Raw genomic sequence first — 288,358 nt, 5'->3', positions numbered from 1 at the left:
CTTTTTACTTTCCTTCTGGAGAGGGAAATGCTGGAGGAGTGAACGAAGTGAGGAAGGTGGAGGGACTGGTGTGTTCTTTACTCTGAATCCAGTTTTGAGGACTCTGAACTCTAGTCACAGGGCAGATGGCCAAAGCAGATAAAACTGCCAAATACATTTCAGGGAGGGGAGGCGTGGCCAGTCACCTGCCCCTGGGCCAGGGAACAGGAGGCTGGGAAAGGAGCCCTTCTTCTCTCTGCAGGCCACCCAGTTCCCTTCTGGGCCCTGTGAACCATAGGCTTCGGGAGCAGGCAGTGGCTGCCCCCTTGGCAGAAACCCTGACCGCCCAAGGATAGGTGCTGCCAGAGAGGCTCTCTGCAGCTTCGGGAGGGAGGGACATGGAGCAGCGGGCCCCTGGGGAGACAGATGCTTCCCCCCCCCCCCATTCTTCACATCTATGAACATCACGGACTTTGGAGACAGCCACCAAGAAACAGATGGCAGACCTGTGGGGGGAGCTGAGATCCTGCTGTTCTTCACTCCCCCAATATTTAGGGAGGACTAAAGAAAATGCCGTGGCCTATTGTGTCCAGGGGGGCCAGTGTAGTCTTCTCTAAGGAGGTGACATGGCGCCTCAGATGACCTTAAAGGAGGAGCCTGACATGGGGAAAAAGGGCATTTCAGGGGGAGGGAACTGGTCCAAAGTGTTTGAGGAGGGAGCAGGTCAGGCTACTCTGTGTGCCAGAAGCTACGAACTGTCAGCGGGACTGGAACCGAGAGTGTGGGGACGGTGGTGGAGCTGAGAGAGCCAGCAGGGAGCCAGAACCCAGAGGCCTCAGAGAGCATTTGGGTTCTCCTGTCAATGAGATGGGAGCCATTGGAGGGTCTTGAGCAGAAGAATTATGTGGTTTGATGTATGCAGATAAGGCTCTTAAATCAGTAGCCGTTTGAGGTTTTCACATAGCAACCTTTGAGGGAGGTACTATTATTATCCCTGTCCTAAAAGCAGGGAAGCTTCATCTAGAGGATTCAAGTCCCCTCTTGGTCAGCCAGTGAGGAACAGGAGCTGGAATTTAAGCCCAAGCAGAACGAGCCATGCTTTTTATTGCTGCTCGCTCTCCATTGCTGAAAAACTCCTCATCTGCGAGAACCTTTCCTTTTAGCCTCATAGTAGATGGTAAGGTACTCTCCACGCCTGCCAAGAACTTCCTGACCTCCCAGGGATTTACTTCACTCTGTAATCATCCTTCCCACTCGCTGGAACGCCCACCAGTCGGGGCTTTCTAGGGGATGCTAATGCCTCTGGGTTAAGGATCTTATCTCAATTTATTGGGAGACCTCCAGGGATCCAGAGATCTAGTCCCATTAAGCCTGTACATTTATTTAATTAAAAACAAGTCCAAATGCTGAGGCTTGGGAAATTGCCTGCCTGGTAATACAAATCTATAAATCCCACTTCCTGTTGCTTCCAGGCGGACTGTAAATACCCTGAAAATTCAGCTTCACTGGAAATGTTTTGGCCATTCTGCTTCTGGCTCAACGGGTAGCAATAAATAAGAATGAAAAGTGGTGGAAGAAAAATGGGATTAAATTTATTTAAAGCTTAGCATGGCTCCGCTCTGGGAAAGTGGGTAAGGACTTCTGGCTTGTTCCTGTCATGTCTGACTTGGTCCTTTCATTCCTAAACCCAGGCCCTCGAGTTCTGCTTAACCATCTCTTGCCTCTGTGATGACTCACTTTCAGCTCTCTGGGTGATGGGCACAGATGAGTCACCATCATTTCAGGAGCAACGTTGATGGAAAGAACCTCAGCTTTGCTATCTAACTAGGACAGTTACTTACTCCCCGCCCACAGCAAACATTAAGCCCTGCCGAGGGCTGCCCAGGAGGTACTCACCGGGCTAGGGAACAGGATATCTGAGATTGAGGGTATTCTTGGGAACCTGTCATATGAAACTGAAGTCAGGGTCTTGGGGCTGCCTGAATTCTCTTCATAAGGAAAATCTGTGTCCTAAGACGGCCCACCAAGCCAGAGAGAAAGTCCTAGTCCCTGCCCCAGGGCTCTTCCGGGTCCTTCTCCCTGCCCCGCTTCGCACACGCACCAAAAGTGCCAAGTATGAGGAAGTAGAAGTATATAAATTGCCCCCTTTGTTTGTGCTCAGGGCTCAGACCTTTGGAGACCACTCTCCTCTGAGCCCGCCGGCATTAAATAAACCTCCTATCCTGCAAGATCTCCGAATGCTACTTGGTTCTTCCGTCGGGGGATCCAGTCCTGTTTCCATAACACTCTAAAAGGGTAGACTACCATTTAAGGACGGACACATTTCCTAAAGGATACAATCCCTTCCTGGTCATAACAGCTGTAGTGATACAAAGTAATGATTATGGTACACCAAACCCGCCCCAAGATGCTGCGATCTGAAGGCCTTCTGAGCTCGCCTGAAAATCCCTGGGAGATTCATTTGTGAAGTCAGCTCTGAGATAGGCAGACTCTCAGAGCTGTTGGTGATGCTGCCTGGATTGCACATGGGACAGTGTGACTAGATGGCCTACTTTGTGGCCCCAGGGAGGGCGTCTAAGAAGGGGTAAATGAGGCGTAGCTGTGAGCTCCTTACTCTGCTCCAGCAGACACCTGCCTACCCTGTGAACATGACCATCTTCTTTTTAGGCATAACGACCAGCTTATTCTCAACCCCACACCAATCTAGGGCTTTCTTTATGGCTATTCCAAGGTTCCCGGGCTGCTCGATGATGACAAAGCCTCATTGCTTTTAGGTCAGCCTTTAAGTCTCCATCCTGTACACTGATGAGCCTCATTCTAGTTGCTTAGTGTGGCATTCACAGTGCTCACCATTGTGGCCGTAGACTGTAATGGTTTCTGTCATTCTGTTATCATTGCACACGCCCCCCAGACTGTATCCACACGTGCGCTCACAGAGCTTTTCAACAAGCAGAATGAAACCAGACACGTGAATCTTTTCTAGAGTGGGGACATCTAGACCACCACACAAGGTAGAATTGTTTTGTTAACTTCTTGTTTTACCTTCAGTTTAGCTCTATAAAGCAGAATTGTTTTATTTTTTTCCTGGGAATAGTAATGGGAAAGGAACTGATTTTCTCCATGTCATTTGGAATGCGCCTCCTCTATGGTACCCCCCAGGGTTTCACTTCTGGAGATGAACTGCCAAGTCAAAAGAACATTCATTCCTTGCTGCAAGTTGATTCTCTCATGCAACAGATGCTAAGTACCGACTGCGTGCAAGATCCCAGTGAGGCTTTGGAGGATGTAAGAATGCATAGGTTACAGTCTCTGCCCCCCAATAAACAAAGCTAAATTTCTCACTGGTGATTTGGAAAACGATTACATGTGTTTTATATTCAACTCCTAAATAGAGAACTTTAGAAACCCAATCTGAATTGAACCCTTTTGCTACAGATCTGGGGCACCTTTCTGTTGGACTGGCAGTGTCCTTGCAGGGAAGGAAACTATTTTCCATATTTTGTAAACTTATGCAGCATGTAACCCCTTAGGCGGAAGCCATTATAATTAGCTCATGTTACTTAATTATGCCTATTTAACCACAGGAGCAGAGTGGCCAGTGGGCTTGGAGCACCCTCCCAGCAGCCCACAGAGGGCTGGGTGCCACAATAGGGCCATTGTTCTGCCTATTGTTGCCTTTGGCTCCCCCTTGGCCTTGGTACTTAATTGCCTCCCGACTGAGTAGGTCTGAACCTGTTTACTGAGCCTCCTTGGCAAGGGTGTAACCAAATGTCCCCAGGCCTCACCAGCCTGTGGGGGCCAATTAGATCATATTTTCACTCAAATTTTGCTAGCTTATTGCTCCACATGCTAGCCCTCCATGCCTCCTCTTTCTCAAAGTCTCTCTCCTTATTTGGGGTAAGTCTATAGGATATATCAAGTATACTCAGGAAAAAAGTTTGCAGCTCTTGGGGGTACATAGTTTGATGGTCATTTGAAACTACCACTCTGCTGCTGCCCCGAGTGCAAACATGTCTGCACAGGGCCCAAGTCTCTGACTCAGCCCCACCTGGCGCGGGGTGCTGAGCTGCTGGCTGGGGTCTCTGTGAGCTTTTGGGTACTGAGACTGTGCAGAACTCTCCAGTGGCCTGGGGATGCATTCAGTGCACTGGGACTTTGGCACTGCTCAGAGGGAAGTGCTGCAGTGTCACTGTCTTCCAGCACCCCAAAGCTGCCTCTTGGCCCACTTGGCCCATGCGCAGAGATCCCCAGAGCTCTGTGCTCCTCGCCGTTGCTCCTCATGCTGCGAGCACACTTCATTCCTCGCAGAGAAAGGGAAAACACCCTCACCCCACCCTGGGCCATGTTTTATACCCTGAGTCCCAAAGCTGCTCTGCTTGTGCTCAAAGACCCAAAATTCTTTCCTGCAAACAGCACCTCAGCTTCTGGTTCTTGCCTTGCCCCCTGAGGGCTCAAGCCCCACTGGGCACCCTCCTTTTGCCCTTAGTGTCCATCCCCATTCATGCAACTCTTCCTTACTCCTTCAGCTGAAAAACAAGATGATGCAGATCAACCAGGCAAATAAACGCTTGGAAACTATTGGTGGGTCCTGGTCTCACATGTCTGATCTCTGCTTGGGCTTAGCTGGCTCTGCTGCAAGGAAAGCACTGAGCCCCTAACATGCATGTTCCTTTTTTCTGGCATTAGACAGAAAGAAACGTACTGCTTCTTGGCAGCAAGGGCCTTTGATTCCTTTTCTTTAACTTCCTCAGAGTTCCCCACAAGGATCATATGTGATAATGTGGCAAAGTTTATGCTTAAATTGAAACTGGCCATGTCATTGTAATATAAGGTTAAAACTTGTGTACGTAGATGCTCCATTACTGAATGGATATTGGCCATGGCATTTATTATTTATCTAGCCATCCACTCAAAATATATTTAAAAGCACTTACTCTTTGGCAGGTTCTGCCCTAGACATTGGAGATACAGGGTGAGTAAAAGAGAGATAGCCTAGTGGAGAAAGATAAATGCTAAAGAAATTAATTAAAATAATAAATAAGAAAATATCAGACTGTGATAAGTGCTCTGCAGAGAATTGCTTGAGGGCGATATGGTGGGGTGACAAGGAGACTCCTTTAGAGAGGGATACCAAGGAAGGTCTCCCTGATGAGGTGACTGGAAGCTGAGATTAGAACAAAGAAGACCCCACCCATATGAAGATCAGAGGAAAGAGGGTTCCAGGCAGAGCAACAGCACAGTCAAGGAGGCAGGGCGTGTTCTAGGAGCCTTGGTGATGGGAAAAATACAGGATGTCCAGGGAAGGGGAGGGTACTGCCAGATGAGGTCAGTCAGTCACCATGAGTGACCCAGGTGGTAGAGGGCTCACCGAGGTAGGACAGACATTTGGTTTTTGCTTTAAGAAGAATGGGAAGCAATTCAAGTTTGAAACAGGGGAGCCATATAATCTGATTTATGTTCTAAAAAGAGAATATAGGCTATTGTGGGAGGAATGAACTTTAGAGGGGCTAGAGGTAGCAGGGTGATCAGACAGGAGTTTGATGTGGTAGGACAGAAGGGAGAGGATGGTGACCAGGTGACTAGGTCAGAGCCCCGGAGCACAGAGAGATTCAGGGTCTTCGGAAGCAGAGCTGACAGGACTTGGGCTGTTCGGCTGTGGAGAGTGAGGAAAAGATGGGACTCCAGAAGGATTCCTCAACTGGCAAGGGAGGGAACCAAGCCCTTCACCAGCTTGGGATGTGGGTGGCCTCAACTAGGGTGGCTGTCAAAATATCTGGATGGTCATTTATTCTAAGTTTGAAAGGGGAAAGGGACATGAGCACCTCCCTCTCCCTCTCTTCCTTCCTCCTTCACCCCGGGCACCCCCTCTCCCCGTATGTACAGGTACAGGAGAAACATGGAGAAAATCTGCTAGAGGAATCAACTGGTTCCAGATTTAAAAAAAAAAAAAAAAAAAAAAACAGCTTTTGAGAGCAAACCATAACCAATTCCACAGGTTAGAGAGTCAGATAACTTAAAAATAGCCCAAGGCAGGTAGAGTGCATTGAAGTAGCCAATAGTTCTGTTTACCCAATAAAATATCCATGGCAGCAAGAAGGAGAGTTTAGGAGCTGGGCTGGGCACGGGGACTTGTGATAACAGTCTTAACGTTGGAATTTAATTTGTTTTACTTAAAGGTAAATCTGAGTGCCTATTCTTGCAAAGACAGCCAACCCCGTCTATCCTCCAAGGACCTGAAAACCTAGACCTGGAAGGAACATTCTGCTTTGCCAACATTCACTCTGTCCCAGTGTTTGCCGATTTCACAAACACATCTCTATAAAAATATGAAAAACCCCACAAAAGTGTAAATGTATTAAATAAGGACCCTGGGGGAGCTCAAGGAAATTTCAGATCTCTCGATTTTCTCACTGTACTTACTTTTTAATTAAAGACAATAACTGCTTCTTATAGATTCTTACTGACAAATAAAAACACTGATGTCACTCCAGCCTAGGACATGATAATCTTTCCCAGAACGGGGAGTGTCCAGGACTAGATAGTCATGGGGACTTTTTTTTCCGCAATGTCTGAGACTTTCTCTTAATTCTGTCTTAGTCACACATAGTTAGTCATTACCTGGAAGGGCATTAAGAGCTTATCCGTGGCCACCATACATTTTGTGCTGCTTTGTTATACCAGGAAAAATGCAGACGACTGAGTCATTGCCTTCAATTAGTTTTTCATTTTCACCTGGAGCAAAGTTTTTCTATATCCAGACCAGTTTTATTGCTTTCCATGTTATGCTGATCACATACTTTGTGAGATAATTCAGTCTTTTGCTTGAGGATATTAATAATATGTACCGTGAGTAGGAAGTAGCATTATCAAAGTACTCTTAAACAGATGTAAAAATGGAAATACGGCAAGATTTAGGAACTCACATTCAAAGTCTACAGAGATGGGACAGAGAGGAAAGGAGAATGAGACAATAAAAAACCTTGAAATCATGGCAGAGCTTTGTTACCTCTGGAAGAACTACTCTCATATGGTTTTCAAATCTAAAACTTGTTTCATTCAACAGAAATTACACACCTATTATAGACCCAGCCTGACTGTACAGAATAAGTACATTCAAGCAGCTAGTAAATAAAATGTGTTAAGTACTGCTAAAGTGTAGAACACTAGAAACAAGAGCCCTGTCTTCCAGGAACCTTCACCTAATTGGGTAAAAATACACACAGGAACTAAGTTCACGTTCAAGTTCAATGACAAAACATGGTGGAGTGTGAGATAGGCTAAAATGAGAGGTGCCAATGGTCCTCGGATGTCAAAGACATAGAAACAATGCAGCCTAGACGCATCAAGATCCTGACCTCAGCTAAATAATCCTTGAAGGACAAATATGACTTGGATGGGAGATATTAGGACAAAGCACTCCAGGCAGTGGGAACAGTGTGTACAAAGGTACCGCACTGCGAAGGATTAGGTTGTGCATGCAGGAGGAGGGATCCACCCAGGAAAGTGGTTTGGCGGAAACACATTGAAAATAATGTCTACTAACAAATTGTGTCACTTGCTGTGATGGAAACAACATCTGTCTGGTGGCAACAATGCCTCAGTTCACAGAGTCTATGTGCAGTTGTGGAGGAACTTGGTGACAAATAGCCTCTCTTATCTATATTTGCATGAGTCAGGCCGGAGCTAGGAAAATCGATGATAAAACATCTCATTAAAGAAGTGGTAACACTGGGGCCCCTGGGTGGCTCAGTCGTTAAGCATCTGCCTTCCGCTCAGGTCATGATCCCAGGGTCCTGGGATCGAGCCCCGCATCGGGCTCCCTGCTCCTCGGGGAGCCTGCTTCTTCCTCTCCCACTCCCCCTGCTTGTGTTCCTGTTCTCGCTATGTCTCCCTCTATCAAAATAAATAAATAAAACCTTTAAAAAATAAATAAATAAATAAAGAAGTGGTAACACAATTGTTACCACAATTGTAACCACTCACTACCTGTGTGAATTTGCACAAGGTATTTAATTTCTAAAAGCCTCAGTTTCCTCTTTTTAAAATCTGCATAATAATATCACTTCATAAAGATATAAAGATGAAAACAACATGTGCAAAGTTTCTAGAACAGAGACTAGGATTCAAGAAAACACAACTATTTTTCTTTTCGTTAAACCTGCATAGTTATTTATAGTTTGTAAAACATTTTCATAAATTTTACAAAAACCTTTTAAAGTAAATACAATTATTACCAGGTTTGAGAGAGAAAACTGAGGCTAAAAAATATGAAGTCCGGGTCCATGCAATAGTAGGAGACCAGTTTCGATACCGTTTCAATGGTATTTACCCTCTGCTCTAGTTATCTTTTTTAGTGAGACACACAAACGAAAAGAAAACAAATTGTACTTGTGTTTTATATAATGCATAGTGAGCTCTCAATCCATGTGGTTCCCTTTTGAAGGCTAGGTAGCTAGCAAGAGCTCTAGGCAACACTGATAAGTTGGTTCTGTAGCTCTGTGATGTCCCCTCTGGGAGCCATGACACATGGGGCTGTTGAGTACTTGGAATGTGGCTAGTATGAATGGCGAAGTGCTACACGTATAAAATACACACTGGATTTCAGAGACTTAGTGTGGAAAATACATAAAATATCTCATGAATAACATTTAAATTGATCACACAATACAATGAAGATATTTGGGGTATGTTTGGTTAAGAATTTCACCTATTTCTTTTTACTTCTTTCTAATGTGGCTACTAGAAATTTTTCAGTTGCATAAGTGGCTCTTATTTATGGCTTGCATGATATTTCTATTGTCCAGAGCTGCTGTACCTAACCCCCTGCCCTTCCACTGGTATTTCCTGGCCTCTCGGCCCTCCTTCCTCCTCACTAGGACCCTGAGATGCTCCTCTCTGGAGAACAATGATCTGCTCACCTACTTCATGCCAGGGTGTTAAGGATCTTTCTCTCTCCCTGCAGAAAATCTACTTTCAGAAAAAGGTATGGAAAGTGGAAATTAATGCATCTGGGATTGGGAGAGATATTAGAGTGAGGATCATAATTTCAAGTGCCTAGAGGGGTCAGAAGGATAGCATAAAGGAGACCAGGCGTAGGTAGCAATAGGGAGTGGTGGGGACTGTGGTAAACAGAAGTTCACACGCCCGATCCAAAGGGGACAGCCACACCCAGCTCTAGCTAATTGTTGCCATATTTGGATTTGAGCCCAATGCAGCCAGATGTTTTGATTTTTCAAGAGCAACCAGAAATCTACATTCTTACGTGATGTCTTCTGATTTTTAAGGATTTTCAATGACATAAAAACTTCTAACAATTATTATAAAGGGCCTATAAAAATCTGCTTTAGGGCTTTATTTGACCCACTTGGCCTCATTTTCTACCTCTTTATTTACCTATAGATAAGGCCTACCTGGTGAGATGTGTGGCAAACTGGACAGGTAGCGCTTACAATATTGGCTTTGTCTCTTGATATTTGTACAGCCGGAAGAGTCCTCTCTCTTTTATAGATGAGATACTGAGGTCGAGAGAGGACAAGTGGCTTACCCACAGTCACACTGTCACTCACTCAGGATAAGAATGTCAGGTTCCTGATTCTCTAGCCACTGATCCTTTAAAACAACAAACAATGTCCTCTCTCTGCCCCCAAGGTCTGCCTCTAAGAAAGAATCTTGATGAGCTGAAACAACTCTGCCAGGTGTGTAATAAGTCTTAGAGCAGAAGAAGCTGTGCCCATACTAGTCTCTGTTGGCTAGGGGAATAACACCAATGGTTAAGATCCCTTGTGAGTCTCTCGCACATGTCATAGATTTTATTCTACGAGGTTACACACTAATCATTTACCCAGAGTGAACTGAAACCCCCAAACAACCCAGGTGGAGAAAAATAATCACAATGCTGAACACTTCTGCTATTTATGAGCAAGTATACATTCTAGACACCTGAGTCAGGCCCCACAGGGAGAAAAGGTCTTTATTCTGCAATTGACATAGAAAGATTTCCATCAGGGTCATACTTGAAATGTGTGTGCCCTCTCCCCAATTTTTAAGTGTGAATGACCTAACTTGGCCAGTAGAAAAAATGCAGATATGAACTTAGCATTCACACAACCCAGCATTTGTTCTTTCTGGCCTCTCCTTTTATAAATATATTTTATAGCACTTAAGACTTAAGCTGCCTGCTTATGTTATTGATAATGGCTCAAAACAAATATCAGATTCTGAATAATTTCAACCCTTGCTTAAAACCCAGGACTTTCCTGGCTGTGGTAAGAGGACGAAACTTTTTCAAATTACCCAGATGGTGGTAACACTGTAGAGTTAGCTTTTTGGTAATTTATAATACCATGGCTTTTAGGGTTTTCAAGTCTTTCAAGTCTTAAGAGCAATTTCATTTCTACTCTGCTCTTTGTTCCTGTCAACGAAATGAAATTGGAAGAACAAATTTATTGTCCACCTTTTAGAGATGAGGAAACAGAGTCCTAGGGGAACTCCATGACTCAGCTAGATAATGACAGGACCAGGTATCTCTTGGTCCTCATATACATTTCTTTCAATTATAACTGAAGCGGTGAGAATCTAAGAATTCTCTAGCTCCCATTTCCAAGAAGAGTGAAAACCCATTGCAACACGGTATACTATTACCTTGCCTTAGATATTCTGTGGGGAAAAAGGAGGTATAAACCTTCATATTCACCTTGATCTTATCCCCTAGCCTAAGTCAGAAAGATGATTTGTATTTTATACGTGTAGCACTTCGCGAAATGGCAAAGACCAAAGAAAAGTTCAGAGAGAGGAAGAATGGAGGATGAGGGCACTGACCAAGGATGGGACACCAAACGTGAGGTCACCAGATTGAAACCCAGACTTCCAGCTTCCCTTGAGGAATTCAAAGATTCTTTCAACATCTTCAAATGCTTTTCTCAAGCATGGTCACCCAAGGTACATAACAACACCTTTTCTAATTCAATTTATATTTTGTTGTTTGAGACTAGTAATTTAACAGTATTCTTTTCTACAGTTTTTCATCTTGAATTTATGGTATGTCAATTGCATTATTCTTAAATAGCCCAGCCCGAGAAGCTCTCCCTTTCATCATGCAGGTCCTATAAGACAATGTGTTCCAAGTTCCATCGGCTGAATTAAAAATGAGCTGCAAGAACGCAATCTGTCAATTGGAGGTGGTCTATAAGTACAATGACACCACGGGAGTAAGTTGCAGATGTAGGTTATGCATCTTAGAATTGCTTCAAGAAATTGGAAAAGACAACTAGCACACAATATTTTACCAAATTCACCCAAACACTGCACCCCAGGGCCTACATATGTACTGGCCACTGGAAGTTTCTGGGTAAATATTTGTCAAAAGAAGTCTCACATCTTCATGTGGACTAACATACATCTTGTTTGGCTTATGTTTTTGTTTTTTTAACAAATCAAGGAATAAAATATTTATAGATCACCACATGGCCCACAATGAATGTGCTTTGCTGCTTTAAAGAATATATGTACCAAAACCTCTGTACTAAATTATTTGACTGCTCCTGAGCCCTGCGATAGTTCTCACACAAGTAAGCAGTCCTTTACTCACTCCAAAAGTCTCTGTGAAACCCCCATTTTGCCAAGCTCTGCCATAGGACCTGGGGAGAGGAAAGAGGCAGGAGTCCCTGCTCGCATAGAGCTTATGTCCTGAAGATGAGGAGAGAGACAATAAACAATATTTAAAAAGTCAAACATACAGCTCATTAGACAGTTAAAAGTGCTGAGGAATGATGAAAACAAAACAGGGACGGGCGCTAGGAATTGTCAGGAAGGGGGAGTGGCTACAGAAGCCCTCACTGGGGGGTGGCATTTGAGTGAAGACCCAAGGCAGTGAAGGATATGGGAAGTGGAGCACTTAAGGTAGAAAGAACAAGTGCTCAGGGCCTGAGGCAGAAGCACTTCTGACGTGGTCAAGGAAGATGGAGGAGGCCAGTGAGGCTGGCAGATTGAGTGGGGAATAGTAGTTAATGCAGCCCACGAGATAATACCTAATACGGGTCTTATGTGGAGAGAAGGAAGAAAGGCATCTATTCCAAATCTGATATTATCCTCCCAACAGGAAGAAATTACTGTTCAGCTTCCTTCACCTCCACGCAGACCAGCCATCTGGAAAATAAGCCCCCCCCCACCCCCCCAGATCCCAAAGATGGTCATCTCTTTGGCTTGAAATACACTTTTTCTTACTGGTTGTGCACAGCGTAGGCATATATTTGCTTCATCAGCTCTGCTCCATTTCCATCCCCCTGACCCCAGCCGAAGACCCCAGGGTCTCTCCTCTGGGTTACTGGAGAAGCCTTGAGCTCTTGTCCTGCCTGCAGTGTCCATAGCTTGTAACCATCCTGCACACCTGGCCCAGTCACCTCCCTAATACCAAAAGTTCTGAGGGTCCCCTGGGGTCTCTGGGAAAGGCGAGAGAAAGAAGGAGGCGACGGTTGGGGCTCTGGATCCTCATTCCCACTTCAGCCCGACCATCCCTTGTTTACCAGAATGAAATACGATACCTCTATGGAAGATTTCTTTGTGGTCCTCAGACTGGAAAACGACTGACCTAAAACAACAGCTCACATCATATTGTTCTGTCGCACTCTTGCTCCCAAACCTTCGACGCGACTTTGCCAGTAAAATAAAGCCCAAGCTCCCACTATGCCTGGAATAAAGAACCAAGTTCTTACAGTGGCCATAAGGCACAGCCCAGCCTGGCCTCTCGTGGCCTCTCTGACTTCCTTCCCCCGCTCTCTCCTCATCCCACACAGTCCACTCCAGCCACCCCGAGGCTTGCTCCAAAAGCCTCCACGTACACCACCACCTCAGACTTCTGTGCTTTTTCCTCTGCTGGGGACATACTTCTGCATGTTTGCATGGCTGACCCCTCATCTCAGTCAGGACTTGAGTCAGGTTCCTGGTCAAGTGGCATCTCCTTCTAGCACCCTTGGCCACCTCCTCTACAATGGCACCCCATTGACTATTCCCCAACCCTGCTTTATTCTGCATTATTGCTGCCTGCTCTATGATATGTTTGCTTGTTCACTGCTTCTGTCTATGCCGTAGCGATAAGCTCTGTGAGAACAGAAGCTGCGTTTTATCACTGTCCTATCCCTAAGCATTTAGTACAGTGCGGGGCCCGTAGTAGGTGCTCACTAAATATTTCTCGAAGAATGAATGCATGAAGCATGTAGGCATTGCCTTCAAGGCTCCTCACAGGCGTCTGACCAATACTCTCCAGGCTGAACTCTTGACTGTCCCTGCCCTGTCCCCAGGCCCCTCACCAAATGTACTCTTCCCCTGCCCCCAGCCAGTATTGTTTCATTTTTGCTCAAGGGGCCCCTTATGCCTGAGATGCCCTTCCTGTCACCTTCACCTGACATAAGATGCCATTTTCAAGACTCGGTTCAAAAAACATCCTTTTGAGGCTGTTCCCCAGCACCCTGCCTGGCACACGTTTCCCTCCCTGGCCCTCGAGCTCTTGATGCTCTGGTCTTTCCGTGGCGCGACTCCCGCTGCCTGCCTGCCTCCATCGGTGAGCGCGCCGGCACTCCGGGCACGCAGGGCGCGCCGCGTCTCGGACAGCGGCTACGCGGGGAGTATGCGCGCAATAAAAGGTTGATTTCAGAGCTCGGAGAAAGAAAGCCTTCTTGTCCGCCTTACTTGTAGTTTTACTCGGACTGAGCTGCAGTCTGCTTTGTGTCTGGGGGCTGCTAACTTACGGCAATGTAACTTTCGTCTTTCCTGGGAGGTTCCGCCAAGTTCTTCCCAGCCTGGCTTTTTCTGGTGCTTCTATTCTCCCTACCAACACATTTCGTATGTCCCTGTCTTCAAGGCTTATAGCTAGAGAGGCTCCTTGACTTGTATCCAAATTATTTTTTACCCGATCCTACGCCTGCCCTTCCCAAAGTGTGTCCTGGTGACACTGGTCTGGGAGGGACCGTGGGGGAGAGACCTCCGCCTGGATTATGTCAGCATGTCAAATGATCTGTGACGTCCTGCAGTAAAAATACCTGTTTAGCACCATTAAGCCAAAGAATCACATATTTCTTTAACTATGGAACTATTTTTTTCCACAAAGCATCTATGAATACCCTGAAAAGTTAGAATTCTGCAGCACATAATTGTGCAATGTTATCCTGGACGACACAGGTGTGCGAGAGTATTTGTGAGATAAGGAATAAACTGTAGATGGTGTTGTAATTCATGCATGTACAGAAATGGAATACTAATCAGTAGCATAATAACATAGTACAATAACAGTCAGCCTACGTCTATGCTTCTTGCATACCTGGCACTGCTCTAGAATAATTCTCACAAAAGCTCCTATGAGGAAAGCACCATTGCCATCAGTCCCATTTCACAGGTGGGGAAATAAGACACAGAGAAGTTAAGAGACACACTGAATCCACACAGCTGTTAAGGGACAGATGAGGGCTTCAAGCCCTGGGGCCTGTTTCCAGGGACCCTGCTTGAAGCCACCCCACTCTAGTGAGGCATGCCACGTGGGCCTCGTGTAAAGTGGGTTTATAGGAAACTTTTCTAAGAGCAGGAAAGCAGTACTCCTTTTGCACCCACTATGCATCAAGCATGTTATGTACCTTATCTCATTTAAAGTTCTCAGTAACCTTATGAAGCAGGAATTATGATTGACCTCTCCAATCACCCAGTTAATGGGCAATTCACCTCTCCCTGACTTTCTATTCACAATGCTCCTCAAAAATGGCACCAGGACCTAATGCACTCTCCCAACCACTTGTTAGGTCTTCCTAATGGCAGGGCACCTGGGTGGCTCGGGTTAAGCATCTGCCAGTCATGATCTCAGGGTCCTGGGATCGAGCCCCGCATCGGGCTCCCTGCTCAGCAGGGAGTCTGCTTCTCCCTCTCCCTCTGCCCCTCTTCACACCCCACTTGTGCTCTTTCTCTCTCTCTAAAATAAATAACTAAAATCTTAAAAAAAAAGAAAGTCTTCCTTATGGCTACTCCTTCACAGCAATTCCTTCCAGAGGCCTGGGGACAGGCTAAAGGAAAAGACCTCTCCTGGGAATGGGTGGTAAGCTTAGAAAACAGGCTTGGCTATTTGGAGAAAGGCAACAGCACCCACCAGGGGCACACATACCTCCAGGTAGCTTTTCTTTCCTTTTACTAACAAGCCTGTCAGGCCAGAAATAAAAGAATAAAAGGGTCTGTCCACCAATACAAGTGAGAATTGTGGATAATCAAAGACTCAGCGAGAAAGAGGGGAAGGCTGGTACATCTGCACCCTGAGAAAGGGGACCACTTAACACTGAGTCAGGTCTCTCTCGAAGCTTCAGTAGGTATCCTCCTCCACCCCAAATCACACGAATAGGCATTGTAATGGAATGTAGGACCAGGATGAAGTGAGCACCATTTTTCTCTCTCCAAAGGGTAATGGTGGCAGAGTCCATATTAATCAAGCCAAGCCTGAAAGGAAAGTTTCTGCGGGTCTGCATCCTCAGCACCGAGGCTGCTGAAGGACAATGCAACCCAAGTGGCCAGTGCAAAAAATAATTTGTCAGGAGCATGATTCGCCTGGGTGATTGCATCCTTCAGATGAGTCCCTGAAGAGGTTGTGGAACAGGGACGCCTGGGCTGTCCATCACAGCTCTGGACTTCACTCTTGGCTGATGAAACTTCATCAAAATTAGTTGGATATTTTTCAGCCAAGGAAGTGTTAAGTTTGTTGAGATTCTTAGGTAAATAACTAACCAGGAAGATAGAGGAGACACTTGTGAGCAAGAGTAAGATGACTGTGGACCTGGAAGATTCTACCACATGTTGCCAGGTGGGTAGCTCTGATGTCCTTAGCTCTAGAGCCCCACAACTCCTGAGTGAACTTCTCAGGGAAAACCCCTGAGGGGATTCAGTTCCATTTAGGGAGAGATCTGAAGCTGTGGGTGCCTCTTAGCTAAATTAGGCAAGTCCCAACCACAGCTTCCTGAAGTAAAGGAAACCAACGTGGCATGGTGCTGGAGCTCCAGAGAGGAAGCCTAAATGCTTCTGGGTCCGCCACACACGGTTGTGCCTTGCCAAACCCCAGGGGGCAATCTTTAAATCCTATTCACTGTAGATTCGTATACTGATTAAGACCATCTTATGAGAGATGGCAGTCAAATGTTTTAAGGAAAGTTTTTTTTCTTATTCATAAAAAACTTTTCTGTGGGCTCATCCAGTACTGCCTGAACCCTGAGCTGCTCACAGGGGCAAAGATGTCTAATCTGAGCCTTGCCTTCTCTCCTTGCTACTTTGTCCTCGGGGGAGGAGGAAAGGCGTGGTCATGCTCTCACTCAGGGAGAGAGTCCTGGGACTGGAAGGACCTACACCTGGTCAGGGAAGGATCTGGCTTATACGGAGGTTAACAAACCTCCCACAGCCTTCCCTTTGAATCTTTTGGTTTGTTCCCTTTTCACACTGCTTTCTCTTACATTTTTTTCAACCGAGACTTAGAGACATCAGGGTAGCATATTCCTTTAAAAGCCAGTTTAAAATGTGCCACTTCTCAATCCACAGAGCAAAGGCTCTTCCTGCTCACGCCCAGCAGCCCTGCTTCTGGGCCAACGTGTTCAAGGTGCAGTGACAGAACCCAAAGCCAACCTTCCCCTGAAGCTTCTGGGCAGAGGAGAAATCCCCAGGGCTCCTGGAAAGGAAGTGAGGTCATGGTGAGGTCATCCCATCACAGCAGGTGGGGGAGTTCTTGAGGATCCGAACCTTCGGGGGAAGAAAGCTTTTCAACCTTAAGGTTGCCTGTATCCAAAAAAAAACCACCCTGATCATCTCTCTTTCTCCCCCCACCCCCGAGCTTTTGTCTTGTCTTGTGTTTTCCTTCCTTCCTTTCTTCTTTCTTTCTTTCTTTTTCTCTTTCTTTCTTGCTTTCTTGCTTTCTTGCTTTCTTGCTTTCTTTCTTTCTCTTTCTTTCTTTCTCTCTCTCCCTCTCTCTCACTCTTTTTTTTTTTCTCTTGGCACTATGAAACCGGGTGCTCTGGACACCTGGGCACAAATGTTTTATTCCTTCTTGGCTCTGTGCTCGGCCTGGCTGTCCCTGCCCCAGGCCAAGGCAACTGCAGGTGACTCACCGTCTGAGTCTAGTTGCTGCAGATTCTAGGCTGGGTTTGTTTCTTTAGGAAACCTACAGCACTGCCCTGGACTTGCCTTAAGTCAAAGTTTTCTTTAAGATCTGGGACTTTTTCGACCATTATTTCTAGCACTTAGCACAATGCGGGGCACTTAGTAGGCACTCAAAAAATATTTGTGGAATGAACTGAAGAAATAAATGAATGACTGAATGGCGTGTTTTACACAGATTCATGTATGTGATGTGTATCTGTCGGGGTCCTCCAGAGAAACAGAACCAATAAGAGATTTTAGATATAGATAGAGACATATAGACATTTATTTTAAGGAACTGGCTTATACGCTTGTGGGGACTGGCAAACCCCAAATCCACAGGGCAAGCCAGCAGCCTGGAAACTCAGGAGGCAGGAGGTGATACTGCAGCCTTGAGTCAGAATTTCTTCCTCTGCCGGAGGTCTCAGGTTTTGCTCGTAGGGCCTTCAGTGACTGGATGAGGCCCACCCACATTATTAAGAGTAATCGCCTTTATTTAAAGTCAACTGATTGTAGATGATAATCACACCCCCAGAATACCTTCACAGCAACACTTAGATTAATGTTTGATTGCATAACTGGGTGCTAACCAAGCCTAACCAAGTGCCACAGAAAACTAACCATCACCTCTTGTGTCAAGTAACGTCCATGGGAACAATTACCACCACCACCACAGAAAACCTGCCACCAAACAAATACCATGTAATAAAAACCCAGTAAAACCGAGTTAAAAACCTATACCCCAGGTCCGGCTGGGTGCTCGCAGCACCAAAACGCTTAAAACACATGCCCTCAAGGAGACCACTTTCCGGTAGGAGAGAGAGTCTGGTAGACAGATCATCACAAACGACTTTAATACATGCTCTAATCAAGATGTAGATGAAACTTGCTTCCTGCTATTTAGAGTTGGTAACCTCGAAGTGGTCACAACGACTTGGTAACTCGAGAGAAGGTCTGATGTCTGCCAAGCTAATATGACAACCTTAGCTGCCCCGCAGAGAGAGTTTCAAATACCTTAAATAAATGGGCTGTGAAATGGCCACAGGGTCTTAATGCCAGCAAATGTCAAAACACCCAGGGCGATCTGGGTATTTGGGGAAAGGCCTGCCAGGCAGCCATCCTCGTTCTGCTGCCTGCAGCTTTTCCTGAATGCCAATCAGACCCCTCCCCGCCCCAGCCCTGCTCCGCGTTAGAGCTAAAGTCCTCTGAATACGTTCCCCAAGAAACTGATGCCTGGGAGGGCAGGTTAGAGCTGCAGCCCTGTCTGCTGCCTCACCTGGGGTACACGAGGCCCCCGGGCTAACTGCAGCAACAGTTCTATTTCTGGAAGAGCGGGACTGCATTCTGTTTCCCTCCCCTCGGTGTATGAGCAGATGAAAGGCATCTGTTTACTTCAGCAGTGCTCATGGCTTTTATAGCGTGCATCTTCTTTACCCCACCCCACAATATCCGTTGTCAAATTGAAGACTGCGCTCGATAGCTTTAGTTGCCAATGCATGGCTAACACCAAGATGGGCTTGTCTGATGTACCTCTTGTGTCCGGCATAGAAATGTGCAGATCACACAGTGAAGGGCCAGCGCTTCCTTACGCCAGTCCATGTGGTCAAGTCCAACGGCGAGACTCCCAAGTCGAGGCTGCCCTGTGTTAAATCCGCCGCGGAGTCTTGTGGAAGCACAGAAGCAGGACAGCGGCAGATCTCACGGTACAGAAAAAGCAGCAGGGATGCTAAAAGGTCGCGTTAAGATGTCAGTTCCCGGTGGGTCGGAAAAGAATTCAAAGACTCTAACCCGAAGCATCGGAAGAGTCTGGAAGGAAAGTCTCAAACCCTATCATGGTTCTCAGGAGGATGGGATTGGAAGGGGGCACAGCAGAGCCCGCATTTTTTTACTTTGTACACTTCCACATTGCTTCAATTTGATACAAAAGATATATGTTACTTTTGTAATTAGGACATTAAAAGCTAAAATTGCCTTTTTTGTTGTTTTTTAAAGAAAACTGATTGTTTAACCCTAGCACAAGAGCAGCAGTAAAAGCGGGCAACACAAGAGTACCAACCCACTGACCCCGTTGGCAAATACCCTTGACCCCTTGACCCCACCAAACACACACTTTGATCTTGGGTTTCTTGACGTGGATTTTAAAAGCATGACCCATCCGGGGCTGTCCATTCTGAACGGTGCCGGCCTCCGGGGGCCCTGCCTAAGCCTGAGGGACGGCGGGTGGCAGTGGTCACCCAAGTGTGTATTTGCCCACCCAGACCGTGCCTGGGACTGACGCACGGTCTAATTATCATGCCGAGCTGCTGCTGGAGGTGGCTGGAGGGAGTTGGCATCTGCTTTTGCAGAGCACAATTTCTGCAAATAATTAACCACCAGCACTCTTGATTCTCTCTAATTAATGAAGAGGAAGCCTGGAATCTTCAAAGTCCACGGATGTCATGCTGCCATTGTGTCAGGATTGATCTCCTTTGTTCTAAACCAAAGAGCATGCCTCTCCTGCCTCTCTTAATTCTTTATAAATTGAATTTTTCTATTACTAGTTGTGACAGCTTAGTAACATGACTTCAGAAATTCACCCGCAGTTCATGCCAGTATTGGAAGCCTGAATAATAATAATTTTTTAAAAAGAACCATAATGGAACAAGCTTTCTGTCTCTGACCGAGAATTAATCATAGTGAGGAGACACCTACTGAAAGGACGGTCATTAATTAGCTCTAATGGATCTTGCTAGGTGGAATCTGAATTACTGGGAAGCTGCAACCGGGAAAGAGGAGATCCTTCCATTTCTCTGTCCATCTCTACGTGAGGCCGGGATGAAGATGATGGGGCTTTGCTTCCAGAGGGCCAGGGAGTCAGGAGGGAGCCACAGAGGAGTTCAGTTCAGTGGGGAATGCTGATGTGTTAGCCGGGAAGCCTGCCAACTCTGAACATCTTGGAGGAAAAGCAAGGGGAGTGGTTGTTTTCAGTGCAAAAGGTCTATCTCTGTGACCTTGCCTGAACATATAATGAAACCATACAGAATGGATCCTTTTCAAATCGAAGTCAGATCACTCTACCCTAAAGGCTCCAATGGCCCCATTTCTCTAAAGAAAACAAAGCTTATACATCAGTCTACAGGGTCCTACTGATCTGGTCCCTGTTTCCTCTATGACCTCATTTCCTCTATGTTCCTCCTTACCCACTCCATTCTAGGCATACTGGTCTCCTTGATGCTCTCCCAACACTCTACTCAATGCTCCTACCACGGGACCTTTGCACCGGCTATTCTGTCTGTCTCTAGCACCACTTTCCAGATACCTATTTGGCTTCCTTCCCTTCCTCTAAGACTTTACTAAACTGTCGCCAGTTAATGAGGCCAACGTTGACCACCCCATATAAAATGGGCCCTCTTTCCCCCAGCACTCCCCATTCCTCTTACCCTGCTATATTTTTCTCTCTTACCTCCTAACATACCATGTAATTTCCTTATTTATCATGTTTGTTGTTGAATATTTTCTTCCTCCACTTCCTACTAGAATATAAGCTCCACAAGATCAGGGATTGTCATCTGTTTTGCTCATCAATGTATTGCCAGCACCTAGAACTGTGCCAGTTCAATAAATATTTGCACAGTGAATGAATCAGTCATCATACTTCACAGTGTTTGCTGGTATGTGTGAAGACTGCATGTGCCTATCCAAGATGATTGCTCAAACATCTTATAAAGGCTGGGGTATGAGCTGTTCCTTTTTCTTTCTTAAGTGTCTAGATGAAGTCCTGTTATTTCTTCTGGCTGCCAAATGTTAATAATTAAAGCAAACAGTGTGATCAGAGTTAAATATTACTTGAGTTGATTCTTTCTTTCCCAGTGGCTTCTGATAGAAAACAGTAGCGTGGGACTGGCCGAGAATGAGGCTGTTATAAAAGGGGGTTGGCTTTTGTCCCCAGAGTCTGTGTTCTTCCTCTTTAAGTCCATAGGGGGTCCTCTTTAAGACTTTAGAGCTATTGTGCAGCCGAAATCATGATGGGGCGAAATGTGTCCCTGGTGAAATTTTTTTTTTTTAAACACTTTATTTTTTTTTATTTAATTTAATTTATTTATTTGAGAGAGAATGAGAGAGAGCATGGGGGGGGAGGGTCAGAGGGAGAAGCAGACTCCCTGCCGAGCAGGGAGCCCAATGCAGGACTTGATCCTGGGACTCCAGGATCATGACCTGAGCCGAAGGCAGTTGCTTAACCAACTGAGCCACCCAGGCGCCCTCAAAAAAATTTTTTTTTAAATGTTTTATTTATTTATTCATGAGAGTCAGAGAGAGAGAGAGAGAGAGAGAGAGAGAGAGAGAGGCAGAGGCAGAGGGAGAAGCAGGCTCCCCGCCTAGCAGGGAGCCCGATGCGGGACTCGATCCCAGGACCCTGGGATCATGACCTGAGCCGAAGGCAGACGCTTAACCATCTGAGCCACCCAGGCGCCCCAGGCCCCTGGTGAAATTTAACAGTGACCCTACTGAGGGGGAAGCATTCATAGGCACCCAGAGAAGAGGCAGATTTGCTGAGGGTATGGGGCCAGGGCCAGAGCAGAGAGTTTCAGGCAGGGAGTTACAGTGAATTTTACATCTGTGGATTGTTGCCCTATCTATGGATTGTGTCCAAATCCTCTTGCACCCTTCCCACTCACGCTTCCCAATAATGGGGCCATAATAGAGTCCTGCTCTAGATTCTTTCCATTAAAGAATGCCTACTGAGTCTTGCTTGTGTCTGGGACTTACTGGGGATTAGATAAATCTGGAGGAGTTGCAGGGTAGACCAATCAGGGCAATAGGAAGTGGATAGATCCAACCTTCCATGCTCTACTTAATTTGTGCCTCATATCAATCCAGTCCTTCGTTCAGAGGGGCTGATGTCAGAGGAAAATATATGTAAGTTCAGTTAACAAGTCACCTGGTGCTAGGCTAGGTGCTGAGTCATGAAGCGTAGACTGTCGCCCTGATTCTGCAGCTGCTGGGTGAGTGACTTTGGCCATTCAGCATCCTGTACCATGGTTTCCAACTGGGCCTTCTTAATACTTTACAAAATTCTTTCTCATTTATTCCTCTGAATAACCCTGTCTCTTACTTTAGAGATGAAGAAAAAAGGTCCAGAAAGTTCAAGGTACTTTCCAAAGTACTTTGGCACTGTTATTAAGAGGTAGGACTAGAAAAAATAAAAATTAGAACTACCATATGATCCAGCACTCCCACTTCCGGGTATTTATCCAAAGGATATGAAAATAGGATATTGAAGAGCTATCTGCACTCTCATGTTCATTGCAGCACTATTCGCGATAGCTGAGATGTGGAAACAACCTATCGAAAGATGAATGGATAAAGAAGATGTGATATATATATGTATACACACACACACAAACACACACAAGAATACTATTCAGCCACAAGAAAGAGGAAAATCCTGCTATTGGTGAAAACACAGATGGGCATTATGCTAAGTGAGATAAGTCAGACAGAGAAAGGCAAGTACTGCATGGTTATTATTCATATGTGGAATTTTATTTTATTTATTTAATTTAAATTCAATTAATTAACATATATGTATTATTCGTTTCAGAGGTAGAGGTCTGATTCATCAGTGATGATTCATCAGTTTTGTATAATACCCGGTGCTCATTGCATCACGTGCCCTCCTCAATGTCCATCACCCTCCCCTCCAGCAACCCTCTGTTTCCTATGATTAAGAGTCTCTTATGGTTTGTCTCCCTCTCTGATTTTGTCTTGTTTTGTTTTCTCCTCTCTTCTCCCATGATCCTCTGTTTTGTGTCTTAAGTTCCACATATGAGTGAGATCATATGATAATTGGCTTTCTCTGATTAACTTATTTCATTTAGCATAATATACCCTCTAGTTCCATCATATGTGGCATTTTAAAAAACAAAAAATGTCAAACTCATAGAAACAGAGGATAGAAAAGTAGTTGCCGGGGGCTGGAGGGTGTGGGAAATAGGGAGAAGTAGGGAAAAAAAAGAAAGGAAAAAGAACACCCACCCTATGTTCCTCTTGGAGCTATAAATGGAACTCTTCTTATGAGTAAAAAAGCATTTTACCAATCCAAAGGGGATCATTATTAAAGAGGCCTCCCCAATTTAGAGAATGTTCGGCGGTCAGAGCTGAGAACTTGAACTAAGTCTCATGGCAGTAAAAGTATGAACTACTGTGTTTTTTCAATATTCTAAATTCAAATTCCAAGGCTGACATTTAGAGCATCCCTTCAAAGCCAAGTTTGGTACAGTGCTCTGGTTCTAAATAGCAAAATTGACCTTCCCTCTTAGACTCAGATTCTAAATTATTCTGAAGATTCTTCCTCTTAGACTGTTCCCGACAACCAACCTGAAGCAGGAGCCTCCAGGACACTCTTGCTGATTTACAACCGCAATCTCGCTAAAAGGAATGGAAAAAAGCCAGGGCGAGTTTCTGTTAGACAGAATGAGTGGCATGAAATACTAACATCGCGTCAGCTTGGCATACGACTCACTGGCCGACTGTGGGACAGCCCTCCCTTTCTTAGTTTGCCAAAATAGATCACTTGTTAGGAAACTGAGGGAGCCTTGTTCCTCAGCCTCCATCCCCAAAAGATGAAGGGAGAGGGCTGCTGACCACGCTCCTTAGCGTGTGCCTGCTTGTGGTCCCAAACGCCAACACTGGGCCAGCAAGCCTTTCCTTGCGATGTTCCATGTCAGTGGTCTGTCTCTGATGAGCGTCTGTGACTGCTGTATGCAGAGCCCTTCTGTTTCCTGCCTTTATAGAAAGAATAAAGACTGGGCAGGAGGCACGCAGTAAGCTCCAGCTGTCCCTGCTTAAAATACAATGATTAGATGTGAATCGGCCATTTGGGTTTGACAAAACATTATCTAAATGAAGAAGGAGGTCCTTTTCCCTCATTTTATTTTCTCCCAGAAACTTGACTCCATGCTATCAATTGGTCAATCAAATATCTGTTGAAAACTCCCCCTACCTCATCTTACACAAAGCCAAGGGTGCAGCAAGAAGCAAAACCTTACAAGTTATTAAAGACTTAGCTTGGAAAATATGGTGAAAATTTGTTCATCAAGAGTGGAAAATTCAAATGATGACAGGGGCCAGGTGGGCAACATGAATGAATGAGGGCATGAAGCTGTTTCCATGACAGCTTCTTAAGGTATTTTTTTGGACACAGATACGTTTTATTTGTATATTTAATAAACAGGAATATTATTTTCTCCACAAAACCACAGGCTTGTTGGTCTATCTTCAGTTTTTATATTTTTTTTATAGAGACAAAGGTATCTTCTTCAACTCTCCTGTAAGACAACAGTAGGGTTAGTTGCCAATTCAAATGGCAACCAACTGCAGAGTTAAGAAACAACTGGAAATGTTACACGGAAGTGGTGGGCTGTGTCCAGTCGCAGAGCTTGGGGGCTATCACCAGGGAGCAGCTGCTTACTAAGTGCCATGTTGCCTTATTCCTGAGTGAAAATGGGGGCCCAGAATATATCTTCAAATTCCTCTAAAACACCATTCTTCCCTACACAGGTCATGGAGTATGTTGCTATTTTGGTCCCTTAGATTTCTTTAAGTTTGTCTTGTCCTTCTGTTTCCCCCAAGTGCATGGGAGGCTCCCCCTGAAGGCTGAGGTTTCCACCATTTTGTCCACTCACAGGGATAGTCTGAGCTCTTTGTACATGGCTGCTGGGCAATGGTTACTCCATATTGTCATTGGGCTCATCATGACAGAGAGAACACCCTTCACATGGTCTGGATTATGCAGAGTGATGCACCAGTGGGTGAGTTTTGATTCTCAAGGAAAGCTAGAGCGATCTCCAAAGTGACATGTGGGCTTCATTCAGGTAAATCTGAAAAGGTCTCTGTAGTAGATTGCAAAATGGTCATAAATACCTTTCTGGCCTGTGTGCTGGCCTCTTTGCCACTCCTTCCATCAAGAAATCTATTTGACTCTGGGCTTGACTATGTAACTCGCTTTGATCATTGAATATTAGCAAACATAATACAAGTAGAGACTTGAAAAGCATTGGTGCGTTGCGGAGTACCAGCTCCTGCTTCACTGGATCCATGAGAGCACCATAAAAATAAGCTCAACGCCCCAGCGACAGCTTGTTAACCACCAGTCATGTGAGTGAGGCTCATCCTAGACCAACCATCTGGCCTAGATGAGACTGGCAGAAGAACCAACCAGCTGAGCCCAGCCCAAATTTCCCACTCACAGAAATGTGAGCTAATAAGTGATCCTTGTTTGAAAAACCAAAATCATGCCTTGCTCTCCAATCCAGTTGAAGAACAGAGTCTGCCCATTGCCATCAATTTCCTCCATGCTGAGGGTAACTCCACAGAGACATGAGGAAAGTGCCTGTGAGATCATAGAATCTCTATGCAAGGACACCATACCGGTTCACTCCTCCTATGTGCCAAGTCAGCCCTCTGACTGTTTTAATGCCTCCGATAATACCAGTAGCCCTTGAAAGTAGCCGCTTCCATCTTAGGTCAGTTTTGACTCTTAGAAATGCCTTCTTTACATCGATCCAAAGTGTCTCTCCTATGACTTCAACCCAATGGTTCTGGCTACAGCACAAGGTGAGCAGAACAAGTGTATCTCTGTACATGGAAGTTCTTCACATTCTTGAACATAATGATCACACACAACATACCTAAGGATTCTCTGGCTTAAACTTCTCTTGTTCCTTCAACAACCTTTTATAGGACATGATTCCAAATTTCTTGACCATCCTACTTGCATCATTCACTTGGCCCCAGGATGTGTCTCCACGTGGTGCCCCAAACTGAGTACAGCTCTCTGCTGTGGTCTGACTCCAACACAGTAAAATAGGCATGACTCACTTCCTCACTCCAGATGGCACCTGGTTTTTTCATGTGGCCTAGGATCACATTGACTTTTGGAGCAGGCCCTTTGTTGACTAAAACTCATAAGAATTTTCATTCAGACTGTTGTAAAATTATGTCTTTCACACCCGAGAATTAGATTTAGGCCATAGCGCCAATCTTCAAAATTCTTTAGCAGCTTCTATGATTTTAAAATACATTCACAAAATTTTTGAATACTCCTCCCTTCAAGGGGTAAAGCCTAATTCCCCTCCTTGAATAGAGGTGGACCTAGTGACTTGTTTTTAATAAATAGAATAGTGGATGTGATGGTGTGTGACTTTAAAGATTAGGTCCTAAAAGAAACTGTAACTTTCTTCCTTTCTTGGCTTGCTCTTTCTGGGGTAAGTTTGTGCCACATCTTGAGGATGCTCATGCAGCCTATGGACAGGCTTACATGGTGAGAAACCGAAGTCTCCTGCCCACAGCCATGTGATTGAGCCAGATTCGAAGCAGATCCTCTACCCTAGTCAAGGCTTCAGATGACTGCAGCCCTGACCCACATCCTGACTGAAGCTACATGAGAAACCCTGAGCCAGAAACACCCAGCTAAGCTGCTGCTGCATTTGTGACAAGATAATAAATACTTGTTGTTTAAGCCACTCAGTTTTGGTGTGGTTTGCTATGTAGCAAAAGATAACGAATACCTCTTGATTCTGTGGTTGGAGATCTTTCTTACCCACCCATGCTATTCACACAAGGAGTAAGCGTGCCCTTTCTTTGTATATCAAAACCTACAATTGATACAAATTATAGGTATGACAGAGCCCTTGGAGATGCTACTAGAGGCTTCCTTAAGATCATCACTGGTTCTCTACACAGCATCCTTAGATATGGTGCTTTGGTCAGTTCTTAATACACCCTGCTATAAGAGGGAGACAACACCAGACATTGGTGGGAAGACTTGACTGGAACTTTGATGAATTATAAGAATTCAGACGGGCCCAGAGGGATGGCAGGTGTGAGCATATTCAGTGCACACAGACAGATTCCTATATATAGGTCAGATTCAAGGAACAACAGAGAGATAGCCGGACCTCAAGCTCTTGAGGAGAAGGACTATTCTTGTCTTGTTTACTGCCCATGCCTCAGGTCTGGCACATAAAGAAAGGCTCAGTAAACTTTTTTTTTTAATGATAAGATAATGAAAAAATAGAGAGTTTGAAAGACGAAGAGTAAGAGAAGTTTCGATATGGAGGCTAGCCAGAAGAGCTTCATGGTCAAAATACTTTTTTCTAGGAGTCGATTTTTCAGTTAGAGAGGATCAACATCTGCTTGAGCTTTGAGCAGAGCTTAAGCAGGGTTGATACTTGGTGTGACAGGAGGTACAGAGAAGACTGTGTGTCATAAACTGTGACTCCCAAATGCCACTTAAAGTAGGCAGAGATTAGTTCAACCTCAGCAGTCTCTTGAAGAAGTATTTTTCTTGGGGAAAACTCTGTGGGGGGTGGGGGCAGAATGACTCACCTAGAAAGGCAAGAGCCATGCTGGTAATTGATCTTGGAGTCAAGGTTACCAGATTAAGCCTAGATCGAAGCTGAGAATTTGCATGGATGACCAGAGTATAGAGGGATGTGAGTCAGAGAAGCGACAGCCTAGAGGCATACAATATGTATGAACCATGCGTGGTGTCTGTCTCGATTTTAACAGCTCCTTTGTTTCCAAGGTCTTCCAGAATTGGACTGTGCTCATTGGGCAGCACACCCCAGCCCCAGCACATCCTTGCTCCTGACTCTTTTCCTCTGACCTAATTTCCTGGTCCCCAATATTTTTGTAGTTCATCTCTTGGCAAAAGCATCAGCTTTCCTGAAGTTCAGATACAGGTCCTTAGACCACAACTTAGCTGGCAGCCTGGTAAATCAAGTTCTGTTTAGCAAGGGCACAGGAAAAGACAGGACTTAAATTAAAATACACTTTCCTGGATGTGGCTGATTTGTTTGTGAGATTCATATTTTTATTAATACAACAAAATGTATATACTGCTTTAATCTAAGTATGGCTGTAGTTTTGGGAACACACACAAAAATCAATAATATAAGATTCTTACATTAAGAACCTCACAGCCTAGTAAGGGAGAGTCCAAAATCTGTGCTTCTATGGTGCGTGTGTGTGTATGTGTGTGTGTGTGTGTGTGTGTGTGTGTGTGTGTGGTGTGTGTAGTGACACAAGAACTAAGAGTCAATAGTGGCCTATGGAGCATCATAGAGGGAGGGACTAACTGCACACATGTATGTGTGTGAGCTGGATGGGGAGCTTTGGAAGAATGTCAGGGAAAGCTCCATCAAAAAGATAATGCTCAAACTGAATCTTGATGGAATAAGTATAAAAGATCACTCAAGAGATAAGATCACTAGACAGATCTAAAGACATGGGAGAGCATGACGGATTTGAGGGAGGGGGTATATCTATGTGATGAAGGGAGTGATGGAAAGATGGCATGAAGGGAATGATAAGAGATGAACCTGGAAAAGTAGGCAGAATGCCAGTCTAGAAAGTATGAGATTTATCTGGTAGGTGATGGGGAACCAAGGAACAGTTTTAAACAGAAGAGTCATGCATTCCGGGGGAGGCTGGGTGGCTCAGTTAGTTAATCGTCTGCCTTCGGCTCAGGTCATGATCCCAGGGTCCCGGGATCCGCATCATCGGGCTTCCTGCTCAGCAGGAGTCTGCTTCTCCCTCTCCCTCCTTCCCTCCTGCTCGTGCTTGCACACTCTCACATGTGCTCTCTCTCAAATAAATAAATAAAATCTTATATAAAAAAAGAAGAGTTATGCATTCTGATTTGTAATTTTGAAATATAACCAATGGTGGAATGTTGGTGAATTGGGGGCGGGAGATTGGTTGGAAAGTTACTCCAGCAATCTAGGCAAAAGTGGATGAAATGTAATGACAGTGGACATGGAAGAGGAGAGATCTCTAAGGATCTGAATGGACAAGGCCTGGCAGGGATTAGAGGCTGGTGGATTGATGTAGTAGAGCTGTGTGCATCAGTGAGCTTTGTGTTGTTCAACCAAGATCAGTAAAGGTCAGTTTTAATATTATCATTGGTCACACCTGTGACCCCCCTCTGGGGGGTCTGGAAACAGGTAGGATGTTATAAAGGGGAGAAGAGGCCAGTGTATCAAGCAGATTGTGGTTGAGAATGGTTAAGTATAAAAGTGACTGTCAGCAGCATGAAGGACGATCAAGGGCCTTCTTGTGGGAACTTCAACTGAAAATAGCTCCCTGGGCTGGACTGGCAAGCCCGTGCGCTCCAACGAAGCATGGGTGCCATCTCTGTAAGCAGGCTGGGGAGATCCCCAGATGACCTTGGCCTATAGTTAGCTCTCACATCAGCTGTGGCTGGTTTCCAAAGTAGCAGCAACAGCAGCTGACAGCTTTGGAAGTATATTTTCTTCTCTGTAAAGAAAAAGTGCCCATAAGCAGTACATTTCCCAAGAAGCTACTCTTCCTGGTTTGACTAAGGGCTTCTGTGGCAGAAAATATGCAGTGTTTCCATAAGGCTATTTAAAAATTTAATCACTTTTCTCTTGAGGCAAAACACCTTGAACCTCTTGGGTAACTTAGAAGAATCAAAGCGTTACGTTCTATTCTTGGAACATATATCAAAGAAATGCCTGCTTGCGTGCCTTTGTTCATTAGAGAATCTTTTCCTCTTCTGCATATCAATAAAAGTGAATTAGAATATAAGGGTTCAAAAGCAGAGAAGGAATGTAACGCTAACAGATTAGAAGTCAATGCCTACCTTGGGCATCTGACGTTGGAATACAGGAATCTAAGTTTGAGACTCTCCGATAAAAAATCCTTGCAGTCACTCAGTGTTCACATCACAACATCTGGTGGTAAGTGTGCTTTAGTGTATGATAACTGGGGAAAATATTGAGAGATTACAGTAACGTTTTTTGTGTGTAAATGGAGCTTTAGTTCCTGTACTTCATCCAGAAAACACTAGAGGGAGTAAGTCAGATAGAGGAAAAGGCTATCTCTGAATGTACAAGAATGAAGAGACTGACGAGGAAGGCATTTCTGCATTTCCCCAAGGCACAGAATTTTACTTAGGTACACACTAATCTTTATATTGTGACCAAGTGACTTTATGTTTGAAACCCAGGGCTAAAAGACTTTATCTGTGATCTGCTGAGCCTGTTCAGAATCCAAAACAGTAAAGGAAAACCATTACTCTCTGACCAGAATCTGTATTCTGTCCATTTTAGGCATGTTGAGAGCCAATGCGATAGAACTCTGGAGTCTTTAATTTTAGAGGACACATTCTTTGGATGAATAACTTTTCACGGATATTGAATTTTTTTTTTTTTATACAGCACTGGTAGTCATACTTCCAATGCTCAAAGTGAATGGTAATGATACCAGGCATTTTCAGATACTTGTAGGAATAAAATGAGCTTTTTATAAATATCCTAGACTGGCAGCCTTCCCCTCTTCGTTTTTCCCATAGTTCTCATGAATCAGGTCTACATTAAAACATCATTTTACAATCTAGTAACACTGAAGTTAACTGGCCCAATGTCATGCACTTGTCAATGAGAACTGATAATTCTTCTTCTTGTTTAAATTCCCAGTTCTTTAGTTCCTTTGTGACCCCTTGAAAATGCCAAAAAACCTAGTGAAGGCCAGAGTCAAATTGCCTATTTTTAAAAAGAATTAACAATTAATCACTACAACCAGAAACAAGTATCTTAAAAAGCTGCTTCAGACACTATTCAACTGAAGGTTAAAATATTTTCCTGAATGATGAACTAATAATTCCATGAAATACTGCCCTTAAACCATAGCAGATTTTTGAAGTACAGCTGTTAAAAGCGTGTGTGAATTCAAATGTAAGAAACAAGAAACAAGAAAGCATGCTAAATTAATGAGGAACCGCCCTTTTACAAACCGTGGGGTCTGCCTCACCTGGACGTTAATATCCAGAGAATAGAAGTAACGTTATGAGCTTCCTAAGGCAGCGTCTGTCGGAAACGATCAATTACACGGACAAGGAAAACTTTAGTTCCGAAGTTTGGGTTTGCATTTGTTAGTCATGCATTATACTACTTACCTCTCAGGGCAGACCTTTAATTTCAGAAAGTGCTGAGATGCATTACTGCACCCGTTATCAAGTCTTTGGCAGAAATACCATTTATCCTTGTTGTGGTAATGAACAGATTTATAACATTCTGGTGTCACCATTCCTGAAAAAGCACGTTCATTTGAATATTTCTTCCACAAACATAGTGAAATATTTCATGAAGGCACATTGTTGTAGTCTACTATGGAGAGATATTGCTGGTGAACGACAGAATGTCTGGTTGATTTACATGAAACCCCAAGTGCTCGTATGAGAATAGGTTAGGTTTAGATTGACGAGCAAATGTGTAACCAGACTTCTGGCTGACAAATGGCAGAACTATGCCAGCGCATTAGCTGCTCTGGAGAGAGACCAAAAAGTAAGGCGGGGGTGGGGGGGTTGGGGGGGATCAAGTTCATTCCATAAAGGACATTCAAACCTAATGGATGGCAGGGTGGCTGGGACATGAAGCACATATAGATTTTAATACCCCAAAATAGTACCGGGCAAGTTTAGAGTTGAGCTGGCATCCAAACCAATGACCAAACGCCTATCAAATTTTCCTGTATCGTGTGTGTTGTTTATATTTACATTCCTTCAAAAGGATCCTGGTGTTTTCAAGATAAGTCTATTTTATTGGCAGCTCTGGCTTAAAGTCACTAGCCTCTAAAAATGGCTTGTTTGGATAAACTAGAAAATGAAAATAAAAACTGATGAGATTAGTATTAATGATGGTGCCAAACACTAAACGGTCCAGATTGGATTTGATTTGTTCCAGTTGGGCACAGCTGAGAAGAGATATCCATACCGCTTTTGTGAAGAAGGATGAAGTGTTTGGACCACACTCTTCTTCTGAGGCTGAGACCGAAAGTGCAGGGCTTTGGGTCCGCCTTCAAGGAGGTCATATGTTTGTAATGATAGATGCTGCTCACTGAGCTGCGGGGTGTGCCAGGCCCCCCGCTCAGCACTGGAGATGCATTATCTCACTTAATTCTTACCCCCACGCTGTGCGATGGGTTGATGGCCTCGCTTTAGAGATTCGTTGACTTGTCCAAGGTTACACGCTAGTAAGTGACAGAGTTAGGATTTAAACCTCAGTCTGACTCCAGAGCACCTTCCATTGTGCCACATCATTCTTGAATGGCTGATGAGTAGTATGGGTGGAGATCTGGCAGCTTTCAAGCCATGTGGCATTTGAGTGGTATGGAAGCAAGAGCAACAGAGAGCCAGGAGACCGGGTCTGAATCCTGACTCTACTGTTTACTGTATATTTGATCTCAGAACAATTCCTAACGTCTCTGAGCTATCTCCTTGTCTATAAAGAATGTGTGTCTTGTGTATGGTGGATTATTATAAAATTTATAAACAACCTTTCATTTTGAACCTCTATGATACCAAGGAACTTTCAAGGGGCTTTTAATTCCTTTTGCTCATTAAGTAAACTCATATGTGAGGAAACACTTCGATTTGGAATTCAAGAACGGACTAAATTATTCCTTCTCTGCAAAATTCATTTCCTCTGTGGGTTGCCCCAACACTGACTATCTTCTGTTTCCTGGGGGGACCGACCCCACTCTGTGCTGAGCATGGTGCTCTGCTCACAGTGAGCCACAGAGAGACCTGTAGGACATGCTAGAAATACAAAATGGTATTTCATAATATTATCACAAAGAATACCACTGAAGTTGGCAATAAATGTTACTTCCAGTGAGTTAGAGAACCAAATACCCACGTAGTTGCCTATTTTGGATGCTTTATTCTATTTCTGTAAATTAAGGAGGTTTTATGGATTGTTTCCCCCTCCTTATGTATAATTCACTATGATACACTGACAGGTTTTCTCTGAAAACTGCCATCTACCATTAAAGTGTGCCATCCGTTCCTTGTTTGGCTTGTACCCATTCTCCTGTTGGTGAAAATGTATACTTTGGCTTCCCTGCCATGGACATTCATCTCCTGCTGCTCGGCTGCTTGGCTCAGCATTCTTGAGGATCAAATGACATGGGCTGGGCTGTATGTGGGGAGCAACTTTGGAAAATTCCTTTGATGTTGCGCCTTGTGATACTCAATGGCTAAATCCAAGCTCTTGCTATTTGACCAAATGCCAAATGTACTAGTTCCTGAATATCTATGATCTTACAGATAACTGAATGGAAAAATAAGAAGTAACCACTGGGAAAAATATTTCAAAATTATTTTACAAGGTTAATTAAGGTAAAGCTTTGATTAATTGGAAAGTTAGTTGAGCAGAGTGTTAATTAGTTAATTAGGAGCTAAGGTATAGCACTTAAAAAAATCCACTTAATATAACCTGAGTTTCATCTATGTATAAGGTATTAGGAATGCAAAGAGGGTCAAAAGTTCATATAGTCCTTCTGTCCAAAGCAACTTCTGGCTTTCTTATACCCATTACCCATTGAATCCATTTTTTTATTCATTTAAAATTGTAAGAATTTAATCTAAGCATCATCTAAAGCCTGTAATGGTGTACTTAAACATTCCTTTATTTGCTTAAAATTTAGGTTGTTTCCACACATTTTCCATGACAGGAAATGCTGTAAAGAAAATCTTTACACAAAGAGGTTGCCCTTCATGATCATCATCTTTATTATTAAATTTTGTATTTCCTACAACAAACTCTCACATGTGGAATTACTGGATCAAAGAAGACAATTTTATGTACCCATTTAAATATTGCATTTAAATACTCGATGCAATATGCATTACAGTTGCCTTCCATAGGAATTATACCAACATATCTTTGTACTACCATTGTTTGACTGTAAGTTTCTCCCTACTGTCTTGATCATTATTGGGCTTTTGATTGTTTGTTTACATTTTTTCCTTATAAAACAGGCAAAATACTTTTGAATCAAAAAACAAATTTAACACCCATTATCTATTGAATTCACACAATAACCTTGCAAAGTCAACAGTTTACAGACGAATAGGTACTGGGAAAGATTGACTTGCCCAAGTCTGTGCAACTACTATCAGAGCTGGGACTTGATCTTGCTTCTTGAATCCAGGCCCATGCGCTGCACTCTCCCACAGCTAACCCTAAAAACCAGGAGGGTCTAGGCAAATGAGCCTCCAGGGTAAGCCCAGGGAGGCTCCATGGTGGTACGTATAGAGATGGACGTGAGCAGGACTGTCCAAATGGCTTTGTTCCTCTAAAAGTCAAACATTTCCTCAAACTGAGTGAGTTTTTGGTTAATTGACACATGCTGTTGCACCCTCTCACATGCACATTACAAAGATTTTTTCTTTTTAAAGAGGAATGCTATTTAGTAGCGACTGAGTGTCGGAGGGTTTTAAGTAAACTCAGATATACATGAGTAACTTCACTGGAAGTTGTTCATGCATATCTGAAGCAGAATGTGGACTTTTGACTTTAGCCTATTCAACACAAGGAAATTCATAGTTAAAATTCCACTCTCAGCTCTCCAGCCAAGATGGGAATTGCCCTGGCCACAAAACATGACAGACAAGCCTGCCACGCGGCCCAATAATCTGTTGGCATTATAGAGTAGGCAAGCCTCGGTAAACCAAGGCGTCACCTTCATTTTTCGAAAAGCCAAATGGATCAAAGTGGGTGCTTCATTCCTTACAGTGAAAACTCAGGTTTTGCCGGAGTGCACTATATGGAATAAATGGCAAATGCCTCCCAGTTGGAGGGGGTTTGGATGCCCCAGGTATCCGTTTGGAAGGTCGTCATGGAAAAATGACATGGAACCATGTGGCCTTCTTATTCTTTGCAGGGGCGGAAAGAAGGAAAACCTAGTTTGGAGGTCCCCGTCCCGTATGACAGCAATGCCTGCCAGTGTCGGCCCCACTGAGTGTGGCTTGGGCAGAGCAGTTCGTCCTTCCATTCAGCTAGAGATTCTTGAGATTTAGAAGGTCCCCTGTAAACTGAGCAGGAGGCTGGATAATGGAGTTTAACAAAACTCAGAGATAGGCTCACCTTACCTAGATTACAAATCCCGTTAATTGCTGACCGGACTACCATTTAATGGACATTAGGAACAAAACAACAAATCCCCAATACTTATTTCACACGGATACGACTCTGAACGTGGATAGCAGAAAGGATGTCTTGTTAACCTCACCCAACAACTCCGTTTAGATAATTGCAAAGAAGCCTGGATTTTTCAAGCATTCAGATACTTTCCTCTAGAGGCTTCTATAGGGAGATGAAACTGCTTTGGTGCACCCTTCAGTGCTAAGTTGATTTGGATTCACTCTGCTTTAAGGAGAAAAGCTGGACGCAGCAGGATGGATTTGTAGAGATGTAGACAAGTGAATGTCTCTCCAGGTCGCTCATTTTGTAACTAGATTTTAATTTTAATCAGTGAGGAATCCTGAAAAACAATAACAGAAAACAGCTTGGAAGCAGCTTTGATTTCAAAATTTCACAGTGATGTCTCCACTCCACCAAAGTGTTTTCATTGCCTTCTGCCTGAAAGGCCAGGCGATAAATATGCGTATCATCCAGCGCTCTGCCTGGAGCTGGGTTCTTGTTTTGCTGGTGGGCATTCAAGGGAAGACATGCTGAGCTGATTACCAGGGGCATTTTCCCCTGTCTAGTCAAACAGCTATTCTCTCTGACGTGACCAGAGTGTCTTCTGTCACCTCCAAACATTACACACTGTGACAACCTTGATTTCCAAGGCCCATACCCTCTGTGACCTCAGCAATCCACACAAGTTGCCAGCAGAGTTGGACAAGATGGCTGAACCCCTCCCGCCCAGCCCTGGCCAGGAGGTGGAGCTGGGGAGGAGCTGACCCTCATTTTGCCTGTTGTTTTTGGAAGGCTTTCATTTAGGTTTTTACTGCTGGGTGGTCCCTTGGGCCTCCCACCACATTCCAAATATTTCCAAAACTCTCTGAGAGGTAGCTGTTCAACCAAATGAGCGGACTGTCCTAGCTCATGTGGAAAGCTGTAGGCGCTGGCTATCCTGTCACACATTTTTCCTGTTTTCCCCCTTCCTTTTCTTTAAAATGGTTCGAACAAGATAGAATTGTGAATCTGAAGTTCTAAGATTCTGGGTCTGGTGGTGTGTTTTTTTGTTTTTGTTTTTTCCAGCCCCTTATGCTTTAATGCTCAGTGGTCTCCAAGCTTTTTGGATGGTTCACCAGAATTAGTAAAAGATTTTAAGCAGATATTCCCAATATTTATTATTTATTCACAAATATACAGGTACTATTGAACTAATACGTTAGTTTAAAACACACAGAGAGAGAATTTTAAAAGATGAAACAATATTAAGTTCTTTATTTTCTCCCCAGTATAAAAAAAAAAAACTTTTTGCTTTTACTATGCTATTAGTTTCATATGCTCATTTTATATTTACATGTGACTGAGCTGAATATGCTCACTTGAAAAGCTTGGCGATAAGGATTCAAGAGTCTGATTCTAAGTGCAGTTTATTTTAATACTTGGTTTTAGTGACTTCCATGGCTCTGACTTCCATGGCTCAAAACAGTGCTCCAAAGATAATGCAAGAAGCACCCTGTTGTCTGTAATTACTCCATCGTGACTCATGTTTTCAGCCACATACACCAGCTAATGCAAAGGTTCTGTTGAAAGTTTACTAATAAATTTCCATCTTCCTTAGCATCAATCAACTGCTCTTATACTCTAATCAAAAGTGCTTCTTATTGACCAGACCCAGAGAAAGTCAGAAGGCAAGTGAGCCTACCTAGTTGATGCACATTTTTATAGATGGATACATGATAGGTTAGATAGACAGATATGCTTGAAGCTCTCTGAAATGATACATCTGAAAGATTTTTAAATCATTTAGAAAAATCCCACTTCCCAGTTTTAAAAATGTGTACATACCAGAATGTTTTCACAGAGGAAACATTGATTTCAGAAACAAACTTATACAATGGTGGAAACAATTCTAAATGTCCATTTGCCAAGTATTCTCTCCGCAGCATGAATTTTTCAAAGCAGCCACTTTCTTACTCACCGGTACAGTGTCAGCTTTACCTCGGTTACACACAGACTCGGTGTCTTTCTTTTTTGCAAGGCTCACTGCTGGGTTGCATATTCCAACAGCTTCTTGTCACCATAGGAGATTTCGATTTTTTTTTTTTTACAAGTACGGTGGCAGAGGGTCCGTCTCACCCTCACCCAGTGACCCTGTGAACTGCTCTGCTGTGTTTCAGCGAGGTGGGATTACACGTTAGCAACAACTCAGGCAAACTGTGAGGGAGACAAGTGGATGGGTCGAAGTTCCTGCGAGTAAGTCCTGGTGTACGCTAATGGGGTAATTGAAGGGAGTTTAATGAAGGTGGGTAGCAAAGGGAAACCAGCCAGGATGGGGCAGCAAGAACAGGGAGCCCTTACTTCCTTCCCCGCAGCCTGGGCTCCGGGACAGAGCAGTGACCCAAGCCTAGGGAGACAACAGTGTTTTCTAGGAGAGGGAGCGTGGTCTGCACCTGTGATTCTGGCAGAGGGACTGTAATAAGTTTGCTCAGAATGCCCTAACAAAGTAGCGGGACTGGGTGGCTGAAACAACAGAAATGTATTTTCTCACAGTTGTAGAGGCTAAAAGTCCAAGCTCAAGGTGCTGGCAGGGTTGGTTTCTTCTGAAGCTGCTCTCTTGGTTTGTAAATGACCATCTTCTTCCTGTGTCTTTGCATAGCTTTCCCTTTATGCATATATCTGTGTTCAAATTTCCTCTTCTTAGGACGACACCAGTCGCATGGGATTAGGGCGCACCCAATGACCTCATTTTAACTTAATTACCTCTTTAAAAGCCCTGTCTCCAAATACAGCCACATGCTGAGGTACTGGGGACATATAATTCAACATATGAATTATGGGGAGGGGGGCGGAGGGGAGACACAATTCAACCCATGACAGGGACTGTGCCAACCCGTGGCCCACGGGGAGGAAGCCGGGACAATAAACCTCGCAGGATCTTCCCTCCGGCCCACCAGCTCTCTGCAGGGACTTGGCACTGGTCAAACAAAGATAGAAGCCAGGGAGCCTGCTTGATGCTGCCCCCAAAGGTCAGTCTCCTAGGACACAGAGAGTTAAAAAGAGCAAGTTAGAGGAACAAACGGAGAATATCCAGGTCACGAAGAAGTCATTGTGCTGAGCTTAGAAAACAGAAATGTCATTGACCTATAGGGTTATAAATAATTTAACATAGAAGGAAAGAAGTCACGGTCAGATGAGCCAGCGTGTTCAGCTTTGGGGGTAGCACCGAGATGCTAGTTTCAGAGAACTACTGATACTAGGCTTGGCTTTGTGGCAACAGTTTGAATGTCTTGCACAGCACTTGTCCTTGTGAGAATTAGAAAAAGACATCTCCTGTGGGCGGTCAGATGAGAGAAAGGTGGATTCCATGGACTGAGCAGTCCTTTCAATGCATAGTTTTGGGGGGCTCCCTGTTCACCCTCCTCAGCCAAACACACCCTGCCTGACCCTGTGCAGTGACCCTTATCACAGGCTCAGGGTCATGGTCAACACGCCCTCAGTCCCCTTCTCCCAGACCCTCACCACGGACAACTGGAAGGATACACGTTGATTTGTGTCTGCTCTAGTCTTCAAACTGGCAGCCCCTCGAGTTCCACATGGAAAAAATCATTAAGCTATGGCAAAATTCACATTTATCACTGGCCGTTTCATGAAAATCCATTAAGCCCCTTTTGCGGGCAGTTTCTGGCTGATCTGAACTATTTGGTGGATCTCCCACCCAAAGGGAGTAATTAATGTTCTTGTAGACAATTGTTCCTTGTTAGCACCTCTTGGTAACCCCAATTTAAGAGTTTGGGATTATTGGCCAACATGAGATTTGAGTAGAAGTATTGAATTTTACTTATCCATCAGACAGACAGACTGGTGGTTACGGTGAGAACTACTCTGGAGGATCACATTCCCGCAGACGTTGCCGATCTGTATGGTTGTTCTGACAATTTTCTGGCAGGTGGCAGTACAGAGTCCTAAGAACGGTACATACAGAGTTCTAAGACAGGGTACCTCCTCTGTCCCCAGTGGCTATAGAGTTGCTGCTTGGGTAAGTGGCCGGTTGGGTACCCTGTGTATTGAGGGGCTCCACTAGGCTCGGGAGTGGGCTGGGGAAAGGGAAGGACCCAAAGAAGATGAAGACACGGTCCCAACTTCTCCATACAGCAAAGAGGAGGACATACGGGGACCCCTTCAGCTTCAGCATCAGAATAATGTCCTAATGTGCCACATCATCTGCCCTGCCCTCTCAAGTTCTGTCAGTGAATGAGGAGTAGAAGGTCCGAAGAAGAACTCCCACATCCCTCCCAGGTGGTGGCAACATTAGACATTAGCAGGGATTCTGTGGGCTCAAGGTGCCGAGCCTGTGAGAGACCCATGATCCCTGTGGTCAGGCCAGGAGTGGAGGTTACTACTGGGGCTGAGGGGTGGGAGCTGGTGGGACTGGGTAGATGGGGGGTGCGGATGTCGGCCAGGAGCAGCCTGGTGGGTCCCACAACAGCAGTGGGTGTCCACTAGAACAACACCCAAGGCACAGAGCACTAACAACAAACTGTAGCTTGCTTGGCAAAGCCCAGTTCCTTCTCAGTAGAAACAAGGGGAGCTCTTCTCAGTGTTCCCGGTGGGAAGCCATTTATACTAGTTACACCCTTGCCCCAGCACCTTCCCCTGCCTGTGAAGACTGGGCCCCCGCAGCTGTGGCTCCTCACCCTGACTTCTGATCTTTGCCGATACTCACCCTTTGACCCTCGGGGCTCTTACTACTGGTTTTCACATTGGTTTTTGTTTGTTTTTGTCTCTTTTTTTGAAATCTGAAGTAGAGGTATTCTTTGTTATTTCATCTAATCCTAGGGTCTGTGATTACCACTTTGAAAATATTTTGGCATTCTCTCGTAAAACCGAAGCTAGGCATACGCCACGATCCAGCAGGTCCCCTCCTGAGCGTAGACCCTGCAGAAATACAGGCACAGGTGTGCCAAGTGATGGGTATGAGCATTTCCATCATAGCGCATTCGCACTAGCCAAGAATTGGAAAGAGCTCCCATGTCTATTAGAAATAAAATGGACACACTTTGATATGTTGATGCAATGGAAAACCATACCATACCGACATATTACAGCTATGCAAAAACACAGGATGAAATCTGAAAGATATAATATTGAGCGAAAGAAGCAAGACACAACAAAATATTTAATGTCCGATGCCATTTACATAAAGTTCAAATACAGGCAAAAAATCAACTGTGGGTTTTGGGGATGCATATTTGGGTAACAGAATTGTAAAGAAAAGCAAGGCAGGAAGTCCTCTACTGCGTGTGTAGTGTTACTTGTTGAGTGGAAGGAGGGGTTCATGATTGTGAAGAAGCACCGTGGAGGGCGGGGGGCCATGTTTTATTTCTCAACTTGGGTGGAAGTCACAGGGACCCATTTTGCAATGAAACTTTGAGCTGTACGTTTGTGTTTTATGCACTTTTTAAAGCTTCTTTCATAATTTAGAAAAAGTGAAAAAGAAAATTGTTCTTTATTGCCTAATTATTCTCAGGAAGATTAGAGCCTGGGTTGAATCTTGGAGGATAAATAGGAGTTATCCACGTGGAGGAGGATATTCTAGAAGTCAGACAAGAAGGGGCAAAGGTGCAGAGTACAGAACTTTTCTGAGATTTTAAAGATCAAGATAGGGTGTTGCTAGAGGTGGAAATGAGGTCTTAGGGAGCTAGGCATTCAGACGTGGCAGGCTGGTGCAGGGATTTTAAGCAGGGGATGAAATTTCAAGAAGAGCAGGGCTGGCAACAGGGACACAGGCAACGAAGAAGTCATTCGGATAAAGACTGAGGGGTGTCTGACTTGGGAAAGGCAGTCCCTAGCTCCCGGGGGTAGGAACCGTGCAGTGGGGAGCTGGCCATGGGCACCAGATTGCAGCAGGAGGAGGTGTAAGGGGAGGTAAGGGAAAGGAGACAGACGCGTTTGGCAGCCCTGACTGATGCTGCAGAGTGGAGCCAATGGGAGGAAAAACAGATGAGGAGGTCTGGATCCATGAACTCACTATTTCTCCATGACCATAAAAGGTTGTAGTTCTTTTTGGTCCCCAGGACACAAAGGCACTTATTTCGGACTTCAGGATTCACTCATGGGTAATGAGATGGGTCAATGGTAAGGAAGTATTGCCCTGCTCTGTGAGGTTGGACTAGATTCCCTTGGGAGGGCTGGAAAAATTCCTGCGAGTATCAGGAGGCTACCGCACGGGAGTTTCTGCAGGATGTTGGAGTTGTGGCCTCAGAGATGGCAATTCACTGTTGACATCGGAGAAACATCTCTGTTCCCTTAATTCAATGCACACCAGAGCTGGTGGCTGAGAGACCAGTCTGTTCACCAGACCCTCGGGGGACGGCTCTGGAAGGGTGTCATCAGGCAATGGCTTCTATTATCGTCTTTTCTCTCCTGCACTCCAACTATCATACCTGTGTTTTTCTACCAGTCTCCCTTTCTAAGCCTCTCTTTCCTACTCCCTTTTTTTCTCTTCTTCCTGACATCCTCTCATGTCTTTCCTTTATATCTTCTTTCTGGAATTTCCATTTCCACACCATTCCTGCACTTCAGATCCCTGTTTCAAACCACTTTCCATCCCAACAGTGAAAGGTAAGCAGACTTCACGGGGCAAATTTATGGCATCACAAAAGGTCCCCTTCTGTTGGGGGAGCACCTGCCCCATTATGGCAGGGTGACTCCTGACCCTTGACATGCGTTTCCTGTCTTCTTCCGGGCAGAGTTGGAGAACCAACTTCCTCACCACCCCCCAGACTCCCACACGGAGCCTGAGATGGGGGAGCAAGGCTGAGACATTGGTACAACCAAGAGGATGAGGTCAGAGAGGGGGGCTCGTTATACACAGGGGGATTGACCGAATGAGTAAACATATCAAGGATACCAGGAGCCAGCTTTCCTGCTGTCAGAGAAGAGAATTACAAATATGGGAAGGGAAAATAAACCCAGAGGTGTCAGATTGGAAATGGACGTATAAACGTGCAAACATGTTTTTCACTATTTATGGATAATGTGGAAAACACGGATGTAAATGTATGCACGTGCGCATCTGCACCCACGTACACATTCCCTAACCCCGTTCACTGACAGGGCTTGGAAATAGCAGCATATCAATAACAGAGTGCACCTAGTCCCCAAATCTTACCTTCTAATTACCATTCTCCACTAAAAGGAACCAGGACTCTTTGGAGAACTGGTTGAAACCAGAACTGGGACAAGGAAGGTACAAGATGAGCATGGGACATCTCTTGGTACCAGAAAGCAAGGAAATGCTTAAAAAATAATGGGGACATGTCTTAAACACAGAAGCTGGCATGCAGGGGCTCCCACTGACCAAGTGAGGGACAATTTGAGCATCAAAACAATGATTGTAACTGATAGAACCCATTGGACACAGTAGGAAACCCTGAGTCCATACTCATATAAATAAGTAAATGAATAAATTCAAAGTTTGAGGAAGTCCAGGATATTTACGTGGTTCCAAACCATCTCCCCACTGAATACTTATTAACTGCCAAGTGGGAAAGAGTAACTCTACAGCCGAGATGCCAGGCAGAAACCACCTTAATTAAGTGATCAAAGGGAACATCACTGATAATGAGACAAATGGAAATCCTGCACCTCCCAAAGGGATGCAGTGAGGAGCACACAGCTTCTACTTTGGTGATGTTCCTGCCAAAGGTGCACAACCACCTGGAATTGTCCTCAAACAGGTTTACAAGCTGAGGACACTCTGCAAAATGACTGGCCTAGAACCTTCAATTGTGTCAAAGTCATGAAAGTCAAACAGAGACTGAGGAGCTACTTCAGACTGAAGGAAACTAAAGACAGGACCTCTAAATGCAAATCAGGCTAAAGCTTCTTTGTAGTGTACTTGCAACTTTTGTGTTTCAAATAAAAAAAAAAATTAATAAATGAGTAAGATGGCACAACCATTTTGGGGAAAATGGGAATGATATAAGGGGAACACAAAATTCCCACTAATTGAGGAGAAAATACAAAAAAATTTGTGTTTATGGTGGGTCATGCAGGGCTGTGCCTCAACATCCCTGGAGTTCCCTATGTTCTCTCCTCAGCTCTCAGGGGTCTTCTGACAGAAAAGTAGAGAAGCATTATTATTTTTGAGAGTCCTCCGAAAGCTGCAGTATTAGGTAATGGAAAGTGCCATGATTCTCCTTCCCAAGTCACAGGACTTGCCAGAGGACTGAGTACAGCCCAACGACTCGGACCCCTTGCGGCTGCTTCAGGTGAAAGGGAAGAAACCCGACAGTGTGGTGGGGATCACTAGAAGCGCTCAGTAAGCGGTAGGACAACCTGTGGCTTGCATTTCTTTTCCCAGCTGAGGGGCTGAATGTGGAAGTGAAAGGAGCATCTGGAATGTTTGTGCTGTTACAAGATATTCTGAACTTCTCAATCAGAGCAGTGGGCTTGGTGGGAGGAATGAAGTACCTAAGAACATTTGCGAAGAGACTTAACTGAGAACATTTATTACAAGTTTATGGCCTTCCAGAGTCACTTTCACGGAATGGTGCTTCGATATGCTATCCTTGGCTTTCATGGAGAGGCCCTACCTGAAACAGCCTGGGGAAAATGTCGCTGTATTGGCAGAGGAATATGGTGGACACTGCCCAGTGCCTTCTGCAGGAGTCTCTATACAAAGCTAATAGATACTATCTTTTTCCAGAGGATCTGGTAGGCTTTGTTCCCAATAACAAGAGTTATAGATATGTGTACCTTTCTCCTTTTTCACCTTGGCTTCTAGGAAACTCAAAATTATTGAGCTTTGACTACAGGGATGGTGGAGGCCTTTTGGCTTGCAGACTTACATTCTGGGCTCGCCTTCTCTCTTCACTGTTAAACCTCCCAAGCACTGATTTTTAAATGTGTTTTATTGTGTTTCCTATAAATTGCTTCGAACTTTTGTAAATTAAAAGTTTATAAACCAAATAAAGAGACCAAAGGACCACTGGAAGAGTAAAAGTTGAGGGAAACATAAAATGTTCTAAGAACTAAACATTGGGGGAAAAAATTACATAGCAAGAATGAAAGAAGTTCCTTCAGTATTTCTCAAGTAAGAAAATAAGAGGCCAGAGGGCCAGAAACAATATTCATGGTCTCAGTCATATGTCAAACCACAGTGTGTAACAAAACAGATATAATGGGATTCCTGCCTAGACTTAGTAATAAATACAAGAGTTTTCAAGATCTCGTGGGGGTTAGAGGGGGGTCAGAAAACAACACAGGTGTTTGCAAATCCGCAATCTGGCAGGTGTAGAACATCTGACAGAGGGTAAACAAAGTCAAAATGACGCCATTTAAAAAGTATCCTACACCTGGCTGGATTAAACCAAACCGAACCAAAACAATACTTTGTACACATTCCAGTATTTTCAGAGCAGGAGTGACAAAGGAACATCAAGTCTTTGGACATCTGTTCCAAGTCTCATTCTGGCAACAGCAGAGCTACCAAAGACTTCATTTGTCTGCCTGCCAATTCCATCTTTCAGAAGGCACAGGAACTGGTGAGGGAAATGGCTGCTTCGGAGTGAATTCTGATCAGTAAAAACGGAACAAACCGGTTAGTAATGTGGAAATGACAAGAATATCAGGAGAGACTGTTGAGGACGTCTTGGCCCCTCATCGAACCCCCAAAGCTCTTTATTTAGGTCATGCTTTTGTTACTTCTCCTTGCTATATTGTCATTCAGATACTTGTGCCTCCCATAAGAATGTCCCTTGAGGACCGGGACCACTCATGTCATTTTTGTGTCTTCTGATGTCTGCTGCAGTATCTTTTATTTTGCAAAAAATTAAACATGCTGAATTGGAATATAATAAACATGGAGACTTCAGGATGATCTGACAACATTCTCTGTTAAAGCTTTTTTTCCCCCTGATTATAAAATGTTTTCATGGTATAAAACTGGAAAAATTTGGAAAAGTATAAAGGAGCAAATACAAACTTCCCAATATCCTTCCACCCACAGCTAAGCATTTTGGAACACCTTCTCATCTTTTATACTTAAATATTGCTTCCTAATTATGAACACACTATATCTACAGTTCTGTACCTAGCACTTATCATTTATGTTTTTCATGCCATTAAAATGTCTTCTTTTAAAAATGACTAAATAATATTCCATTCCATTCCATATCTTTATTATAATTATTGTGACCAAAAAGTAAACAACATAAGGATTTCAATTTGCTACAAACTTTAAGAACTATGGTGTGTCTGAGAAGTCAAAATGGAAACCATCTCACCTGTAATAGAAGGATAGGGCTGAGCAGGGGAGTTAGGTGAGGCCAGGGCTACTCCTGGGGTTCTAGGCTTTGACCCGAGTCACCTGTCATGCATCGAGAGGGTGAGCTGATGGTGCTGTGTGGAGCCAGAGCAGAATGTTAAAGCTACAAGGAATGTTCAACCCACAGAATCATGGAGCCAGCGGTTTTCCACATTTGAAGAATGATCGACTTCTCATTTTTTTAAAAAAATATTTTATTTTACAAGTGGATAAACATCAAAAGATATTTTTGGGGGGTGTACAGGTCTATGAATTTTAGCACATGTGTTTGTGTAACCACCACAATCAGGATATAGAATAGCTTCATCACCCTCAAAAAACTCCCTTGTGCTGTCCCTTTATAATCACATCCTCCTGTCCTCTTTAATTCCTGGTAATCGCTCTTACGTTCTGTCAATATACTTCTGTGTTTTAAGAATGGGAATGACTGACTTATTCTGCAGCATCTCGGTGGGCAGAACTGAGGCTGACAGGTGGAAATCACAGAGATGCAATTTGACTTCTTCAAGCCAGTTTGAGAGCTGTTCCAAAAAGATATGGGATGCCAGGTGAGGTGGAAAGTGCCTCGTCACTGGAGGTATTCAAGCAGAGAAAGTGGATTCAGGGATACTAGATGGTGGGAGATACCTGCAGTCTCGTTTATGATCCGTATCTTGTGCAAATGAGCAGTGGCAGAACTTAGATCAAATCTCAGCCTCGCAGAGTCACATTTAACATTAAATGAATAACAGCATTAACGTTTGCATGGACTCCAGTGCCACCTGTTTTCAATTCCGAGCAGCCCGGAGACCTGCCATCGCTTTCTTGCTGCTCCCAGTCAGGAGGTCTGGCGAGGCTGCTGGCCTCGTCCCCTGCCCCCAGCTTCCTTGAGCCTTAAAAGTCCCACTTGTTACTTCCCGAGTCTGAGCAGCAACGCCCTTGATGAGGAAGGAGGGGCTGCCAGCATCGGGCAACGGTGGTTCCGCATCCGTTCTTACAATCACCCCCCAACTCGGGACTCCTTGACCTCCAGGCACGTGCCTGCAGCCGCAGTCGCCCTCCAAGGCCCTACGCTGTGCCTGTGCAGGCTGCGTCTCCGCCCCGAGAGCTCGCCGCTCAAGGTGAAGGGCAACGTAACCCTCCCTCTAGCAGCCCAAGCTAAAAGCTCCGGCCCTACCAAGATCCAGAGTGAGACGCTCTGGAGCCCCGGGGCAGGGTTGAAATTCCGATGCTTCTCCGAGCTTGTCCCACATGGAGGGCCGGGCACAGGGCAGTGGCTCTCGGCTGTGCCAAGAACTGCCTGCTGGGACCGGTGGGCGCCCGCCTCCCTCTGGCACGGCCGCGGGTGGGGGCCGAGTTCTGCGAGGATGGAGGGGTGGTTGTCTCATCACATTGCTATTTGAGGGAAGAAAGTGCCCAGCTTTTCTTAAACCCTGAGCTCGGAGTTTCCTCCCTCCTCACCTACTTGCCATCCTTCTGAAGCTGTGTGTATCGGGAGGAGAGGGGCTGGTGACAGGTCCGTGACCTTTACTCCCAGGTCGCTGGATCTTTTCCTTTTTGGCTCTAGTGGAATGAAGAGGTCGGTCAGATCTGAGCCTTGTTTGAGCCCCACGCAGGCTGGGAGGCACTGCCTTTCTACGAGCGAATTTCACACCAGTGTTTGGGAAATTCAAGAAGTGGAATCTGGGCTCCAGTGGGTTTGCCTAGTGTCGCCGGCCAACCTCACCGAGCCAAGGCGGGGGGGGGGGGGGGGGGGGGGGGGGGGGGAGACATGCACGCCAGGGAGCGACTGCCCTCCCTCCCAACACAAAAACCCCACCTCAGGGGCGGGGGCCCCGCCGATCTCAGACAAAGATACAATCCTGGCTCCCGGGAAAGACCTGAGCAGCACACGCCTTCCGCCGGGCATCGCGGTTCCTCTACGCGTGAGCGGTAGCTCTCCCCGAAGCACCACCACCCGGGTGTGCTTGTCGCTCCTGCACAGAAACAGCGCTTTGAAAAAGTGTTCATCAGTTTCCCTGTAAAGGCAGCCACTGGATGTCCCAGGACTCCAGTGACAGAAAGCCTTCCTAAAATACAACAGAAGCAAGACTAACAAAACCGAAGATGCTTGGCAGCCCGGATGGCGCATCTTTCCTGCCTTTGCTCACGGGTCCTATGAAGGAGCGCTGGGACAGTGTGAGGCTGGGACAGGAGACCACCCCGCTTCCTTCCTCAGCAGCCCGTGCGCGTCTCGGTGAGGCCACATTCCCCTCCTGCCCCGACATCCTTCTCTCTCCCGCACGAGTTATCATCAGAGGGCCATGTTTCCTTTTCTCAATGAGCCATTCAGTACCGGGGCTTTCTTGGCCCTGGCCAAGTTACCTGCTCTAAACCCCACTTCTGTCCTTCACAGCCCCCCATGGCCCACACGGCCGGGAGGTGTACAGAAATGGGGGGGGGTTCTTGCCTACTCCTCTCACCACTGTGACAGAGCCCTTGGGTAGCAGAAAAAGAATTCTGTATGACTACACTGTACCACTTAATTCGCCTTGGGTCAAGGACTCAATTTCCTGCACTAAGTGCCTCTCGTAAAGCACATCAGTGTGGCAAAGAGAGGAGCTCTCTCTCCCCCGGGAATGCTGAACCAGAGCCTCCTATGGGAAACAGCCAAACGAGGTCACCGAAGGAGGCTCACGTCATCAAGGCATGGATAAGATCAGCCTGAAATCCTTACCCATGCGCTTGCTTAACATGGCTGGGACCGGTTTTATTCTGTTCTCTTGCTGGTCCGGGACAAATAGCACCGCAGTCAAAGGGGAGCGGTAGGAGAGGGAGGAGCGGGGTCTGGCTCTCTGGCCTCTTGGAACAGACCAAAGGTGGACTTTGGCCCGCATGAAACGGGGTCAGCTGAAGGTTGATGTCTCTGGTTCCTATACACAGATTTAAATAACCAAAGGAGGAGGAGGTAGACAGGTTTTTCCAATTCTTCTCAAGGAAATGTATTCTGAGTACACAGTGAATCTGAAATAATTTTCAACTCACTTTCAAGCCAAACTGCCTGAGCTGAAGAAAGCGATCAGAAATGAAATGCATGAAATTCTGATATACATTTAACCCACTTAAAAGAAACTGACAGGAAAAATAAAATTTCAGATGTTTTTTATTCAAAGGTTTTCAAAAGAAATAAAACAGAAAAAGCTAACAATCTGATCAAATTACAGTTCAAAAATGTCTTTTGGCGTTTAACAACAAGTCCTAGGAAGGAGAACTACAGAGTTATCTTGAACCGGACAAATAAGTTACCACTGGCAAGTCTGTGGCACTAGTAAAACAAAAATAAAAAATTAACTCTCTTGATCATATAGATATCTCTATGAAAATCTTTTTTTTTCAATCTGTACAAAAGGTCTTTCTTCATAAATTAATTTTTTTTATAATTTAATGGCTGTCTACTATGTGATGTTTAACTGATTTTTTTTTTATTTTTTTTTTTTATTTTATGTACAGAGGTTATGTTTCCCAAATCTTACCCAGACGAGTATGGCACTTAGTTCAGACATATCTAGCAGCAGATTTCCCCTCCCCTCTAACCGAGCTATCAAATTTCTGTCTTAACTAATGCAAAAATATCAAGTAGTGAGAGACCCAGGTTTATAAATGTACTAGGTACAAGGAGGGCGCTGCGTTCGGTCTGGACTTTCACAAAGCAGTAATATTCCAGGGAGCATAGAACCAATAATACCACAACTTTAAAAAAGGAAACAAAAACAAAAACAAAACACATTTCTCTTAGGACTATGTAATTTTCACTAGAATCTACACTTCTCAGAGCAGCAAGGACTTTTGAAACTATGAAATGTCACTGACATCTATAATCAAATACAAGCATAAAATTTAAGAACTAAAAAATACTCGAAAGAAATAACTGCTTAGCCCTAGCTCCTGAGCTAGGAGGATTTGGTCTGTGGAAACAGGGAGGGCCAGCAACCTGTCCCAGCACAAAAGAAAACAGACTCTGAGGTAGATAACTGATCACGCACAGTTGACCAGACAAGTACACAGTTTTGGAAGACAACTTAATTTACCATTGCTTTTCAAACGTATGCAATTGTCTTAATAAAAGAGCTTTAATAACAGTGAATTATCTTCTATGTACTAAAGTAGAAATAACTGTGTATTTATGAAATCAGGAATTTCATAGTTTCAAAATTGGTTTCTCTTTACACTTAACACTTGTAGTGATGATGTAAAGTGTGGCACTGCTTGGATCCAAATCTTCCTTCATGCTTTTTTGTTTGTTGGTGTGTGTCCATACATCAATTAAAATTATAAAACCTAAATGCAAAGGTACAAAAAAGGCACATTCTCCTAACCGCAAACTGGTCCGGCAAAAATAAAGAGCACAGAAGATACGATGCTGAGAGAAGTTGGAGCTACTGGTTACTGGCTCTTCGGTCTTTGGTGAAGTTACCTTTAAAAGTGCCAAGTAATTTTGATTTCTCAAATTTATGTAATAGCGAGAGCTAGTAGCCAATCATTTTGCTTCTATTCCTACCTCAGCTTATGTTTGAAGATAAAATCCTTATACTTTTAGCTTTTGCCATTTAGTTGCAATAGCAACGTTTTTTCGGTTTGCCAGATCTCAGGCGTAATTCTCAGTCTAAAGCACTATCATTGTATAAAGGAAGGACAAAACATTCGGTGACTCCCCGCCCCCGCCCCCCACCCCCAGCCCCAACGCTACCTACACTAAATCTAGAACATCGAGTTAGTTTTTTTTTTTCCTGAAAAAAGGCAAAAAAGACTTTACATTGCATCATACAGCAGATATCCTAAATCAGTCAAACTATCGGAGGAAACTGTTGGCGTACAGCCTTACAAACAAGTTACCCTAGTAAAAGTTCCCCAGTCAGAAAATGTGTTTCACACAAAACATTTTTCCCTTCTTGCATTTCACTACCTTACACATTATGTGAAAAATCATTAAAAACACCTACTACATATTTAAAAAAGCCAAAATTTCAGCAACTTTTATTGACTACCTTTTAAAAGCCCTATGCTGCTGTTTTACAAGGCATAACAGACCAGCTCACTTGGTCAAAGCATTCTACATCATTAGTTTGAACTAACTTGTACTGAAACAGCTACAGCATCAAAGGAGTTAAGGCAAATTGGAATTCATAGAAAAGGAGAAGACATTTCACACTACGCTGAAAGAAAAATGGAAAAGCTAAGAAGAGAGACGCGGAGGGCAACACTGAATACAGCGACACTCACACTCGCAAGCACGGAACACCAGGGGGGAAGTTGGACTACTTCAACTTCAGAGCCCATTACATACAGTGGAAGAAAACGCAAATTAAACACGAAACGGACAAAAACCACAAAAATCCGGTCATGCACTTGGATAAGTCTTCATGGTCTTTGTGCATACCCAGAAAATTGAAGTTTTCTTTTTCTTTTCTTTTTTTTCTTACTTTTTTTTTCTTTTTTCTTTTTTTTTTTTTTTTTTTTGCATCGTAACATTTGATAAAAATCTTTTGTTTTGTTTTTGTTTTTTGTTTTTTTTTTTTTACTAAAATAAACCTGTTCGGGGGAACAGCTACTAGATGAATTTAAGGGTTTTATGCACCTTATAGAACTTATAGCAAAAATAGTTTTAGTTGATTTCATTATAAATAACGTTTTCAAGAACCTGTGCAAAACTGTCAATAATTTCCTAAAGCACAATTGATCAGAAAAATCCATGATTGTTCAGCCTTCACACCCTTCTTCATGTAAGAACGCCCTTCTGTACATCTGGAAGAGAAAAACAAAAGATAAATGCTTTTGTGCAGTTGGTATAACACACCACACTATTTTGTAGCCTCCTTCTCGTTTCAGTGGTATGCATGTTTGACAAAGGCAAGATGGTGCTCATCACTGGTGGGAGACCAATAAAGTAGTTAGAACTGAGGGTAGTTTCTATGCCTTGACTCCACCTTGGGACCTGCAGCATACTTTTACCAGAGCAACCAGAGCTCTGGATCGAAGGATACTGACATTAAATTCATAGTCAAGATATTGCTACTCTTGTAATACCAGAAGAAGCAAAATCTTATGCTGTATTTCCTTCAGCTTGTGAGCATGAAAGCAATATAAATTTGGATACATGTATTGTAGGACAAATTTGATACCTGGTGTCCTGATTTGTTACAGATTTTTAGGGTGGGAGGGGTAAGGAGGATGAGAAAGTAACTATACATGTGACCTCAACACAAGGCACTGTTCTTTTTGGATTATCTGCAAATCCACAAGATACTGATTTTAACATTTCAGTAACACTGGATTCTTTGGCCACGATTAAGGTGGTGTGACCAAATCTGAGCTATTCTAAGTACCATTATGATAAAAGAATCATAGACTCTCCTTGAACTGAGCCCTACGGTTACAAAGATGTTTCCCTCATACCTCACAGTTACTTATTAGGTTGAAAGGTATATGGTGAATGGTCATTAGACGTCTCGACGGCCACCTGCTGCTGACCACTCGCTTCCTACAACAAAGCAGAGCAGATGAGACGTGAGCAATGAAATCCCAACTCTGCTCCTCCCATTTGAGTTTCACATCTTAAAATACAAGTGCTCCTTAAAAGTGATTTTCTTAATATTATGTAGGGTTTTCAAGGTTAATGATTTCCCTAAGGAGTTAAGATATCTTACAGACCCAAAGAACCTCCCACCCCAACTTTTAGGAGTTGTCTCTTTATGTCAAGCTACAATTTATCAAACAAATATCTGATCCCTTGGAGCGAGATGTGACTTGGAATTCAGTATGTTCGGATTTTAGAATCTGAAAAATGGTAGGCATATGCCTTTTATCACAGAATATACCCAGTGGGGCCCAGAGCTACACCTCATCACCAAACACATGAGCAGGTCTACACTGAAAGATATAAATATGCACAGTAAGTGGGCTAAGATTTTGTCTTGTATCAGTTCCGGTTGCGTTTTGCCACAGGTCAGGTTTTTGCTAAAGCAGTTATAAAGAGAATTTTTATTTTCAGATTTTACTGTGCGTTTCAGAACTGCAGATAAGGGATTGTGGGTTCTGGTAACTGTGATTGTCAGTAAGTTGATTTAAATCAATCAGCAGAAAACAAAACACAACAAGAATGCACCCAAATAATCCAACCACAGTCCTGGGGCTGTTTCTGCACTTGGAACCTATGGGATCTGCCTAGTGGATAGGATTGATTGGGATGATGAATTTCCTTGGAATTTTTAAAAAAATTTTTTATTTAAATTCAATTTAGTTAACATGTTGTGTATTATTAGTTTTAGGGGTAGAATTTAGTGATTCATCAGTTGCATATAGCACCCAGTGCTCATTACATAGAGTGCCCTCCTTAATGTCCATCACCCAGTTATCCTATCCCCCATCTACCTCCCCTCCAACAACCCTCAGTTTGTTTCCCATAGTTAAGAGTCTCTTATGGTTTGTCTCCCTCTCTGTTTTTTCCCTCCCTTCCCCTATGTTCATCTGTTTTGTTTCCTAAATTCCACATATAAGTAAAATCGTATGGGATCTCTATCTCTCTGCTTTCTGTCCAATCTTAACTCAAGTGTCAGTCTTCTTCCATTATCATCATATCTGCATCTTGCATAACAAGAACTAAGAGTTATTTAGCTATCCGAACAGCCTCTATAAAAAAAGGTATGGTCTGTTCTTCATCCTTGTTCACAATTCTGAAACATCAGTGTTTTCAACTATTTTAATTACAACTGATTTCTTCTTGCAGTTATTATTATTAACATAATCTTTGGTACTCAGGACTGCAAACTCCGCTTTATCCTAATTTGCATGTAAGTATCCCTTTGCAGGAGACAAGACAGATTCTTGAAGGGTATGAAATATGCTACAAGCTTGGAAGATAGTTCTGGGAGTTTTGGGGGTGTGGCTTGGATACTGTTCCACTAATCTGTGTGCAGAGAATTATATTTCAGAGTCGAAAATAACCCTAGCTCTATATGCCCTCTAAACTCAATTCTTTATGCAAACATTTGACTTCTAATTGATTTTTCTTTGAGCCCTATCTAATTCACCCATTTCTGAAACTACTCATTGCCAGAGTGGCCATAGGATGGGCTGCACCAACCTCAACAGGAACCGTCGTGGTCTGCACGTGTGTATACTGCGGCAAATAAGCTCCTTGCATAGCTGATGTCGCAGGCATGTACTGAAAAGAAGAATATGGTCAGGATGGGAAATGATAAGCCATGTAAAAATTCTGAGTGCTTGGGGAGTTTTGAGATGGGATGTCAAGTATTTGGAAATCTCAAAGGAGAAATGTAAACAAGCTACCTCAAAGTTTAATTAATAAGTATGTCATATAGAAAGTAAACTGACTGTTTCTCCTTTTTGAATTCCGCAAACTAAAACTCCCACCTTTCTTTGGATTTCCCAACAAACACACACATGTGTGAAGATTGCTACAGCTTCTCATTCTCAACACTCAGTATCACTGATGTGCTATTTTAGGAGATCTCACCTCAAAGGACGTCATTATTTTCCAGCAGCCCCCTGAACTAGTATCTAGAATTATTTCCATAGGTGGAGACCTACGGAGTAAATGACTTGTTGGATCTTCATCAGGTGACTGCAGAACAGGAAATGCACCCTTGTTTTCCTGATGAGGACAGTTTTCCCCTTCCAAAGGCAGCAGGGCTTCCCTGTTGATCTCAAGGACCTGACTGAGCCATCACAAGGGGCTGCTGCTGGGGTTTTGAATGTAAGAGAGGAAAACATACTTCCCTTTGTTCTTTTCAGCCACCATCGATATGGTCTGAATTAAAAGCCTTCGGCCATCGTACCATCTAAACGTTACGTTGATAGATATCAACCCTGGAAGTTCCTCTGATATAGGCTCAACCTCAATCCCCAGTGGAATCCCCTGGACTCTGGAGAAGTCAATCAATCCTAAGACTGTGATACGGTGCCCCCCACATTCCATAAAAGAAGTGAAGGGAGGAAAAATTCCCTGCCTTTACCACCATGTATCACCTTCTTCTTTTGCTTCCCGACACCAGGTCTGCAGTGTGAACGAATGGCACTAGCTACTAGGGCTACATGTGGTCATGTGTGGTTGCTAGATTCTGGTAAAGGAGAGACACCCAGAGGACAGATACTTAGTTCATCAATTAATCACGTGGAAGGCAATGTGGGGGGTGAGAGGGGCTCGGACATAATCACTGAACATCACAGAGCCTGTAACCGATAGGGAAGACACAGGCTGCATTAATTCACTCTTCTGTTGGCTGAGACACAGGATATTAATTTGCCACCTACTGTTCCGGTGCTGCCTAGTGACAGATGACTCATCTGCTGGGCCAGAGGGCTGATCATAGACGCCGGCTGTAGTGACATGGTGTGCTCCATCGAGGGAGTTAACACGGCCCCCTGGGGAGTCAGGACACAAGCACAGTGTAAGAGAAACTCGAGGACGGAGTGAAGAGTCTGTCATTCCTTTTGCAAAGGAAAACGCCTTAGTTTGTTGAGAAATGTGAAACCAAAAATAACCTCCTCTCAAACTTGCTTATGGTATCATAAACAATTTCCTAAAAGCCTTCTGGATAATGCTTCCTAAAACTTTTTTAAGAGCATTCATTTCACCGAAATCACTGCATTAAACATCCTGCCTTTCCTTTCACTCAAGTGTAAAAAGCAAGCTAGTCCAGCAGGAGGAGCTATAGTCGGAAATGCGAACTGTTTTCAGCTGGCTGGGGTTACAAAAATGCTTTCTTAGTTTTTAAAAAAATAAATGACAGTTGATGTTTGATGCAGCCACAAAACAATAGGCCATATTGAATATTTATAAATACAGTGTCTTGTTTAAAAGTGTTCTGTACAGATAATCATTTGATTCAAGATCAGGCTGTTAGGATCAAGATCACATTCTCCATTCACTGTTTCTCAGAACTTTTCAGCTATAGTTTGGTGCCAAGGGAGAGAAGGAAATTCAGACATGATTAATAATCCGATTTCAGATTCTTTGATTTCATCTGAAAAAAATTCTGGTCATTAAAAATAAAATTAAATATAATTAAACAAAATGGGGTGGGGGGGTGGACAAAAAAAAAAAAAATCACCCACAACCTAGCCTCTCCCTAATATATGGCTGTGACCACCTGGCATGTTTGTAGAGTTGCAACCAGGGTACATAAACAATTTCATATCCTGGGTTTTTGCTTTGAACTTAACATTCTATTATAAATATTTACCTCACTTAGTGCATAGCCATCATTATCATCATTTTTAATGACTGCATAATGGTACATTGATTGCCTAAACTGAAATTTAATTTCTGGATTTTTGCATTTTCTCTAATTTATCCTATATAATATTCTTATGGATTATATCCTTCCTCTCATTTTTGCAATCACCCAATTACCCGAGAGTGCAATTATTCTGACACATCCTATCAATATTAATGCTATGTTTTTGTTATTTTTGCAACTGATCTATCCCTTCCAAACACTGTTGTTTATTGCTAATCAGAACACAACTGAGGTCAGAGACTGGTGTGCAGGCACTTTAATTCTGGTTGCAGGCAGTCTAAACTGGGTGGGGAAAGGGACCAAGTCCTCGGATAGGAACCTTCTGCACACACTACCACTGTCTCCTCAAAGATGTTAAACTGGGATATGTGCTGGCTTTGTCTCTAAAAGTTGCCAAAAAAAAGACAGAGATGCGTGTCAGAAACTGTTTGTTGTTAATGCAGTTCATAGAAAATTTGTTCTTTTTAAATTTTTAGTGTGCATCATCAAAAAGTGTATGGTAACATGGAAATGATTCAGAAGCCCAGAATATGCTGAAGGAATTTCCTGCTTCTTTTTTTCATTCATCTGTAGGAGCTACTGTCCAAGACTGTGCGTATAGAGAAAAATATGTGCGAATGTTTACAGAGACACACACATACGTCATCCGAGAGCTCGTCTCTTGTGTTATCAACTAAACATGTTTTATCTGCTGCTTCAAAGTCATCTCAGCAACTTCCTGTTTAGAACTTGTCCCTAGAGTACTGTTTCATACATATGGTCTTATAGTACATGGTGTCCTCTTTAGGAGCTGTCCTGAGAGAAATTCCTCTCTCATCTTGAGGCCAACAAGGGTGTGCTTCTCCCAAGCAACTGACCTGTTTTTCTCTTATAAGTACCGTGAACTGTTTTTGCTTATCAGAATTCCCATTTTGCCTTAGTTACTAGAAAGCTTAGGGCCAAATTTGTGGCCTTCTCGTGCCAGTCATGCAGGTCATTGTGTTGGGCACTGTTTTTGTGATTTTGTTCTCCACCTTTATTTCTCAACTTTTAAAATGCATGCTTTAAAATTTAACAAACTGGATTTTATCTATCTTTGAAAAACACATCAAATACACTATTAATGCAAAGTGTAACTGAATTAAAAAGTATAATATGTACATAAGTACAACAAATGCTCAAGTCACCAAAGAAATCACATCTACCAAAGAAAGTGTTACTGCTTTAGTATTTATAATTTCCACAGAGAGGTTAAGTAAACTGATAAAAATCTCTAGCTTCCTTTTGAACACTTTATATTTGCATTAAACGGAATACAATTAAAAAATGTGAGCTGTTTCATACCAACTACTGTTAAAAATATAGCAATTTAAAAGCTTTAAAATTTAAAACTTCAATTGAGTGGCCTTCTACAGAATTGGTTTGAAGAAGAAAATGGTACCCTGCTTCAAATATGATATATTTTAAGTTCTTACCACTGCAAATTTGATTTAATGTCAACTACCAATTTAAGACAAGGGTGGGAGGAAGTTTTATAATGAACTTGTACATTCTCATATTCCATCTTTAAATTTCCCAAATCCCATACCATCTTTGGCAAAAGGTTTTAACCCAGAGAATGGTCTTCCAAATGTACACGCAGCCTAGTTGCAAACCACAAAGCCATTAAGTTGAAAAACTTACGGGGTGCTGTAGGATATACGGTTGAGGTTGCATCCAAGAAGGACTTTGCACCTGGAAAAGGGAGGATTTTGAAAGAAACCTTGATTTCCATTGGAATGCTACCTCTTTCTCTAGAGCTCTTTTAATCATGTTAAAATCTACAGAAGGAAAATAAGGAAGCAATACTATCAATGATCAAAAAGATTAAGGCAGTTAGAGTTCTTGGCAAACTGGTCACTCTGAATAGGATGAAATGATTATTTAAAACCAAGTTCCACTTGCCCATTCAAGAAGTATTTACTGAGTACCAGGCATCAAAGAGAAAAAGGCAAATAAGACATGGGCCCCACCCTCAAGATATTTACTAAGAATGGAGATAAACAAGTAAACAACTCAAATAGTGAAAAGTGTGATAATTGAGGTATGAACTAGGCACTTGAGGAATACAGATGAATGAGAATTCCAGCACATCTTATTACAAACTAATCCTTAAAGTATGTGCTTATTTAGAAAGAATAACGAAATTCAACCCCTCTTTGATACCAGGATATTAGGTTTCAGAAATCTTGTCTGACGGCCAACAATTTCTAGTTAGTGTGGAAAATAAAAATCTGAAAATCAGATTTAGGAAATGAAAAACTTTCTTAACTAGATCTTGACATGTACGTCAAAAGGGCACCTGCACAGAAGACCCTCCACCACTGAGGAATAAGACACGAGAGTCAGGTTCCAAGGCAGGAAAGCAAGCTGTGCAGCCCGCCACTCAAGAGAAAAAATATCAGTCCATTTCTTGATGCCCAGAGCTCTCCTGAGACTACATTAATTTTTAAAAAATAAGTTTCAGTCTCTAACTCTTTAACCACAAAACCCTCCTGTATCTTATCCCCTACGGTTAACTTCAGAGGTTCTATAGAAAGGATATGGGGAAAAGTCATGGGGGAAGAATGCATTGTGATTTACCTTGATAGCAGAGCCCCGATACTTGTTTTCTCTGGTTTCCTTTGCCACCTAAGGCAGACCAAAGTTAAGTGCTTCTGCCTTGTTAACATTTCAGTTATCTGGACTGCAGCCTTTCCCCATTGGGGTACTGGTGGTTTCTCGCAGATGCCAATTTCTCAAATCCAATTGTATAAGCATATGGTGCTTTAGTGGAGAAAGGCCCACTCCAACATGAGCGCAAGGCCTTCACTGAATAAATCATGGGGAGGAGAGCAGCTCCCTGGAGACCCCAACTGGGGCCAGATGCTCTCATTTTTTGTATGCTTTCAGTGGTCTTAATAATCTAATAGCTTATTGCATTATGGGGTTAGGGAGCTAGAACACCTAATCCAATTCTTTTTCTTAAGCAGCAAATGAGCTGCTGTCAATTTCTATTCCTCAATTTTCCCTAACTATAAAATGGGAATAATAATCTATGTTCTCTGAATTCTTTACCATTGGTTATCTACCCTCCTTTGGGTCACGGATCCCTTTGAAAACCTGATGAAAGAAATAGAACTTACCCGCCCCCCCCCTCCCCCCCCCCCCCCCCCCCCCCACAGCTAACTGCATACACACAAGCAACATTTTGCAAACAATGTAAGAGACTCTCAGGCTACTTAAAGCTCATCTGCTGACCTTTCCGTGGCCCTGAATTTATGGGGTTAAGAACCTCAGTCACAGCGAGTGTCAGGCAAATGGAATGATTCCACATGTATCTTAGGGACATACAGAATGCCAGGAGAAGAAACGAGGGCTTTGAAATGAAATGTTGTTTCCAGTTAGGTATAGCAAATCTACTATGAATACTGGCCTCTGAATTTTTCTTATGCTATGTAACAATTCTGTGGCCAAAATGCTCATTGCCTGACAGTAAAGAGGGGAAAGAGAGGTGGTGGGGAGACGCACTGACAGCCCCAAGAGCCACAGCGGCCCACATCCAAATTAATCTGCACAATCATCCGCCTGAGAATAAGCTTACGTGTCCCTCTTTCCAGTGATCTACATAAATGGCAGATGTTTCCAAGGTCAGAGAGTTAAAAAAGACTACCTTTCATTAGGGAATTCTTAATTAGGGAAAATGCACCAGGGAAAATAGAGAAATTTTAAGCCCCAAATAATGAGAGAGGCATTAAATGAGTGAATACTGTGGCCGGCAGATTGAAGCACCAGCCCAAGTAACATAAAAGCCTAGAGAGATAAAAGAAAAAAAAAGGGACAACTCAGGGGAAGACAGCGAAAAGACCTGAAAGCGGAGGGAGCTGTGAACACTCCTGCACAACTTCAGCTTTTGTGCGTTTAACCACGAAGCTATCTTATGACTTATTATTCGAAGCTACTTTTAAATTTTCGGACAGCACCACCTTCATGATATTGCTTACGTTGACCAATTCCTTATTTTAAAAAAGTATAATGAATATACTCTCATCAGCCCGCTAGTCCTGCATATCCTGATGACCATGATCACAGCTAACATTTATTGACTGCTAATGATAAGCCAGGAACGGTGCTGAGAGCTCTTCACATAAATAGTCTCATTTAGTTTTTAAAACAAGCCTATGAGAAAGAAACTATTATTATCCCCATTTTAAAGATGAGGAAACTGAGGCTTACAGAAGTAAAATAACAGTTATTAGATATTGTAGTCCCCTAACCCCAGAAATCAGGGCTACAACATCTAATTCAATCGTTTTAAAAACAAGAATACACAAGAGTTTAGTTTAGTCACACAGGATCTCAACAGTCAACAAAAGAGAACTCTATTCCCACATTTCTGTGATTGAACTCTGTTATTATGCTTCTGTGTGGGCCAAGGCAATAGCCCTGTTAGAGGTACTCAGACATAGGAGGAGAGATGTGTACGCGCACACATTGTATACCACTGGGTTTGTTGTATGCGCACACATTGTACACCACTGGGTTCGTGGAGAATGGGAGCTAACCCTGCAATAAAACCAAATCCATCTTATAACAAGGTGCTTAAGGAGATCTTGGTTCCAAGTTGAGAATTTATTTGAACATAAAGCCTCCTCAAAATTACCTGTTTAAACAGGGAGTCGCCTCCTCTTTTTTTGGCCTTAAATCTCACTGCATTGCTCATTTAATGTTACCTGAGAGAGACACGTCTTTATTTATTAGCACGTTTACTTGCTCTTTTCTTAGTTCCTGCTGATGAATAAACAACGGCAACGGTGCACACTTCTTCTGTATTTTACCTAATGTCACTTCCTTTTAAGTTTCAACTTGTGGGACATGTGATGTCCAACAGCAGAGTCCGCTGCGGAGGAAGCATTTGGGTTCATCCCGGTTCTAGAATGCTACAATTTCAAGGACTGACAACTGGTAACCGTTTTCCCTTGTTTTATATTCTCCTATACATAAAAGCAAATCACTCTGTCAAATAAAAAGCAGCTTCTTCTAAAGTGGGTATCCAAGCTGCATAATATTTGACTTAGGTTTCATTATAAATGTTCAAAATTTTAAGACACATAAAAACGTAGCAGCAATTCACGGCCGACAAGCTGTCACACTCTTGAATCCTCAAGGTACAAACCTGGTAGGCAGATACAGGAGACGCAATATAGGGTGTAAGAGAAGTTTGAGTGATCATTCGGTTTGTAGCAATACTGTATGGTGAAGGATAAAATCTAGAACAAACACAAAAGCCTTTATTAAGTCACCCTTTAAAAAAAGAGTAATTCCCAGGACAATGTCTGATATTTTCCACCCTCACATTTTCCCTCAAGCCACCGTGCACTTATCTCAATGACATACCCGTTCTGCACAGCAGCTGTGGCTGGGTCATAAGTAAGCGTCATTCCAGCCTATGGGAAAGCAACAGAAACAGAACCACTTACCCGCAAGGGCACGGTTTAGAAATTCCATCTCTTAGAGTCATGGCAACACAAAATAGAGAAAGTTTAGTAGCATCTGATAAAATTAGAAGTTTCCTTTAGACAAACATAAACTCAATATAAGAATTAAGCTCTATGTCTGCACTGTTCCACTTGGTAGTCATTAGCTACGTGTAGGTATTTAAAATTAAAGGAAAAATGGGAGTCCCTCCAGCACACTGGCTGTATCTCAAGTGCTCAAGTAACCACATGCAGCTCGTGGTTATCATTGGACAGTGCAGACTCTAGAACATTTCCACTGGATGGCACTTCCCTAGACATACTTGAACCAGTATGTTCAGTATGATGTCTTTTTTTTTTTTTTTTTAAGAACCTCATTCAAAAGAATTAGGCGAAAAACTCAACAGCAAATACGCTATTTGTTTTAATAACGTTACTTAGGATAATTTCTGAGTAATTATAAATGTAAGCCTCTAAGAAACCATGACATTAAAAAAAATACAAAACAGTTGTGCATTTCTTATAGCAATTTAAAATGCTCTTTTACTTTACATGCAGCTAACTGGTAAACATAGCTCTACCCACCACCTATGTGTCCATCTGGAGGGTCATTGCTCTCTTAGCACCATATCCATTGGGAAGAGTTTTAAAGTGACATCATCTGGATTATAAGGTCCTATTTCAGAAGCCTGGCAGCCAGGATGTGGCATGGGTAACTATTCACATAGTCTTTCAGCATCATACACCCACACAGAAGTCTCAAGAAGGGACTTACAAGTCTCACCTCTCCTTCTCTATGCCACGGTCTTCCATTAGGGATGTATTTGTTTGGGTTCTGCCTCTTCTTCTGTCCTCCGTCCGCAAACTTACACAATAAAGGTTCTGTAGGAGCTGAACAAATGGGGACAAATAACAAAAAGCAGAGTTATATGTGTATGCAGGACAAAATGTAACTGAATCTCTTTTTCAGTAGGAGCTGTGGCAGCGTATAAGGGAACGGATAGAACACTTCAAAGCAAAGTTTACTCAGACCCTTACAGGATTATCCACTGGTGAAGACGACAGTACAGAAAATACATCAGTTAGTATTTTCGAACAGGAGTGTAATGAACACATTTCAAGAGCTATTCTGAGGAACCAAAGGAATCTTTTGATTCACTTTTGTACTTCCTTTTCTTAAAGATTTATTTTTTCGAGAGAGATAGAGAAAGAGAGCAGGAGCGCGAGCAGGACCTCGGGGATCATGATCCCAGCTGAAGGCAGACGCTTAACTGACGGAGCCACCCAGGCGCCCCTCACTTTTGTACTTCTTTATGTGCAGACACACTTGTTTTTAATTCTACTGATAAATCTCCAAATGTAAATAAGATTGTGTCACCCTTCCCTCCTCCAACTTAAAAATGCTGCCTTAGCTTCCCATCATCATTCTTCAGGGAGGTCTTCACTTACCCCAGGAGAAGACAAATTCCCCTTTATACAGCTCACACTGTATTTAAAAAAAATTTTTTTTTTAATTTTTATTTGTATTTTTATCCATAGCCATGAGAACAACTTGGAGGTGTGGTGATTTGTTTGGTGTCTGTGTCCCCTCTGGCGTGTAAGCTCCACGGGGGCAGTGACATTCGCTTTGTTCGTCACTGTATCCCCAGGGCCAACGTGCCCGGCATGTTGTAGGTGCTCATTGCGTCTTGGTTGAATCAATGAATGAATACAAATAGGCCCCATTTGTTTATCTGTGGAGTACAGCCTTGAAGACAGCTGTTGTAAGAAAGACAAAACACTTGCCCACGCTATTTAAAGTTTTTTCTGTTGCCTTTAATCATCCGTCTTGGGGTTGCTTTACTATATATCCACATCATAAAATGATCTGAAGAACAACTCAAGGAACTTACACAGAAAAGCAAAAGATGCAGAGACTCTCACATAGGGATACATACTCATTAGTTAAAAAGACAAAAAGGTGGGGGGTGGGGGGCGAGGGGGAGGACGTGACGGCACGGTAGTCCACCCATGACTTTTCATTTTCTTTGCTTTTTCATAATGGAAATAGCAGTATATTCCTGAAGGTGGTGCATATTTCTGTGTGTTTCCAGTTAATGTAATAAAGGCAATCACACCTTCCTGTCTGGTTCTCACATTCTGTCCTTTGTCTACTGTATAACTGTGATTACTACTTTCAAATTCTGTTTCAAAGTTAAATAACCAGGAAGAGAAAAATATTACTTGTGGAAAATTTACTCCTTTCTCCTTTGCCTCTGATTATCCTAATTCAGCTCTTATTTTATATCACTATTACCCACCCACTAATGACAGGGTAGAAGCCACAGTGCCTCTCAGCACTTCTCTGCCAAAAAACAAAACACAACAAAAAACCCAACTGTAATTCCTTCTGGGCGAGCCGTCTAGGCTGTTGTTTGGGATGCCTTCCTCCTCTCCCTGGTGCGAACCAGGCCAGAGGGACAGGCTGGAATGTGAGCTCACTTCTGAAAGGCAGCTTGCACTATGGGAACCAAAAGGAGAGCAAAAATGTCAGGTGTCTGGTGAGAATACCAGGGAGTCTTGGCCCAACCTCTGTTTACCTTCTGACTCCCACCACCCCCAGCCCTCAGGTCTTCCTGAACAGGGAACTTCCATTTAAGGCAAATGGGCAGGAAGGAAGATAGACTGGGGCCAAATCCTAGACTGAAGATGAATTACTCTGTCTTTCCAAAAAAAGATACCGACTTTTGGAAATTCCTGCATCCACCAACCATCTCCAAAGGTAAAGTAAATGGATGCAATGAAGCAAGAGGGCTTTCTAACCAGTGATGATGCTTTTAATTCTACAACTGGGCCCTCTGGAAACAGGTGGAAATGAGGGCCAGGAGAACACAACTTTCAGGTAGAGGGGAGGAATAAAGGGCAAACCCGCCTGAGAAGTAGGAGTGTCCTTCTGCCAGGCCTGAGGATGTCTCACCTTGATATCTAAGAACAGAGAACTCAGAGAGAAGCAAGATCTCACTCTTCACGGATCTAAAAGGCCTTATGGTATCAAATATTTTCTCCAGTGACATTTTTAATAATTTTTACTCCCCGTAATCTTGTAGGGCAAGAGAACATAGTAAATTCTGCAGTGCTAGCACTTTGTGGGAGTTCATTTTGAGAAGACAGTTTTATCTAGAGGCATTATAAAGACCAACTTGTAGACTGAAATTTAACATTTTTCAAAAAAGAGTTTATTTGGCACAATGAGTAGCGCAAATGGACCATTTTCCTCCATTAGCATCATTTCTTCCAGAGAAAGAAGGCAACCAGGTTGGACACATTCTGTAAGTTCACTACAGGCTGCAGAAGCAGGGAGCTGTGAAGGAGAGCATTTAGGCAGCAATCCCCAGGAGCACTACAGCTCCACATTCGCTCAAAGGCCACGTGTCCCTGTCTGTGTGAGTGCTGCCAAGACATCACCATTTTTCCTTTTTTTAAAGAAGATTTTATCTTTATTTAATTGAGAGAGAGCATGAGAGAGAGCATGAGAGAGAGAGAGCTTACGAGCAGAGGGGAGAGAGGGAGAGGAAGAAGCAGACTCTCCACTGAGCCGGGAGCTCGATGCAGGACTCCATCCCAGGACCCTGAGACCATGACATGAGCTGAAGGCAGATGCTCAACTGACTGGGCCACCCAGCTACCTGACATTATCATTTTTCTAGACTAGGTTCTGTCAAAAAAAAAAAAAAAAAAAAAAAGGCAATCTCATGAAACAATAAAGCCTGCTAAAAACATATAATGATGAGGTAAACGTTGATGAGGTAAATATCAAGTGAGCAATGACATGTTTGCAAATATATTATTCAAAATGAAACAAATGGAACAGGATGTAGTTGAATCTTTTAAAAACAAATTAGACATGATTTTGTGCTGTCACTAAGATATTTTTCTCCCTCGAAAAGCAAAAAGGTAAGTAGTTAAAACAATTTGATATTGGCAGGTATCCCATATCTTAGGAAAACGAATTTCTTTTTTTAAAGAATTATCACCAGGGGCACCTGGGTGATGCAGTAGGTTAGGCGTCTGATTTGGTTTTGGCTCAGGTTGTGGTCTCAGGGTCCTGGGATTGAATCCTGAGTTGGGATCGGCACACAGCAGGGAGTCTGCTTGGGATTCTTTCTCCCTATGCCCCTCCCAATCATACTCTTTCTCTTTCTAAAGTAAATAAATAAATCTTAAAAAAATAAAAAAGGAATTATAACCAATTGAAATGAGAAATTAAAAAAAAAAAAAGATTTTATTTTATTTATTTGTCAGACAGAGAGAGAGAGAGAGAGCACAAGCAGGGAGAGTGGCAGAGGGAGAGGGAAAAGCAGGCTCCCTACCAAGAAAGGAGCCTGACATGGGACTTGATCCCAGGACCCTGGGATCATGACCTGAGTTAAAGGCAGACGTTTAACCGACTGAGCCACCCAGGCGTTCGGAAATGAGATATTTTTAACATAGTTGTTGGCTCCTTGTTTTAGGGAAATGGGAGTGCCCGGTATTCCATGTGAGGCAAAATAAAATTCTAATAGCTTCTTTTCTCTGTTAAAATTCTCTTTGGTCTATTTAGCAGCTGAAACTTTTGTTGAGTACCTACTATGTGCAAGGTATAGAGTTAAGAACTAGGGATACAACTGTGGATAAAATAGGGTCTTATTTCATAGGAGCTTTTGCAATCTAATCAGGAAGGAGAGTATACGAAATCTCACGAAAACCCATTTAGCTGTTTATGGGACAGAACACTGTTTTGAGAGATGCCTGTTGTTAATAAAAATGCCACCCAAAAGTGAAATACTTCTGATACTGCAAGAGCTGTATTTCTTTTACAGTATACCTGGTATTTCATGTCCCTGGATGACATTATGAGGAACACTTTATCCCTGTAAGTTCTTGATATCTGATTCACTACATGAATTGTACCATGTGTCCCAGGAAAACAACTATGTGAAGATTTCTTTAAGATATTTATGTTACCATTAAGGTGAGCAAGGGTTAGAGGATTTCAGTTAGATTTCTGAATCGAGAGGCGCCTGGGTGGCTTCAGTCGGTTAAGCGTCTGCCTTCGGCTCATGGGATCGAGCCCCACGTTGGGCTCCCTGCTCAGCGGGGACCCTGCTTCTCCCGCTCCCCGTCCCTGCTCATGCTCTTTCTTGCTCTCCCTCTCTCTCAAATGAATAAACAGAACCTTAAAAAAAACCAAAAACAAAACAAATACACCCAGATCTGTGTCATGGCTCACTTATTTTTAAGTATGTGGGAGACTGTTACAAAATGAGTGTTGCTTATTTGATTAACATATCCCGTGGCTTATATCAAACCAGACCAAAAGTGTCCAGAGTTTATGTTTTGAAGCCTAATACACAGATTCCAGGTTGAAGATCGGGAGATGGGTGGGATGTCATTTTGTTCTACACATCAGATCCTTCAGGTGGCCTCCTTGGCTGTTCTTTTTAGAAGGGAGATACTAGCTAAGGAGGACTGACATGCAGAAACAGAAGCACCATGAATACTAGTAATATGACTATGATCAATAGGTAAATTTGGGCGTATTAACTTCAAAAAATTAATATACAACAGTCAACCCTTATCTTCTATATGGTCAATTTTCTAAATTAGCAATTCTTTACCTTATTGTGCAAAACAGTAATTGCTAAGAGTCCCAACAAGTGATTCGTGACTCAAGATATATTCCTGTATTAAAGTGATATAAAATTATATCAAACTACTCATAATCAATTGATTTTGTCAAATATGCAGAGTAGTCTCAGCTGAATTTCCCCTTACTTAATCACCATCTTTTGGGTTTGTAAAGGGTATGCCTCAAATGTCTTGTGAGATCTCTCAAGTCAAATTCTCATTACCCAAGATAGAAAAGTTACTTTCTTGTTCATCAGAAGCAACAGGAACGTTGGTTAAAAAGCTTAACTACTATAGTATAACCTTCAGCAGACAATGCCACAAATGCAAACACTGATCTGAAATTTTCTGGCACCTCCTGAGAGCCATCTAAATTAATGGCATTGTAGGATTCTCCAACATGCCCGCAATAGGGCTTTGTGAGTGGGATGATCTTTTACAAATGCCTGGTTTTGTGGCATTAACAATCCCTTGTAAGGGACTATGAGCTTATATGGGTGATGCCCATGCTGATTCACTTCACATCTCTACCATAAAGTTTGCTTACCTATCTTCTGAAGCTCAAACTCTATAATTATTTAGGCTCAAATGTCTTCCCCCTTGATACCCACACTAAAAGTCACTTCTAGAATGCCTGCTTTGACTAAACACTGTAGCTCATAATTTGACCTCCTGGAAGGCTTCCTCACCATCTAATCAAATGGCTCAGAGGACTAGAGTTCTCTGTAGTTTGTAACCGAGTGGACCTTTTCCTCCCTGTGTTCTAACAGCTGGAGAAATTGCTACTTCCAAACTCCCATTTTTCTAGTTAAGCAGTATTTCTCCTAATCAACATTCTGTAAAACGTGAACTGCCCTCGATAGAAGCTTTTCCATCAGTTGTGGAAAACCAGCCCACTCAGCAACTGTAATTAGCTTTCTTTCTGATAATGTTGCCTACTTTCAAAATTCCTCAACTAGCAACATGCAAGGAGCTATCTGGGGCTCTTCAACGATTTCGACGTAGGGATCCAATACATTTTATCCATTTTTTGTGTGCACGACATCACTTCCTTTTTAGCCTCCTCTTTGTTTCTAGCCAAATCCTGTCCTGTCCAAGCACCAGCTAGAGCTCCAGCTTCTCTCCACAGATGTATGTGCTCTCCTCCTTTCCTGATCCTTATAGAGCGGTTCCATCTCCCACTCAGCTTTCCCTACCAGTAAAATCATGATTTAAATCAGGTTAAATAAAAAACAAAAATATAATCCTTCCCCATCACTCCAACTTAAATATTTTAATGTTCTATATTTGCTGCTTTTCTCAGTCTTTATTTTTCATATTTGCAACGATAGGTCTTTTTCTCCTACCCTTTACATTGTGGACTTTCCCTATCTGGTTATAGAATCATTTTTTTTTTTTTTTTTTTAAAGTGTTACATAAGGTTCTGTTTGGGATTATGTATAGTTTCTTTGTTATTATAACTAACACTGTATGAACATCTGTGTGTATATCTTATTTATCTTTTTAATCCCAGTGCCAACTGCTAAATTGGTGGTCAGACTGTATGGTAATTAGAACACTGGCTCTGGACTAGTCTCCCTGGTTTGAAATTTGGCTTTCCCCTTTATTCCCTTGTGACTCCAGGCGAATTATTCAATGTCTGAGGTTTCATATCTGTGGGATGGGGAAAGTAACTATACTTATTTCAGAGGGTTGTCACAATTAACAAAGTATTTAGAACAGCTGAATGCACATTAGCTATTGTTTCTATACTGGGACAGCAGGAGGAACTCAAATTTTTGATTTATGGTTCTTCCTCTTTGAATTATTAAGATAAATTCTCAGGAGAGGGACTTCTGGTTTATAAAAGTTATAAACATTTTTAGAGACTGGCCTGTTTTTCATGGAATTTTATTTTGTGAGATTTTTAACAAGCTGGCTAGGGTTGCCGCCTTGGCTTCACACACAATGAAGAAATGTTCAAGTTGTAGTTAAGGATGAAGGTGCTGGCAAATGCCTTTGAGAAAACTGTTTCCTAGTACTCTGACATCTCCCACCCAAGGTCCTCATGCTTTAATAAAATTTTACTCTGCCATTTATTGTTCCTCCCTGGCAGAACCCGAGGTGAAAAGGTGTCGAACCAATGCGAGGAACGTGCTGTGGGCTGGCTGTGATCGGCGGGGACAACAACTGTTCAAAGGCAGGCGCAGCACAGGGCTGGCCCGGCACGTCGAGCATCTTAGGTGGAAACACTGGCCCATTTCCAGTTGTGATTCCCTTGTTACTTTTGAAAAACTAGACTTACCCTCCATGCTAGAGACTGAATTTGAGTTTGAGATCTATAGGACAGCCCTCTCCCCACTGGCCACCCGCGAGCGTTCGAGCACTTTTGCTTTCACGGCAGCGACTGCTCCTAAGATGCATGCAGCCCTTGGAGCGTCTGTCTGCACATGACGCACGTTTGGATTCTGCTCTATGTACACACTGGCTAAGGGAGACAGGAACACACTGCAATCCCAAAGGTGGGATCACATCGTCTTAAACATACCAGCAGCATCACACATGTCTTGAAGCGTTTCTTTTATCCTAGAGCTGCCAAATTTTTTTTTTTAACAGAGGAACAGTGCTTAAGACAAACATTCAAAAACAAAATGGACAATAAACACCCTTGAAAGATTTTCAGCCTTTTTGCTAGAGTCAGTTTTTCCTCTAAACATTACCTTTTCTGCCTCCTGGCATAGGACAGTGCTCTAATAATATCACCTATGGACAGAGAGTTACAAAATGTGGGCAAGAGCAGTTTTCAAGCCTTGCTGGGCATATATACCCAGTCTGAAAACTCAGAGTAACACAGAAAACAGATGTAAAACAAGCTGAGGCCTTTGGCCAGAGGTGGCTAGCAGTTAGGCACTTCATTGGAGGGCCTCCATGACGGAGGAAGCTTTAGGCTGTGGCAGAATGGTACCAGCGCAGTACCAAGAATCTAACGACTCACAGATCTGCTGACTAGACACATCTTCTTTTGAAAAATTCTCTGCCCTTAGCACATAGGAACTTATTCAGACTCCATTAATGTCATGGAGAAGTTCAGAAAGATGGGTAATCACACTGTCTCTTGTAACATGAACACACATGTGGACTTTGTCTACGGGTGTGTGTGTGTGTGTGTGTGTGTGTGTGCGTGCGCGCGCACATGCCTGGCCCCTGCCCACCCCCCCAACAGGGAAAAACAGCAGGCACAGGGCAAGCAGCTCTAGCATAGTTCTAGCTAACATGCTGATGTGCATTAATTAGTCTTCCCAGAGACTGTTCTCTCTTTCAGGCAGGTATAGGAAGGGCATTTTCTTAGAAAAAACCATGAATCATGACCATGAGTGACAGTGTTTTTGCCTTGGGCATGTCTCCTAATTTGGACATCTGTTCTAACTAACTAGAACTTCCCATCCCTTGTTAGTGACATTCACTGTGTGGGAAACCACCACCCTACTATTTCTCCATAACAGAATTTTTATCAAGCAGATATTAAGTTGTTTTAAACCTCTATGGAATTCACCTAGATTGTCTTACAACTTAAGTAGCCATTGGTTCTTTTACCCTGAATGGGGACCTTCCAAGCAGATCTGATTTACTGCAAACCAGCTCACACTCAAAAGCAAGATAAAAACCAAGATAAATCCAAAGAAAGGACAATGCTTCCACATTTTCAGGGGGAAAAAAATGAGATTATATGGGAAAAGATAGAAGGAATGGTCTCGTGAGTAATTTTTTTCCCAACATAAACCATTATGTATATTTAAGGAAGATCCTGCTAGAAGATAAAGCCTCTTTGAAAACACGGTAACATCAGGCACAAAAGCACAAGATTTTTAAAAAGCAATTTCAGAAAAGAGACTGCATGAAAAACTGTGATGTGGATTTTCAGAGAGCTCTTACAAACATGTACGACATTATGTACCATTCCCCAGGACAGGGTGGGGTGTGTCTGGCAGGGGAGGACCCAGCCACTTTGCTCTGGTATGAAAAGAGCATGTTGGCAGGAGGGTAGGTGGTCCATGAGAAGTGACAACTCCTGCTTAGCCGTTGGGAGACTTTCTTAAGACTGTTACAAGTGAAGATGAGTTCCCTGTTCAGTTTGTTAATTTTCATAAAGTATCTTTTGGGGAGTTGTATCTAATGTGGGTTTCTCTTCTGTTCTTGGCGCCAACGTCACAGGCAAATTGCCAGTCATGCAAGCATCTGAGCGCCCTGCCGGAAACCATCCTGGACGATTCTGCTTGTGCCAGCTAAACAACGCGCATCGTTGACGAAACCATTCTCTGACTATATTTATGAAATGTTATGTCTGCTTAGCAATGAACCTGCATCATTTAAAGTGGAGGCTCATTCAATTTACCCTGGCCTGCAGTATTTTTGTTTTTCATCTGGTTCTACTGAAAATAATATATACATTTCATTAAGAAACCTATGGTGTGGAGTCGCCCTTCAGGTAATTTGAGAGAGCAGCATCTAATCAGCAGACTGGGAGTTAAAGAAAATTCTCGTATTAGGTGTACAAAAAAAGGGGGGGAAATCCAGATAAGCTGAAGACAGTTTCAAATTCTGCTGTGGTTCCCAAATCCACTTGGGACTTATTTTGGGGGAAAGCTGAGTTCCCTGGAACAGCGTGCTTCTGAGGCCCGCATTATACACTTCAAACCCCTGCCGAAAGGCAGTTCAAACTTGCTTATATGCAAAGAAGTATCCAGAAAAACCCTCAAAATAGCCATGATTATTTTGACGAGCCCTACATGAAAAATGCTCTTGGAAACCACTTGGTAACCTCTGTTGGTTCTAGGGCGAGCACGAGCTTTCTGCACCCAGCACAAAATTAAACATAAAACCCAGCCTCTGCTGCCAAAGAACTTGCAGTCTAGCTGGGGACTAACCATCGACGAAATCATGAAATGTTAGAAAACGGCATAAAATTAAGTTCTGATTCAGAACAAAGAGAATGGCCTGACTGCGTACCCCCAAGCAGAGACTCTCTTGAGGCAGGAGGAATCTGCTTCCTAGAGTCAACACCTGGCACGACGTGGAAGAAACTCTTCTCTCCTAGTTGCAAAGGTACAGAGAATCCTACGATCCTTTACATGGGGTTTGGAAATCAAGGTCTTTTCTCCCTTGAACAGGTATGACCAACAGTCTTTAAACCTACTTCAAAGCAAACAGTTAAATGATACAACCATGAAGTCCTTTGGAGAAAAAAGGAACCTGTTCGACCTCGATCTGTGACACCCTGAGATCTACTTCATTGAGGAAACGGGTAGATCTTATCGCATTTGCGACTGATACAACATCAAAACGACTGCGTGCGGGGATGTTTCTCGTGCTCGAACTTTCCTTGCTGTACATAAAAATGAGCCGAGAAAGTCAGGCGTCACTGGCGGGTGGCCGAGCAGCCCTTCTGAGGGACTAATACTGCGGGGTCCTGACATGGATGACATGGGGAAGTGAGGAGAACACCAGGAGTCAGCTGTGCACACATGTTAACCACAGAAGCCCCCACAGGGTAGGTCTGACAGAAAGTTCCCACGTATTAAATTTCTCTTTTGTCTTTACTTGGTTGGAGGGTAAAAACATCGCTTTCTATTTTCCTTCAACTCAAGTGTTGTTGATGGGAAAATGAAACCAACTCAAAAACCAAAAAGGAAGCTCTTGCACAAGGCTGGGTTCCTTGGAAGAGCGTACTCCCCGGTCTTTGATGATCTAGACTCGTGCCTGCAGGTGGTTCAAGCTCACACGCAGCCCTGCAAATCGTGCGCGCTCAGGTTGTAGCAGTCCAAGGTAGAAGGGTAGACTGTGGTATCGGATGTACTTACTGATAGGTTCTTCTATGCTGTGAGACTCAACTGGGTATAGAGAATGCAAGTAAATCTCTAACCACAACCACCAGCCATCCAGTTAAGGATGAAACTCTGGAACTACCGCAGAATAGATAGTGAACACGAGTTACCCACGCACAGCCTGGCATGCGGGGGAAAACGGAAATGTCTTCTGGTCTGTGGTCGCCACCAGCATGCTAGGTGTGAGCACGTAGCGTTGTCCTGGGGAATAGTGCAGTGAAGTTTATACGAAACCCACAAACATTTATCGCTTAGTACGGTGGATGCACTGTGTTGGGATGAAAACAGCAACATAAGAAAACAGTTTCTGCCTTCAAGGAGCTCCCAGTTTAGTAAAGCGACACGTGTGAACATGTTCAGGGCTGGGATACAGGCGGGTGTCCTCAGGGTGCTGTGCACACAGACCGACTGGACCAGAGGGGGCTCTGCCAGGGGGGAGGCGAGCCTGGAACTGAGTCTTGGAGGGCGAGGACTGGAGAGCCGGCTTAAAGAGAACTGAAGGGCACTAGGTTGGAAACCACAGGAGAGGAACGGAGCAGCACAGTGTGCTTGGAACATATTCATAGCTCAGTCCTGGAGGAGGACGCACAGGAAGGCAGAGAACGGAGGGAGACAGGACTGAAGAAGTTAGGCAAGAGCTCGATCACCTCTGGCCTTCAGTGTCATTCTAGGAGCCTGGGTTTTTTCCGCTATGGGAGGAAGGGGACTTTTAGCAGGAAGGTGATACAGAGGCCTACATTTTATCAAACTCTCTGGCCGCAGTCAGGGAGGGTATCTGGAGGGGAAAGAGTAGCGATCAGGCAGGCAATTACAAGCCTGCCGTAATGGCTTCGGTGAGAGATTCGGGGTTAAGCTAGGCTGTGGTAGGAGGGATGGAGGGGAGATGGTACACTCTAGAAATTATCAAGAGGAAAAATATAAGGACTTGAATGGCTTTGTATGTGAGAGATGATGGATGGAGGGGAAGGGGCAGCCCAGGGTGATTCAGCCCTGACTTGAGTGCCTGGCTGGATACTGGTCCCACTAACTGAGAAAAGGACAACTGGAAGAGGAGCAGGATTAGATGGGAAGGGGGGCTAGTTTCGCTTTGAAGACGATGGTTGTGTGGTGACTGAGACCAGGCAGCCTGAAGCTCAGGGCAAAGCCAGGGTGGGAGAGAACTGTCTCCGAGTTGTATGAATGTACATACTAGTTGAAACCTTGAGAATACATGACATCTATTAGAACTGTGAGCCAGAAGTAGGATTCAGGGAAACAGCAACAATTAAGGAGTAGGTAGAAGAAACAAGCCCACGGACGAGAAGAAATTAACGCAGGACGGAAAGAAAAGAGAGAGACAGGTGAAGCAGAAGTCAAAGGAGGACGTGTTTCAGAGATGGGTAAGGGACAGCAGTATCAAGTACAGCAGACAGCACCAGAGAGGGAAGCCTCCGAATTGGATAATCAGGAGGTTAAGTGTTAGCTGAATGGTGTCCCCACTACCCACCCCCCCACCCCGGCACCCTTCCCAAAAAGAGCCGGAGTCCTAACCCTCAGTAACTCATAATGACAGAAGAGGACCTTATTTACAAATAGCGTCTTTAAAGTTAAAAAGAGGTCATTAGCATGGGCCCTGATTGAATGACTGGTGTCCTTATAAAAAAAAGGGGAAATGTGGACATGGAGATGGAGATGGACATGCGCAGAGGGAAGATGGAGTGAAGAAACACAGGGAGAGGATGCTCACCTACAAGCCAAGGACAGAGGGAGGCCTGCAACAGATTCTCCCTCCATCCTGGCCAACACCTTAATCTTGGACTTTGAGCGTCCAGAACCAAGACAACATATTTCTATCATCTAAGCCACCCAGTTTGGGGTACTTTGTCACAACCGCCTAGCAGACTAATACGGACAGTTTACCATGTGAGACACAAGGAGGAGAAGTCAGGCTGGGGAGGGCTGAGGTGTGAATGGAAGACAGAAATGGGGACTACGCTTTTCAAAGGTTTATGTGAGAAGGGGCCACAGAGGAACACAGTGCTTTAGTTTTAGTTTCAAGATCACAGAAACCTGAATGATCTCAAACACAAATGGATAGATTTTTTCTGGTAAATTATTTGAAATTTAAAATGTGTTGGCATAAAGTAGTTCATAGTTTTGTTCACTGTATTCTGTAATTTTAAAAATGTCTATTGTAGGGCGCCTGGGTGTCTCAGATGGTTAAGCGTCTGCCTTCGGCTCAGGTCATGATCCCAGGGTCCTGGGATCGAGTTCCGCATTGGGCTCCCTGCTCCTTGGGAGCCTGCTTCTCCCTCTGCCTCTCTCTCTCTGTCTCTCATGAATAAATAAATAAATAAATAAATAAATAAATAAAATAAAAATGTCTATTGTAGTCACGGTCACAATTTTTGTTCCTAGTATTCTTTGTGTATTTTCTTGCATTTCTCTACGGTCACAATTTTTGTTCCTAGTATTGTTTATTTGTGTATTTTCTTGCATTTCTCTACTAATCAGTCATGCCAGAGATCTATTATTTTTGAAAATAAAGGTTATTGGTTTTGTTGGGGGAAAAAAAAGAATAAAAGCAAAAGAAATGTGAAATCCTAAGAGAGGGAGGGGATGACTGGCAGAGCAAGGTCCTGATGAGATGTGATCAAGGCCACAGCATTGGGAGCCCTTGTCCTTGAGACTTTAGGAAGGAGGGAGGCAAGAATGGGGTTGGGTGTGGTCTTTCTCCTTGTTGAGAGGAAACAGGAAGTTGATGGGTGTTTCCACCTGGTGACCTCAATTTTATTCATCAAATGAGAAGTGAAGTCATCTGCTTAGAGTTGAGAGGGGGTTAAGGGAGAAGTGGGCAGGCTTCGAGGGGAGACTGCAGCCAGGGAAGGATGAGAAAGCTGTGTGGTGAGGACCAGTGATGGTGAGGGTCTGCTCAAGCTGGAAACAACCTTGACCTTCCTGGATGTAACAGGAGCAGAGAAGGTGGCCTGCTGTAGAATTAATCCAGGTTTAGCATTCTGTGAGGCAGGTGTGACTGAGGGATGGGGTACAAGACAAATGAGGATACCGCTAAAATGGAGACCAGATTTGGTGGGGATGGAAAAGAGGTAAAGAAGGACCCCACTGAAATTTGGATCAGGTTTAGTGGGAGCCAAGAATGAGTGTGATCTGGGAATGAAAAGCTCCCAAGGTGTTGTGTTCTTGGTCATGACAACACAAGGCAGAGTGGTAGGAGGAGGTGGCTACCATGGGGTGGACGGAAGGGCCGTAGGGACTGAGGTCCAGGCTCTGTAAGGGGTGCAGGGTAACACAGGCTGAGATCTTCCACAAGAAAGGCAGGAGCTGTGGTGCAGAGTACCATGCCGCTCAGTGGATAAGACTGCAGGACAGATTTACTGAGGCTGGTGGATGGTGGGGGAGGTGGGTTAGAGGAGGCCTGGGCATCTGAGAAGGAGGGGCTTCTGAATGCCTTACTAGTCAGACCCTCCCTCCCACTGGGATGGCTCCCATTCATATTTAAACACTCAATGTCTGGGAGAAATGCATCTTCAAGTCTTATTTGTAGGACCAAAGAAATAAATTTTAAGAGCTAGATGAGGGGTTTTTGGTTCTCGATACATCAAGTGCTAAAATTTATACATACATCACATAAAAAATTACTGATAAAATTTTAGACAAACAACATACCAGAAACTCCAGGTGGTGTCTTAATGAATTTTCCATTAAAATGACCAATAACGGCTTCACACTTATCTGTTGATTCCATCCTATTCATCCATCAAAATAAAACACATATTTAGAGATCTCTTAGTTTCAGATTTTGTTTTGTGCATGTGAATACATTCTTATAGGTTTATCGGATACAAATGAAACTTAGCAAAAATGTAAATCAGAAAAAGTGGGCTTATCCTATCTTTATCTGCTTTATGTGTACTTCTATAATAAAATGAAAACTTATATCCACAGAGTACATTCTGAATCATATAAGAAATAAATTATATCCAGAGTGTTTAATATCAAGCATATCAAATGTGTAATTTTTTTCTACTTGTTGGAAAACTGACAATCAATACACAATAGCTCTGCTGGTCATGATATGGAATTAAAACAGAAATGCCAGTTCAAAATATGAGTGGATTTACTGCTGCCAGAATATTTTTAAAGATGGCCTTTCCTTTCATATATTCACAAAAGGACAGACTCAAAAGTCATGATGAGAACGAGTGAAAATCACAGGATACTCCTTATACGGTTTTTATATTAACTTTGGGTATAAAGTTAAATTAGTGAAGTCGGTTATGTACTGTCTTTGTCATCCTGGCTTCAGAGGAGTAATTAAAGGATTGAGCCTAACTTTACAATTTATTTTACATCTGCAGGTGGCTAAAAACCTCTGAGAAACATTTCAAGGGAATTACATTATTTTGACTTATTTTTTTTTTTAATGGAAGAAACATTGAATAATCTATTCAAAATGCACCACACTCCTGGACTACCCAGAGAGTTACATCTTGGTTTTAATGGGTAGTAATAGTTTTAAAAAGCAATAGAATTTAATTGGGTTCCATCTTTGGATACAAAACTGAAACTACTTGATCTTCTTTCAGCACCCCCACAGAGGCGATGATTTTTTAGCTGGTGCTGAGCTTTTCATTATTTCCCCTGGATCCTTTTAAACAACGAAGTGTACACTGGAAATGCAAGTTTTGGTGACTTTCCACCTATAGAAATTTTAGTTTTACCTTAAAATTATCTGGCCTAACAGAAAGACCAATCAAACTAAAAGCCAGAAGAACCAAGTACTAGACTTTGCTTCATTACTTGGCAGTCTGGTGACAATGGAAACAGCTCTTCTTTGACTCGATTTTCTTATACATAAAATAGTGAACAATGCTGCCTTTGTCGATTTCACAGGTCTGTGGGAGATGTGATTGTCATCAAATAGGGTGTTGTATATGAAAGTAAAATATGAGCAATTTTTCTTCCAAAATCAAAGTCAACACATAGACATTATCTGTTCCTGCACAGTACTAACAGGTTCCTAAATAATGGAAAATCAGTTTTTATACGTGGGCTTGTAGGTTAGAACTATGTCAAAATTCAAAGCACTTTCTGTTTGAGATTTTTCTTTTAGAAACAAAATTAACCGTTACACTAAAGTATCCTTTCCGGAGAGGAAGGGATAAAAATAAGCTGGAAGAAGTGAGGGCACTTTAGATAGATCTGTGACATTTTGCTTCTTAAAAAAGAAAAAAAAATCTGAAGCAAAATTATAAAATGTTACAATTGGTGTAGCAACTGGTGGTTAGAGAAGTGTCCTATTATTGTCTTACTCTCTGGATGATTGAAATAAGCTAATTCACTGACTTTATTTATGATGAATCAAATTTCCATCAAATGAGAAAAGCCATACTGATTTATTTATGAAATTCAGGAATCTATGACTGTTATTTTTAAGAAGTTACAGGCATCCTGATCAAATTAATCAAAACATTAAGGACACATATTTTCAAAACTAGTGCTCATGTGATAGTTCCTTGCCCTGAGTCACCAAATATTTAGTGTCTTCAGGTTCAAGAATCCTAATGAACTTCCAAAATATCTGAAAAAAAAAAAAAAAATACAAACCAATATTTACACATTTAAATTCATGGTGCAACTGGGCTCCCATAACCCTGGCTTAAATTCTCTCTTCTCGCTCAATTTTTATTTTGCAGGAAACAGGAGAGCTATTGTCACTGACATAGTAAAGACGGAGCAGCATGCTTACCTAGCAAAGCCAACACCACGACTTGTACCACTGGAATCACGTAGTATCCTTGTAGAAATAACTTGTCCAAATGGTTTGAGCATATTTTCAAGTTCTTGCTCATCCATGGACAGTGGCAAATTAGAAATATATAGGTTAGTAGGATCTTGTTCCTGTTGCTAAAACAGAACAGAGAATTGTCCATTAATTTCCAATGGAAGTTGAAATACTGATGTTAACACAACACACCTACTTTGACTGAGCCACTCTCTTGGCTCAGGCCCTTTTAGAGTGCTACCGAGAGCGAGTGTGGGAGCTACAGAACACCCAAGTCACCTTGCACACTTGAAAACAGTGTCAGAAGCTTAGGCAATCTGTGCAGGTCGGACGGGATTCTGCAGAGCCGTTCTCAGCCCATTTGGAAATGCAACTGCAGCCACGCGCCACGGAGCTGGAGAGGGTACCCTCATGGAAGCACACTCTCAGCTGTTTGCAGCGCTCCCAAAATAACCGTCTCCCCTGAGACTATTTTTAGGAGTCCATTTCAGGCACACTATTGCACAGAAGGCTATTACTGTCAATAATTCAATCCAGAGACACACAAGTCATCTCAAGTCCAGTGGGGCTTTGTCCCAGTTCCCCTCTTCTGGACCAAGTCATCTCAAGTCCAGTGGGGCTTTGTCCCAGTTCCCCTCTTCTGCTCCACAGCAGGGTCCTTACTACTTACTTTGGCATTCTGATCACCCATGGGGAAAGGAGAGCCCAGAAATGAACAAAAATCAAGTAAACTCAAAGCCATACATAAAATGATAAACTCTAGGCGGAGCAAACTTTAGAATCAGCATAAAGGTGAACTCAGGAGTCCGTGGGGGAGGGGAGCTTCGCCAAACCCTGGCTACTCAAAGAATGATCCAGGGCCAGCAGTGATGGGATTACCTACAAGCCCCTCCCAGACCTACAGAAGCAGAAGCTGCATTTTAACAGGATTTCCAGGTAATTCATATGCATATAAAAGTTCAAGAAGCAATAATTAGATCATTCCCCACTCACCTTTCCTTGGCTGAGATAGAATCAGCTGAAACCAAAGATATGCAACTGAATTTTCTGAGAACCAGTAACTGCTATGTATATTTAGTAAGAGTATGGTGTTAAATCAGAGAAAAAGCTTATGTGACAACTGGAATATTTTCTGACCAAGTCAAAATTCACTTCTGCAGTGGTGAGATTAGAACAGTCTTAATTAATTTTAAATCAGGCTTTCCTTTGATCCTATTAACCAAATGTATCTTCACATATTGAGCTATGCGGGCTTACGATTTTTCTTCAATAAGCACTATTAGTAAAGTCATTAACTGATGTTTTAGCATTAGGCAACAGAACAGCACGCTCATTATATTTTAGATTTCCAAAATGCACGGAACTTTAAAAATATATGTGGAGCATATGCATATTTGAATTGTACAAAGTCTCTAGTTTCAAATTTATCCTGTTGTTAATTAAACCTGAAATGAAATCTGTCCTTTCATATAATCTGCAAGTAAAAGCGCATATTGACCTTTCATACTATACGTACCTGGTAAGATTTAAAATAACAGTCTGGTATCCTAGGGAATGACAAATGCCTTGGTATTCCCAAGCATTCAAGTTATCAGACCCAGAGGAACTATGGGTAAAAAGTACTGTCCCCATGACCTCCCGCTTCAGATCAGAGGGCAGCAGCTCGTAACCAGGCCAGTCCCAAAGGGGTGCAGCAAAGGCTCCAGGCCCCAGTGTCCCTGAGGTGTCCCTGGTGTGTGGCAGTGGGGATGGACCCGAGAAAAAAATTAAAATTTTCAAATGTTCAATAGTAAGCCGAATACTTAACCTCATTCACCCTTCACAGGCTAAACAAAATGGTAACTATCTTTGCTTTTAGCTAAAATTAGATCAGTTCAATGTAGGATGGCTGATTATCTTATGCTGAACAAAACCTATCTTTATATCTTTAATGTACAAAAATTGGAAAGTGATTTAATAAATACAAAACAGTAACAGATAATGTGTTTGAAAATATAAGGAAAAGCAAAATGGTCTGAGGTATTAAAGCTTTCAAGTGCTTCTGAGGTAGGGTGAGAGGTAAAATCTCTCCTTACCTCCATTTCACTCACTACCTCTGCCAAATTGGCCCGATGAATCGCACAGCTCCTCGATTAGTCACCTCATGTTGGCTCTACCCTCCCAAGTCCCCAAAGATTTCCTGTGGTGCAGAAGACTCTATTTGTTCCTGTGTTAGTCTGGTCCTTCACTGGCCAGTACACATGGAGTCCTCTGTCTCTGAGGGTGGGTGCCGATGAGCCCTGGAGCCTCATACAGTCAAATGATATTTACAGGGCATCTCATACATCCCAGATTCGCATAAAATAACCTTGACTCCAGTCCCGTCCTCCAGCTGCTTACAGTTAAGTAGGGGAGAGAGAAACACATGCAGTAAGTGCTTAGGACAGAGGCGGGTGCAACTCACAATGGGAGGAAGGATGGGGGAGCTTGTCTCGGGAAAGGCAGGGAAGAGTTTTCAGAGGGCATGGCACTAAGCTGAGATTTGAGAAACAAAGAGAAATCATGAGGCTGAAACCAGATTGTGAAAGGGTATCTAAGGAGTTGGATTCTATTCTGCCAGTTCCTGCTGCTAAACTTTTCCACTTCAGCATTGCCAACAGCAAGAAGGACTATGTACACTGAAGAGTCGCCAGGCAATGGCCAAAGTAGCCTTAGCACAGTACAATTTTTTTGGAAGTCTTGTGCTTTATCTTAAAAAAAAAAAAAAAAAGTCACGTAAATTTTGCAATCTACTTCCTAACTCTTTAGATTTGTTTTAATATAGGAACGATGCTTCTGACCTCATACTTCCAAGTAATACTGATAAGTTCAGGGAGAGAAGCCAGGCTTATCCTGTGATTTCATGTACTCTGGTGGGTGAGTGGGGAACAGGAGGAAGGAGGAACTGTCGTCCACCAACTGCAGTTAGAAAGCCATGGTCTGACAAATGAGGGGAGCTTTCGGAGGCATGGAAGCAGGTAAATGGTATCATCAAGCCTATCTTATGAGAAAAATCTCTGAATCACACTTAGTCAGATTCAGAATAAAGCTGGGAACCCCCTAATTAAAAAGCGTTAAAACCCTCCTTGGACAAAGATAAGGCATAAAAAATGTTATGTAAGAAACATATACTGTAAATATTGTGGGGCTTTCTTTTTAAGTTACAATTATAACCACTAAATGACTGATATTTAAGAACGTTCAGAGGAGAATTTGTCATATGTGAAGTATTTTTAAAAAGGTTTAACAATGTAGGTACAAAATACTTTTTAAATCTATGTTTTAGTTGCTTGTATGATTAAAATATTAATAAAATAGTACATTCTTTAAAGTCCTGATTCAACTTGAAAGTTTACGATGAAGAAAAAAATAAGTACTAAAATCAGAATCCAGAAAGAAATTGAGCTCTTAACCCATTCTTTGATAAACAGTGAGCCAAAGTAGACTAAACACGAGTACACATTTCCTATGATTTGAATGCATTTTTTTCAACAGCAACAACTCAGTCAATTAGGGTTTTTCATTTGGGATGACCTTTTAAAGCTAATGTTATTTATTTTTCTCATCAAATGGTCAACTTATCCTGCAAACATCGACCACAAAGTTGTAATAATTAAAAAAGAAAAAGAAAGAAAGGAGAAGAAACTCCAAGCTGGCACATTGGCCACAAAAATATCTAATCCCCAAGTGTCCGTGTCTTCTCATTACCATACATTCATAGTGAATGGAATATATAAGCCTTGTAGTAAGTGGGGGGTGGCTCTCGAATGAGGGTAATTTAGTTTCTTTAAAATCAGTGACAACCATAACTCTGTTTTATTACATACAATGTTATGTCTCAAAAAACAATTATTCTGTAAATTATGGGTGGCCAAACACAAAATGGGGCCAACAGGCCTCTTTATATCCATCCTCAGGCATGGAAAAGGTTCAATGGCTTCTCTAACAAGTAGAAAACTAGCTCCCACATTGGCCGTGAGAGGGATAAATGGCCACTAATGTTCACTTGAGTAGAAAAGCAGGGCTCAGAGGTCCCACGTGGTGTAAAGCACTCAGTCATCATCTGAAAGAAATTAACAAAAACCTCCCTGTGCATGTGGAATGGTTCCTAAAACGCAAGAAAGGGACTTGGCAGGAAGACCAGACATCTGTTTTCTCTTGTACTGAATAGGTTCACCAACCAGCCAATAGCTGCTCACAGGCATGTGAATGCAAACTGCCTGAAGCGCGGTGGACTCCATGTGGAAGGGGGATTAAACTCCTGCTCGTTTGACTGCCTATTTACTGAAAAGAAATGTGCTAGCTTTACCACCAGGCAAATAACATACGACGATCCACTGACTCCCAGCAGGCCTTAAGAGGCACTGCTGAAAGGCCTACAGAAGTCATTTTTAACAGGTATTACCAATGTTGATTTGAGTTTTAAGTCCTTTTAGCTGGATATCTGAGTTTTGCTCTTTTTGTAGATTCTGAGCCTTCTGTTCTAAAAACAAACACATCTGAAAGGAGGCCAAGTTTAATATCAATAGGCATGGACCTGAGCCTTTGGGAAAACCTTTTGGTAAGTTTCCTCAGGGTACTCTTTGGACAGAGCTCAATAAATATAACTTTTGAACATCCCATTCTTAATTCTCAATATCTGCTCAAGCTAGGAAGAAAGTTTTTCTCTCACTGAGTTGGCTTCTTTGGCCATCAACAAAGCAAAGATTTAGTATCTACCCTATGCCAGGTACCAAGAAAGGTACTGAAAGTTTTAAAACATGAATAAGAAACAATCACTGCAGCTGAATGCCCTCCACCTGCAATTTTTCAATTCAATTTTGAGTATCTGTGGAATCCTTTTTCAACCCAGGATAGCCAGTGTGTCAAACAGTATTATATTCTCCTTCACCCAAACCCCAATCCAGCCCCCACCACCCTGATGACTTCCCTAGTAAAATGCCCCTTAATTTTTTCTAATTACATAAGAAAGCAAGCCTTTACTATGTGGCAGGGTGAATTTTCAAAAATTTATGTAGTATCCTGGTTAATTCACTAGCAAAAAGTGGATGGCAATGGGTCCCTTATCACTCAACATGGGAGCCAGACCTAATTCTTTTAAAAACTGTCTCCACAGAAAGTGCATGCCAGGCGCCCCTTTATCTGGATAGCATGAGGGGGTTAAGTCAATTCCAAATCCTCAAATCCATGGTGCCATGGAATAGAACAATGGACCCTCTAGCATTTGAAATATCTTTTGTCACTTTAATGATACAATAAAAAAGAAATCAGGCCCAGGAAACTCAGTCGTTCTACAGAGACCTAAAGAAATTCACCAAGTGCAGGCTGTTGGCACACTGCCAGCCATCTCTGAACCTGTGTACCGTTCCTTCCCTACCGATGATGTAGAAAGGGATCATTTTTCCTAGCCAATTTACAGTCCCAAGTCTCCTAAGGAGGCCTCTGCACGGTGCTCATTATCAATCCACAGGAAAGTGGCATTCAGAGCACACTGCTGACACGTCAGATAGGGCCAGTCTGTGTCCAGTCCGGCGCTGACCGAATGCAGTGTAGAGAGTTCTTCAGAACAGTGGACATTTAATAGACTATGCTGCTTCCTATCACTGGCACTGAGGCGGTGTCTAGGTAAGTGTTCTTAGGGCTGCTTTAAATAAGGCCCCTGCATTTGTAACAGGTCGTTAAAAGAGCCCTCTTTCTAACCTTGTTTCAGCAGAAGCCACAAAACAATGGCTGGCACGCCCACATTCCAGAGTGAGAAACCAGACCACCTAAAGAGAGGTGGCTGAGAACTGGTTTGGGATGCTTAGCTGACCACCCACCTCCGGCTGCCTATGAGAGACTGGAGAGGCTGAGAATGAAAATGTATGTGGAGAGAAACGCTGATGTGTTCTGAGTCTCACCGTGTGGGCTGCTTGCCTATCACTGCCAGGCAAGCAACAGGGGCTTGAACATACCACTCAGGAGGCTTGCACTGTGTCCCGTGGAGCTTGGCGGATACAACGGATCGATGTCTGACTTCAGCCTGAGGAATCTAACAGGTGAAAGGCTGGCTGAAGGGGCCTAGAAGTGTGGGTGGTAAGTACCTACTTCTCCCACAGACAGGTGCCAAACGTAGATCAGAGGTGGGCCATGCAAGTAGAATTGGCCCAGCGTATGTTACATCCTTCCTTTCAAGAAGGCTGCCCTGGAGGGCAAGGAGGTCCCAGCCGAAAGGGGCTGAAGACAGACCCTTAGATTATCAGCAGCTGAGGCATATATTCACTAGTTTCAAGGAACCACAGGAGAAAGATCAATTAGAGGTGGTGGTAGTGATGTAAGAGACCTCTGAAAAATGCCCAAAGCATTCCACAAGGGAAAGCATCACCTCTCTGGCCAGGGAAATCAGCACCAGATTACATCACTGTCAGGTCAAGAAACTCTCCCAGGCCATACATACCCTGTTCCAAGGGGGGAGTGTTAGAAATCACAGCTACCCAAGTTGATAGAAGAGCAAGAAAAACATAAGTTTGGGAAATAGGAAAGAAACTAATCAAGCTCCCATTCCTCTGTAGGCTTATTATGACTGAGAGCAAACCTGAGCTGGAAGATGGGTGAAGCTTCAACGTGATACTTAAAATTTCATCAAAAACAAGGGTGCCTGGGTGGCTCAGTCGGTTAAGCGGCTGACTCTTTTTCAGCTTAGGTCATTATCTCTGGGTCCTGGAATTGAGCCCCACATTGGGCTCCACACTCAGCAGGGAGTCTGCTTGAGATTCTCTAACTCCCTCTGCCCCTCCCCTCCCCCCGCAAGATCAATAAATCTTAAAAAAAAAAACTTCACCAAAAACAAACAAACAAACCTATCAGGATTGGGCATTTAAATTACAGGCATCATACATGTTAACATCAGTAATGTGTTCTTAAAAATGAGACATCCAGGGTGCCTGGGTGGCTCAGTCGCTTAAACGTCTGCCTTCGGCTCAAGTCATGATCCTGGGGTCCTGGGATCGAGTCCCACATCAGGCTCCCTGCTCAGCGGGGAGCCTGCTTCTCCCTCTACCTGCTGCTCCTCCTGCTTGTGCTCTCTCTCTCTCTAATAAATAAAATCTTAAAAAAAAAAAAAAAAAAAAAGACATCCAGCATCCAAATGTTAACCAGGATCCTATTTCACATTATTTCAAATAAGAAAAAACCATAATGTATTACACATTAATCACCACCCCCAATTTCCTAAGATGTAATTAAATACTTATTTTCCTATTTTTCTATAATTTCCTAAAATGTGACCTGTTATGTTATATTGGGATATAAACCTTTAAAACATTGCCTCTTGATCACCAAGTGATCAATATGGTTGTTAGCAGACAACTGCTGTGTAAGCCGTGATTTCTTTCAGCACCAGTGACATCCAAGACACATATCCCTTTTGCTGACTCTCAGCACTTTTCAAAACCTCTGCATGTGATTCTGACATTTTACAAACTTACTTAGAATGTAACTTGAGACTCCCTATACAACATCATCTTTAAAATCCTGTATTGAGGTTGGTGTAAATACATACAGAAACGGCTGAAAATGTGTTGAAAGATAATTACATTCCGTGAAGTTTGGATATGAAAAATCAAGAGGCATTCTACTGAAAAGAAAAAAAAAAATTAATGAGAAAGACCAGAAGTGAAGGGACTTTTTAAGATAATGAGAGTGGCCAGAAAAGTCATGGGACCTGCCCTGAATTGTATCCATGAGAGGAGGAAGCAGGAACTTCACAGAACAGAGGAAATGGAGAAAGTAGAGGGAAAAATAGAGCTGTTTTCTGATTGTGCCTTGAAAGTCCTGCTTATAAAATGGATGGGGACCCACTGTTTACAGAGGCAGGTTAAACATGCTGTAAATCATTATGCAACACAAATACTGCACAGTCACAATTAAATATACTTAAAACCCTCATAATCACGGTCTTCTAACAATGCCACAGGGAATTACTCTATAGTATGGACAGATAATCGGAAAATCGTGGTGCTTAATATTTATAGTTTCTATTTATTTTAACTTCTTACTCTGGAGTTCAAGAAAATCTAAAATATGTACAACTCAATTCAAAGCTTTAAAAATAGTTAAAGACTACTTTAGAAAGGTGATCCCTTTCACTAATTCCTGAAATTATTATTTATGATTTCAAATAAGAAAGAAACCATAATGTATTACACTTTAATCACGGTAAATTCTTTGAGTCAAGGTAAATCTCTGGTGTGGTTCCTATGCATGCGTACTTCAGGAGCCTCAAGGTCTTAGCAGGTAACTTATCTCTTTACCAGAGTCCTTGAACTTCCATAAATTCTCCTTCCTTATGGAAATGTGAATGCTCCTGAGGGAATGATCACATGCTACTACTCAGAAGCAGCAGAAGTAACAAAATTCCTTTGTGCTTCAAGAAGACAGAGAATAAAAATTATTGATCTTTTGTAAAGAATACACAAAATATCAAACTGGTGAGTTTCAGGCTTCAAGGACCACAAATGAAAAAAAAAATGCACCGAATTATATGAGTATCTTCAGAAGTGCGCTATGGGCACTAGGTGTGACATAACCCAAGTTTACATTTGGACAATAGGAAGACTAAGGGCATAAACCCTGCTTCAACAACATTCCTCTTCCAGAATGCTAAAAGTTCATCAGAAACAAGCTTTGAATAAAGCCATTATAGAACCAGTAAAGAGTAGATTCATATCCCATAAATAACCAGTGTCTAAACATGTCTGACTTTTGTACAGATTTGGAATAGCATCTGTAGCTTCCTCTGCCCTAAACTACGACTGAGGATGTGGAGGCCCAGGGCAGGAGTCCAGAAGTAATAAGCAAGGTTAGCTAGGATGGAGGGAGAATGCCAACACTGATGGGCAAAGCGCCATGCCAGGCTTCATGATGAAGCCAGGGGCCAGAGAAGTGACTACTGGCTCTCGACTCACCTTTGCCATTTGAGCTTGAACCCCACTAGCCTTCAGGGCAGACACAGCTTTCTGGGCTGCTGCAGGACTGTCGAAGTCGACAAAACCATAACCTGAAATGCAAAACATACTTACTAATTAAGCCATTATTTTGTGATAATGAAAAGAGCAAAAGATTGACTCTTTGGTTCCCGATGCAGAGGCAGCAGAAACGAAAACCCTGACGTCCTGACAGGCGTCTGGTGTTACCAGCTGCAATGCAGCCTCCTTCTCAGGCTGTCTGCCCCTGTTATCTCTCATGAGCTAGACAGATTTCCCTTCAAAGTCAAAAAACAAACAAACCAAAACAAAACCTAAAAGCCCCAGTTTTCCCTTTTTCTCAGGTGTCTTGCTTCCCGAAAAAAATGACATCGAAGTTAACCAAAGTAAAAAAAAAAGGAAAAAAATCAACTTCAGAGAAATAGCATTTTTAATGATTTGGTGAGAAAGATGGAGCAATCATATGAAACTTAACAAATAACAGAAAAAAATTTATGTTTATTCCACAGACTAAAATTCATTTTTCAAATAAATTAAGTATAACCATGAAATACCCCAAACATAAAATAATCGCAATTTTAGTACCTGATTAAAAATATGATTACTTATTTACTTAAAATACACATGATACCCCTTCAAATAAAGAAAGGAGTAAAAATGCCTCCAGATATCCAAAAGAGCTGCTTCAGCAGTTCATGCCCTAACAGCTAAAAACACAATACAAATAAACAAATAAATAATCTCCTAAAAGAGGCTCCGGTTCAAAGCTTATTTATTCATACCTTCATAAACATTTTTAACAAGCTGGTCAGCTAATCCCTGGCCACACTAAGTCAAAAGCAGGAAACTAGGAGAAAAAAGGTGTCAGGGTAAGGGTAGGGCTGCTACAAAATGAGCATGTGGATGGTACCTAGCAGCAAAAACTAGCAACAAGCAATAAAAGAGGAAAACTATACAAAGAAGAGGACTTAAGCAGCCTAAGAGCATAGGCCATCACTGATTTTTCGCTGTGATCACTCTTAAGTTACTGAGAAAACGTTAAATCATATTTAACACATATTTAACACATTAAAAGATCAGTGTACCAGGTAAAAATACCAACAGAGATTTTATTGGAATTCAAGCCCTATTACTCTAAAATAAACTTTAAATGAATAAGAATATTTTGAAAAACAAAAGCACTGGTTGGAGGCTGCACAGAGGGGCCGTCCTATCACTGATTTCTAGATATTGTAAAGATAGAGTACTTCTGACGGAAAAGTACTAGTGTCCAAACAGACAAACATACCTATCAACAAGGCCAAACACAGAGCTTGGCAAGGGGTCAAAGGTTGGTTTGCAGTATTAGTACCAAAAATACTGTCTGGTAACAAAACAGGTTGTAATGAAACAGAGTAAACTATCAATTATAGAAGCAGATGTTTCAGCAGAGATGCGTTAAAGCTGAAATGAGCAGCAGCTTCCTTCTATTACTTGGAATTGGACTGAAATAAAGTCTAATTTGATTTCAACAGTGGAGAAACAGCCAGGTTGGAAACAAAAAGAGAAGCTGGCTCAGGTAAAAGCAGAGAATGCTGCTCAACGGCCGCATCAGGAATTAGAGTCAACACAGTTTGAGTGTTTTTAGAAACCTGTACATTAATGCTAATATGCAACCCTCTGTGGGGACACACACACACACACACACACACACTCTCACTCTCGTACATACTTCATCATCATATACAACCTCAGCAGGCCATAAATGAATACCCAACTACGATGAAATGATGTCACTCCCACTGATGGATATTTGAGTGTGGTTCCCCCCTCCCACCCACAATTTTGCTGTTGTCAATAAATTACAAAAAACAGAAGATCTCAATTTTGATGTAATTGTGGTTGAACTTGTTACCAGTCAAGTACTATTAGTATTATTTTATCTGTTATTTTTTTATTAGGAAAAATCTATAATGGTTGCATTTTAGTTGTTTACATCCTTTTCTGGCCTTTTCTAACCACATAGCCATTTCAATAACTATTTGCTGGAAACAAATATAACGGGTAGGCATGCAACCATGTGCTCTTTTGTTTTCTTTATTACTTTTCAAGTAAATATAAGAGTATATAAAACTGAGTTACAGGTTCTATGGGTTTCATTACATAAATGGGTATAAAGATATTTTTGAAGGTAGGATTCACAAAGTAATACAGCACCCTTTCACTGGATCCCCAGAAGGACTCTCCTCAGGTCTCAGGACAAGGAATAGTTATGGTACTCCTGCTGGTTGGATTTTCCTCCACATTGTAATGACTAAACCATGGGAATAGCTATGTTTTTTTTATTTTTGCTTTGGCCATTAGGAAACTCAGGCCATTTTTGTAGTAACCTGAGAATTCCTGCTCTTACCCCTATCTTCCCATTAGTCAGCTTTATCCTCACCTATTTTAACTTCGTGTGTGTGTGTGTGGCATTTGAGTGCATGTGTTCTAGTCTTGTATGTAACTCTGTAAGCATTAATAAATGAATCAATCCGTGTCACAGTTGATACTTTGTAAGCTTTTTTTGGTCCTGAATCGCCATATATACCAGTGTTAGAAAGCGTTTAAATACCTTTAGTTGGCTAAAACCTGACAAAAATTGATATGCAGAAGAGCAACTGACTCATAAATTTTCAAACTTAATAACTAAGGTACATGTTATTCAGAGCAATGTTTCTTTCAGTGTAATTTTCTTTCTTGGAGAGAGGCTCCAAAATATGCTTTGTGACAAAAAAAATGTTCTGTGACCTCTAAGGTCTCTAATTTTCAGATATAAAATTCTTTGATATAGTCAACCTCAAAAAATTACTATATAACATGTGAACTTTCCATTTATGTGAATACTCTATAATCTCTTATGCGTTATCTATCTATACGTATCCATCAATTCATCCATTCACCTATGTACCTTCTCAAGTTATCAATGGCTAACATGTTGTCTTTATTATGAGGTACATTGTGTTATTTCTTCTCATTTGTCCTAAAATTACTTTTTTTCAGGAGCTCTCTCATTCTGCTTCCAGGATTTTATAAACCCATTTTGCTCCCTTGGTCCCCTCACTCACTCACCCACCCACCTACCGTAGATTCTGACATCTGTCTATTCCTGAGAGCCTTTGTGAGACAAAGAGCCCTAAAAGGTTCCTATGATTGCCCTCACACAAGGCAGTATCTCCTGAGACTCATTTTAAGAGAAGGTCTCCAGGACATGTGCTGTATGGACAATCAGCTCTGAATTATTCCTTCCCTTATTTTGAAAGCCCCACAAATCTCTCCACTTATCTTTGAACACTTTCCAACCACGAAGGGTTTGTTATTATGATAATATGTCCAATTTTGCATGAGTATATTTTACTTACACCTTTTCTATATCGTGTTGTGCATTTTGTGGAATTTTGGTTCTAGGGAACAGGCTCTCATTGGAGAAGAGTGTACGATAGGTAGGGATTTTCAGAACAGGGGCGTGGGGAAGAACTCAGCTAGGGAGTCCTCTGAGTCCTCTCCCTCACTTAACTGGGGCAGCTTTGCTAATTTTTAGCACACTATCTGCCGTGTAAGATTCTTTTCTGCTGGGGGCGGGGTGGGAGGAAAGAAAGGGTAAAGCCATAAAACCACTTGTCTACAGTGATTTCTCTCTCGGTTTGAAACAAATGTTTGAGATCAGCTTCCTGTTTTATGCCGGCAAGAGTCCATTTTTCTTTATAAAACTGAAAGATTTTTTTTTTCCTGTGTCCCTGCTTTCCCAAATCATTTACAAATATGTGAAATAACACTAACCTTGGCAACTAAATATAAACATTTCAGTCTACAGTTTGACTCTAGTTTAATTCATTTAAAACACTTACTGAGTACCTCTCTACATAAAGCACTGCTTTATTCACTGTCCCAAGGCAAAACTGTCTTCATGTGCCATGTTGCTTAAACAGGGGCTTAGATATTGGCCACAGTTGCTCCTTTAAATTTAGGAGCTTTGAAGAAGACACAAATACAATGAACCACTTCAAGTCTAGATTAAAGGAAATGGCTGGCTTCTAAGGCCAGGCCCTCCCATACGGTTCATTTACATTCTTTGCCTTTCTCAGACGGTGCTAAGCCAAAGCCAAAGCCCCTACTTGAAAAACTGGGGGTCTAATTAATGAGGAGATTTGCCTTCTCTGCCTATTCCTGTCAACCTTATTTCAATTCATGGGGTCAGTAGTTAGACTCAGAGTCAGCTGACTCCATTCTTCCCCTTTCCTAGAGATCACATGCCCATTGTTAAGACGCTGGATCATTAAGTCAGACCCACGGAGCATCAGCACTGCCTACTGTAGATGCCTCCTCTTCCAGCTCAAGGAGCTGGACGAGCTCATCCTAATTACATGGAAAACTGAAGGTCAGTGCATCAAATTAATGCAGCAGCATATTTCAAAGGGGCGTATGACCTCCCCTCCCTATCACAATTTGGTCAGTGAAAATGGTTCTCTCCGCCCCGCTGCCAATATTGTCAACAGGCATTCAGCACAGAACAATCGGGAGTATTGAAACATGTAATTAAGTACTGCTTAAAACTACTCTATTCTAATTAATAGAGCCAATTTGCACAATATGTAATCTTTTCAGTTCTTTAGTACAGTCCAGTGGTCTTCAGCAAGCAGCTCTAATCTCCTCAGGCTCAGAAAGAAAAGCTATTTTCTAACTCTACTTCCCTTTTAAAGTAGGGGCTAAATGCCAACCAGTACCCTGCATGTTAGTTCCATTGGCATCAGATCTGTGATTCTGGCAAAGTGCTAGCGGCTGTGGGGTTTCCAGCCAAAACTCGACCAGGGACAAATGGAAAGGAATATGCTGACATTGTGCAAGACAGGAATTGGGGGACATAGATGACTTGGTTTTTAGTAAAATGGAGGTAGCAGATCAGGTTTACAATTCCATCATTTTCCCAAAGCTAGGATGTAGTAAATTTTCATCCAAGGGAATATACCTTTGCATTTGTTTGTTGTCTTATCCAAAATTGCCTTCGTGGAGACGATTTTCCCATATCTAAAAGATAAAAAGAAAAAAAACAGGAGAAATTAAAATCAAGGAACCCTTAGTAATGTCTAAGTCCAGAGAACACACATACTTTTCAAGCATCTGCAAACTTTAAAGTACAAAATGTCCTATACTCAGGGGACAGAAAATGAGAATTCTAAACTCTAAACTAAAAAAAGGGGACTGGGTAGGCCACCTATTTGAAACTTTGGATTACAGTCTGATGCTGACCTTTGAGGAATCAGGTACTTACCTGACCATCTTGGGACCAAAAAAAGAGGGGGGGGAGGGGAGATGAGCTCCATGAAGTTACTTCTAGCAACACTATGTGAATATAAAGCCAAATGCAAGGCTATAAAATTTACCTAACACTTTGATAACTATTTATATTTACATAAATCTATAAAAATATGTAACTAATATAATATTAACACCTCTTTCAACTCAGTAATACTAGCTACACATATATATGTGCATTGACATGAACAATCAAGAATATAAAATATGAACCAGGGATTTAAGCATTAATTCTATGAGGGTCTGTATAAATGTGTTCGAATTCCTTAAGGTACAACAGATGTTGGGGGAAGAAGGAAAAAAATCCAGAATATTAAGCTTTAACGGGCTGCTACTGAAAATGAAGCGGCAGCATAGCTTAAATCCATGTCCTAATCCTCCACCCTTTCATCGTGTCCACACCACAAGGTAAAAGCACTGCTGTCTGCATTTGTCTTCAAAAAACTAAGAAAAAAGCCTTTGAAAAATAATTCTTAAAAATTATGGGGACTTTGAGAAATGCATATAACTTTCTTCATGGATCTGCGACCTGTGTCCTCATTTATACATGGTCAATTCCCCAACTTTACTTTCCTGTGTATTACTTTTAAAATTTCACGTTTTCTCTAATAATACTTTCTCATGATTGATCTTGAAGACTAAAAAGTCTTAAAAGCTTAGGAAATGAAGCCTCTGTGTAGCATTTTAAAGCATTTTTGAATACCGTAGTTTTCTAGTTTATGCATTGAACAAGCTGAAATATATTTATCCAGAAGAAGCAAATGGCTTGAACCACTTCTTTTCCCCGGTTCATTTTCACTCTGTGTAATCACGTAATCAAATGATTACTAACCAGTAAAGATAATTTAAGGTTCAAATGACAATTACATCCAAGAGGCATAATGCTGCCCAAACACCTTCAATTCCCTGTAGAGATTCTTAGTATTTTCAACATTAACACAGGTCACTATGCTTACCAAAAAAAGGGTAATAATTTTTTAAAAATCTGAAAACCAGAAAAAATAAGTGATTTAAAGACCACCTTTTTAGCAACCATTTCTCTACTAGGTTATTTACATGCTGGATTATTTATCAGCACTCTCTCCTTTGCAAAAGTTTTGGCTGAAGTGCTTTTAGACTGCATTCCAGTCTCATACCTTTCCAAAAGTACGGAAGAAAGTTAGTATGACCTCCATTTAGGATAAGGGGATTGAGAGTCACAGATATTAAGAGACTTTGCTTGAGGTCACAGAGTTCAGAGTATTTTGTAAACCAAACAAGAAAGGAAATTTAGGGAAGGTCAGGGGCTGGCCTTCTACCCTCTGGTCTGGCTCACCCCACTAACGATGGGAGAGAAAGGGAGATGTGGGAAGGAGGAAAAGAGATAAGCCTCCTGGTAGTACTGGCACTCAACCCATGCCATGCTCTCTTCGGGTTTGTGTTCTCTTTGGTCTCTTTGCTACTGTGACATTACTCCTCACCTCCACATCTATGTACCCTACACCTCCTCGGCTCTGACCCTGCTCCCCAGATCGCATCCTACCTTTCTGGGCACTCTTTCCATGCTTCTTCACCCATTCAGCCTCCTATTCTCTCTCCTTAACCAAGTACTCTCCTCTCAACCCTTCCTTTTCCTAGGAAATCCATCCAATGCTACGGTGTTATTTAAAGCATCTTCTCTGTTGGTGCCTGTTTCTCCTTCCTGAGTTGTTTTTTTCTTTTTTTTTAAAGATGTTATTTACTTGAGAGAGAGAGTGCACGAACGAGTGGGGGGAGGGAGAGGGAGAAGCAGGCTCCCTGCTGAGCAGGGAACCCGATGCGGGGCTTGAACCCAGGATCCTGGGATCATAACCTGAGCCGAAGGCAGATGCTTAACCGACTGAGCCACCCAGCCACCCAAAACAACTGAGTTGTTTTTTTTTGTTATCCCCCCAAACTTTAGTTTTTGTCTCTCTTTCAACTTAAATATCTTAGTATGTTAAGATACTTAAATATCTCATTCAATGTCACCTCCTGCCCACTATTTTCTAAATCCCATCCCCAAAGAACCCAAAACACATCTTCACTGTCTTTTTTTCATTCAGTAGCAGTGTCCCCTCTTTTGATCTCCCAGCAGGCTCGAGGTTCTCGAGACACCATCGACTCAGTCATCCTGAGTCCAGGCAGTCAGGAATTCTTCTGAGTTGTTTTTGACATGTTTCTAATATTCACCCTTTCCCTTCACTATGTCTAGACCCAAGCAAAAAATACATAATAGTTCTTGCCTTGCCTCCAGCTTCTGGTGCTTCCAACCTTGTCTGCTGCTTTAATTTACCTTAAACATCACTTTAAAATATGTGTCTCTCATCCCATCATTATCCCATTCTATCCATGTTTGAACTTGAAGAACCTGTTCAAACATTATCTCTTCCATGAAACCATCCCTGATCTCCTCATCCAAATCCATTGTGATTTTATAAGAAACCAAAAAAGGGATTACATTTACTCAGTTCCTACTTATGTTCTAGGCTCTGTGCCAGGGACTTTGTATGCATGATCTTATTTAATCAACTTTGCAACAATCTTATGAGGTAGGTGCTATTATTCCCATTTTTGCAAACGGGAAAACGAAAGCTCATATACATTTTAAGCCTAAAGTCTCTCCTAAAACCCCAAAGCTTAAACAAATTCTGCTTAAATTCTCACTGCAATTTATTCATGAAATAATTTTGAGAAACAATGTTTCCTTTATACACGGAGGGTATGAAAGGAAAGGAACCAAGTGGGAGACCTCTTCTTATCAAGGTATGGGAGTAGATTTACTTTTCAAGCCAAAGTAAAGCTTTTGTTTGTGTTAAACACAAGAAATAAACATGTGGTTCATGGTTGAAAGAGGGATGGGGGGTGTGTGGGAGAAGAGAGATTTCTGAAATTTATCAGTTTTACTTTCTATTGCGGTTTTCACCATGATTTGTGGGTTAAGCCTGAAAGACCGTGACTTCTCAGAAAGGTACTGTCTATGGAGCTATTCCATACTGGCCTCCCTGGCCTCCGGCGGCTCAGGAGGCTGCTTATATGGAGTCACCTGAGGGGTACTGAAGGGTTTACCTCTCGTAAACTATCTTCTTTCTTGGGCTGTCCACTCAGTGACACCTCCCAAAGCACCAGAGGTACCTCATTAAAATGACTGAACTGGAAGATGTCACACTTTCAATCCTCGGCTCTCCGTGGGTGATGCAGTCACCATGTGTGGGAATGGAGTACAGAACAAGTAGTTCTGATCCCGTGAGAAGGGATCTAGAACATGGGCATGAGCCGTCCATCAAATGGCGCCTCAAGGAACAGGAAAAGGCACAGCGGGCTTCAGAGCAGGCACCTTTCCTGCTACTAGTTCTCTTTGCGGCAAGATTTAATAATGTGGGGCAAGGGGTGCGGGGGATTACAGATGATTCACATTTAGTCTGATTCTATTGTTGATCATCAGTGCCTACAAGAGTAACAGACATCTGAGTAAAAATTCATAAAGCAACCAAATATACACCAGCCCTCGTTCCAATATTCAGTTTAGTTTGTTTTAAAAAATCAGTAAGTAACAGGGACATGTTTGGGAGAAGCAGGCCTCTTGACTGAATAGGCCTCTTGAATTCACACTCTGACAATATCAAAGAGAAGACAGCAAGCCACAGAATTTTATGGGGGGGCGCCTGGGTGGCTCAGTCGTTAAGCGTCTGCCTTCGGCTCAGGTCATGATCCCAGGGTCCTGGGATCGAGCCCCACATCGGGCTCCCCGCTCCGCGGGAAGCCTGCTTCTCCCTCTCCCGCTCCCCCTGCTTGTGTTCCCTCTCTCGCTGTGTCTCTCTGTCAAATAAATAAAATCTTTAAAAAAAAAAAAAAAAAAGGCATTTTATGGGAAAAAATGTGAATAGGAAGATTCTTTGGGTTTTCACCAGCTTCAAAGTCACAAGGCTCAGACTGTAGCCCTGGCTACCCAGAATATAATATTCTTTGCTAAAAGCAGATAATCCACTTCAGAGGAAGCAAAAGGATAAAGAGTAATTAAGAGATGTGACTACAGAGTCATTAGAATTTCAAAGGGAGAGGATAACAAATCAAGTCTCCCATTTAAACCTATTGGCCAAAATCAACCTGGCTGATAAAACCTTCTGCTTAGAATCTACCAAAATTTCTTGTTTGTATCACAGCTTTAGTCATTTCTCCCCCATTTCCATTTAGATTTCTTTCATCTGCTGAAATACAAAATCAAAGTAAATTTTAATCTGTCCTTAGTAAATAAAACTTAATTTTCTTCTCTGGCCCCTTCACCTAGTCCCTCCTAAACTCTACCTTTTTATTAATTTACCTTAATTACAAAAGAAATGCATAATTGTAATTAGAAGTCACAGAAAAGTTGAAATATTTTTAAAAAAATTCTTATTTATTTATTTGAGAGTGAGTGAGAGAAAGAAAGAATATGAGTAGGGAGGGGCAGAGGGAGAGGGAGAAGCAGGCTCCCCGAGGAGCAGGGAGCCCAGGGGGGGCTCAATCCCAGGACCCTGGGATCATGACCTGAGCCCAGGCAGACACTTAACCAACTGAGCCACCCAGGCACCCCAAAGTAAGTAGAAATATTAAAATCACCAGAAGTCCCGGATATGAACGTTAAGACACATTGGTGCCTATCCTTAGATTTTGTCCAATGTGCATGTACACATGGAACACACGTGTGTGCGACCTGTGTACGTGTACACACACACACACACACACTCCTGTACTAAGGAACCTGCAGCTTTGGAACATTCCCAGTTATAAGCCCAGGCTCTGGAAAGGGAAGTCCAATCCATCCACGACCAACAGATGGCGACAATGGTTGGTAAGTTATTTTAACATTGGTCATTCTAGTTGTAAATTCATTTAAGGCACCATGGGGTAATTCGCAGTGTTGCTGTTAGTTTTGAAAGATTTTATGAACATTATTAAACCTGAAAAAGCAATGAGTGTGTGGAAAACAAAAATAAGAAAAAGTATATAGTTTTATTATTATAGTAAACAAAAAAAGAGATTTTCCGTTTGACAAAGGGCGGGATATTGCTCATGCGTATAAGGATGACTGGTTTTGTTTGTTTTAATAGCTGAGCTGCCTGTGAAGGACAACTAGGGACTCATGCATCCTTTGAGATTCTGTGCCTGTGCAGAGGACAATCATCAGCAAGAAGGAGGGACAGGCAACTGAAATGATTTCTGAGTATATGGCTATCGGTTCAGCATCAACACTGGACAATATGACTGAGAGAGTTAATGCAGGAGAATAAGAAAAGGAATAGCTTACATCTCTACAGCTCTTACTTTATGCCAGGCACTATTTTAAGTGACTTAAGTCAATTATTTTAATCTTAACCACCACCTTTGGAGTAGGTAAGGTATTATTCCCACTCTGTAGATAGGAAACTGGGGAGCAGAGTTTGGGACCTAGTCAAGTTGCACAGACAGGAAGTGGCAAAAATGGGAGGCAGGAAGTTTGATTTGGACAACCACGCTGACAGCTGCAGAAACTGGTCACCAACCACAGACTGTTCTCCATAGGTTCAAAGCAATTCCAATCTTGAATCTGCACAGCTCCAAATGAGTGAGGGGATGACGGCAGACTCTAACTGCAAAGGTTTCCAGGACAGAGGCTGAGAACATTCAGAAGGGAGTTCCCGGACTTTCTGGGTAGAGACAACACGGGTCTATGTGGAATAAGATGCCCAACAGAGCACATATATATTAGTGGGAAGGAGGCACCACTGGCTTTAAAGCTTAAAAGGAGCAACTCATGTATCTACTGGGTGGGAATGGATTTGGAGACTATAAGCCAAAATTCCTCTTGTTATTTTGGACTTGTTGGGGGAAAAGAAAAAAAATTGTACACACAAACACACCCACACAGAGATGATACGGTGTATGTCCTTTTCCACCTTGCTCTTTTCGATGCTTTATTTTTTCAGTGGCCTACCAGGAAAAGAGGATTTCCTAAAATTTGCTTTAGCTCTCCCAACAATGGGATGAATAGGGGAAGGAAAGTATTGAATTACACTCATTTGGCTAATAAAAAAAGTAGGAGTCACTTGTCCATGTTATTCTCAACCCTCACTACCCTGAATAATTCACCTGGGTTGGTTTTCTTTATTTACTTGGTATAGAAAGCGGTCAGTATTTGAAGATGAGACACAAGACGTGACTTTTTAAAATTAGGCAATTAATACCAAAAAAATTTTGTCAGACTTTACCTGGTTAGCACTGAAGATTTTAAATGTTTCTGTAAGACTCTTCTAAGATATACAAATATTAAAGGTATAGAAAGTTATTCCGCTTTTCATTTCAGCTGTTTTGGCTTAACTCTTAACATTCGTTAGCAGTCCGTCCCTCCCACTTGTGTGGTACAGCTGGGGGTGCCCTTGTGAATACATGATTTCTGATACATGCGACAGAACAGAAAGCTTCATCTAATGCAGCTGAAATTGGAGCCAGGGTCTGAAGGAGGTAAAATGCTTGGCAGGAAAAGCTGCTATAGCCCTGAAGGTTAGGAACAAACCTGGTGCTGAAGATGAACGGAGCACAGGAAAGACAAGGACAGTCGAGCAAGAGACCAGACCAAGAAATCAACCCACAAATATTTACAGCATGTCTCTGGCATGCCCTTCACCATACAAGGCCTACAAAAAAATACACATGATATCATTCTTGTTATCAAAGGAGGGGGGAGGGAGATAATCTTTGGAGGGATGTAAGGAATTTAATATTAAAAAAATAAGAATACTGAGGTCTTATCTGATGAATGCTAAATAAAGGAGGCATAAACACAGGATGAAGGTTAAGTTCACCAGGAAAGACTTCGGGGAAAGCAGAAATTCAGGTGGGCTACAGAGGACAATAAACAGAAGAACCCATCTAATTAGCAACCTGTGTTGGGGGAGTAAAGGAAGCTAAGTTTGAAAAGGTCCGATAGGGCCTTAAGTTCCAGGAAAAGGAGTCAAGGAACAGAATGTGGCTGGAGGTTTTGTAACTGCACAGTAATATGATGAAAGCAAAAGTTTAGTAAGATTAATGAAAATCTTATGGCTAGGATGAGCAGAGAGTGAGGTGCCCCATTTTATTTTACTGTATTTATTCATTTATTTATTTCATTCTTGGTACTCAAGCAATAACAGTCAAGTTCAAGAAATTAAAATGGAGGGATGAGGACAGCCAGGAGATGACTGGAAAGGTTCTCAACGACAGAAGAGTTTGAAGACAGAGGACTTCTTTGAACTAACCTTAAATGCTTAACCTGACATCTGAGAAAAAGAATCCATGGTGTCAGTGCTATGGAAAGCCAATGGCTTACCTCTGTGAATGCAGAAGATGGAGAAAAGGAGCCACCCCAGCTCCCTTTTCTGCACTGTCCTGGAAAGGACGAGGAGTTTCAGCCCCAGTCCCAGACCTAGGGCCTGAGGATGACAGATGATTTAGCAGGAGCTCAAACCATGCTCAAGGAGTCTATCCCTCCACTGGACTGGTTCTCCCACAGCATGTGAGCTGATGGAGAATAAATTAGAGAAGCTTTGGGACAAAGTATCACATTTTTCAAGAGAAAAGAGATGCACCTACATATCTGATTTTTCACAATGCTGGAATTTTAAGATAAACACACTCCTTCAGACTACACATAAAATTGGTAATTTGCACCCAGATTTTGAGATTTGTATCCTCTTCCGACTAAATTTAGAGCCATGCCTGCTAATCTGCCTTTTCAACATTCCTGGGTGGCATAACTAATCTATTATAATTGCTACAAAAGTAACAATTGATGCTATTTATTGCATATATGGCTTGAACTAAATAATTGAGAATGAACATTAAAACTACCTCATTAGAAATGGCTAAAATGCATTTTTGCCATATTCAATGAAAACATTATACCTCTCTTCTAAATAAAAAGCACACTATAAAGCATTTGATTTATTACACAGATTTGCTATTATAGTTTAGTATCAAGTCTATTATGATCTGCAATCAAGGTAAAGTAGCTTTACACTATCTTATGGTCTTTGAAGAACACATAGCACACAAAGAGTCACTTATGTTACCTTATAACAATACTTTTGCCACCAGTCACTGCACCACAGCACTTAGGGATGCATTCACAGATGGCCAGACCCAAACGAGTGCTCCCAAGTAGTAATATGTCAGAGGAAAATAATACTCGCTGAAAATGGAACCCAGAATTTGGCAAGTAAAATGTAGATTATCTATCATAAAAAAGAATCCCTAAAAGTCTCCAACCCTGATTAATGTCTAACTTTTAAAACAAAGGCACCTTGATTACACAAAGTGGTCTTTATTTCTGAATTGAATTTATGAACTGACAAGGAGAGAGCATTTTAAAAGTTTTCTCACTCTCCCACCAAAACCTGTAATATATTTGCTTTGCTTTGACAACTCACCTTCATGTTTACATAGCGCTTCACTTTACTGTATCATAAGGAAGACAATGTTATACTAGAAAGAAGACAGAGTTGCAGACAGAGAGGCCTATGCTCAAGTGCTCCTTTGGCCAATGACCAGCTTTGCGACTCTGGTGTAGCTGTCTGGCCTCAGTATCCCCACTTTACCGTGGCATGATAGCATCTACGCTCACAGGACCCCTGGTAAGGGGCTGGAACGGTGTTCGACACATAACAGATACACAATAATTAATATATGTTATCCTTTTTCTCCCAATCCCCTCCAAATAATGGCACTTCTAATTCTTACCATTTGAGAGCACTAAGCGAGACTACCTTCTTACCGTAATTTCGACATGGTCCTAAGGTTGCAAGTATTGAGAAAATGTAGACCTACCATTTTTATGGTTACTTTTCAGCATGGTTATTTGCATAATGTAACCACTCAATATATACTGGCTGAATAAATGAAATATAAACATGTAACGAATTTTTTTCCCCTCGAAGTGTTTGGTGTGGGGAATGGAGGGAGGTTGGCAGTAGTAGGGAGAAGGGAAATACTGCATTTTGCCTTGGAAAATGAACATGGCCTTGTATTTTATCCCAATTTAGCTTATAAAAACACCAAGGAGGGAACTGAAGCAATTTAACAGTTTAACATGGAAGTAAAAATTAGTACCAGAAAGAAAACTGTAAAATGTTGGGGGGGGGGTGACCCAAAAACCTAATAGTTTTTGTTCCTAGACTGTTTTTCGTGTGTCTCTATAATTTGTTGCTCTTTTAAAAAAATAATCAAAACTAGAAATCTTTGAGACATACACACACACACACAATGTACCAAAGAACTATGTCAGAGTCTATAGAAACTGAGTGCATTAAACACTAACACCGAAAACCATTAGCGACCGCTTCATTCAAAACAAGAACAGCGTGACAGAGAGTAAAAGTAAACATGCTCTCTGAAGCAAAACAGAGTTATCTGAAACTATTAAAACAGAGTGTGCAAATTAGCTAGAAATTTCTTTTGATTCTGACACAAGCTAAAAAGGCAAGAGTCAAATTGGATATTTCCTAGAATGAACACCAGTGCTGGCTTTGATTCAAAACACAGCACCAGTCTATTGATTTCCAAATGCAATCAGTCCATCCTTTTCTAAAGTAATAAATCCTGACTGCCCCATGACCTTGAAAAGCCAGTCTGAAAAACAGACTAAAAAGGAAAATGATATCTCTTTTACTCATTTTAGCTCTAAGAAATCTGGGGATACAATATAAGTGCATCACTAGTTAAAAAAAAAAAAAATTACACTTGGACCATATAAGTAAGAGAACACTAACATAGCCTGCCAGCACAGTTGACGCTTCTAAACTTAGATATTTCATTCAAGGGTCACTTGTGACCATGGTCACGGCTCTAAGAGTGGATCTGATGGAAAAGGCACAATGGTTTCTCCCACACTGGTTTTCCTACTCGTTTGCCTCTGAACAAGACTGTCCTTAGACTCTGCAGATGAAGATAAGCAATCATTCCAGAGACAGAGTAGTATGGCTCTGAAAGTTTATAACCTTAAAATTTAAGAAAACCAGAGAGGAATCCTTGGTCTGTGAAAGAATGGAACTAAAGAGAACTTCAGTATCAGTTTCACAAAATTACCACATCCCAAATGAAGGTAATATACCTCACTCTCAAGACCGCTGGAATTCACTGCATTTTCCAGAAGATGTTCTTTCTTCATTCTCCTTTGCAAGTAAGGGGGCTGTGAATGAAGACTGGGACTGTTTACATGACTTAGTAAGAATTTTCCAGTCTTGGTTGCTTTGAGAAATCTTGCACAATAGGAGAGGTGCTAATGGAAAGGGAAAATGTTACTCAGATTCTCTAAAAGAACAAAAAACTAGACTCAAGAAATGAAGGCTAATGCTGATCTGAAGCAAAATTCCAGAGTGGATTAGTAAACAGAAGGTTAGAGAGACTTGTGAAAAGAACAAGTACCAGAGTAAAGTCCTTAAGAGTAAGTCATGCACATTCAAGCTTTTTTCTTTCTCTTTTGGGGGGTACTAAGGAAGACAGGGCTACTTGGGAATGGAACAAAGTATATTTTGATTTGAGCTAAATAAAAACCATTATTTGCTCATGGACTAGATGAGGACATCTGGGAAGAGAAATTCAGTTTGGATGAGTGGGTAACTGGTTAAACAAGTGTCTGAGCTGACGTCTGTTGGTCAGTGATCACAGCATGGAGGGAAGGCTCTAGAGTTGTGCCACAGAGCTCTGTTCTTGGCAGCCCTTTTTCGGTAAACAACTGCATACATCAGGTGACTGATAGCACACATATTATACATATATATGTTCCAAAGCTGGAGTCGGGGGGGGGGCGGGGGGGTGGTGGATGTAAGATGTCAAAATTAGTACTATGAAATTGTTTCAATAGGCTAGAATGAATTCTTGGCCAAAGCCAACACTATAATATTTAACAGGGAAAAATAAGTCATATAAAAATTCCAAGGCGGGGGATAAATCAACTGTATAAATATAAGTAAAGCTTCAGCTTATTCACATGAAAATACCTGGGTTTTTTGATTAGGAACAAGTTCAAGTTCTCTGAATAAAACAGACCTAGGGTACACTAAGAAAAATATATGATCTGATCATAGTAAGAAACTATGCTTTGGGGCCTCTTTGGTTACCATTCCCCAACACATAGCATTAAGGGTTGAATGGTGTCCCCCAAAAAGATGTCAAAGTCCTAAGCTCCAGTACCTGTGAATGTAATCTTATTTGGAAACAGGGTCTTTGCGGATATAATTAAGGCAAGAGGAGGTCATTATTAGGACAGGCCCCCATCCAGTGTGACAGGTGTCTTTATAAGAGGGAAATCTGGATACACAGACACAGAGAATGCTGTATGATGACATGAGGGACAGAGCCATAAGCCAGGAACAGTAAGGACTGGTGGCAAACCACCAGAAGCTGGGAAGAGGCAAGGAGGGGTTCTCCCCTACAGGTTTCAGAGGGAGCATGGCTCTGCTGACACCTTAATTTTAGACTTCTAGCCTCTAAAACTGTGAAACAATAATTTTGTTATCATCAGCCACCCAGGGGGACGGGGGGCACCTGGGTGGCTCAGTCAGTTGAGCATCCAGCTCTCGGTTTCGGCCTGGGTCATGATCTCAGGGTTGTGGGATTGAGCCCCTGCATTGGGCTCTGCGCTCAGTGGGGAGTCTGCTTGAGAGTCTCCCTCTCCCTCTCGTTCTGCCCCTCCCCCCTCTCCTGGGCTTGTGCTCTCTCTCTCTCTCAAATAAAGAAATTAAAAAAAAAAAAAAGCCACCTGGTTTGTGGTACTCTGTAATAGCAGCCCAAGCCAACTCCTTCAATTCCAGCTTACCTATCCCTGTGCCCACCCTGCTCCGGTGTAAGTTCCTGACCTTTAAGATAGTCCTTCGCTTGGGAAATTCAGTGTCATTCTGCAAGACTCTGCAGCAGCAAGCCTTTCTGACTGCCCTCCCCACCACCCTCACCACGCTGAGTGCTGCGTCAGCCCACTGCTGCCTTGCCCGAACGGCTGCGTCCCCATCCGACGTGCACCTCTGGACTGCTTTCCTTTGCCCATCAGGCCGCAGAACTGTCAACAGTCAAAATTCAGAGGAAAGCAGTAGAGGAATAAATAAATGAATAACAGTAGCCTGCTTTCGTTGAATGCTTTTTCCACTGAACATATTTGTTGGAAACATCTCGTTTTACCTAGTCTGAGCACTTTCAGATGAGAGTGAGAACACTGCAGACAAACGCCCAGAAATCACATCCTCCGAGGCCGGAACAGTGGAGGGCCTTACAGATGCTTACCTGGAAAAGGAAACTATATATAAAGACGGCCTCTCTAAAAACGGATGTGGAGAGCCTGCCACCACTAGTGGTGTTTAAGCAGAGCTAGGGGAAAGCCTGGGTCAGGGATGCTGTTGCAAGAAGGATCTCACAAAAATGGACCTAGAAGAGATGGTCACCAGCAGGAAACAGAAAAATAAGTACAGTGAATTTTTGCAAAAGTTTAATTTATTCTAAGATTATGTACTTCTCACATTTTTTTGTTTTAAAATGGCCTTTCTTTTTATGAAATAGTAGTGAAAAGTGGTGGTTGTTTCAGTTTGTGTCCTTTTTGATAAAATACAATCTTCACTCTATACTGGATCTCTAACCTCAATTATTTTTGTTTAGTACACTGGTTCTTAAAACCCCAAAATCTAGGGAACCACTAAAACACGGTAGGTTGGTGAACGGGAGGTTAGTATCCTTGCTTTGAAAAGGGGACCAGTCTGGATGATTAAGAAGATTAATGTCAATAAGGGGCGCCTGGGTGGCTCAGTCGGGTTAAGCGTCTGCCTTCGGCTTAGGTCATGATCCCAGAGTCCTGGGATCCAGCCCTGCATCAGGCTCCCTGCTCTGCGGGAAGCCTGCTTCTCCCTCTCCCACTCCCCCTGCTTGTGTTCCCTCTCTCTCTGTGTCTCTCTCTGTCAAATAAATAAAATCTTAAAAAAAAATTTAAAAATTAAGAAAAGTTTATACTACTAAAAGTAGACACTGGAGACAATTTGGGGAAAACAAAAAAAGCTCTCATGTATACCTAAGACTTCATCCTGAGATGGGGGAACAAAGTAAAAAAAGGCCAAAGCCCTTCAGCTAATCACACAACAAAAAGCAAAGTGATGAGGATTAAAATCTACCATAATCCACCGTGTAGAAGACAGAACGAGAAAGACGTTTAGAACCTAAAGAGTATGTTTTATAGGTATGTGTTTATTCTCAACAAAGAGAAATAAACAGTTTCTGGAGAAATGGCATCTGACCTATCCATCACCTGAAAAGGGGATGAAAGAATGCAGAGGACATTTCGGGGAAAAACATATTTTAAGTTGTCTTTTCTTTTTAAATTATCAAACCAATCAAGTAGTGAAAACATGCAAAGGCATAGGGTTTGCAGGACCATCAGGCTCTGTTCAGAATATGGAGGAGCAGGGAGAATGTAGGCGGCGCCGCCAATGCCCAGGAGCATCCAATCCCTCAGCGGGCTGTCTCTTATTGTTACAATCGCAGAGCAAACCTGAGACATGGACAATTTCAGGACAGCAACCTCCTATGGAACCGTTCAAACTGCTGTGTGTGAAAACTGTTAATGACAACAGTGATGATCAATGTCTTGATATAAGCCAGTTTCTACTCTGGCTAAACGAAGAGAAGGAAAGCAAAAGGGTGTTCAGTGTTTCTTTTCATTTGTTCTCCTCAACTGCAGAGGGCACAGAAGGGATTTTCATAAAGTCTTGGCTAATTGGACTTGCAATCCTGATGAAACTGCATCCCATGTAGCCATGCCAATTAAAAACTTCCCACTCGAGAAGGACTGACTCTTCTCCCCAGGATCTTCATTATGTACTTCTAAAACTACACGTAATGTTAACTGTTCTTGGCTTCTTTTCATTCCTAGGGCACGTGTATGGATTGGTTCCCAGAAGACTCATCCCGCAGGTATTCCATGCATTTTAAATTATTTATTTCTTAGGGTCTTTGTTGCTGGCAAAGAGGACCAGACATGCATTAAAAATATAATTTGGAATGGTCACTGAGTCTGATGTACTTCTACATAGACTATCAATTAACTCAAACCTCTATCCCAGTGGGCTTAGATAAGCTGTCTGTCATTCTTCCCTCTTAGTTTACACTGAGCAGCTCATGCCAGAGTATAAAATTTAGTTGTTTTTCCTTTTCTAATAGAGACAACACACACACTATCAAATTGGCAAAGACGATGACAACAAGAAAGTGAAGATCCTCGTCTGCAGAGAAAATGGCCAAAGAGGCACACACCTCTAGTAAGAGCAAACTGGCCCCACTCAGAGGGCAATTGGTAATTTGGAGCGAAAGCTTAAAGCCATTTCTCCTAAGGAAAAGATTAACATTGTGCATGAAGATTCTGTGGTAGAGATTACATAGCAATATTGTAAGTAATCCAAATATTAAGTAAACTGCAGAAGAGCCATGGGATGGAAAAACCATATTATCAATGATACCGGATAACCTTTTTATAGTGGGGAGACAGCCCAAGCCCCCAGTGAAAAGGGAACAAGATACTGTATTCTGTGAGATCGAGACTATAAAGAAATCATATACAAATCTCCCTCCCTTGTTTTCTCCTGAAATACCCAAACCGGCTCTGTCCAACAGGAAGAGAATTCAAACCACAAATGTGACCCACACATGTAATTTTAAATTTTGTAGTAACCACATTAAAAAGTAAAGAGAAAATATGAGATTAATATTAATATTTTATTTAACCCAACACAGCCAAAATATTATTTCAACACTAATCTATATTAAAAATCAGAATGAGATCTCTAACGTTCTTCCGAAGTCTGAAATCCAGGGTGCGTGTCTCAATTTGGACCAGCCACATTTCAAGCACTCGATAGCCACGTGTGGCTGGTGGCGATCCTGCTGTTTGCACAGATCTAGATGTTTATGGGTTGTTGCCTCTTTTGCAGTTCAACATTTCCCTTGCCATGGGAAATAATAGCCTGACACCGTTTAAATCATGGCTACAGCAGCTAGCAACTACTACTTTAGGTTGCTTATGGTAGTTGCTTACAGCAGGCACAAATTACGGCAATAATCCAGCGTTTGTACTTTGAAGTGATTTTTCTAGTCTTGGCTGTAAGGAAGATAATAATCATTTACTTTTGGGGGCTAATCTTTGAGAATGTCTGAACAAGGCATACTTGAAAAGTCCTGACAGCATTTTTCTTTTAACTTATTTTGGGGGCACCTGGGTGGTTCCTTTGGTTAAGCCTCTGCCTTCGGCTCAGGTCATGATCACAGGGTTCCTGATCAAGCCCCGTGTCAGGCTCCCTGCTCACTGAGGAGTCTGCTTCTCCCTCTCATATATTGTGGCATATAATGGCAGAATATTCTATAATTCTTCCTTCCATCCCCAACTCTTGGGGCTTTGGATGAGCTTTAATTGTATACTTTAAATGGAATGAGTAACACATATGAAACAGGACTGTATGTCAGAATGATACATTTGTTTGAGGAGCCTCATTTAAAAAACTTGGGGGGCAACCACATGTTTAATCATGGTCTAAAAACAAAGAACTGACTAAATCTGACGCCAACTGGCCTTACAGATCCGAAACCTGTACTTGTCTCAGGTATCATATTTTAACTCTATGCTACCACGTGATGTTAGAGGAATAACCAGGTCAGATATAGCCTCTAAAGCACCTTCCTTGCAAATCATAAAAAAAGCATCCTCTCTTGGAGGAAGAAGTCCCTTAGGCATAGGACTTGCTGACTGAGTGTGAGACAGAGCTCAGCCCCACACACCCTCGGAACAGGCATTTCTTGTCTAGGTGACAATGTCCCCAACTGTACATGAGGTCCTGGGAACCATGTCCCAGCTGACATACAACAGCCGACATGGGTAGCAAGCTCTGAAGACAGCAATGAACTTGATATATAGGTTATAGATTTCCTCCAGGCACATCAGCACCAAGAATGCCATCCTTATTACATATTGCAAAATGGTGATAACCCTTCCTTATGGACAGGTGAGGCAGAAGATGCACAGAAATCCGATTTTCAAAAAGTAAAACTGCTGTTAAATGTAAACACTGGAAATTAGTTTCCAAAGTTAAGGGAGTTCTTAGTATGGATAAATACATGATGAACTTCATAAAAATGTTTTCCATAAATCTTTGTCAGGTACATAATAAATGATTCTGAAAAAGCCCATCTAATGCTATAACTGGGACAACTGGAACTTGCTGATCACACACTCTTTCAGTCTTCCTTTGCTATAATAATTTGACTGTAACAGAATATAGAATATTCAATTTAATTTTACATGTGTGCTAGGAAAAAAAAAAAAAATGTTACTGAACATTCTACAGTCCATCTAAATAGGGTTTAAATGAAAATGTGCCATAAGTACAAGCCAAACTCCTCGTCTCCCAAGCAGACCCAACAGTCCCCCTACACTGGAAAAGCAGGCATCACCTCTTGCTGTCTGTCTACTGATCAACCTTTTTCCCCTCATATGTATTGTAATCTTGTTAAAGACAGGAACCGTGCCTTATTCATTCCTGTATCTACCACACTGCCTATCACATAACATGTGCTCAATAAACGAACGGTGGTTGGATTAATGGGAAAAACATGAAGCTGTGAAAAGGTAAGGTAGTGGCCGTAAGGCACAGGCAAGAGGATGAGCACAGAAGAGGCCAGCAAGCACTCAACAGTGAGAACAGGACAGGCAAGGGAAAGCACGGGCAGAGGGACTTCACACACGTCACTCATCAATCCCCCCACTTTATGACTGAGAACACTGAGGCCAGAAAGGACAAGCAACCTGCCCAGGATCAGCCACCTATTACACACGGAGCCAGGACTGAACTCGGCCTGTCTGTGCCAAACCGTATGTCTTTTCCCTGTGCCCTCAGCTGCAGGGGAGGAGCCGGGAGAGAATAAGCCAAGACGCCAGACGTGCAGACTCTGGAGAGAAACTCTGTGCTGCGTGATCCAAGTAGCTATCTTTCTCCTCTTTCCTTTCCCTCTCACATATCTCATTCTGTTTACTAAAACAAGTTTATTTCTATTATGAATAACATTACAATCTGAGCATAAATTCTCAATTAATGATCAAGTGACTCTAATAATATTCAACATAAAATTCCAGGAAAACAAATTACTTTGAGCCTTTATTTTAAATTTTTTAAAAAGATTTTATTTATTTATTTGACAGAGAGAGAGGGCACAAGCAGGGGGAGCAGCAAGCAGAGGGAGAAGCAGAGTCCCTGCTGAGCAAGGAGCCTGATGCGGGACTCGATCCGAGGACCCCGGGATCATGACCTGATTAAAGGCAGAAGCTTAACTGACTGAGCCACCCAGACGCCCCTACGTTGAGCCTTTAAAGTTCATGGTAACAATGGTTTTGTTACCTGTTGTTTTTCCTGTTTCTGATGTAGCTGAAAACAGATGTCAAAGCTATGTTGATGCTCTAAAATTATTTGTGATGACTGACAAGTTCTGGGAATAGCATTCGTAAATTAATTTTTTCCACAGTGCCGGGAACTGAAACACAAGGATGTATTTATTATACACTGTGGACTGTCCTAAAATAAGATTCTCAGTAAAGTGTCCAAAATAGTAAAATGACTATATGTATATGATATAGCCTTTGTCACTACAGTAAACTGTAATAAGGTATAATTAGTAAAAGACTAGTTCTTAGTTTATGGGTTTTATCTTATTACACAGAAATATCTGTTAAAGGCACTGGTTTTATCCTCGGTTTGGTGCTGTTTGGACCATGATTAGTGCTCATCAAGTGTTCACTATGTTCAGAATGCACCACGTCCCTGCCCTTCATAAGCCTGTATTGCTTAGGCTCCCGTGAGACTCAACCATATACTCTCCCCCACTCCCCCTTCCCCACGTAAATGTGGTGTTCTGTTGTGCAGACCTAATGAATCAGTTTAGGTCAACTAAATATATGTATTTTAAATATTAATCAGTAAACTGTGGAGAGAGGTTCTTTAGCAATGAGATTACTTTGGATTCTTAGTTTCTTCAAACTTGTGTATATATGTTTTTCATTTTTTACAAGCATATATTATTTTCGGGAGAAAATATTAAAACATGCCATTTTTACCTTTGCTATAATTTATTAATGGATCAACATTAAAGAATATTAGCCAAAATATTAAAATAGTCATGAGACAATCAGCTGGAAACATCTTTAATTCTGCTGGACCCCAATGATGAAGTTAAAAAAGGGACGTCTTTGGGGTTATGCCCTTAGGGTGGGTATGAGACTCTGGAACACAGTGGAAGTAAGAATTTCTAAAAACATACTCCCAGGAGGCGGGACACCGGCTTCTGGGTCCCCAAGGAGTAATCTAGTAACAGAAGAAACGTAGCAGCTGACCTCAGGACACTTAGGGGACAAGGAGGAAAGAAAGGTAATCTCAAAGGAAACAATGAGAAATTATAGGGGGCTGGAGACTGTGAAAAACCAACTCCTGGAAAAGATGTAAAGCAGGTGCAAATTCAACAATGAAGAAATGTAGATAACCAGAATTTTCTGATACACGAGTTACAAAAGATGGGAAAACTGTTCACCGCCATCCAGAAAAACAAAACAAAACAAAACACAACAAACTTTAAAGTCAGAGCTACAGAGATCAATAGTATGTGTCTATCCCTTGACGAAGAGGTAAAACTTCCAATTTAATCTTTTAGAGAACTGGGATACTCATAGGTATGTCAGTGAATACAAAGGATATTTAGATCTTTTTTAAAAAATTGCTATCCCAAAACACATGTATGTCTTTGGAGGGAAAGATCATTACCCTCAAGCTGACTTAAACACCCAACTATTATAGAGTGTGAAATCCCAAATCATGACCCTTAATCCAACTGATTAAGAACATAACATTTTCACAGCCACTCTCATTCTTCCTATTATTTCTCCCTGTTTGTGAAATGTTCATTTTTAAAGATTATAAATTTGGCAGATGCTCTTACAAAGTGAGAAAAATTAATTTTCTTAGAGTCAAAAAGAGTATGTATTTGAGTGAGTAGATAGACAACTAAAAGTTTTTAACAAAATTGGGATCATGTCGAACGTATAAGTATTACATCTTTTTCAATTAATTTATTGAGAATTTTTTGCATGTCATTAAATATTTTTCAAAAACAAGATCTGTAATGATTGTAACATGTTTTAATGGACACACTGAATTCATTGCTTCTTAACTTTTAGTTTGTTTCCAATTCTTCAATATTATAAAATAGCACTGTGATAAACATCCTTTTACTGATTTCTTCAGCCCCACGATTACTGCCTTCTGTCTAGCGCTGAGCCCTGAGAATAGTGCTCTGACACAGAAGCTCATAATCTGGTACCACTGTCAAGAACAGAAAGTCTCCCTTCTGACACCCACAAAGGGGCAGGGGAATCCCATGTTCACCATGAGGTGGAGAGAGTTAAAGAGTCCAGAAAGAAATCAGAACTGAAAAAAACAAACCACAAATCTACTTACACTGCCACAAAAAGAGACATATTAATTAGATAACACCGGAGAACACTCTCCCTGTTCTTGGGGATACCTACAAATGGCTATCCCTAAATGAAGAGGGGATAGGACAGCTGAACTAGAGTACCATCTGTTTTAAAATGAATCAGCAAGGGGCACCTGGGTGGCTCAGTCGTTAAGCGTCTGCCTTCGGCTCAGGTCATGATCCCAGGGTCCTGGGATCGAGCCCCGCATCGGGCTCCCTGCTCGGCAGGAAGCCTGCTTCTCCCTCTCCCACTCCCCCTGCTTGTGTTCCCTCTCTCGCTGTGTCTCTCTCTGTCAAATAAATAAATAAAATCTTTAAAAAAGAAAGAAAGAAAGAAAGAAACATATTCTAGGATTTTTCTCTTTTTATTTTTTAAACTTAAAAAATGTTTAGGGGCGCCTGGGTGCTCAGTCGGTTAAGCATCTGCCTTTGGCTCAGGTCATGATCCCAGGGTGCTGGGATGGAGCCACCTGTTGGGCTCCCTGCTCAGTGGGGAGTCTGCTTCTCCCTCTCCATCTGCCTGTCTCCCCGCTCATGCTCTCTTGCTCTCACTCTCTGTCTCTCAATAAATAAATAAAATCTTTAAAAATAAAATAAAATAAAATGAATCAGCGGAGTACATTAAATTGTCCAAATAATTTTATCTCATACCTCAATTTCCCTTCCATTTCAAATCTCACAATAAATATTTGAGTGGATAAATGAATGTGTGCAAGATCTAAAGTTTAAATTTTACCTCCGATACAGTTATATCTTTTCAAACATTTACAACTAAATTAAAATACTTAATGTCCCCTAATAATATTGAGAAAATGCAATAAAAAACTTACTCTCTAAAAGAAAAGTTCAGGAAAGCTGGTAAGAACTTTCTTAAACCATTTCTTCTACCTACCAATGATACACAAGTTTCACTTCACAGTCTTGTGTTTCATCTCAAAACCTGGTAAAATTGCCTGTGAAATCAAGTGACGGTAACATGTTGTTCAAAGGGCTAATTAAGATGCCCTGAGTTCTGAGCAGCTGTTTTATTACTGTCATTTACAGAAATTTGTCTTAAATAGCTAACCCTTTCTCCTTGAAGAAAAGGACTTCCACTTATGTTTGGCACGGTATCATGCCTTGCTTTTTCTCTGGGAGGCAAAATCATCTTCTGAGAGTGACTGAAAGGTATCAACTTCCAGTTTTAAGATAAGTAAGTCCTGGGGGCACAACGTACAGCGGGGGGACTCTAGTTACTATCGTATATTTGAAAGTTGCTACGAAGGTAGATCTTAAAAATTCTCATCACAAGGAAAAAAAATGAAATACGTGTGGTGGTAGAGGTTAGCTAGACTGACTGTGGTGATCATTTCACAATATATACATATATCGCATCATTATGTTGTACCCCTGAAACTAATAGTCAATTATCTCTCAGTTAAAAAAATCATCTGAGAGGTATGTTCCTAGATATGTTTGAACATCTAAATAGACATGGCTAGTGTCCCTTTCTGCTACTGAAAGATGCAAAATGGGTAAGTATGATGCGAAATGTGTAAATGCAAAAGTAAGAAAACCCAACCAGGGATTATTTTCAAAGCCGTTACAACACTCATTTCTTAATAGTGCCAACTGCCTACTTATTTCAATGTTCACGCAGTAAAGTCTCCCCTTAAGGCTTAAGTCAGCATTACATGAGAAACAGAGCATATTTTTAGGGGTCAGACACTCCTTGCACCCTGCAGCATCCACATGATTTGTTCATATCAGAGACCTGAAGAGGCATTTATCAAGTTAGCAGTAAAGAAGGGAATTTTTTTTTTTTTTTAAGGAAAAATTTTACATTGTCATCACCCCACTACAAGCCAAACTAGGGCTATTTAAGTGATATACGAAAAAGTGATTATCTCCTAAGAACTGGAATAAGGGACCGAAGAAACCATCATGGCATGGAACACACCTCCATAGAAACTTACTGCTGAAACCAAATTATGATCATGACTTTGTCATTATAGCCCAGATCAGGAAGAAGGCTACTGCTTGGGTTAAAAATGCTCACTTCAGTCAAATGCTATATCCAAGGAAGGAATGCACAGGTCTCATATGGTTAGGATTCCCCTTTCTGTGCAACCTTGATTTCCAGTGAATACTCTTTTTAAAAAAAATTTATTTATTTGAGAGAGAGAGAGAGCATGCGTACATGAGCAGGGGGAGGAGCAGAGGGAGAAGGAGAAGCAGACTCCCCGCTGAATAGGGAGCCCAACACGGGATCGATCCCAGGACCCTGGAATCATGACCTGAGCCGAAGGTGGAAGCTTCAACCAACTGAACCACCCAGGCACCCCTGTAGTGAATATTCTTAAAGTAAAATCAAAAGTGTCCATCACTCGTATCTTCAAAAATGGTTGTTTAGCATTTCAGAAATTCTCTTTGAATGTCATAAAATTAAGAAAAACAAAACGAAAAATCCACAACAAAATGATAAGCTGACTTTAGTTAGCATTGTAGCATCAGCCACATTTTATTGTCTTATTGTAGCCGAATCACAGCAGGGTCTGTCCTAGGTCTGCATATGGGAATGGAATGAGTTCTACGGGGCCTTCTGTTTCATTATTAAACCTATCGGATTCCTGGTTCTAATTAAGGGCTGTGTTACTGGCATCACACAGTGACATTAATGTGTATTATTACCATTATAGGAAGTTGTGACCTCTGCTATGAGTCACCTGCAGTAAAATTTAATAATCAACCAGAGAATTAGGAGTAAGGATGATATAAGATGGGCTTCTTGTGAAGCGTCTGTGATGGTAAAATACGATCTTATAGTTTTCCTTTGACATTAGGAGAATAATGACAACTAACCCCCTTTCTGGAACTAAAAATAATTCATCCTAAAGATGAGACCACAGTGTATTTTAATTTTCTTGGGTGTCATTAATTCAACAAATTCTTTACATAGTATCTTTTCGAAGTTCAAGAACACAAGAAACTGGATTTACTGACTGAAATTAGACTGATGTTAAAAACAATACTGTAGGACCTGCCAGTGTACGTTTTATTTCCTATCCTATCCTTTGTTGGCCAAGTGCTCTGAACAACTTGGAATTAAGAAGTTAACATTTGAATGGACATTTTCTTCTTCTTTTTTTTAACCTGAATGTTATATTTTTAAAAAGTCAACAGGAAAGCAATAAAATTGACCTATTTCTGTTATCTTAATAACTAATTACTCACATGGTCCTCACAACAGCTAGTAAAGTAGGTAAAATAGGTAACTGGTAAACAGTAACACTGGGTGGGGCAGAAGGTATTACTAAAAAGGCAACAGTTCATCCTCTACAAATTTTAAACTACTATCAAACACTTACCTTTCTGAAATACTTTCAAAGCCCTACTCAGAGGCAGAACATGGGCAAATATATATTTATGCTCCTTTCCACATCTATGATGTTTTGCCTGCCTTGATGAGCATTTTATTTTTAAGATTTTATTTATTTTTAGGGGCAGCTGGGTGGCTCAGCCGTTAAGCGTCTGCCTTCAGCTCAGGTCATGATCCCGGGGTCCTGGGATTGAGCCCCGTATCGGGCTCTCTGCCCGGCCAGGAACCTGCTTCTCCCTCTCCCACTCCCCCTGCTTGCGTTCCCCTCTCTCATTCTCTCTCAAATAAATAAAATCTTAAAAAAAAAAAAAAAGATTTTATTTATTTTGAGAGAGAGAGTATAGAGTGCGTGCGCGTGAGCTGGGGGAGGGGCAGAGGGAGAAGAAGAAGGAGAGAAGCAGACTCCCCCCTGAGCAGAGAGCCCAACGTGGGGCTCTCATGACTCTGAGATCATGACCTGAGCCGAAATCAAGAGTCAGACCCTTAATGGAATGAGGAACCCAGGTGCCCCCTGATGAGCATTTTAATTGACGACTCTAACAATATATGGAAACACTAATGTGTTCTATGAAAATGCAAATATACGCTATTCAAAAGGAAGAGATCAGAATTTAACTTTCAAGAGGCATGGGGATGGCAAACAACTTCACAACAACGACATTTCAGTTACTTACAGAGCACTTACTATATGCTAGCACTCAGTGAGGAGAGAAAGAAAAACCTAGTGTTTAATGCAGGCAGCTGTCAGGTACAGTGGGCCCCAGGAGTGTCCACTCGTTCTACTTAGCATCATTCTGTGGCCCATCATTTAGCACAGTGCCTGACACACAGCAGATGTTCAAATAAACTGAACCTAGTATACAATGATTCCCCAGACTGGAGAGGTGGATGCATCCTTAATCCTTAACTTAAAATATGATGACAATAGTCATATGAATAGAAACCTCCTTCTGTTAGCGTCCATGGTTTAGGTGGCTTATGCGACAGCTAGGCTATGTCTTTATCTCTCCTAAAAATAACCTTGGGATTTTTGTATTCTACCCCTATTTTACAAAAAAGGAGACTAAGTTTCAGGCAAATTTGTCCATGATCACACAGAAATTTTAGTAGAATGGCATAGAGTAGAATCCTTTTTCTTCCCACTGAAAAACCCACAATGCTAAGGTGAGTAACCTGTAGGGCATTCAGGTCCTATTGACTAGTAGACAAAAACATCAGACAGCAAGCTGCTCAGGACAGGACTATACCAGACACTGTCACACCAGAAATAATCAGTTTATAAAGAGCAGCTGAAAATATGGGAGAGGGAGGAAAGAGTGAGTTATCACCATTTCCAAGCAGGAAGAGTAGCCTTACGGAGAGGCTAACAGTAAGGGGGCACGGGGAAGTTCTCAACGGAGACCTGAAACTGCTTGCTCCTGAGAAAGCCTGCAGCAGAGGTTAGAAAGTCACAGTCCATACAACGTAATTTCCATATGAACAATGAAGAAAATGAAACTTAAATATTTAGTGCATTCCTAGGGTGGGCTTGTAACCAACATCTGTTTGTAACTGGGAGGTCCAGGGCCTGAAATTAGGTCTTCCATTTCTTTTTTTTTTTTTTTTTTAAAGATTTTATTTATTTATTTGACAAGAGAGAGACACAGCGAGAGAGGGAACACAAGCAGGGGGAGTGGGAGAGGGAGAAGCAGGCTTCCCGCCGAGCAGGGAGCCTGATGCAGGGCTCAATCCCAGGACCTGGAATCATGACCTGAGCCGAAGGCAGACGCTTAACGACTGAGCCACCCAGGCGCCCCAGGTCTTCCATTTCTAAACCAACTCCAAATCCTACGCTTTTTCTCTTACTTATTCTTTGAGAAGACAGACCAGGTAAAGGGTATCCCTTTAAATCCCACTACAAAATTAGGGAAATGCCCAATGGGTGGGCAGAATGGGAATAAATCAGGTTGCCAGTGTTTGTTCTGATTGGTTAGAGTCTGTTCTAATAGTTAAATATTTTGGCTGTCACTCTACAAGGGGATGGTGAGTGGTAGGAATACTCTTCCCTTATAATGCTGTGTGTAAAAGATTCAGAAGGGTGGACATCACTTTAGCATTCCAGGCTACGGCAAGCATGGTGTCATAATTAGAATCCTAAGCAGATAGTGATTGTTCAGAGTGAGGGTCTGTGGTATTAACTTCACCCTGGATTTCCCAGAACCTAGCATAGTAAGCACTCTCAATACATATTTGCTTAATTACTTGAGAAACACATTTTCTCCCAATCTGGGAAGTCTTCTCTAGTCTCCAGGGTCTCCTTGACCAGGGAACATCTCCCATGCCTGTCCATTTAAAAACAACAAAAACATTTAATTAGAGCTTCAGTTCTTGACCTCTTCTGGTATGGGTCTTTACAATTCTTATCAGAGATGAGCTACAATATTATTCACCATCAGAATGTACTTTGTAACTCAGATATGCCAGCCCAGATGTGAATAAAAATATTTAAATCAAAATTTTAAATAAAATTTAAATGAAAATATTCAACTCCTGATATGACACAGTCACCAACCAATCAAAATGTGTAGCAGCCAGGGGACCTTCCCAGTGCTGAATGTGGGACCTGAGCCAACCTCCTTCCTTCAGAATAGTAACCCACTTTCCTGTTTTCCTAAATGGAGGTTCTGTTTATCAAAATTATATAAAATAAGAATCATATCATATCCTTAAAATACAGACAAATCACAGAAAATATCCAAACCTCCTTTATATCTATTTCTAAATTTAACCTAGATTGACCTGAATTACCATGTCTGACTTGAGCTTGAGCTGAGTTACCATGTCATAAACTGGCTTGAGCGTCCATTCTCTATCCTTTACTCCTAACTAAAGATATATAAACCAACACAGAAATGGGGTTTGAGTGAAACAGCCAGCAAGCAAGACATGCTACACATTAACTCTCTGAATTATTCAAAGTAAGGCTATGACTGAGCCTTTCATTTGTTTTAAGCCATTCTTTAAAAGTTAAGACTTCAAAGGCAATACAATGCAATGGAAGAACCAAAAACAGAGCTTAGTGGTCTTGTATCCAATAACAAAATCCTCTGAACATTGCAGAATTTTGAACAAAATTTCTTAAAGCTTCCAAAATAACACCATAGAGAACTTTTATTTTTCATTTGGGTTCCTTAATCTATTTAAACTACACGTAATTATTATGCAAAATTTCCTTTTTAGAAAAACAGCTAACTTTGCAAAAGAATGGCTACAAAAGAAAATTCACTGTTTGCTTTTCCAGAAGTACTATGAAAAAAGAGATCCTTTCTTATTACCAGTGGAAAAAAATAAGTGCAAAACCAATGTCAGAGAATGAGTCTTTGTACTTTAACTTAAATCATGTAAGAAATGATTATCAGAGAAAGAAGGAATGACTTTTAGCTAAAAGCATAAATCACTGTTAGTATTAACACAGAGGTGGAAGCATGGATGTCTTTTCCTTTCTAAGGGCCAGCAAATGCTTAAAATACTAAGCAATATTCTAGCCTCTGTAGCTATAATAACTCAAATGGTTTAGTTTCAATTAAAAAAAAAAAAAGCATATTGCTCACAAGACATTTCAAACCATATAACCACCAAAGTGAACACAACCCTACAAAAACACAACATTCTTGAACAATAATTTTTCACGTAATGGTTCTAACACCATGCTGTGCTTATTTAAACATCATTTTTTTACCTTATTTTTAATCCCACTGGTAGTAACCATGTAATATCCAGTGATATAAGAGGACAGTCAAAGGAATGGATTTCAATGATGCAAGAAACCAAGTAAGACTGTAGAACTGGACAATTATTTGTTGTAGAATGGTGGTAAACACAAGGCAGTAGGAAGACTAATCAGTTTCCTCACCAGAGGTCATCAAGTATGGATATAAGTAACCAACCCTGAATACTATGGCTGAAACCAACTCAAAGGTCTGCCTGGCCACCACCTTCATCCATGGAATGTGCAATTTTGAGAGTTACAGTTTTACTGACCTCTAACACCATGTAAGATTATCACAGGAATCATAAGATTTCTAAACTGAGGAACTTTGCTGCATTTCATGGGTAATATCTCCAATCTAGCCTAGCAGCACACCAAGAGAGGCTCTGATATCCCTGATTTTCTGTTTGAATAGACTGTTTATACTTACAAAGTGCTTTCCCATGATCTCAGTCTTAATTTAGTGTTCGTGCTTGAGAAAGGAGGCTAAAATAAAGGGCAACAAAGTAGACATTGTCCATTGCATGGAGAATGGTCAGGGGCAATATTTCTGAACTATGAACATCTAGAACAGAAGAGTGGCCTGCACAGTCATTATCTAGAATTTTATTACCTGAAACAAGTCTTTCTCATTGTGATCCAATTAAAGAATGCTACCTACTGCACTTCAAACACAAAGTGAAAGGAAATGATTAAATAAATCCACCCCAAACCAATATTGGATATGTTGTTTTTTTTTTTTTTAAAGGGGGGGAATGTATGCATTTGACACTCCAAATGGTCCCTAAAGACATACTGAAAGGTATCTCATTCAAAATATCCTCTTTACCAGAGGAATGAAAAGATTTCTAGCTGATGTTTTTCATTATTTTACTTATTAAATATGACATTTATCCATCTACCTATGCATTCAGACATATGAGCAGCTGTGTGCGTGTGTGTGTGTGTGTACATTCATGTGTATACCTGTGCATGTATGTGCAACCTGTCCTGCTGTACAAAGGACTTACGGTAGGCTATAAAAAGGCATACCCTATTGGATAAAATAAAGGTAAAAATCAATGGCAAGAAAGACAGGACAAAGGGAAAGTGAGGCAGGAAGGAAATGGCTTACTGAAAAGGTCAATTGTTTCAAGTGCCCCACTTGTCATCAGTGGTTGAGCCCGAAGAGCCTCTCTAACGACTGTCACCAGTGCTGATCCAATATAGCGAGTGACCTGAAGATCAAGCACCTGACTGACAAGAAATCTATCGTAAGCAGCTCTTCAGCACGAGCACGGTTCGATGACAATCGGCCCTAATGACGACTCTGAAATGCAAGTGTTAAGTGTAACCTGAATCATGACAGAAAAATGTATTTCCTTGTAGCCTATTGCTTTGAAGATTGACAACTCATATAAAACATACTAGGTAAAACTCCAAAGTCAGAAAACTTGATACATTGACCTATTTCTTGACTAAACTGAAGACAGCCCAGTTACTGATTACTTGGAGACACAAATCCCTGACTTATTAATGTATTTTATGCAGAGATGTTAAATATCAAAAAAAAAAAAAAAAAAAAAAAATGGAAGCAAGCAAAGTTCTAGGTCCCCAATAAGACAAAAAGGAACCCTATAACTCTCCCTCTCTTATACCACAGGGCTGAAAGGAATCTGCCACGGGTTTTAAATAGCCTTCATCTTACATGCAAACCTGATGCTTATGTTGTGTAGGGAAGGATTCTGAGGCCCAGCCAGGCCTAGCAAGAAAGAATGTTCTCATCAATTTATTAGCCATTCTGACAGGGAAGAGGAAATGAGGCGGTTCGCTGCCACTTACTTGTTTATTCCTTATCTCAGTTCAATTTGCTGATGTTACCAATGACGAGCTGGAGGCTTACAGGGGTTGGTAATTTACCATTTCTTTTTAGATTTATTAATTTGTAGCCTGCCTTATTACAAAAACTATCTAGCGTGTTACAGAAATACACATAATAAGATAATAAATAAATAGATGAGAAAAACAGGGTAAGAGAGAAAAAAATGTGTATCTTGGGGGAGAATAAAGTTTGTCCTCATGGCAAATTCTAAAGCCTTCATTTTCACTACGGCCTTTTCCGGCACTGAGTAATCCATATTCACTAATGTACTAGTTGCTCATCTCAGTGTGTGTGTGTGTGTGTGTGTGCAAGCGCGCGTGTGAAATATGCACCTCAGAAATAGGTCCTAAGTTTGGCTATCAAGAAAAGAATGCTTCTCCAATTAGAGATTTGGGCTCATACTCTGGCCTTTGTGCCATATAAAAAAGCATCTTATTCACTCATTTATGGATATTTGCTTATAATAAATAAGCAAAAATAAGCAAATTACACAGTATGTTAGAGGGTAGTATTATGACAATTAAATAACACAGGGAAAAAAAGGGGATTGAAATTAAGAATGCCAAGGTCATGTGGAGACAGATTACAGTTTTTAAAAAGGTAGCCAAGGTGACATCTGAGCAAAATCTTGAAGGAGGTGAGGGAGTGAGTCAGGAGGACTGAGGAGGAGCAGTGCAGAGAGGAGAAGAAAAAGCAATGCAAAGCTGGAAGGCAAAGCGGGCCTGGTGGGCTGGAGAGATACCCAGGAGTCCTCCACGGCTGGAGTGAAGAAGTAGAGAGTAAGGGGAGAAAAGGTCAGAAAAATAAGGGGGAGCAGCCACAGATAATACAGGATCTTGCAGCCGTCGCAAAACTTGTGAATGAGATGTAAAGTAAAAAAAAAAAGCCATTTGGGGTCAATAAGCTAGGACACATGAGTTTACTTGTCTTTGGAGACAGGGCCTACCTGTACATTTTGTGCAGATGGGGGCAGCAGCAGGGTACACAGATTTTAGGCACACACTCAAAGATGTTTATCTTTATGGCTCATATTGGTCCACGACATGAAAAGACAGGCTCAGATTGTGACACATCCTGGCAACTGTGTCCGTGGGACAGCAACACTCCTAAGATCGTGCTGCTGGGGAGGTTCAGAAGTTAACAGCAATACGAGGGGAGAATGAGGGTTACCTAATTTGCTGCTGTCTGAGATCATTTATAAAGTGTCACCTCTTCATTTCTCTTCAACGTGGTATTAAAATTCTTCCTCCTGGACATTTGTGAGTGTTGGACCCACAGAGGGAATGTTGGTCTAACTGTATTACTGTCTGCGCAAGCTCAGGAAAGGCTGGTACTGTTAGAGCAGACAGCCAAACGGAAAGGAAAGCAGAGGACAGAAGGAGAGGAAACACACAGAAACTCTATTATGGTGACCTACTTCCAGAAGAAGAATGTTCCTTCAAGCTCAAATCTGGAACCTTATCAGTAACTCATAGTAGATAGAGAATAAAACAGATGCATAGCCCACAGGAGGTTTAGAAGCTAGAACCAAATATTTTAAACTGTGATTTATAAAGCCACCAAAAAGCAAGTGAAATAAACTCCTACAGCTAAAACACAAATCCAGACAACTTACTGTTTCCAGTCTTCAAACATTAAAAAGAGGGACAATGAATTCAAGGTAACCGATTCAAGTGAATTCCAAGTGAGAATGGGTATAAGGAAAGCACATTAAAAAAATAAATAAACAACTTCCTTTTACAAAAGACGTCAATCAAGCTAAGAGTTGCTGGAAATCATGATTCTGCATATTTGCTGATTTTCACATTTAATGACAGTTGAGGAACAGTTGTGCATTCCCTTGTGTACTTTATAGGGGCATGAAGAGAAGGGAGATTTTCCATTACAATGGAAATGCCATTAGATATTTTAAAATACCAGCAACCTCCAGTGAGCCACTTTGACAAGAATGATTGCTGTATAAACTGCCAAAAGAAGACCAAGCAACGTTCCACATGCTGGGATTTTAAGAGGGGTAGTCGAAGACAGAGCATGAGAAACATTTATTTCTGCCTCTTCCCAAAAAAGTTTGAGACTGCTGACAAAAAATATATGCAACACCCCAAGACAGAAATGGATATGGAGAGTTCAAGGTGAAGGGAAAATAAACCCAGGAGTAGAGTGTTACACAGAGAGGCGAATTAGAGAGTGAGCTCCTGCCAACTGCCAACAGGGGATGCAAACTTGGCTCATAACTTCGTAGTCGTCAAAATTAAGAAGGAAATTATGAAACTGAATGTTCAGTAGAATAAAAGCAACCCCAGAGCTTAGAAGTTCATTTGTCCCAGCTTGAAGGGCAGAGGGAACTTCCTCCTGGGGGTCTCCCTAAGGGCCACCCCCTAGGTGCAATATGTCAGATGACCACCTGGGGCCCAAGATTCCCTGGGGCCCAAGATTCCCCAGTGCCCAGGGAGGAATTCTACAGGGCAAACAGCTATGTGGTTCCTGTACTCCACTCCTTGATGACTTTGCTGCATCTAGGGATAAAATCCACACTCCCCAGGACAGTGGTTATCAAGTTAGGCTCTTGAAGAGATGCTTTAGGAGTTCCACCATTTTCTGTTTGAATTTTATTTCTTAGCCTTGAAATAAAATACCAACAGGAAACGCAAGCAAACCTGTGGCACAACATTAACACCCTGATAACCTTCCTATTAAGTCACTTCAAATGCCTACGCTGAGCAAATGTGTCTCCTGCCATCTCTCTGTGTACATTTCAACTTCTTAAAAATGAGTCACCTATTAGGAAAGTTATAATTCTGCGTTGGCATTCTGGAGATTCAAGTTTGTGCATGCCCATTCATATAAAATTGTACAAACAACCTACACACGCATCACGCTCAAACAAATGACAAACCAAGAGCAGGTACAACGGGTTGGCGTCCACCCTCAACCATGATCTTACAGCCAGTCGTACAATAATAAGCTGCCTACCATGTTGACTCATGATAAAGTGACTTCATTAAGACTGGCACTGACTGTAAGGTTGAGGTGCTCCTGCTTGGACTTTTGTATCTACCATGAGGCATCTGAATAGCTGTATTATTAGGGATTCAATGTCAAAATAAAACATCTCTGGTTCTCCCTAGCTTCTGGATCAGATTAATTCGAGAAGGTATTAAGAAGACAAAATATACTGTTAAAAAACTGTTACCTTTGCAACTACTTAGGGATATAAATAAGCATTTCCCCAAATGCTGTACAACTAAAATGGAGAAATAAATGAGATACGTTAAGTTGTTGATCCTGCTCTGCAACTGTCATCCAGAAATCCCGATCTCAAATTTCTGAGCTCATCAAAACTGTCTCACTGTTCTCCCTGGTCTTTTTTTTTTTTTTTAAGATTTATTTATTTATTTGAGAGAGAGAGAGAGAACATGCGCGGGGGGGGGGGGGGTAGAAGGAGAGAGAGAGAGAGAGTGAGTCCTAAGCAGACTCCATGCTGAGCGCAGAGCCCGACGCAGGACTCGATCCTAGGACCCTAAGATCATGACCTGAGCTGAAACCAAGAGCCAGCTGCTTAACAGACTGTGCCACTCAGGTGCCCTCTCCCTGGTCATTTTTAAAATGTTCTAACTTGGGCGCTTGGGTGGCTTAGTCATTAAGCGTCTTCCTTCGGCTCAGCTCGTGATCCCGGGGTCCTGGGATCAAGCCCCGCATCGGGCTCCCTGCTCAGTGGGGAGCCTGCTTCTCCCTCTCCCACTCCCCCTGCTTGTGTTCCTTCTCTCGCTGTGTCTTTCTGTCAAATAAATAAAAAATCTTAAAAAAAATGTTGTAACTTTGTATTTATAAAATATATACTAAAAAAAAACCACATTAGTTTGAAACATTTTTACTGTTAAAGATTCCGTTAAAGATTTCATTTCACTAAGGGCTTTCCTACTAAAACAATGCCTGCACTCTCCCTGCTGGGTAGTTCTGTTACAGATGTGGCGATATTGACCCACCAACCCCTGGAGACTGGGTGGGACCTATCATTCCAACACTGAGCAGCCTCACCAATGGATGATATACAAATCTAAGCTAATACTAATCTCATTGAATACAAACATTACCCTCTTCTGTGTGTGCCATGACAAGGTTGGGAAGCTCGGTGATAAAAAAAAAGAACTACAAATCCTTCAGGCCATTCTTCATAAACCTAATTTCTTCCAACAGCTTTTGACCAGAGGTGGCAGTGGAGAGGTTAAAGTTCTTTGGCAGGAAACTGAAGTACAGATACTTCCTATTCATGAGTAAGGAAGGGCAGAGTTGAGGGTAGAGTCTATATTCACTGTGAAAAGAGGCAAATCAGGGTGGGGAGGGGGGTGTTGCAGGAGACAATGGGATTTATTCTTAGGACTGCCACCTCCTAATTCTGACTCAAAGAAGGTCATTTAATCTTCTCTGAGCCTTCTCTGAGTTTCGTCAATTTTAATACGAAGAGACTAAATGAGAAGCTCTTAACTGGGACTGAACATCAGAAACTACTGGGAGGCTTAAAAAACACATAATGATCACAGTAACGTTAATACATGCCAGGAAATGCTCTGAGCACTCCACAGGCATTAGCCCATTTAGTCCCCCCAAGAACCCTGTCTTGTAGGTACTCTTAGTACCCTGATTTTATAGGTTTTATAGGTGAGGAAGCTACGGCACAGAGGGATTGAGAAATTTGCCCAAGGAAGTGGAAGAGCCAGGTGGACGGCTCCAGAGCCCGTGCCCTTTAGTACGACTGTATGTTCACACTGCCGTTCTCGGTGTCTGTCTCTCCAAACCTTCCGACTCAGAATCTACTGAAGGGCCCGGACGGCCGTGCAATTTTTAATTCTGGTAAGCATTTCTTAACAGCCCTTTGACTAGAAGAGATGTAAAGTTCTGTGATTCAGACTGGAGATGAAAAAAAAAAGCAATAAACTTTTTAATTAAGTAAATGCTCAAATTCTTTTGTCTCAAAAATCTGAGTCAAAATTAAATAGCTTTTTAACAGCTAACTGCATGGTACCAAACAAACAAAAAAAAAGATAATAAATAAAGGGATAGTAGGAAAAATTGAAGAAACGAAATGTTATCTACCCAGCTAAGTAAAACAACTACACAGGGCCATTTAAGTAGATTAAGTATTGGAGCAAAAGCTATGCCTATGAAGGGGCAATAACAATAATATTTTCATAATTCATGGCTTAGATTTAAGGGTGATATGAAACATTTTGGAAAAAACCCTGGAAAGGATCCGTACTCCTGTCCAAATGGGCTAGCAGCCTAATTTGTTTCTAGGATCACAAATGACTGCGTCTTTGTTTCATCGTTAAAGATAAAGTCCTGATGCTATCAGAAACTGGCCTTCGCAAAGTCGGAAATCTTAAACTACGCGTGTAAGGGTGGATCTTCAAAAAAAGGCTGGTTTTTCATAAAGGTTCCCTCCCTGACATTTGACACTTAACAGAGGCAGGAAAAAGCCATGGCACACAGAGAAAATAAAGAAGACAAGTGACCCTGGCCCCAGGGGCAATTTAGACAAGTTTAAACCTGGGATAGCCAGGTCAGCGAGTGCACAGCCAGGAGAAAGAGCCCATGCCCCCGGGTAGAGCCACGAACTTGGTCAGGTTTGTTTGTGTTATGAGTGTACTTCCTCACTAATTCTAGATACCCCATTTAGGGAAACTCAGCCTCTTCTCCTCCCACTCAGTCCCACATCTCTCTTACAAAATCTCTTCTCAAAAGTCTCCAATATGAAACCACATGATCCTATCAAGGGAGCTGCAAAGCACTTTATCAAACAGAAAGCAGCCTTTTAAAAAGTTTTAAGTCCCAAATACTGAACTATAAAAATTAAAAAAAATAATTACATGTTGGAGGAATATACAGATCTTATTATTATTGACCATGAGGACTGTATTGACTGCAAGTTTCTAATATACACGATTCCACTGGTGAATAAACATGTTTAATCACCAGTCTCTCTTCTACACCGAAGATTCACTAGCCTGGAATTGATGCACTATTTCCATTTAATAACCACACCAAAAGCACACAAACTCATAAAGCAAACAGGTACTCAATTTGAAAAGTTTCCTGAGAATGGATGAGAATTTCCAGGCAAAAATAAAAATAAGTAAGCTCTTCCTCCTGATCCCCTTATCTGTAATATTACCAAACTCCTAGTTTCCTAGACTCAAAATCTTACACTCATCTTTGAATCATCTTCCTCCTTGGACCCACTCCCTTTTTCACATTCCATCAAGGGCAAATCCTGAAGCAGTATGTATCATTTACCTTCCCAGGGAACTACAAGCCCTCCTCTGGCATTCAAGTCACCCCCATGGTATGGTCACCCCCATGGTATGGTCATAGTGAAGACAGGGCAGGCGGCCAGGCTAGTCCTGGCTTTACAACTGAGCTGAAGTAGCTGCTCATCCTACCCTGAAGACTTATTCAAATGCCAAGCTTTTCCTGATGAACCCCAATCACATGCAATCACTCCCTATTTTGTAATTTCTGTAGCACCTTCTTATCTCTCCCATGACACATCACATTCTGGCCTATATGATGTATGAAGTTTATTTTCTATGTAAGACAAGAACCTCTTTGAGGGCCGGAAATGTGTCTGGGGCAGTAGCTAGCAAAATCAAAGGCATGGTACTTAATAAAGAATGGAATTCCCCCACTCACTTCTGTTTAATTTCTCCTCAAAAGTGGCTTGGTCTTATGTTTTAATGAGATTTATACTTATAGCAAACTATAACGCTATGTTGAGCCCGTTATTTTCTAAAGCAATGTTGCTTGATTTTGTAAGACAGTGTGTGATCCCTAAAAGAATGTTTCTTTCTGTGTATGCATTAACCCCAGGCACCAAGCAGATGACACATTAGGTCCCCTCTCTGTGCTGTGTGATCTTGGGGAGCTGCATGTGCCTCAGCTAACCAGGAGCTGAGTTTTGTATAGCCAGCTACATGAGAACAGATTACTCTCCTAGATGTCAAGAAAAACGAGGTCCTCCTCTATCCTCCTGCTTTTACTTTGAACTTTGATCCTGTTGGCTATTCAAGTGGACTTAAGGAAAGCTCATTTTTCTAACAAAATTTTATCATGACTATCACAGCTGTGTGTCTCTTCTAGGGTTCTGGAGAAATGAGTCTTCTTGTATCTTGTGGTAAACAGAGGAGCATGGACGCTGGCAAAGGGAGGATGGAGGTGGTGAGCTGGCATCCAGAGTGTATTTGGGAGGGAGAACACACAGGGGTTCAGAGGATGGTCTCTGGAGTCAGACGGTTCAAGCGCAAGTCCCGGCTCCACCATTACCAGCTGTGTTTTCCTGAGTTATTAGAGAAAGAACCCTCTCTCAACTTCACCTTTAAAATAAGGTAATACTACTGCTCAGCAAGTTGTTCTTAGAATTAAATAATAAAACCACTCGGCAGAGATACCGGCACATGGTACGCACCTGACAAAGATTAGCTGTTGGCATTATACAGGTGTTTACACATTATACAGGTTTTCTTATTTTTTTTCTCACATACATTTATTATGAAATGAAGATGAGGAAAGGTGAAGAAAGAGGCTGCAAATTTCTAAGGTCCGTGGTAACCCAATAAAGAAATTCTACGTCTAACCAAGCACAAAGGCCAAATCAAGATTTTAAAGGCTTTTATTCCCGATGACACTACCTTCACTTTCATATAATGGTTAAACAGCCCCAGCCTACTGCTACGGAAATCTAAGGTTCCTATAAAGGAAAATGGAATGAACATAAAGTGAATTCCATCTGCCCAAAGAGAAAAAGAGTGGTTGCTCTTTTAAAAATTTTACTGGCTATGGCCATTATCTTCAGTGCTGGCTTCCCCATCAGATTCTGTTAAGGCTAGGATTGGCATGGTGTGCCAACAGCTCATGCAGTATTTCGGCAAGACCGGAGAAGGGCTCTTGATCACGTGCAGGAATAACAAAAAGGAATCCTAAAGAAAAATGTCAACTGACAATAAGGAGGATTGGTTAAATCTCTAAATATGCATGCTTACCAGCCAATACTACACTGAGGATAAATTAGAAAACAGACATCACTGAGATTTTCTGCCCAAATATCAAATATTGGCAATAATTAATATCTGCAGTTTCATGTACTCATGACAAGGACACTGGAAGTCTCTTACCTATAATTAGTTTTAACTTGGCTGCAGCATATATTTAAATCATGGAGGGATTAGGCAGAGGGAAGTGAGTCATGTAGCCCATCACCCACAGTCCATATTTCAAGGAGGTTTTTGTTCTAATTGTGTAGCGGTAACTCTCAAGAAGGGATTAAATACTGTGTTAATCTTTGAAAATTGTCCACCACTTAATAAAAAACAACTGGTAGTTCTAATGGTCAAAGTGAAGGAAGAGCTGAGAGAGATCTAAGAAAGAGACGGTTCTCTACTGGAAAATAGGTATTTGTGTGGATTTTTTTTTTGATGCTGAAATTACTTTTGTGAAATTCTGGGATTTCCAAAAGTCTTTAGACTATATCTTGGCATGTCAAAGATCTACTGTACAGGCCAGAATTCTTTCTTACCATGAAGGGAAATGAAACAATTAACATGAACAAGAAAATGGTTCTTTATGGCACAGTCAAGAGATGAAGGAATAAGGAAAAGATGCAGTTAAATACACTGTTGGTCTTAAACTCTCAAATCTGTTTTAACTTTTGTCTTTAGGAAAAAAACACAAAAATCACAAATATGAAATCTGGCTTAGTCTCCAATATATCATGTTTTGTTCTTTTGAGTACAGAATCTTACTGGAATATTGTCCATTAAGAGAGACTTAAGTTACAATTAGTAATGCAACATTTGGACTCAGTAGATTGGGATGCCTTTTTAAAAGGATGAGACAAGGTCTGAAAACTTCACATCTTAGACCACACTTTTCACCAAAATGCCCAAGTTCCTCAGTCTAAACCCTCACTGAGTTATTTTTTATGTGGCATCCTACTACAATGGCAATAACAGAAAAAGCCAAGTCCCAGAAACTATAGGTTATTAATATTTTAAGAATCTTCTCGATCAAGAAAGAACTCTTGAGAGACTAAAAATTAGCTGCTTTATAGAACAAAAACATTTAAAACTTTATCAAAAGAAATCCTGTTATTCATAATATAAATAAAATCTGTACATGGGCAAAAAGCTATATAATAGCAATAAAAACAAAAGTGGCATGCATTTTCCATGATTAACTGTAGAAAACTCATCATAATTCAATTTCACTATTTGGGAAGATTTTTTTTTTAAAGTATGTCAGTCAATAAAGAGAAGTTTTTTTTTTTTTTTTTAAAGACACACTTAATGAGAGAACAATTATCTTTCTACTACTCTATATTTCTGTTGACTTCTTTCTCTTTCACTTTCAAAGGAATCTGAGAAATAAAAATTTGCTAGATACAGTTTTCAGTAGTCTTAAAAAATACAATTTAAAAAAACCTAAAAATTCAGATGGGTTTGGAATACAATACAGCTCAACATGTCCACATCTCAGTTATCTGAGATAGTCAATACCAAAGGAAAAACGGTCTGTCGGTCTTTCATTGTTTGGTGTGTGTGAGTTAAATAAAACACACTCACCATCACCATCACTGCCATCTCTAAGACACTACTTCAACTTGCTTGGAAGGCAATACTTAAAGAGTAAATTATACCTTAAAGAGAGATCACCTCCTTGTATCAGCTTCTAATTTAACCCTACATCAAGAGCTTTGGGTCTGTAAGACTCACACTCCTGATTTTGGAATGATGCCTCATGTAGGCAATAAAACCTTTGGTCTGTGTCTTTCATGTCTGTATAGCTATCTGAATACTCCGGTATAGAATCCATGTGGAGTGTGTGTGTGTGTGTGTTTCTTCTCTAAAAAAAAACGCAGTAACTCAGGGTATGTTTAGGCTTCTTGGGCTGAGTCATCTGGAAATACCTGAATGACCTTGGATCACCTGGCTCTACAATCTCTCTTCAATGGGGAAGTGAGAACCAGCTCTCTTTTGGGTGGAATGATTTTTCCTACTTCATCATAGGATCACTGCTTTGAACTCTTATCCTTCTCATGTCATGTAACTTCTGTAAATTGCAGAAGATTTCATATTTATCTTGGGTTTCAGGATATTAGATCTAGTAGGCCCACTGTTCATTTCAGAGTAAACACTGAAGGTAACTTCATAATTGGGTAAATGTTAATATTCATCTTACTAGAATGCCTTCACTTTTCATTTTTACCCTGAAAGTAGTCTAATCATTTTAGATTACAGGGATGATCATTTTATTTCATTTGTAGAGGAAAAACAACTTTTAAGATTTTATTTTTCTATTATTATTATTTATCTGAGAGAGAGAATGAGAGAACACGAGATGGGGGAGGGTCAGAGGGAGAAGCAGATTCCCCGCTGAGTGGAGAGCCCGATGCAGGACTCGATCCAGGGACTCGGGGATCATGACCTGAGCCAGAGGCAGTCACTTAATCAACTGAGCCACCCAGGTGCCTGAGGAAAAACAACTTTTAGCAAATAGATTTCTAAAAGAAATTTTAGAGTTACAGAGATAAACAAAGATATATAGAGAAAGAATTTAATCATTTCAAGTTGTCCATTTTCCTGATAGTTGCCCTATTTTTTTTTCCTGTGCTTTCTCTCTCAGCTAATGCAACTCAAGTTTTCCCTTTATTTAGAACTAAAACTTTATAGTCATTTTTAATCATGCTCAAGTCCCGATGTTCCTATCTCCAAGACACCCGCATGCAGTCCCAGCACGTTCTCCTCTTCCTACTTCCTATCACTAGCCTGGGCCAGGGCTGCATCATCTCTCACCTGTGAGAGTCTCCTTCTCCAAGCCAACATTCCTACTTTGGGTAGAATCATCATTCTGAGAGAGGAAGAAAAAAAAAATTGGATTATGCTTTTCTTCCACTATAAGCACTAACTGCTCCTCTGCAACTGAAGAAAAAACTCCAAATTTTTTAGTTTATTATGCAAGGTGCTAACACTATGCCCCCAACCTGCACCTCCAGCCCCATTTTCCTCTATACCCACACTCTTCACTCTGGTCCCTAGAAGCCTTGCTAACTTAACTGCTGAATGACAGCTATCCACCAAGAATTGTTCGTTGTGCTTTAACACCCAAGCACTGTCCCACCGCTTGGGCTCTTTCTGAAACCTGGAGGACACTATTATTTTCACTCTGCGAGAAATTGTCCCTGTCCTTCAAAGTTGAGATGCCCTCTCCTACCGAAAGCGACCCAAAGACTTGGCGTCAAGGTTAACAAGGTCTTCCTCTGACTTCTCACAGAACACTGCACTGATTAAAACATTTACTTCATTCTGTCTTTATTAGGGTTGGTTGTTTTATGTCTACCTCTGTTGACCATCTTATTTCTCTGTTTCGCCTTTTTTTAAGAGTTGTATTATATTCAAAAGAATAAGGCAGACTTATAGAAAATAGAAAACAAAGGACAGGAAATGAAATGTACTGGGTATTACAACCAGGGAAATGGATGACATTCAAAAAACATTTCCTTTTAATTAGTAACAGGCTATAATATTGTAAGCTAAATTTAATTTCACATTTGCACTCAAATCGTGTTTTACTGCACTTTGAAATGAATTAGGTATCTATTGAATGAAAGGACAAAAAATGGTTGACCAAGATTGGTTTGGGAATGAGAGAAAGGATATAGAAGGTAAGAGGAGTGGAAATACCTCCTTTTGTTTTTTTTTTTTTAAAGATTTTATTTATTTATTTGAGAGAGAGAATGAGATAGAGAGAGAGCATGAGAGGGGGGGGGGTCAGAGGGAGAAGCAGACTCCCTGCTGAGCAGGGAGCCCGATGCGGGACTCGATCCTGGGACTCCAGGATCATGACCTGAGCCGAAGGCAGTCGCTTAACCAACTGAGCCACCCAGGCGTCCCTCCTTTTGTTTTAATATCAATAGACTCCCTCTCCTTCAAAATAAGTTGTTGATACACTGAGTTATCTAGACTTTTTCATGAGATGTCAATACCACAGTAACCCCTAAGCTACCTCGCCAAAGCCAACAGACACACACATCTCTCCCACTGCAAACCAGGAAGAACGATGAACCAAACCTTGTAAACAGATATTGTTTTTAATCTTCAAAAAGGATAGTTTAGACACAATGGAAAATTTTACATGCTATAGTCATTATTATGACAAGAAATAAATCACGAAGCTGAAACCAGTCTTTTCCAAGTGCAAAAAAAAAAAAAAGCCTCAAGAAGAAGGCGGGGAGCTATGCAGCTCTGTTAACATAACCTACTTCCCTGGCTTTCCCAGCTTTCAGAATCAGAATCTGGTATCCCCCCCCACTGCTTAGTTTTAAATGTAGGATTACATATAATTTAAGTTTATTCTAGTAGTTAGGGTTTTGAGGAGCAAAGACATGGGCACAAGGGAGACTAATACTTGTTCATTGACGACTGTGTTCTAGGCAGCAGACCAGCTCCATTCCTCAAATAACTTGATTTAATCCTAATCACAACTTCATGATTTAAACCTTATTTGACCCATTTTACAGGCTCCTGAGAATTAGGTACTTGCCCACCACTGTGGTTGGTAACTCTAGGGTACCCAAACATTTGCCATGCTGACCACCATGATCTTATAAAGTGTGAGAAATCTATGAAGATGATACACCGGGGCGCCTGGCCAGTTCAGTCAGTAAAGCATGCGACTCTTGATCTCTGGGTCATGAGTTCGAGTCCTACATTGGGTGTAGAGTTTAGTTAAATAAATAAAGTCTTAAAACAAAAAAGACGATGCACTGTCAGCATTATATACTGTCACAGGCCCGCTGCTGAAGAGTGGAACAAGCACTTGGAGAACAGAAATGTATGAAAATAAGATGCTGACTGTGAGATGGTGACATAGAAAAGGAAATTAGGAGAATTCAGTGTGGTCCAAGCATGGAGGAGGCAGAATGAGCTTGGCCTTGGCCTTGAAGAATCAAAAAAGGAAAATGGGGAGGCACCTGACGTGAGGCAGCAGCAGGAGCAAATCGTTCTCCCTTGTCACAATGCAGGGAGGGACGGAGAAAACATTCAATTCTTCTGGCAGCAAGAAGGAAGAAGAAAAGCCACAGAATCTCCAGGACTTGGGGACCAAGAGGGTAACGGGAAAGAGTCAACCACCGCTCCAGAGCTTTAAGGTGAGGAGAGTTAAATTTAGAAATGCCATCGTTTGGAGAGGAAGGAGACAGTGTTGAATTTGAAGTGACAACAGGAGAGTGGAAAATGTGTGGAAAATGGGGTGCAGTGGAGAAGAGCCCTACAGGAAAATGAGGCTATAGAAGAATAAGCTAAGAACTGAAATCCAAAGAGCAAAGAGTTGAGAAGAAGTGGGTAAGAGTAGGAGAGAGCCAGAGAAAAGAGCGCTGTATGTCCTGCCTCTGAATAACACATGTCAGAAACACTATCATCAGAGTTAAGTATCAAATAAAATAAGATAGAGAGAAGATGCCAGTGCAGTTTCAAGTGAGAACTTGAAGGCAAAAGGGCAAGGGTTAAGGTGGCAAAGAAAGTCGAAACAAGAGCCCTCGGCTGATGTGCCTTGAAAATTCACCTGAGAAGTTTGCATGAGAGAAATAAAGTGGTACCAAAGTCAAGCGAAGTATCTGGCTCAATTTTAGAGAAGGGGAGAGAATTAAGACTGTCTGAAGTCCTGGGGTAACAGATAAATCCTTCCTGTTACCCAGATCATTCCATTCCCTAAACTTGCTGGTTAACTGTGCTGATGTACTTCCTGAGTAGAAAACTTTTCAGAAACAGAAGCAAAGTTGCAGCAGCCTACAATAGTCATGAGGCTCCAAGCTGATTTCCTGCACACCCACCACAATTCAGAAGTTACCTAGAGCTGGTCCACTTCTCTCATTAAATCCTCCTGGAGAATGTATCTACTTTCAAGCCCTATCAGCTTACCACTATGGCCACTGTCACATCTTCGCCTGGTTCTTGACCAGCCTCCTTCGGTAACCAGGAACGCAACTGGTTCCCTCCAGTCGGAGCCCTGCCCCGTGACCTTAACCACGGTGATCTGAACTTACAGGGTCAAGAGTCTCTCTCTCTGACTTGGGGTGAGGCTGCTTTCTCACTCATTGCCATTTCTTCTAACATATTATGTGAATATTCTACTCCAAACATAGCTTTTTTAAAAATATTTTTTTCTTTCCTCTCCAGTTTCCACAACCCTTATAGCATTCTTGCCTTAGACTCATGCATTGTTTGTATGGAACTAGGTCACTACTACAAACATTCTTAGGTATCTTTTCCCATCTTCCTTTTGGAGAGCCCTCTGAAATAACCAAGCCCCCCGGGGTGGGGCGGGGACCCAAGGTTATTTGTTTCAATTGCTGCCCTCCTGCCATTCATCCCATTGGGTCGATTTGAAATTATACTGCTAAATTTGTAATTCTAAAACATTTTTTTTTCTTTTTTAGACTTCTGAGTTTACACCTATCTTTTCTGAGAAGTTTTGATACCGACTTTTCTAAAAAATCTCTAATTATGTCCACTGGGTTTTTTAGGCTGTAAGGATGAGTCACTTTTCCCATAGGATGAGTCACATCCATGTCACCAACTAGTAGTCTTTATTGGAAACAATTAAGTCCAGAACAGGAATGCCCTTTTTTTCTCCCCCTCTCTCTACATTCTAAGACATAAAATTGTCAGCAAGTCAAAACTGGTACTTATTAGAGGCTCTGTGGTAAATGGAATGAAGCTTTCAGCTGATACGGCTGTGTGTCCTGCCTCTGCATAACACAGATCAGGAACACTATCTTCGGAGTTATATATCAAACCTGGGGTTTTGCTGATACTAGGAAAGAGTGACACTGCCAAACGCTTATCGCTGCTATTGGTAACAGCAAAGAGAATGAAACACATTAAGATAATCCACACACAATAAAGAGACCAGAGAACAAAAAAGGGGTGAATTTTCTAGGAAAAGTGATAAAATGCTCTCCTACTGCATTTGGAATATGATTTGACTCAATAAAAAAAAAAATTACTGGTTTAATTTTTCGAGTACACATTTACTATACATAGAACATGGCATTATTCTATTATTTTATGGTTACTGAGTGCTGTCTCCTTGATGTTTAAACTCACCTTACATGATTCAAAACTAGCTGAAGAACTATTTGTTTTTTGAAATCCTCTCTCCTTTCTCTTATACCTCAAGAACTTGAGGGTTAGCTTCATTCTTTCGTTTCCTACAGTTATATTTTTAGCTTCTTGGACTTCACGGCGCTCTATCTACCTGTAATTATGCTGCAAAAGCATAAGAAGACGCCAGTCAAGACCAGCAGCAGACAAGACAGCAGAAGGCCTATCTGTGGCCTTGAACAGCTGCAAGAGGGCAGGGCGCAACTGGCCAAGTTCCCTCTGCCTCTGGCCTCGAATGACAAATCTGGAGAGCTAGACTTGCTCTCGGCGCAGTCCCTAGCACCAGACCGCCCTGAAAGCAAAGGGCTGTGGGCAAAGTCTAAGAGGGCTGGTCTAAAGGGGAACCCAGGAAAGGCACAGGGAGGGTGCTAAGAGTGGTGGCCTTAGGAGAACTCTCCAGACCCTAAAGAATACCACCCACCACCCCACCCTTCTCTCTAAAAACAAAACAAAGCAAAACCACCACCACCTCCTTATGGAAGGCCAGATGTTACTTTTAGTTCCAGTTTGGAAATACTGGCCGAGCTCTGAAACATTCTTTTTCTTAAAATAATAAGTAATGAATCTATATTTTTACCCACAACAGCAGAAATGAGATGCCATTAATCAGATGTTGAGAAATGGGAATATTTTTCAGGGACTAGGAAACATTCTTGAGTGGACATTTTCTTCCACAGTTATGTAAAACTCCTTTTTTTTTTAAGGGGCCATTACTGTCTTTGGATACATAAAAGATGTTGTTATATGTAGAGGCTTTTATAGCTCAGAGTGATTAGTCTTCACACAACGATCCCTGCACTGTATAGTGCTTCTGGCTCCTTGATTTAAATTAGTGCTTTCTTACTTAGTGAGTTAACATCATTTGCAAAGTAACGTATTTATATTCTGTTCTTCAACAACATTAGCATATAATACATATTTACTCTGGAACTTTATGCACACGCACACACTTCTTCACAAGACTCAGAAAGGGTGGCAGTGAGAAAAGAAATGGGAATTTTGGAAATAAGAATTCCCCAACAGAGGAGGGTGAACAACCCAGACCACAAAGCTGTAGGTGCTAGTGAAGACACACTATTATTTCCTGGCTAACATTAAGAGTCTTACACACGTTTAAGATACAGTTAGATGGTAACTACCTTTCTGAAAAACGATAACAGCTAAAGTTTCTCTTTTTATAGGATAGACTGGCCCCCCAGAGGGGCTACCGCAAAAAAAAAAAAAGAGCAGTCCTAAAAAGGATCCAGCCATGAGCTTTGCAAAAATTCTCATTTTACTTCTCATATGCCAATAAAGTCAAATTCTACTGAGAAGATGTTCCAATTTATTTTGTTATACGGGCATTCTGCTGATGTTAACGCTGTGTCCGAGGAGGACTTAAAACGTGCAAAGTGTCATTGTGTCGGTAATGAGAGTTCACACTTGTACTAAACGTCTCTTGTAAGACAATTGATATCCCTTCAGAGTATGATAAAGGATAAAAGAACTATCTATCAACTGAAAATGACCAAGAAGAAAAGCTACTCACGGCTGACACAGCTTCACCAGGTCCTGGTCTGTGGTGTTGGGAGGCAGTCCCCGGATATAGAGGTTGGTTTTGCTCAGCTGGTCCCATCCTGAGTTGCTACTGCTGCTGCTGTTGTTATTACTGCTGGTGGTGCTGGGGCTGGGAGGGGCCATGGGGTGGGCCGGGACCAGAGACTGCTGGGAGACAAAGACGGGGAGCATTAGAACACCGGCGGCAGGCTGCGGAGCGCCATTCACAGGCTGTGTGATCTCCACCACACAACAGAGACACAGATCCCCTTAAACGACGTTCATATATACATTTTCTTGCTTTTCTTTTTTTTTTAAAGATTTTATTTATTTATTTGACAGAGAGATAGAGAGAGAGCACAAGTAGGCAGAGAGGCAGGCAGAGGGAGAGGGAGAAGCAGGCTCTCCACTGAGCAGGGAGCCCGACGCGGGGCTTGATCCCAGGACCCTGGGATCATGACCTGAGCTGAAGGTCACGCTTAACCGACTGAGCCACCCAGGCGTGCCCATATATACATTTTCATTTACACCTTAAAAAAGACCTGCTCATTCTACAGAAAAAGCCCTCTCCTTCAACATGCAATTAATAATGGGATTTTATTCAGTAAAATATTCTCTATGTGCACCTTAAATAGGGCTAAATTTATGTGAGATTAATGTATTCACACCTTTTAAGGACACATCTACTGAGACTCAAAATTAACTTGCATGAAGTTAGGTGATAATATCATCTTACGATACAGTCATTTAGAAATCACGAGACTTTTGAAAAGGTTTTCAAATTCTGAGTAACATTTGATTGAAAGTTGCTGATCATTTTATTGAGACTCTTGGGGGGAAAAATAAGATGATTCTTCGAGTGTAACAAAGTTTGAGTTCCAGCACAATGCTCAAATAAGGCAGACTTCACCTAGTTCTAAGTCTGGCCCACGGCTCCATTGAGACATCTGGATAAGATTCACGGGCATGCTGCCTTTTGCGCTGGCCAACCTTGTGAAATTTAACCCCTGTGAGAACGGTGTGGGAGTTGGAAACCTTCCCAGGCCTTGCAGCAAGGAACGTAACTTTTCTAAAGCCTAAACCTAGGGCTCAGTGTGGTTTCGCAGTCGGCAGCCACCTAGGAAGAATGTCTGAAATTGTACTCACGCCAGATAATTCTCTGTTAACCGATCGAAAGAAACCAGTTCTGTGCCCTATGCCACACACATGACTTTTGAGGAAGTTAAATGGCTCGGTCTGAGATGGAAGTGAGCACACCCTGAAGTGCCCTCAAAGCAAATGCTCAGCAGTTTCATACCGGGACAGGAATTTTTTTCACCTCGCATCTAAATAATAAATACACTAACCCAAGGACTTCACTTATATTAAGTAACAGTTTGAAAATAAAGTATAAAATTAGTTCCTAGACATAAAAAAATTTTTTTCAAATCATACAGCTTGATTTTCACAGCCACAAACAAAACTATTAGACACATCTAAGACACAGTTCAATTCCACTTTGGAAAGTTCAAAAAGCAGAAGACCCCTTGTACTAAATGCAACCCTGCCTTCCTTGCCAGCAATCTCAACTATTCACTATGGATATCTGACTCTGCACCCAGGTTCTGCCATGACCATCCTAACTCCACAGTATCCCCCACTACATTGGGATCCCCACTAATCTACACATGTAACCACTACTTCTTTTCTGTACTACGTTTTTTTTTTTTTTTTTTTAGGTTGCACCGTTCAAAGGCTCTATGATCTCCACCATGGAATAGAAATACAGATGCCCTTAAGGGCCCATCGTGGGGCTCAAACTCACAACCCTGAGCTGAGACCCAAGAGTCGAATGCTCAACCGAATGAGCCACGGAGGCGCCCATACTATGTATTTTTTTCTTCTCACTGCCCAGGGTCCTTGCTAAGATTATTGAGTCCAAACACCATTTTATCTCAAGTGATCCTCTCTTAGAAGGAGAGTAGCAGGAAGGGTTAACAATAGTCAATGTATACATGAAGACTGAACTTGAACTGGAAATACCCGTATTGCTTAATCCAAGAAAAAAAACTTAACCGAGATCATATCCTATCAAATCTATTTGAGTTATGCCCTTAATAAGCAGTTGAACTCATATCCTTTGGTCTCATCTCTGGTTTTTCTCTAGGGAATAAAGACTCTGCTTTCTAGAAGTAAAAGGAGGAGTAAGCATTGTTCCTTGCTTTGCGCGGGTGGCACCTCAGATCCCCCAGCCATACCACACAAAGGAAGGTCTGTGTTCCTTCTCCAAAATCACTCAATACAACTTGTGCTAGTTGCTCCTTGCAATTAGCCAGGCATCCCCTGTTTGTCATTTCAGTTTAGAACAGAGGTGCTGGAAAGTAACACACACATCTTTCCCCCCTATCCCAAGCCTCTGATTTACACAAAGAACTTATATCTAGGCAAGGCTGAATTTTTTCTTAAATCGTCTTTGATTAATGTCCAAGAACCTGTCTTTGTCACAAACCACAGTTCCTCATAGTACGACCCAGTATGTTCAGTGCGGCTGTTGGGGGATGGAACGGGGTCACCTCCAGGGATAAGCCCTGGAGAAGCCTGAAAGAAGCCGTGGACCCGCTTCATCCCCACCTCTCAGTAGCATTAGACCAACGCGAAGCAGATGAACCATCAGATGGTTTAAAGACTGCATTCCAAGTCTGCATCAGCTCTAACCTCTTCTCTGGGGTGGAAAGTGGAGTGCCAGGTGTGGACCTGCAGGATTAAAAGAAACATTTGGGGGTATGATTTATTGAGAGATTATTTGGACATGAAAGGAGTAGGTTTTTATTTATGTATTTATTTTTGGCAAAAGCAGAACCATGATTTACATCTCAGAATTTACATAGCTGATTTAATACATCTTTGACAGGCCTCTATATTTATTACAGTAATGATTTCTCACTCTGGGAAGTAGGTATGGAGCATATACAAGCCGCCCCTGCTTCCCCTCTACTCTGCCCTATGGGGGAGAAAAGTTTCCCAACATTCTGATCCCAGGTGGGAGACGGGGCTTTCTGAACGTGCCCTGAGGACGATGACTGGCCTCTGGTGAATTCTATACAGAACAAGTTCAAATTAAAATGTTATCCTAATATTAACTATTTCTCAGAACTAGCTGAAGACAGCTTATTCTAGGTTGCCAATTTTCTATTTTCTGCTGCAGAAAATTCTAGATCAAAGATGAGGTTTGTAAAACTCACTGAAATTAACAACTTAAATCCTAATAAAGATTGGACACATGTTTAAAGAAGAAAACTCAAACATAATTAAGCTGTTTATTTCTAAATGTTCAGAATGGGTCAATGATAACTACAATAATTTGAGTACTATTGAGTACTATTACTCATATACTACATGTTTAATATGTGCCACCGGGCCAAGTGCTTTATGCGCATTATCTTCTCTAATCCAATGAGGCAGATACATCATTGTTTTCCCATTTTTCAGATTAGGAAACTGAGTCTCAACAGAGGTTCAGTAATATGCCACGGTCACAGGGTCACACATTTAAGACGGCAGGGCTGGAATCTGAACCCAGGTCTGTTGGACAACAAAGCCAGAGCCCTCAAACAGTACTCTACATGGTACACCAGAACCGTCCATATCCTAAATGTGATATTTGTATTATTTCATTTAGCTGTGCCCATCCTTCCTGCAATCTAAATATTAAATTCAAGTTTCTCTGAAATGGTACACTTAATACCACTGGTGGCTATGTGTGCGCATGTGTATATATATATATATATATATATATATATTTTTTTTTTTTTTTTTTTTTTTTTTTTGAGAAAGACAAAGGTACCCTTAAGTTAACTTAATGAGTGAGCACACAGTCAGCTTGTGCGTGTGTGTGTTTAACAAAGTCAGCTTTTAAAAGATTAGTTTTTAAAATTCTACCTTATATTTTTATTAACAAAAGAATTCGGCAAATTTCGGTATCAACAGCACATTACGGCTGAACACCAGAGTCAGCATTTTAGAACAGCTAGACTTAGCCAGTGAACATTTAAACTCTTACTCCCAGATTAAAATGCAATTGAAATGTAAACACTGACAAATCTGTAACTCCGTCACAGCTCTGACCAGTTCAAAACAGTAACGCTCTGTAGCTCTGTGCTCAACAGCACAAAGGGTAAACTTTAAAAAATTAAAAAAAAAAAAAAAAAGCTTACCAACAGATAATATTTTACCAAACTCCATTTTCATCACTGGTTGTCTTTTTATATCTTGCCTCTCAAAACCCCTAAAGCTTCCCTGGGGTTTGAAAAGGACTCCTGTCCCGTTCCCATTCCTTGTCCCCTTAGATGAAGTATGTAGCTAATTTACACAAATTCAACCTAATTAAGGACCTCAGTGGGGGGGTGCCTGGTGGCTCAGCTGGTTAAGCGTCTGCCTTCGGCTCAGGTCATTATCTCAGGGTCCTGGGATCGAGCCCCGCATCAGGCTCCCTGCTCAGCGGGGAGTCTGCTGCTCCCCCTGCTTGTGCTCTCTCACTCTGACAAATAAATAAAAATCTTAAAAAAAAAAAAAAAAAAAGGCTAGTTAAAAAAAAAAAAGGACCTCAGTGACTGGCTGACCCCAGGTGAGCACTGACCCACCCCACAAGAGCCTAGCAGTCTACCTCAGCCTCCTCTGGCCGAATTTCACCACTTCAGATCATGTAAGCAAGCTACCCATCAAGCTCTCTATCCAAGGGCAGGGAAAACAAACTACTTCAGCTTTCACAATAACACTACCTGGGCTCAATTTGCACAAAATTGATAGAAACTGATAGAAAAACAAAGTTGGTGGCAAATAAATGGAATGACTGTACTTGCAGACCCTCTCTGCACCCCTTTCAGGAGTGGGTGTGGGCATCAGCAGGAAGAGTGCTTGTCAGCAGTCAGGGAGGACTTCCTGTGTGGAGAGCCCTGAGGCCTCTATCCCGCCAGGAAGGTCCACTGGCCTCCTACACTGAGACAGGATGATCAACAACAGGCAGACGGCAACTACACACGCAGCAGACCTATTTCCCTTTCCATCACATCAACCCCCGTTGGGACGCCACACTAAGTAGACTCTTGTATATAAATACAAGTCTAAAGGTTGTTTACAAAAAAGGCAAAACTAACCATTGGTGAACTAAAATATATTAGTAATCAGGCATTGTTGTAGACTTCTGTTCAGCAAAGACAATGAATAAAAATGAAAATCTGACATTACAAATTCTATTGTCTCACTTCCTCCCTCATACTAATAGGCAACAAGAACTGTGCTCCAACCAATCTTAGTGCTGCAGCTCTCCTCCCTTCCCCCTCAGTCACTAACATCCCTGGGGACTCTAACACATTTTGAAGGGAAACCTAGAATCTGCTTTTTAATTGCCCTCAAGTCTTTAAGGCTGTCAACCTTATAGTTTAAGAAGGTTATGATCCAAAATCCATAATCTCCATCTCTACCTTGCCACACATGCATACACACACACACACACACACACACACGCTCACACACACCACCGCCACCGCCCCACCCCCAACCCCAACAACAGGGAGTTTAACATACCAACTATTTCCTTAATCCAGAAAGCAAGATAACCACTATAGTTGCTCCTGATTGCAGACTAGAAGTTATGGAACATTATCATCTTTCACCAGGAAATGGTACATTATCAAAGCCGACATGAACTGAGCACTGTGTAAAGACACTATATACCACACTAATTCCACACACTGGTTCCTCTCCATAAAGCTTTCAAGATGTAAGAGGAATTTAACAATTTAAGGGAATTATCGAATGGGGAGGGGGAGCATCCAAATGGGCCAGTTTCACCACAGTTAGGGTATTTTCTTTGTTTTCTTTTAGACATCTGAGTGGCTCAAAGAGGGCCAGGAATAGCGGCTGTGAAAGATAAAGTTCCTGGCACAGGGAGCTGGGAAAGTACGCACAGCTGAGAAGTGGGAGGTGAATTAGTGAGAGATGAGAAACTGGCCAGGAAGCAGATGCTCTTCCGGGTAGGCCAGGATGTGAGAGATCACCTATATTAATGAAGAACAATAGTGCCCCTTTACACATGCAGACTCTTACTTGGCCACCATGTGAGAGAGAGGGCCAAAGGGCAAATATCAATTAGACCCATTGGATGCTAGGATATCAGGGCTTAAAATCACATGGCTAATTAGTTCATGAAACTGGTTCTCAGAGAGCCACTATCCCTTCTTTGAAAACAAGTGTTGTAGCCTCTAAGACTATGAAACTTGAGCAATAGATTATTCAATATTTTTTCTTGGATTATGTTTACCAAAGGAGAAGCCATGTTGTCACGTTAGCTATTAAAATAAAACTAAGAATAAAAATCTCCAATATACTTCACAATTAATATTCTCCAAGATACTTATCAAGCTGATCCTTGCATGTAAAGCTATATTCTCTACAGAGAAACCTCTTTACCTAAGTCCATGAATAAAGCATCATTTTCTTAGGCTTCAGATAAAAGAAACAAATATAAAACTTGCATTGAATAAGATAAATATCTGTTGTATACGACATGACTGAATGACTGGACAGAGACCATGTAGCAGAAGTGAAAATAAACAACAGGGAAAAGTCCTTAGAAATGAAAACAGCTTAGAAAAGCTTTTTGGGGTGGATGGAGTGGTTGCAAAGGAGGTAAAAAGAAAGGGCAAGCAGGTGTTGAAAATCCATAGTAGAAAACATACCTTAGACACAGTATGTGATTTCTGAGGTCAAATTCTCTTTCAAGGCCCCAAAGAAGAAGTAGATGCCTTATCATCCAAATATCTTTTAAAGATCTGGTTTGTGCTCCAGCATGCAAATCAGCTCCATTGTTTGGTTCTCGCCAAAGGTTCCACCAAGAATCCCACAGATGCCCCAAGTTGCCTGCTGAGAACTTTGGGCCAAGGAACACACCAGAGATCTGTGCTATTTGTTCCTTCTAGTGTTTGTAACAGTGTTTATAAAGGGGGAGAAAGCTAAAAAACAACATGAAAACCCCATAAATACGGTCAACTCTGCTTTGACAAAGGAGCCAAAGCAATACAATGGGGCAAGGATAGTCTCTTCAAGAAACGGTGCTGAACAACTGGACATCGGCATGCACAAACACGAATCTAGACACAGACCTTACACCTTCACCAAAATTAATTCAAAGATAATCATAGACCTAAATTTAAGATGCACACCTATAAAACTCCTAGAAAATATCACAGGAGAAAACTCAGATGACCTCAAGTAAAGTGATGACTTTTCAGGTACAATACCAAAGATATACTCCATAAGTAATTGATAGGGTGGACTTCATTAAAATTAAAAACTTCTCTGCTGCGAAAGAAAAATTCAAGAGAATGAGAAGACAAGCCACAGAATGGGAGAAAATATTTGCAAAAGCCGGATCTGATAAAGGACTGTTATCCAAAATATACAAAGAACTCTTAAAATTCAACAATAAGAAAACAAACAACCCAATTTAAAAATGGGCTGAAGACCTTAACAGAAACTTTACCAAGGAAGTTACACAAATGGAAAGTAACCATATGAAAAGATGCTCCACATCATAGGTCAACAGGGAACTGCAAATTAAAATAATATAAAGATACGATTATACGCCTATGAGGATGGCAGAAATCTGGAACACTGACAATAGCAAATGCTGGGGAGCACATGGAGCAACAGGAATTCTTGCACACTGCTGGTAGGAGTGCAAAATGGTAGAGTCACTTTGGAGACAGATTGACCGTTTCTTACAAGACTGAACATACTCTCATTATACCATCTAGCAACTGTGCTCTTTCCTATTTACCTAAAGGAGTTGAAAACCTATGCCTACACAAAAACCTGCACCAAATACAGCAGCCTTATTCGTAACTGTCAAAACTTGGAAGCAACAAAGATGCCCTTTAGTAAATGAAAGGATCAATAACCTGTGGTACATCCAGGCAGTGGAATATTATTCAGCACTAAAAAGACATGAGTTACCAATCCATGAAAGACACAGAGGAACCTTAAATGCATATTACGAAGTAATATGAAAGAAGCCAATTTGAAAGGCTGCATTTTAGGTGGTTCCCACTTACATGACATTCTGGAAAAGACCAAACTATGGAGACAGTTAAAAAGACCAGTGGTTGGTTGCCAGGGGCTAGGGGGAGGAAGGAGGGATAAACAGGCAGAGATGATTTTTTGGTTAATGTAACAATTCTACATGCTACTATAATAGTGGATACATATTATTCATTATACACTTATCTAAACCCAGAGTATGTACAACACTAAGGTAAACTTCGAACACTCTAGGTGATTTTGATGTGTCTATGTAGATTCAGCCTTGGGGGGAAAAATGTGCCATTCTGGTGAGTAATGCTGATAATAGGAGAGGTTATCCATGTGTGGGGGCAGGGGTATGTGGGAAAGCTGTGTACCTCTCTCAATTTCACTGTAAACCTAAAACTGCTCTAAAAAATAGTCTTTAAAAAATGACATAAAGAGGGGTGCCTGGGTGGCTCAGTCAGTTAAGCGGTGTCTGCCTTTGGCTCAGGTCATGATCCTGGGATCCTGGTATCGAGCCCCCCATGGGGCTCCCTGCTCAGTGGGGAGTCTCCTTCTCTCTCTCCTTCTGCTCTCTCTCTCTCAAATAAATAAAGTCTTAAAAAAAAGAGAGAGAGAAAATGACATAAGGATAGACTGGAGGCATTAGCTATAATTTATTTACCAGAAAACTATAGGGCCAAGAAAGTAAGGGAGGAGCTTAAGGCAATGGGCTCAAAACTTTCTTACACTAGAAAGTACATTCATTAGGAAGGGAGAACATTTTTTTATAATATATATTTTTTAATTTTATTATTGAAGTATAGTTGACATACATTATATTAGTTTCAGGTATAGAACATAGTGATTTGACAATTCTATACACTATGCAATGCTCACCACAAGTGTAGTTACTATATGTCACCATATAATGTTATTACAGTATTATTGGCTATATTCCCTATGCTGTATTTATCATCACCATGATATATTTATTTTATAATGGGAAGTCAGTACCTCTTAAATCCCCTTCACCTATTTCACCCATCCCCCAGCTGCCTTTGCTCTGACAACCACCATTTTGTTCTCTGTATTTATGAGCCTCCTTCTGTTTTTTGTGTCTGTTCACCTGTTTTGTTTTTTAGATTCCACATATAAGTGAAATCATGGTGTTTGTCTCCCTGACTTATTTCACTTAGCATAATATCCTCTAGGTCCATTGCTATTGTCACAAATGCCAAAATTTTGTTCTTTTTTATGGCTGAATAATATTCCATCATGTGTGTGTATCGCATCTTCTTCCACTCATTTATTGATGGACACTTAAGTCATTTCCAATCTTGGCTATTGTAAATAATGCAGCAATAACCATAAACATGCATGGATCTTCTCAAGTAAGCGGTTTTGTTTTCCTCAGGTAAATATCCAGAAGTAAAATTACTGGATCCTATGGTAGTTCTATCTTTAGCATTTTGAGAAACCGCCATACTGTGGTCCACAGTGGCTGCACCAGTTTATGTCCCCACCAACAGTGCACGAGGGTTCCCTTTTCTCCACACCCTTGCCAACACTTATTGCTTCTTGTCTTTTTGATACTAGTCATTCTGACTGATGCAAGGTGCTCTCTCGTGGTTTTGATTTGTATTTCTCTGATGATTAGTAGATGCTGAGCATCTTTTTGTGTGTCGAGGAAGGAAATACCTTTAACAGTAAACTCCTGGCCTTATATCCTGCATCCCATATAATGGTGCGGTATGGCATAATTTCTAAAAAAAAGTAAGAGTTCAACAAAGGGAAGATCAGGGATGAAAGGTCCTTGGACAGAAAGGCTGAGGAAGGCTTCCCAGAGGGGTATATATGGCTGAGTGAGCTGAATATTGGTGCCAAGTCCTTAAGCGTTAGATAAATGGCAATCTTGAAAGGGGTGGGTATGCAGGGAGAGATGACAAGAGCCAACAAAGACACAGGAAGGATCATTGCTCATGAAAGTCAGTGAAAAGACCAATGCTGGTCAGCTAGGACAAGCTGATGTTCGGAGAAAGGAAGGGATGGGAGGACGGGACTTGAAAGGTAGGAGGATAACCTAGAAATCAAGAGAGAATATGGACATGATATCACAGATTATTATACAGAGGTCTCCCTAGTAGAAAAGAAAATTTAAAGATGGTAAATGAGAGAGGATAATTTGTGGGGAAGTAAAACGAGGGAAATTCTTCCCCCTCCTCTCTATGAAAAGGTATATAGAAAAGAAAAATTAGTGCATGGAATAATCTGAATATCTGGATTCAAATCCTGCCTTGGCCAGTAACTGGAACATCATCGGTGGGCAGCTCAATTCCTCATCTGGGAAACGAGCAGGTTAGACTACGTGATTTTTATGTTCCCTTCCAGCCTTCAAATTCTAAGGCTGGACAATGTTTCTCCAGCTAAGACATATCAAAACAGAACCCAGCCAGGCCCTTGGGTCCTCTTATCTGTCTGCCAAACAGCCAGAGAAATGGAGTAGGAGGTTAAACTGGCAGGCCCAAGAAAGAAGACTTGCACTTTGCATCACGCAGCTGGAAGACGTGGTGATCACACTGCTGTCACGTTTCCCTACCCCACTTAGGCCAAGCACGGATTCCCTCTTTAGTCACAGATGATTATGAGAAAATATTATAAATATATAAGCTATACTAAAATTACAGCTAAAGCTCAAAGGAACAAACTGTTTTAATTACATAATATTCAGAGTTCCTCAAACCAGAATGTTCTTAAGGTAAAAGTATTATAGCTGAAATCACTTGAATAACAGATCTGTCAAGACTTCATGTTGGTTAACAGGCCAGCATCTTTTTGTGTCAACATGTAATCTGTACAAAAAGTTGCAGTTCACATTCTGTTTAATCTCTTATATAGAAAAGGACCATGTAATAGCTCCAAGATCATCTTAAAAGAAAATTCAAAACAGTAAGCAAAGTACACCCCAAACCCCACCAGCGATTAGAACTCGGTAAACCTAAAATCCTGTCCAACTTCAGGTGTGACATTAATTACTCTTCTGGGTTCTGAATGCAGGTGGGCGGAGCGTGGTTTTTTTCCTCCTCTTGAACCCCCAGTGAGGGATTTTCAGATCTACACCAGTTTTCTTCCTCAACACAGAACCTTGTGAAAGACCCAAGAACAAACTCTTCTTTGCCTTTTTACTCAAAATAACTTGAAAAAAGAAAACTTCCTGAGGGAAGTGCAGTATCATGACAGTTCAGCACACCTCTGCAATGTTCTGATTTCCTGCCTCACCCAAATGCAGTTAGGATTCCAGCGCTGACAACCTCCTTCCGGCTGTTTTTAAAAGTCTATGTACAGTACAGTTTGTATTGCTTGTAAGTAAAGAATTACTGCTGAGATTGCAAAGTCCTCAGGGTGGAAATTACCTATTTTAAAATATTTTTTCTTCACATAAATGATACTTATTGAAAGTACTGCAAAGTGGTTAACTAAACATTAAACGGAGAAAAATTATACGAGTCAGCTTACCCCCAAAGCCCCAAATGAATTTATTCATTTTTTTTTTTTTAAGATGTAAAGGGCCATGTGAATGAGCTTGTAGTATCATGGATTTCATAAACGAACCCCTAGAGAAAAAAGCATTATCTGTACTTTCAGGAAACTAAGTAAGTATTTAAAATCTCCCCACAAGAATTTTAAAAATGAAATCTTATCTGACACTGTTGTGATTTACACATAGCCAAAGTAAAACATCATCACAGGAAAATTTTCTGAGTTAATACAACTCCAAAAAATTAATGAATACATTCATTTTTTTCTCATGATAAAATCTAGCAGCTTACATCTGATACATGGTGGATAATTAGTATAGAACAGCTCTTTATTATGTTTCTCTGTGTATCTCTATGTAAATGTGCGTCTGTGTGTGTGTATGAGAGAGAAAGAGAGAGAGACACTGTGTGGGGATAAACAGAAGGGAGGAGATGGTTGTCTCTAAGATACATTGTCTCTGATGTATCTGAGATACATTGTCTCACTGTGTCTGAGATATACTGTCTCTGATACAAAGCACAGTGGATTTTTATTCTAAATTTCTTTTTCCCTGAAATCCACCTCAAAAATTAAGTTTTTGTCTGAGCTCACAACCCTGTATACACTTACAGGCAAAACTCTATAAAACTGAAACAAAAATTTTGTGAAACAATTGTTCTCCTTTACCATATTCAGTGGACCATAATGTTATCTTTTCTCCTCTATTTACCTAAAAAAGAAATGCTGGTAGCAACCTATTAAATTGATTAAAGTGGCACTAATATTGCCACTTGCAGGAAAAACCAATCGTCTGCTGCATTTCTCAAACTCTGATGTACATATGGACCACTCCTCAGTCATTTTGGGTGGGGCAAGGATTGTGCATTTCTACCAAGCTTCTGGGTGACGCCCATGCATAAGGGCAGGACTCAAGGCAGTGCTCTTGGTGTGTGAGGATGAATTTTAGAAAGGTTCCCTTCACGCTTTAAGAAGGAACAAGCTGCAGCTATTCACAAAATGAGATAAAAACCTTTGTTCATCTGATTTCCAATCCAGTATCTGCTCAGAATCACAAAATGTTAGCAATGAGAGAAGACATCAGAGATAATGCAATCTAATAATTCTCAACTGGAAGTATAACAGAATCTTGATAGATGGTTGTGGCGGGGGGAGACAGGGAGGTTGCAGCATTTTAATTTTTATCAAAGGGAGCTTGGCTTTAATAATATTGAGAAACAATGACCTAATCTAACCCCTCAACCCAGAGAAGTCAAAGAGTATATCCAAGGTCATACAGCTAATTCAAGGCAGAACTAGGTCTCCATTCCCACCACTGCTGTCAAAAGGCACCAGCCCTTGTTTGCTGTAAGGATTGTAGCAAAAGTGATGGTACATGCCAAGTTTTCTTAATGAGTTTTAAAAATGAAAATTGATATGCTAGTCCTGTTAAGGCATCACAGGAAAAATGCATATTTTGTATAGCCTCTTCTATACGTCATATTTCATCTACTGTCAACTTCTAGATGACTTACTTGGATGTCCATGTCTCTGCTAGACATCCAGTTTCTTGCTTTAAAAAAAAAAAAAAAGAAAAACTCACACCATCTATTAAATTTATAATTCAAAACTAAAAATTATTAAGAATGGCACCATTTCTATCTCTGTATATATTAAAAATTTGTGAACAGCATGCACAATCATTATCTGCACCATCTATCTACAAGAAGATACAAAAATCAAACAGATTAATTACAGCAGTTTGTTGCCTTCCTGTCAGAGAAGTACATTCAGGGTCAGCTGGCAATTTAACAGGCTGAGATTAGAAACCTTTGAAGAATCACCAGAATTGCTCACCTGCTGTCTGATTTCCCTATATATGTCACAAATTCATACATTTAAACAAGTAACTTCAACCTCTCAATTTCCATACCAAGAAAAAAAGAGAGATGTGTTCAACTTTTCCTTTTGTGTATTCCAGTGTTGGCTTTTATCCCAAAGCTTCACAATGATTATGCTCATATTAATTCTCTAAGATGAGCTGATTTTCCTCCAAAAAGTCCAAAAAGGTATGCAAACCTTGCTCCCCGTAGCTCACCAGTATACTCTGGAAAACTTACTCTCTTGATCTGACAAAACATTTCCCCATTTTTGCAGGTACATGCTTTCTGACATGTCAGATCTCCCTTTATCGATACTACGTATTTGGACTGAACATCTATTGCTACTAAATAGCTTGAGACTTGCCCTTCCTTCATGGATCCAGCCCATGCACCACTGTCTAATCATTTCGGGAGTGATGCTATCAACCTTGGAGTACGAAGATGCCTTAGAATCTAACCAATTCAAATGCTGACAAGGTTCATCCCTCTCTTCATCGTTCCTCAAGCAGATGAAGTGAAGTAGAACTGCATTCTGCGGTAAGCAGAATCTGGGAAACGGTTCCAGTATTTACGTAAACCAGATGCAATTTTTCTTCTTTTAGTCTTAAAATTATTTCACAATACTCCTTGTTTAGAGTAGGAAGTTATTGCTCAAGAAGAGAAAGAGTGAAGCTATTAATCTTCCCGAACCCCTTCTTATTTTCTGTTGCTCAAGTTAATCACAATGCATCAGCTGCATCACCTTTACCAAAATGAGCTAAATGTACACATTACTAGTTAAAGTTTCAGAGGGAGTTTCCTTTCCAGGGAACCTTGGGCAATAAAGTTCTGGTGCTCTAGAATGGAGAACCAGACCCTCCCAGTGTGTGGGGTCAGATGTGAGGATCCCACGCCCCACAGCAGCACGGCACTTGGGGACTCCACCTGAGTTTTACAATCCCTTTTTCTTCTCATTATGTTTAGTTTCATTATAATGTCAAATAAAACATCCTTTACCTTTGTTGCACATAATTAAACATGCGATTTTTCACTCTCAATCACAATCCCAGATTAACCTAATTTATTAGTGACAAGTATCCAAATTGGGTTTCATAAAATCTCTGCCCTTCTAAATAAATGCACAAAACAAGAAAACACCACCATCCCCTCCCACAGACCACAAAGAAACATTTATGAAGAAAATCGTGTCTATGTGGAAACTGGCTTAAGAGGCTCTACACACAATGACCAGTGACAGACCAGCTCTCCTCACCCCCTTGTCCCCCCAATCCAAAGCAGCCCTCGAGCATTTCCAGCACAGGAAAGGGAAAAACAGGCCAGAGCCCAAAAACTGCTGGGGCCCCTGCCCAGACAGAGCAGATAGGAACCAAGGTCCAGGTGTGGCGGGCAGCTATGCCAGATCTCTGAAGTTAGTGAACTACAAAGCAGTGGAATCAAAATTTCACAGCACTCCTATGTTATCAAATCATTTTGCAAAAAAAGAGAAAATGCAGGAGGGGAACACAATTTTTAAATATCTGGTTCTCCATCCAGACAACATCACAGATCCTAAAATTCAAGTTCTCTGGATTTCTTTTTTTTTTTATGTTTTAGACTAGATTTAATCTTGAAACAGTACTCTCTGCCCAATCTAAAAATCAGAGTGTAGAGGGGCACCTGGGTGGCTCAGTCAGTTAAGCATCTACCTTCGGCTCGGGTCATGATCTCAGGGTCCTGGGATCCAGCCCGCATTGAGTTCCCTGCTCAGCGGGGGGAGTCTGTTTCTCCCTCTGCCTACGCCCCCACCCCGCTTGTGTGCTTGCTTGCTCTCTAAAAAATAAATTTTTTTTAAAAATCAGAAGGGAAAAATGAAGGGGGGAAATCGGAGGGGAAGCCGAACCACGAGAGACTATGGACTCTGAGAAACAAACCGAAGGGTTCTAGAGAGGAGGGGGTGGGGGGATGGGTTAGCCTGGTGATGGGTATTAAAGAGGGCACGTTCTGCATGGAGCACTGGGTGTTATACGCAAACAATGAATCACGGAACACTACATCAAAAACTAATGATGTAATGTATGGTGATTAACATAGCATAATAAAATTAAAAAAATAAATAAAAAATAAAAATAAAAACCAGAGTGTAGAGCAAAAGAATGAACTACGAATGGTGGATTTTATTTTAAAGATCTGCATCAGGCACTATAACTTCTAACATGGAAAAAAAAGTTAGGAACGAACAGGCAAGCTGCCTTTTCTACACTGTGGCTGGGAAGCGGAAGCAGTAGGGAAGCTTAAGTCCGCACCTCACAGCAGCAGCTACTTCCGGCTCCTCCCTGCAACCCGGTAGTTGCTCCCAGTTATGTAAGAACTGCTCAAAGTAGTTTTAGAAGAACCTCCATCACCAAGCAAACTGAGAAGATACAATCTAAAGGATAGTTTAATCCTGCCTGGATATATTTTTTAAAAGGCAATATGTAAGTTGTAAATATTGGGGTCAGAATTTGTCCATTCAACCTTGGGACGGGTAAGCTCACTCTGCTGTCCCCGGAAATACTTAGCCTGCATGACAGACTCTAACTTCATCTCCATTCTCCCTTACTGCAAAATCCAATTCTTACCTTGCAATGCTAGTGGATGTGCAAATCCTGGATAGCACAGCTCTTTCCAGAAGTAGATAAAAAGCCAAGACCGATGTTTTCCCCTTAACTGAAGGGGGTAGGTTTTGGCCATTAGTTTACTCATTTTAGTTGGAGCTATAATATTTTATCTTTTTCTTACTCTCAAAGTAATCTAGGTAGTCTTTAAACATAGCTAGATAAGCAAAAACCAAAGGGGGAGGGAAAAACATTTTAAGCCAAGACAACTTACTGAAAACATTTCTTCCCCCTAGAGAACTAGAACTGAGTGTTATTCATAGCACTAATCATGTTGAGCATTTAAATGTTTCTGGTACCAAGCTAAGTGCTTTGTATGTATTCTTTCATTTAAACAAAACAAGGAGGTATGATTATAACCGTTATGCAGTTAAGAAAACAGAAGATAAAGGATTTTCCCAAAGTCACTGAGGAGGTAGCAGCCTGGTAGTGAAATAAGGTCTGTCTGACAGGCTGCTCAGGAGCTAAGCAGAAGAGAAAATGGGAGTAAGGGGGGAGCAGGGGGTATACTGGTAAGTTTCTCTGTTTCGGCCGCCTTGTTGATACACAAGTGCTCTAATTAAGGTTTTTAGTCATGGTTACTGCCATGGTTACTAAAAATCTTCCTGATACCCATCAATAAAACAAAACCAAAAGTTTGGCTCAGGAAACTGGTTGCCAAACAGCGAAACTCAGTGACATATTACTTCCTTACTCCCAAACCAACAGTACAACATTACTGTGAAGGAATATTACTAAGGAACACTAAAGCAACTTGCTTTCCTTTAAATCTTCTCAATACACGATATGTAATCTCAACAAAAGTTTAACACTTTCTAATATGATATTGCTACATGTGAACTAAAGAACAAATCTCCCTCACTAGCCTGTAAGCCCCTTGAGGACATGTGTTCACATCCTGTCTGATAATCCCACTCTGCGCCTGGACCCAGAGCTTTGTGTGTTTGGCGAGGAAATATAGACTGGCGTTATGATAGAAAGCATGTCGCTGCTGCAGTGATTAAAATACTGTATGTTGAACAGCTCTGTGGTACCAGGAGGGAAGAGAAGTCAGCAAGCGTTAGATGGTGGTGAAGTATCTTAGAAAGGAGTTTGACATCTAGGGAGAAATACATCAATCATATCACTTTCTTAGCTGAAACAAGAGCTCTACTTCCACTGGAAATCTGTTCTATTTCCTCTCAAGAGCGAAGCACCTCTGGAATAATGTCCCAACTCTATGACAGGTGGACTTTAAAAATTCCTAGTTTAGACTTTAAAACACCAGGGACACTAGACAAATTATGATTGATAGTGAGAATTATAATTCAGGGAAAAATATGAGTCCTAATAATCTTAATCTTATTGCCTCTGGATACAGGAGATATGTGGGAATCTGTCTTTTCAAAACAGATTAATCAGAATTACTCTAAACCTTCAAGAAGATGTAATCACATTGGGATCCTACTGCCTTTGGTAATGGCCACATCTGGTCAGGCAGTTGTTACTCATTCTTGCCAGGATTCGCTTTATTAGACTCTCAACTGAAAAATGACACCTTCATTCCAATCCTTTTAATTGATTTTTAACCTTAGAGAAGTGTAAGAGCGAGAGTTATTTAGAAGACTAACTTTTTAATGGAGTCATCTGAGTGGTGCGACAAAATTCTTTCGGCTGAATGGCTAAATGACACCCCTCCTCTCCCCCCAAGCAGGACTTAAAAAAAGGGGGGGGAGAGAGAAAAGCTACTCCTCGAGATGCACCTCACCTCTTTAGAAAGTTAATTCAGTGTAAGTGTAGCCATGCTAATACCATTTAATGTAATTCATTTCTGTCAGGAATTTAAAACTCAGTTTGTACAGTAACTACAATGTTAGATATGTGCATTAAGCTCTTCAAAAGTTAAAGGTAAAATATAAATGGAGACAAAATGAAAATGGCTGCATTAGTTTTCAAGGGCTGGTGTGGCTTATAACAGCAGATACTTATTCTCTCACAGTTTAGGGAGCCAGAAGTCTGCAAATCAAAGTGTCAATGCTCCCTCTGAGAGCTCTAGGGGAGAATCCTTCTTTGCCTTCTCTGGCTTCTGGCAACTTCCCCCGTTCTTTGCCTCTTGGTGACATAACCCCAAACTCTGCCTCTGCTTCACCTGGCCATCTCTTTTGTGTCCCTCTGTGTCCTATCCTGTTTTTATAAGGTCACTAGTCACTGGATTTAGGGCCGACCTTAAATCCGCCTTGATTTCATATCAAGATCCTTAACAAATGACATCTGCAAAGATCCTATTTCCAAAAGAATTCACATTCTGAAGTTCTTGTTAGATAGGAATTTTTGGAGACACTATTCAATCTACTACAGCAGCTTTCACTAAAGGTCGATTTTGACTCTCTCAACCTTACTTTTAAAAACCTGAGATATGTAATCAAAACATGTATAGAGTGGGGCGCCTGGCTGGCTCAGCTGGGAGAGCATGCAACTCTCTGATCTTGGGGTTGTGAGTTCAAGCCTCATGTTGGGTACAGAGATTACCTAAATAAATAAAACTTACAAGAAAAGTATAGAGAATTATCTTACATAAGCACCCACTAAGTTATATTACCAATGAATTCTTTTTTTTTTTTTTTAATTTTTTTTTTTTTTAAAGATTTTATTTATTTATTTGAGAGAGAGAGAATGAGAGACAGAGAGCATGAGAGGGAGGAGGGTCAGAGGGAGAAGCAGACTCCCTGCCGAGCAGGGAGCCCGATGCGGGACTCGATCCCGGGACTCCAGGATCATGACCTGAGCCGAAGGCAGTTGCTTAACCAACTGAGCCACCCAGGCGCCCCATTACCAATGAATTCTTTAACCATAATTAGATCCAGAAAGAAACTTCTATGTCATCTTGTCCATCCTCATATCCAAAGTAAGATATTTCTCTATGGCACAGAAATTGGGGATGAAGGTGGGGGATCAGTACAGACCAGCAGATGCCCCAATGGGACATTTCTCATTGCCACCACATGTAAGTCTTGTCTCCTCTTTTATTCGAATTTAAACCTTTAATGATAGCTACTATCCCTCCAGTGGTATTCCTTTAAGGCTCCAGACAAACGACAATAACCAACAACTTCTTTGGCCAAGACAACTTCTAAGGAGGAAGTACAGCAATTAGGGTTGAAAGGATGGATTCTGAAATCAGACCACTGCCATTCACACACTGTGACTTTGGGCAAATTATTTCACATCCCCACGTTTCATCTCTTCCTCTCTTAAGTGAGGACGATACCATCTATTCTAGCTCGCCGGATGGTTTTGAAGATTGCACAAGCTCATCACAGTAAAATGCCCAGCCAGTGAGAAGTGCTCAGTAACTGTCAGCTGCACTTGAGTTCATCTTTCTCAATGTCCATCTCTAAACTTGGCATCAAGATGGCCCTGAGGGCTCTCTGCCCAGGGCAGGCACCACCAGACCAAATCTTAAAACTGACTTCTAAGTACTTTCTCAATCCTCTCCTGCTACTCTGAGGCTCTTTTGCACAACCACAATAAGGGAAAAAATGGGAGAAAATGGAAAACAAAAATGACCCTGTGGGTTCAAAGTAGAAGTTGCTGCATAAGGCAGGTAAAATGGGGGTGGGGAGATCTAGGGGTGAGGGGGGATTTCCCAGGAAAGACTCCCTGGAAAAGCTGGCCTGATCAAACCTGATCAGTCCTCATATTCCCTGGACTTTTTCACCTGGGTTTAGTTTTATCACTTGAAATTCTAACTAGAGATGCCTTCTGGTTAGGGCCCCTCTTTGAAATCCCAAAACTTCCAAGCTATGATATGGGGAAATAATCATGTAAGACAGTTGAGAAGAGCATCAGCAAGAAAATTTAAAGATGGACCTATGTTCCATTGGAGGTTGCCTCACTTTTGTTATTCTCAATCTTCAGAGAGGGAAGAGGAAGAGTGCAAAAGGCCATCCAATTTACATCTCTCAGTATGATCATTAGAAGTGAGAAAGCGGTTTTTTCCCTCCACCTAATGTACCGTGTGACAACCCTTTGCTCACAGGAGACTCAGACCTGGAGCTGCTACTAGCAGTTCCGAAATTCCATTAGAAGACTGTGGGGGTGTCTGGGTGGCTCAGTCGGTTAAGTGTCTGCCTTCAGCTCAGGTCACGATCCCAGGGTCCTGGGATGGGAGTCCCGCATCCAGCTCCATGCTCAGCAGGGAGTCTGGCTTCTCCCTCTGCCCCTCCCCCTGCTTGTATGCTCTCTCTCTCTTTTAAAAAAGAAAAAAAGAAGAAGAGTGTTCGCTTTGAGGCTAACTTGGGGTTCTAACTATTATAATAACATTTCAGTAGGAAAACCTGAGAACTACACTACCAAATGCAATGTTGCTGTGAAAAAAAAAAAAAGTGTCCTGATTAAAAAAAAAAAAACAATGTAGAGATGCACTTTAGTATTAGAACTTTTAATGTCTATGCAGTAGGATGATCTCATTTCTTTATTGAAATACTGTAATTTTATTAATGTAGGTAAAGCTATGTTAATGGTCTAAGCAGCTAAGTCAGGTTATTGGCTAATACTCATTTATGGTCAAACCAACCACACAGACCTTTTTGCACACTTAGTTATACTCCATTTCCCTCAGTATTTTTCCCTGAACTGCAAGACTTTGATCACTTGTTCCTATTAACCCTCCTTTTGTTAGCTTGGGCCCATTTTCCAGCGTGCTGGTATCTCTGGGCTAATTGTTCCTCAACACAGGTCACCAAATTTTATTACAGGATATTCACTGTCTAGTTTATCAAATCCTGAGACTGCCCTCATCTCTTGATTTTCCTGGCTGCTTTTCCCTTCTAGCTACTCAATAAACCTCTATACGGCGGTCCAAACAGAAGTTCCTATCTTCACGGTCCTGTCACTCGCTGCAGTGAGTGGGGCTGGGCAGGTGGTGAGGATGGAGAAAAGGCTGAAGCACGTGACACTGCATCACAGCAACCATCCTTTTTACCAGACTGCTTCTTTCTGTATTCTTCCCTCAGGAGGGATGAGTAAGAATTGAGTAAACCTCAAATTTTAGCAAGAGCTTTTCATTAGTAAATGCTATTTCCTAAAATTAACAGTAACTGGTAAGTTCTGGGGACTGTGGCTGAGCAAGCAGAGGAAGTGTACTTGAAAGTACAAGGAGCAGGGTGCCACTATCTGATGGGACAGTCCTTTACCTGCCTCTGTACATCTGTCCAGCTGGGGTGGGGGACGGCGGGGAGAGGGTGGTCTCTGCAGTGGTGTTGAGCCCTGGACCTTTCCTGTCTCTGCTGTGAATGGCAGTCTTGCCCACTGTGGGTGTACAGCAAAGAAGGTGAGGGAAAGCGTCAATGAAAGACAGAAAATGGAAATGGACTCTCATCACTCACTGTATTTTGGGCTCTGAGATGTCCAGAATCTCTCCTTTCTGCCATGTCCTCCCCCAAAACAAGATAACATAGAGCCAGTCAAGGATCTACCTCCCCCAAACCCCCAACACACATACATACCATAGGGAGTTACTTCAAAAAAAAAAAAAAAAAAATCCATGGCAAAAACTCGACAGGAGCAAAAAAAAAAAAGCTTTTCTGTATCCTGGATTTCAAAGATTTTTATCTGGTCTTTAAGATTTATGGCTGGCCCTGGAAACTTAGTTGGCTCAGCACAGTAACAGACGCCTCCAAAACCATTTCCAGTTTCTTACAGAAATCCAGAATGGCTCAAAATGCATCAGCCCAGCTAGTCCAGTACTCTGGCTAACCAAGTTTCCAAGGGACATGCGTGGTTAGCTTTTCTGATGTCAGTCTTAAGAGATAGATCCTAATTTTTCTTTGGACCCAATTTTGACTTGGTTACTCATAAATTTGTCATTCTCTACTTGGCGCCCATTTGCATTTCCTGCCTGCATCATCCCTGGACTTAAAAGATCACTGCTCTGTAAGACAGCTCATTCTTCATCGCTGAAAGATTCAAAAAAATCTGAGGAATATTTCACCCAGCGGTCCTTAGACTTCAGTGAGCTTCTAAATCACCTGGAGACCTTAAAATGGCCCCACAGTGCTTGAGTATGCCTGAGGCAGTGGGACTCCAAAATTTATATTTTTAATGAGCACCCCAGGAGTCTCTGATGCAGGTAGCCCTAGAACCTCTGAAAAGGGCAGAACCAAGACAGTGTGTCTTTGAAATTCAGAGTCCTGGTGTTCCTCCTACTCAGGAAAGTCTACTCTGTGGTCTCTAGAGCTGATGTGAATCTTCAGGGCCCTGAGGCTGCCCTACTCTCTTCTGCCCCGGCACCCTGACTCTGTAACCATGCCGCTCCCAGAGCAGCCACCATCTTGTCCCTTGCTCTCTCTCCATAGTGTCTCCTTCAACTCATCTAAATGACACTTGATCCCTTCACTTGCCAGCAGGAAAAGACATCTCCTAGTTTTAAAACTGCACACCCTCTGGCCACACCTTTCAGATCCTCTTTTGCATCAGCTGATCTGAGCAATTTCCGGTTCCCTGATCTGACAGTTCTTACCAACTCTCCCTCCGAAGGCAGAGGGTTTCCTGGCTCCTCACTAATCGACATGTAGAGAGTTCAGTGTCCAGTTCTAGGTTAACAACTCTACATACCTCACTGGGTAGAAACAAATACAAATCCTCTCCTTGGATGATTCCCCCGAAGAGGCCTTCCACAGTGCCTCTCCTACACAACATGACAAGACCTTCCTATTCAGTCATGGAGTCAATTCCACACGTGTTCATTTTACCAACTATCTCAATCCTTACTTCAGTGTTTGTGACTACTTGTGGCAAAAAAAACAAACCAAAACAAAAAACAACACTTCAGAAAGTGGCTGTTTTTGTAAACTCAACAACCTCATTTGGGGCAGGAAGGTATAATCCCTGACACACAGCTCTGTAGTCACTGATAAATTCTGGCTGAAATAATGACTAATAAATATGCTCAACTACACACACTGGATGTGTTTCTGAAAAATCTTACATGAGCAATTCCATGCTTTAAATGCGGCAAGGAAACAGGACTTTTAAAGAAAACCTGAGAATAAAACCAGCAACTACTGTGCCCCAAATATACGTGTAAAACACTATCCTACATAAATCAAATGCCAGAAAGAAATGCAGGTTCCAGGGCTCAAAAATATGACACAATCTAGTTGGTAATGAGAAACATGCCCAAACAAAAGAACAACTCATTGATTAAGCAAAATTTATATATAGTGAGGCATTCTTTTGTAAAGAGAAATAACTAATTTATTGTTTAAAAAACTGCTGCCAACCAAGATGTGTCCTAGGTCTCGAAAGGAGAGGGAAGGAGAGGAGAGGAGAGGAGAGGAGAGGAGAGGAGAGGGAGAAAACAGAAGGTTGAGAATAAAAGAAGTGAGGTACCTCTAATGGAAGAGATGAACATCTTTAAAATTTTTTGTAAGACTCAAGAGGCTTTAATACCACTTCACATTCCTACAGAACTACAGCTCTATAACGGCTTTCAAAACAATACTTTCAAATGACCAGAACCTCTGTTGTTATGGAGGACTTACCTCATAACTACAGTAACACTCCTATTCCAAGTCCCTAGAGGTAACCTGATGCCTTAATGTGTAGTGGTGCAACTCATCCTCTCCTCAATAGAAAGGGCATTATTGCTGCTCCACTCCACCTACACACAAACCCCAACTGAGATGTGGTTGATGGAAAACCGTATCAGAATTCTCTTTTAGTGTAATAGCAGGAACTGAAAAAAGGGAGAGCACAATGATCATCTTCCTGGAAGAGGTAGACCTTAAATTTCAATTTAAGGAAGAGAGGAATGTGAACTTGAAGATGAGAGAATAGACTTCTGTGGCCATTTGTGACAGCTTAACAAAAGCTTGGAGGAGAGGAAGGAAAAACGGACCTCAGGAAGCAAGGAAGTAACTTTTGGCTGGCATGATAGGTATGGACTTGGGCAAAGCTGATCAGAGGAAGGGGCAGTCAGTTACTCAACGTCCTTGAAGCCTGTGGTTGGTAATAGACACTTCCAGAGCCATTTTACAGGGTTAAGCTATTTCTGTAAAGAAGTATCTTTTATCTTGTAGGTTAAACACACCACCACCACAAAACATAATATTTCTTTATATGTTGTGTACAACAGGGCCACCAGTATAATACTTCTATTTGAAAGCTAATGTGATCATGAGTGAGTCATGAAGCATTATGGCTTTATTTTGGGCCAACCATGTTGCCCAATTGAGGAGTTTTGACTAAGCTGAATGAATGTCTGGTACCAGGTTGTTACGAGTTGAATTGTGCCCGCCCAAAAAAGATACACTGGAGTCCTAACCCACAGTATCTTAGAATACGACCTTATTTGGAGATAGGGTCCTTACAGAGATAATCAAGTTAGAATGAGATTATTAAGGTAGGCCCTAATCCAATAAGACTAGAGTCCTTAAAAAAAAAAAAAAAAAAGGAAAATCTGGGCATAGAGACAGACACATACACAGGAGAATGTCATGTAAAGATTGGGGTTAGGAGAGAGGTCTGGAACATTCTTTCCCAGCACCTCCAGAGGGAGCATGGCTCTGCCAACACCTTGATCTTGGACTTCTCTTCCAGACCTGTGAGAAATAAGTTTCTGTTGTTTAAGAACTCAGTTTATGAAATTTTGTTATGGCACCCCTAGCAAACTAATTACAAGGTGCATCAGTAGTTTGCTTGGACCAGGATGTTCTGATAATAACTAGTAAAATACAAATTTAGCCAAAAAATATTTTTAAATTAAAAAATTGACATTTTACTCCCAGGATGCTATTTCTGTTTTACCATGGCTCTCTGTCTCACCACTTCAGAATTATGGCCAAGTCTTAGGGATTCAAAATACAAAAAATGGCTAAGGAAGTACTGATCACATAGATACATGAAGGACGCCTCCCCATATAGAACCAAATAAAATACCTAGTCAAGACTGAGCCTTTAATACAAAACCTTTGGGTCAAAGCAATGAATCAGACCTACATTCACTTGGTTTTATTCTGTGTCTAACCTGTTTTGATGGTGCCAATGCTAATCAGTATCATCATTATCTGGTTTGAATTTCATTTTCTTGCAATTCCTTCTGTGCACCTTTTGGTAAAAGAGCCAACGAAGGATTCTACAGATTAGGGGTCTGCAAATACTGTCCACAGGCCAAATCCTGCCTGCCACTTGCTTTAATAAATAAAGTTTATTGGAACACAGCCATGACCATTTGTTTGTGCATTATTCACAGCTGCTTCTGAGCTACAAAAGCAGTGCTGAGTAATTCTAAGAGAGAACTTATGGACTGCAGAGACTAAAATATTTATGATCTGGCTGGTCACAGAAAAAACATCTGTCAAGCCCAGCTATCGACAGTGTATGAAATGTATGAGCAATTCCTCTGTAAACCTTTATTGATTGTTTACCTTGATTGTCAACTATCCCAATTCCACAAGTACAATTTTTCAATCCTATTTCACATATTCAACTAGAGAACAATGAAAAGAAGAGCCTCTGAGAAGTTGAAATAGCATCTTTTTTGCTTGAATTTCCCTTAATGCTTTCCAGTTTTCCACGTCCCTTTTAAAGAACTAAAACCAAATCTGGCAATGGATTGATACCATGAAAGTGGACGACCTTCTTCCTTTTCTTCTACTCTGCTCTAGTACCCCAGTAAGCAGCTCAATATGGCCCGTTAAAGCATAGAGTAATTCTAAGGTTGTCACCAACACAATGATCAAAATTGATCAGCCAACTGAGAATCTTGTTTCTATCTTGGACTCAAATCAAATGCACCTGGAAGTCAAATAGTCTAAATTCAGGTCAGTTGGAGTATGATGACTGTAGGTTAGACATGTTCTTCCTATGAATTTCTTGAAATACCTGCCCTTCTTGATAGCATTAATTTCTACTTACATGGATATTTATATACCTGCTCCACAGCCCCTGTTAGACCGTAAGGTTGAGAATAGGATCATCAATTTGTTCTTTTCAGGGCCTAACATAGGTGGTTGGCCCAGAATGGGCTCTAAAACATTAAATGAATGACTGATGATCCAAGCCAGATTTGTTTGAAAAGGTCCAAACTGCACCATCAGGATATATGGGTTCTAGCCCTGGTTTTGTTACAAATAAGCTGTGTGATATTGAAACATCCTGATCTCTAAAATAAGGACTTAGAAAAGCTGATCTCTTAAGATTCTTTCAGCACTAACAGTCTATGCTTCTTCTGTGATACACATGATATAATAGACATTATGACACATCACTTCATCCAAAACACTAGAATCACAGCACTGGATGCATTTAGGGTTAATTCTCATGTTGCACACACCAGAATGAATCAGTGAGGGTCTCTGACAGATACCTACCTACTTTTCTTTAGGCAACCAAGAACCTTAAAATACATAAAAAGAGAAATGCTCCATGTGAACTCTTGTGCCTGAAATATCTTAATTATAAAAAATGGCAATAAACTGGTCATTCAGATTTTTCAAGAACACAGAGCACCATGTGGTGGTGGGGCCTTCAGCACAGCACGGTTGTAAAGCCTTCACTGTGGTTTCTTCTATATGGGAACTTAACCTAGAAACCACAGAGCAAATTTTGCATGTTGTAATAAGTCAGGCAGGAAGGGGCCAAAAGTATGTAAATTTGTCTACCCACAGGCAATTATACAAAAAAAGAAGGACAAAACAGATTTAGAGGACAAAAGAGGGCATTAATAATTAGAATGTGTGGGTTTTCTAGATCACTGATATTTTAAACAAGATTGATTCCCAAGTCAGTAATCATGACTTCATAAATGCTTTAAGAAGCAATAAAATAGGTGGAAAAATTAACCTTAAGAGAGAAGAAATTAAAAACAAAAGAGATGATAGTTGGCAGATACCCATTTATTTTTTCTGAAAATAACATGCAACATACCATCCCCAAGAACCTATTCAGAAAATGATTTAAAAAAAAAAGTCATCCGAAAACTGGTGCGAGGATGTGCCACACTTGGAAAAGCCAAGACTTTTAAGGTGAGGTGATGGAAAACTAAGAGTCAGAAGACTGAGGCTCTTCAAGCTATGAGACTTTAGACAAATCACTCAGTGTCTCTGGATTTTAATTTCCTTGTGGGTCAATTAAAGAGGCTGTACTAGATAATGTCTAAGATCCTTTCCTACTCCAAATGCAAATGGCTCCTTAAATAAGTTGTCGCCCAAACATCCCCAGAGAATACAGATGATGATAAATATTCTAGGACTAAGTAGTTCTATGATCAAATAATTCTAGGAAACAATGAAATGCACAAAGTTGGACAAATGTCTTTACCGCAGGACTTCTCAGACTTTTCATGCTAATTTATGCTGTTATTCTCCAAGACAATACTACATAGTATGTAGTGTTTCCCAAGTTTCTTTGAACACTGAATATTTTAATTCCTGGAACACTTTCAACATCTAATAGAATCCGAGTATCTCAGTGAACACAATTTGGGGAAAGCAGCTTTAAACAATAAACTTCATGAATTTAAAATCAGATGCTGAAAGAAGCAAAATGATCATATCATAGTTTAGAGCATCCATTTCAGAAACTGTAATAACATCTCTGCAGTGTCGACATGTCACAAAGCACTTTATCTTACATTAACTCATTGACCCTTCACTCTAGAAGTCAGAGACGGAAATAAGCATCATTTCCATTTTACCAATGAGAACGGAGTTTCACTTCTAGATCTTTCTCATCACAAACTGTTTTTGCTAATGAACAGAATGATCAATCTTCCACCACTGTTATCATTTCAGGCTTTGCTTGAGCCATCCTCTAAGGTCCTCTTGTGCAAACGGACTTAGGGGACACTCCAAGGAAGGAGGGAGGCAGAGAGAGCCCCTGGGCCCAATACTGTGCTGTCCCATGTGTGACTTCACCTGATCATCTCAGTAACATGGGGTAACTATTATATCTAGTTTTGCCACTGGGGAAATTAAGACCAAGAGTGTTTAAGAACTGCATTCACTGTTACTGTGAACTAAGTTATGATGAAGTTGGGAATACCCATGTCCACCTTTTTTTTTCTGTGAAAGCAATATACGAGCTCCTTCCTGCTGGAGAAGCCCTGGAAACTGGGTAAAAATCAGGGCTCTATATCTATTCTCTCTGGGATTTGGGGTGAACAAGTTATACTGTCCAAATCTGTGAAAGAAGGATAAGAGGAAATATCTCACAGAGGTGCTGCAGAAGAATGATAAGGAAATGTAAAGGGACCCAGCCTTATGCCCACGGCATACAGAGTGCTCAGCAAACAGTAGCCCCTTCCCTTCAGAGAGCTACACATTTGGTGAGGAAAAGTAACTAGAAAAGATAGTTCAGATGCTAAGGTACTAAATAGAACCAAAGGCAGAGAGAGACAAATAGGTGTCTCTGGAACAGTGTGTGAAGGCTCCTGGAGGAGGGGTCTTAACAAAGTGGTGATGATGAGGAAGATAGTGCTGATAAAGCCAGAAATCCATCCCATATTCTGCTCTGAGGTGGAGGAAGAATCTGTTTGGGCACTAGTACTTCCTAAAGAGCAGAAAAAAACAAAAGGAAGGAAGGAAGAAAGGAAGGAAGGGAGGGAGGGAGGGAGGAAAGAAGGAGTGATGGAGTTGGGATCCACATAAATTTCCACCTTTTTTTCTTTAAAAGCAACTTAAGATATTTTGAAATAGTTTGACAGTGTATTTTAAAACTTAAGTTGGGATTGTGGTTCAGTTAAAAAAATTAGTGTTTTATTTTGGTTTGTGGTTCATGGTTCGTTGAAGTCTGTCTGAAATATGATTTGATTTACAAAAATATTATAACAGTAGAGATAGGGAGGTATAAATTCTACGAGAGCCACATCTTCGTAAGTATAAGCACCTGAGCATTTACTGTATGCCAGACACACCCGCACAATCCCCCTGAGTCCTCCCAGCAGCCCCAAAAGGTAACATCCCGGAAATACTGCACTTTCAAGAGCCTGAACCCAGAATTTCCTCTCACATTTCTCCTTCCCTCACTCCCAGAGACCTCTCTTTATCTTATCACAACCTGCATGCCCCTCCCCGTTCTCACAGTTCATTATCTCTCTTCATTTCACCTAGCTCCTTAATCGTCAGAACAAGGCTCTCAATTTCTACACCTATTCACCTCAGCAATGCCAAACCCTCTTCACCCAGATACTCTCCCTCCATTTGTTGCTGGAAAAGGGTCAAAATATCTTGCCAACTGAGACCATTGAACTCCCAGGGGCCCTCACCATAGCTCGGTCTTTTTACTCATCTCAATCTGAATACTCACCAAATTCCCAAAAGCGATTATTCCAAATCTTTCGTCACGTTCTTTAAGCCTAGAATTACTCTCCCCCCACCCCCCATTTTTTTTTTTTTCCTTCAGTCTTTACAGATGACCAACCCTCTTTACCGAAATGGAAGTTTTTAAAAGACGGAGCATCACTGTTCTTGCTACTTTTCCTTGACATCCCTAGCTTAACCAACCTCCTCCTTCCAGTATCATTGACTGAAACTCACTCAGATCCCCTTCCTGCAAGACTAACCTGCCTCAATCTTTCCTAAAATAAAGACCTATTTCCAACTATTCCTTCTGTTTTCTATTACCTTGCTCTATCCTACATCCATAGTCGGCTGCGAAGATAATCTTGCCTCAAGGCTGTCTGAAGAGACTCTTTCCTCTGGACACCTGATTTCTCTAAAGACACACCCTTCCGCACTCATTCACTCCTTAAATCCTCTGGAATGCGCTTTCTACAACTCTCATGACCACCTGCCCTTCCTGGCCCCACCACACACATACTACTCTATTGAAACTTCTGTTTGAAAGGCTTTCAAAGACCTCCCAATGGTATTTCCAATAGCCTTTTACTCAGCCTTTGTCTTCCCTGATCTCCAGGAAACATGTAACAGAGCTGACCATCTTTTCTTGAAGCTTTGTTCTTCTCGGGCTTCTGTGACACTGGATTCCCCCAACATTTTGCCCTTTCTTTCCCCTTCCCTTTACCAAAGGCTCATCTTCCTCCTTCCCACCACAAAATCTGTGTTTCCCTAGGTCTGTCTAGCCTCTTCTGGACACATTCTCTCCCTGGATGCTTTAACCTATTCCCAACGCTCCACCTCGTGTTTCAGGAGGCTCTGAGCTTGGGGGCCACGGCTCCAGCTCTGCCTGGGAAGGGTAGTGATGTGTGATTCATGTAGCCAAATTAAAGTGGCCAAACCAAGCTCACTGCCTCTATATACTGACTTTAGGACAATCCCAGGGGAACAGTAAAAAAATGTTTATGACCATCTTCTGGATGCAAAAGGAGTTCTTACAGTGGTTCATACTGTGGGTGCTACTAGCTCTTTAGGCTGGACAATTCTGCCTTAATGAGACTGAATTGCACATGGAAGGGCCTTTTGCGTCCCTGGTGTCTGAACATTTGAGTATCACAATTTAGCACTTCCCCCACTCCAATTTAACACATTAAAAAATGCAGAAAAATCCCTGTATCAGAATGGCTGGGTTCTTTCTTATGCGAGCCCAGAACAAGCAAGGCTCTACTAACTTTTTATTTTCCTAATCATCTAAAACTAGACATCTAGGACCCTCGTTTACTAAGCCACCCCCACCCCCCCCATCCAGTCACCAACCAAATCTTATCAATTCTTTCCGTACAATCTTAAATCCATCTCATCTAATACCTCCACACTGCCACTACTCCTTTTTACAGCTTTCTTTCAACTGGGCACCACCTTCTAAACTCAGGCTTTCTCATCCAGCCATTCTAGCAAACTAGACCATATTACCCCTCCCCACCCGCCCCACCTTCCAACCTCTACCCCCCAGTCTGGCTAACCTGAATTATTCACTCTTCACCTAATATATTAAGCCCATGCTTTCTATCTTCAAATCTTTGCTGTCATGTCCCTTCCACCTGAAATGTCACCTTCCACGATGTAACCAACGATCCCATCTCCCGAGTTAGAAATTTGGCATCATCTTTAAGTTCTCCATCGCCTTCCACATGTGGTCATAAAATCTTCTGGAGGACACAGATCCCTTTGGCACACTGATGAAAGCTAGGAACTTCTCCCCAGGAAAGAGCTAATATGTGCAACATTTTACATACGATTTTAGGGGCTTTATGTACTCAAATGTCTAAAAATTTGGTTGTTCCTCTTGTCCACAGTTTAACTGCCTTCTTTTGGGTCCTCTCTATCTCACAGCTGTCCTAACAGCTAGCTAACTGATTTCCCTGCCCAGCCTCTCCCCTGATGAGCAATAGTGTATGCCCTGCATGCCACCAGCTTACTTCCTACAGAAGGATGGCTGTTCCCGACCTGACTTAATGTTACACACTCAGTAATTATTTAACTCAATGTTTTGGAGTCTGTTAAACTTTCAGTTAAACAAAAGAACATATCCACTCCCTTGGAATTGGTCTGATGCATTTGACCTATAAAACTGTGAACAGAGAGAGAGAAAGTAAAGACAAAGTCATTTCTAGAATCTTTCACGAGGTAGGACTGGTTTGATCATAAATGGTCTCCCAAAAGGGCCATTTTTAGGCAGATCCCTGAGGGCAGGGAGAGAGACAGATCTTGTCTTAGAGCAGAGCTAAAAGGAAATTCTAGGTGATGGGAATGACACGAAGAAAACAATGGAGTGTAATAACCTGAGATCATACAAAACCCGAAGCTACATATTTGCACCCAACCTACATACACAGCACCAAAACAATGAGACTTGAACAGATTCTGTAAAGTGACGCATCAGCTAACACAGTAAGAACCCAAGGAAGCAACACTGCTTTCCTTTCTCTCTCTCAGCCCCCACCTCTTCCTTCCTCCCTCAGGCTCTCTCTCCTCCTCTCACTGGAAGCCTTGCAGCCTGGACCGTACACATCTAAAACTCCCCTGATATACTGAAAATGCCCGTGGGTCACACAGCAACAACAGCTTCTGAGGTGCTGACATTATCTGTATGGCGTCTTTCTTACAGAAACCTCATGTTCCATTAGAAATTAAAGAGGCCTAGAAAGAAGCCACGCCTCCTGCTCCGCTGCCCTTTCAAAAAGCTAACGCTACAAAGGAAGTATGTGATGAAGACAGTCATGAGTATTCGTAATAAAATAAATCCAAGGATTCTGACATAAGGAGTAGAACAGTGTCGATTTTTCACATTTAATGTGGAAATTAAACGCAGGGGAACTTATCTGTCCACAAAACAGCTATATTTAAGTGCAGCTGTAAGTCAAATGGAAACAGAGACAATAGTGGCCAATTCCTCAGTATTCAGGATATATTTAGGGTGGCTACTTTCTTGAAAAGCAATCTAGAATATGAAATTTCATATATATAGCTCCATTTTCCCCTTACTGACTCATGTAGATAAACTGGTGTCCCAAAAATGTCTTAAAAACAGTTTTAAAACATCAAAACACAGAAGGCCTGTTTGGTCTATATAAAACAGGAAAATACTGGGCGCCTGGGTGGCTCAGTCTTTAAGCGTCTGCCTTGGCTCAGGTCATGATCCCAGGGTCCCGCACTCAGCGGGGAGCCTGCTTCTCCCTCTCCCACTCCTCCTGCTTGTGTTCCCTCTCTCGCTGCCTCTCTCTCTCTCTGTCAAATAAATTAATTTACAAAATCTAAAAAAATAAATTAAAAAATAGGAAAATACTAAAGTTCATAAATATGAAAACTATCCATCAGTAATAGGTGACTTCCAAAAAGATGGTATTAAGAGTTTGCAGTAAAAAGAAGAATAGAAATTCATAAAGAATAGGAAAGGATATCTCAGAGCTCAGGAACAGAACCAAGGAGTGCCTAAGTACAACTGGCTGAAATTCTCAATGACGTGAATTTCTTGGATTTTCACAATTTTTAGCCATTAAAATAATATGATTTTCTAAATTTTTGTTCACTTTTTTCCTTGACAACCGAAGAACTATATATTTATTGGAGGAAGCAAGAAAGACTGGAAGGTCGAAAAAAATGTAAACAATCCCTAAAAATAAGTCGCTTGTGATTCTACCTACCAACAGAGGAAAATATTTGTTAATATTTTGGCAATTTTCCTCCAGTCCTTTTTTTTAACGCATTCTTGAGACTGTAGTGTATGCATGATTAAAAACACGAATATAATCTTCCCTAGTTTACACTTTATTGTTTTGAAATTCCACATGTTTAAATAAGCAAAATGGAACCCAAATACAATTCTATTTATTAGGGTAGCACTCTGTCTCGCACCAAGTTTTGTCACTGCTGCCACTTAATAAGTGCTAAGTAACAATAGGTGTATTGATTCATTTCTTGAACACACAATTTAGTTTGTTCCATTTAATTTTTTCACCTGTCCTTACTCCAGAAAAATCTTGCTTCCTTTCCTCATGGCCCATCTATCCTATTTTAAAATTTACTAAGCTTTTAAAATGTGTTAAGCAAACCATTCTCTACAGATGCGAGATTAAAAACAAACACCCACCAAACACCTACAGATGTCCAAGGACAAAAAAAAAAAAAAAGTTTATTTTTTCTGAGTAATGCAAAGATGGCGTCTTTGAAAACCAAATGTACAAACAAGACAAAGGAAAGAATTCAGGAAATCATCATGCATATACTAATAATCATATCTGTTTTCAAGCAAATTAAAAGGTAGAAATTCTCATTGATAAGAGTCATCAATGCTCTTTTTTTTCCTTCTCCAATCATATCTTTGCATAAAATAGAAAGGATTGGAAGGCTTTCTTTCCCCAGAGAGAAGGCAAACTCTGCTAATAAGAGCATGATACAGGAACAATTGTTTTAAAATATGGTGGAGTGCACTCTTCTACTTTTTGGTTCTTTCTTTCTCTCTCTCCTTCCAGTGGTGGAGAGTCTCATCTTCATGCTCCAGGTCCTTACCCGCCTGGAGGCTGCCCCCGCTTTCTAAACATAGTCCATTCTTAGAGGCTGTGTCAAGGTCTCCCAGGATCACACAGAGCCTCCCAGGACCACCCGCTGTTGCTTGCTCTCTGGGGACATTAATAATAACAGCACCTCAGAAGGACTGATGGCAACAGCCCTGTGGAATGGGCACTATTATCCTTCCTTAACAGAAACTGAGGCTTAGACAGGTTAAGTGAAAAGCATGCAAGTGGTAGAGCCAGAACTTAAGCCAGGGTCTTTCAATTAGGTTGAGTGACCGTCAAAGAAGTTAACAGTGTGAAATCCACATTATCATCAGGGTTCAAGGTATATGCTAAGAGGCAAAATGTTAGTGGAAAAAGAAGGAAAAGTATGGTTTATAATTATGGGTTTTTTTTATAACTAGTTTTAAAAAGCGAACTGGGTTTTTGGGAGACTGGCTTACTGGACTGGGCGAATAAAAATACACAGTACCACGCGATACTTGGGACATATGGATGTAAGAAATTATTCATTGCTTATTGGAAATTCAAATTTATCTTGGCGTCCTGGATGTTACCTGACAACCCTAGAGTAAAGGCCTTTATGAAACAAACAAAAAACACTACTAAATTACAGAGCTACACTTCCCAAAGCTGAAATCTGGGACGCTCTGTGTGCCACATGTCTTTGGGAGGCCAAGGAAAGGGAAGTGTAGTGGGGCTCCAGCTGTTCTTAGCTGGGCTTCCTTCTCTTTTTCCTAGTAGCAGACCCAGCCCTTCTTGATGTCAGAGACCTCGCTTTTGCCAATTAGGCCATTTAATAAATTCACGGCCTCAAAATTCCTGACCCTTCTCTCCTTTATATGGATGTTGTGAAGATTAAATACAATTGAGGTTGGGAGGGACTATCATCTATATATCTTTAAATACTTATTTTTGGTGGAGTGCTTTGAAAATATATTCTCAGAAACCTGGGCAAGACAGACTCCCCACCCCCCGCAACACACACACACATACACGCCCTACCACCAAGAATGAGCTTGACAAGTATTGCTAATATGTGGTGAGCCCAGTTGACATCAGCCCCTAAATGGAAGAAAGAACAAAAACAAGAAATGTGTTCAAAATCTGAAGTGAACTACAGAAAATGTACTGAGCCGCCAAAAGGGGTACCCAGCAGAAAAAAGGGGTAATCACAGATAGAGAATTCTATACTTTTCAAATGGCTATGGATACATATTTAAAGCACAGTTCCTTGATTCAGAAATACTACTTTATCACCAACCCTCTGAGATAGCCTAATGTGAAATAAGGATAAGACCTTACTTATGCATACCAATTTAGTTTTCTGTTACCTTCCCCTCAACTGCCACTCTCTGTGGCCTGAGTATGTTTACCTTCTTCTAAAAACAACAAGTTGGGAATAGCTCAGTGTTCATTTAAATATTTCTATGCACAACTTTAATCTTCAAACTTAACAAAACCCCAATCTACTACACATCGATTGCTGTGAACAGAAAGTGCTTGAAGAGGATTAATCAACAGCTTTGTATGTCATCCTCCAACAAGGCCAAACACTGAATCACTGTTGGATTCTTCACGTGCAGCTACACCCAGTTAATCTTCAAGAAAGCAGCAAACTATGTAAATCTACTTGAACTGGGGAGATAAGTACTTCACTCATCAAAAGTTAGCAACATTTAACAAGTACAGCTATTAGCTGGCAATATCTTTGTAAAGAAAAAGAAAGATACACACGCGCGCACGCGCGCGCGCGCACACACACACACACACACACACAAATTCTTGCATTCACTCCTCTTCCTCAAAGGCCCCATTGCAAACCACGACAGCATATAGCAAGAAAGGAATTGCTACATGCCACAATTTGTAAAAACCAAATTCTATGACATAACTGAGTCAACTACCCAGAGAAAGCAGTTCTAAAATGGAAGTCAGAAAACATGGAGAAGTGGCTTGTAAAAGAATTCAAAGCAAAATGGAAATACTTGTTTTCTGTATTTAAAGCCTTTAACATAAAGTATTTTTTTCTTTTGAAACACAATAAAATATGTTCATAACTATAGAAGTCCTGATAAATGGTTTTTGTTTAGGTTGCAGGGCATTTTCATACAATCAGACTGAATATGCTTAAGGAATATCATGTTTCTGAAAGTCACAGTCAATAATAGGATGTACACACTTCTCCACTGAGGCTTGGACAAACAATCTTTGTCTAGATACTGCCTACTGGCTTATCACTTCACTCAAAAGTGTCTCACTTTGACCTAAGCCAAGCAGGTGTATTTCTAATGTGTTCATAGGCCTGTGATGCAGGAAAATCCTGTTTATCCGAGATGATGCCGGAGATCAGTGCTCTTTGATGCCCTCGATATACTACATGGGGCAGGAGGGGGACGAGCACCACCTACCTCTGCTTTAACTGAAACTGGCTGACTCCGATACATGTAAAATATAAAGTTTTTAAAAAGAGATTCTACAGTCATTCACTGAAGCAATACTTTGGCTTTCAAATGTCATGAACCCATCATCCATACCATCCATTTACTTCATCCTTCACTTTCAACCTCACAACCTCCACCCTTCCCATCAAAAAAAAAAGGCAGGAGGAATCCCTAAACTGGACTTTTGAGATGAAAAAGGCAATGGGCAGTGATGCGGATGAGCTCTGTACGAGTTTCTACTGAGATGTGCCCGTAAGCAGGCAATTGCAATGTGATGGTTTTAAGAGCTTGACTGCCAGGGTCCAAATCCCGGCTCGGCACTTTGGGTTGTACAGACTGGGCAAGTTACTTAATCTATGCCTCAGTTTTCTCAGCTGTAAGGGAGATGGTATTACTTGTCTCATAGGACTGTCAAGATGACTAAAATTAGTTAATCCACCTAAAGCACTTAGAACAGCGACCTGCAGCAGGCAGTAAGGTGCTCAGTGATGGTTAGCTACTACTAATATGTATGTCTAAAAAACTGTGATCCTCCTATCTTTCTCCAAAAGGTGATTTTTAGGTATTCCTCACATTCCATTTTTTCCTCAGGCAAATTATCTGAAATCAGCTCTAAGAGCTGCTTATATATTTGTAGATTAAAATCAAATCACATTGTACACCTAAAATTTACCTATTCTTTCATCGAAATGAACAAATTTATACAAACCAAAAGGTGCAAGCTTAACATCACAAAATCTTACAAAAGGCATTAATTAGACTTCCCGTTTAGACGAAGCCAGGATGAGATCACAAAGTCACTCATGGTAACCAGGTCCCCACGCTGTAAGTGTGCTTTCCCAGTGAATGGCTAAATACTAACAAAAGAAGCCTTTGACTCAAATACCACTGGTACCCGGGGTCTTGTGTCTGTATAATGCCTACACATTCATTTCTTTCTTTGCCTATAGAAAAAAGAAAGTCTGTTTGTTTTTCTGATTCAGTCAGCCCTTTTAGTCTCTGAATCTAAGGAGAGCCCAGTGAAAAGAAGAGCATCTTATCAGCGTGCTCCAGACCAGCAGGCTGTCCCCCTCCACACACAAAACCTCCAGCCCCTCACAGCAAAAGGGCCTCGCCCTCAGAGCCTTTTCCCCATTTCAGAGCTAACACCCCACCGGGTTTTGACAACAAATAAATGAATACATGAGGCCTTTACATAATTAGCCATCTTTTCAGGTAGAGAGAGGTGGGTGGAAGAGGAGGGTTCAGGAGAAGAATATTTATTGTAAATCGGCATCATTGATGAAGTTGATGTAAGTGTGCTGGATCCGAGGACATTTATTTTAAATGAGGCCACACGAAGTGAGTTTAGAGATGCCTGGTTTTGAATCTAGACAATTTTAGCATATACTTCAGACAAGTCAGAAATGCAGATTTTTTTTTTCGTGGAAAAAAAAAGGAGCTTTTCTTAAGCCAGGTAAAAGTTGCATTGACTTGGACAGCAAAGGACACAGACCAGGGTGTTTACTACCTTTTCAAGGGAAAGCTAACAAGTAAAAGAACCCAAGACCAGAAAACAATACTTTCTGACACTGTCACTGTTTGACCAAATTAGCCCTACTTTCAGATATACTTATGCTAAGACATACCCCCCATCAAATGACTTTGAGAACAAAAAGGACTACATATAATCAATAATCCTGTGAATGTCTTTAGGAAAGCCACCAGGCATCCTTGTCATCTGTCATGATCTTAACAGAGCTACGGTCTGCATGGAAGGATAGAGTTCGCTTGTATCATTATTGGGATAATAACTTAATTGATTTGTCTCCGTGGCTAAGGATGTAGACAAGAGATTTATTATGGTAGAAAAATATCTGCAATCGTGTTTTTGTTTTCTCAACAAGCATCTTGCCGCTGACCTCTAAATAAGTTTAACCTTTTCTAAACAGACCTGCACATTTTTTACATAATTTAAAGCTAGGTTTTGTTATTGCTGCTGCTGAAAGGCTCTGTGAGATTTATCACAACATGGCTTCAGTAACCTTCTTTTAAAAACAAAGATGAAAAAACAAAACAAAAGGCCGAAACTATAAGCTCCCAGCTCCACTCCTTTTCCCGGCAGGGGATTTCGATCTAACCACTAAAGTGCCTTTGGAGTTCAATCTGTTAAAAAATGTATGAAACGGTATTAAAATAGGAAAAGGCATGTGTATGACTCAGGCTTATCCAAGTATCTCTGCAACTAGGATGTCACAGGATTTCCCTGTGCTTCTGAAAACTGAAAACCTTGAGAAAGTGACAGAAGTTCCTGTTTCGCGTCTCTTTTTTTTAATATATATATGGGGGGTGACGCGCGCGGACACACACACACACACACACACACACACACACAAGCACACACACAAATTGGTCTTCCGGGTTTGCTATGAATCAGGCAGGTTCTTTCGGGTTCCGAGTGAAGATTGTTGCAAACCAACGTTACGACTTATTATCGTACTCTTCTACACACAAAGGTTTCAGGGTGAAAAAAAAAAACCCAAACTTGTTGCAGAGCTGGGGCGAAGCCCCTGGCCCGGCGCGCTGCGCTCTCGCCGCCTCTCCACCCCTTCCCCTTCCTCCACGTCCCACCCGGCGCGGCCGGCGGAGACGAGGGCATCTCCCCAGCTAAGGTCACCGGCCCGAGCCGTCCCCGCGGGCCGCCTCCTTCGGAAACAAGGTCACCGCCCAGTCCGGTCCCTCCGAGGAGAAGAGCGGTGTCCGGCCGAGCGCTGGCGCCCTTTGTAAAGCTGGGCGGCCGGCCTCGGCGCGGCATCCCGGCCGCCGCCTCACCTGCTTGCGATAGGGCGTCCTGCAGTTGCTGCTGCCCCCGGGGTTGCCGCTGCTGCTGGGGAAGATCATCGCGGCGGGCGCGGGCGGCGGGCGCGGGCGCGGGGCAGCCTCGCCGCGAGGGGGAGGGCGCAGGAGGGGCCGGCCCGGGCCGCGGCGCTCTGGGAACTCCCTCTCGCCGCGCGGCGGCGGCCGGCGGGGGCTGCAGCTCGGGGCTGACTTCTCCTCCGCCCTCGACCTCCCGACTCGCCTAAAAGTGCGGCGCGACGGCGGCGGGCGAGACTCGGGCAGCTCGGGCGGCCGCCGCCCTGCGTGCCATGGACGGGAGTTCGCGCGCGGAGCTGGCGGCGCCGCGGACTCTGCCGGCGGCAGCGGAGGAGCAGCGCCGCCGCGTCCCCACCTACCGCGGCCTCAACCACCGCCCCGAGAGCGCGCCGGCCGGGGGCGGGGAGGCGGCAGCGCACCGCCTCGCGCCGCGCCCAGGCCCACCCGCGCCTCCCCGCCCGCCCTCTGGGCGTCGCGCCCGCAGCCCCGCCAGCCGATCGGCCCCCGCCCGCTCCCTCCCGGACTTGGGGCCGGGGCCGGGGCCGCGCCGCCCCGGGAGCCGCCGGCGCCCCCGCTCCGTGCAATGGTTGGGTCTGGCTCCCCGCGTGCCGCACATTCCTTGGAGTAGCCACCCCCCTCCTCTTTTCTTTTTTTCCCCTCGGCTCTTTGCCTAAGCACCAGCGGTAGCTTTGCACCCCTGCTCGAAGCCCCTTTTAAGGGTATGGCTTCGGGGAGCGCTCTGACACCTGGGTAGTAACTGAACCAGTCCCGGGTCTTCTCTCTTTTCTTTCATCCTTCCAAACTACCCACCACCCCCGCCCCCAGTCTCCCCAAAAGGGTGCGAGCAATCACTCCTACTTCAACCAACAAACCAGCCTTCCATCAAACCTCTGCAAATCCGCGTTCCCCCAAATCACAACGCTAAAATTTTAGCACGGGAAAACAGGTCTACACTCCCCACCCTCTCACCGCAAGTACGCACGGTAAAGTTCTATACTTCATTCCCATGCCAGAGTTTACCAGCTTACCTTCAAGATCACAGTATCAAAGAGCGAAGATCACTTAAGGCCATTGGTTTGGTAAGCCTTCCTTTAAACTGGAACAGTGTAATCCTTCTATACGTTAAATAATAGATGCCACCGAATGTGTTCTAGTGAAGGGACACAGAAACTGCAAAAAGGAGACAAAGGGAGGAGGTAGTTTCCTTTGTTTCCCAGTTGAAATTATCTAAGGCGGCTTAAGATGCCCCTTTTCTTGATCACTTTCAAGTTGGTGTTTGAAGCCTAGAACCTGTGCATCGCAGAAGGGCCTCTACAGCAAGTCCTACAGGCAGACCCCGGGCAGGGTCTGGCAGGCTTGCCATCTCTCATGTTGGCCTGTTCGGCTGTATTACAGGGTAGTATCACAGCGGTATTACAAAGTTTTTCCCCTGGCCTCTGGCCTCTAACACCTTGGAAAGAGCCATCTGCCATGATAATGAAAAATCCTAACTCCTCTAAGAAGTGAAGACACTCAACTTGTGGCTACCATAAGGAAAACAAAGTGTCCCCTAGGGTCTTCTAGTGAAGCTGTGGCTATTTGATCTCAGTGTTCTGAGTTTGAGCCCCATGCTGGGTGTAGAGATTACTAAATAAATAAATAGATAAACTGTTAAAAAAAAAAAAAAAAGGTGTGGCCATTCAAAGGTTTTTCCAACAGCAAGGAACTGAAAATATTCATCTTAGTTAACCTGCTGGTGACTTAGTTACCATATTCCATCTCCATATCCCAAGATGCTCCCAACATTCTCCAGCAAAAGTGATGAGAACTAGCAAGTCTCACCTAATTAAAAACAACCATATACACAAAATATACATATATGTAATTCCTAATTCTTTCCATTAAAAACAAAAAGCAGCAACAAAGGAACTTATTCTAGGCACAGTACTAGGTACACCATGGACAAGTAAGAACTTGCTAGATAAAATTCACAGAAACATATCTGTCCTTTAAAGTGATTTAAATAAATACAGCACAACTAACATTCAGTTGCGTGTTAATATTATATACATGCTAGAACTATTTCCTACTACTCCATGGGTTTACAATTGTTTCAGCTGCCGATTTGCTATCTCCCGTCACTAGGATGCTTTACTGCAAGTTATCAACCACAGGTATAAAATATAAGGTGTTAGGTAGAACTGTTCAAGTTATAGGCACCTTTTCCTGAGAACCTAATGCCCAGGACCCCAGAAGTTCAGACCTATCATCTATGGAAATATTCCATGTACAACCTCAGTTGTCATGACTGGTCTCTTAGGAAACCACAATTTAAACCACAAAGAACAGCATAGATTAATTTTTCTACGGCTCTGCTCTAAGTTCACAATACTTTTGATGTTGTGCTATTCTAGAATGCTAAGCCGTGATTTGATAGCCTGCAATAGTTTTACAGGGATAAGGCAAAATTTCAAGTGATAACAAAATTTAAATTAGAATACTAAAATATACTAATAACACTTTATACTAAGTATGCTAAGAATACATTAGTATTCTTATTAAATATAAATAATATTAAAAAGAATCTTTTTAAGAATAAAAAAGATATCTAAATATCAGAAAAATACAGTATCCTATACTGATGAATGACATACAAGGAGAAAACAAAAGGCATATATTTTTAAAAACAATGTCTATCAGCCAGGGTTCAAAAGTTTCAGGCTTAAGTAGGTACTATACTCTTAACTAAGTAAAGCATTATAAAGAAAGGAGAAGATAGGCTCAAAGACTATAAAATGTAATGAAGTCACTAAAGCCCAAATGATTCCAACCTAAGAGAGATAACAGAAATATGAAATCATGTGTGTATATATAATCAGTGATAGATATTCACAAGTGCTTAGTTGTAAATGATTACAGAGATAGATCCTAGTGAGATTCATCTGGGAAAGTTTATTGACCTTTGAAACAAATATGTTTTAAGACAGACAAAGCAAGGAAACATTCCAGAGAAGCTGCAAGTTATCATGGGAAGAATAAGGGCTTTGGAATCTGTCCTGTAAATGCTCCTTCTCCTGAAAGGGAAACTGAGACTTTGCTGTCCAGGCAGTCCTACAACACCCTCCACCCCGAGCTCAGCTGGTGGGTAAAGTTATGGGAATCTGACCCAAGAGCAGCCAATCCAGAGACTGGCCAGTGACCTATGACATGGTTCGGATAGAAAAAATGAACAGATCCAATCAGATTCTCACCCTTGGGAATCTGATTCAGAAAACTCCAAGAGCTTAACTAGTTAGGAAAGAGGCTGAAACTGCAACAGTGCCAGGGGGTAGAGTTGAGGCCACAAAAAGCCAAAACCATATGCAAGCCAAGGTTATGAAGAAGCAGAAACTATGAGTAAACAGGAAGCTCACTGGCAGCAAGCAGAGAGTAAAGCAGATGCCAGGAGCGGTGAGCACTTGGCCGTGAGATGATGAAGGGAGCAGCAGTCCCTAGAGCTGCTTTGGCTTCCAATAGCCCCTCCATGTGTATACTTAACCCCACACCCCCCTTCTTTAGATGGCTTAAGTGAATCTGGATTTCACACTCCAAGGAACAAAATTTAAATAGCCGAACAAATCTGGCTCCACATTTCAGCTTCTCACTTACTAGCCACGTGGCCTGGGGCAAGTGAGTTAACCTGAGTCCCAGACTCCTCACAGATTGTCTTAAGTATGCCTATGGTATACCAACAAAAGTGCCAAACTCAGTAAATGGCAGCTGTTATTATTGTTTTTCCAGGTTTTATAGCGGTGGTTTGTAGATTTAAGTGGGTGTACTGTATACATAACTGATGCCTAGGACGTCTGGCTGACCATCGAAAAGAGCAGGAGCAAGGGTATAGATGGAATTGACAACAAGTAAAAAGAGCTTTCTAAGTCTGTGTACACCAGACTTAACTTTCAGAGGTTAAAAAAAAAGTGTGGCAAAAAGTCTGTTTCAATAGCCTAGGTGCCCTGAAGATTTTCTCCCGCATTTGTTTTTGTCCCATTTCCTTTAAAGAAGTTATGTGTTGAACCGGGACCATTTCGGTATGAATGGGAAGACGGTGGGCAGCATCAGAGATCACACTCTGTAAGGCAGGAGGAGTCTGTGAAGGAGGCTAATAAGGACTGAGCCAATCGGTACAGGCAGAAGCCGGCGATCTCAGTAGAGGAGAGGGGACCCGAGACCTCCAAGCATTTGTAGACCTGGAATTTGAGAATCTGAACTTAGGAGACATTTGTCCCAAGAAACAATCTGAAAATGTGACTTTCATTTATATAAATCATTGACAACAACCCTATGAAGTGGGAAGGGTGATTAGGCTCCATTTACGGATGACAGGGAAAAAAGTAGGACTGATTGACCTACCCATTTCTAGTAAGTAGCAAGCAGTGTTAAAACTGAGACCCAGCTAGGGTTAAAAGACTTCATCCTGTGCTCCTTTAACTCTATAATGCTGTCTCCCCACAAAGCCTTATAAATAATGCTCCAATTCCTAGGTGAGTACTGTAACCCGTACAGCACCCGAGTTGCTATACACTAATAATGCAAGGCATAAAGTGATAAGTCCCAGCCAAGTGGTCTAGACAAGTATGTGCTACGGGAGTCCGCCAGAGGGAAAGATCAATACAGGATGCACAACACGGGTGTGGGAAGCTCAGATGTATACATGTTTTGTTTGAGAGACATTTAGAAAGAAGCACTATGCAGATGACCAGAAAAACAGACCTTGAGATACAGGGCTTGTATGAGAGAGCATGTGGATTTGGGGTGATAGCTGCTGAAATCATGGCTAATCGATGAACTCCCAGAAGGGAGCAGATGACAAAAAGTCAAAAGGCTAGGGAGCCCCCTCATTCCAACACACACTTTACTGAGCCCCGCAGAAGAAAGGAGCCTTTGAATGAAATTACTACAAAGAAAGTATGGTGAGGAAACTAAGCTTTGAAAGAAGAAAAAAAATGGGAGCAGAGGAGATGTCCAGTGAGATAAGAAAGAATAGAACATCTCTATCAACAAAAGAACAGATCTATAGCAGGTTCTATGCCTCTATCACTGCTAAAGCATTTCAGGCACTTTTTTTATTTGGATCACAATTAAAAACAGAGAGGACTCGAGGAAAAATTCACCCAACATTATTTCAAATTACAATTTTTAATGAATAAAATATAATCACATGGTATTGGTTAGTATAAGCAGTTCACACTAAAAAATTGTTTACATTTAAGAGTCTCTATGTTTAAAAGCTCACAAAGCCTCTGGCTCCCAGCAAAAGAGAGAGAGAGAGAAAAAAAGAAAAAATATGAGGTCAGCAGATTCTTTAAATTTCTGTTCTTTCCTGGTACCAAATAGAGTTGATAAAGTACCCAATTTCTAAAGTAGCAGCAATATTTTCTCTTATTTACTATTTTGCTTTTTAAAAAATCTACGATCCTTATTCTAGACTTAAAGCCTCCCTAGACACACATAAAATCGTATGTATATAAAAATGAAACCACTATAATAAAACTATAGCTCTATAGCTAAAATCCTAGAATGCATACAGAACAACATAAATATAGCCGTATTCTGAGGAGTCTGACCACAAGCAATATTCCGATGATTCTTAAATCTATTCTGGGGAGCCACACAGAACAGGCTTTGCCCTACTACTGTTTTCTCTGCAAGGACTAATAAATAATAGCTGTCATTTACTGAGTAACTACTATATTCCAGGCACTCTCTCAGCATGTCCCCTGCCCTTGTGTCCCTGTCTCTCTCACACACACACAATCACGAGGAAAGAACGTTTATCCCACTTTACTGAAGAGAAAACTGAAGTACTGAAGCTTGGAGGTTTAAGGAACTTTCCCAAGGCCACAGATCCAATACAAGATGGAACTGGGGTTTGAACTCAGGTCTCTCCAACTCCAAAGTCCCCTGCCTCCCATAACACTAATAATGGTTATTATAACTCTTAGCTAAGGGTCAAGTCCAAACCCCACAGGGGAAAACTTAAGAGCCCAAGACTAAGTATGTATCTTTCCCAGTTACCATCTATGTGACCTCAGGCAAGTTACTTAAAAAAGGATACGGAATAACGTCGAATTTTCATTCAGTTGAATATGAAGGCAAGTTTTCCAATATTAGAATATACAGTTAACAGTACAGATATATATTCTCACCTAATCTAGCTCCTAAATCTCTTTTAACTGATGGTTACTAAGATGTAACTCCTCTCTTGGAGCAGTTTTATTTTCTGGGATAGGTGGCAGAATGGAGTTGGGAGAGGATGCAGAAAGAACTACCTTCTAGAAGCTGGGATGGTGACTAGGTCGAAGGTACTTCCAGAAACGTGCACTGGAACTGAAAACATGTTTTCCCTTGAAAGTAGTAGACCATATTAGTGATTAGTTTCATTGTGGGATTCATAGATGTTTATAGGTCAACTAAAATCCTAATCACTATTTAGGACGTTTCTCTCTATGGCAAAACATCCTCCAACTCTGAAGCAAATCATTTACACTACAAAACTTTTGGATATAATCTGCTCATAAATTAGTTATCGCCCTGCTCTTATAGAATAGTTAATAAGGGGTGCCTGGATGGCTCAGTCAGTTAAGTGTCTGCCTTCGGGCTCAGGTCATGGTCCCCAGGGTCCTGGGATCGAGCCCCACATCGGGCTACCTGCTCAGCAGGGAGCGTGCTTCTCCCTCTCCCTCTGCCTGCCACTCCCCCTGCTTGTGTGTGCTCACTCTCTCTGTCAAATAAATAAATAAAATCTTAAATTAAAAAAGAATAGTTAATAAAATTCAAAGCTTACTCATATTTCTGAAATCATGGTTCTCTGTAAGTTAAATCTCTTTTCCAAAGTTTTCTATAAAAATAACTATATGGGTTCTTATTCTTTTCAAAAAAAAAAATCTGGGACAGGAGAAGGCTATATGACAAGATTTTTGTCTTTATTTTATACTACATTGAATTTATATCAAATTCTGTAACAAAATAAAAGAGAGTCAACTATTTGGAAAACTAGGACAAAGAGCTTTGTTTTTCATTTATTGTGGATTACTATTTTCCTAAATTACCTGGATGGATGCCTCAATCCTCTATCTTCTTTGACTGTGGAAATCTAGTATTGGAGCTGTTATTCTCCATTCCTATAGCAAGCCTATAAGAAAACAAGTGCTTATTTTCAGAATACTTCGAGATAATTCAATGAATTGTCCATGAATTCGAATAAAATATACAAATTATGGAAGATATGAGATGATCTTTGAAATTACAGTTTCCCTAAAGATATGGAAGGCACATAATCATCTACTGTGTGTAAGCAAGTAAAAGGGCTGAGGTAAGCAAGAGAGGGGCTACTGTGCTGGAAAGGGCCATCACATCTGTCTCTTGTTACTTGGGAAGAGACAGAAAGGACTTAGGGTATCAACAGAATTTGTAGAAAACTACAGCCCCCCCCCAAAAATCTCAAAATCATGAAAAACAAAATTCGAACCTGGAATGACCATCTCCTTCCCATGAGTAAAAATCAACTGCTGGAATGACGACTTTGAGAGTACAGAGCGAACAACTGTACGTGGGACACACAACACCCTCCTGTAAGCTCAGACTGACAAAAGGTTATCCTAAGACTTTCCTAAATGTCTGGGGGACATAACCAATGTTTACCCAAAACCTGGGATCCATAGCAGAAATGAGCACTTAAAAGCATTTAAATGCATTTAAAAACACAGGAGAAAAAAACCCCAATGAAACAGTTTCCTTTTTCTTCCATTGCTACGATTACCATTAAATGATGTCTATTTCACCTGAACAGGAGGGTGATAGGACAATTAATAACGTCCTTTAAGTAAATGGAGATGCTGAGGAGCTTTTCATTCTCCACTGAATTATAAATGTAAAGGTTCAAACAAGAGAATAAAGAATTAGAAATGAATTTCTATTCAGTTGAGTATGTACGATGGCAAATTTTCCAACATCGGAATATTTAGTTAAAAGTTCTGGAATGGGCTACATACAGAGCTTATAAAAATTCCCCACCCTAAGTGTCCTTAAGAATGACTAGTTCTGGGTTATCTAATACACTTAACACATGGGGCAAACAGATGACAAACCTGTCGCAAATTGATACTCCCCAAGCGAAGACAAGGCAAATGAGGAAATTCTGATGTTGTCAGGACAATATGACTGATCATGACATCAGCAATTCCTAATTCCAAACTATAAAGAACACTCCCAGAATGCTGATAATATATTAAATGGATCCTCCCAGAACCACCCTCCTTTCAGCTTCCTACCTAATACTTGATCTAATGGCAAATATGATGATGTTTCAACTAAAGGATTATTAAGTGTTAAAATCCTATTAAGATCTTATGGTACATAACTGTATTAAAGTCTCAGGGAAGGAGGCAGGACAGGCATTCTTCACTTTTTTTGAACAGGTGAGACAACATGCCCTAGGTCATGAAGCCCGGAAATATAGACTATCAGGGTTGGAAAGAATTATTAAGGGTCAGGCCCTGTGCCTAGCATATAATAATCATCCAATAAGTATTGCACTAATGAAAGGAATGCTACTGTCTCTCCTCGGACATCCTGACCAAAAATAAATTCATTCCATCTATCCACATTTAGCCATATCTACTACAAAGTTCTATGTTAAATGGTCTCCAAATCTAAACCCATGTTATCACAGTCCTACCCCAGAACTAGTCTATGTTTTCTATAGATTGTATAGTGTTTTTTCTCTCTGTATTCCACACTTCCTTACCCATAGAAGCGAGGGAAGAGTCATCTCATTTTGAGCCTTAACAACCTTCTAAGACTGCTTAAAGAGTCTGTAAATCTCTGATGAGTTTCTTAATCCACCGTCCTGTACAGGTTTTGTTAGGGTCATGAATGGATGAGGCAAGCAGCCTTCTTATACACACACACACACAAGTAGCTGAAATGAGGATTTTCACCCATTTTTCAAAACCATGATTATCTGAAGTTAGAAAGAGCAGGAGCTAAGAAATGGAGTGATCAAATCTTAAAGAATCAGCTTTATAGATTACAGTAAACATGATGGGTTTTCATCCTAATTTTTAGATCACTTGGAATCATAAGAGGGGTTGTAATAAATGACACATTTTGCATTTGTGTGTGACTTATTAAGGAAATAGGAGTCCACAACCAAATGGTTTCTCTTGACCTAAACTGTCCCTGTCAGAATAAATCTTCTTGCTTTACTTTTTGGGGAAAGGAGAAATGTCCTACTCATCTCCCTGAGATGAGTGTCCTATAAATATTTGGCTATAAACTATGTATCATGCAATCCAAGATGCCACTGATTAAAAGATGCTTGACAATTACTGAGACATTGACATTTGAAAAAAAATGGACAACAGTAATTATCAGACATCATAAATTATAAGATGGATTCTGATTTCAGAGATGTTGAAATGTGAAAGAGGTGAGTCTTAGACTCCGTCTAGATGGCATACAGGTGCATGAGCACAATGCATACAAATGCACACACGTGTTGTTTTTATTCATAGCCCAGGCTGGAGAAATATATTTTTTCAAAGGCTCATTTTCAACCTTCCTAAGAACACAGAGCTACTAAGAGGTTACAAGTAAATGGCTCACAGACTGATTTTTTTCCAAGGAGATCTGACTGTGTGTCTTACGACTAGTGGGCAAAGTCTCCACAAGTCAGAATGAGAACCTTTACCCTAATCTCACAAAGGCTCAAGCTGAACTGTCTACTTCCCTCCTGGGCCATCTCCTCACAATCATATCGAATTACACCCATAGTGTTTCATACAGTGCACTGATGTAGTAAGACGGGTAAAGGGAGATGAACCTAAATCTGGAGATATTTATCAGACTTCTCCATTCCACACTTCTTGCTTTTAGTGCTTTTTTAAAGTTGTCGGTTGCAAAGAGAACTTGAGAACATTCGTCCTGTACTGTTACTTCTTTAACAGGTTTTAGTCACACAAATGCTTGCGCACAGACATACACACACATTCCAAAGATCGGGTGTCAGGGCCGTTTTGGCGCACAGCATGAATTCAAACCTACGAGGCTCACAGACAGATTTCCGTCTTTTTGCAGCACCTGGAATGCCAGTTCTCAGTCTTCCTCCGGCTTCAGATTGGAAAAGCAATTTTTACAGGAATCAGGGAAGTCAGATATAAAAAGACATACATTTAAAGTGGTTATCACAATCCTTAAAATTGATATGAAATTACAAAGTGAATCAAAAACAGTCACTTAGCCGATAAGATGACCCCATTATAGAGAAAAAGTGTAAATGGTTTACTTGGAGCAAGGACTATTAGTAGATGCTACTATCCGATATTTCATATTTGTTCAGGAAGTGACCAGCCCCTTGTATTTCCCCCTTCTTCCTTACGCAGCTTTCCTTTTAGTCATTTCACTGTTGGCGTGAAGATAAAGCCAGTATGAAAAAGTGAAACAAACTGGTCAATCCATTAACTGACGACAGGCTGAACCAACCTATAGTCTGGACCAACTTATAGTCTTATGGAGACCATAAGCTTGGAGATTATCTATAAATTTCATTTATCTGTAATGTTTCCCTTGTAATAAGAGAAAACTATAATTGATTCCACAATGAAAATTATCTTACAGGAATTATTAACACATCAAACTGCTAATATATCCCAAGCACCTAACTCAGGGCCTGGAACATATTAGGCATTCAAATATTGCTTCAGTGAATGTATGAATGAATGAATGAATGAATGTCTTCAAAATGCTGGCAAATCCCATTTGAACAGATATTATTATTCTATAAAAGTCAAACAAGCCTATAATTTTGAGACATGTTAATTCAATGACAAATTATAAACTCCAATTTATAGCCAAACTTCTTCAATATTAGAGAATATCATTCTAGGATCTGTAATTCATGATCTCTTGAGTGATTTAAAAATATATCCTATTTTAGGGGCTCTTTTAAGAAGTCTTAGAATTAACTTAAGCTATTTACCATGAACATCAAGTACATCAGGCTACAAAACATTGCAAATCACTGTAGAAACTCTTTTTCCCCTGTTTCTGTATCTCTCTGCCCCCTTTATTTAAAAAAGTCGTAATTTAAGTTTTTGATGATTACCAAATTTTTTAAAAAGTAGGTGTACAAGCTCTTGTAATGGAAAATCACGTACTTTGTTTCATTCTGTCACACAATATTTTTAAAAGTTCTATCAGTAAATAAGAATGAACAAATTGTTGAGAATTGCTGAAGCTCATCTTTCTACTTTAATGTATGTTTGAAAATTTCCACAACCAAAAAGTATTTTTAGATGATACCAGTGTACTAAAAGCCTTGTGAGGTTAATTTTCAGAGGATCCAGAAACCAAGGCAAATGGATTCTTGGTGCTCCAACACCTAGAAAGGACTACATAGCTGATTATAAGTTTTCTTTTAAATAAACAACACTATCTGCCCATTTTACCCTTTCCTCTATGAATCTCTCCTTAAAAAAAAAAAAAAGCCCAAACATTTAAAAAGTTGAGATACAAGATGACAGTCTAGATAGTAAAAAGGTAATGTGATTCTGTTAGAAAATGCTACAAGTCCAAGTGATTAAACAGGATTCGGCCCATGTCTACACTTGACAGTGAAAACAAACGATTTCTAAATTAGCAGCATTTCTTTGGTTCTTACTGACTCTCTCCTTTGTCCATATCTATTATCTATTAAGTTTCCTCAAGCTACAACTGCTGGAATGTCTTTGGTTTCTCCCTCTGACAGGTCCTTATTAATTCCAAATTGTTATGTACACTGCTTCCAAACATCTTCTTTATGACCTCTTTGGTCCTATCATTCTACTTCCTGAAATCTCCACATCAAATGCAAATCTGTGCACATCACTTGTAAAGCTCTCCACTTCCACCTCTTTCCCCCCTTTACCTCTCTTCCAATCACTGTTTGTGTTTTGGCTGCCCATGAACTCACTCTGTTCTGGCTCTGAGTTTTGCCAGGAAACAGCCTCTGTTTTTCCATCAGCCAAACCACATTCATCCTTCCCTGTTGACTCTGTTGAAATCACAGCTTATGGGCCACCCCTCTGAGTTTTCCCTGCTCTCATCTATCTTCTAAGAGCTCGCACTATATTTTCTAAGGACTGTATTAATGCCTAAATTAGGTCAACTGAGTGTCTTTACATCATAAACTTCTCTGCTGATGAAACTATGGCCAAGGTTTGCCAAGTACTCTCCACTATTTACTACACTGAAAGGCGTCCTTGGAGAGCTCAGCAAGTCCTTATGGACCTGGATTCTCCATAAGGCAGCTGTTCTCAACCTCTTTGTAGGTCCAGCACACCTGAAGAATGCTATATACTTCCATCAGTCACTGTGTCTTACTCTGCACCATTCAGAGTCAGAGATGAGGAGGACACACACTCCCATCCTTATCTGAACAGCGTTGTTATAAAGAATGAAACAGAGAGTGGCTACAGGAACACAGAAAAGATAAGCACTGAACTTCAGCACTCCTGTGCTCGTGTGTGCGCGCATTCTCTCTCTCTCTTCCCTCCCCTCCCTCCCTCTCTGCCTCTCTGTCTGTCTCCCCCAGCTTTGTCTCTCTCCCTTCCTCCCTCCCTACACACACACACATATATATACACAACATATAATGGATATAATACACAGACATCGATACAATAGATATATCCATAACCTATTATACATATATAAAGCGCTGCTATAAAAAAGAGAAAGAAAGAAATCTTGCTATAAAGTATATGAACATTAGAGCCTCTTGACCTAAGAAAGCTTAGGAATGATTGTTTTCTCAAGTGAGCATATATTTATTAAAACCCAAGATGGTACCAAAATGTATTTTAGAATGATTAAAACAGCTGAGAAAGACTTTCCCCTGATGACACAACTTCCCTTGAAACTCCAGTGGTTGATTCTTCTGTCTTCCCCACACCAAGAGGCATCTGCATCCTTGTTCTTCAATGCAAAACAGCACAGTCCTCAAAATGCACTCCATCTCCATCTATGACCTATAAACTGCCATTTCTGTTGAAAGCCCATGCCTGTCCACCATATGGAGTAATGGCCAGGCACGGGTTTTCAACAGCAATTGCCATGTTCAAAAGATAATTCTACCACTTGCTAGTTTAGCAATATGCACCTAAATCTGTTTAGTTGTAAAAAAGGGGAAAGAGACAGTATCTCCCTTACAGTTTTGGGGAGAAGCCAATTAGACACATCATTACAGAGATTCTTTATCATTTACTTACCTTCAGATAATTTAGCACATAGCTAAGAGCTTTTCCTAGTTGGTATCATGTCATCTAAAACCCCAACCCTGCAGATCCTTGAACTCCACTGCAACAAAACCTGCCTATCCACTTCACTTCAAGGACTAACATCATTTCATGACATCAAGTTCTGAATTTACCATTCTTCCATCTATTCTGCACTCTTAATAAAAAATAATACTATTAGATAACATTTTTTTTGAGTGTGTAATGTGCCAGACATTGTTACAAGTATTTTACAGGTATTGTTTCGTTACTCTTCACACCACCATTATTCTTCCCATCCCGGATGTAGAAATGTTAAGCTTCCTCTTTATTGTCTTTATGCTCCCATTCCTCTGTTCTATCAGGTCACTGCCGTCACCAACAGCACCCTTTTCCGTCGCTTCTTAAGCTGTTTCATTCCTTCTCGCCTTCATTGCCAGAGTTCTCAGAAGACTGTTCATCAGTGGATGTTTGCTCGTCTTCACTTCCCATTCTAGTTATAGACTATTGTATTGTGGCTTGTGCCCCTACCACTCACGCACAAGCACCTCTTCATCCTCTCATCCAACATGATTTTAGTTCTGTCACTCATCTTCATGGAATTCCAAGATGTCTACTCTTTTGGTCATCTTCCTTTGCCTTCTTTTCTTCCCTGCTCTAGATTTTTTCCATATAGGAGTTTACCCAAAATTAGCACTCCACATCTAGAGATCCAATCTCAGCTTTTCTGTAGGGATCCAGACCCACTGTTCAGACTTCCTTCAGCCTCTATTTCCCCTGGTCAGCATTCACTGCTGTCCTCTGATGTCGCAACTGAAATCAATATGCTCCCTACTATGGCCACTCGTATCGTATTTTGGTTCTACCTGTGTGTTTCACTGGAATGTAAGCTTGTCAGGAGCTTGGGGTCTATCTTAATGCCTTGCGCACAGTTGCAACTCTTTAAACAAGTTATTTTACATTTACTGACTTATGAATCCAAGAAAAAAGTACCATTTCCATAAAATTAAAGAGAATATTTTCCTCATACTCATGTAGCACTTTTATGTTCTATTTTGTTTTTGTTTTGTTTTCACACATAAAATCTTCAGAATCTGAGAAGCACTTTTTCCCTAATGAGGGACAATAATACTCTCAAATGCATTTGAGAATGCTGATCATTTCCAAAGTGCAGTGGGAATGGAAGCCCCATTAACTGGCAACTTTGGATATTCATGCTCTTGGAGGGACAGCTGAGCAACTGAATTTTAAAATGTTTTTCAGAGTCCTGAACCCAATTTTTAGTGGAAAACTTTTAAATGAAAAGAAAAATTACACATTTGGGTCTAATTATATCTACCATCTACTTATAAACTATTATACAAATGGCAGAAACTAGCAAAGATTTTATTTTACAGAATGAGCTTCAGAACCTTTCTTTCATAGTTAAAAAGAAAAAAAGCAAGCAGAGGAGTGAAGAATTGAGAACTCCTTCTGGGTGTTTATCTTTATACCCTGAGCAACCAAAAGCTAAAAGATGAGCAGCTATAGGAAGGCATGGTAGTTTAAAAAGTCATAAAAGGGATGGTTGCGTTAAGACAACCAGGATTGGAGAATCTATTCACAGACAAATAATTAAGATTAAGATCTGAAGCCAATTATCTCCATTCCTAACAGTTTGGATGTACAGTTGCCTAAATGGGGCAGCAGAAAGTGGGAGAATTTAAAGTATCCTTTAATGTGATAGTCTGGACTCTCAAGTTTAAACATATACAATTCTTTGGTGCCTCTGTAAACAAGTAATTTCTTTTTTACTATTATTACAGTGAATTCTTTTTAAGCTAAAGGTCTCTTAAAATTTTCAAAATATCTTTTCTCTCCCAGCAGCCCTTTAGTTATTTTGTATATTATTAGTTCCTTTAAAGTTTGATGAAAAGAGAAGATAACTTGCTCTTTAAATCCCTTAACAATGTTCTTCATCCGTTCATTCAACCAGTATCTACAGGGAGCCTACCATAGTCAAATTGCTGGGTGCTGGGCCTCGCTAGGGAGGCCACGAAGGAGCTGAGGGCCATGACTAAGCTGAAGCTGGCAGGACGCAGAAACAATGAGACAGAGGAATCATCACTTGTAATACTGACTCATAGGGCAGGGGTTTTCAACAACACTGAGACTCACAGGAGTGGAGGAATGAGATGCTGGTGAGAAGCAGAGTAGCCAAACACAGACACCAGATAAACAAAGAGCAACTGGGTGACAGGGTGGAAATTCAAGAGGAAAAATTCAAACCTCCTCTTCTGAATTTATGCCTTGAACTGAGAGTGGTCGTCCAGCTGGTCTCCATGAAGCCATAACCACTGTGGTTCCTGCCCATCCAAAAGGCCTGGGAAGGCAGCTTTCCTGGGTTCCCTTGAGGTCTAGTCTCATAGCTGAGATTCTGATGCTCTTATATATTCTCAGAACTATCATACCCTCATTACTTAACACAAACAGTAGTGGGTCTCTATTACTTGCAATCAAAAGCATCTTTCTGAACAAATACTAACATAGTTGTATAAGAAATTGCTTCTTGGAAGTTAGCACTTAGCAATATCAAGTTATTTCAAGAGAGAAATAATACGATGTCAGGGAGTACCACCCGCTTATTAAGACAAATTACTAAATTATTTCCATTTTCTTTCAAATCATTTATTATTAACAAAACTGCCCTCACTTTACCTATATGCTCAGCAAGTTTTATGTTCATCTTTCTTATCATTCCAATTAAAGGGTTGCCTGGTGTCCAAAAAGCAAAGAAAAAAAAAACACAAGCTTCTCATACATAATCTGAGCTGTCTCAAATTCTGTAAAAGGTGTGACAAGATATAGCCTCCCCTCCCCAACTCCCCCCAAAACTCAAATACAAATTAGACTATCCTTCATCAAACTTAGTATGTCTTCAATGTTTATATATTTCAGTGTCTCTAAAATAAACTAACATTTGGTATGTAAGAGATATGTTATTTGCTACAAATTCTTCTAAAAAGTATATACGATGTATTATTTAAGTAAGTCTGAGAGATTCTAGTTTGTTAAGTGTATGTGTTTTAAATCAAAGGAGGCATCTTTTTGCTATTAGAAGCCAACAGATTTTTTATAAGATGGTCTTAAGGGTTGTGTTATATTTTGGGAATGAGTACTTCCTTTCCAGATTTGTGCTGCCGCCTCATTCCCTGGTGACTTCTAAACAACCTAGGGGTCACAGTGGCCTCTCTTTAATTAGTATCTCACTAGAGGGAGGGGACATGTCCAGAGGAAAAGAATGCAGGAAAACATTATAAACAAAAGTCTTCAAGGCAACTTAGTGATTTCGTCAAGGAACGGAAAAAGCTTAGTTCCTTCTTTGTTACCAAAGTAAAGCGTGAAATGGTTTTGATTCCTACAAATTGAGAAGGCTGGAATTTTATGTATGTTTGTTTGTTAATTCTAGCTTAATGTGTTAGACTTCATCTCTATTTTAATTTGATGGCCTTGATTGAAATCTACACATTCACTGTTTAGACAGCAAAAGAGTGATCCGTAATGTAAACAACGGATTCAAGTAAAATCTTTTCCATTATTTATTAGGGATTAGCAATATCCAAGTTATAGTCATACAACACTTTCTTTTTTAAAAGTAGTGTTAAAAAAATAAAAAAATAGGGGTGCCTGGGTGGCTCAGTCGTTAAGCATCTGCCTTCTGCTCAGGTCACGGTCCCAGGGTCCTGGGATAGAGCCCCGCATCAGGTTCCCCGCTCTGCGGGAAGCCTGCTTCTCCCTCTCCCACTCCCCCCTGCTTGTGTTCCCTCTCTCTCTGTGTCTCTCTCTGTCAAATAAATAAAATCTTTAAAAATAAATAAATAAAAATAAAAATTAAAAAAAAGAACAATACTTGAGAATAAAAGCCAGTAATATCTACCTGAAAGATAATTTTGAATAGATATTAAATAGCTAAAGCTGTACCTCTTATATTTATATGTAATCAACCAATCTTATAAGCCAGGAACAAAGATTCTATTTAAATTAGGCTCCATGAAACAAATGAATGACTGAATTAATTAAACTGAGTCAAAAATAAATTTTCCCTGAAACTCAAGAATAACCCAGTTTAAAAATTCTGAAAAGCCTAAATAATATATGCATGTATATATGTATATGTATTTTTTTAGAACTATATCAATCTATCTATAAGAGTGTGTGTACATAGATTCCACATAAATATTCCACAAGGGAATTATATTTTCAAAATACCAAAGGGTAAAATTTTTGAAAATTATTATGGTTATGTATATGAATAGGCAATGCTTTTGAATTATTAAATTTTCAGTTAAAAACACTGACACTGATTAATGGTTTCTATTGGGTACCATTTACAAGAAATCACCTCAGCAGGGTGCCCGTGTCCAGTTTCATAATCACATAGTACACTAGCCCTACAGGATTATGTTCCAGGCAAGTTCGCATGTTAAGTTGAATCTCATTCTCTTCAGGAAGTGACTTTTACTCAAGATTGAATACAGCTGTTAGCACAGACCACTGTTCCAAAAACATTTCTATGAGAACTGGAAGAAAACACCATTTTTAAGAATTGCAAATTCACTTTCATTATTCCAAATCTGTGCAACTAAATGGGAGGGGAATCTTTGGTCTCTGTTAGTTAAATTAGGTTTCATAAATATTCAAAAGAAAACCTGCAGGGTGGTTGGAAGATGGCTATGAAACTTTCCATGTACTTTGTAGCCTATATATTTTAATAACCAGACCACGAGTTTGTTTACAACAAATTTAGTGCTTCATTTTTTTGTTTCAAAAATCAATGCTATACTGGCACTTAATTTTTTCTTAAGTTTCACTCTCTAATACGACTTGGTTTTCTCTCTTTATATTCACAGAAGTGAAGCCTGGCAAATAAAGTGGGGCCTCAACAAAGGAAACGCTGCCAGCTAAAAACACCGGATGTAATCGAGACCACAAGAGACACATACTGGGTTATAAATGTCGAACTAAAAAAGAGGTATTGGAAAGAAACGAAGTCTAACTTTTCATTGGATGGTTTAATTGTTTTTATAAAATCTTACTAGTTCATTGTTTACTCCCAAACTAAACAAAATCTCTCGGAATTATTATAATCCTGGGTTCCACTTCCTGGAGTTTTAAAAGGAAAAAAAAAAATCTATGGATTCTGGTTTTGTTTTTTTTTTTAAGATTTTATTTTTAAGTAATCTCTACACCCAATGTGGGACTCAAACCCACAACCCCGAGATCTACCGACTGAGCCAGCCAGGTGCCCCAAAACCTCTGGATTCTTGGCTACCTTCCCTGCCCGCTCTCCTACTATCTTTCGGGGAATATAGAGGGGATGAGTCTTCACCTGCCAGGCAAGACAATGCAGTACAAGTAACCTGGATCAGCCTCAGCGAACAGTTGAGAAAACAGCATTTTCTAAGAATGTCTTTGCTGACAGCATTACAGAAAATGTCCTTTTCAAAAGAAATTGGAATAAATCTGCCTATAAATGGACAGATAACAGAGTAAGTTAATGAGCATTATTAACTCTCTTTGGCGGTGGGTGGGGAGAGGAAAACTTCATGTACAAAGTCCATAGTAGCTATGTTTCTATTCCCACCCTTTGACGTGCTTCCTTTTTGTAGAGTGATGGTGATAGCTATGATGAATATTGTTTCCCAACCGGCTATGAACATCTAAATGTGAACTTTTTTAAGAGGAAAACATAAGGTTTTGGCACCTCTATTTTTTTTTAATTTGGTTATCAGTGCTTTCCAAGCTTCCCATTTCAATAGCTCTCTACTGCTCTCCTTCTAAAGATTTTTGCAATTAAGTACATATATCTGTTCAAAAAATATTCCTCAGACAAAAATTAAAAACTCAATTTATTTTTTAATCAGAGATCAGGATATTTTAGTTGTCAAAATATAATAATTTTTACTTAAGACTTTGATTGTCTCATGAGAGCAGTTAATAGTTTTTACAACTTTAAAAGGTAAGAGGAAGTCTCCTTTCATTTTTTTTCATAAAATATGACCAAAGTTTCTTAGTAAAGTGAACATTTCTCATAAGGGATGAAGGAATCCTATTATAACTCACACAGGAGAAAGCATACATCTCAGTAAGAACCAGTCATTTCTGAAACTGTGTTCTGTTATATAGGTCAGCCATCTTACTATTTCAAGCAAGCTTTTTGGGGAAAAAAATGAAATCTTTTGCCACTAGAGGGAGTTCAAAATTCCCTTTGTATCAATAAACATCTAGAGTGAATTTAACTTCTGAAACAATAAAAAGTATGATTGTAGTATATTTCTTTTTTACTAAACAATAAGACTAAATCAGGAATTAGGTTTTTAGGTGATATATTTTCCCCTTTCAACTAGAATAACTACTGTGGATATATTTGATGATTATTATGCACAGCACATTTATATTAAAAACAACTTTGCAATGTTCTTCTCCAGAAGTAGTACACGTCAAGAGTTTCATTCTGATTGCTTCACTGAGTATGGAATCTTTTAATCTATGAAGCTTTCATCAAGAATGATTGTGACAGAATGTTCCAAAGATGGCTGCCACAATCCCCTCCGTTCTGCGTATGCTTTCCCAATATGAATTTGCCCTCCTTGGTCCAGATTGGAGCCTATTTTTAATCCCCGTGAATGTGGGATGGCCCTGTGACCAAGCCAGAAGAATGCAAAAGTATTGCTGAGTGACTTGCAGGTCTAGGCCTTATGAGGCCTTGAGCCAAGAGCCATTAGCTCCAGAAGTCTGGGCTGGTCTGCCATCCAGGCAGAGAGCCTACAAGGAAAGAGAGGTCCTGCAGAATGAGAAGCCAGAGAGAGGAGAATGGAGGCACTCCAGTCAGGAGCCAGACCACTGTAAGATACAGGACTGTGGCCATCTTGGACACTCCATCTGCAGCCAAGCTCCCAAGCACTTGCAGCTGCAGGAGTGGCCCAAAGCAATATGGAGCAGAAGAGGCTCCGAGCTGATCCCAGTTGGCCCAGGGAATTATGCAAAATAATAAATCATCGTTTTAAATTTGAGATGGTTTGCTCCTCGGTAACAGATAACTGAAACAATAACACTAGTAAATATATTTCTATGGTGCTCTATAGGTTTTTTTTTTAAGATTTTATTTCTTTATTTGAGAGAGAGAGCACACGAGCGAGAGAGCACAAGCAGGGGGGGCAGCAGAGGGAGATGGAGAAACAGACTCCCCACTGAGCCTGACCTAGGGCTCGATCCCAAGACTCTGAGATCATGACCTGAGCCAAAGGCAGACACTTAACTGGCTGAGCCACCCAGGCACCCTGGTGCTCTATAGTTTTTAAAAGCCCTTTCAAATCCATGGTCTTCTATGAGCCCTACCAGGGGCCCAGTTTCCCAGTAGGAGACTGGGTCAGAGATTAAATACCATGTCCAAGAGCTGAGAGTGCTTAAAAGCAAATATAGTTTACATTTTAAAAAGAATGATGTTTCCTGAACACTTTGTGTCAATTATACTTCAAAAAAATAAAATTAAAAAAAATTTTTGAACTAAATTTAATTAAATATGAGAAGTCATGAGGCACACCCAAGTGAAGGAGATAGTAAAAAGATCTTTCTCATAAGAAAAGACCACACCAAAACAGTTTTCTGTTTTGTATCTAGGATAATAGTGAATCAAATAATCAAGCACTGACTTAAAACTATTCTTTCCAGCATTTCTTTTTAGTAAGAACTGACTAACCTAAATAATGCATGTAGTTCTACTAGTCCTCAGGATTCAAAAAGCAGAAATAACCTTTCTGGACCTGTGTCTCTTCATGCACACTTCGACTTTGGTTCCATGTTTAAGAAATGTTAATCATTTAAAAGTGCTATGTACAAAGCACTGATATCTCCAAGCAGTATTTATTATATACTGGATTTTTAAATTTGAAAAGACCCTTTAAGAATTCTTGCCTTCCTTGTTCTCACTGCATTTACAAATTTTACAACTCTCCTCTCTGCTTGAGTTCCAGTTCAACAAAATAATCACTGGACACCAAGCACAGGTCCTTTGCATTTTGGTCCCTCCGCCCCTTCCTTTCTCTCCTCCAGACTTACGAGGGAGACTGCTTACATGATTGATATGGACACACAGCTCCAGCAAGAGAAAAATGCTGGAATTTGCCCTTTGATGGCTAAGTGTTGTGGGGAGGGGGTTGTGTGCAGCAGGGGGAATGGTTTCGGAATTCAAGAAAGGCCAAGTTCACCTAGGCAAAAGTCCAAGAATAAATTGAGAGGAAGATGATTGCTAGAAATCAGTTTGTTTGTTTTTTTCCCAGAATAAACTGAGTGGTCCACGTCTAAGACAGAATAAAATTCAAATTTTGAAAGCCTTGGATCCAGACTGGTAGTCCTTCAACCTACTAGTCAGTTTCATTTCCAAAGAGGCATCTCATTATCTTCCAGTAAAGAGATTCCAAGTACCTGTATAAGTCATGCCTCTTCGTTTTCCCCCCCAACAGTCAGTGAGAAGGAGAACAGTGAGTATAACATTCTGTAACAATGTAAGTTACAGAAGCTGGAAGCCGGAGGCTCTTAGGATTTAACTGAATAAATGTGGATTAAGCATCTTCTACTTTCTACCTTTTCAGTGGCAGTTTCTTGATCTTACACTAAAGATTCAAATCCTTCACACGGTCCACAAATCCCTGTGGGACGTGATGCCTATCTACTCCTCCAGCACCATCTTGTATCATTCTCTTCCTCACGCACTTAGTGCCAGGCATTCTGGTCTTTCAGCTCTTGGTAACTGTAACGCAACCTATCCAGCAATATACTTCACACATGCTGTTCCCTCTGCATGGAATCGAATCCTCTACTGCCTGCTTAGCTCCTACTGATCCTTCACATCTCAGTTTACAACCACTCCTACCAGAACATCTTCCCCCTGACCCCCCAGAAGAGGCTAGGCCCTCCTGTTACATAATCTGACATAGAGCACAGTGTTCATCTCCTTTCCAAGTTGCAATTTAAATTATTACTTAATATCCACCCTCTGATGAAAGCTCCTTGAGAGAAGGAGTCATATCTGTTTTGTTCATTGCTTTTTTCCACCGGCATCATGTACAAATGTAGAGTAGGTACTCAATCCTATTTACTGAATGTGAATCCATCATATTTAAGGAACTAAAAAAATATACATGTCTGTGTATAAACTTATATATTATATGGTTATATCATAGGTGTTTCTAAAGGTACAAAGAAGAACCTGACAGTTTCCAGAAGACAGACATGCACAGATGACCAAGTAGCAAAGCAGAACCTGATCAGTGATATGATAAGAGATCTAAATGACAAACAGCAGGAGAACAGGGAAAAGGAGATTGACTCCAAACGGTGACTATGGAAAGCTCTGTGGCAAAGGTTCGGAAAGGACCTGTGAGAATGGTAAGATTGGCACACATTTTTCTGGCCTGCTAGAAACAGTAAAATTCCCAAGTGTGTATCCTCTCCACAAACACTTTTCTGTTCTTCACTTTTCCTTATCACCTGGTGTCTCAAATGCCTTCTAAGCTCTAGGAAATAAATAAAATGGAGGTTTCATAGAACAATGCCATGATTAACTCAAAGAAATGTCACTTTAATGGTATCCTACCAGACCTGCGTGTAAAGACTGATTTAACCCCTGGCAACAATGACACTGTGGCATCTGTGGAGGAATTCAGGTTAGGAACTGCAAACCAATCCTGCCCAAGAAAAGTCCTTAACTAAATCCAGATATCAGGGAGGTAGAATGTTTGGTGTGTGGAGACAGCAGGCAGCCTAATGGCAGTGCATCCAAGAAAGAGCCAGAGTTCTGGGAGAAGTTAGGCCCTCCTGCAACACTGCAGGGAAATCTTTGTGACTCCTTGATGTGTCATTACAGTTATTGGGAAACACTGATGACCGGCATTGCATTTAATGGTTTGGAATTCTGGGACGTGAGGGCGACCTGGCTGCGACATCTGTCACCCCATTGATCGCCAGGGTTGATTCGGCTGATCGGCTGGCTAGGCGGGTGTTCCCTTCCTCCCTCACCACTCCATGTGCATCCCTCCCAAAGCTGCGTGCTCGGTCGAAGAGGACCACCTTCCCCGATAGAGGAGGACCGTTCTTCGGTCAAGGGTATACGAGTAGCTGCGCTCCCCTGCTAGAACCTCCAAACAAGCTTTCATAATGGTTTGGAATTCTGTACAGATATGCTAAGTAGCCTGCCCAACTACCTAGAAAAAAGCAGATTTAGACCTGGGACATCACCCTCATTGCTCAGCCCTCAAGCAATTCACATCATGTAGGAAATCTAATAAGAGAAGCTATGAGCTATTCTTCCCTTCTGAAGTTCGAGGCTCCTGGCTAACTGGCTGGATCTCCTGGGTGAGTACCTATTCTCAATGGTTTTGATTAAAAAAAAAAAAAAAGGAAAACATGCTTTAAACAACTCTGTTCACGGAATTCAAGTTTTCAGCAACAAAACTTCCTTTTTAGTTTTACAACTAAAATTTGGTCCATGTAGCAAATATTAAGTGGCAGTAAGGTATTTGTTTCCTGGTTTTACATAAATTATGTCAATGTTATGTAAAAAGCAAGCTTCCATTATGGAAGACCTGCTTGGCAAACTACACTACTTCTCAAATTTTTCTGGTTCTGAATCTGAAGAAATGTGGCTTGGCTTTGAAGACTGTTCTTTTTTACACCACATCTCTGCAGTGCTATCTTAAAGCCTTTTTAGCAACTATTCATCATAACTGAATTTTAATTCCCAGTATATTTCAATATCAATCTCTCAACATGAAGCACTATGATTTAAAAGCAGTTTAGAATATCCAGGAGCATGCCTGTGCAACTGAACTGAGTTTCTTAAGTACAGAATTGTGTAATCCTCGTTTACTTTGGGTTAGGTGATAAGGACTCAGCTCCTAATCATTTTAATCTTACGCTTTTTATGACCCCTCTGTTTAAGTCAATATTTTAATTGGCATATACCAAGATCCGAACATATCTTGGATCAGAAATTTTGTTTAAACTGAAAAAAAGGCACGTACTACTTCAAATGTCTTAGATATGAGCATAGTGGCCTAATTTTCACCTAGTAAAGGAGTTTGCAGTAAAGTGAAATTTTTAGAAGTAATGAAACAACACTCAATAAGAAAAATGCTGTCACCAGCTCATGAAAAGTATTTGGCTAACACATGATTCTAGTCCACTTAAAAACCACATATAGCCACCTCTACAACAGCTGCTTCAGGCAATAGATATAAATTAAGTTCAAAGGTACTTCAAAAATCTTACTCTAGTCAATAGTTTTAGTCCAGCCAGTTATCAACCATTTCATCAACACTACTGAAAACCAGATATATTGGACATGAGTTTGAGCTCTTTTTCCCCACTGCTTACCCAAAACAAACAAGCACGAAAGGAAAAGCCTTCGAAGGAGATAGCAGGAGAAAAAAAAAACCAGCAACAAATGAGTTCGACAAGTCTAAAATAGTACTAGCCATTAAAATTTTCTATGATAAAAACGTTCTACCTGCTCACTGTCCAACAGGGTGGCCACCAAGCACATGTGGCTAGTGTGCACTTGCAATATGGCTAGAGTAACTGAGAAACTGAATTTTGTATTTTAATTAAATTTAAAATGTTACACATAGCTAGGGGCGTCCATATTAGTCAGCACAGGCTATAATTTACTAAATCCATGAGAAATGAAGAAGCAAATTCATCAGATAAATGTGGCAATTACTTATGGCCAGTAGGAGTCTAGAATTATTTTTATCTGCTGATTAACTGATGATCTCTCAAAATCTTTATTAATTCAGTCATGAAAAGGATCTCTGACCACAAATAAGTAAAAGTATTGTCAAGGAAGGCCAGGAATGATAGAATCAGGGCAGAAAGGACAAGCTCAATCCTGAATCCTGCGGTTACTGTTCTGCCATGTTACCCAGCTTTTCCAGGGAATTTCCTGGTATTTTGGCCAGGGCAGTTCAGCCTGACCGAAACTTTCGACATAACCAGCAGAACCAAACAGAACTGGAAACAAAAGTTCTTGTTAACTCTTTCTGGAAATAATTAGGGTTATTTTAAACTATCCCTATGCCTTAACTAGATATGATACTAGAAATATTCTAAGGAGCCTTGAGTCCCTTGGGGGGGGGGGGTACATATACATATACATATACGTATATATGTGTGTGTATATATATGTGTGTGTGTGTATATATATATATATATAGATATAGATATATAAGTTCTTCCTCACTTTTTTTGGAATCTCAACACTTCTTTTATTATCATTTCTTATGTATGGCCCTGAAATGCTTTCATCCATCTAAATTTCACAAACATTCTCTGAGGTAGGTAGGTGGAGTATAGAGTATTCTCAAAACAGCCATCACTGGGCACCTGGGTGGCTCAGATGGTTAAGCGTCTGCCTTCGGCTCAGGTCATGATCCCCGGGTCCTGGGATCGAGTCCCGCATCGGGCTCCCTGCTAGGCGGGGAGCCTGCTTCTCTCTCTGCCTCTGCCTCTCTGTCTCTCTGACTCTCATGAATAAATAAATAAAACATTTAAAAAAAAAAAAAACCAGCCATCAACAATTCCTTCCCTTCCTGAAGTCACCTGCCACTCCACACATCAAGGGGTGGAGTCTATCTCGCTTCATCTTGAATCTGGGCTGGAATGTAATTTGCTCTGACCAACAAAGTATGGTGTAAGCGATGCTGTACCTGGCAGCTTCTACTTTTCCTCTTGGAAGCCAGCCACCATTAAGAAGTCCAACTATCAGGGCACCTGGGTGATTCAGTGGGTTGAGCATCTGACTCTTGATTTCGGCTCAGGTCATGATCTCAGGGTCGTGAGATCAAGCCCTGCGTTGGGCTCAGCTAAGCATGGAGTCTGCTTAAGATTCTCTCTCCCTCCCCTCTGCCCCTACACCTGCTCACACGCGCATGTGCACCCGTGTGCGTGTGTGCGCACACGCGTGCTCTCTCTCTCTAAAAAGAAAAAAAAATAAGTCCAACTGTCTTGAGACTACTGTCTTGTAAGAAAAGGCCAAGCTACCAAGATGGAGAGAGAAAGGGTAAGTGCAAAGCAAGAGACACTAGCTATTCAAAGTGAAACAGTCACAACTTCCCCGCTCATCCAAGCCACCAGCTGAATGCCGCTCAGTGAGTGAAACCTAGCTGAATACAGCCCAGCGCCCCCACCCTGAGTGATGACATGTAGAACGGCCAACCCTGACCCTGTCCAAATTCCTGTGCCACAGAATCATGAGAAAGAATAAATTCTTGTTGTTTTAAGCTCTAAAGTTTGGGGTTGATTTGTTATCTACTCCATACTTTAGTACCAAACTTGTACTTCTACTTTTTATTCCAAAGAAAAGAAATAACTTGGAAATACTGGCTGTCCGCTTTTACCCATGCTTCAATATGGCATAGATATGAGGGTGTTACTGCCACCACTAAGTAAAAAGAAAGTAAAATTAAAAAGGAGCCAACAGAGAATAATGCGTTCTTGGACAACTGTAGCGTACATGTTTATACTGTTAGGAAAGAATGTATTTAGAAAAAGAATCCTCAGCTAAGACCTTTAAACTGAAATGTGAAGGGTGATGAACAAAAAAAAGCCAGATTAACTGAATGCAAGCAGCCAGGCTGTCTGTCTCTGGAGTATATCCTAGAATCACCCCTGCCCCCACTCTATTTCTTATCTTTTCTTTTTTACCATGCATATTTAATTCAATGATGGGATTACAACTTTAAATCATTAAAAGATGTAAGTAGATAAGGCTAAGTTTGCACATTAATCTTGTTTGCCTTTAGAGGAGGACACTACATTTCCCTACAATGAAATGATGCTGGGAAAATATTTTTAGTAGGCAAAATAAGTATGAATGATATGAAAAAAAATTTGCTGGACAAGTCTAAAATGCTAAAAGGAATACTCACCAAGGTAAAACCTGCTTGAGAGTTCCCAAGTCACTTAGACTGAACCTTGAAAGAATGTTAAAGGGGGAAAATCTTACATAAAAATAGAATAATAAATTGGCAACTACTATCCTGAAGGCCATCATCCCAGACTTTTAGGATTATTCTTCATGACAATGATTTAACTTCACCACAGCCACCTCCTTAGTTTTTTGTCTAGGTTTGTGGCTCCCACCTGAGCTCTTCTAAAGGCATTCTGGGAAGGCAGAGGTACAAAGCATAGACTGATCTCATTTCTCTTGCAGTCTCTCCAAGTTTAGCACAATTAGCAAGAATGGTATATAATCCCTAATAAAGTGATATATAATCCATAAAGCAAAGTCTGCCTAACACCTCACTCAATTTGAAAAATTGCCAGTTCTATCAGAAATGCCAACACTCCAATCCAATATTCACTGCTCAGAATCTTCATCTTTCCATCAGTATGTGCCAGAGTAACAGATGTTGAAATATGACCAATTTTGTGGCTGACAAATGAATCTCGAAATGTCTATAACCATATGAACAAAGGCATCCCATGAATATGACGCTTCCTCTGGGTCAAACTCCCAAGGGTTGTGGGGACAGTGTCTCACGACATTTTTGCATCTTATAATATATAACATAGGAAATGTTCAAATTGTGAGGGTTACAAGTACAAAGGAGCAGTCCATATCACAGGCAATACACACTGCTGTCATTCAGGGGAAAAATGAGAGGCACTGATTATTAACGGATGCAAGTGATACTTCATGGTTTTTCTAAAACCAAGTTCCAAACCAAAACCAAGTTCCAAACCAAGCCCTATTAGATACTTCCCCATTTAAGGGATTAAGGACATACAAGTAAATTTCTCTAACAGAGTTTTCAAGAGGCTGACTCCAAAAATGCAGGGGAATCACCCTATTCTTACCATTTTCACTGCTGTGATCGGCTGAGATTTTTGACAGGACCTGGATAAGAAGTAAGAAATGCCTTAGGGTCCCGCTGTTCCTACCATTGCAGGAAGGGAATAAGCTACTCTGATGTCAATGCCCTCTCTGACTTCCTATCAAGTCCTTTTTGCTTCTCAGCAGCATTGAAAGCATTCAGAAGTCAAGAATACTCTTTGAGATCATTATAAGGAACTCCGTAGGGGAACTGAGTTATATAAAGTCCATTGTTTATGCAGATGAAAGGCAATCTTTGGAGATCAATGCTTTCTGGTAACTGGGAACACAAAGGAATTCTCCTTCTCCATCAGGAAAGCTGATCACATGGGTCCAGCCTCATGTCTGAGGCAGAACTCAATATTTCTGGCCTTAAGAAACAGGGTCCAAGGTGTAATTCTGATACCAAAAACCAATCCAGCATCCCTGACTTCTGGATGCTTCTACCTCAGCTCCACCTTCGACATACACTGACTAACTGATCTTTTGGTCAGTCAACTCTCAAGCCAAGGAACACTAGAGGTATCTTCAGAAGCATCCCCATGAACCACATTCTTCCCTCAGTGAAGCACGACAGTCACCATCTTAACTGCTGGCAAAGCCCACTCCTGCTCCCCACAAACCCCCATCAAAATCTGTTTGCTCTAAAATAGTTTATTCAGTGATGTCCCTAGATCTGCTGGTATAACAGCAGTGCTTTCCATTTGCATTTCCTTAGTAGGTTGTTGGCTACAGGTCCTCCTCTCTAAGATTCTTTTGAAGGGTCCTCAGAGCACAGACATACATATGCGCATTGGAGGCAGCCAATTTCTTCTTTTTCCAAGAAATCGCACATATAACATTTTCTCACATTCTCTAGGCTCCCATCTTGGATTATTCATCAGTCTGCAATCATTTTGGTGGAAGAAGACAGATTCTTCTTATTTTTTTAATTGAGATACAATTAACATAGAATAAAACACACGGATCTTAAATGTTTAGTCCACGAATGTTGACAATTACATGCAGTTGTGTAACAACCACTCAAAACAAAACACAGGTCATTTCTGTCCCTAACAGAGTTACATCAGACCCCTTTCCTGTCAATCTCCCTCTCCAACCACTATCTGACATCACCATATAGTTTTGCCTGTATTTGGAGTTCATGTAAATGAAATAATAGAATAAGGCCCCCCCCCCTTTTTTTTGGCAACAGGCTTCTTTCACTCAGCACGTATGTGAGATTCATCGATGTTGCTTCAATCAGTAGTTTATTCTTTTTTACTGCTGAGTAGTACTCCATTATAAAGAAATTTGCTTATTCATTCTCCTGTTAATGGACATTTGGATTGTTTCCAGTTTGGGGCTTTATGAATAAGACTGCTATAGACATTCTTATGCAAGCTTTTTTGTGGGCCTATATTTTTATTTCTCATTGGTAAATACCTAAGAGTCAAACTGCTGGGTCATATGGTAGATGCATGTTTATCTTTATAAAAAAAATTGTGAAACGGTTCTCCAATGTGATTAGACCATTTTATACTCCCAGCAATGACTGAGAATTCCAGGTGCTCCACATCCTCCCCAATAATCAGTGTTGGCAGTCTTCTTTATTTTAGCTATTCTAGTGGATGTGAAATGACATCTCACTGTGGCTATAATTTGCATTTTCCTGATGTCTAATGATGTCGAGCACCTTTTATGAGCTTATTGGCCATTCACAGATATTCTTTTGTGCAGTATCTGCTCAAGTCTTTATGTATTCTGGATTCAAGTCCTTTGTCATGTGAATACATGCTGTGAATATTGTCCCAGTCAGTAACTGTCCGTTCATTTTCTTAAAGGTACATTTTGGTGAGCAGAAATGTTTAATATAGATGATGTCCAATTTAACAATTTTTTTAAGTTTATTATTTGTCTTTTTGTGTGGTGTCCAAGAAATCTTTGCCTACTATGAGATCACAAAGACATCCTCTTTTGTCTTCTAGAAGATTTATGGTTCTGAGTTTATACTTGGGTCTATGATTCCAATGAAACCAATTTTTTTTTTTAATTTTTGAAAAAGATTTTATTTATTTAGTTAGAGAGTGAGTAAGCAGGGGGAAAGGCAGACGAGAGGTAAAAAGAATCTTAAGCAGACTCCGTGCTGAGCATGGAGCCTGATACGGGGCTCAATCTCACAACCTTGTGATTACGACCTGAGCCAAAATCAAGAGTTGGACCCTTAACTGACTGAGAGCCACCCAGGCATCCCAAAACCAATTTTTTAGTATGGAGATAGGTGTCAATGTTCATTTTCTTTCCAGAATAAGAATATTATACTATTATGTATGTATGTATGCATGCATGTATATATTTATTTACACTATTCAATACTATTTCTCAATAAATAGTTGGAACCCAGTACATTTAAATATAATTTATGCTTAACACTTTAGTTTACATGCAAGTTGTACATGCCCATAGCATGCTGATTTTATTTTCTATTGCATTCAATATTCTAGTAGAACTGGCCATCCCAACACTGAAAAGTATTACAGGGATAGATCACTTAAATTGCACGTCCTATAGCAGCTAGACACTGCACTATATAAATATTTCATTTTATTTTTTTTTTAACAGGAGCGCAGATATAAAGACTCTTAGGTTTCTAATTTTAGTAAAAGTCTTATAATCTCACTCATAGGTACAACTATTTAAAATGAAATGTTTATAAGTATAAAATATCCATGATTCATTCATGTACTCAAAATGGGATAGGGAGGTAAGAAATGCGCCCAACTCATACAACATGAATTCAGAAGGCAGGAAAAGACTGTTTTCTATGAAGAGGGCTAAGAGAATTCATGGGCATTTTCTAGCTTGCTTTTTCTCCTCTCCCCAACCCTCCCCCCCCTTTTTAAACCTTGCCTGCCAAAAGGAAACCACCTTGATTGATATTTATAGAGAATATAGCTCCTCCTTTAGACTTAGAAAGAGCCACAAAGGAATGGAGACCATCTGATAGTATGTGCTACAAATCTTGAAAAAATAATTATTTGAGAATCAGTTAAAGTGTACTTTCTCCACCTTTTTAATTCAATTCAAATTCCAGTCGGTGTTCAGTTTAACATAGGAAATAGAATATTGGCCAATAAGTTGGGCAACTGTACCTTGCCCGTAGAGCTACTGCTAAGTTGTCCACTATTTTCTACTTAACTTTCCAAGACACTAACTAAATAAGGCTATCTTTGACCCCAAACTCCCTATAAGTAGAATTGAAAGACTACTGAATTTCTAAAATAAAGTACCTTGATTTCCACAGCAATAAGTTATATAATCATGTGTTTTATTTTTAATTTTACAAGAAGGAAAGCATGTGTGTGTGTGTGTGTGCATGCGCTAAGTAAAGTAACAGGAAATGTAGAGAATTCCTTTTTCTGTTGCTAGGACAGTTACTCTGCCCTTGCTTTTTGGTAGAATGCACACAATGTCATCCTGAAACCTTTCAGTGATAAACAGTAGAAGGTCCTAAGTCTTTTTGGAGAGTAGACATTCTGTAGTGCTGGACAGAATGGGGAGGAGTAGGGAGACCAGATCAACACTGATGGGAAAAACTTCTTTGTAAGAACTTTATAAAGTAAAATATATTCTATTCTCCTATATTCAAGCATCTATCAAGATTCAGGGGGAATATTTCAAAGGCATGCTGTGTATTCCCAGTGTCAGTATTCACTGATATCCATAAAGATGAAGTACTTGAGTATCACATATATAAAATCACAAAAGTCTTAGCTAAAGGTACAAATATCTAATCAGATATTTGGTAATAACTAACATTTATTGAACACTTACTAGATGCCATACACTAAATACACTGCATGTCTTAACTCATTTATTCAACATGATAAAGCCATGAAAGAATTACTATCTTCATTCTAAGTTTATACAAAACCAAGAAACAGAGAGGCTAAGTAACTAGCCCCAGGTCACATTCAAACTCAAGCAGTCTGACTCCAGAACCCACTCATATGTGCTGTGGACTGTATTGTATCTCCCCAAAATTCATTATGTTGAAGCCCCAACTTCCAATGTAACCATATTGGGAGATAAGGCTTTTAGGAGGAAATTAAAGTTAAATGAGGTTATAAGGGTGGGGTCCTAATGCAGCAGGGCTGGTAAATTCTCTCCAAGCGCATGCACCAAGGAGAGACCCTATGAGCCTACAGCGAGAAGACAGTCATCTGCAAGCCAGGAAAATAAAAAAAAGCTCTCTTTAGAACATGACCATGCTGGCACCCTGACCTCATACTAGCAGCCTCCAAAAACTGTGAGAAAATACATTTTTCGGTTTTTAACCCACCCCATTTATGGTATTATGGTATTTTGTTATGGCAACCTGAGCAGACTAAGAGACTATGGAAATCACTCTTCCCAGACTCTTCCAAATAAGGAGAGAATCAAAGAGAACAAAAGATCTAATTTTTGCTTCACCTATCATTTCTTTGCATACTAGTAAACTTGCCCCTCTTTCCTAGGGTACTAAAAGCATCTAAGAAACTGAAATCTTATTGGATTTTATCACTATAAATATTCATAGATTTTTAAAATATATGCATCAATACACGCAGGTTAGGACACGTTTACTGTATTGATCTTTGCAAAAGAAACATAAAAGCTTCTGATCAATATAAATGTAAAAGTTTTTGGTCAGATTTTTAGCATAACTAGATTTTCAGGCAATGACTCTGGGAATAAAATGGAATAAGAATGAAGACCTTAAATGGCTGCCGTTACAGTGCTCCTGATTTATTAAAAATAATCACAGAGCACTCCTGGTAATGCTAAATCTCCAGCATTCCAATCTAGTGCAAGGAATTATCAGTGTCTAAAAGGTCTTTGTCAACTTGAACATCTATAAACATTTAAGTGGTATCGAGCAGATTCCATAATCTCAACTGCTTTTAACTGTGGAAATCAATGCAATTATTAAGAAGCTATTTAAATAATTCATGTTGTAAGAGAAAGCCTTCAGAGCAGCCATAATGTGTTTGCATCTTAATGGTATTTTAAATAAAGCTGGGTCTTGCTACAGTGCACATTCAAGACCAATCAATCCCCATTCGTCAGTTCGCAGGCAGCGATGAGAGAAATTCTGACAATGTAGAGGAATAGTTGGGCTATCTGGCATTGATAAATAAGGGAGTTAAGAGAAAGTTTCTTCCCCCAATATGGCAGAGGAAGATAGTATCTGCCTTTTCATTCACCCTACTGTCTTCTTGTTGGAGTTTGACACTCTGTTGGAGATATCATTCAGTGATATCATTGTAAGGTCATTTACCCATATTAACCAGACTAAATGCCTATTCATCAGCCCCAACAAAAAGTATGTAGTAAGTGCCAAATGGTTAGCTCTGGGTAAAGACATTTCTGTGCAGGCATAGTTTTCCCTCTGGAAGTTTTTTAACCTTATGCACTTCCTTGACTTTGAAATCAGGGTGAATATAAGTAAAGTTGGCCTTCATAATAGTTTAAATTAACTATCAAAGAATATGAGACTATTATTAGCAAAAACATCAAAAGTTTTCTAATCCCAGCCTCATCCAATCCCTGAACCACCTCCATCATAGTATCTCCAAGTTGTGGTGCCAGTCTATTTCAACACTTCTTGTTCTTAAAACGCATTGCCATCTTCTCTAGGACTGAACAATTGCTATTCAGGCAATTATGACAGAAAGTTCTTCCTTATGCTGAACCCAAATCTGTCTCCCTACCCTTCTACCTATTGTTTAACTAGCCCTTTGGGACCATTTAGTCAAGTATAATTCTCTTCCACCTGCTATCCATACTTGAAGATAATGATTATAGTCTTTCCAATTTCCCTCCTCTTCAAGTGGAACATTCCCGCATGTTCCATCAATGTCCATGTCCATGTTAGCACAATGAGGTCTATGATCACAAACTTTTGAAGACCATGTGTGTGGGAAAACCCACTAAAAGCATGTCCATTACTAAAAATTACCTCAATTATGAGAAATTGTTTCTAGTATTAAGCCATTCACCAAATCTGGGTTAGTTCTTATTCTTTACTGTTTGAACATCACCATTACACACTTTATCCCTTACACTGCTTTCCTCTCAAGTCTAGGTGGTTTTCCCTTAGCTTGGCTCACAAAGCTTTCCATGATCTGCCCTTCACTTTACTCTCCAGTCCCATCACTTAAATACTGCCCTTCACTCCCACTACACCTGGCCACACCAAACTTCTTACTGTTTCCTGAAAGCTCCAACCTTTCTCCCTCCCCTATATGTTGTTAGCCACCCGGAATACTCTTCCTCCTCCTTCTTTACATAATTAATGCTTACTAGGGGCAGATATCCTTAGAGTGGAGATAGAGTACATTAATCAGTACAATTAACTGCTATAAAAAATAAGCTCAAATCTAAGGACTTAACATAATAAAAGCTTATTTCTCATTTATATTACAATTCAATACTGTTCGGAGGGTCAGTGTTTATAGGTGGGTGAGTGAACTGCACACAATCGTTCAGGGAGCCAGGCTCCTTCTATCTGATAATGCTGCCATCTTCTATATCTGGCCTCCAAGGTCATCTTAGAAAGAGAAGAAGGAGAGTGAAGGATTTTATATCCAGTACATCACTTCTGCCCACATTCCACTCACCACAGCCCAGTCACAGGGCTCCACCCTAACTACAAAAGAAGCTGGGAAATGAAGCTGCCTGAGGAAACTGAAACGGGGTTGCTAAATCCACAGCCCTGTCTCTGGCTGATTCTACTACATTGTTCACAAAAGTCTATGGTTACTGATCTCATTGCCCTTACTGTTCTGGCTGGGGAAATTATGTATATTGACTTGTTTTTTTCCCCCACTGAACTGTAAGCTCCTTGAAGACATCAATGGGCTCTCACCTTATATCGTTAGTATGTGGCACAGGACATCTCTGCCACAAAGGGCAGCTTATACTTATGAGTGAATGGATTAATGAAGGAGTCTTGCCCCACTCTTTCTAATATTCCTAACTAACTTGCTGAAATTCTGAAGACTCAAAAATCAAGACAGACTGGAACATGGCTCCTCTGAGCACAGGGGGTCAAGAGAGCCTACAGTGGCTCTTAGAGTGGATTGGATGATGCTCTTGATGACCACAGAGAAGATTAAGTCATCTCCTTTTCCCCTAGACTATGGACTCTCCAAAAGCACAGGCTAGGTCTTACTCATCTATGAATTCTTAGCACTCAGCACTCTTAGAAAGTGTTGATTGAATGAATGCAAAATATTGTTATAAATAGGGGTAATCAGATCATAGGCTCTACTAACTTTAATTTCACGCCAAAGGTAACAAAATTATCAGGACCAGCCATGAAATGCCAAAAGAGTTAGTTTTACTATGGCTCACAACAATTATATCTTTATATCCTTTTATAATACTGTCTATTCTGATATTCTTTTTATAGTAACAGACCGAATACATTTTAAGGCTAAGAAATTTTTGAAAAAGTTGCATTAATTTTTAAATAAAGTGAAATGGTGAAAATCATTTAACCACTTGAACCTAACAACCCTGACCCCCAGCTTTTAAGAGCGATGGTTTCTTCTGTAGATGTATAAAGAATGCCTTCTTCCTTTGGATTTATTCATTATAAACTGAGATATCATCATTAGGAAACTGCAAAAGCAGGAAAGGCTGTCTTCCTTTTCCAGTCTATAAATAAACAGGAAGACAAAGATAAAGACTGAAGTAGCTCCCAAGCCAGTATTTTGAAACTCAGGTTGACCTGCCTTAACTGCTTTACTTACTTACCGTGACCAATTTTCAAGGGGAAAACAAAAGCAAAAACAATCAAAAAACAAAAACAATTAATGTCTAAACTAGAAAAAAAATTCATAGAGTGTTTCTTTTCTTGACACATCATATTAACTTTAAAGAAATAGTGAGGATCCTTAAATGTATTTGTTTATGTCAAAATTAATTCAAATGCTTGCTCTTTGGATGTTGGTTGTTGTGCTCAAAATATCGGAGATTAATCTATTGAAATGAGCGTTCACCTTCCAGTGCCTTCATAGTTCTTATCTCTCAATAAATAGAATAGATAAACAACAGGTCCAAAACTAATCCAAAAATATACAGTAGTCCCCCGTTACCCACAGGGAATATGTTCCAAGACCCCCAGTGGAAGCCTGAAACTGCAGATAGTAGCAAACCAAATATTATGCTTTTACATATATACCTATGAAAAAGCTTAATTTATAAATCAGGCATAGTAAGAAATAAACAATAATAACTAATAATAAAATAGATCAATTATAACAATACACTGTAATAAAAGTTATGTGAATATAGTCTCTCTCTCTCAAGATATCTTACTGCACTGCACTCACCCTTCTTGCAATGACGTGAGATGATAAGATGTCTACGTGATGAGAAGAGGTGAGGTGAATGTCACAGGCATGGTGATACAGCATTTGGCTACTACTGACCTTCTGACAATATGTCAGAGAAAGGCTCATCAGTTTCCAGACCATGGTTGACCATGGGTAACTGACAGCCCAGAAAGTGAAACCGTAGATAAGGGGGGGGGAGGGGGGGTGGGGGGAACTCCTGTATTTACTTTAAAATGTACAGTGCAACCCACATTTAAACTAAACTGTAAAAATTAAGAGTTTATTTCTTTGTACTGAAGAAATCCATTTATTGGTAATTGTCAGATCTACTTAAATCCAATCCATCAGAAAAAACACGAAAATCAAACTTTTAATGCAGCATTACCTTGAAAAATCATCTTCTATGATCTCTTATTTTTTTCTTTCAAATTATAAAGCCTTCAAAGTTTAATGAAAATCAGACGGATAAAACCTGAATAAAACCAAACTTGAACCCTTAAAATAAGCTGCTTAGAGAATTTGAACATCAACCTTGGCAGACCTGGAGTCCCTATTGTCTAGACTTGCACGAGGATGTGACTAGTTCAAGGCCTGGAAAATCAAATCAATTATGAGATGGCACCACGGAATAAAGGAAACTGAAAGGAGATGGAAAAGAAGATACACAGTTTGATCTAGAGGCATTTAAGCCCCAGAAAATCCCAAAGCCCTCATTATCTCAAGGCCCCAGGGCTATCATGGAGCTTAGCTAACAAGGATCCTCTTCCAATGTGGGTGCTTTTATGAGGCTGGTGCATTACAGGCTGAGACTAACCTTACCACAAGAGCAGCAGTCTTTAGTGTCAATTGGTTGGTTAACTGAACACCCTACTGTGTGCCATGTGATCACAAAGCTAAGCACGGGAGGGGACAGCCAGGAACAAGACAGACATAGAACATGCCCTCACAGGGCTTATGATCTAACACGGAAGATCCACCTTTAGCAAGTAAGTTCTAGTGTGATACAAGTCTTCCAGGAGAACTTAGGGGCTATGAGAACACATTATAGTTCCTAACTAGGTCAGGGATGTGAGCAGTTAGAGAAGGCTTTCCTAGGGAATGCTAAGGAGCGATATTTATCCCTGCTAAAGTCACTTAATGTGGCAGTGTCTTAGTATCTTCATCCACAGAATGAGATCATCATGGGGCGCCTGGGTGGCTCAGTCAGTTGAGCATCTGACTCTTGATTTTGGCTCAGGTCATGATCTCAGGGATCCCTGTATCGGGCTCCATGCTCAGTGGGGCGACTGCCTGAGATTCTCTCTCTCCCTCTGCCCCTTCCCCTGCTCACTCTCCCTCTCTCTCAAAATAAATAAATAAAATCTTAAAAAAAAAAAAAAAAAAGAATGAGATCCCATACCTGCCTTATAGAAATCTTGTAAGGATTAAACTACATAACAAATGGAAGCACTAACCACAGTGACTAGCAACTGGCAAGTGATCAACATATGTTTCTGCAAGTATTGTTATTATTATGATGCTTATTATTATTATTACTATTTGCCTGAAGGAGTAAAAATTAGCCAGGTAAAAGGAGGAGAGGAGGAACAGCAAGAGGAACTACTCCAGACAGAGGAAAAAAAAAAAAAAAAAAAAGCAAAAGCCCTGAGACCAAGAAGGCTGTGGCCCCTCTAAGTGGATAAAATCAGGACCTGAAAACAAAGGGATCTCTATAAAGGAAGATACTTCTGGATCTTTTCCAAAAGATCCCCCCTCACTTTGACCATCTGAAGAGCACTTTCTCTTGACTCTTATTTCCCTGCCAGTACCATATTGTAATCTTTATTTTCTTTCTTATAATTTGCTGCATTTTCCAAATTCTCTCTATTAAGCACATATTACTGTCATAATTTTTTAAAAAAAGAAAGATTTTAAAAAGAGATCCCATCATTATTTCTCTTCCCATAACAACCTAACTTCTGCAAAGTTGGGCTGTTATTCCTTGCCCTCTTCTGTCCCACTCTGTCAGCAAGTCATTGCCACCACTCAATTGAACTCTCTGGGTAAGGTCTTCAGATAGAACTCCAGCATTATGTTTCTAAAACACTGATTTGCTCTCTCACGCACAAGCTTAAAATATTTCATGGCCTCTGTGGCCTACAAAATAGCACCCAAACCTGTAAGCAAAATCACCCATATGATCCAGAACCCAAGTCCAATCTGTCCTTCCAGTATCATTCCCTGCCCTTGGGTACTATCCTTATGCTGCCTTCCAAAGAGTTAAATGTTTATCTCTCTGCTTCTATTATGAGTTTCATTAAGGGGAAGCTACATCTAATGTACCTCTGTGTGTAGAACCACCCAGCTCATAACTCAATAAATGTCATTGCTACTCAAACTAAAATAATATTAATATGTTTTTTGTTGAGGAAATCACATGAGATGTGGAATATTTACAGCAAACTAGAGAGAGAAAAGAAGCAAAGACACATGCAAACCATCTCAATTATGTATTCTTCTCTTGCAATCTTATATGAGTGTTTACCAATTTGGCACAGAGTTACTGAGTGCTTGGTATCTGCCAGGCACTGTGCCCGGCACTACGCACGTATACTTATGACTAAGTCAGAATCCTTGTCTTCACGGGGCTTACAATCTATTTGTGAGATGGATCCTAAAGAAACACACAAATAAATATACAGTTACAGATTGTGGTAAATGTCATACAGTTAAAGAACAGGAGACCGTGAAAAATTTGGGGGCTCCAAATTAAATCAGGGAACAAGGGAAGCCCTCCCAGAAAACTGTGACAATGAAGTATAGGCTGAGGAGGAATTAACCATGTAAAGAACGGGGAGAAAAAGCATTCCGAAAGAGGGGAAATGGTCCTGGCAGGCCCTGAGGCAGGGTGGACATGGAGCATGAGGAAGTGAAGGATGGCCAGTGTGCCAGGAAGCTGGTGAAGAAGCGGAAGAAGCGCGCGGGCCAGTTCCTCGAAGGCATCCTGGTTCTATGAAAGAGATTGTACTTCCTTCTCAGGGTACCCATAAGCCACTGAAGATTTCAGGCAGTGTTGTCTGTTTGGGCGTGGGGTGACAACAGGATCAGATTTACATTTTTTAAAATATCACTCTGAAGTGAGGAATTAAAATTCCTTTTAGGTAGAATTACTCATGAGATGGAAAACTACTCCATTTATTTGATTTTTCAGTACATTTAGGATAATCGTTATTTGAACATCCATCAGTCAAATATTATATTCATCAGGAAAATATTTGTCTCTGATCATTCTCGAAAGTTAAACCTGACCCACCCCTGTAGCTCTTGTTTCTCTGAATAGGAGAGTGTACAAAGTTACAGTACGGCTAGACCCTGGTTCCTAGAATGCCACATGGTACGTGCCAACAAATATTTAATCACAGCTACCTTTCCAAAGTGTGTAAGTCCTCTTGTCAAGATAAAGACTAGTATCTGACATTGACTGAAACTCAGATTTTTCATTTTAACTTCAGTTGAAGCCTTGGTCTTTCCTACCTGAGCTGACACTTTATGAATGGCATATAAGAAACAGTGAAAGCTATTATTTTTGTTTGTGTAGAAATGGCACAATCCTTCCCTCTGTTAAGAACAAATTCACTTAAGTCACAATTATGTCACAAAAAGGAGATGAAGCACAGTCTCATTGTAAGAATGTTTTTGTGACAATTCGTTAAACCAAAAGAAACATTACAAGCAGGACGAGGGAGAGGAAAGGAGAAGAGAAATGGAGTTGCAGATTGGACAAAGACTAACAGGAACATACTTGCACACTTCAGCATATGGACTCTGGCTGGCAAGCAGCAGGGACGCATGGGCACGACTTAGAGCTTGGGAAGGAAAACTGTGAACACACATGGTGAGGACATATCCAACACCCAGCCAAGAAAGAAGAGAAAGAGAGCACACAACGATGGAATATAAACTCTTTTCCCAAGCTTTTAATGTGCAGCAATTTCTCCAATATAAAAACAATGTTTGGAAACTGAATGAAAGAAAAGGACATCTAGACCAAACAAAGGAGTCCAGAACAAGGACCTCCAGGTGATACAAAAGGAGTGGAATTTAATGGTTTCAGAAAACTAATCTGGAAAAGGTAAAATAGCAGTTGTAACATTCATAGTAAGAACACACCTATAATGAAAGCTAACCTTTATTTGGCAGGTACTATGCTGCTAAGGTACCGTGCTAAGGCTTTCCAGGGATTATTTTAAAACTCTTACTAGCTCTATAATGGGGAGTAATTTTATTTCCATTTGAAAGGTGAGGAAACTGTTGCTAACTGCAATATCTCCAAGCCAAGAGTCAGCTCCCTCTGACTGGGGCTTTTGCAAATGAATTCCAGGTTAAGCTCTGTCGTTGTTTTTAATCTAGATAACTAAGGCTTAAATTAAATACAATACAGATTTCTACCTTAAGTCTTTTCATGACAAGCTTTCTAAGTCATATTTTAGATTTTCCTGCTTTCTTGAGCTCAATATCCCAAGCATAATTTAAAGTTCTCCTAATGCTTCACAATATACTGAGCATAATTTAAACATTAGCTATCATGTTCTGCCTATTACTAATAACAACCTCAAGAGATACTAAGATACGTAGGACTATTTGTTCCTCCACCAAATTGGAGCCAAAGCTCTTCGAGTTGTTCCTGTTCTTCATACTGTGTCCAGTCCAGCCCCGCACTGCCAGGTTATCAGCTCTACCCAACCGCTGCCATCGGGCACGCAGCCTGCGCGCCCCTTCCCCCCAATTCGGCTGCTTCTTGCTTCTCCGACCTCCTCTTGCAGCATCCATAGTCTTCTGAATTCCAACCAGGCCAATTCGACACATTTTCATAAAGTCTACTTTGCCCTGTATTTGTTCTCTGTGGGCCATTTCATCAACAGTAATAGTAGAGTCGCTGTGCCAAACCCAGAAAATACGCACTTCCTTTCCAGCAAACCTCAGCTAGTAGCCAGTTCCGACGGACTCTGTGTAGCTTAACAGAGGTTGAGAAGACTAATGATCCTGTGAATTAGTAGTAGGGTCCTCATTTTCCAGAGAGGTAAACTGAGGCTCAGAGAGGTGAAGCAACTCTGTTAGGCTCTCACAGCTAATAAGCAGCAGCGCTTGCATTTGAGCACGGTCCGATTCCTAAGCTTTGCGGCCACAACTGGGGTGGGCAAAAAACACAGCACAATTTCTTGCAGTACTAATGGCTCCAAAACACAGCCACAATTTGCTTTCGTCTCTCAAGTAAGGTAAGTATTGAAATATCACAAACCCACCCTGAAGCTGGAAAACAGGATTCAAAACACAGACCAGAGATTTGCTAAACAAATTGTAAAGCATACAATATTTGAGTTGTGCATGAATCAGCGCCAGCCTGAATGTCACACTTTCACGTATCGTGTGACTTCCTCAGTGATTTCCTGGCTCTGTTGGGTGCAACCCACCACTTTGGAGGCAGACGATTGCATAAGAGTACAACTATACACAGACAGAAAGATTTCTCTAGTGTATGTTCAATATCTCTTACAGTCCAAATATTGCTGGCATCAACTTTCGCATATCATCACACTTGGGCTTTACTGATCACCTTATTCAGACACCCAGTTACCTCTCCTCTTTAGACCTAATTCTATTACAGGCTGGTTGTCCAAATTCATTTATTTATTTAACTGATATTTATTAAGTAGATACTCTGCTACAGAGACTCTGTGCTGCACATTACATGAGACAGCAAACAGACGGTAACTCTTTTTACGGTGTGTAACCCTGGATATTTACTCAGGGACAGTGATTGTAACTGGATTAACATGCACCTTCATTATTCTCAGTAATCCTTCCAGTTGTCAATATTTAAAAGCGAATCAAGAAACTTGCTATAGAAGTTGTTTCATACATGAAATTACATTTCTCCCCAGTTACTAATATTTGAAGTTACGGAAGTCTTTATTTATATGGAGCAGAGAGGTTGTTATACGGCAACCATACCCTAAAAAGTTGCTTACACCCGTAGTAAGCATTGTGGGTTATGCCTCGGGGTTCTGGGTCTCAGAAGGAAATCTCCAGAGAAACTGTTAAACACAAAGGCCAATAATATATACTATGTACATGCAAGTGTGGAGAATGGCTTCTTGGATGGGACAGGTCCCTATGTTTCACCCACTTTAGACTCACACAGTCTTTATTTGCTGCTTTGACTCTTTTAGACCACAAATCAGAGGCACCCTGGCAAAAATTGCATCAGCATAAATAGCTCCTCAGAAATTCAGGCAGCACCTTTATGGCTCTGCTGGAGACAAGACCTAATGCCCACCGTGTGGGCTAATTGTTCTTGTGATGCAATTACATTTGGAAATTGTTGGGCCTTCACCCGGTCAGCATTTTTGTTCCAAAGAATTCTACTGACAGACCATCTATGGCATTTCAGATAGTTTTCATTCATGTAGAATCGAGAGCTTTCTTGGTCTCTTTTCTAACACTGGCATATGTATTTCTATTTCCTATAAGTATCCACTCTTGTTTAGGGCTAATAAGTTGTTACCACCCTTCCAAAAAACTCTAGTAGGCTTCCTAAGTACACACCATTTACTTTCATCTTAGAAAAATAAACAGGACACCACACAGAGTGCTGCCATTCTTCTTGCTTACAAGATTTACATTTAAAATGCTTTTACTTGATCCTCCATGATCTTTTTAATAGCACAAATGCTTAAAAGATTAAATGCATTTGGGGGAACTTTAAATCCATAATTCTTAATGGCATATTTCAAAAAACTGAAAATGATACATATGCTTAGCTTTAAATTTTTCTACAGAAATACAAGCCGACAGAAACATTACATTTCTGACCTATTTTAAAATATTTTCCTCTTTCTTCCACTCATTAATCATTATTAACTGTTGACCAAATCGCATATTATCTCCCCTTACACAGTTAATCTTATTGCCTGAGGTGATCAGGGAGCATTTTATAACCGAAGTTCTCAGTAAATAATTTATTCCACTTTTCCATTACTTGGAAAGTAAAGTTTCAGAATAGTTCCTGAGACTAATACTTGAAGCATAGTACCTGACTTACTGGACAGATGAGATAAGGTTTAATGCACTTATCTTCTTTCTAAAAGATCAGTTCGTCAATATTGATTGAACCCAATGTGCACAAAAGTATATATTAGGAGAGAGGAACTTCATCTAAACACTATTTTATTTCAAGTTTAAGCTAACTGAGACATGGGAGAATTTATGGCTTTTCCTACACCAGCATCACTAACTGGGAAGAATCCTTAATTACAATCTAACACATAATTAAATCCATTAACCTTGTAGATAAGTTAAAACAAGAAGGCCCACAGAAAGTAGAGTCTCCCTGAAACAGGTGATGACCCCATCCCGCCCCAACTGTTCCATCTTCACCTGAAGCAAGGCAATCAAGGTGAATGTCCCGCTTCTGGTCATAAATTTCGGGACGCATCTGCTTTCTGTGGGGAATAGGAAATTAAGGCCATTTAATGACTCTGAAAGGTACCAAGCGAGAGGAGCAGAAGGGAAAGGAGGTGGCGACCACTTCTGGGCACCTTCATCACTCAGCATGTCACCACGGGGTTGGGGGATCAACAACCTGGGGTCCCACAAACCACAACTTGCTGATACGGACACTGCAGTTCAGAGAGACTGAGTCTCGATTAAGGTTACTGTACAATTAACTGCTGGGGTCTGGCCACAGGTCAGACCTCTGGAAGCTACCAGGAGAAGAAAGTTCCAGAAGCTGCTGCAGCAACAGTACTCATTCTCTTTTCAACCACAGAAAACCTGTTACTTTTTTTGTGTTTTTCTCTTTGGCTGTTTTGCCAAAATCCTGGTGTGGACTCAGTTTATTCTAGTTTCACTAACAAAACAACCACACTGAATAAAACACGTGAGGTGGGGAGGAAGGAGGTGCATTTTCTCTCTGGTCCCTAAATTCCCTGAGGAATGACCTTCCCCCAACCTCCCTTTCTGGTGGCCTTGTTGGAGCTCTTCTGAAGACATACAGCACCCTCTTGTTGTCTTTGTTCTTCATCCAGCCTACTACAGTAAGAGCTAAATGCACAGCGAAGCTTAATGCTATCCTCTTAAGAAACTGTGCTTTAAAAAAAAAAAAAAAAACAGGGACAGTGCTCTGATGAAAGCAAGAAAGTGGTGGCATTACAAACATCAGAGGTAGGCAGGGTGACTATGGCTTTGTCTGCAGTTCTAGAACTTAATTCAATCCAATTCAAGTAAGTGGAGGGGCAGGGTGTGACTTCGATCCCGTGGTCAGTCACTGAAGGGGCAGAGCCGGCCCCATTGTCCCCTCCGGTAGGAGGGACCACGTGGCTGGTCAGGCTCTGAGAGCTCAGGGGCTGCAGAGAGAGCACAGGGCTACCAAGACTGAGGAAGGCACTCTCCTCCCTAGCTCATCCATGGCTGCCACGCACTGCCTTCCTCCCTGAGTTACAACCTCCCTTTAGGCCCACACGAGTATTTGCCTACAGCAAAGGACTCAAAAATTCTTCACAAATATAAATTTCCAGTAGAATGTAATAGAAAGGCAGTCAGGGAAAGGAGAGAGTTGAATTTCCCATGGACGTGCTGCTTCTTTTAGGCATCAGCCATGTGGCCTTCTGCTTATCTAAAAGAATTCCTCGGGCTAATAGGCAGCTGAATGGCCCACCATTGTCACCTTCTTGATTTATAATTTCTTTCAGCATTAAGTTTTCTATGACAATGGAGGGCAAGGAGCAGAGCCAATGACCCAGAACAACAGATAACGCGAGTTATTATTATGTTTTAGCTATTGTTGTTTTACATGCTCTGCCCCCACTGATTTCCTTCCCAAATTCTCTTCCGCTTAGCCCTAGGGGCCCCAAACTTGAACAGGCACCAAATTCTCTGGGAGAGGGTATTCAAGTGGCCTGAACGCATATTGTGTGTTGAGGAAAACCAGTCTGCTTTGTGCCATTTATCACAAATAACTGGCAAGTGGACATTCAAGAGTTTGTGCTTAGAATTTACTGAGTTCACAAACGTGCTAAGTACTATACTGAGATGACAAGGACAGGATCCCTGCCCTTTGCTCCTATATATGCCTTTCGCTCTGGGGGGGTTTCAAGGTAGCATCCCTGAGGAAACCTTCTCCTGACCTATAATTTACATATCACTCTGGTCAGATTAGAGCAGGAAAGGGAAGGCTGACTACAAGGACAGTGAGTAGACCCAGAAGGAACTTGACAACCACGTGATATCTGAGATTCTAGTACTGAGTAGATAGAAATGATACTCTCAACAATAAAAATCGTTGACAAGAAAAACAGAGAATTTAAACAAAAGGTAAAGAGCATCATATTAGCCATGGTCATCTGCTCGATTTAGATAGACATTTCGGTTGAAGAATGAGTATCTGAGAAGAATGGAAGAGATTTGGGGTTAAAAAGGCAGTCTAACCCTTGCTATTTATACATGAAAGGAAAAGCATGGCAAGGAAATGAGCTTTTCCTGCAGAACTGAGAGGAAAACAGAGCCCACTGTCAGAAGAGAGAGAGGGGAAAAAAAAGACAAAAACAAAACATGATAAAATACATAAAATAAAATTAGTCATAATGCTTTTTTTTTTTCCTTCTGACAAAATTACGGTTTCATTTCTGCTAATAGGAGCCTCCACAGAAAAGAGATATCTTTTCTAGAAAAAAAAAAAGGTTCACGAAGATGTTCAGAGTGGTCAGGATGGTTAATCCAATGGCTGTGAAAGCTGATTCTTACCCACTTAAGCTATTTAATCCAGAACCTTTCATTAGATACCTACTTTCATTTCCTAATATGCCTCTCAAACAGCATCCGTTCAGGCTGCTACAAGACTGGGTATTTGGGCTGAAAATGATTATTACATCGTCTTGTCAGCTGGGAATGTCACTGGGAGGTTTAGCCACCACCCTTTCTGAATGAGATGCACTTCAGTGTAGTTCAAAGCAACCCCAATGGAGGGCAACAAAAGGCCTTTTAATCTAATACCTTCTATTTCGTTCCATGACTATCCCTTTTTTTCATTCACAAGTGTTTTATGTATTATGTTGTCTTCCTTTCTCCTCTATGGTTATGAAAAAGAATTTGAATTTTGTGAAATTAAGTAGCAGTTAATCCATCTACCATGAACTTTAAAAAAACCCATTTTACTGAGGAGAGGTCCTTTCCTGTATGCTGGTGGAAGGATAAAGACGGCCCTTTCAGAACAACACACCGAGACTTTCCACTCCACTTCCGGAATCCTCCTCAGAGAAGCTTCCCTACATGCGCACAAAGAGATCCAGATAGGGATAATCAAGGGCACATTTCCATAACAGTGAAAAAAATGTGCAACAATTTAATTATGCATCAAAAATTGAATAGAAAAATTATGGCATAAGACAGAAAACTACTAAGCAATAAAACAAATATAACACATATGCAATATGTAAACAACATGGACATTCCTCAAAAACGTAAGTCTGCAAGGACCAAACTGTAGAATGAAACTCTATCACAGAGTATGATATCATAAATGTAAATTTAAAAACACAAAATAATCCACTACTGTATGTTATTAATATACATAAATGTAGGAAAAGTATCCAGACATGAACAGTAGTCTCAAAATTCACAATGAGAGGTAACTGTGAGGAAGTAGGGAAGGCAAATTTTGTCTTTTATTAAAAAAGAAAAAAGGAAGTAAAGCATATGTGGCAAACCTTAATGGCTATTAATACTTTCAGGTAGATATATGGGTTCTTATGTTATTTCCCTGCAGCTTTCTGAATGTTACATTGATTTTTTAAAATAGTTTACCTTTGATTACCATTTATTTAAAAGTCATACATTTTTTAAAATTCATTCAATTGCCCATTTACTCAACAAATATTTGTTGAACGTGTCATTAACCCTGGGATATGAAGAAAAGATCCTTGCCCTTGTAAGGCCCACATGAGTGGACTAATTCCTATTTAGGAATCTTGTCACGTTCTGCAATGTAGTTCTCTGCATACAGTAAGGAAGGATTTCCGTTAGGTTTGAAATTGCCCAAGAGTAACTGCAGTGTGCTTATTTACAGGATAGCGTACTACTAAAGTTCCAAAAATATAATTGTCAATATTTGCCTTTAACTATCTTCTTGCCAAGAGTTTTTGAAAGGGCATTAAAGCAAATGAGTTTTGAAGATGTTCCAAAGTGAGTTATTATCAAACAGACGATTATAATGACAAAAAGTCAAGTAAGTTAGTCTTTCTTTGAAAGTTTTCCAAAGAGACAGATTAATTGGCCAACCTGTCACTACTAATGACAACAGCAGGTGACAGAGTGAAACTTGAATTTGGCAGTCACTACAACACCACCATAGCACTTCCAACATTTCATAGCTCAATTCTGTAGAAATCCAAGACTAAAAATATTGTCTATCCTGTTTTTCTCTAAGGTAGCTGTATATAGTTTCTGCACTACAAATACACATTACAAATATACTGAAAAAATCAGGCCTCAATATTGTTGGCTAACTCCCAAAGTTACTGCAACTGACCAACTCAATCCTACATTTTTCATTCAGCTTTTTTATTCGATAAAGATGAGCAAGGCACGGGGCGCCTGGGTGGCTCAGCTGGTTAAGCGACTGCCTTCGGCTCAGGTCATGATCCTGGAGTCCCGGGATCGAGTCCCGCATCGGGCTCCCTGCTCAGCGGGGAGTCTGCTTCTCCCTCTGACCCTCCCCCCTCTCGTGCTCCCTCTCTCTGTCTCATTCTCTCTCTCAAATAAATAAATAAAATCTTTAAAAAAAAAAAAGAAAAAAAGATGAGAAAGGCACCACTCTCAGTCATCACCTGTCAGCCCCCAGGCCTGCAGTCAGGCTACCCTGGCCAGGTCTGAGGGTGTGAAAAAGTCAGACACTAAGCAGATCAGAGCCATATCAGGAATAAGGAATCCCGATGTGGAATCATTAAAAAAGGCTTGGCTCAGAAACCAAGAGTGAGGACTGTGGGGCAGAATTCTCTCCTCTCTCTAATGCCCTCTCCTGAGAGTACTTATCAATCATCAAAGTTGCCGGTAGAGCCTGTAAGATTAGGAGGCCAGTTCAGATGACCCAAGCTTATTATGGCTGGGTCTGATCAGCCAGTAGGGACCAAGAGGCCAGGTAATAAATTGGGCTTAGTAGGGTTACAGGTATGTGTACAAACACACACACACACACACACACACACACACACACTTCTGAATTTCAATCTTTACCTAGTAATTATGAATGTCACCTAGCTTCCATAAAACCTCCCTCTCTGGGTTGTAACACTGATCAGAAAAGTTTTTTTTTAGCTTAACATGTATTCATGTGTTATTATCATATGGTATATATATATACTTGAAGTGTTTTATTATAATTTTATTGCAATTATTGCCACCCCGAGTGGTTTAGATGTCTGTCAATCATACCTATAAAAACAAAAGTTTCTAAAATCATTTTCTTTTAGGACATTAAAGTTACTCAATAAATTATATCTTAAGTTCCAGAGATTCTCAGAATGTAGCTAAAGGTAAATACAAAATAGTGTTTGCTTTCAACTGATGCTTTCCCAAATCCTAAAGAGGAAGAAACTCAAAAGTAGTCATCCATGTAAAAATGAGACACCAAAGCAGATACCAGGCTAATTTTAAGATTTTTAGGTTTGAGAACTGGGTCAGCAAGGCTTCAGCTTTTGTTTTTAACTGAGGTAAAAGTACACATTTCTCAACTGTTAACACAGTAACCAAAACCAACAAGTATACAATACATACACACACACACACACACACACACACACACACACACACACCCCTCAAAATGGAAGCCCAAATTTCATTTAACTATACCTGTGATGCAGTCCGACGCAGCATCTGTTTTAGCTAAATTCTGTATGTGTGTTCAATCTTTATTGTAGATAAATCACTTAAGAGAGCCTAAGAGAAGCTAAAACAAACAAACAAAAACTCGGTGAAGCTCAGACCTCAGATGAAGCACTGAGATAGAATGAAATAGTCTGGCTTTTTGCAGTCTGACACAGGTTTCAAAGACTGGTTCAACTCCCTACCTGCTTTATGGCCTTGGGCAGGTGCTTGGCCTCCATGAACCTCAGTCTCCTCTTATGTAAAATAGTATAATAATAACTATCTGCCACAGGCCGCTATGAGGATTATGTAAAATAATTTCATAAAGTACCTGACGATAGTAGGCAATAAATATATGTTAATTCTCTTCCTCCGGCCTCTTTTCCCAAAGAAGAAGAGAATCACCTGGGGACAGAACCATTAAGAGAATGTCGGCAACATTCATGAAGGAGAGAAATAAACAGTCTGTTGACAAGTGGAGACTGTAATTCAGGAGGGCATTGTGGTATGCACATGTGAGAGCAAAGAAACGGTGAGGACTAATTGCTATGAGAAAAGCAAAGGGATGCAGCTGACCAGCAAGTTCGTAAAGTAGAAGTGTGGCCAGTAAGGAAAAGACGGGGTATTCAGTGAGAGCTAATGAAAAGAATCGGGACTTCTGATTAAATGCCACTTGGCCTCCCGATTGTATCACCTGAGTGCCATCTCCCAGTGAACCTTAGGCAGAGCAAAGAACCATGATGAAGTAACTATAGTGGGACCTTGTTTCCCAAACCCCAAACAGGCTTAGCAGAATTAACACTGCTAAGACATCAGCTGTCACCCAGATTGGCTCACACCTTCAGACCCACAAGGGCATCATAACCATCTTCTGTACAAAATAAGCTTATTGGCCCCACGGGCAGCCCAATCCACAGAAGGTGTCTGGGCTTTCAAATGCCATGCATCAGCCAGATAACTGCATCCTCAAAGTACTGTCTTTCATCACATCTAAGATACAATCAACAACAGACACCACTATTTTATGTACCACTTAGAAATAAGAGATGCTCCGAAATGAGGAATCGGATAGAAGAGCGCCACAGACAACGAGGACACCAGAAGGTCACATTCTCTGGGGAAAGACAAACAAGAAATCAACCTACCATTTTGAAAGAGACAGCGAGGAGATGTGCATGTCTCAAGCTCGTGACTGGGTGAAGACAAGAAAAAAGAAAATCTCTGCTGAGAGTTTGAACTATCAGCTGGTACGACACCCACACAACCGGTGTGGCACAAGGAAACCTCAAGCAGAGAATTTAAATTCAAGTGCTTTCAGATTGAGAGTGTCCCCATGTGGCTATCACAAGTAAACACACATCCAGAAATCCCCTCCGGAAGAACTGGACTTGAATCCAGGCTGACAACCCCTCAAACATGCCATCAACTATATAATGCACTCCAATTTCAGGGAGGTGAAGGTACTGCGGGGGGCAGGGGAGGGAGGGAGGGAAATGTATGCATCTGGAATTTTTAAAATGCAGTATCTAGTTTCTTAAAAAGAATGAGATGATGCTATATATGGATCTGGGTCACTCCTCAGGTATTTATTAGTATGTATCCACTACGCGCAAAGCAGAGATTTCAAAGCAATTGAAGCATGACCTTGCTCACAAGCAGCTTACTAACAATCTCTCTGGGAACAGAGATTCATGTTTCTATTTTGGATTATTATGGTTATAGTACTGTCACGAAATGGTTAGAGGAGTAAATGCACACACCCCTCATCCTGGGTCTGCTTTTTTATGGTCTAGCATTGAAAAGGTATCTATATAAAATCAGTTCTAATGGAAGTAAACTTACTTTCATTCCTCCAATTTCAGCAAAATTCGATAAACAGCAAAGTACTTTATGATTACTTTGGTTAGCTTTCGCTCAAAATAACAGTATTATGCCCAGCATGTGGGAGATGCAATTTTGATCATTTGGTTAAAATCTGTAGCATAAGTAAATATGATTAACTTCTATATTGGGCAGGAAAGTTTGAAGGAACTTCATCCTTAAGGCTTTTTTTTTTTAAGATTTTATTTATTTACTTCACAGAGAGAGAAAGAGAGAGCGAGAGAGAGAGAGCACAAGCAGGGGGAGAGGCAGGCAGAGGAGAGGGAGAAGCAGACTCCCTGCTGAGCCAGGAGCCCGACGCAGGACCCAATCCCAGGACCCTGGGATCATGACCTGAGCCGAAGGCAGACACTTAACCGACTGAACCACCCAGGTGCTCCAAGGCTTTTTAAAAAAACTGTAATGTTAGAAATCATTAGAGCAACTTTTATTCATTAATCAGCTTTGAAAGGGAACATCTAATTTACTGGGCAAGAGAGATCCGAACTCTTGCATACAAAGCGGTAGCAGGGCTAGCTTAGTAACAACTCACTGAAAAACTGTTAGCATTAGTTCTGTCCTCACCCATGATAGAGTTAGTATTTACCAGTGCTGGGATTATCACATGTACAAATGCCAAAACCCAGCCCTAAGGGACCCTTACACAAAAAGTCTCTGTTATCTGATGCCACTTCTTGGGAAATGTTCGGTTATCACCGCCTGAAGGAATACAGGTTTCTCCTCCAAAGACAGTCACTTGGTTTCATGCTTTGGTACTTTTCTTATAATGCCCTCAATCCCCACTCTGAGTCCTCAGCACTGCATGTTCAGAAAATCATTTAAACCAGACAAAATGCCTGACTTGGTAACTGCTCACAGGCAAAAATGAAGACTCTCAGAGAATAAACTATATACAAATTATATACATTCTAGATACATACTCTCCCATTGCACCTGGGCTAGCTCACACTAGATCATTTCAAGGCTCTTCTCCAAGTGCACCCCACTCTCAACCTTAGCTGAAACAGAGACCTCTGTCTGCCTCCTCGGACATGAAGGACCCAAAAGTTCTTGCCTGGGTCTGGTCCTCATCCCCTGGGTCCTTGCTGCCACGACAGTCCTGACTCCCAAGTCTTCTTAGACTCTGCCCATACAGGTGACATGGCCCCTGATGGCAACTCAGGGCTGCAAGGTTTTGAAGGCTTCCAGTGTTTTCTACACTTGTTATTCTGCTAGTAGGTTCTAGCTTCTTCACAATTGGACAACCCTCTGCCAGAATCACTACCCAAAAGTTTCTAGTTACCCACGTTGGTACCCCCCCCCCCCCCCCGACACCATTTTTCTTCAGGGAGTCAGTAATCTCAGCATTTAAATCCTGACCAGTGTTCTCTCAGGTCTTTCTGGTATCCCTATAGATCTCTCTCTTTGCCACAGACTTATGCAAACAACTTGAAAATTATTCTGGGGAAGCACTGAGAGAATTGTCACAGGACAAGATATTTAATTACAGGAGATACACATTCTGGAATGTAACTCCATAAATGAGTTAAAAAAAAAAGAGAGAGATTTCAAAAAATAAAATTAAGGAAACAAAAAGCTGACCTCATAGTGAATAGATAAAACAGTGAAAAGTAGGGAGGAGGGAGGGATTATAAATTTCTGAAAGGAGGAATGAAAGAGAAAATTCTCTCTTTTTTAAAGATTTTATTTATTTATTTGAGAGAGAGAGAGCGAACATGAACAGGGGGAGAGGGAGAAGAGGACTCCCTGCTGAGCAGGGAACCCAATGCCGGGCTCAATCCCAGGACCCTGGGATCATGACCTGAGCTGAAATCAGATGCTTAACCGCCTGAGCCACCCAGGTGCTCCAAGAAGATTCTTAATAGAAGATGCTCGACCTGCACTGGCAGCATCTGAAGCCTAATGCAGAGAACTGATTTTCATTGAGCGTGGAGCTCTTGAACCAAGATGGTAAGACTGCGCAGATATATTTTTAAATCCATGAGGCTGTTGGGCAGGTGTAGATGTAAAAGAAAAACAAATCCAAGCTGGTGTTCTGCTTGGAATAGCTCCACATCACAATCCCCAAATATTATTCTGTACACCCAATTTATTTTTACTTTCTGGCATATATTAACTACATTATAGATTTTTTTCAATTGTCAATATAAAACAGCATCATTATTCATTTCCTACAGTGCCTTGTATATAGGTATTTTCTTGATTATATGAAAAGGGACAATATTTGTAGATTAAATTTGCTCTATTTATCAACCACATTAATATGTTGTTCTCTTCCCTTTTTTTATTGTTTAACCTAAGATATATTCATACTTAACTACTATATGTTATATTTTAACGATAGTGATTTGCATACATACATCTACATATAAATTCCTTGGAACAGCACCTGGCACACAGCAAATATTCAACAAATGTTAGCTGTAATCACTAGCATTATTATTTTTGTTATTGTTGTTAAAAACAATTTACCTTACTATAATGAATTCTAATTATATCATAGCTTATACCTGCTAGGAAATTCCTACACTGTGCAGAATGGATTTACACAGTACTTGAGTTTATAAAGTGGATTTCAAATTCAAGTAATTAATGGAAAAATGTAGAATCACTTTGGCTATACATTGCAGGCACATTTGATTTTATACTTAAATAATTTTGTGATCAGTAGTGAAAAGAGGAACTAATTTTCAACACTAATTTTCTTTGAAGAATATAGACGGTACCTCAGCTAGGGGTTTCCAAGAAATCTTTGACAAGATTCCCAGAGAATCAACTTTAAAATACTTACAAAGCCTTATTATGCTTAGAGTTACCCTCACCTTCACCGTTCTTCATGCATCTGCTAAATTAATCTCCCTAAAATGTTGTCATTCTTCAGCTTAAAAACATTAATGGCGCCCATTGCCCAAAGGATAAGAGTAAGAACTTTTCACTTGCCTCATCTTCCTAAATGGTTTGCCAGACTGAATGCACACTGCTCCTCCCATCCCCTCAAACATAACAAGGCTTTTCTGCCACCGACACCACTCGTCGTGATCATTATTTCTTTCAAGGCTGAGCACAAATGTTGCCCCATCCACAGAACCTTTCTGACCTCCCCTAGAGAGAAGTGAGCTCTGTTTCTCCAGTTTTCTGTTTCTCCAGTTTAATTATGTAGTACTTCCTCGAGTTATGCTGCACTCTCTCTAAGAGTGGGGATATGTCCGACCTTTGAATCCTCCATATGCCTAGTTAAGAATATGCGTGCAAAGAACATTATTATGGAAGGATATGTAACAAGACACCAACATAAAAATCATGACCTAAGTTCCTTAAGTTCCTTGAAGTTACTGTAAATTCTAAGAATGGTCTCCCTCGGACTAATGTCTAGCTTAACTTAACATTTTTATGTAGCATTTAAAAGAAGCAGTACACACTGAAACACCCACATCTACATACAACTCTCTACTCTTTCATCACACTAACATACTGAGCTGATGAGGATGAGCTGTGGGAAAGTGGGTCAAAGAGGTGACAGATGATCTTCAGCACCTGTAAGAATGAGACTAAAGTAAAGTAGACACCCCACTAAACTATGAGTTACAACTGGAACAATGTTTGGAAGTCATTTTGGACTACCTGAAAAGTAGATGCCCAACATGAACCATAACCAAAAGAGCAATTAACATTGGGCATGGAGAATTATTTATTGGAAATAAAAATCGAAAACCTAATGTTAGTATGTACAAAACTCAAGTGCATCTGGGATGCTACAGGAAGTTGTAATTATTGCCCTTCCAACAAAATGAAAAACAACTAATATGATTCAAAGAATAGAAATATTTCCATGTGAGTATAATCTTAAAGTCAGAACTCTTCAGTCTGGAAAAAATATTAATTTAAAGGGGATATTTTTAAAGTTTACAAATTCATAACCAAACTTCTTCCTTAAATCATGGAAAATCAGGAGTGGAGGAAACTTTTGAAATGTTATTTTCTTGGGGGAAAAAAATGCCAATAGTACTTCAGAAATGTGTGTGGATCACATTGCTTTCAGTGTCCCAAACACATAAACAGGTCCAAGAATGGTCTAGCCACACTCACAGATGATAGATCCACTGGTTATTTAAGGGATATTTGGGGCATTTGGTTGACCTCGTCCAACTGTCAACTAATACTCCCCAAAGTTCTTCCCTTATTTCCAAAAGTAGGGTCAAAATCATGTTTGGAAAATCCTTGGTCTAACTCAATATAACCTTTCATATATTCTAATTATAAATGGAAGCTCACCAAGTATTTTGAGAAGTCAGTAGAAGGATTTATAAAGGATTTATACTCTAAAAGAAAGTAAAGGACTATAAAGAAAGTTGTCTGTATTGAGAGCGCCAAACTCAGTTTAGCTTTAGGCCAGGGGTAAGGGGGAGGCAACCATTTAATTGTTTATTGAAAAATCGTACTTCAGATAACTTTTAATTTTTTGATGTGCTCTAACACTCAGCCATTCAAATATCATGATGCAAACCTTTCACAGATCAGGTTGACAGTGTTTTTCTGAAAAAAAGACTGAAATTTTTACTGAAAAAAATCTTTTGGCTGTATAACAGGTCAACTTTCTGTCAAGCAGTTCAAACCTCTCTAGAAATGTTCTTGACAAATTCTCAAATTTTAGACAACAGACTAGAAAGAGGAGGTAAAAACAGTTGTAACCACTGGCCTACACTGAATTCAAGCCTTCCTCTCAGTATGGAGTTATGTGATCTTGCTATGCTTTATTTTTCATGTTGATGTAAACTAGTTTTCATTATTATAAAGCCAAACATCCCTGGGAAACTGACAGGAAAAAAAATATTACAGAGAAAACCCAGTATGTGTATTAAATATACATAGTTATATTACTAAAGCATGGAACTATAAGTCACTCTTAAATATTTCCCCTTCCAAAAAAAAAAAAAAAAAGATTGCTCCAGTTACGTATCTTTGCCTCTTGTTGCCATCAGTACTGAAGGATCAACCCTTCAGGTATTGGCTATAACTACTAGATTAGCCTAATTGAACTTTAATAAACACAATGTGGATTTAACACTTAGTCTGTGTTCGGTTTCATTTTAATCTATGATATTCTCTTGCCCCATTGCATTTGCTATTTTTAGTAAATGTCTGAAAGAGGGAACCAGGAAGTGTATTTTGTACTAATTTCTAGTGTAAAGTTATTTTCAAACAAATAAAATTCACTTTGTAATAAATTTAAACACAATCTCCCTTGTTTATATAAGCTTACATAAAAGTCCAAAGAGCTGAATGCTTAGGCTCAGTTGCAAACAAAATAAAAGTATTAAATTCTTTGACAGTCAAAGAAATAATTCTCATTCAGTGATCCCTTTATTATTGCTATCTTTAGTTTCCATGGGGGTTTGTGTGAATCAAATCAAATCAAATCCCACATGCACTTAGATAGAATTACAAATGAATGTTCTCCATTCCTGTTTAGGTGAAGAGTTCCAAGCATGACTATCATGTGAGTATAATGGCGGTCTTTTAACAGTCCTGACATAAAAGGGCTGTTCAACTGTGTTGTTTAATTGTATATATTCCAATGCTAGGCAACTCTCCAAACCTTATTGTAAACATTGTATAAGGCCTGTAAGTTCAGGAAAATAATGGAGAGTTCAGGCTTTTTATAGTTAACTCCACGTGACAGTTGACTTCTCCTTAGGATTTTATATATTGTTTACCATGATTAGTGCAGATTGCTTTGTCACATAAAACAAGCTGACATTTGGAAGCTCAGACTCATGTTATGCTCTAAGGGTGTCATTTTTTCCTCCATGAACACTGCCTTGGTACAGCGTTTTGTTTCCATTTCTATAGAAAAAGGTAATCTATTGCAAACTGATGTACAGTTATGTTAAGGTTAGTAATACAACAGAACATAATAGAAATATATAATCAGTAGCTATATTGAGCAGGTATTAAGTATCCTGGTTATTATGTTACAGCAAGAGAGAAATTTTAATTTGATGGAAATTATACTTTAACTGTATTTCTAGACAAAAATTCATGTTTTTGTACACTTTTGCAGGAGTCACTAGTTTCTGGTCACTGGTGGGATGATTAAGGAGGAAAAAAAGGCAGAGAACCACAGGATAAAAGGTAGTACATTTCTACCCTTTCGTTTTATAAGAATGAGGCTCATTTACTGTTCAAAGGACATTGTTTATACATTCCAGACTTCCATCTTATAATTGCTCCAGGATTTGTAAAAAGGAAATCTCAGCAGGGCAGCAAAATTTATTCAAAGCAATAGCTGCACATAATTGGTATAAAATACCAGAACAGTCTGCTCTGAAAACTCTTCTCAGCAACACAGATTTCCACTCCCTCAACTGTCTTTCCATATTCAAATAAAGTTTGCCTTCTCTTCCACTACTTGAACCTTTCCTTCCCCTGCCAGGCTAACATATTTTTTTAAAAGGTCCTATGAAGAATTTTCAACACAAATTATATGGGAAACTTTGACACCCATTTAGTTTTATTAGTGTTTACCTGGTTACCATGGCAACAGATAAGTAGGATGAACCCTGTTGTGGAAGAAAAGTTGGTTTTAGGTTTCATATTTTCACAGAATGTTGTAAGTTTGTTATGTGTTTGTTTTTTTAAAAGATTTTTTATTTATTTATTTGACAGAGAGAGACACAGCGAGAGAGGGAACACAAGCAGGGGGAGCGGGAGAGGGAGAAGCAGGCTTCCTGCCGAGCAGGGAGCCCCATGCAGGGCTCGATCCCAGGACCCCGGGATCATGACCTGAGCCGAAGGCAGACACCTAACGACTAAGCCACCCAGGCGCCCCCGTTATGTGTTTTATCACACATAAAAATGAGTAAAAATTTCATTGTTGTGTTAGTATCATGTCAAGAAATCCATTAAATGAACAAAAGAAAGGAAGCTTAAGTCTGAATATTATGATACAAACTTAAGAATAAAGGAAGGCGAGTCACAAAATGTGACAGAGCCCATACCTTACCATCACAACCTTTCTCTAGCACACTGTGTTCCAGAGTGTTAGTTGAGCTTCTGACGAAATGCCTTCAAAAGTGATAATGGAAAGAAGCAAAATCAACTGCTTCTTCCTATTTAAAGTGCCATTTTCATTTTAAAAGTTATTTCAACAAGTTCTTTTTGTGTGTTAACAAACAAGCTTACAAGAACTTTGCTAATTTAACACCACTTTAAAATGCCATTAGATAGGATTTTGGCAGATGTTTCTTTACAGACATGAAGGGGGATTTGTGGATGATTTTCTTGTTGTTCTTTTTGGAAAAGAAACAAATCTTCATGAAACTGGAAACATCACCTCCCAATATTAAGGATTAAAAAATGTTCTTGAGTGGTGATGGTTGCACAACAAGGTGAATGTACTTAATGCCACGGAACTGTACACTTAAAAATAGTTAAAACAGTAAATGCTATGTTATGTGTATGTTACCACAGTAAACAAAACAGAAACACTCTTGAGCCATTTTCAAAATCTGTCATATTGAACTTAGAACTCGTTCCTTTTAAAAGGCACAGTCTCACATATAATCTTTATGTCCTATTTAAGACAGGTCAAAGAGAGTATAATTTGGAAAAAGGTAGGCAAAAGGTAGGCTTGAGTAGAATGAGAATAACATGAAAACAGATATCCACGAACTTAATGCCCTGAGAAGCATTTTCAGCTGTATTACAGGTAATATACTATGATGTGATAATGTGCTTTTCCTTATGAAATAATTATGAGCTTCAAGTGATTTTTTTTTCAGATGAACTCCAAGAGAACTCTCAGATCAGATTGAAGCATTTTATCATAAAGCTGAATACACACACACATACAGACACACATATATGTAATACATACACATACACACATACATATATCCCATAAACTCAAAAAAATAAACAAAAAAATGAATGAAGCTACTACATATCAAAATCTTGAAGATACATATCCCTTTAATATATTATCAGTCATATATTCTTCTAGCTATGTACACATTAATTTCCTATTTTCACTCTTTGAATATCTTCTTTGTAACCAATTCCCTTTGCATGGAAGCAACTAGTATGGTAATTAAGGATCAAATATCCAGAATAACTACATCATGGAAATAAATGTATTTTTTTTTTAATTGAAGTAGACATCTTAATGATAAGAAACCTGGACACAGTAGTCATTTTAAAATAGAATTCAGTCTAAATAAATATAACCAAAACTTGTAAAGCATATACTATGTAACAGGAAGGGTTCTTGTATTTCTTGCTTTGCTTTTATTATCCAAAGCCTTAGGACCTGCTCTACCTTAGTTGCTTTCAATTTCTTTTCTTTACATTCCGGTGACCAGTATTTATAAGGTTCCTATATATGGAGGATAGTAATCTGAAAATCTGAAAATGCTACACCCAACTTCTTACTTCAAAATGGATTTCATACAGGAATTAAACTGGGTTGTGCATATTTACCTAACAATTTGTTACAATTGCAGAGTCCAATATGAGAGCCACCAGCCACATGTAGCTAAAAATGTTAAATTCAGTTCCTCCATTGCACTAGCCATATTTCAAGTGCCTAATAGCCCCCATGGGGCCAGTGGCCACTGCATCACAGTGTAGATACTGAACATTTCTACCATCTCTGAAAGTTGTACTGGACAGGGATGCCCTACAGGATTGCTCTAAAAAGCAAGCTTCCCAAATTTACTTGGAATGAGGTGTTTTGAATTACCTTATAATGCCACTTCAAATGGTTTGATATCAACACTTGTTTCACTGCTTTCAGCATCTATCTGTTACGTAAGGCAAGGGACAACTGCACTAGCAGCTAATTTCTTAGAAAGTTATCCACTGTTGATAACAGTGATGTGATACTATGTGATACCACTGACAGGCCTGGCAAAATGCTTTCCACATTCCACAAAACGCAATCCACTATGTGGATTACATCCTACTATGTGGATAGTAAGATAAGTATCGCTTATCTTATTCGAGTAATAATGCAGATTTTTAAGAAGGCAGTAAGTAGCAGTGTTAATTAAAAGAAACAAAACTGGGGCGCCTGGGTGGCTCAGTCAGTCAGGCAACCACCTCTTGATTTTGGCTTAGGTCCTAATCTCAGGGTCATGAGATCAAGTGCTTAGGGCTCCACGCTCAGCGGCGAGTCTGCTTAAGAGATTCTGTCCCTCGAGAACTCACACACACCTTCTCTCTCTCTAAAAATAAATAAATAAATCTTAAAAAAAAAAACAAAAAACACAGAAAAGAAACAAAACCATCCGTTAAGAAAAGTAGTAAGCAGCCATTCATTTATCCAACAAATATTTAAGGAACCCCACCCTCTGTCTCTCCACCCTATTCTATGCCCTGAGAGGCTGACCTATAATGACCTATGCATCAAAGGAATCCTCCTCCCTCCAGGTTCCTACTGGTTCCAAAAGAAGGCACAGGCAGGAGATCCCTCTGTGGGAAGAGTGAGGGATATCTGCCTAACATGGGTTGCCCTTGGTCCTCAGCTGAAGGTCACTGCTCCTCTCTGGCAGTCCTCTTCGAAGGGCTACCCCTCTAAGTTCCAATAACGGCTGCCAACCTAGCCCTTCAGACCCTGCTTTAGCAAAGGTAGGTGCCCATCTTTTGCTGGCCTCAGAATATGTCATTACCCCTTTCTGGTTTCCCTAATTTCTGCCAACACATTTGTAAATATTCTTATCTATTCAACATCCTTTAATTACCAAGTTTATGTTAAGTACATACCCTATGTTTCCTGCCAGAACCTTGATAAATATAATCACACACCCTTCCACCCAGTTCTAGGCCCTTAGAGACCTCCAGCTAATCCTAGGAAAATATATTTCTTAGAAATGTAACCCTTTTAAAAAATTAAAGTGTTTTTCAATAATAATGCCCCAACCACGTTATTTAAAAAATCACACTAATCGAGTAGAGACTGTATTTTAACGGGCCTCCCATTTCTATACACATGATATTCGCTGTATTTAACTTAAGGCAGTCATTGAATATTTTGTTTCTGTACTTCATGAAGTGCTTATGTGACAAATGACAGACGAGCTTGATAGTAGAAATGGGGTCTAGGCATGAACAAGGAGTCCAGTAGTAAAGCTAGAGACTGATAAAATTATTTAGGTAATTTAGACTAACAGCCCATTTTTAGCCGAATCATGTGTGTATTTTAAGCAGAAGCACTTCATCCCTAAAGAATTCTGCCTGGGCGTCATATTTCTCTTTATCATGTTAGTAAACAAAAGATATGGATTCAATTTAATCAACATTTATTAAGTACCTACTATGTACAAAGCATAAAATAGGCACAAATATGAACATTTGTGTGTGAACAGTTATTTTAAACTGTTACTAAATATATATATATAATTTTATGCTATGCTTTTTTCTTTCCTGATATCTTCTGACTTTTTCAATCTTTTCCCCTAACATGTAAATTATATTATAATGTAAATTTATTATACAGTAAAATCTAAATGAAATGCCACTTGCTAGGAGTTAAAATATAATAAGAAAAGGAAAAATCGAATTACTAAACTCTCACATCTCATTTTAAGCATCCTAAAAACGAGATTTTATAAACCGCTGAAGAGTGAATACATAAGAGTGAGTACATAACCAACACAGAATTTGATATGTCTGCCTCAATTTGCCTGTATATTCTTAACAACGGGGGTAAAAAAATTGCTCGAAAGCTTCATCATATGTTGAGGAAGTTGGATGAAAGCTACTCAAACCAGAAACTTTTAGTTTAGGAAAACTTGGACCAGACAGGAAACTCCCTGTATATTGAGAGATAATAATTACTCATATGCTTATTGGAACCCTAACTTTCTTCTTGTACTTTATGTCACGCTCATTGAACATGTATGTTTTAACCTAGGCAGATAATGCACAGGACTTCTAAAGTGTCAAGTATGCCCATCCACCTTCCATAGCAGAATATTAAATAAGTAAAGGAAATCCAAGTACAGGCTACTTTTGTGTTTGGGTAGAGATTCAGAACAATTTACACACAAACATCAACAGTAAAATGTGCTGGACCCACATGTTTTAAGATGATTTGCTTGATCCACCTGAGAGAACTTCCTAGCTCAAGCAGTCAATTGCTCTTAAAAAAAAAAAAAAAAAAAACCTAAAATGTCTAAAAAGGCATGTCTCTCCCCAACTTTTAAACACACCCCCACCCTGGAAACCTCCCTGGCTGTGACACGTGTCAACCACCAATGGTCCACAAACAACTCTGCTGTACAAATACAGAGGCCCTAACAGTCTTTCCATCGCTCACAGCCCTTTCTGCCATTTCCTTCTGTGCATCCCGTGCCTTCCAGAGTTTACCAGTTACGGTTACACACACTTACAGGAAGAGAAACAAAAAGGTTTGAACCAATCAGTGAAGAGGATCCTTGAGACAGTGATGAAAAAAAAAAAAAGTAGCTACAGTTGTACCCTGCTCTACTCAACCACACATTCCTAAAATGTCTGGTGTAAACCAAATACAACAAAACATCCTCATCCTTTCCAAATGACTGAAATGATTTCACAAACTATTTTTCTTAATATCTCGTTAATCTTTAATAGGCCACGGTTCCTGATGGCTTTAACTTTAAATACACTTTCCATCAAAGACGTAGTGATCCACAATAACCTTTGAAATATGTAAATGAACTGAGGATACATTTTTACCGGTGACTCTTTTAGTAAAGTGTGGAAAAATCATTCTCTCTTGTTTGTTTAATATACCCTAATTTCTCCTGTATTTGATTTCCCTGATGCATGGCACAAAGCCAGGCATGATATTTTCAGCTAGTGTACTTAATCAGTGTATGATAAAACAGCATGAGGGAAAAGCTATGTCCAAGTGGTATAATGGGCTTGTTGATGCCCCCTACTGTGCATTTTGTTTTCCCAAGGTGCCCCTCATAATTGACTAAAACAGAGTTCCTGAAGCCTGATCATATGATGAGTGCTGAAGGCCTCCAACTATGTTCAAATATCTCATGAAAAAACAAGAGATGCTAGAGACTAGCATGGTGTGCTTGGCATTAGGAAGAAGGTGGTTCCCATCAGAGTGGTTGGCTTCAACAAATAAAGGAGGTGTTAATCAGAGTCTCTCCGGGGCTTTTTCTGCGGCAACCAAACACATTACAGTAGGTGGTGATGGCAGGACAGAAAAAGGTTAGCAAGAATGAAGTAGTTGGGACTCTATTAGTGTGGGAAAGCTCCAGGCGTGTCAAGAAAGTGAGAGGGTTTTGGCTCCAGACCCAGGGCTGCAAAAACAAAGACCCTTAGGAACACGGTAAAGGAAGAATCCAGAAGCAGAACAAGGTCCTGAATGGGCCAAAAGCCATGGAGGATGAGCAGAGCCCAGCTATGGGCTTCCCAGCTAAGCTGCAAGGTTAGAAACATGAGAACAAAGCAGGATCACCTCTGGAGAAGCAACCAGGCTAGTGGAAGGGAGTGCAGAAGTCTCACCGGCCCTGCCTGCGGGGGTGACCTCAGACACAGTGACCACTACTGGCCTCTGATCAGATACTGGTGACACTGGCCCACTCACACCCCTCAACCTCTGTGATAAATCTCCTGGAATGACTGCTAGAACTGTGTGTGGCCCCTCTTTTCTCTTCCTCGTCTTCAGGCCACTGCACTGACCAGTCATGTGAGATCAGGCCTGGGCCTCCCCCCCGGCCCCCCCACTCTGTCCCTCAGAGCCAGCCCAGCTTCTGTCTTTCCACTTTGGGTAGCTTTCCTCACCAGCACAGTGAAAGGCTTGGACCGGATTATCTTAAAAGTTCCCCCCAGGTCTAACATTCTGCGATTCCTGGATGTTACCAATTCCCAGAATCATAAAATTTAGAGTTGAAAGGAACTTCGGAAGTTGTCTATTCAACCTCCTGCTCAACCTGAACTAGCCTACCCAGAGCTAATAAGCTCTGAAAGTTCTATGCAGTTGTTTCTGGCTGGCTGAATACAACAATAATCAAAGCTTGAAAACCTTAACTATAAAGCATGAAAAAAATATGTGTAAGATTTTTTAAACATCTAAGAAAAAGTTTGAAGGAGCCAACGCCCGTGGAGCGGCATGTTCTATTGCTTAGAAGTTCATACCTAAGCAACGCTTCCCAATCTCTGCACAATCTCCAGAGCATCTTGAAAAATCACAAACGGTCTCAGAAAATTCTCCAAACAAAACTAATTTTCAATTTCTCATCAGGCTTGTAAGTTTATAAGACAGGATGATGGGATGGCACATCAAATAAGGTCTCAGAAAGGAGAATAAAAAGTACTAAGGGGAAATACAGTGATACTTTGAAATGCATTCAAGAAAAATCAAAAAGAATGTCATCTGTTCTTAAACAGTGTGTTTTAGTTAGTCAGCTGCTTTTCAAAACTAATTTTGATCTCTAGTAATAAATATTCTCTCTCCCTCTTCAAAAACACTATTTTCTTAACAGGGTCTATGCCAACTATCATACTACAGATCTTGAAGAAATCACTGGTTGTATTTAAGAAACAAGCATTTAAAACAATAATATTTTCCATTGTGTCTTATTATTAATTACTTAAAAGTCATAAGTTTGCAAAACAAAACAAATAAAATAAAAGTCATAAGTTCACCAATAAATAAGAAGAGCTATATTTACAGTTTGGAAGACATCAAATTCTCCCAAAATTAACATACAGATTTCATTAAGCCCAGTCCAATAAAAATGCTGTTATTTCTTTTTTATGGAAATTAAGCTGATTCTAAAATTTATAAAGAAATACAAAAGATCTAGAATAATTAAGACCGCTTTGAAGAACATACACTTAATATACTGCAATAGTAATTATGACCCTATAGTACTGACACAAGGATCCACATGGAATCACACAGAAAGTCCAGAAAAAGAAACATATAAACATGGTCACCTGATTTACAATAAAGGCCACACTGAAATTCAAAGGGGAAAATGAAAATATCTTCTCAATAAATGGTGCTGGATCAACTAGATACTCATATGGTGGCGCATGGGTGGGGGGGCATGGACACGACTAAAAACGAATCTTGACCCTGTCCACACCAAACACAAAAAGACAGGTGTAAGACCAATGGTTACCTTTGGGAAGTACAAACTGGGGAGAGGGACGTGAGGGTGCTTTTCAGGTGCTAGAATGTTTTATAGTGACCTGGGGGGCCATCCCACGAATACAATAATCTCTATATTTAAAATTTGTGTACTATACGCATGTTCTACCTCAATAAAAATTTTAAATAAACACACAAGTAAACAAAATTATCCCACTGTGCTCCACGATGGCCCAAATCATGTCTTATTTACATATTTGCACCTTCCAGGGCCCGATACAATGCCTGCTCGGTGTTTGTTGAATTTAATTAAATTTGCCAGGTAGCTCCAACTATGTGATTTTGGTACAATATGTCTGAGTCATCAATAGCAGAACTATAGCTGCGCGCTTTTGGCAGACTCCTTTTAAATTCCCAGTGCATTCATATTTAAAATATCTGGCTTTTTTTTCCCCCCAAAAGAGGGAGATAACATTTGCATATTGAAAACCAGCCCCATTTTCAGGGTTTAACAAGATTCAAATCAAAAAGGCAAAGGAAGAAAAACAAAGAAAGGTGCTGCCATGTGGCGCCCTAGCAAGCAGATGTTCATTAGGGCCCAGACACACAGATTACTATCACAATGTACTTATCTGCACACGCTATCATCAGACCACACAGTCAAATCAAATTTTGAAGGCTCAAAGGATGTGCACTGAAGAACATCCTGTACTGCTGAAACATGAATTTGAATTTTGTGACAGAGACAGAGGGGTAGAAAAGAACACCAGAGATCACCCACTGTCATTTTAAATCCTATTTATATAGTAAGAGATAATCTATTCTTTAAGAAAGCAATCAAAATCAACATTTAAGATTTCTACTATTAAAATGAAAATCTGAGGAACTATGACCGAAGAAGAAACATACCTTTTTTTCCCAGTCTTTAGCAAATGAGACAACACAGAATATGCTTGTGATTATTTTTAGATAAAGAATTGTTTTGTGAAATATTCAAGAAATAGAAAAAGGTGGTTATATGTGATTTTAAATATTAGTTTGGGTGAAGAAAAATGTAAACGGCTTACCATTTCACTACCTCATATTTAAATTCTAATCTCATTAGGAGTACGCATTTGTCATCAAAATACTTTCTATTATGCTAATTATGTTCTCTTTTGTTCAAAGTATTACATCATGTCTGCACTTCTGTAACTACATTTATACATTGCCAAATAAAATTTTATTTTAAATTTCCATATAAAATTGGATAAGGAATCAGAAAGAAAATCTGATTCAAAGAGGCAATTGTAGTTAGCAAATTCTTAATCATAATCTGTAGCATTAAGAGGTAGTAAAGATTTTTTTTTTTTTTAGTCACATTAAGTCAGACACACTTGGTCCCTGATTTGGGCCGACTGCAGGGGGACTAGCTTGTCTGCAACAATCACCCCGCTAGATTGACCAGTAGCACAACACACACACCCGTGGCTGGTCAGAAGTAAGTCCAGAGTGACACCACTCTCCCAGTGCAGGAAGAAAAGCTGGGGGCAGGAACGGAGGAGAAGGGAAAAGAAGGAGGGAGGAGGGGAAAAGGAGTAAAGAGAGTGGAAACACACTCTGAGATTGCCCAAACCCATGCACTTTATTCTCACCCATTTTCATTTTGCAGGCCCTTGGGTCTTGTCTAGCTCTTCACCCCAGAGTCAAGCCACAATCCAGAAACAAAATACCAGGGGTCCATGGTCTGAATCATCCTCTTAAGCACTGACTGTTCTGTTTTGACTTCCTCTCAGGGTAGGATTCTTAACGTGTGCTCCACAGGCTGCCTCGGTAAAAATTGGAGGTGAAGGGGAATGTGCCACCATCAGATTCCCAAGGTCTGGAGTTCCCCTATGAGTTATGAGCCATTGTTGGACCAGGACTAGATGAAAATAAGGGAAGCGATGGAACTGGACAGTTTGTTCTTTGTTGTTTTGTTTCATTTTTGTTCCCAGCCTCAGAAGCTGTTTGCTTGATTTGATGCTCAAGGAGAGCAAGGAAAGCTGGAAGGCTGTAATAATCGAGCCAGTGATAAGCAAGGGATGAAAAGCACTACTAGAAAGCTTTGGACCGTATTTTTTAAAGTGAGATTTTTGGCTGGGGTGGGGGACCAGCACAGGACAATAGCTGAATAGGAAGCTAGTCTCCCAGGGACTGAGGAATAAGGAGGGGTCCCAGGGCCTCACTCACCACACGGGGAAGCTCCAGAGTCCACACCTCACAGGACTTCACCAGCCACACCTCCCATCTCTTCTGTAAACCCAGTACCAGTCCTAGAAGCTTAAAGCCCTACTGAAGGACTGCAAGGGAGCTCCCGTCTTCCCACTGCCCCTCAGGTGAGTTAGGAAAACTTACCCACTAACCTGAAGGGGGCAAAGATGGGTTCCTGGAACCTGGAATTCCAACTCTGAATACTCATGCTCTCCCCCTACCCAAACATTGCCCAGCACAGTGCTTTGGTTCTGTGATGAGATTAGTATGGAACAACTATCTGTGAATTATAAAGTGTGCTATTTTTACAGGCTCTTAAAGGTTTGCTGGGGACCCTATCATTAAGAATAACAATTTACATATGAAATATATTAGATGAGTTTCAAGTTCTAAATAACTGATAAGTGAACTTTTTAGAACAAACTTGAAAACAATTCACTTGTAAGTTAAGTTATTCCCAATCACTGAACAAATCACATAGAGCTCTAGAAAAACATCATCTGCCAGCTATAGAATTTTTGCTATAGAAAATTTTCTGGTAGCCATTTCTTTTAGGGCTGTTTAAATAAAAGTGTGCAAATAATCACGTGGAATGAAACCTAAGAAGAGGCTGAGATTAGGAAGGTTTTTTCTTAAGGCTTCATTCTTTAAAACAATGGAAATTAATCAAAGTCATGCTCTGTAGGAGGCAAAGAAGGTTTTGGGAACACATCAGTTAATGACCTGAAAATAAAAACTGGCAATTTTTTTTTATTAATGTCTGCATTGGTCAAAAGTCTGTTTAGTGATGAATCCAAATGCTGTTGAGAAGACAAAGGTAAAGTTGATGGTATTACAAATTTCTAATAAAATTTAATTTTGCTTACAACCAAATATTTTATCTGAGACCTTATTTTATAAGCTGTTATTGTTGGGGCATATGCATGGCTCAGTCGGTTAAATGACTGACTCTTGATTTCAACTCAAGATCCTGAGATCAAGCCCCACATCAGGATCGCTCAGCCAGGAGTCTGCGTCTCTCCAGAGTGCACATGTCATATGCTATATAGTCAAGGAAGGGCTTAGAAGTTCTCCAGTACAAATATACTACCAATTGCAACTCTCAAAATCACCATGTTTAAAAAGTGTTAAATAGGGAAAACAGCATAGTGCTATTTGAGGAGCTTAAGTATAATAAAAATATAAGTTTAACATCTAAAATTCATTTTTGGCAACTTTGATCTCCCCCCACCCACGAAGAAACTTAAGAGCAGTATTCCATGATGTATCCATCCAATTCTGCCCATTTTAATTAGTAAATTTTTCAGCTGATTAAAAAAAAACAAAACCCGGGACGCCTGGGTGGCTCAGTCGGTTAAGCGGCTGCCTTCGGCTCAGGTCATGATCCCAGGGTCCTGGGATCAAGTCCCACATCGGGCTCCTTGCTCGGCGGGGAGCCTGCTTCTCCCTCTGCCTGCCTCTCCCCCTGCTTGTGTTCTGTCTCTCTGACAAATAAATAAATAAAATCTTTAAAAATAAATAAATAAATAAATAAATAAAAATAAATAAAAATAAAAAAAAAAAAAACCCAAAACTGGTATCATCTAAAATGGGGCCAACACTTGCAGAGCTGGGAAAGTATGATGCATTTTTCCTACAAGATCGATAAAAATTATTTGTGATACCTATGAAATGATTTAGTTTTGTTGCACAAAACCTTTCCCTGAAATCACTCCTCATCTGGGATGAAGCCCAATAGCACCTGCTGCTCAATGGGCAGCCAGAAGGGTGGGTCCATGCTTCCCAATGAGGCAAACAGAGGACAATATGAATCCTGAAGGACTTAGTTTCATTTGCAGAGATAAGAAAGCTTTTTTTAGAATTAAAACTGAGAATGACCAAATAAAAAGAATAAATTGTTTTATCTATGAAAGATCATGAATAATAAAAAATCTGTTATCTTCTGAAGAAATAACAGCTCACATTGGATACATTATCAAACATGTAGATTGCAGGCACATGATGATATAATTAGCAGCATAACAAAACTCTAGACATTTTCTCCCTTTGCCGCGAGCAACCCTAATAAATAAGGAGAAATAAACATTTCAAATGGTTTAAAACAGTAAGAGTAACAATTCTGTATAACCATTATGTCATCATTTAAGCATTATATTCTCAGCCTGTCACAACTGAATAGGTTGGCTTAGTAGCACATTTATAAGCATAAAACTTGAAAAATAATAATGTAAAATAAAGTAACTGAATATGAAACTTTGAGGCGAAGGAGTTAAGGTAAAATACCAAAAAAAAGTGTTATTCTGTAAAATTCTAAGTACTCATAAGAGGATTAAAAAGGGCACAAAATACAAAACAGTGCTGATTATAAATTCAAGAAATTTTCACTCATTAATCTAACGCCCCAATTTCTTTCTAAAATTCCCAGGTTATTGTGGCCTTTATTTGCCCTTTACTTTTTCTCACAAAACACATGGCAGAGTTTTTAACCCCACAGATGGATATCTTAGTGCTTTCTCTGTCACTCAGACCCTTAGTATGCCCCCTTCCTGGGTGTACGATTTTGTAAATATTTTTCTTCACTTCTTTCTTGTATTGTGTCTATTTTGTCTTTCCTGGTAGCTGGTGAGATGCTGGAGAGCAAGGACCAGATATACACTCCCTAACCTTTTCCAATATCAAGTGCACAGAACGGTGCTCTGGGATCAGTCCGGAAATACAACCTATTAGTTAGTATTTCAGTCCTTCGTGAACCTTCATGAACCTCAGCAATTTTTCAACAAGCTTAAAAACTTAACCTAATTCCAGAATATAGATGTTACAGCCAACATTGGAAATCATCTGCCAGACATTGTGTTTATAGTACCAGAGTTATAAGCAAGTTAACTGTTCATATTAACATCTAATCTCACTTTTAGGATTTAGGTTTTCCTATTTGTCATCTAGAAACTGTTCTCCATCCTCTAAAATGACAAATGCATCCATTTAAGAATTAGCTAAAAGACAGCGTATGGAGAGGGAAGTGTTCAGTTCTGCATGTTTTCTTTCCCAGGAGGTCTAGGTGTTGATTTTTGCCCCCCTCCTTTTTGTCTCTCTCTCACCATCTTTGACACACTTCTTTTCCAGTGCTTATTTGAAAAACTAAAATATTCATGTAATTATGTTAAGGGGACAAAATACATTAAGAAAAAGTAAGGAATTCAGCTATGGGAGATACATATTCAGTTTATTTTTGGCTTAGCCATCACCATCCCCTTTACACTTCCCCTTCATATTAAGAAATGTTTAGGGGCGCCTGTGTGGCTCAGTCAGTTAAGCCTCCGTCTCTTGGTTTCAGCTCAGGTCATGATCTCAGGATCCTGGGATGGAGCCCCTCATCGGGCTCCCGGCTCCAGCTCCGTGCTCAGCACTCAGCAGAGAGTCTGCTTCTCTGCCTCTCTCCCTCTCCCTCTGCTCAAGCGCTCATGCCCTCCCTCCCCACTCCAAGCGCTCGCTCGTGCTCTCCCTCTCTAAAATAAATAAATAAATAAATATTTTAAAAGAAAGAAAGAAATGCTTAGTTTCTATTATCAAATTTGTGTGTATGCTCAAATTTGTGTGTATGCTTCACACACCTAATTCTAAGGAGACATTTTGCTGTGTATCATCATCTGGCCAAGCTCCCACTGTTAAACGTCTGTATCATCCAAGTGCTGCCTCTCATGAGGCACTAACAACTTCCATCAGGTTTTACTGTTTATCCATTAAAATAACAGAACAGAGAAACCAGAACATTTAAAATAATTCCACATAAAATCTCCAAGTCCAATGTTCAATTTTGAATATATAGTTTGATTTTACACCAAATATTATGACACTGCATTTACATCACTCACATATCATTACTACATTTTCTTTAATAAAGCTATGTTACATTGAATATAGTACTTCCACTTACGACTGCTTATTCCTCTAATCCCAATGAATGGGATAACAAGCTAATCCCAAGAATGTCATGTTTAGGGTCATGCAACAGTCAGTAATTGAGAGAGAACTAATTTTGGACACCTCAATGCTAGTTTACATTTTAGTTGTTATCCATTAAATGAATAAATGTTTTTATCAAGTCTGAAATACATCTTTTAAAAAAGGCAATATGCTTGAAAATTGAGCAGGAAAAAGTCTGAACTGTGCAGGTGGGCACCACTGACAAGAAGCAAAGACCAGGCTAATCACCAGTTCATCACATGTAACACTTCCCCCCTCAGTCTAATACTAGGAGATTTTTTTTCTGGCACTATATGCTTTAATGAAGAGTGCACAAAAAGGTACTTTGATTCTATAAGTTAAGCCCTGACCAATTAATATGTGATTCCTCTTAGGGATCTTACTCAATTCATAAAACAGCTTAACGTTGTCATGATAGGGACAAAATAAATCAAAACACAAATCAAACTATAATAAGATTTCCATAGAAAATTAGACTGGATTATCACGTTTGTTGACTTTGGTCTACAACTTTTTTCCTGGTCTAAAAAGATTTTGCATATACTTATTCCGCATAATAATAGTCACTAACAAGCATTGATTTAGCACCTACTGTTCTGTGGATCAGGCAAGAAACTAAGGAGGTGTTGATATCCCTTGCAGAGAAACATACAGTGGGATTGGAGACCATGCTTGGGGAGAATAAACGTTAGTGAACTGAGCATCCAATAAAAAACAAACTAGACAAAAAATTCCTCATCCTTGAAAAGAATGAACAATATTTAAGTGTCAATATGATTTTACTAAGCACTTATCCTTCCATTCTATATATCCCTCATGTGATTTTTCCTGGTTAAGCAGACATGGGGGAAAATATTTTATTTTCTGAAAACCCTCTATTTAATAAAAAGAAAAGGAAGAAAGACCCCTTTGTCTTTAACTAAGACCCATAACTTAAAATTTCAGTACTCATTAAATAAGCTGGGGTAATTTTAAAGTTCCAATAAACCATTAAGCAAAATACAAAGTCTGAGCAATATATCAGTAAAGCTTAACATTTTTTTTCTTGAAACTGTATTACATGGAAATTGCCCATATTTGAACTTAAATTTAAAACCAAGATTGCCAACCACATGAGGTATATCTAGTTATACTAATACTAAATGATTGAAAACTCTCCTATTTCTCTTCACTTATCTTTTCCTGTTTCTTTCTAGTAGCTCAAGATTTGGCTCCCAACATATAAAAATAAAATAGACACTATGGGAAATCCAAAAGAAAGCTACTTGAAGGGAAGAATGCTACAATATTGCATTATAATGCATCTTCATTTTAACCGTCCCATGACCTTGAGTCTTCCAACACCACTTCTAGATAGCCACACTCTCCCACTCACCTAAGGAACTAAGGTGTATTCAGGGTGTAAAATATTGTATGGCTGTATTGATACATTTAAGCAAACTTTATTCCCTGTATAAATGTGGTTACTTTTTAGGACACAGAGCTCCCTAAGTCTTAATATCATCCCTCTGTATGGCCCAACCACCTTAATATACTCAGTAGCTCTATGTATCAAATCATAACCCCTAATTCCTACAGAAACAGACTGATACATTATTCCTATGGCTACTAAGTAAAAGTTAAGGAATTCCACAAAATGTTAATGCACACGAAAATTCAATTCAGAAAAACTACTTTGCTCTAGTAGCCTTTATTAATACAATCCCAAATTATATCACTCAATATTTTTCACATTTTGAAACTTAGGTTCAAATATGTTCTTTAGCATACACTTATACAAGAATAGCTTTAAAAGAAACTTTTGTTTCAGAACATTTCATATACAATACTGTTTATGCATAAAAATTTTAAGAGCAAGCTTTGAATATGGTATATTTTATAGAAATATCTTTTGATAACTATGAATAAAGATCACAAATGTGTCAAATTGCATTTAGTTGGTACAAAATATTAGCTAAGCATGTAAAGAACATTTTGTACTTTCCTTTCTTCAAAAGAAATAGAATAAGTATTTCAATTCCCATCTGTATTTGCATACATGCATTGGCAGTAATGTATGTTGTAGTATCTTTGAAATAAACAGACCTTGAGGGGTGCCTTTATACTAAGTGAAATGAAGACAGCCAATGTTTGAAAATATGCACATACAAATCTTTAGGTTAAAATACGTTAAATTATCAGGTTTTTTTGGTCTGTGTAGCTGAAAAGTGGATACCAAATTTAATTTTTCATAATATAGCATAGGTCATATATAATTCAGAAAATCCTTTAGAACAATATGTGCTTATGTTTACGAAGCTACATCAAACTACCTCTTAGAATGAACGTGTCAGGTGATAAAGAGAGCCTGCTGTGATAAGACCACCCTGACAGAGGAACACAAAAACACCCAACAAGCATGTAAAATCGGGTTACTTGCAATCTGTGTCACTCCACACTAAGATATTATGAAAATTTCACAATCTCCTTTATTTCCCCTCATGTCCTGCCCTTCCACAGCATCCTCAGATTTACTCTATGTTTAATGCAGCTGTACTATTTTTCTAATGATTTTCTCTTTCTGTCAACGTACAAAACATACTGAGATGGTCACACACTGTAACAGAGCTCCATAGATTTTTGTTGTTGTTGTTGTTAATAAGTGTAGAAGTAACTAACATGTTTTTATGGGGTTAAAGTACTAAATAAAATTTCCAAAACAGACTCTGATTGGATGAGTAACTCAAGAAGAATTATTTGACATAAGTTAGTTTTGTTAAGTCTGGTAACAAAATTCATTTCAAGTGCCATTTTAATTGGTATGTATTCCTTCCAATGAAAAGAAATCCAATCCATGTATTCTTTCTTGATTCAAAACCATCACATCCATCTTTCGATTGCAGGTTTAAGTCAGATATCACTTTGTAAACAACCATGCCATTCCTCAGTTTTTGATATAGCTTCCAAACAGAAGTTTCAAAACAACTCTGACTAGCAAACACATCACTGTACTTTAAACAGACTGATGTTTTCTAGCCCATGTTTCAGGAAGGTTAAAAGGCACACGCACCAAGGCAAGGATCATCACTGTAGACAACAGATTCTAAGTGAGACTATTAACCCTTTAGGTAGATTAGGCAACACTTGTTTTTAAACTAACTACAAATCAAACGAAGTCCCTCTCTCTCTCTTTTTTTTAAATTGACTCATACTACCATGTTAGCAACAAACATGTCAGGGAGAAAAAACAGAGCTAGGTGTTTCAAACTGTGCTTACCTAAAATCTGCACATAGTCACTTTACATTTTAGGAGATGTCCCTTTCTGAGATAATGAAGATTCTTTACAATAGGGAATTTAGGTTTAATTGTCGAACTTGAATACCATGTTATATAGGTCAAGCCAGTAATGTGCATCTTTCTCCTGAAAGAATGAAATTCAAGAGTAATAGGATTCCCGATTTCATAGTAGAAACAGCAAGATATGTTTTGAGAATGTCATTTACTGTAACACAAATCAATATTAAATGCTTTATGCAGGAAGCACACTTTCAGAAAATGAGCCCTAAAGCTTTCTGGGCTCCGACCCTAATTACTAGAGCAGGCTCTTGCCGTTCGTCTCTCTCTTCAATTATTTACGGGGCAAAAAGAGCCAAATGGTATTGCATTAGCTATATTAAATGCTATGTACTTGGTTTCTAACTTACTAATGGTACATAAAAATTACTAAGGTGAATGTGCCTGTAGAAACATGGCCCTTTTTCTTCGGCACCTGAGTGTTTGTATTTATTATTCATACAGTTAAGTGTTGAATAGGCTTCCTTTAGGCACCCAATGCTGCATAATTTAAACAAGTGCATTAAACATATATGATATCGAAAAGGTAATGCATTGATTATACCTCAAAATTTCTTTGAACAACCTGTATTTACAATGTAGCTCACAAAAAAATGAGCGCCTACTTGGGTCCCTGAAAACAAATATGTGGGGACCACACAGAAATGAATACTGGGTATCCTCGCTTCTACCATCTTGCTGCTTTCTGGCCACCCAAAGTAAGATGCGAATTGGGGGGAGTAAAAAGGAGGCCCTTGATTGCTAGAAAATTTCTGGTCTCAGTGCTGACAAGTGTCCTTTTTTATGTGAGCAAATACAGAGCTATGTTGTAGGTACATAACATGGACCACACACACTGTAAGAAAGGAAAGCTTATCAAGTTCGAATCAGAGATTCTTTGCACCAGGCCAGGAACGTCCTCTGCCAGCAAGGAGGACATGATTACAACCTACCAAAGGAAATTCAAGCACTACATCCATACTTGATTCTTTTGTGATCTAGAAGGGCACCCGGAGTAGTGATAGAAGACGCTAATCGCTGAAGAAGGCTGGTGCATCCAACTTCAACCCTCCCAGATTATGAGAGAAGCTTCCAAAGCAGTGAGACGCTCACTCTTCATGGGCCCAATACATACATACATACATACATACATACGTACATGAATGTATTTTTTTAATGCGTTCGGAATGCCTCAAATCTTACTGTAAAAAGGTAGGCCCACTAACAAGATACCCAGGGTCCCCAGAAAGTCAGTTTCAATTTGTATGGCTATATGTCACCAGCTGTGTTACCTAAGAGTACTCCAAGGCCACTTTTGAGAAAGCACCATTGGAAATGGATCTGTGGTCCACATACACGGTAGTATTCTTCTAAACTAAAGTCACTTCTTTCTCTGCACTAACTCTGCCCATTGTCCCTCCTTTGCAAAAGCTACAGGGAAGATTAAAAAGGACATCAATGAACGGTGAGTGAACTTTGGCCACTTTTCTACCCAAAACACCAGCGTAAAAGTAGGAATCAGTAACCAGGTGAAGTGCCACACCGCACAAAGATCAAGGCGAGGGGCGGGCGCGCAAGGCCCGGAGGCGGGGAAGAAAATGCCCCGTCCTTCCCCCCACCCCCCCTCACGCCCCAGTCATCGCGCGCGCGGGAGGTTGAGGGGCGTCCCTGGGGGGGCGGGAGGCTGCGCACCACTCCGAGGGAAGGCAAGAGTTACGGCTCGCAGGGCGAGGCCCAGAAGAAGCGGTCGAAAAGCCGCGCCGCCAGCGGGGCCCGCCGCGGGGCCCCAAGCGTCCGCAGCCGAACCGCCAAGGTTCGGCGAGGGGCGCCGCTCGGCCCCGCGACCCTCCCGGCCTCCCGGGCCAGGAAGGGGCCGGCGGCTCTTTCCTGTCTAGTCTCTCCCCCCACGGCTTTCTGTAACCCGATCCCCGCACTCCGCTCCCCGGGCAGCCGCCGCCCCGCGCGCCGCCCCGCGCGCCGCCCCGCGCCACCCAGGCCAGCGCTATAGTTAGCAACCCTCCATCAACTCCGCCGGGGGTGGCGGGGGCTCGTCGCGCGCGCCCCTGCCCGGGCCCGGCCCGCGCGCGCCCCCGGCGTCCCCCGCCCCCCCGGCTCCCCTTTACCTTCGCTTGAAGATACTGGGGGTAGTAGTAGGTGGCGTACTGAGGGTACATCTGCTGTTTCCACACTTTGCCCATGAAGCTGGAAGGGAGCCTGCCGTGAGCCTGCCGTGCAGGGTCGCGGGCACTTTGGGGTTTCCAAGTCTCGATCTCTCCTGCCTCTCCCTTTCCGGCGGCGGCGGCGGCGGCGGCGGTGGCTGCCGCTGCTCCACCTCCCAGCCCGGACCAGACGTCGTCGTCGTCGTCCTCCTCCTCCTCCTCTTTCTTCTCCTCCTCCTCCCAGGCAGAGAGAAAGACACTGCAGAGCGGAGAGGGCACCCCGGACAGGGCGCTCCCACGGAGTTGCCTCCCGGAGCCCGACTGCTCCGAGGCTGCCAAGGGCTGGCGCGCGGGCCGCGCTCCGCTCCGGCGAGCAGGCAGAGCGGGGCTCGGAGGTGATCAGTACAAGTGGAAAGTGCTGCGGCGGCGGCGACGGCTACGCTCGGTGCCAGGCGGCATCTGGGGTGGGTGCGCCCGATTGGGAGAGGGGAGAGGGGAGAGGGGCTGGCGCGCCGAGGCGGTGGGGGGAAGGGCGCGCGGGGCGGGGCTTGGGCGCCGCGGAGCCCGGGACCCGCTGGAGGTGAGGGCTGAGTTTTAACCACTCCTCACCTCCGGGGCTCGCGGTTGGACGGGCGGAAACCCTGGGAGCCCGGATCGCTTTGTGTCGGGGGTGGGGGTGGCTTGGGGGACCCAGCTTAAAAACTGCTAAGTGGACACCTCGCTTTCTTTCCTGAGTTTTTATCTTCGTAAGGGGGAGGGGAAGTAAGGGGAAAGCAGAGGAAAACTGATCAATTTCTCACTTCCCCCGCCCAACGATTTTTTTTTTTTTTAACAAGAGATCGAAAATGATTTAGTGTCCAACCACAAAGCTGGAGTCGGGACACTTGGGTTCTGTTCCCCCCACCCCCCAGGCCACAACACTAATTTTCTAGGTGACCTTGGGAGGGTTAGTGTCCTTCGGTTTGGGTTTCCCAGATGTGAGAGGTGAAATCATGCCCCCTGCACAAGGGGAGGCTAGCTCTCTGAAACACACACACACCTCCCAACAAACAGACGGACCCTTCTAAGGGGAGATGCCGCAGAGAGGCAGAATGTTATTATCAGAGGACACAATATAGACATCAGCTTTTCTCTGCCTCTTTCTAATGCTGCCAGACAGTCTGTCAACTCCCACTCAGGAGCAAGGAAACTCCCTGAGTTTGGAATATTTTAAGGCCATTTTGAAAGTCACACTGGCATATTGTTGCAGTGTGCTTCAGTGACATATAAAATCAATCTCTCTTTCTGCCTTTCTCCATCTCCTAATTGTCACAGTTCTAGACAGCCCCAGACAGCCGTGGTCCAGTTCACTACGTAACTGGATATAATTTAATGGACTTAATTGGTTCCTGAAGCTGCCTGTAGAAGACTTTTATATTCTAGCTCCAAAAGAGATAATACCAAAATGTATAATAGGATAAGTAAGAAATCACCTCCAAATTGGAGTTCTTGCACATCTAATAAAATGTAATAAAAATTCATTTGTTATTAAATAGACCTTGATTACTTTGTTTTGTCATTTTGGTTTTCTGAGAGTCTATTTTCCTAACAGCACAAAAGGTAAATCAGACTGAAATGGAATGCGTGATTTTCTTAAACAGTTATATTTTTATACGGTTACATTTCAAAGCAGGTTAATAAGATACTTTAAGACAAAGAAACAGTGACATGAAACCCTTATAATCTTATATGATTTAGACAAATTTTAAGGTTATACATTTTGACAAAACAAAATAAATATAAGTTCATATGAAAACATTTTGGATATGCCAGGAGACAAATCGTGTTCTCTTAAAAAAAAATTAACAGTTAGCCTATGTAAAATCCTATACAGAAACTAGTATTTACTGAGCTTCTGCTATCTGGTGGGCATTGTTGAGGTTAATGTAAATCTGAAGGTCAGAATGGTTCACTGTCTAGTGAGGGGAGCTTTAAAGTTCCTTACATTGTTTCAATGTAGGACCCTTTAATGTTTTTGAGCAGAGAACTGACATGAACTAACCTGTGTTTTAGGAACTTGTGTTTGAAAGGCTTGAGGTGATAAGGGAAATTACCAAACTTAGACTGTTCTACTTTTTTCTGGATGATGACAATTCAGCCTGTGTTAAAGAACCCAGAAGCACACACACAATTATGTAGACACTTGATTTATGACTGAATTGGTATTGCAAGGCAGTGGAGAAAGAATGAGCTTTTCAATAAATGATTCTAGGTCAATTGGCTATCCATATGGAAAAAATGAAATTGGAGCCCTGCCTCACAAAAGGGAAACAAAAAAGTTCAAGTGAATTAAAGACCTAAATTAAAAAACAAAATGATAAAAGTGTTAGAAGATAATGTAGGGTAATATCTTTATACCCTTGAGGTAGGGAGAGATTCCTTTAATAAGGTGACCAAGAGTGCAAGATTGATCAATTTGACTATATGAAAATTGAGAACACTGGTTCATCAAAGGATTCGATAAAGTGAAAAAGCAAGCCACAAAATAGTTATGTCTAATCCATAAAACTATAGAAAGTTAATATACGAAAGATACAAAGTACTCCTTGGAATCAATGAGAAAAAGAGAAACAACTTTTTAGAACATGAGCAAAAGACTAATGCACATTTCAGAGGAGGAAGCTCAAATGTTCCTATAACTTGTGAAAAGATGCTCACACTCATTAATAATAAAGGAAATGCAGGTTAAAATAATAATAAGACACCATTTCACACTTACCAGATTGACAAAAAATAAGACTGAAAATATTGTTAGGTGAAGATATGGAAGAGGGGAAAATCTTGAAAATTGCTTTCCAAAAAAGTGAATTGGTACAACCACCATTTTAAGAAAACAGTTTGGCATTGCCCAATTTCATTTGCATGTATATTATGGCGCAGTAATTCTACATGTAGGTACATACCTCAAAGAAAGCATTTATAAATGCACCAAGAGAAATATACTGAAATGTTCACAATATACTAAAAATTCGAATGTCTATCAACCATTGAATGGATAAAGAGGTTATGGTACATGCACACAATGGAACACTTTGCAGCAGTGAAAATGAATAAACTATAGTTAAATGCATCAACATGCATCTTTTCAAAATTGATGTTGAAGAAGCAAGCCAACATAAAGCATCATTCCATTTGTATCAAGTTCAGAAACAAAAAAATAACTAAATATTGTGTAGGAGTGGTGCATGAATAGTAAAACAAAAAATTCTACAAAGAAAAATAGGGAGATATCAGAAAATTCAGAATGGTGGATATCTCTGAGGGAGGCGGGTGAGATATTCAGGGAGGGACCGAAGGGGACTGGTAGAGATGGTAACATTTCATGTTTTGCATTGGGTTGTGGATACATAGGAATATATTTCAATGTTTTTCTTTAAGTGGTTCATAGACTTTTTTGTATGTTTGCCATATTTTATACTAAAACATTTTAAAAACAAAACTCAGCTTTTAATTTTAATCCCGATCACTTTCAAACAAATACAAAAGCAGAGAGAATAATGAGCCAGCTTCAACACTTATCATTTGTCAATCTTGTTACACCCATACCCACACCCACACCCACTCACACACCCACACACACACAAACATGCTTTTATTTTTCTGTAGTATTTTGAAGCAAATCCCAAACATCATGTTGTTTCACCTGCAACTATTTTAATATCTACTTCAAACAAATAAGAACTTTTTTTAGCACAATATCATGATCACACCTAACAAAATTCATAATAATTTATTAAGATCAACTCATACCCCATTATTGTTCATTTTTCTCTGGTTATCTAAAAATCACTTTTGTAGTTCATTTAAATCGACTGAAACAATGTCCACATCTTAAATTTGGTTGATGTATCACATAAGCCTCTTTTAATATATAAAAGTTCGCTCCCACTCACTTTTTAATTTGATGTTTATTTGTTAAAGAAATCAGGGTGTTTGTTTCATAAAATGTCCCACATGGCTGATTTTAACCTGCTGGTGTCATTTAAAGTGATGGTTAGTTCTAGAGGTTTCATTACATTCAGGTTCACTTTTTTTTTTTGGCAAAGAATGCTTCCTAGATGGAGTTGAACGTACATAGGTGATGTGATATGCATCATATCACATCAGGAGACACATAATGCTTGATTGTCATTTTTAGTGATACTAAGATTGATCAGAAGTTCTGGTATTATCAGTCTGATTTATCCATTAAAAAGTTCCATGGTTTTAATAGTCATTCATGAGTGTTACCTTAACCCATTATTTCATTTGGTGTGACAGAATTATGGTTTTAAAATTTTATCATTTCATTTGTACTTATTAGTTGGAAATTGTCTATGGAGAAGAATTTTTTTCAAACTCTTGGGTTAACTTGAAATACAATTAGCACAGGAAAAGCAGGATAAATTTTTCCCTGTTTACTAATTTTCAGAATAATGAGTTGATGCCATAGGAAACTCCAAAGCTAACCAGTTTTAAATAATATTCTGAACTTACAGGTTTTTACATATTTTATTTGTTTTAAACCATGACAGTCATTATTCTTATTGGTGTGCAAATTGTCCCATCTTTGGCCAATGGGAGACTCTTTGACTTGGCTCCTGTGTCTTCTTTTTTTTTTAACCATATCCCAATAGTCTGATAGATTTTTTGCTTTCTTGTTTGATAAAATTGTCCCAGGTTGTTGTACAGCTCATGCCCAAACCTGGATCAGCTATTTCTCTAACAAACCCACATTGGCTTGCTCTTTAAAAAAAAATTTTTTTTTAAATAACAAATTCTTTGAAATGTGTTCTTCATACTTAGCATGTTTGGGAGAAGGAGCTCATGAAAGATTCTTAATGAAATTTGTGCCAAGATGACCCCTAGGAGAGCATGAGCCACTGAGTGATGTTCCCCAAGAGAAGCTGTAATTTACACCTTCGCCAACATTTAAGAAGCATCCTCTATAAGCAGGACACATATAGATATCATTGGGGATGCAGTTGACTTGGTGTTTGCCCACATGGAGCTTACCATCTAGTGAGAGAGACAGAAATAAAACAACAGTAAATTGTGGTAAACTCTATGAAGAAAGCGACAGTATGATGGGAGGAGACCAATTTTGTGAGAGTTGGGTTAGAAATTTTAAGGCGAGTTGCCAGGAAAAACCTCTTTGAGGAGACAGGCTGGAAGAGAATGGGTCAGCCATGAGAAGCTCGTGTGTGGTGAAAGGTGGCGAGCTGTGTCCGTGCAGAAGCAGCAGCAAGTTAAAGACATTGAAGCACAAATTGTCCCATCCAAGATCTCCAATCTGGTTTCACTTAAAACCAAGGGTAAACATTTTTTTTTTAACTATGGAAATGGACCAAACCAATTAGCATTGATTAATGCCTTTGTTTTAATGCCATCTGCCAAAGAGTATTAAAATAATCAAAGGATAAGATTAGAAAGTTTGCTATAACCCCCCCTGTACTAGAGCATCAGTGAACTAGAAATGGGATTTAGATTTATTAGAAAGACTGCACACAGAACTTGGAGAATTACTGATGGTGAGTACTCTTGCTTCCACACTAGGTAACTAGGTGATGTCTGTAATACATTGACTGAACACTTAAAATAGAAAGGCCAGGTTTTGCAAGGTGAAAGTGTGACTGACATAAATGTTAGAAGTCTGAGAGGCTTAAACAAATAAGAATGTAGATAAAAGGGAACCAGTGGTTTGACTGCACAATAAAGTTTTGTCATGAACAGGGGATTGTTTTACAGTCTTCAAGAAGGTTCTGTATAAATCTTCTAGCTTGATATTTCTTAGATATTTATCTTTAGGCCCTATTTTGTAGACCCCTGCCTTAAGAAACAAAAATCATATTATCTTTATAAGTGGAATATTCTTTAAAAATGTTTTTTTATCAAAATAAAACAAGAATTTAAAAATTCTCAGACTGTGTCCCCTATCCTGCATTGGAGTTTGGGAAGCACTGTTTAGTTCACACTTTTCATCACAGCTCATAACTCCCTTCTTGACCAGATCCTTCCCATTTTTCCAGATTCATCCCCTTCCTCTACATTACCTCTTGGCTTGTGGTTCTTTCCTACCCTCCATGCCTGCTCCTTTCAACTCCCACCATATTGTTGTATAACTCCAACCAAGAAATGAAATAGACAAAAAGTATACATGAACTAAAAATTGTTTTTGATAAATTTACTGAGAGCTAAAATTGGGCACAGTTGAGGGCACTCCATTACAGTGAATATTTATTAACGTTGATGATGATGGACTACTATGTCCTAAATTTAGCAAGTAAGTCATGGAGTTGGATGCTGGTATCTAAGAACGTGGTGAAACTAAGGACTCAGTTTACTATCAAGGACATACATTCCCAGAAACAGCTCTGTTTGGAAAGGGTGGTCCATAAAGAAGATTCCACCTCTTTATCATTTTAACTGATCTAACCCAGATGATCATCTCCACCAAGGGACAAATGAAATAATTTAGAAACTAATTAATTCATCCAGTGAGCATGCAGTAAGCACCATCTGCATGCAAGAGACTATTTGTTGATAGGCTCTAAAGGCAAGTAAAGATATGGACTCTACCCTCAAGGAACCATGGTTTTATTCTATGCAATCATTAGCTCATCTTAAGAATCTGTTTGTAAACAGTTCTCTGATAAGTATTATTATAACCTTTGATGACCTCAAATCCCCAACTAATTTAAAATTTTCAGGAGTCAAGGGAGTAAGCCAGTGGAATGGGAAGGGAAAACATTTCTCTCACCTTATTATCTGATTTCTTTTCTATAGGCCAGCAGTCCTCGAGCCACTTTTGGTTAGAAATTTGGATTTTGTGGAGGTCAGTGTTTCCTAGAGATAGATGTAAAATGTTGTGCCCTTACTTTCCAGGTTTTTAAAATGCTTTTGATAAAAATCATTTAATGGCATGACTTTTTAAAACATGTTTTAAGAGAACCAACAAAATCATGTTATTAAACATGTGTCTACTGAGGGTTATTTCTTTCAACTGTAATTTCACTTTTTAAAATAGCCTGCCTATGTAGCAGTATGTTTAGATGCCTGTGTGAGGGAGGCTGTGATTTTATGACTTCATAGAAGAGGTCAAGAAAAGGTGCTTGTGCTCCCAAAATTTTGAGGCTCTTTTAATGAGGATGTTTCCAGTGTGCTCTCCAATAACAGAACTTTTACAGAAAGTCTCCAGAGAGAGGTACCTGGGTGTCTCAGTCAGTTAAGCGTCTGCCTTCAGCTTAGGTCATGATCTCGGGGTCCTGGGATCGAGTCCCACATCGGGCTCCCTGCTCATAGAGGAGCCTGCTTCTCCCTCAGCCTGCAGCTCCTCCTGCTTGTGTTCCCTCTCTGTCAAGTAAATAAATTAATAAATCTGAAAGGAAGAAAGAAAGAAAGAAAGAAAGAAAGAAAGAAAGAAAGAAAGAAAGAAAGAAAGAAAGAAAGAAGGAAAGAAAGACTCCAAAGAGAGAAGAGAATTTTTTCCTTTCCCCATTTCTTTCTTTAAAAAAAAAAATTTAACCCCCCACCCAGATTAAAGGCAACTATTTAGTCATTTCCATTCTTAGATGTTAGAGATTTTTTTTAAGTATTTAAAAATGGGATAGAACAAAGAATTTTTAAGTATTTAAAAATGGGATAGAACAAAGAGATTTTTTTTAAGTATTTAAAAATGGGATAGAACAAAGAATGTCCTAAAAGCTGAGATTTAACCAGTGTGCATGCATACGTGAGATATGTACATACGTATATGTATACACACACAAACATACTCTTCAGTGCAGTCCTGACATGAAAAGTTATAACATGTTCCAAGATCACATAGAAATATTCAATAAAAATAAAAACCCAAGACTAGAAATTCTACTCTAATTCAATTTTTATCTTCTGGGGTATAGGTTCTCTGGAATATAGATTATTAACCAAGTCAAGGTGGAAGGCATTGGTGATTCTTTTTTTTTTTTTAAAGATTTTTATTTATTTATTTGATAGAGAGAGAGACACAGCAAGAGAGGGAACACAAGCAGGGGGAGTGGGAGAGGGAGAAGCAGCCTTCCCACTGAGCAGGGAGCCCGATGTGGGGCTCGATCCCGGGACTCGAGGATCATGACCTGAGCCCAAGGCAGATGCTTAATGACTGAGCCACCCAGGCGCCCCAGCATTGGTGATTCTATTTACTAGATGCTGCTGTGGAATTAGAAAGCTAGGGAAGAAGGAAAGAATGCATAAAGGAAACATCATCTTCAGCTTTCTTAACGCTTGTACATTTTCCAGTTTTAAATTATAGTTGAATTCTCAGCAACTCTTTGTTTTTGTTCCCAGGATTTCCTGCAGTCTTACCTAGACTTTATCACCATCATTTGCCATCATCATTATCTTGAAATTATTTTAACATCATAATTACTTTTTAGTTTGCAAACCCTCTCACATGAGTTACCTCCTTTGATCTTCCCTGAAATCCTTCCAGGTAGGTATTTTTACTAAGGGCACAGACTCCAGAGTCAGACTGCCTAGGTTTAAAGCTGGCTGTCCCACTCCCCAGCTGGGACAGGGTAAAATGAGGTTGTTGAAAGATTAAGTGAGTTCATATACAAATGGCACTTAGAATAGTGCCTGGCACGGGTTAAACACTACAAAAGCATTAAATATTATTAGTGATTCCATGTATGGAAAAAAGACCAAAGCTCAGAGATACTCAGTGATTGGCCTCACTAAGGTAGTTCTCTATGGTAAGTTAAAAATCTAGGGCAAAACCCCAGGACTTTTGATGCTGAAGGTCCTATAGCTTCATATTGTTCAGTACTACCCTCCCACTTAGATTGAATTTCCTTTCAGATGTCTTTCCTCTTTCTCTTCTTTCTCCCTTTCATCACTTCCTTTCCCTCATCTTTTTCTTCCTTTTCCTCCCCTCATTTCTCTCCTCTCCCTTTTCCTTCTCCGAGCCCGCCATCACCCTCACCACCTCTTCCACCACTGTTGCCCCCAGCATCACCACCAGAAACACCAGCATGATGAACTAAGTTGCCGCTAATTTGAAAGAAACTTATGTCGATAAATTTCTTTTTAAGGGAATGATGAAGGAAGAAGGATGGAAAGAAAGAAGGTAGGACCGAAGAAAGAAAGGAAAGATGATTTATGTATTATAGCCTGAAGGGGCACATTCTAGCTGACAACCTTACTAGAAAAGGTACATTTAACTTGTAGTTATGATCTCTACTTATTCATAGAAAAACAATGCCTGAGATGAAAGGTGTACTTAAAAAGATTAATATCAACTTAGACACTGCAGAAGAAAAGATTAGTGAGCTTGAACAGATAGCAGTAAAAGCTATCTGAAACAAAAACAAATTCAGAATGCTAAACCATGTTAATACTATGAATAGAAATTGATAATTTATGTAAAAATATGGAAATGTTTGTGTAAAACTTACAATAGTATGCTAGCTAGGTTGTTGTGAGAGTGGATAGTTTTTGTTGCTGTTGTTGCTTTAATTTTCAATATTTATTCATTCCATTGTGTAGCACAGGTATACTGGGTGGGCTGACACTGGTAATCAACAGGGCACTAAGGACAAATTAAATATTGTTCCTGTCCTTGAGTGGTTGTCAGTCTAGTAGAGAACACAGACATGTAAATGCACGATTGCTATAGAATATGGTGAGCAGGATAAGGAGGAAGCACTTTATTTTGACTGAAGAAGACCAGTGAAGCCTCTCTAAGAAAAGACATTTTTTTAGCTATAGTTTATAGGCAGAAGAAATGAATTTACTGAGTAAATAGAGATACAATTACAATGGAGTAGGGGTAGAGGCGAATTGGAGAATTCCAGGCAAAAGATCAGTATGTGCAAAAGAGTATGTGTATAGTTAGTGAACTACAAATCTTTCATTATGGCTTATAATGACAAGTACATGCAGAGGTGAGTAGGGAGTGAGGCGGGAGAGGCTTAAGTGGGGCCAGATCATGGGAATCTTATTAGAATACTACTGTGCAATAAGCGAAATTTTTCTGCAAAGGCAGAAATGAAGAGTTTTGTAAATCACCTGAGCTTTATTCTGTAGGCACAAGGGAGTTATTAAGGGGTTTTATACAATCTGAATTGCAATCTGAGTTACAAGGTCAGATTTATGATTAGAAAGATTACATTGCTATCACTGTGGTAGATACATTCAATGTGGATGGGCGAGACTAGAATCAGAAACTCCAGCTATTCCAGGGAAGGAATGACAATGGCTAAACTAAGCCAGGATATATGAGAGCAGTGGGACCATTTCATTCTGGGTACAGACAATAAGGGGGTGCATTATCTGTGCAGAATTTCAAAGCAATAAGAAAACTAACTAAAGTCAGTTTATTTTGTATTATCACTATGCACCCTTTTATCACTAAATAATGTTAGTGATAAAACACTCCTCCCTGAAAAAAATCATTTATTGGTCTAAGTTCCAAAAAATTGCCATGGTTTCTGTTGAGTTTTAATAATTGTACTAGTTATTTATTGCTGCTTAACAAATTACTGCAAAATTTGCAACTTAAATAATAAACATTCATTATCTCACATGGTTTCTGAGGGGCAGGAATTTGGGAGTGGTTTAGCTGGATGATTCTGGCTCAGGGTCCCCATAAGACCTAGCTATCAAGTGAAACTGTAGTCACCTGAAGGTTTGACTGGGGCTGGAGGATCCACTACTAAACTCACTCATGTGGCTATTGGCTGCATCCTCAGTTTCTCTCGATGTGAACCTCTCTATAGGAGAGAGAGAGAGAAAGAGAGAGTGCCTGAGCCAGAGACAGCCAAGACAGAAGCTACAGTGTCTTTTATAACCTAATCTCTGAAGTGACATGATATCAATCCTGCCATATTTTATTAGTTACAATGTGGCAAGGGACTGACTATAAAAGAATGTGAATACCAGGAATGGAGATCGTTGGAGGCCATCTTCAATGTGACTACCCATACCACATACATTATATGTCATGATGTATATAGAAAGTTTAAATGAACACATTCTTATTACTTACTGTTTTACTTACTTTACTTACTCATATGAGAAACACTGTAAGCTACATGGAAGTTAATTCAGAAAATTACCCATTAAGCAATCACTCCTACTCTCCATTCTCTTCCCAGCCTCTGGCAACTAACAATCTGCTTTCTCTTTCTGTGGATTTGCCACTTCTGTTCATTTCATATAAATGGAATCATACAACATGTGGCTTTTTTTGGTTTGGCTTATTTCACTAAGTATGTTTTTGAGCACACTGTAGAATGCATGTATCAGTACTTCATTCTTTTTCATGGCTGAGTAATATTGCATCATATGTTTATACCACAATTTGTTTACCCATTCATCTATTGATGGGTACTTGGGTTGTTTCCATCTTTTGGCTATCTTGAATAGTGCTGCCATAAACATTTGTATAAAAGTATTTGTTGGGGGAGATGCCAGTGAATATGTGAGTGAATGTGTCCAGCAAGTATTTATACCATGGATATGAAGTTAAGAGGAGGGGTCAGAGATGGAGGTAAGCTTGGGGTCAGCACCCTATCTGGCTGGTAGTCAAAACCAAGGGAAGGGATGAGGTCACCTAAGGAGAACATGTACAGAAAAGAGGGCAGCGGACGGAAACTAGGAAATAAGTCAAAATGTTAACAACACGTAAGACTTGGCTAAAACCTCTAGACATGCTCTGGTCTAACAGCTTGAATTTCATAAGCATCAAACTAGCTCACATTAAGCAGAGCTTATTTGTCACTGACCTATAGACTTTTTTTTAAAGATTTTATTTATTTATTTGACAGAGAGAGAGACAGCGAGAGAGGGAACACAAGCAAGGGGAGTGTGAGAGGGAGAAGCAGGCTTCTCGCTGAGCAGGGAGCCCGATGCAGGGCTCGATCCCAGAACCCTGGGATCATGACCTGAGCCGAAGGCAGACGCTTAACGACTGAGCCACCCAGGCGCCCCTGACCTATAGACTTTGCAGGGTCACATAACTTCCTTCAATAACTTATTCAAGATTCAGTCATTCTGGGGCACTTGGGTGGCTCAGTTAGTTAAGTGGCTGCCTTCGGCTCAGGTCATGGTCCCAGGGTCCTGGGATCAAGCCCCACATTGCGCTCCCTGCTCAGCGGGGTGCCTGCTTCTCCCTCTCCCTCTGCCCCTCCTCCCTGCTTGTTCTCTATCTCTCTCTTTCAAATAAATAAATAAAATCTTTTTAAAAAAGAATTCAGTCATTTTTTACTATCCAGAAATCATTTCCTTCCTTCTAGGTGCTTAAATTCCAATTTTTGACATTAAGAAATCATATCTTGCCCTGTGGAAGATGGATAATGTTTAGTCAGTGCTCTGTGATAACTAAGGCATCTTTTCTATTGACTAATAATCTCGGGCCTTTCATCTTCTCTTTAAATATTTTCTAATATTTAGATGTATTTTCTAGATCTCCCATAATTTACTACATCATGATTCAATTGGATGGTCTAATAAAGCACTGTCTCATGCTCAGTAAAGTATGTGCTCTACCAAGCTCTTACAGTCCACCCTTCTTTTAAGATAGTATCATGTTCTCTTATTATAAAAAGGAACAAGACAAATCCACTATTGATTTATCAGTACCTTTAACATGTGTTCCATTGTAATCTTGAGACCATTTATTAATGTCTATGTCTAGATAATAATTTCTCCTATTACATTAGTAGAGAGTATTTTAATTTCAGGGCACGTGTTAATGTTGCCTTGGCACTTTTCTATCAAAATTCTTTGTTTACACATATCTCTAATTTATGAAGAATGCTTTCAATTTTCTTCTTGTATATTTTTAAGTGTTAATAATCTTGTCATATTTGGCATCATACCAGAATTGAGAATTTTCCCAATTCCATTTCGTCACTGCTAAGGAATATTGAACAATATTACGGGCCTAAAATTCACATAGCTTTCAATCAGATTGACACCAAGTTGTTCACCTACACTTTTGGGGGGACATTACTGTCTATCAGATTATGCTTCTAGAATTGCTTGAACCTTCTTATGTTTGCAACCTTCCCACCTGAATGGGTTTTGGAACATAAGCAAGATAGTAAATCCGTCTGGTGGACTAAATTCCAGCTCACATGAAACCTGGTCATTTCCATTTCCTGTATGTGCATTGCAGAATGCAGTGATTGTAAGCTGTCCAGTCTTTGTCAGGAGTCTCTGTGTTTGGTATATATTGTGATTGACACAGCAATGATAATGAAATGCGAGTAATCCTGCACTGTCAAGATATTTTAGATGGATTTCCTTGTATTCGGGAGATGTCTGGCCTTGAGGGAGGAGGAAATCTAATCTACCATTCAGAAGACCAGTATCTGTTCCCTGAGGTTTAGAAGGAAGTTAGATTCCTGGATAACGCGATTATAGGGCAGTGGTGTTTACTGCTGTGGAATCATCAGGATTTTCCAACGCTTTGAAAGATGGGTCTCTTAAGTGCTCAAAGGGTGGAGTTAACACCCCTTAATGAACGCTGTGCAGGGAGACTAGATTGCCTAGAGGGTAACTGATGTTGGTAGGGAATGGACAAAGTATAGCTGGGTCAGGGCACCCCTACCCCACCAGGATCCAGCCTGCTAAACATCCATTTTCTAGTTGGCTTGCTGGAGGTCATGCTTACATTTGACTTCCATGAGTCTTTTACATTTGATAGCTCTTACACAATACCACTTACTAAATGCTATCTCACTTAATCCTCTCAATCACCCTGCTTTGTAGGTTACTATCTTTGGGTTTTCAGGTGAGAAGACAAAGGCTGTGTGAGGTTACATCTTGCCCAAGGCTTCAGACTGACAGAATCAGGATTTGAACTGGGTTCTTACTCAGTGAAGTATGCCTCATTATTTCACTTCAAGCAAAGAGCCAACAGAAAACATGAATGGTTCAGTTAATTACATTTAAATTAATTTTGAGATTGGTAGGCACATTTCTGTAAATTTTCTGTACCCTTATCTTGTAAAAGCTGCTTCTGATCTTCATTCTGGTATAATTAAGATTTTTATATATTTGTAACCAGCAAGTGCACAATTTCAAATTCTACCTTTCTCGTGTAATATTTCATTTCCACTTTCCTATGTTGTATACTTTTTATAGTTTTAATTTTAATAGCTACACAACAGTACAGTCAATAAATATTCAGTCATTTAAAACAATTCTTAATGTACTGGTGAAAATTAAGACAGTACTCTACAAGTACATCTCACTTTAGGAAAACCAGAATTGTGGGCAAACAAAAAAAGCAAAACCAAGGGTGAATATTTTCTTAATGAAAGGATTCAATATAGAATTCCTTTAAATAGTACACTTTCCCGGATTCCCAGGGAATTCAGTTTCTTAAATTAGGAGTCACACACTTTTGTGAAGGTCTGCCTAAAGCTGGCTAATTTCTGGGATCCTTTCTAGCACCACTATGTCTAATAAATCGATTGGGTAAAAGGAGGCTACCCATATATTCTAGGTGTTTTTCAGTTACAGGAATGAAAGATGTGTTTACTTCTCAGGCCCTCATGGGTCAATACAAACTCAGAAGAGTTTTTCACTCATTTACTCTTACGGTGCCAAGTCTAAGCATTTCTAGAATCATAGAGTCCCCAGGACGTCAGGGATAGTGTGCGGTCATCTATTCTAGTCCATCCTCCTGCCTCCAGTCGGGACCACACCCAACTCGCCCAGACGGATGAGACTCTGTCCTATTTTTAACAAGACCCAGGGACAGGAGTGTTCCTCATTTCCTCAATAACTCCATTTCAAATCTTATCCACACTTTGAGTTTAATTTTCACACATTTAACAGAGAGCTGCCACGTACTTCTTACAACTTTAGATCTAATATGAAGCATTTTTCATGAATTTAAAATTAAGGAAATAATAAATATGAACCAAATAGAAAACAAAATGTATTTTAGGTCGTTAGTGACTTTAGATATACTAGTAGAATGTCATATAAGGTGATATCATTAGGATATGTGATAACAAATATTTCCTAAAAATCCTAAATTTTACTCTATAAGAGTAAATACATATCTTAAATATCTTAAGACATTTGATTGGCAATATATGATCATATTTAAAAGAGAAGAGAATGATACACCTTTCACTCATCATCCAAAAAAGATTTAATTCTTGCTTGGTAAAATTAGATTATATTTGAACGAGATTATATATAAGAGAGGTTATATTTTAGATACATAATAATGAAAACCAGTCTACCTCCTTCCACTCACAAGATACAGTTTTATTTTTGTTCAATGAGTTAGATTGCTTTGGGGGAAAAAGTCTCTATTTACCATTCTGCCAGTGTTTTTCTAATTGCCTCCCATCAGCTTTTATTATTTAGTTCTTTTAAATATTAAGAAGCTGGAAATTTTGAGGAGACCTAAAAGGACAAAGATGAATCAAGGATAGAAGTGGCTACTTTAAGTTGTACCGGATCAACCGGTCTGCTTTTATGTTTTCCACATAGCCCACGCTGCCTGTTCGGCGTTGCGTGGGAATCTTGCTGAGGTAAAGGACATGCTCTCCTAAAGCATCATGCGTTACTGCTGTAGTTTTGGCTCGTTTATTTAATAAGTATCCTATAAAAATAGATTGATTGTTTTCCTCTGATACCAACATTCTGACAGGCTTGGTTCCCTCACTCTCTTCTGAGGAGATTTCGGTACTGAAGAGTGCAAACAATAGTGCCTTACTCCTCCCTGATCTGGTGTTCTTTCTGTCTTTTTTGGCTCTGACGCTGATAATGCAGCCACAGGTGCTAGATAAGAAATCCCTATCAGATTCAGCCATCCTGCACATGATTAATTTTGCTATGGGCAAAACAGAGTATGTTTTCAAGGTTGCTCCAGCAGTCACTGTATGAAGCTACTCTTGCCTTTAAATCATCTCAGTTTGTGTGTAGTGAAATAGAGGCATGTCTTAGTTGAAACAATTGTTTTCTTGTATTCATGCTACAGTCTCTCCTGGACTTTCTAAGCTCATGTTTTCATACCTCTGAAAATGGTTAACATCACTTTGACAGGCTGTCTTGATCTTCCTCCATGAATTACAAAATCCCCATGACAAAAACATGATTTGATTTTTTATATTATCACTAACTTTGAGGCAAGTTACATTAGAAAAAAGGAGAAAAGGAAGACAACAGTCTGAATCGGAGAACGAAAGAAAACGAAAACAAAGCAGAAAACAAGGTATCTTTCTTATTAAGCTCCAGTGAAAACATACAAACTCCTCAAGTGCAATGAAATTTGTATTTTACTACTGTTCAATAGATGCATGTTCAACAAATATTACTAAGTGACGAATAGATCTGCAGACTCAGAAAATGTAGCCACAGATCATACCCAACTACAGTGCAGTGTCTTTACACCTGCGGATGGCTTGGTGGGTGGGAGTCAGAAGATAAACTTAGATTTGAAACTTTGCTCTCTCACTGAATTGCTGTTTGATCCTGGGCAAGTTATTTATCCTCTGTTTACCTCTGTTTCCTCCTTATAACATGGAGAAGGTAATAATCGTTCTTAATCCTAAATTCTTGTGACTTAAATTTATGGTGAATAAGTACATGTTTATTCATAGTATATGAATATTATGAATTATAAATATTATGATATTACTCATATATGTATGTATCACTGAGAATTGTACCTGATAAATAATAAGCACTATATATGTTAGCTATTGTGCTAATTTTTTTTTTTTAAAGATTTTTTTCTATTTATTTATTTGACAGAGAGAGACACAGCGAGAGAGGGAACACAAGCAGAGGGAGTGGGAGAGGGAGAAGCAGGCTTCCCGCGGAGCAGGGAGCCCGATGCGGGGCTCAATCCCAGGACCCTGGGATCATGACCTGAGCCGAAAGCAGACACTTAACGACTGAGCCACCCAGGCACCCCTATTGTGCTAATTTTAAAATCTAAGATCTCATTGCTGAGGTTATTGTACTGATCTTGGACATTATTAGTAAAAATTGTGACATTTGGAAATGATTGCCAAGAGAACAGGAATTCTTCATAGAAATTCCAGACAATGCAGGAACTCCACGCAAACATGAGGAAAAGAATTTACTCTTTACCAAACAAATCTTAAAGTTCAGTTGTTAACTGTCATGAAGAGTCACAGAGGCAACTATGACTTCCTTGAGATGTCCTGAACTGGCGTGACCTGATCCAGGTAACAGAAGTCAGGATGGGACCACCTGGGTGGCTCAGTCAGTGAAGCGTCTGACTCTTGATCTCAGCTCAGGTCTTGATCTCAGGGAGGTGAGTTCAAGCCCCATATTGGGCTCCACACTGGATGTGGAGACTACTTAAAAAAAAAAAAATAGAAGTCAGGATGGATGGGGATCCATGTTCCAAACTTCCTTTAGTTTAAGGGGACCTGCCAACTGCCTTAACTTCATACTTGTCAACCTCTCTACTTAACCCATGGTGCGTTCTCCAAGTTTCATCAGTGTCCTCCACATTTGGGTAATCAGTTGTCAAGTTTCAAACTTCTTCAGATGGCATTGGAATAGTCAGTAAAAATCACTAGATCATTTGTAAATTCTCCCTATTCTTCACGTTATATGTAAGAATTGCTTGATTAAAAAAAAAACCCTACAAGCAGATTAGAATGCTTTTTGTTTCTAGTATTCATTAATTCAGTAGACGAATATGTATTGAACATTAGTGTGTGTTAAGCACTTGACATATAAGGATAAATAAACCATGGTCCTCGTCCATATTGGATTTACACTCTGGTGGTTTAGTGTTGATCTCTCATATAGTTGATCCTCATTATTATTTAGTCTACTCACTAAAACTTATTTGTAATTTCACAATTAATACTTGTGGTGCTTTTGGGATCATTTGTGGACATGCGCAGAGAGGCAAAAAGTTTGAGTCCCTGTCACACACACTTCTATTGTGGACAGATGCTCTGCCTTCTTGTTTTGGCTCTCATACTGTAAACAGTGTCCTTTTTGTGGTCTATTTGTTGCCACATTTTCTGCATTTTTGGGCTTTTTGTTGGTGATTTTGCTGTGTAAAATGTCTCCAGGTGTAATGTTGAAATGCTGTCTAGTGTTCGTAAGCACAAAACTGTATTGTGCCTTATGGAGAAAACACACGTATTAGATAAGCTTTGTTTGGGCATGAGTTGTAGTGCTGTTGGCTGTGAGCTCAGTGTTCAATGAATCAACAATATTGTATGTCCAGAAGAAAGAAGAGGGAATTCACCAATCAGTACCTGAGACTGTTCCAGAAAGGGCTACCTTACCACCCACAGTGCATGACAAAGCTATGAGAAAGATGAAAAAGTGGCTGAACTGCTGGATTCATGAGATGATGAATGGTTGTGAGGCTGAAAACCAAAGCAGTTTATAGTCACATTACTCAGGGTCAGGAAAACGTTAAAGCCCTCTTGACTACTGTTTTATTAGGAAGAAATACTGCATATAATTATTTGTGATAAATATATTTTAAATATGCTGTTTTTAAACAGAAACATACAAAAAACAAGATTATGTATTGATCTTATTGTGACCAGAAGCTTACAGGAACCTAACCCTGGATTTCCTCTAGAAGCAATGGCTCAATATTCACCAATTCAGTGTTTCCAGTGACTTTATAGAACCTAACTACTGTGGATAATAAGAATAAGCCGTATGTTCTCTGATGCTCTACAGCAGTGGTTCTCAACCATCATGGTTTTGCACCCCTGGGACATTTAGCAATGGGTGGAGGCATTTTGATGGTCATGATTGGGTGGAGGATGGGGGTTGGGAGGAGGTGCTACTGGTATCTAGTGGATAAAGGCCATCCTTTGTACTGAGGGTCTGCAAACTTTTTCTATAAGGACCAAATAGTTCATATTTTCTCCTTTGTGGGCTGTGTGGTCTCCATCCCAACTACTCAACTCTGCCATTGTAACATGAAAGCAGCCACTGACAATATCTCACTGACTATGGATACAGCTGTTTTCCAATAAACTTTATTTATAAAAACAGTCAGCATGCTGGATTTGGACCTGGGCTATAGTTTGTGGACCCCTCCACAGCAGTGATTTTGGATTGCTCATTAAAAGAACCCAGGAGCTTCTAAACGGTGGTATTGCCTGGCTTTCCCTCCCCCAAATTTTGATTTGATTGGACTGGAGGGGCCCCCAGTGTTGGTTTAAAAGCTCCCCAGGGATTAGAATGGACAGCCAATGTGGAGAGCCACAGTTTTGAAATAGTTGCTGTTTGTGTATTTAAAAGTGGCCTGAGCACAGTAGACCCTTATCAGTGATCAACAGACCCTTCTCTTGTGATCTGGCTTTTGTCCCAGGCACTCTCTTTCAACTCCCCAAATTAATGGCCTTTGATCAGTACTCATTCCTCTGAACCTTTGAGGTTCAGATTTAGAAACATTCCACGTTTTCAGGTACCTTGAAACTCCTCATTCTCCTGGATCTCCTCCTGTGCTTCTAACTACTCTTCTGCCTCTTCTTCAACCTTTTGCACCTTAAATATAGGTGCTCCCCAAAGAGCTGCTCTAGGGTTCTTCTCTCATTAATTTTCCCAGAACTGTGTCATGGCTTTACTTCTCGATGAACAACGTTCACAAGACTCTCTGTTGGCCTGGTCTCTCCCACAGGAATTGTTTTTTAGTAGGCCACCTGGTGACTCTATTCTTGGTTTGATCACAGTTTTGGAAATAGATATGAAAATTCTTATTCATAAAACTAAGTTACAGTCTCTTCTTCCAGATATCAACTCCCACTGCTCAGGATGTTTCATAGAACATTTTAAACACTAGAATCCTTTCTGTGGAACCAGCTTACAGGAGAAACAACCCCACAGTAAGGTCATTTGGGGACTTTGTAATGTACCTTATGTATCTAGACCTCCCTCATGCTGAACAGAAAGTTACCAGTGCATACAAACTTAAATACTATTGAATAAGGATAAGTACCAATGTTGCATTTATGTCACCAGAAGACTCTTAGAGTTCAGAGTTATAATAATGAGGCCTGAACTCTTTGTCAGATGTACCTAGCAGATTTTGGCAGAAGACAAGTGGCACACACAAACTGTGTAATTGGCAAGTTTTAAGAGGGTCTGTTTACGAAGATATGGGCAGGTGTATTGATTTCCTAGGGCTGCCATAACAAATTTCTACAAACTTGGTGGCTTAAAACAACAGAAATTTATTCTCTCACCATTTTGGAGGGCAGAAGTCCAAAATCAAGGTATTAGCAAGGCTGCACTCCCTCTGGAGCCTCTAGGGGAGAATCTTTCCATACCTCTTTCAGCTTCTGGTAACTGTTGGCATTCCTTGGCTTCCTTGACGTTGTCCACATCACTCCAATCTCTGCCTTCCTTTATATCACCTTCTCCTCTTCTTCGCTTCACATTGACTTCTTCTTCTCTGTTTTGCCTTTCTTTTATAAGGATACTTGTCATTGGATTTAGAGCCTACCCAAATAGTCCAGGATCATCTCCCCATCTCAAGACCCTCAGCTTAATTACATCTGCAAAGATCAGTTTTCCAAATAAAGGATTAAGATGTGGTCATATCTTTTTGGCTGCCACCATTCAACCCACTACAGCAAGACTGGGAGAAACCAACAAGGGAAATGAAGCCCTGTAGGGTTTGTCTTCACTAAGGCTGCAGGAGAAAAGGGAGGAAGCACTCAGGGAAGTCCAGAGCCAGTAGCTATAACTGTAGGGTGAGAAGGAGGCACCTGACAGCTGTGTGGCTTTTGAAAGAGAATTTTATTTAATGGGTGGACCGAAATAAAGAAGGCTGGGAGAAGAAAAACCCAACTTTATTCTCTTCCCACCTTCCTATGGTGCCTCTCATTGGCAAAACCAAAATGGACGTCAGAGAAAAAGATGCCCAATGATGCAGTCCCTAGAAGAGAAGAGTGGGGGGCATTTGGGTGGCTCAGTTGGTTGGGCATCGGCCTTCAGCTCAGGTCATGATCCTGGAGTCCTGGGATCAAGCCCTGCATGGGGCTCCCTGCTCAGTGGGGAGTCTGCTTCTCCCTCTGCCCTTCACCCCTCTCGTGTGTGCTCTTTCTCTCTCTTTCAAATAAATAAATAAAATCTTAAAAAAAAAAAAAGAGGGAAGAGTGGAGAGTGAACCTGGAGAGGCAAACAGAAAACATCTGGACATTACCACTCCTGAGAGGTAATAGAAAAGTTCTCAAGTTATAGGTTCAAATGAAGGTACTTTCACAAGTGTGGCAGTACATTTAATTTTTTCTATATGTAAAAAACAAATGAGAACATATTTCACTTTTTTTTCCCTGTAATTTCAGACCATTACACTGGGACTGGGAAATACTAATTACCTCTGTGTTTTGGGAAAAGAACTATAAACAGAGTACAAACCACCACAGTCCTTTCCATATATAGAAATAATCCCATTATCATAAGCATCATCATCATTATTGCAATTTTACTCCCCTTATTTGTATTCCTTTTCTTTTCTCAAAAATAATTTAGATGGCTCACAAAGAAGAGATATATTGTAAAGATGATGAAATTGAAATACAAAAGTCAAGATAATGGAAAGGAGGAGAAAGCAAATATGTCAATCTTAAGGGCTAATAGGGGTGCTGTGATTGAGCATCTCATTTGGCCCTGCCTTTCTGACAGCCATCATTAGGATAACACAGCTATGCCCACCTCCCACTCTAGCAGAGTTTTGCTTATTTAGTCATGAGAAATTCTGCAACACATGATTCCATAAAAGCTGTCTCCTTCTGTTCTTGTAACAGTCACTTTCTATGATTAACAATTACTAGATAATTTGTACAACTAATCACTTATTGTGAAATAAAAATTTGAGAGATGGGAAAAAGGCTATAGAAGAATATATAGAGAGACCAGAAGGAAAGAAATAATAAAGAGGAGAAGAAGGCACATAGTTAAGGGCAATGTAGCTTTCCTAATTGTTAATTATTTTCAAACTTTCTCCCCCTTGCTTTTATTTTTTTTTATTTGTTTTTTTGAGGTATAATTTAAAATATATTTTAAAGTTTTATTATTTTATTTTTACTTATTTTATTATATTTTTACTATAATATAAACAATTAATGTATTTTATTATAATATATGTATTATAAATTCACCAGCTTTATATGAATTGTTGATGATTTTTGATAAATGTTAACAGCTATCAGATAACCACAATCATGATATAGAACATTTTCATCACCACCCAGAATTCCCTCATACCTTTTTACACTCAGTCCCCTCCTCCCACCGCTGGCCTCCAGCAGCAACTGACCTGCTTCTTATCAATATAATCGTGGCTTTTCTAGAATTTTCTAGAATTTCACAGATGTAGTCTTTTGTGCCTGGCTTCTTTCACTTAGCAGAATGCATTCAAGATTCATCCACGTTGTTGCAGGTATCATAGCTCATCCCTGTTTATTATTGAGTAGTTATCCAATTTTTTAATACACCACAATTTATTTATCTGTTTACCAGTTGAAAGGACATTTGAACTGTTTTCAGCTTTGGGCAATTATGAATACAATTGTCACATGCATAGAGTGCAAGTCTCCGTGTGAACATGTCTTCATTTTCCTTGGGTAAATACCTCATAGTGGGATTGATGGGTTGTATGGTATATATACGTTTAACTTCATAGGAAACTGCCAAACCATTTCAAAAGTACCACTTTACATTCCCACCAGCCATGCATCCTATTATTTCACATCTTTGTGAACACTTAGTATTGTCAGTTGTCTTAATTTTGGCTGTTCAAGTGTGGTATATTTTTAATTTGCAGTTTCCTAATGATTAATAATGTTAAATATCTTTTTGATATTCATTTAGCACTCTTTGGTGAAGTATCTGTTTAAATCTTGTGCTTATTAAAATTTTTTTTTGGGTGCCTGGGTGGCTCAGTCGTTAAGTGTCTGCCTTTGGCTCAGTCATGATCCCAGGGTCCTGGGATCGAGCCCCGCATCGGGCTCCCTGCTCAGCTCAGCCTCTCCCACTCCCCCTGCTTGTGTTCCCTCTCTCACTGTGTCTCTCTCTGTCAAATAAATAAATAACATCTTAAAAAAAATTTTTTTTTTGTCTCACTGAGTCCTAAGAGGTTCTTTTTGTTTTAAAATAAGGTCTGCTCTGTTTTAGACAAATCCTTTAATGTTTTGTCATGTTTTTTCTCAGCTATGAAAAAGAAATAAAATTACTTTTACCACAGAACTGTAGTAAGAATTAAATTAGACTAGATAATAGTCAAAGCTTCTGATACCTAATAACCACTTAGTAGATGTCAGTTCTCTTCCCATATGCTTTACCCTATCAATAGATTCAAATCCCGTAGAAAGGCCGAGAATGAGGCAAACAAGAAAAGTCTTTTGATGAGGGCATCTTGGAAAAAATATTTTTCAGGACACTAGTGGGGTCATAAAGGAAATTGCACAAGATTAAAGAGTAAATGGTAAGGATTTAATCAAGGGCGAAGATTATTTACTGTTTTTTGGAAAATTAGCAGATGAAGGAAGGAGAGAGAAGGCAGTAGCCTCAGGGAGAAGCACAGAAGGTTAAGCACAGAAGTCTGCAGCCGGGTTGCTTGGGTCTGAAGCCCAGCTCTGCTGCTTACAAGCTATGTGACTGTGGGCATGTCATTTAACCTCTCGGTGGAAGAGCAGTGAAGTGAGGAGGACAAGGTCCCAAGGGCAGTTATGAGGCATGATGAGCCTGGGAAAAAAAGCTCAGATTTGCATTTACTAAAGGATAACGGGAGAACAGGCCACAAGGAATTCTGAGGGAGACATCAAGTCAGATTACCTTTATTTTTTCAGTAAAGTATGATGTTAAGTCAACTTCCCAGAGAAAGGCAAATCAAAGGCACAGTTGGGAATTATGGAAAGTGAAGAAGGTGAGTTGAAGAAATAGTTGTTGAGATTCAAATAGTGATTTCGAAAAAAAGAAAAGCAATAAAAGATTGCCAAAAATCAAGAAGGATCCACGTGAACTTGGGAGAACACGAATTAGAAATGGATATTTTTAAAAGAAGATAGTAGGAAGGGAAAAATGAAGGGGGGAATCGGAGGGGGAGATGAACCATGAGAGACTGTGGACTCTGAGAAACAAACTGAGGGTTCTAGAGGGGAGGGGGGTGTGGGGATGAGTTAGCCTGGTGATGGGTATAAAGGAGGGCACGTACTACATGGAGCACTGGGTGTTATAGGTAAACAATGAATCATGGAACACTACATCAAAAACTAATGATGTAATGTATGGTGACTAACATAACATAATAAAATAAAACTAAAAAAAAGAAATGGATTTTTAGAAAAGATTTTTATTTATTTATTTGAGAGAGAGAGAGAATGAGTGGGAGGAGGGGCAGTGGGAGAAGCAAACTCCCTGCTGAGCAGGGAGCCGGATACAGGACTCAATCCCAGAACCCTGGGATCATGACCTGAGCTGAAGACAGATGCTTAACCAAATGAGCCACCCAGGCACCCTTAGAAATGAATTTTATCAACAGTCCTTGTGACTTGCCCAAACAATATTTTATCAGTCTGGAAGCAGGAAAGGGAAAACAGAATACAACCTACTGAGAGAAGATAGTGGTTGAAAAAATAGCAAATATTTAAGGGCTTCCAGATGAACACATCGTTGAAATGGTCAAGTATCTTATAGATATATCTACGCTATAGAATAGTGTGCAGCTAAAGAATGAGGTGTTCATGAGTGTATTTTATTTCTGTAAGTAGAAAAAAGAAAGGATAATTTTTGAAAGTAACTAACTTTAAGTGGCGTCCCAGAAGGACCAGACAGTGTAAGATGGAGAGAAAACCTGAAAATGTGTTGGCTCACGTATTTCAAATTTAGTGATAATCAGCTGCAGATGGAGTTGAATTGAGGGATGGAGAGATGTCAATTGGGGGCTCTTCTGTCATGGGGAATTTTGGAGAGGAGATTTTAAAGGTAGAAAACTTTGGAGGTTGAGGGACATGGTCTCACGAGTGTCACAGCTAGAGTGGGGATGGGAGAAATAGCAAATTCATTGGTTAAGAGACTGCAGGGTCAGTATTTGGAAAGGTAATGCTGTGTGTGGTACGTGAAGGGCGCTCACCCACATCGAGGAAGACTGAAGTCCCCAGGAAGCAAGGAAGAGTGCTTTGGAGATCAGGAAGTTATTGTAGAGATTTCTCAACTACCTTATTTTGCCATTCAATTCCAATAACAGGTGGTAGATCTGTGTCCAGCTGAGTGTTGGTTTGGCCTTGTCTTGTACCCAGTATTAAGTAAGTCTCTCTATTATCTTTTTTTTTTTTAGATTTTATTTATTTATTTGATAGAGAGAGACAGAGTGTGCGCGCACAAGCAGGGTGAGCGGCAGGCAGAGGGACAGGGAGAAGCAGACTCCCCGCTGAGCAGGGAGCCCGACATGGGACTCGATCCCAGGACCCTGGGATCATGACCTGAGCCGAAGGCAGACGCTTAATGACTGAGCCACCCAGGCGCCCCTCTCTGTTATCTTTTATAACTGATGTCATCTCAGTACTCATAGCACACCCAAGCCCTGCTCCAGAAAACAGAAGCTGTCAAAGCCCAGGTCTCAGCTGCTTCCTCCTCACTCTCAGGAGTAACGAGCGTGCCGGGGATAACTCCAGTGAGCTGCTTTTGCCTGGGACAAAACTGCGGGGCTGGAGAGAGTGGAAAACAAAGCACTCTTCCCTTCTGCTTCTGGTGGGGCCACTCTAAGGGGGCAGAAGTGTGGGAGGGAGAGTTTATCCATATTTCAGTGCTAGTTAAAAAACATACCTTGGCCTTTGACTGATGGTGCTAATTTACGTATTTGACACATTTGCACTCTGAGCTCCAGGATTCTTACCTACAAGCACACAAGCATGTGAGGGACCATTTAAGGCAGATCACTGAAGTCTGTAGGGGAATCTATTCTTTCTTCTTCCACTTCTAGTGTGCTGCTAGGTAGAGTTGTATTTGAAGGCATCCACAGGAAGAGAAACAAACTTTACAAGTCAACTAAAGCTTATGAGACATCATTTACCACACTGAAAAAAATTAAACTTGCCAATGTCTACCTAAAAAGGTTTTAAGGTTTATTTAAACAGGGTCAACTTCTTCTTTGTCTGTGAAATAGGCAAAAGATTGCCATTTAACATGCCTATTCCAAGTACTTTGCCGCATGTGCACAAATAACTGAGGGGTTGAGGAGCCTGTATTGATAATTCAAATTTCCAAAAGTGATTCTGAGAAAATGTTTTACTGCTTATGTGGTCCAGACTGACTGTCTCCATTAAATACATTCATTGGATAATAGCTTAACTTTCCATTTTCCTTTTCTGGTGAAGTCACATATAATATCTCCAAAATGGCTAGATAGAATCATGGGATTTATGCATATAAATACAGCATTGCTTTTCAAAAAGGACAGAATACATTCAAGAACTATTTATATTCTGGGTGAGCCTTGAATTGTATATATTACATATGCAGAAAATAATTCATTATGAGCATTTCGCATGTTGTATGCCACACTAAATGACCCTTTGATACTGATGTCATGCCCATTCATCTGGAAGGAGTTATAGATACCAAGAGGACCAAAAACTAATGCCGAGAATGCATGGAATGGTTTCCATGGAGCATAATGGCACAATTGTCTGATAGAACAAAATTGAAAAGAACTAGAGGACGGGGAAAAGGGTGTGGTGTCTGCAAAAATGAAAAACTTTATTCATGGATTCAAATTTATGCTTAAAATGAATTGGATGTGATATATCATTCTCAGTTTACAGGCAAAAGTTAGAAACTAGTTAAATAGTGATGGAACTTTTAGAGTAATCTGGCAAATTCTCCTGGAAATTTATTTCCTTCCACCTCAAATATATTAATTATGATCAGTCCTATCTTTCTTCCCTAAAGGATGACAGAATATCCTCCTTTTTTAAACCTTTTAAAACTTTTGAAAAGTTTCCTTCTGTATCATTTTTAGGACTTCATGCCACCAATCTTCACATTGCCTTGTAAACTTGCCATTTCTTCCCATAGGTCTGGAAGGACCTGTTGGTAGAGTCCATTATCACAAAGAACCCCAACCTGACTTAGAGAGAGTTGGGAAAAGTTCTTGAACAAGGGATAATCCAAAACATTTCTTTTGCTTTTTCATTAGACTGTTGGTTATATTTTTATTCTCTTCTATAACCATAATTAAACCTTCCTTTGATTTCCTTTAAGAACACTGACAGCCAATAAACAGATTTAACCATTATCACGAATATGCAAATACTGGTCACTGAGAAGCTTCAGGATGGTACCATTTCATGACTTTGGTGCCATTCCAAAGACAGTTGCTTGTGTTAAATTCAAATGAAGGGGATTTTCTTATACCACCTATTGCTTAAAATCATTCCACAGTTTAGTTTCATAATGTCTAGTTCAAACACTTTTGTCATGGTGCCTTCACCACTTAATCGTCCCTTTCTTACTCTCTATTACTTGAAATCCATTTCATTCTTCCTTAAGGTTCCTGACTTTCTGTTTTAATTTGATGAATTTCTTTATTTGTTGGCTAATACTTTCATACTTACCCTCATTCCTAACTCTTACCATAGGACTTTTTCTTGAGGTCCTTTCATCTTAATAGTGTCAAAATTTGGATAGGTTGCTTTCTAGACTTGATGTCATACTAAAGCTTCCTTTTATTGTGCTCTTCGGTTGGATATACTATGTTTTTGGATCCTATATATTCCTTTTGATTATTTTGTACTTTGTTTTGTTGTAGTACATTTTCAAGCAACTGCCCATGAAAAACTGAATGAGATGCAAATGTCTTGAGACTTTACCAATTTGAAAATGTCTTTTATCTGCTCTTACCCCTGAGTGAGAGTTTGAGTGTAGAATTCTAGGTTGCAAAAAGCATTCTCTTAGAACTTCTTAATATGATAAAAGGAATTTGTGAAAAACCCACAGTTAATATCATACTCAATGGTAAAAGACTGAAAGCTTTCTCCCTAAGACAGGGAATAAGACAAGGTCGTCTGTTTTCACCACTTCTATTCAACTTTGTACTGGAAATTTTAGCTAGATCAATTAGACAAGAAGATGAAATAAAAAGCATCCAGATGACAAAGGAAGAAGTAAAACTATCTATTCACAGGTGACATGATCTTATATATAGAAAATCCCAAAGCATTCTTCAAAACTACTAGTGCTAATAAATGAATTCAACAAAGTTGCAAGATACAAGATCAACACACAAAATTCAGTCGTCCTTAACATCTACAGTTGGTTAACTTTAAGATTACCCTTGATAATGTGGATGGGTTTCATCCAATCAGTTGAATGGCCTTAAGAGCAAAAAAAGAAATTCTGCCTCAAGACTGCAGTGTCAACTTCTGCCTGATTTTACAGCCTGGTATCCTGCCCTACAAATTTCAGACTTGCCACCCTATAATTACAAGCGCCAATTTCTTCAAATAAACCTCTCTCTCATATATATGAGAAGAAAAGATTCTTAAAATACTGAAGACATCTTCCAATGTCTTCATTTTAGTTGCTAAAGAGAATTCTGATACTAATCTGACAATCATTCTTTTGTAGATGATTTCTTCCTTCCTTCCTTCCTTCCTTCCTTCCTTCCTTCCCTTTTTTCCCCCACCCTCAGCAACAAAAGCCACAATGGTCACACTGAGAATGATCTGGCTCATATGCTTCTGCTCTTGAGATAATCTTGAACCCTCTCAAAATAACTGTATTCCTGACTCGGCATTTGAAGTTCAAGTAGTCAGTCATATAAACATCTCCTGCTATGATGGGGAGGAGGAGAGGGAATCTAGATCATTTGGCTTCTGAAATATGAGGTGTCCACAGGAAAATTAGACAGATAAGGGAGGTGGATACCAAACAGAGATGACCAATGTCCACTGTACATACTATCTTCAACGGCATCTTAAAGTTCAACACATACTATTATATAAATGCTTATTATAATACATTATGGACTTACAGGGTGGTGGGGTTAAGTGACTTGCTTAATTATGTAATTATTTGCTCATTCATTTATTGACCTCTCTTGTGTGTCTACAATTAAACAAGAGCCCTTGGTTAAGTTATCCAAGATGTGCTCCTTAGATTCCATTTCTGTCAACCCAGGAGTATACTAATGTTCAAGTAAAGCAAATATACACATGGCAAGAAGTTTAGAATTTTATTGAATCAGATTCACATCTAAATATGCTCTCATCAGCTGTTTCCAAGAAACAATATTGTCAGCGGTTGCTGATAACCCTCACAAATGAATTTGTTCTCGGTTATCAGGACACTAAGCCCATATTGAAAATCAATGTTAATTCAAGAATTCTCGGCTAAACATGCAGCTTGTTCTGAGCTCTAGGAATTGTGCAAGAAAAGGAAAAAGGAATGATTTTTGATCTGAGGAATATGCTTTGACACCCAAACCTAAAACACATTCAAAAATTTTCACAGGGGCTTTAAATGTGACCTTGGTGAGGAAGGGAAAGCAATCTTCAACCAGTGAAGATAGGGTAAGAAACATTGCCTAGAAAGATACACAGACTAAATTTAAAATGAAAACAATTTTGAATTTTAGCAGTTGAGTGCTTGGACCTTTGGAAATATAGTTTGAAATGCTGGCTTCTCAGCAATAAGTATCAGAATCTGGAGGCTAGAAATCATTTGGTGGCACCTGCCAATCACCCTTCAACAGCAATGAAAAGATTCACCTATTGTAACAGAGAGCATTGGCTCCCATTGCCCGCAAGTCAAAGACTGTCATGGAAATGACTCTCCAACAGCCTCCTTGGAAGCTAGTTCTGGAGTTGGTCCACAGGGAATAATTATAAGATTCCTAAACTCCCATGCCACTTTTAGCTAGAAATAAAGGTCATCTCACTTACAGTTCAGCTAGAAATCGCTGTCTTAAGTATGAAGGAACAGGAATAGGGAAGGCCTTGTGCTTCAATTCACAAATGCTTAAAAGGAAGCATTGATAGAAATCATTCTACTTCTTCTCCATTGTTTAATAAATAAATATAGAATCAAATGCTGGATTTAAATGTACAAAAAAAAAAAAACAAAAACAAACCTTCAAATATGCTCAGAGTAGAGCACATAGGCTCTACACTCTAAAGTCATAGTGAACTGTGATGCACATTTTTAAATGAAACTTTAAAAAATAATACTTTCTACTCATGATTACCTTCATTAGTCTAGTGGTATTACGAGATAAAATGGGACACAACACTACCGAATTAGAAATTTTAAAAGCCTTGCTTCATTTCAAAATGAAAGATTGTTTTCAACAACATGGACATGGATGGAGCTAGAGAGTATTATGCTAAGTGAAATAAGTCAGTCAGAGAAAGACAAGTACCATATGATTTTATTCATATGTGAAATTGAAGAAACAAAACAAACAAGCAAAGGAAAAGGGAGAGAGGGAGTGAGGGAGAGAGAGAGAGAAGCCAAGAAACACTCTTAACTATAGAGAAAAAACTGGTGATTCCCAGAGGGGAGGTGGTGGGGGTGGGTGGGTGAAATAGGTGATGGGGATTAAGGAGGCACTTGTGATGAGCACCAGGTGATGTATGGAACTGTTGAATCACTAATTTGTACATTTAAAACTAATATAACACTGTTACGTTAACTATGCTAGAATTAAAAATGAAAAAATTTGAAAGATTACTTTCTTAGGTTTTAAAAAGAAAGCATTAGATTGAACATAAGAGAGACTGATCTTGGGAGTTTCTTTCTTTTTATTTTTTAAAGATTTTATTTATTTATTTGACAGAGAGAGAGAGAGCTCACAAGCAGGGGGAACGACAGAAGAGGAAGAAGCAGGCTTCCTGCTGAGCAAGGAGCCTGATGCGGGACTTGATCCCAGGACCCTGGGATCATGACCCGAGCCGAAGGCAGATGCTTAACCGAATGAGCCCCCCAGGCGCCCGGGAGTATTTCTAATTTAAAAAAATCAAAGTCCATTCTCTTTCAAAATTAATGTGAGTTTCAAGGATTATTTCTTGTTCAAAGACGTTTTTACATATTTTGGGCCTATTAGAAATATTTTAAATGATTATAAATGAATGTCTATTTGGAGCATTCCATGTGTATCACATTGTTCTAAGTCATTAAATTGGAAGACGTAACCCCGGCGCTCACAGGACTCACAATTTAGACATCATAGACTACAGATAGCCCAACCTCAGTGGTGGAGGAAAACGGGCACCGGGCCAGGAAGATGAGGTCCCGGGCTTACCAACAGTTCATTTGAACCTTGTTGAAATTCACTAAATGTTTATTATTTCTGTTTCTTCATCCTTCGGTGGTAAGGTAGTAACACCTGCCCTCCTTATCTCGTGCATTCTTGTATGGAGAGCACAGATACTGGCTATAAACATTCCTAAAAATTCGAATGCATTCTTGTTATTTATATTAAGCTCAAAAAGACCGCAAAGAGGTGTCCATTTCCTTTTAAATAGCTTTAAGAAGCACCATTAAAATGTGTACAGTCCTGAAAATCTCCTTTCAGCCCCAAATTGCAGAACTGTGTTTTTAGCTACATCTTGGGCTGTGACTTCAGAGGAAGATGTAAATTATACTTCCTCCACTCAGAAGCAAAATGTGGATATTTTGAAGAACTTCTTACCTTCCAGTCTTAATGAGAAATAACTGACACACATCACTGTGTAAGTTTAATGTGTACAGTATGATGGTTTGATTTACATATATTGGGAAATGATGACCACAATAGGTTTAGTTAACATCCATCATCTCATGTAGATATAATAAAAAGAAAAAAAAATTCTACTTATGATGAGAACTCCTAGGGTCTGCTCTGTTAATAATTTTTCTATGTGTCATACAGAATGTTAACTATAGTCATCCTGTTGTACATTACATCCCCAGACTTATTTATCTTACAACTGGAAGTTTGTACCTTTTGACCACCTTCTTCCAATTATCCCTCCCTCCACATCTGGTAACCACAAATCTGACCTCTTTTTCTGTGAGTTTGGTGTGGGTTGTTTTGTTTTGTTTTATATTGAAGAACTTTTTTGCTGATACTCCCAGAAATGTGGAAAGAAGCAAACTATAAGAGGAAGGGGGAAATTATTTAAGTTCTGAAATATATATTAAAAAAATTGGCTTAGGACCTTTTGGGGTAACTGACAAAATACCAGGGTTAACCTACTTTATTGATCTTTAGAATGTCAGAGAATAAAAATTTTTAGGGATATGATGATACTTGTATAATATATTTGAAATTTACAGAAGATATTATTGACTTAGAGAAAAGAAAATGTAGACAACTGAGTTAATACGCTAAAGGAGGAAGATATTTGTTTTAATTCTAGGTTCACTTATGATTAAATGAAAACTTGAATGTAAAAAACTTCATTCCCGCAGGAGTTGAAGATATTTTGTGCCATTGCTACCCAACTGTGTGGCTCTGAGTTCCTGCTGCCATGATCAACTCTGTTCCCAAGTACTTCACGTTTGAATTCCTCAAGAGAGGGTTGGTTGGGTTCTTCAGTCTGTTCAGTATTCAGTGCCCCTCTGGGTCTCAAAACAGGTCACTTCTGAGGTCACTGGCCAGCCAAGTGCTGTTCCAGTTACTGTGGCTGTGCTTGTGGGGTCAAATGGTGCAAAACACATTTGAGGATTCCAATGCACACAGTTTATGTGGGGAGGGCAGGAAACACTAATTGGGGAGTAGGGAAGCAAGACAAGGAAGGAAAGGCAGCTGATAAAGGGGGCATTATCAGGTACTGTGGGTGACCAGGACTTTAATCCCACAGGGAAATCCAGGTATAAACATACCCCCCAGGGCTATCCCAATGAAGTGCAAGGGAGAGGGGTATTTATATACCAACTCCCCTTAGTCAGTGGTTGAGGGCTGCTGGGAGGCAAGTGGAGGAATGGTGTTCATTCTTCCATACATCAGTGTTTGCACCCTCAGGCCAAGAGATGGTGTTGAACCAGCAGTTAAATGTGCTGTAGCTCAATGAAGTGGTTAGGCCCGAGAGATCTGGGTGGGGCATTCACTGCACTCAGTACCTGTATGAAAGAAATCACTCTTAGCCACTTTCCACCAGAAAGGCTTTTCGTATGTAGGCTTCAAACCTTGGCCGATACCATTTTTATTAAGGCAGTAATTCAATTTAAATTTTAAGTCCAAATTGATATAGGTGGTGTTAGATTTTTGTGTTTGACTTTTTGGATAACCTTTATTTATATATGCAAGTTTAAGTGCCTAAAACCCTTCTTTATATTACATTCAGATGTTTGTGCATTTGCTGATAAATAAATATTAAGCTTTTTTGTGGGAATGCTGGGCACTAATCAGTAGTTCAGTTTTGGCAGCACTGAAATTTTTGTCAATTAGTTGAATTGGGCCAATTAGTTGACTATTTTATTTTTATTTTTGTCCCAATGTTAATGAGAAGTGGAAGTCTTAATATTAAGCATAGGACCTTTCATATGATTATAAAATAGAGACAGAGATGCAAACCACAAAGCATGCCAAAAAATGGAAATCTTAGTTATATTTGAACTTAAACTTTATTTTCAATTTCAAGAACAAAATTAATAAGAACAAAGAACAAGATTATGATTCAAATGTAAAGTGAGGTTAGGATTTTTATATTTTTTGATTTCTAAGAACCAGCACCCTTTAAAAAATAGAAGTTTATTGTTCGACTTCCACTTTTCAACTTTGGTGAATGTTGTTTCAGAAATGTACCGAATCAGTAATTGGAGACTGCAAAGTAAAACTGCTTTATGAAAAAATAGAGATGATTAAAAATATCATCTTAATAAGGGAAAACTGAGCCCTGGTAGGGATAGAGTGCCTGACCAAGAGACCATGCATTTGGAACCGCCCCTCAGGATCTGAGTTTGGTCAGTCCCACCAAGTAGAAGGTCAGGC

General features: G+C 40.6%; 1 protein-coding gene across 5 annotated transcripts; it reads right to left on the bottom strand.

Moving 5' to 3' along the window:
- Positions 1-48,526: 48,526 nt before the first annotated feature.
- RBMS1 (RNA binding motif single stranded interacting protein 1) lies at positions 48,527-254,883 on the bottom strand. Of its 5 annotated transcripts, none has more exons than XM_032409615.1 (15): positions 254,359-254,883; positions 138,016-138,188; positions 92,432-92,490; positions 87,430-87,521; positions 78,431-78,588; positions 76,348-76,427; positions 61,950-62,065; positions 61,095-61,144; positions 60,874-60,967; positions 58,302-58,349; positions 57,363-57,413; positions 54,712-54,822; positions 53,522-53,602; positions 51,835-51,919; positions 48,527-51,183 (listed from the first exon to the last, which is right to left on the bottom strand). In XM_032409615.1, the coding sequence occupies exons 1-14, from the start codon at positions 254,431-254,433 to the stop codon at positions 51,842-51,844; spliced, it is 1,266 nt and encodes a 421-aa protein (XP_032265506.1). In that variant the 5' UTR covers positions 254,434-254,883; the 3' UTR covers positions 48,527-51,183; positions 51,835-51,841. The 5 variants fall into 5 exon arrangements, with proteins under 5 accessions (XP_032265506.1, XP_032265513.1, XP_032265522.1 ...); XM_032409622.1 differs by lacking the exon at positions 254,359-254,883 and adding an exon at positions 177,241-177,622 and having other exon boundaries at positions 138,016-138,191; XM_032409631.1 differs by lacking the exon at positions 254,359-254,883 and adding an exon at positions 177,241-177,622.
- Between the last annotated feature and the right edge of the window lie 33,475 nt (positions 254,884-288,358).

Source organism: Phoca vitulina, unplaced genomic scaffold (genome assembly GCF_004348235.1).
Source record: "Phoca vitulina isolate PV1807 unplaced genomic scaffold, GSC_HSeal_1.0 scaffold1, whole genome shotgun sequence".
Lineage (NCBI taxonomy): Eukaryota > Metazoa > Chordata > Mammalia > Carnivora > Phocidae > Phoca > Phoca vitulina.
This window is presented reverse-complemented; position numbering and strand designations above follow the sequence as displayed.

Coding starts and splice junctions, on each gene's coding strand:
- RBMS1 (XM_032409615.1), bottom strand. CDS start 254,433: ATGGGCAAAGTGTGGAAACAGCAGATGTACCCTCAGTACGCCACCTAC. Junction 78,589..87,429: donor TTCAAGCTCAAATGGCAAAG/GTGAGTCGAGAG, acceptor GTTCTGTTTTAG/CAACAGGAACAAGATCCTAC. Junction 57,414..58,301: donor ATCGGGGCTCTGCTATCAAG/GTAAATCACAAT, acceptor TCCCTTTTCCAG/GTGCAAAGTCCTTCTTGGAT.